We start from the raw sequence: 288358 nt of genomic DNA on the forward strand, positions 1-288358 counted from the left end.
TTTATATGGGCTCGACTGCTGTGGTTGTTTAGCGAGCAGTAGTGTCAGCTGTAGGCTCGGTTGTAACCACGTAGCAACAGCTTGTTACATCGCTCCATTTTACCATCAGTTTGTTTTCCTTTAATCTCATGTTCAATGCTTGTTAAATGTTTACTGGCAAGCACTGGGTTTTTCCTTTCCGAATCTCGACCCACTCCGAAAGATGAAGTTCACACCCTCAAAACATGCTTTATTAATTGGCGAGGTACATGAGGGAAACAAAGGTAAAATAAGGTTTCGAAGTAGCTACTTTGGTGTCGAAGGGTTTTCTTAAAGACATATTTTAGCTCTGCAAAAGTCATACAGATTCAAAGATTACTCTATGTACTACCAAAATTTTGGCCATTGGGTTCTATATGAATAAAGTATCAGTAGTAGAACTAGTAGTTTATTTCAGTCAGTATTTTACAGATTCTCCCCACCAAAAAAACATAGAAGTCACATCCATCCATTATCTATACTGCTTATCCTGTTCAGGGTCGCGGGGGGGCCGGAGCCTATCCCAGCTGTCACTGGGCGAGAGGCGGGGTCACACCCTGGACAGTTTGCCAGTCAATCACAGGGCTGACACATAGAGACAGACTAGAAGTCACATAGAAATTACAAATAAATACACTCAGGGATTAATTAGAAGTGAAAATCCAAATTAGTGACAGAAATGTTGTTGGACAGGGGTCTCCAACAGGTAGCTTGCGAGCGACAATAAATGCATCTTGAAAGCCTCTCCCCACTTCAGTTCAATCACAATAAACAGATGTCCCACCCCTCCAATACAAAATAATAGAATAGGCCGATCAGCTGTCAATAAAAAAACGGTGATGCTCCTGGTAAGTTTGTCAACGTCTGAACCGAACCAATCACAGCAATGTTGCAGCACCCTCCATCGACAGGTCGGGTCAGTTATGCTGTACGCCAGTCGAGCTAAAGTGAGGAGTTCGGTGCTGTTAGCCTGTTTAGGCAGATTTATGATGGACAGTGAAGGTGGCCACGGCAAGAAAAAGCAGAACACATACTATTTCCACAAGGATTGGGAAAGAAAGTTTTTAGTCACGAATGTGAAGGACGAGTTTGTGCGCCTCATCTGTGGTACCAGCGTTTCAGTCGATAAAAGAATCATGGGGCGCCACCAGCAATTACAATGATGTAATGCCGTGCAGCCCCCGTTACATCACACGTGGAGTTATAACAAACTCACATTCACACGATTAACATTGCACTGTTACTTTATTCTTGCATGCAATTTATTCATGTAGGTTATTTCATTTTCATATAAAACCCTTTGAAGGACTCAACGTGTTCTCTTAGATTTTGCTTGTTTCTTTGCCTTCTTGAAAATATTTACAATCTTAAAACAGACCGTGATATCGTAATCAAGAAAACAACTCAGATCATTTTCTTCATGTTTACAGAAAAGTAGTCATGCCATATGTGAGAAAACTCCTGAATCCAACTATAAATCCTTAAAGGAACCCCACAAAGCAACAAACACAATGTGAACATTGAAACAGAGAGCAGATATTCATCCATCCATGTTATTTTCACTGTGTGATCCAAACACTGCTGCCACTCTCAGCTGTTGGTCTGTAAACTCTGGCTGTGATGAAAGCCAGATGCTGATTTCTCCTGGAAACTTTTCGTCCAAACCTCCCCACCGGCCTGATCCCTCTGCCCGTGTACCAGGACGCATCGATGTCGGGATCTGAGCAACATGGACGATAGAGGGACAGGAAATAAAGACACAATCGCAGATTTCATCAATCAATCACAAGTTGTGTGATTGGTTGTCTGACAGCAAATTAAGTACATTTATCCCCCCTGTTTGTCCTGATTTAGACGCTAAAAAGTAAAACATGTACTCAAACAGACCTTAGAAAAAGCACAATTAGAAATATCAAACTGTAGGAATAATATTAAAATAACTTATATAGAGAATTTAAAAACACTTAAAGCCACAATTTGTGTTTGCATTGTATATTCTATTTACATTTATTCAAACAACTATTTGATTCATTACGTCACAATCATAAACTTAATCTTTAATTTTTGGGTCGACATATTTTTGTCAACAGTTCTGGAGTCTCTCACTTCTGATGATTATGGACCCGTCTCGATATGATCCACCGAGAGATCGACTCAGCAACAGCGAGACCACACAGAGAACTGCACACACCCTCATCGCAGCTCGAACTGGAGCGGAGAAGAGCCAGAAGCAGTCTCTTCAGTAGTGTAGAAATACTTTGATACAAGTACAAGTCATGATAAATCTTGATAAACTTTGCTAACTAATTTATTCATGAGCCACACATTGTTTTGGCTGCGAGGCAGATGGATTTAAGCAACATGCATGTAACACTCTTACAATATCATAACCAGGATATGAACAAATATGAAGACTTACCCTTTAGAAGATGTCTGGTTGTATTAATTGAGCTTCAGAACCGAACTCCTCCCAGTTAAAGCCACAGGAGCTGAGCAGGTGCAGGAGTAGGAACCAGAGCGGATCCTTCTCTGCCTCTAGGTTTTGAAAGAGCAGCCTTTAGTGAACCCAGTGACACAAACAAGCACTGAAGTGAGACTAAAGGACAAAGCAATGTGTTTATCTCACCTGCTCTGTGGATGCACTTCTGAGGTTCTCTTATCATCTCTTTATATTCCAGCAGGAGGGGCAGCGATGTGTATGCTGATGTCACCAACCTCTCAAGAAACAATATTATAGACACAATATTTCCTTTCCTTAAAGGGCAGCTGTGGCTCAGTGTTAGAGTCGGTCATTTCTCAATCAGAAGGTTGGGGGATCGATCCCTGACTGCTACAGTCACATGCCGAAGTGTCCTTGGGCAAGACACCCAACCCCAAATTGCTCCCGGTGGCGTAGTCATCAGGTATGAGCGAGCATAGATATGAGATTGGCACTTTGCCATCAGTGTGTGAATGTGAGAGTGAATGGGTGAATGTGACAGGTAGTGTAAAAGCAGCTTCGAGTGGTCACAAGGCCAGAAAAGCGCTATTTAAGTGCAGTCAATTTAACATTTCTTATGGAGCTACCAGCTGTGTGTGCAACCTGGCTGTCATTAAAAAAAGACATTAGTGCACCAACAGCAGCACCATGTCCAAAAGTTCCCAATGGAGTGAGAGTATTTTGAAATGGAAAGTGCTGTTGGATGTTATAAAACTTTGCTGGTGATTATGCTTCCTGCTCTTCACTTCCCAGACTCAGCTGTCAGTCAAACACTGTAAGATCCAGAGACGTGGACTTGAGACTTGGTGACTTGGACTCGAGTCGACTCGAGTCACTGTTTTGATGACTCGCGACTTGACTTGACAAAAAATAAATGACTTGAGACTCGACTTGGACCTGAGGCATGATGACTCGGATGACTTGCATGTGTTCATAAGTTTGAATGTTAGCTGTTAAAATGATAAAATTCAATTTTGTCAAGCTTCTGTCTAACAAGTATGTACGTAGCACAAACTGGGAATCATGATTAGACGACTCAAAAAGCTCCCCGGCATGTGATTGTCGTGACTGGACGACTGGCTGTCAGTCAAACTCCTCGCTATGGCAACACGCAACATGAAAGCCCCCAAAGAGAAGCCTCATCAGTCGTACTCGTTACTACTCGATACGGTCTCAGAGCTGACCATCATCATGGCTGCGTCTGTGCCAAGATAACACAGATACAATTCATTGTTATACTTTTTGAACAGGTTATATAAACTGGCCAATAATATCATTATTAGACGAGCTGCTAACACCTTGTCTTTTCTCTTTATAAAGACCGGATACTACAGGTGAGAGTGCTGGATCTTGGGTGGGAAAAAAATGACTTGAGTTGGGACTTGACTTGCCTTAACTAAGGACTCGACTTGACTTGACTTGCCCAAGAAAAAATGACTCTTTATTTGTACTTCCACAGTATTGTTGATGATTGTTAAAATATGACATCACTGGTATCGGGGGCATGAATGTTTTCACCTGCTGAAGATGAGCATGACACAAGAAGTTTGACAGTGAACAAGTAAAAAGATGTAAGGACTGTGTGATGATTCCACAACAAGGGATCAAACAGGTGAAGTATGCATGCTTGTCTGTGGCAGCCGGCTCTGAATCAACAACAAAAACTGATTTGTTGATGTCATGGTGAGATAACGCCGCTCTGCTACACGAGGAGGCAACAAACAGAAATGAAATGTGCTGCTGAAATGTTTGATGTGTCATCTATGTTCAAAGATAGTTAAGAAGTGGTAAAAACAAAATGATGAAATGACAGTTGAGTTTGTAGATTATTTAATCAGACTTAAATCTGAATGCATAATTAGACTTCTACATATTTTATAATTAAACTGAAACATGGGTTTAGTGAGATTTAGAGGATGTTAATGCCTCTCAGTAGTTGATACAAATGATCTCAGAGTACAACAAAGATTTGTTTAAATCTACATTACTTAAAGCAACTGTGAATGCAAAGGCAATACGTGATTCATATAGAAATCCTCATCATCTGTATCAATAATAAAAATACCATCTTCAAATCAAAATCAGACAATTCATTCGTCACCTTCTATAAAACAATTTAACATTTATATTCTGCATTATTACATTACAAATAGCTCCTGTTATCATGCTGACAGTAAGAAAAATAAATACTTTTTGTTTGCACTGTGTTACTGCAAGTAACGAGAAAAAAAACAGTTAATTACATGTGAAAAAATAAACCAAAAATTACAATAAAAGGAGAATCTTTAAATGCAATTAGGGTAAATACACAAAAAGAATCGCCTTATAAATCAGATAAAAGCTGCAATAAAACACTACTGATTATCCAGAAATAGTAAAAAGTCAAATTTCCTGAAACTTTTATTGACATTAATCCCCCAAAATAAGAGATCAATGCAGACATATGTTTTTCTGTGATTCTTTAGGTTTGTTTTTGTGTATAATGAACTTTTATTTTAGTGTAAACATTATTTCTCTGAATATTCTAATGAGGTCTTGTATTTGCAGAAAATGACGACTGGTTAAAATAACCAAAAGATGTTTTTCAGAGCTTGATTAATGCAACAAAAACAAGTTCATGTTTAAACAACAGAATATTCATGTTTTAATTCAGGAGGAGTTCAGAGATCAATATCTGGTTTGTTTTTTTAAGATTATCTTTTTGGCTTTTTGCCTTTATTGATAGGACAGCTGAAGAGAGACAGGAAGCATGGAGAGTCGAGAATGACATGCACCAAATGATCGGCAGACCGAGAGTCGAACCTGCGATCAATGCGACGAGGACTGTAGCTATAGCATATAGTTTTTAATGGGGTTCACATCTGGATTGGGCTGGCCATGACATAAAGAGAGAGATGCTGATTTAAGGAACATTTGGAGTGGGCTCTTAATTCCTTCTGTGGCTGTAAATACCTTTAAGATTTTGTGCCTTAATGCACACAGGGAATGCAAAGCGATGTATGTATTTATTTGTTACATATGAATCCCATCATCTTTACCTAACAAGAAGAACTGCTGTACTTGCTCTCGTTAATATTTCACACTTCCTCTTGTGATAAAAGCCTAGCAATTATTTACGAAGATATTAACAAAACCCCACAAAATGTTAAAATAAAAGGGAAATGTTATATTATTAGAAAAAAAAAGAAAAGAAATATTGTTTTAATCTCCACATGTTTGATATTTTCTTTTGTACCATGTAATAAATAACTGTAGGTTTCAGAGTATTATGAATGCTTTTTCACACAAAGATGAACGTGTTACGTTAACTGAACTGGCATGTTAATGGATGCAAATCGTAAGTTCACACAACTAAGCAGGTCTAGCAAAGTTAGCATGTGTAACTCCAACATGTGCTATAGGTATTGTTTGGGTCTATCCTGGGAAAATCCCACAACTATATCACAAGGACACTTTTTATGATATATATATTTAAGCAGTAGACAGTCACCAGCTATATATCTGTGTATTCCAAAGTAAACTTGGAGATCAGAAGAAACAGTGATCAGTCAGATAATGCTGAGCCTCCTCCTCACGAGCCCTGACTCATTACTGGTTTCTGCAGGAAGAGAGAGACAGACAGACACAGACGATCATTGGCCGTTTGATCAACAGAGAATCAATCATGTCATGCTTTGATTGGGTTAATAAATTCATTGTTAGCCATGAAGTCATTCATGGCAACAGACATATAAACAAATAGAAAGATGTGAGGTTTGTGATGGATTACTAACTCAGAGGAAAGGAAGGAACCGGAAATTAATGACATATTTAAAGCACATCGGAGGGGAAGTCAACCCCAAACAATCACACGTCTACCATGATGCTTTGTTTCATCTTAATACTACATCTCTAGTGTGTAGAGAGGTCTACAGAGAGCAGATACTAAAAAAGCAAATAGTGACGATCAAGGGAAAGCAAAGTTGCTGTGAACAGTGAACTTCAGCTATGCATGTGTGCTGAACTGCAGGACCACAACATGTATCTTGTTGAATTCAGCTTCCACAGGAATAGAAGCTTTACAAGCACAAAGTGCCACATATTTAACTTCAAAAGCCTTCATATAGATCTGTATGTTGCAATCACACATAGTTCAAGTCTTACATAGATCACAGTTAAACACACATGAATTGTTTCATTGTTAGTACAAATAGTTGACATGACAAAACATTCTCAATAATGCAAGACGTGCAAAAAGAGTTCTCTTGATTGAAACAGAAGATGATAAAAAAATTGATCACTTCCAGCCACCACAAAGCCTAATTAGAAACCAACCACCACGTGATCCACCAGCAGAGCAAGTCAGAGTCTGTAACCAGTAAATGAAGAGTTCATTCCAAACAATAGATCCATTTAGGAATAAGATCTAAATCTAGAGGGTGACATTTCAGGAAATACACTTTGCTTTCTTCCTGTGGGGTCAAAGATCAACATCACTGATAAATAACACTCACACTGTAAGTCTGTTAAACATTACACTACAGCCATTAGCCAATTAGCTCTGCTTAGCTTAGCATAAGGACCGGGAACATGTCCAATCCAGTCCAACAGCACCTCTAAAGCTTCTCTCTCATTGAAAACAATGACAAAAAAGCCGCCCCCAGCTGCTGGTCGAAAGGCACCATAATGAACGAAACCTAGATATGGTGGAAAGAGCAGTTACGTGCTGGACAATTGCTTTAATTGGAGGAGTGTCTTCCTGCATTTTCTGAGAGACAATCGAGTGCAGTATGATGACGTTTGTAATGTGATAAACAGTGCTATGAAAAACAAACTCTCCTCCAGGGGCAATAAAGTGTAACTAACTTTGGAGGTGTTGGTCGGCAGAATTAGTCGCTTTTAGAAACAGCCGGAATATCTGTTTTTACCAGCACCAGTCTTTATGCTAAGATAAGCTAATCACAAAAATAACAAGATGTCACATGTCATGGACTATTTCTTGGCTAAGAGCTGTTACTGTATTTTCTCATAGAAAAACTGTGGGTTTTAGAGGTGTCGGTAGGAAGGTTTATTTACCTCTGGAAAAGGGCCATGCTAGCTGTTTTCCCCTGTTTCCAGTCTTGATGCTAGGCTACGCTAACAACCCCCTGTGTCTTGTTTGGTACTTAACGTACAGACTTGAGAGATCTTCTTTTCTAACCTGGTGAGAAAGTGAATTCCCAGAAAATGTTCCTCTTAGTTGACCAATTTCTTTAAGAGAAACAATCCAAACTCAAGCAATCTGCTATCAAATGTTTTTTGTCAGTGTAGGTTATCGTCTTCCAAATGGCATCCATATAATATTGGAGCTGAACTCTTCACAGCACCCAGCACCACAGAGCGGGCTCATACCGCACAGGTAGCCCTGGGTTTGGGCTTGGCCACTGGGTTCCTCTGTGTCAGGGAGCCCCTGTAGAGGGAGTGTCTCACAAACTGGTCCACCTGGTCTGGAGACATACAGCAACATATTGTACATCCATGTTCTACTGTTTCCCCGATTTAAACCTCAGCAAAAGTGAGGTTGTAGTTTCTTATGTTGCTTTGTCACAAAGCGGAAAGCTTGGATCTTTTTAGGGCTACTAGAAGTTTAGTAATAACAGGTGTTAGAGACTATGAATCATTGGAAAAGTGTTATCAGGAGAGTGAGATAGAAGCATTGAGCCCTCTCTGAACAACTGGTCAGGAGTCAGCAAGCAAGTGAGTAAGGTTGAAATCACCTTAAAGGGGATTTTTGGTATTTTAGACCTAGGCCTATATTTTTTTTCTACATAACTTGGGATCTAATTGAGGGTTTCAAATAGTATGGAATTGCAACACTGACTCTTTCTATGCACCAACCAGTATAGGTGTTCTGCAAGTTTACATGTTTTTGTCAATGACGTTTGGTGGCTTTGAAGAGAGCAATGTAATGGCTGTTTCTGGTTCAGAGGAAGCATCGTACCTTAACTAAAATGTTTATATTTGTAGCAAGCCTTTTGGTAATCTTTTGAGGATCTTTGAAAAACAATCTGAGGATGTCAAAAGCAAAGACGTGCACTTCTGTGGACGTAATTTGACTGTGGATGCATTTGTTCTTAAAGATTACGTTGCAGCCATTACAGCCTGTCTTTGCTGCTACTGGTTGAAACAATCAATTCATGTAAACCCTAAAATATGTCAAATATAGGGCTCAGCTTTTTTTAATAAACCAAAAATCCTTTGATAACCACCAACCTGACTCAAATTATTTTTAGTATTTTTAGTTCAAAAGTCTGTGGGAATTCTGCATGAAGCAAATTTGAGTATCTGACATACAGCTGGGAAAACTGATTTTGTGGTACAATAGGACGCAGTGTTCACCAGCTCACAAAATAGATCATCATGTTCTCTGAGTTTAACAAGGTTAAGATGTTTTTTGAGTCATACAGACGGCCCCGGGGATCATGCTCAAGGGCTGCAGTGATGGCTCTTACTTGTGGGAAAGTTGTGGGAAAGTCTTCTTGCTTGGATCGGGATTGCAGACTGTGGGACAACAAAGCAGGAAGCAGAAGAGAAAAAAATAATCAGGATGTGGGAAAATTTATAAGGCCTATCATTCTTTCTTTTTGGCACTTTGGAGTGATGAAACATTTATCAGAGACAGACCTGCTAAGGAGACAGAAATAATCTTATTGGTTGATTTGATTCTACGAGGGCGGGGCCACAGAACGAACACGTATCCAAGACTAACAAGTCAAGTCATTGAGTCAGCCAGCTTAAATAAATCTGCCTTTATAACAGCTCTGCCTCCAAAAATAATTCTAATGTGCACATGTTTCATTAAACGTTGTAAAACAGCTCCAACTGAAACTTAAAAGACTCAAAAGAACGGAAATTAAATGTCTTTACCTTTCTTCTTTTATCCACCGGCATGCCAACAGCGTTCAGGGCTGCAATCCTGTTCTCTATGTAAGAGACCTTGGGATAAAAAGAGACAAAGAGACTTACACTTTGAAACTCTAATATGCCGGCTAAGCTTAACTCAGATGCCAGCTCGTCCTCACCTCACTCTGGGCGTTCTGGACGTTAGCAGCTGCCTGAGCTACCTGGCCCTCCAGCTCGACCAGTAAGGCTGTTGAGCCTTTGAAGCCTGCTGTTGATCCGTCCTCTAGAGGGTGCCACTTCCTCTCCAGACTGTCTGTTGAATGGTTTGTCTAAAGGAGACGTGAAGACAAAGGCATTTCCTGTCTCTATTAGAGAACAAGCAGCTGAGAAATGACAGAAATCAGAGGAGAGATTTTATTATACAAACAAGTATAAAAGGCTTGTAAAGTGGAGCACCTGTTATCGTAAAGTACTGAAAAGGGTGTCAATTCTGTACAACACCTTTAAAACTTGAAGACAGTGGAACACAGAGATGTTTTCACTGTAAATTCACTGTGGATTTAATATAACCCTAACCCTTATTAAAGGGCCAGTTCACCGATTTTTAATCTCAGTCCAATCATGCTATTATGGGGAGCTAACGCCATTATGGTAGGAAAAAAATGCAATTTGGCTCTGTGCCTTTGGAGGACGCTATCCGCTTCTCCAATGGGCCCTGGAAAACCTCCGCCAGACAACGTGAAACGTGTCATCTGGCGGAGGCCAGGGAGCTCGCTAAACTACACTCCCTCAATCTAGGACGCCGCCTCCGATGTCATGTCGCGTTCAAAATCGTCAGGTTTGAAATGTAGACTGCAGACCTGAAGATTTTTTAGAGGATCCACCGGTATGTTCGCGTCGTATTTCTGATTCTGTCCCGCTCTGAGCCATTGCCTGCAGTGATCAATGCCCTTGACTGGAAAACGGTAGTATTTCAATCCTCGCTCGGCCGTTCCTTTCAGAGGCGCAATGCATGCTGGGTGTTGTATGAATGTAGAATGGGTGAAACCACGAGCTCTTTGTACAACTTTCTCCACAGCTGTGGCGCCAATTTCAAATATAATTGCTTCCATCAATTACAGACAACACCAGCTTTGACTGACAGTGGCTTTTTCTGGGGGCGAATCGCTCCTTTAAGCATGCAAAAATTGGAACAATCTGCCTGTGTCTTACGTTACCTGTATGAGGTGATGTATTTCCAGCAATGTTATGTTCGTGTACGATTGGCTTCTTCTGAATGGCTCTTTGGTACGAACAAGATAAACCAAGTCGTCCTTGAGAGCTGTTCTTTTATCTTTCTCTAAGATTTAAGAAGATTTTTGGCCTTTGCCCTTATTGATAGGACAATGAAGATTGACAGGAAATGGGGAAGAAAGAATGGGGATGATGTGCATCAAAGGGCCAAGAATCGAAGTCAAACCCAGTGCCAGCGCAGTGAGAACATTCCCTGCTCTACCAACGGAGCAAAACCGGCCCCACAGCTCTTCTGTTTATGTTGTGATCCAATTTGTCTTAGGTTCTGTGTCCACTAACAGTGGTTCATGCGCTGGCAGCGCCCATGACCTCAATTTCAGAGCGCTTCTCACCGGCACTTACTGTTGCTAGGTTTCGAAAGCTGTCTGGCGGCACTTCCGCTTCCATTAGTAGCCACCGTTAAGTCTGTTTTAAATTGTTCTGTATGCTTAATATTTGCTTTAATCAGGAAAAAAACCCCATAAAAACTATGGAAAGGAACCGTGTCCTGCATCAGCAGCAGCTCTACACCTGGAAATTGTACCCTGGAAAAAACTAAAGGATTAGCTTCTCCTCCGCCATTGTTGTTGACAAAGTTGATATCGTAGTCCCGCCCCTTCTTGAATTTGATTGGTCAGTGAGGGAAAAGTGACATTGACGAGCGTGGCGATGTTGAATAAATGTTGAACTATTTTTAACTGAGAGTGCTGTGAGCACAGCACCAAATAACTGCTGACACTGAGGGTGATTTTGTGCTTAGGACGGGGAGTACTGAAAACACACGCTTTGAATGTTATCAGCCCATTAATTGCTGAAAACACTAAACTGCATTGGTCCTGAATAGAAAATAGGCGTTGCTGTAAGTGGACACAGACCCTTAAAAGCCACCTCGCTTCTTCCACTCCATGTTACGGTCTTGGCCTCATCCTCAGCTTTCCCTGTGTTTTCCTGTGTTTCTCCATCGCCCTCGTATCTGTCTGTTCCTCCCTGTCTGTCTGTGTTTGTCTGTGTGGCAGGTGTGGCTCATCACTCTCCAGTCCTGCCTCCTTGTTACCTGTTCAAGCCTCTACACCGCCTCCTCCCAGTGTTTCAAAACCCTGGCCTTTCTTCCACTCTTTGCCAGATCGTGTGCAGTACAGAGGTAGTAACAGTCGGCCACTTGGATTGTGTATTCAAGTTTCTGCTTGTTCCGTGAATAGTTTTTGGAAAGTCTAACACTGTCTCTTGTTGCGCATGTGTTTTTTCCTGCCTGCCACCACCTCTTCAGCCGGATAATCCACCTTTTACTGCTTTGTTTGGGACAATTAAACCCATTAAAACCAGCTCCTGTGTTTGGTGTGTTGCACTTGGGTCCAGCCTTCAGTTAAATCGTAACACTCCGGTCAACTTGGTGGCAGTAATGAACCCCTAAACACAAAATTAAATCCATCCCAACTTTGTTAAAGTTTACATTAAGAACCAGCATGTCATAAGATGTAGAGGCAAACTCAGTGTTTCTCAGCATCAATGTAACCCCCTTGGTCTTATGTAACCCCCTAAAGATTATGAGCTGTCTTGTGAACGATTCCAGAAAGGAGCCATAAGATCCAGCTTCCTTCAAAAAGCGATGATTCCTGTCACAAATTCCTAGACCAGCCGTTTCATATAATCCTACACAGCATAAACATCATCAATAAAAACCATATCCAATAGTAGCAAGTCACAGAGTCAATGAGGCAGAACCAGCTAGTTGATCTGATGGTAAGCAGAAGAAAAAAAACAAGGCCTGCTGGGAGATCAGAGGCCCATTACAGTTGACCTTTGGCCCTTTCAGTTATAATGGAAACAATACGCTGCAAAAGAAAACTTCAGCCTTCATCAGGTTTAGACTTCAAAGAAGCGTGTCTTCCTGCCCGTACAAGCTAGTGTTATATGATACTTTAAATCATATCGAGAGAGAAAAGCCAGCAGAAACTTAGCAACGCAACAAAAAAAGGAGTTATATTTCTATTCAGAGTTTTAGACGATCTGGGTGAGACGGATGTAGAGGAAAAATAAACGCCAAGGCTGAGTGACTTGATTTATGACTACAGTATGTGCTTGAACTGGATCCCAGCAGAGGTGGTATGGAATTTCATGAGCCGACCGTTTTTTAAAGAACACAATGTGCAACTATCCAGATGTGCAGCATGCATGTTTCTGATGAGCTCTCTGGCATTACATGATGTTTCAATCCAGGAAAAATGCGTGTGTCATTTGATTCTCTACCTTCTGTGAGTCAGCGCGCTGAAGCTGCACCTCTTCGACTCTGGCGATATTCATGCTGCTTCTGGATGTGGGTCTGGTGGGCAGTCTGGAGGGTTTAGCATCCCCCTCTGGGCTCCTCCATGCTGGGATCTCTTGAGAGGAGTGCGGCCCGTTGGACTCGTCCTCATCAGATGTCAGGCTGTGGTCACTGATGTTGTCGGTCATCTCGTGCAGCTTCTGCCTCAGTTGCTGCTCCTCTAAGTCTACCTCCTCCCACTGAGGGAGAGGAGAGGTGCTGTTTGGAGTCAGAGGAGGCTGGCTGGTCTGCAGGAACAGAGCAGGGAATATGTTACTGAGCTTAATGATGTTTGCCTGTTGTAGAAGTTTTGAATGTATAGTTTGAGTGAAAGCAAGCGGCACAGTGCCCGAGTGGTGCAGCACTGATAGTGTTTCTGTGGTTTTCCTCTGGGTGCTACAGTTTTCCAAATAAAAAAATCACATTTTTTTAATGTATGTGTTCTAACCAATGACTGAAGATGGATGATGCATCTCTGTCTACTGTCATTGTACAAAATTGAAGCCAAAATATCCCCTAGGCGGTCGCTGCCATCTGACATTGCTGGTGTCGTTTTTTGGAGCCAGAGCTGCACAGCAAAGATCGGTGAGTGGAGCCTACGTCGCCACTTCCACTAACCAAAACACACACTTAAATTACTGAAAAAAACAGCAACTATCCCGCACATCAGCGTATTTAACAGCAGAACAGCTTCTTGTGTTGGTCTGAAGCAGACGTTCACAGTTATGGAAACTTCAATGACTGTTGTGTTACTGTTAGTCATGTCTCCTCTCACGTGTTCCTCCTCTACTCTGCTACTCGGGAACAGAACAGTCAACAGGGCTGTCAATCATGAGGTCACACCCCCTTTTTATAGCATCAAATAACTAATTAAAGTAAACTTGTCAGAAAAATGAACACTTGGACAGAAATCAGCAAGATAAGAACTAACTATAATGACAGAAACATGTTTGAGAAAAATGTATTTGACGTGTGTTTTGATTTTAGAGTTTGACTCATGTCCCATCTGTTAACATGGAGGAGGCGAGCATAATGACCTATCCTGCAGCCAGTCAGCAGGGGGCGATAGAGAGGGTTTGGCTTCACTTTAAGGGAGCTGTCATGTTGTCCATCTTTTTATACAGTCGTTGGTTCTAACCAAAGCTGCATTTGTTAGCAGACATGGTGAACTAGCTTACTACCAACAATAGCTTAAAACCTGTATGGTAAGCTATGAAGTGGGCAGAGTCACAGTGATGTCATTGATTGATTTAGGGACTACCAGTTTGAAGCCTAAAGTTTGGTGGATTTGGCAGCAGCCATCTTGTTTTTTTGGAAGCAGAAGTGATCATATTTGGTTGAGAAGATGGAGCTGGAGAGAAGGGAGAAATGCTAATTGAGAGGCTAACTTTGGCTAGTGAAAATAAGCTTTGAATAAAATGTACTTTAAAGATTAGTTGACTGCTTAAGGAGAATTTTATTACAACAGAAAACTGAAGGTAGCCACGGTCTAAAACATTTTTGTCTGTCTGGCTCTAAATAGGACCATAACCTACAAAATGGACAACATGCTGTGCTGAAGAGGACTTCAAAGTAACAAAAGAACCAAACAACTCATAGGAAAATGTCTGAGCTTATAAATGAAGAGAAAAGAAGGATCATTTTCCTGCTGGATTTCCAAAAATGGATCATGCAGCATGGACTCATGAAAGCACAATTACGCTCTTGTTTCTATGCTAATAAGATACATTAAAGCAGACGTAGCATGCAGACTCTGCTATGACAAAACCGGCGGAACACGTGCTGCATGCAAATTGATTTAAACTGCGGTTTACCACAAGAAAGGGAAAGCATGAGTCCATTAACTATTGCTCTCATTTGAAGCCTTATAGCCACTAATTACCAGACGAGCCGGAGTCCTCTGTTCCTTTACGGTTTGCTGTTTTAGTAGCTTAGCTCATTCTGCTCTGATGATTTGGTGTGGATATCAGAGCTCATGCCCCAATTCAAAACACCAAAGCCACATGAGACTTCACTTTTAATGAGAGGGGGATGAAGATAAATAACTGTGTCCCCCTCTTCATCATCCCAAGGCTTGAACAATGAATTGTAAATAAATTATCTCATTATTCGGAGGGAAACATTTCTAAAAACTTAATTATCTGATAATTAAAAAAGAAATGAGGACATGTTTATCTACAAAGCAGCAGGTATGAAGACAGACCACATGCATTCAAAACTGCAGCTACAAAGGGAAAGTATGTGCTTAAAGGCGGTGTGTGCGATTCTACTGCAGTGCATTGTTTGTCAAATTCAGCAAATAGTTCCTTAATGTCTGCTAGCTGACAGTTCTGCGTGTGTGCTGAGAAGACTCAGCAGTTAGCTGGCTCTGTAAACTGGACACTTAATAGTCGACTGAGACAGTGTGCTTTCCTTGAAGTTTGGCAAAGTAGGCTGTAGCTGTGATGTTAGCTAAAGTAGCAGGAGAGTTTGAAGTATCACTGTGTGGAGCTGGTGTGCTGGTTTTGGCCAGCCGTCTTGTCCTCTCTGCATGTTAGCTTTTTGTTACCTAACTAACCCTAGTCATGTTACTTGCTGTATACTTGTTTGCTCCAGCTTTAAGTCAAGGCTTTTGTCTACTGAGGTTTTTAAAGTCACAAACTTATAAACAATATAGACAATCTTTCTCCAGAACTTCTTACCCCACCATTAAACCTACATGTATTCTCTGGCCACTTGGGGGCAGCATACCACGTTGAAACCAGTGGCAAAAATAGATGGACAACGTGTCCCCATCTGCTCTCATTGTACGAAATTGATGCCAAAATAGCCCCCGTGATGGGCGCTGCCATCTTGCGCTGGTGACACCGTTTGGAGCCAGAGTCTGCGCAGTAGAGAGCGGCGGGTGGAGCCGCCGTAGCCACTTCTGCTAACCAAAACACACACTTAACTTACTGAAAAAACAGCAAAGATCCCGCACGCCGGTGTGTTTGACAGCAGAACAGCTTCTTGTGTTGGTCTGAGGTTAACGTTCACAGGTATGGAAACTTCAATGACTGTAGTGATTGTTTTAGTTACGTCTCCTCTCGACGTTCCTCCTCCACTCTGCTAATCCGGAACGGATCAGCTGCGGGAGCCTGATTTGTCAACAGAGCTGTCAATCATCCTTTTGACAGCATCAAATAATTAATTAAAAGTAAACTTGTCAGAAAAATGAACACTTGGACATAAATGATAAGAACTTATATGACATACTGCTGCCAGCAGGGGGCGCTTTAAATGTTTTGTCTTCACTTTAAGGAGCTGTCATGTCGTTCATCTTTTTATACAGTCTCTGGTTGAAACACGACAGTGACATATTATCACTTTATAAAGGTTGATATGGTAAACATGTAGAGGAAAAGTGGCCCATCCAGCAGACACAAAATAAAAGCAAAATATTTGTCTCTTTTGCTGCAGAATGCTTCCCTTGCTTTACTTGCAGTTTATTGTTACACAGCTAGCATAAAGTGTTTAGCAGTGTCTTTTCACTGAACTCTTTTTTTGTTCAACCTAAAACTAAAACATGAGCTGAAAGCTGCTGAGTAACAGCAGAGTCAGTAGATCAGGAGTCATTACGACTTTTGGCATTTTTAAATGTACACTGTACCCACTAATAAACTGATTCATATTAGTGTTCACTCTTTACAAACCCCAACTCGCTGGCAGCAGGAACAAGTTCAAAGAAACACAAAGCACTGAGCAGACCATCACACTCTATATACTGTCCCTGTATTCTGTGTAGCTGCATTTTTGTGAGCTAAACTTTGTGTGTATGTCTGGAAACGTGGCAGTCACTCAGAGGTCATTCCAGTACAGTCTGTGATGAGTGGGCTCAGTGCCAGTATATAGCCCCTTAAAACCACAACGACTTAAATTAACACCAGCTGTGTTCACTGCAAAAAAATGTGAAAGCAGGAGTAAGGCAAGTCTGAGGAACGGGACAGGATTTGAGACATTACATGTTCTTTGGGAACATGCATTTCTGTGGTCAGTAAAGTGCAGCGTTCATATTTCATATACTGTTTAATAAAACCTCAGTTCCTCACTCTTCTATTATCAGTGTTTTAGTTCTAATATCTCTCTAATGCATTAGTAGCAGCTGAAAATGAAGGGCTAATCACGGCTGCAGTTGCTATGGCTTTGTCCATGAAAACATGACCTTGCCAGCATGTTAAATGCTTTTGGTTTAACATTTCATTCTGCTCTTTGTGTAATTCCCAGAGCTTCTGCAGCAGCTGCGCGCAGGTTTCCTGATGATAATGATGATTATTTGGCATATGTGGGGTGTTATTCAATCAGCTCACCTGGTCATATGTTGATGTAACCTTCTGCTCCAGGTGGTTCAAGAGGGTCTCGATGGCTGACATGCGACTGGTCAGGTCAGTGATCTGGAGGAAGACAAGCAGAGTCAGATGATTTAGACAAGATATAATAAAGAAAGGAACGTTGGATGAAAGTCGGCTTCCAGCAGAATAAAATCACCCTCTTAGTGACAACAGATCATAAGACATCCATTTCACGCACACTGAACAAATCAAACTACAAATTGGCTCAGAAATATGTCTCTGAAATACAGATGGCCTTCAATTTACTACCCTCTTGATCCATGCAGCGCTTTCACATGGTCTCATCAAAGTGTGAGCTCTGAGCCAAATCGCCTCATCCCCAAATCTGATTTTAACAACAATCGAGAGGGTCCTTGGATGACACCACGTCCGGATGCAGAAGGAGAGTAAATCTTGACATGAAGAAAACAACTCCACGAGAGATTATACTGTATATTATACAGTTGTTGTTTTGCACATTGGAAATAAAACATTGAATAATGGGATACAGTGCTATGAAACCTTCCCCCATGAGGTTTCTCTCTGCAGAAAGATTCATTCGAATCAGGAAGTCAAGCAGACAAATGTCTTTGAGTTTTGCCAGTTCACTGTCCACAACTGCACAACTTTAAGTGTTGCTGATTCAGTCAGAAAGATTCAGTGTTGTATGGAAAGTGTTCAGGTGCTTTACGACTTTGGCTTTCAGTAGAATGGTTTTATTATTCCTGGCTAAATATGGTGGGTTTATTGATGTGTGAGTGCAGTCTAATGCCACTTTATAGGTTCAGACAATTTTCCATTATTGGAATAAAGTAGTGAAAGCTTTGCTGGAGTTGTGCACTTGCATAATCTTAGTTATTTAGTGTAGGGAGGTCATAAGCCTAAGCCTTGACGGTCTTATGAAAATCAAACATGCTTAAAATTAAAAAAACATTTTTGTTTTGGTTCATGCATATAATGAAGAACAAGGCACCGCACCTGCACCGTACAGGAAGTAGCAAACACCACAGATAGCAAACATGCCGTGCATAAGCCACTGCACGCACAACGGCTGTTTTCACCTTTTCCTCACTAAAGCCATTGTTGGACTCTTGTTAGCTCTTAGTTCACAGTTCAAGTGTGGTGGTAGTTAGCACTGTCAGTATCCTATCCGTCCCGGCTGCCCGATCCGTTCTCTGCATGCGTCGAATCGAGAGAGTTGTGTTGGTGTGCTGCGGTGCTGGCGGTCAAATTGGCTTGTTACATTAGATTAGAGAGTTGTGTCATTGTGTTAGCTGTCAAATTAGCTCATTTACCAAATTCACATTCACCACAGGTAAAGACAGGAGGTAGCCTGAAGAACAGTGTGTGACAAACAAAAAAAACGATCCTTTCAGCAACCTTGAGTCAATGTTAATAAAAAAAAGCAGTTGTGCAACCTTTCTGTGCATTTACGTTGGCTAATAACGGCCACGTACTGTTGTTTGTATTGCAGTGTAGTGTATTTGTCTAATATTGTGTTGTTAATAAAGCTTTAAAAAAAATGCTGCAATCAAACGTTCACACGTGTGGTATAAATCAGGCAGGAATAAGTGTGCACATGCGCGGAACAGATCGGGCAGCCGGGGCGGATGGGGTATGGGCAAGCACCTTTAAACCATGAAAGTTTCACATATGGGAGGAAGAATAGCCTCGCTAGCAACCAGCTAGCACTTAATGCTAACACAGCTAAAATTAGCTATTGTCAAAAGCTGCTTTAGTTTTTGTTCCTTTGTTTGTTTATTTCTGTGAATTTTCACAGAAATAATCTCTACAGTAATCTAGTTGTTGTAAAAAGTGAACCTGCAACGTGACCAGCCCGACTGAAAATACAGTAATATCGTACTGCAGCTTTACAATGATCGTATTTTACCAAAAACTATCGTACATATGAACAAAAAAGGGTCAAAATAACACACTGAACTGCAAAAGTATGTCCTACGCACTACATTAATTTAACAACACGGAGTTCCCGTCCTTTGAACAAGACGGCGATTGCAGCCCATTAACGTTCCTTCCGTTATTACCCTTCAAAATAAAAGCATCATATCTATGCTGGTTGGTGAAGAGAAGCCTCAGAGCGTCCCACTGTGTGCACATTCGCTTAATTACTTGGTGCAGAGAGAGCCAGCAGGTCTGTGATGGCTTAAGAAGTTTATGAGGCTCAACATGACAGAACTCCTGGAACTCTTTTAGCTGTGCCGCATGCTCGGTGCTGTGTTTGAAATAGCCATACACATCTCTACATAAATCCGATGCATAGCTGAACTGTTATTGTGGGTTTCTTTGAAAGGGTAGAATTATCGCACATTCAGCCTTTTGTGGCATTATTGATCGTACAGAGGGCAAAAATAACGTACAAATACTTTAGTTATCGCACATGTGGCAACACTGGTCACCAGTCTTTGCAAAATCCAATAATCTGTGACAAGAATGTCTTTTACAGTCAATGGTCTAGACAGGACATGTAGCATGAGCGGCATGTTAGCAGGGCTGCATCAGCGGCTTCCTTTGTCTACACAGGATGCATTCAGGCACAGGACTGTGTGTAGGTCAACATCTGGATACTTAGGATGCCACATTTTCAACATACCATTCCTCGTCCTTGTATAGTATAGAAGCATCCTTGTGTTTATACTAAATTTATTTGTATTTGTCAGAATTTTTTAAGTGTAATAATACTGTAAATTAGTTGGACACCATTTTTCACCATGCGCCCAGAACGTGTGCAGACTCTGGGCTTGTTGACTCACAAACCTCGCTCAGCAGATTGAACTGTTTCTGAATCAGAGTCAAACCGACAGGAAGCGACACCAGCTCTCAGGATGAGAGGCTGGTGTCTGAGTAAGCTTGAAATTCACAGCCAATGACAAATATCACGGCTGTGTTTGATGTCTGACAGGCTCATGATTGGACTCCACGCTCTCTGATGTTTCCTGTTTGTGGCTCAGTGTGTTGTCCAGCTGTGAGGATTTGCCATGACACGGTGGAAATCCGCAAAGGGCCAGGTGGGACTGATAACACCGCCCTCTTTATTGTCATGGTCTGCTTCCAACACAACGCTGGCTCACTTCCTTTATTATGTTCCATATCTTTAATATCTCCAAAGAGCATATGTTGATTCAGTCTGAGTTATACCTCCATGATTAAACATTTAGTCCTGCTACGTGTCTGGATCAACTCAAAGACACAAAACTGGAGGGCACACGAGGACACATGTAGACTTAACAGTGAGGAACGTCAGCCAAACTTATGGTACACAAAGTCTGTTTTTTATCTGCTTCCCATGAACACAACAGTTGTTTTGATCCTTTCCAGAGACCCACTTGTATGCTAACACATAAATAGACAATGATGTAATGCATGTATGAAACCAGCATCTGATCTAGCAGCTGACTCCCCTTCATCACTCAACACGTCAACCTCATGAACTTGTGTTTGCATGCATGTCTCTGTGTGTGCGTGTTACAGTATTAACATGACTGCAATAAATAGATCAGATCAGATATGACTCCACACCACAGTTAATTATTGTACCTTATATAAAGTATCACACAGAGTTTTGTCCCGAATTCCTCTTTTTTGCAACCTACACAGTCAAGATTAAGTGTTTAATTTTAATGGTTTTGTTTACAGTGTTTTCCTACGCTTTACTGCTCATTTTAATGAAGCAAATTCCTTCCAAAACACAACGACCTCAGAGCCATACCATGTGGTCGAATGTTCTGAATACACTATCTGGTAAAAAGCAAGACTGATAATACATCAAATATGTAATGGATAGCCTTTTGGCAGTGTTTTTCCACATTGGCTTCATAATAGTTTAAAAAGCCTCAACATTACAAAATACTTTTTATAGACTTTCTAAACGGCGCCAAAGAACAAAGAGTGGAACATCAAACTTTTATAATCCGTCATTAAAAGCCATATGGGTTGTTTATTCATCAATAAAGTTGATTTATATCAGACGGAATATCTGTACACCGAAGGGAAGGGCTAGCCACTAGGCCCCCTCTCCCTATATGTGTGTGTGTGTGTGTGTGTGTGTGTGTGTGTGTGTGTGTGTGTGTGCGTGATTACAGGAGTGGGATCAGGTGTGCAGGGGTTGGGCTGCAGCTGCAAACCATCTCCAATCAACTCTGCTACAAATACTGGGCTTCAACGCCACCCTGCTACCAGATCAGATGCTGTGTTGGAAATGCCATACTATACCAGCAGTACGTACTGATTTGGCAAAAATGTGCAGTATTGCAAACAAAAGCATCCCACAATGCAGAGCGCTGGAACGTCACAGCGGCAGTTGAAATCACAGAAGAGCAGAAGGGGGCGCTATAGCTAAAGAAGCGGCGGTTATTGTTTACTTCAGTCTGGCGTAGCATACTGCAAAATGAATTTGAGAAGCTCCTCCATACTATATACTGTCGTATATAGTACGGCATTTCGAACAAGTTTCTTCACAGTAATCCGCCCAACTTCTGCCTCCGTTCCACTCATGTACCTTCTAGATTTCACCTGGATCAGCACTCATTTGGACAGCTACCCACTCATTTAAAGTATATAGAATTAATTTCTTCTTGCACTAAATACCTGCCTCAGTCTTTGTGCTCTGCATCTGGGTTCTCAAACCAAGTCCTGCCTAACATTTTCTTTAGTTTTGCACTTTTTTTTGAAGTGGTTATAAAAAAACAGTGCCCCACTTCTCTGCAGCATAGAAGGAAAGAGAACATGAACTAATAAAGATGTGCTCAGAACATAACTGACATTAGATGGATCCATTACTTTGGCATTCATCCTATCAACGCTAGTAATGATACTTTATTAAAAATCTCCTATTAGTGCTACTTATCCAATAGGTCTGATATGTGGATCTATTTCTCCATCCCTAGCGTGGAATGCAGGCAAAGTGTGAAAAATAATCTCCAAAGACTTCTGTCAACACACAGATATGAATCATATTTTCTACCTGTGGTGGAGGGTTGGATGAGTTCAGGCTCTCCTGGGAGGTGTGGCTGCAGGGGCCCAGGTGAGACTGGTACAGAGGAAAGGACTGGCAGTGGTTGTCTTCCTCCTCTGAGTCATCGAGGTCGGGCAGATAGCTGCTGCTGTCTCGGGGCCCAAACGCACTACCGCTGCCACACGAGGAGTAACTGAGCCGGGACATGGAGCGGGACGGGATCGTTCGGTTGTCTGGGTACGCAAGGTCGTCTAGAAACAAAAAAATACAATGAGCAATTATTAACTTTTTCTTGACAACAACCTTTACAGCACAGATATCTGATTAAAAAGCACTGGGCAAAAATAAGTTCTGTGGTTACTCACTTAACCACTCGCCTACTTTGACTGTAGCCTCTGTATATGGGACGCACGATTTAACCTCTGAGCTAAACCGGCGCCACAGAAGATGTTTCATCCTCTGCCAAAATGATATCACATGCATGCCGTCTTCGTCAGCTGAACATATGACAAATAATTAGTTTGTCTATTAAATTTTGGGTTTCATTGTGCATGTGGTCCTGTTATGTTGTTGACCCCATACTGAATATAGTGTGTTCTTCTTTTTGTTGACCATCTCATCACACTTTTTGCCCAATTCAGGCTTTTTTATTGGTAAAATCAGGTTTGGCTTCCCTTAAAACACTTAGCGGAATTTAGTTAGCTAATAAGCTAAGTGGAGTAAAAACAAGTCACAGAAACATGTAGTGCTGCCTGTTTTTGTGAGGAAACAGCACATCTACAATTAGCATGATTTAGTTGAAATAACAACTGAAAGGTTAAAAGTGACATTTAAGGTAAGTCGATAGAAAGCTGACATCTTCTCATGCATTGAGTAACATGCAAGAAAGCATTTGATCTTAAAAAGCTGAAGTTAGCTGCCGATAGCCTTTGAGCAGCACAGTGAACTAATTAAGGCTCTGAACAAAATGTTAAAACATCCAATATGAGCACATCTGCATTATATTTTAAGAAAAGCGCAAGACAAGGTTTTCTTTGTGAGAACAAGAAGACAAAGTACAAATAACGTTTTAAATTTCATGGTTAGCAACGGATAATCTTTTCAGGAAGCTCTATGAAGCTAAGGACAAGTAACAGGAAACATACCGTCACTCAAATGAGGCATTAGGGTTATGAGTTGAACATATTGAGTGAAAGATATTGTAAACGAATAAAGCTGTAGCATCGCACGATTTAGTTGCTCATCAGAGAGAATATAAAGACATCTGTGTAAAATGTTGATGGATAGCCTGGTAATGTTTTCTGTTTCTGTGCTAACGTTTGCGTAGCACTGAAAATTATCTAGTAGCTGAGAAAAGCTAAGTCTTTTAGCGTTAGCAAACAGAGTTTTGACATTGCTAACCAGTTAGCTAACTAGCTTTCAGGCTAATTTAGTGAACAAAACAGTCACATATTGTAGCAAATTAGCAAGTGTTAAGAGCAAGAAAATTAGCTAGTTTACAAAGAACCTCGATGTAAATTTAAAAATGGGGGACTTGTACGTTATACGTTGTAACATTGGCCACATTTCATGTTAGGAGAACTGCATCAAAGCTAGTTGACGATTGTAGCTCTCTGTATTTTCCTTATGCTTTGTAAGTTTGTTAACATACCAACACTAATATGTGGGTTTCCTAACATGTAACTTCCCCCATGTAGGCTTCCTAGTTGAGTAATTTAAAACCATTTAAATGAGACGTGTTTTCTTTACCTTGCCGTGGAGCCATTCCAAGATCCATCTCTTTGCGTTGCTCCACTAAAATCTGGTGGAAAACAGAGGCCATGTCAGCTTCGGCAAGCCTCGACTCCCTCAAAGCTTCATCCATGTCCATGATGTCCTGGGACACTGGGGCCTTAAGAATGAGAGAGACGAGTGGTGAGTGCGAAGGAGATAATGATGTAGCTTCAGGTTGAGCTAGAACGTTCGCATCAGATGAAGAAGGTGGAAGAAGGCATTGGCATTTATCGACTATAGTTTAAAAAAAAAGTCACATTTACGGTTGCTTCATATTCTAACATATTCCTGCTACATTACATTTCAAATGCAGCTATAGTGAGGAGGTGAACTGACTAAGTAAATCAATGATGGACTTATTTTAAAGACCTACTCCAGTGAAAATCAAGTGTTAAACCTTGTTAACATCTCCATGTGGTGTTCTTCATGTGCTACAAGACATATCAGGGACAACATCAGCATCATCTCCATGGCTGGGCCTGTCTGCTTTTAAACTGAAGTGTACCAAGGACAGGCTGAACAACACGTTTTCAGATTGGCAGGTTTGAGACGTCACAAACGTAAGGAGCCAATCCCGTTAACGGACAGGGTAACGCTATGCATATCACTATGTGTAACCTATGGCAACCACTTCAGCGATGTGCGAGCCAGCTGTAACCGTCATTGTAATTTTAAATCACTACTAATGTTCACATTACTACTAATTAGTACATTTCAAGCTAGCTGAGTTACAACAAGTTGCCACTAAACGACGGCAGAGACGTGTTTTATTTATGCGACGGAGAGGTCGGTTGGAAATGTGCGTAGTGGGCGGGGCCTATGCAGATTGGGGAATTCTTTTTTCAATGAGGGAGAAGGAGGAGATGCCTTGGGAGGGTTTTTGGTAATTAAACATATTTTGCAGAAAAAACATATCGGACACAATTTATTATTTCAAGCAGAGCATTTTGTATGTTTTAAAACATGACTGGAGCTGCTCTTAAGAAGTTTTTAGTCATGTAACACAGTAGCTACGTTGTACTGTCACATAAGTACTTTACGTCAAATAGGGCACACAAGTAAAATAACTCATTAGTCACATAGCTTAAGTGAGTGCTTCTTAATGCCAAGTATTATGACTTTCTAAACAAACCAAACTGGGGACATTTAGCACCATGAGTTAATCATTGTTGCATATCCAAAAGTCATAAAATGCGACATATTTGCCAGCAAGCTTTTTTTCTGAAAGACTAACTGGAAGTGGCATCTTTATATGTGCTTACTTGACCATTGAACCCTGAATGGCAGCATAACACCTCTGACCGAGCTGCAGTGCTTGACAAGTTTGGAGTGAGAACTTGTTGGACCAAACCTGTACACATTTTATTACATAAGATTACAGTTGAGGTTTTTTACTGGCATCAGATTGGCGCGTTGGTATTTGGTCGTAGTCGTGGCCAACCCTGCAACATGTCCTCTGCTCATGGAAACTAGTTTTTCACAGTTCATCAGATTTATCCCTAACACTGGGGAGACTATTGTCTGTCCCTCCCAAAATGATGTAGCTATTGTGACTTGGTTTCACGCCACTTTATTCTCCTTCCATTTGGTAAACTGATGTTAGTGAGCCGACATGATGTATTAGCATCTGTGCACAAGCATCCACACTTGGATGTAAACAATGAGAGTATTGTAGCCAGAAATGAATGTCATGAATAATGACAGTGCTCAACACTAATGTAATATTGTCCTGCCAAACCAGACAAAGACAATTTCCCAAAGAGAGGAAACAGAAACAGACTGAAGAAGAAACAGACTGAGGAGCTCTTGTGTGAAGGCAGATTAGTTTGGTTTTAGGAAGATCTGGTTCGACCTTTTACCTGACGTGACCGTCTTCTGGAGTCTGTGGAGTATTTACGGCCCAGCTCAAAGTCAAAGGGATCAACAGGTAGCCGCCTTTTGGCCTTTTTCATCTTAGACAAAAAGGAAACACCGTCACCGACAGAAAGGAGAGGTAAAGAGGTAACAAGGATGATTAAAACAAAGAAGTAAAAGTGTAGAACTGAGGAGCCCAGATTTTTCATGTCACGGATTCTCATCTCTTTGAGACACGGCACAAAGCATTCAGCTTTCTGAAAAAGACATACCTGCCGTTCGTTTAACGACAGTTAATAACAACTGCTTATCCCAATGGGTCGCTAGAGTCTTTAATGACCATGTGGATATGCATTTTTCGTTTGAGCCTTCTCCTGAAGTTGAAATTGCGCTTTCTAATCACAGCAGCCAAAAAAAGACATGTTCTTGCCCTTTTTTAAATTAAAAGCAAAATATGAACGCATTAGTTTAGTATCGGACAGTCACATCAATATACACCATTATAATTGTTAATACAGCTTTAAATTGTTTAGATGTTTAGATTAGAGAAACAATGATAAACCTTTTACGCAGTAGAAGGGCTATCATTTAATCCAGATACATAAAACCCCTTTCAGAACGTGGGTAAGTGTTGTTAAAAAAAAACACTAGGGAATATTTAGTACTTGAAGAAAAACAGATGTTTAGAACTGAGCCTTTAATGTAACATATTGAATTTTTGGCCACGTTGCCAAAAAGAGAGGGACTTCTTCTGAGACCTTGGATCTCCTCAGGCTCTAAAAACTGCCCTGTAGTTTCGTTGTAACTTTTCTGAGTCGATGAAAAGAACAGAAAGGATTCCTTACAAGGCTGAAGGTGGTGTTTCAAAAGGCAGTAATCTATGTGGAACAGTAGAGGGCACTGTGTCTGAGTGAAAATCCAACAGGGCGGGCAGGAAGCTCCCCTTGGCTTGTTCATGGTCTGTCTTTTTTTATCGCACCATCAGAAGTCCAATCGTATTACATTTAAATAAAATCTAAATCAGTAGTCAGTGTGGGAGCCCAGACGGAGCATCCAGAGAGCCAGCAGGGCCCAGGAGTCCTGTCAGGCTTTGTTCTGCTCAGCAGCCTCTGCAGTGATTGAACATAAACAACGTTTAGCTCCCACATTACACACAGACTGTGGGATAAACAACAGCAGCTTCGGTTTGATGATGAATTCCAGTGGACTCAGTGCAACTTTTTTACCATCTCGGGACTTGAACCAGAACCTCTTTCAACTTAGACTCTTTCATGTACATTATGTATGACAGCCTGGTATTTACCCACAATAGACTGCTGCCAGGGCCCGTGTCTAACCTTAGTCTTCATGAGCTGTCAAAGCACTCCAGTCCAGCTCATGAGGGCTGGCCTAGATCACATAGCTAGATCGTAGAAAACACCTCAGGCCTTCAACAGAGGATGGACCTGCCAGCTTGAGAAAGATGAGTGCTGACGAGAGCAGACCCTTGCTAGCGCTTTGTTCTTTCAAAACACATGTGCATGCAAAATGCTGGTTTGAACTTCATGAAATGGGGTTGTTTGATGAGCAATAATTCCCCTCTGTAAAACTAGCATCCCTGAACGTTACAGAGATGTTAGGTTAAGCTGTAGCTGCCTGGGGAACAGGCTGCATCTCAGACTTGAATTTAAACGACAACTTGCACAGTAAATTTTAACGTCTTCCATCTTGACGGAGGTTTATAGTCCCAAGGTGTAGAGCAAAGCGGTATAAAGAGCTTTATTCCAGCAGCCATCGCTCATATGAACTAATTATAGCAACTTTGCAAAGTTGCTGTAGAAACAATGATTTATTTACTTAAGTTTGTGAAATGTGTCAAGACGAAAGCCTTCTCTTCTGCTGCAAACCAAATTAACCTGCTGGAGCAATTTAAGTAACTAACCTAATCTTTTAAATTAGAAACATGTTTGGGGAAACAAATCAGCGGAACTGAAGGGAATCAGATATCGTCAGTGTGCCACATACTTATGTTCTGTTGTCTGAGTACTAATTGATATCTGCTTCCTGTTTTATGATGCATATCAGTGGAACGCTTTCCTCTGGCCAGAAACTCACTAAAACTTAAGTGCCTACAAAATAGCTGCAAGATGCCTGTTTATTTCATGTTTTCAACAAGCAAACAAAGATTAGGCAATTAGTTAGAGAGCACAAACAAGGGAAGAAACACGTGTTCTTCAACAACAAGAGAATATAAAGTGAGTTTCCATACCCCTTTGTAGTGTTGTGAATCTGCCGTGTCCATACTGTGCTCCTCATAGCCATCTGCTGATAAAGAAGACGGACATGTTGGTGTTAACACAAAGTTAAAGTATAATAAAGCATATGATTTCTGGAAAGTAATGCAGTGCATGAACAAAATCATGTATGCATGTTTGCATGTGCAAATCTCCCATGTGAGCAACCTATGAGTTACAGTATGCAAACTAAGTTAACAGTGCTGACTAAAGCTACAGCTCTTTACAGCACGATGCACACTGTACATCTTGCAGGCAGCAAATCAGATTCTTTTGATTATCCTCTGGCAGAGCCGTACAGTGTGAGGAGGAACAAGAAGGCACATTGTGTTTTTTCAGTCCCTCTTTATGAGAGTGTTTATGAGTGAATTGAGTTTCTGCGTCGCAGTTTCCTCTTGAATACAGATGGATACGTGAACGGAGGGACTGGAGGCTGCAGGGAGAAGCCAAAGGTTAAGAGGAGCTTCCCAGATCAGCAGATACAGACATAACAGATCAGCTTCATGCACATTACAGCAAACGACTGAACTTTTGCACATTTTCAACTTGAATCGATTTATAGACTTTTGCCACATCACTCACATTAGTTGCAAACATGATTTACAGAGTAAAATGTCCAAATGGACACAAAATACTCCTTAACTATCATTACTACTACCACCTGTAATGACAATGATATAACAATAGTGACCGTTGCCTTTCACAATTCTTGTTTTAAACCTTACCGACTCTCCCTGACTAAAACCTGGCTCTTCTCTTTCTTGGTTTGCCAATGTGAATAAAAGCCCGCGGAGCCCTGACGGTGCCAACCTAACCAGAACATTTTGGTGTGTTCCCAAACCACTGTACCCATGTGTGAGACATCCAACACTGGACGTCCCAATGGATCTTTTTAACAGTCTAATGGGAGTGTTCAATACTGCGGATGTGTTTCAAATGAGCCAAAGTATCATTCAGTTTATAAAAAGGACAGTGGATTTTCTGACTAAATGTTTAAAGAAGGCAGCATTATAGTTTTTAAACATCATTGCAACTCCAGAACGGATCAAATGGAGGACCACACACACGGCTGGATTAAGTCTTTAGGGAATATGAGGGAACCGTCACTATGAAAACATGATGTATAGTGGACCTTCAGGTCTCAAGACTGTATATAAGAAGTGGAATTAAATTCAAGGGTCTGTAAGTGAAACCATTGCAACAGTGCCTTAAACCTACATTCTTTCCAATGGCGAGCAGAGGGCGACTTCACGAGTTACAAAAAGAAGAACTCTTGTATACAAGTGAATCAGGATATGAGCCTAATTCACAGTTTATTTATCACCTCAGCAAACACTTTCCAAATGACTTAAAGGTCTCAGCCTTCTTCAATAAAGCAGGCGGTCTCTTTTGGACAACCTGGTCCCATTTAAGGGATGAGAAGTCGCTACCATTGCAACTTGAAAAATCTCATGTTCAGCAATTGGTTGCATTTAAAGCTACTCAAGGAAGTCGACTGTTTGCTATCACGCCAACTGTGACTGACTGATGCCAACAAAGCTAGCACTCGCTGATAACTTGGTGATGCTAGCCCCCGACTCCTCTCCAGCTCAACACTCTGGACCAAACTTTAAAAAAACAAGATGGCGACAGGCAAAATGCCAAACTTGAGGCTTAAAATGTGAGCTGTGTCCCAATCCAGGGGCTGCAGCCCTCGAAGGGTGTATTTGAAGGACGATTGTTTCACTCACAGTGAAGCGTTGAAGGCTGTCCCAATTCGATGGATCTTTCAGATGCGGCCGACAAATGCGTCCTCCTTTTCCCAGGCCGCGAAGGATCCAGTGGGTGCATCCTTCGTAGCCCAACCTATTTGGCGATGCATTGGCCGCCAATTCAAACGAAATGGCGCAGTCTTACATTTAAAAGTGTATTCCTCGACCGCGTAAAAGTTTTTTGGTTTCAACTCAATCAAATAACAAGTGTTACACATGAAAGGGCCCTTGAAATTATCTATAAAATAATAGGTTACATTACGTGACGTTAGTTATGCTAGATAGTAAGCCCGCTAGCTACCTGTTACTAGGCGACAGGAGCAGCATTGGGTGACACAGGGTAACGGCAGAAACAGCTAGTGACGCAAACAGGAAATGCTCCGGAGACCAGACCGTCTCATTTCAGTTAATGGTCTACGCAGGCCGTGAATGATGCATCTTATGTAGACTGCAGCCCCTGGATTAGGACACTGTCACTGTTGCTGTGTCCACTTCTTCTATACTGTCTACTCTTGGGCCCTCTAAGGTTGTCGCTCACTTTGGGTGGTTGTTGATCCAGCGCTGATCACTGATTCACCAAAAGTGGCTCCAAATTGTCTGAAAATCGGTGCCCAAACAGTGATTTCATTTGAACAGGGTTCAAGCTGGACTGGAAGAAACTAAAAATGTCTCACCAGGATTTGCGACATATTGAGGTTACAAGTCTATTCTCCCCCATACTATGTCATTGTTCTCAGTCATAATGCCATCCCCAACGCCCCAACGTATCTCAAACTATTGGAGTGGATTACTCAGAAACTTTGATGGTAGCCAACATGTCAACTAATGATGAAGAACATGGTGAACATTAAACCTGCAGTGCAGACTCTCTCTGCAATGTCTGACCTTTCCCCCCGATGGTACTCATGTATTTCAGTCTTGTTACTGTGGTGTGTATCATTATAAGGAAAACATCGCTTATTTAGTTGTTCTATTAAAATGTAATGAAAATTATTGTTGGATCTGACTTAATTTTTTTAACCTCCTCCCCCATCTTCTGGAATAACAATGAATAAGGTTGTAGGTTTGCAATCGTGCCCCGCAGTTAGTCTAATAAATAGCTCTGCAAATTGGTATAATTTCTGGTACTCCTTACTTTCCACATAAAATGCTAATCAGAAGCAGCAGTAGCACCATTAAACTGAAAAACTGGGTTTGGACACCTATTTGTGTGAAACTCCCCTTTTAACTATATGAACAGAGACTCTTTGTGCACAGAGACACTGGACACATAGGATGACACCCTCCGAGCTTTGGGGGCCCAGCGGACCACAGCAGAAGACTTACTGTAAAAAGAAGGCAAAGAATGTGTGTGTGTGTGTGTGTGTGTGTGTGTGTGTGCGAGAGAGAGAGAGAGAGAGAGAGGAGTGTACAGTCATGCATGTTGAATTTAATCCAGGTGGTCACATGAATGTCTGCATGTGATGAGTTGCTAATCATTTCAAACATTATGCATCTGTTAGCACGCATATATATGATGTTTGAAACATACAGCATCTGTGCACACTCTGTTGGCTGGATTCCTCATTAATACATGACAAAAAAACTTTTGTTCTCCCTCTCTCTTTTTGTCTCTCCCTCTCTCTGCTTCTGGTCGGCAAAGCTCTGCAAAGACTGGGTCCTTCAATTCCAGGCGCAGAATGGGAGACATGTGACTGGATGATCACAAGGCCCGCTGGGCTAAGCCAACTCGCTCTGTATCCTTTCCCAAAATCCTCCAGGGTGACTCAGCGTAAGCAGTACCAGGAGTCTCGGCTGTCTCCCCATAATTCATTGATCTCCTGGTGCTATGATCTCACTTGGAGACCTGCTGTGTATAATAACGCTTCAAACTGACTCTTCAAGGGCACTTGTTTTATGCGCTCTGGGCGTGGCAGGAGGATATTAGCGATGCCATGTGAGCAACTTCAAAAAGGGAGAAGAAAGTGGTGGAAAGGTTCTGATAAAGCCCCATACCATCGCTGTATCAGGCTTTAATAATGAGCAGCAAACATAAACAGGACCAGTGAATAATGTCTCGAGAGGTAAAGAAGGCAGTATAAATGTCCCATAAAGACTGAGTGAAGGACAAAAACCGAACATTGCTGAACCTGGCCCGAGCCGGGTCCAGGTCCTGAGACAGTATAGTCTGTGACAGCACTCGGCACAGCTGTGAGGAGCCAGAGCTGGAAAAACAGGAAAGATGGAGGAGATTAAATCCCTGTGACAGATTTGGCAGCCTGATAATGACCGCTTCCTATCTGAAAACGAGAAAGGAAACTTAATTCTTGTGACTCAATTTCGCAAAAATGAAGGGTCTGATAGACAGGTGGCTGACATATGAGAGGAAAACAGCTACAGTAAGTGTCTTGGGATACTAATACGTTTTCAAATTGAAAAGCAGAACTGATGCTACGGTTTTGCTTGCTTCCAAACTACTGCAGCGTTGTAGAGCCTCCAAAACAAGACGTTTGGAAACGTTGCTGACCCCTTTTTTAAAACTCGAGTGGAGCGATAGAAACAGAGACGTTTTAGAAACAGTGACTCAGAAACCCATTTTTGCTTGTTGCTCTTATTAATCGCGGTGCGTTCCCATTTAACCTTTGCCCGGAAGAAAACTGATTGGCAACAGTTAACGCCACATAAATAACTCATAACACGCAGTGCAACCTCGTTGTCCAAGCTTGATGGTAGCAGTGAAATTCTGCTTGTATAATGTTACTTTTGCCTAAATGTTCACGAAACAAGCTTTTCCTGGAGCGACTCCTGTGTTCAGCGTCTAGTTGTAGCGCTGTGGTTTTAGGGGTGATAACCAGCGTCTGTTTTGAGTGTGTCAGTGTACACCAGCATGTGCATGCTCAGTGCACGTGAATGATAATGTGATATGCATTTTCAGGTGTGTTGGTATGGACGGATATTAGTTCTGAAACTGCTAAACACAAGATGGAGTTTGTGTTGAAAACGTAGTTGTGTGGTTGTAGCTCTAGTCTCTTTCACAGGTGTTTCATCGGTAGCAGAGCATTCAGCGCAATCATGTCAATGTTACGTGCACACACTTACATCACGTGGTTCACAAAGACCGCGTGGGCCGTCTTTACTTTTAAAAAAAGCTTCCTGCGCTTGAATTTGAACTTGGACATTGACACAATTCTCACATATGATACACTAGCCATTGTGATGTTTTAGCAATTACCTGTCGCTGGAAAATGATTCAAAAGGCTGATTCACATTTTCCCTGCAGTTACAGTTCAGTTTGCATCTGTTGAAAGTCCTCGAAGCCTTTCATTTATTGGGGATTTCTTCTGGTAAGCTCAAGCAGACTTCTAGCAGTGCTGCTCTGCGACTCTGGCAGACTACACTTCTGACCTGCAGCACCTCCCGAGGGCTCGTAAAGAAATGAGTGGAACAGATGGAAATTTGTTCCGGTCGCTCCTTCAAAGAAACCTTGACCTGCAGAACTGATATTCTGCCACATTTGTAACCTTTGATTAGCACTGCTTCACATTCATACAGACACTCCCAGTTGGCTGCTGCCCAGAATATCTTCAATTTCTGACTGTTGAACACTGAGCAGCTTCTGTGAGCCGGTGTGAGGTTAATCTCTTTGATGGAAGTCCACAGGGACAGAATTAGTTAAGTGTGTTACTCATTTACTCGCCACATACCGTTTTTCACGAGTGGATAAAGGATGAAAACAAGCTAGAAAATATATGTGACAATTTGTAACTAAAGTGGTTCTTGAAAAGCTTCAGAGAAAACCTCCCAGAAAAGCAAGAAATTGGCATTCTCACCTTCAAGGTCGTTCTGAGAGGGACTGCGTTCTCCGCTCAACCTCTTGAAGAGCGATCGCATCACCTTGGCACTGCCGAAGCGCTTGAATCGGGCACGAACGTTTTCATGGTACCACTCCAAAGTACCGATCTTTAGGACCCTGTTAAAGGAAACGGAAGAGACAAAATACACATATCTGTTACACTGCATATAAGTAGTGGACGTAGCCATGGTAACTTAATCACCACACTGTGTGGACGGCTGTTTTGAAGCCTCAGATTTGGCACTTGTTTTTTGTGCAGCCAGAATGGACCAAATATGGAAAAGAGGTTGATTTGCTGCAATCCTGGTTTACAAGTCTCCGCTGTAGCAAACTGTCCATCACAGGTAGCCCTATTGTCTTCTTTACTCTTAATGGGGCCAAAATGGACACCATGCTGTGTCAAAGGAGACTTGAAACTAGAGCTTGAGACCATAAAGTCATTAGGAAATGTTTACTGTGGTAATAAGTTATTTGAAAAGGAGGCACATTTTTTGGTAGACTTGCATACAGTTGGACTTCTTTGTCCATTGGCGTCATCCCCTTCTGGCAATTAGACAGAATGCAGGTTTAAGGCACGTGCAAATTAGCTTTACATTTAAAACCAAAAGGCTACCTCCACGTCTTATATGTCAGCAGTCCCCAAACTTCTACATCCCAACCGGGTTGAACACAAAAAAAGCATAGCCTATTTATAAGCACATTAAAGGCATTAAGTTTAATTCTGCACAAATAATCAAGATATTCAAAATATTCAACAGATAACAACATTTGAAACTGAAACTACACTGCAACAAACAAGCGCACATGCCGTCACCAAGTTTAAATTACAATTACCAAACATTACAGCGGTTACGGAAATTGGGAACATCAGTCGCCTAATTTGAATCAAACTGCAACAGAGTTACACACGATCCAACAAGTAAAGACAAATTAGATTGACGCATGCACAGGCTCAGAAACAGATCACATGGACATAAAGTGGATCCATTTGAGGATTTACAAGTAAAAAACATCCGACTTTGTGGAATAAACACATTAAACACCTCACGCGCACCCCACTTTGGGAATTCCTGGTCTATGTAATGACTACATTATGCAGATCAGTAACCTATAGTTACAAAAAAACACCCTTGGGAGTAAAAAATATTTCCAACAAGTACTGTCTTTTTGGTCACGCAGAGTGAGAGCAAGATACTACTGTGGTGAACTATGGTGAACAAACAAACTGCAGAGTGCAGCTTTAGCATGAGATGCATTGCATGACATTTTCCAGATAACTGTTAAATGGACTGTACTTACATCGTGCTTTTCTAGTATTGCGTTCACTCAAAGCACTTTTGCAGTACATATCACATTCACACACCATTGGCTATGTCATCGGGAGCAACTTGGGGTTCAGTGTCTTGCCCAAGGACACTTCGACATGTAGACTGAGGGAGCTGGGGATCGAACTGCCTACTACCTTCCAACTGAAAGATGACTGACTCCAACCACTGAGCCACAGCTGCCCCAGATACTGGCTGAGATCAGTTTCATTTCCAAGCTTCATCTGAGCAAACAGCAGTATAATAGTAACATATGGAGCTGGAATGAGCAGCTTGTATAAAGTTCTCTCGCTGCATCCAGCAGAGTCTGAGCAGTAAAGGAGATCTTAGCTGTGTCAATAAAAAATGGCCAAAACGTCCATCAGCGCTGCATGTGCTGTCAGAGTGTGCTGGAAAAACACGTTGAACTGCTCACAGAATATGAGTTTATCTGGTCCACAGGGACCTGTAGAGATTGAGCTGTTTCACACAGAAACAAATGACTCACATGCTGTACTCTATCAGCTGCCAAGTTCAAAGCAGCACTTCTAGGTTATTGACAACTTACAAATGAATTAGTAGTGTACTTTTAGTCTCACAAGCATATCACCGAGTTTGTTTCAGACCATATTCAAACACTTTAAAATCAGCATTTGATGTTTTGATCTTGACTGTTCTTGGCTATCATCACTTGGCTGCATTACACATGTTAACCCCTACGAAGCACTGCTGTCTTTATATCTGAATAAGGGCAAAAACCAGAATATTTGCTGCATGTAAAAGAAGTCAGTTTCCGCAATGAGGTGAGTGCAAACTGAAATGTGACCTTACAACTCCCGGTTTGTCATGAAGTATCGAACCACAAAGAAATGTCTTCAAATAGCTGAGGTTACAAAAATGTCCGCAATCATAATTACATCTCTACTTTTTTATTGGTGAGATTTTTCAGCTGTCGGCCAAGTTTCTGGCCTCAAAGTTTTAAAGTTTCAAATGTGTCTTTTCCTACCTGGCCATGCGACAGGGATCACACACCCAGCCCTGCTCCTTCTTGTTGTAGCGGCTGCAGGACTTGCAGGTGTAGAGCTGGCAGTCCAGACACTGACGCTTGCTGTTGACCAGGAACTTGAAGGGCTGGAGACATCGGATACAGTGAGACTCGGTCAGGCTGCTCTGGTTGCCCAGCAGCTCTCTCTTGGTGTCTTCTTTTTCAAGCTTGGTCTTCAGCTCCCTGAAAAAAAGACAAGATTAGAAATATCCTCAGAAGCACTTATCACAGACATAAGCCACAGAGGGCTTTATAAAAACATGAGACAACAAACATGATACAAAAGGAAAAAGGCTTAAGAGATAAGGTGGCCAACTGAGCCATGCAATATAAAACAAGGACCTCTTAAGACACACTAAAGGCTGCAAAGGAAACATAACAAACACTCCAGGTTTTTCCAAATACCCATCCATTTCACATCTACTGTAAGATCAATAGTGAAAGCTAAATAAATGGCCCCTGTCAGTTTTATCTCTTTCTTTGCAGAGAGTCTTAACATTTCTCCTGCAAGGGCAAGCTCAACTGTGGTAGCAGTAGCTTGCTGCGGCGCATCTGGTAGCTACCAGTAACCACCATGACCTGTCAGATCTGCCACGGCACTATTGGTAGCTACCGGACTATTATTAGTTCTATTTTTAGTACTAGTAGATACCAGAACTAATGATAATTAGTTACATAATTAGTTATAGTTATCGTGCTGCGCTAGTTTTGTTCACAAAAGCTCTGGGGCAGCTGCGCTGTAACAGGGAGCTAGTAGTCGGGCTGCCACTGGAATTCCAGCTCTGGCAGGTCACGTGAGCTACAGGCTATTTCACTGGCAGGTCTCGGCAGCTACCAGAAGTGCCACTACAGCTCTGGGAGGGTCACGGTAGCTACAGGCAGTTCCCCTGACAGGTCCTGGCAGTCACCAGAAGGGCCACTACAGCTCTGGCAGGTCCTGGCAGGTCACGGTAGCTACATGCTATTCCACTGGCAGGTCCCGGCAGCCACCAGAAGTGCCACTACAGCTCTGGCAGGTCCTGGCAGTTCACGGTAGCTACAGGCAGTTCCCCTGAAAGGTCCTGGCAGCCACCAGAAGTGCCACTATAGCTTTGGCAGGTCCTGGCAGGTCATGGTAGCTACAGCCTATTCCACTGGCAGGTCCCGGCAGCCACCAGAAGTGCAACTACAGCTCTGGCAGGTTGCTGCAGGAGACTTTTGCTACTGACAGTTTTCCTGGCAGGTCCTGGCAGCTACCGGATGTGCTACAGCAAGCTACATGCTACCACAATTGAGCTTGCCCTGACTCCATATCTCCTGTGTGGTTTTGAATAATTACACGATAAAACTCAGTAAAATTGTTTTGTGTGAATAAATAAAACAAAGAGACAACTTTTGATTTAGGGCTCCACACAAAATCACAGAGAAGTTTCCAGTATTTACTTTTTTATATAACTTGTTGCACATACATGTCACCATCTGCTATGGAAGGCAGGTTAAACAGATACTGATATATATACTTAACAATAGATGCACTACTATAGGTCTCCTGCTAACTAACAGCATGTGTATACTGGTAGTTGTACAGAGAGACACACTAACGATATTACTCCATTTTGGCTGCAGAAATCAGCACTGAATAATCTTTATGTAGATCTGGAGACAGGAAATTGTTTTGCAAGAACTGGCCTGAAAAAGGATTTGAGTATGATGAAACATTAACAGTCCAAACAAAAAGAGACAAATATCATGTCTCGTGCCTTTTATTAAACATCACTGCAGCTGACCAGGCCACACAGAATTACAGAGAAGAGGGATACACTGTCGTCTGCCAATAAATAATTCCAACAATTAACTCCTCCTAACCACAAATGTCCTTTTAACATTTGTGTTTATTTATGGGCCCATTAAATAAGACTGCTTTAGAGGCCCTGGTTGGTGTTTTGTTGAACTTTGGACAGAGCCAGGTTTGCCGTTTCCCCCTTGACTTCAGTATTTATGCTAAGCTAAGCTAACCATGTCCTATACTACTCATATCACTCTCTGATTCAAAGTAAATAAGCACATGGAATACATTTGAAGGTACATTTCTCACAATATGTTTTTATAGCTTAAAAAAAATAAACCTTATTAATGTTCTGGGTAGAGACTGTGTGAGTCAAATTGCTGGCTGGCTCCTGTGGGTGACGGGATCGTTGTCAGCACACAGATTGAGCACATGGCTTCTTTTGGCAACTTTGAGGAAGTATTATGTAAGACATTTTAAAATGGAAAAGTCAGACAGTAAAGACAGAAAAAGCTGCAGTTCTCCTCCAGGAAATATTTAGTTCTGTGGTTACAAATAAGAACAAACTATTTATATGTTGATGTAGATCTGTACCAATGACTGTATATATAGATGGACAACGCGTCTCCACCTGCTCCCTTTGTACGTAATTGATAAGGAGGGGGCCAAAATAGCCCCTGTTATAGGCACTTCCATCTTGCGATGGTGACGTCATACAGAGCCAGAGTCTGCGCAGTAGATCTCGCCGAGTGAAGCGGCTGTAGCCACTTTTACTAACCCAAACACACACTTAACTTATTGAAAAAACAGCAAGGATCCCGCACGCCGGCGTGTTTAACAGCAGAACAGCTTCTTGTGTTGGTCTGAGGTTAATGTTCAAAGGTTTTGAAACTTCAATGACTGTTGTGATTGTTTTAGTTACGTTTCTACTCACAGATCGTCCTCCGCTCTGCTCACCCAGAACTGATTGGCTGCAGGAGCCGGATTTGTCAACAGAGCTGTCAATCATCATTTTGACAGCATCAAATAACTAATTAAAAATAAACTTGTTAGAAAAATGAACACTTGGACGTAAATCAGCATGATAAGAACTAACTATAATGACAGAAACCATGTTTGAGAAAAATATATCGGGCGTGTACTTTGATTTTATAGTTTGACTCATGTCCCATCTGTTAACATGGAGGAGGCGGGCTTTATGAGCTATACTGCAGCCAGTCAGCAGGGGGCGCTCGAAATGTTTTGGCTTCACTTTTAGGGAGCTGTCATGTCGTCCATCTTTTTATACAGCCTATGATCTGTACCTGCAGCTTTCTTAAAGGCCTTGCATGGAAACTCGGCTTCAATAGCAAAAATACATATATAATATCAGAGTTGAGTTTGTCATAAAGTATCCACAAAAATCTGAGTGAAAATAAACATTCAGAACAACTAGAAAACCTTGTTGAAAAACGGCTCATTTGGCAGTTCAGACCATTTCTCAGGACTGAGTAGGCGTGGGAGATCTCGTGCTGATTGACACCCGCCGGGGTCTGCATGTCCGCGTTCTCATGGCAACTGTCAACACAACAATGGCGCATGGGAAAGCAGTGATTCCTCTAGGGTTTGTTGTACCATGCACATCATATCAAAACTATTGCTGTCAGGTGATTAAAAAAATGAATCTAATTAATTACAGGCTTTGTACTTAATTGATTTCACTTAATCTCATATATCAATGATTTCTGTGAAAAGCACATCACATGTAGGTTTACTCTTTCTAGATTTTTTGTTTATAGAAAGCGGAAGTAAACAAAAGCAAAGCGTACTGCTAGTATAGTACGGCATTTCGAACACAGAATTGGTCTTGATTCGGTGTCAATATATTCTGGCCTTGGTCATAGCTTGGTTTCAGTTTAGGTGGTCTTGAATGCAACACTTAATACTGGTTTTGTTGAAGCCTTAAGTTGTATACGAAAATAAACCCCATAAAACATCAACTAGGTTCTGTGGAAGACATATTTAAAACAGTGTGGTCGGTTAGGGTTAGACGTTCTTAATCAAGTTCTCACTAATGATGGGTTGTGATGAGTTATTACAACTTACAGTCATAATTTTACAATTTTTAAGAACAAGTTCATCTTGGAAAATTATATTACTGTAAGCAAAAACATCTATCCAAGTCTTTAATTAGTTTTCCTCCATATAAACCAATGCTTGTTTGTTCTTGTAATCACTGAGAGGTCAGGAGAAATTGCAATAAAGTTTCTTTTTTTTCAAGTTAAAGAAAAGTTTTTTTATGTTAAAAAGTATTGAGTCTGCAGCCTATAACTGCTGCAATAATATCACTTACATTTTACCTTAAACTTTACTTTAAAAAGGTAAAAGTAAACTAGTGCTGACTGTTGGAAAAGTAACAGCCCCGCTCAGCGCTGCGAGATGCTGACAGTAGCAGAGAGAACACTTTAGATAACAAATCCCAAATGTCACAGAGCGTGGGTGGAGTCTGGCACAAACACCCTCCGAGGATGAGAGGATGCTTATTGTTTATTAAAGCTTTTTTTTAGAGGCCATGCTTTTTAAATCATAGCCCAGATCATCGGGATAAATCGGATCCTTTGTTAGTATCCCATAACCTCTTCTGCGGATACAGCTGCTGGCCATTAGCGATGTGCTTTAAAAGTAATATCTGTTAAATCTGCCCTCCTCTGAAACATCAAATCCCACAGAGCTGGTGTACAAGACTGCCCCTGTTTGATTCAAAGAAGATGCGTGCTGTAGGGAACGTCCAACCCTTTCAAGCACTGATACAGTGCTGGCAAGGTCCAATATCAAAGACAAGTGCAACTGTTGTCCGTAGTTTATTGAATGGGATATGCTGTGGGTTTTTTCCCAGGGTTTTCGACAGAGGTTCAAACATGGTTTCTGTCATTATAGTTAGTTATTATCAGGCTGATTTACGTCCAAGTGTTCATTTTCTGACAAGTTTATTTTTTATTAGTTATTTGATGCTGTCAAAATGATGATTGACAGCTCTGTTGACAAATTCGGCTCCTGCAGCCGATCAGTTCCGGGTGAGCAGAGCGGAGGAAGATCCACGAGTGGAAACGTAACTAAAACAATCACAACAGTCATTGAAGTTTCCATACCTGTGAACGTTAACCTCAGACCAACACAAGAAGCTGTTCTGCTGTTAAACACGCCGGCGTGCGGGATTCTTGCTGTATTTTCGGTAAGTTAAGTGTGTGTTTGGGTTAGCAGAAGTGGCTACGGCCGCTTCACTCGGCTGATCTCTACTGCGCAGACTCTGGCTCCGTATGACGTCGCCATCGCAAAATGGCAGCGCCTATCACAGGGGCTATTTGGCATCAATTTTGTACAATGGGAGCAGATGGAGACGCGTTGTCCATCTATATATACAGTCATTGGTCTCCACCCACTCCTTTGGGAAACATCTTGCTCTTTAGCTGCTCGGTATTAATAAAGTATCTATCTATTGTAATGGGTTGAGGGGCAAGGTAATTGGAGGGATCTACATTTCTGCCATGTGGCTCCACCCACTCCCAATTGACAGTATTGGGTGCAGGTGTGGGAAGCCACACACCTGGGGCTGATCTACACGTCAGGGGAGAACAAAGGGAATCAGGGAGTTCAGTTCGGGTGGCACATGCTGGGAGTAGGAGGCTTTCTGTCTCTCGCACTGGGAGACCCAAGGCGAACTTTGTGGTGACATTTTTGAGCTGGTAAGTCGTTTAGCGGCCCGGCTAAGATAGTCTTTTTCTTTAGTAGATTTAATGACAGGCCTCCTGAAGGAGCTAGATTTTCTGTTTTTTGTCAAAGACTTTCTGTTAGGGTAAATAAAAACCCATTTCTTTCTGTCTGTCTGTCTGTCTGTCTGTCTGTCTGTCTGTCTGTCTGTCTGTCTGTCTGTCTATCTATCTATGCTAAGTTAACTGTTAACTTTGTCTGTTTGGTGTGGCCTGTAGCGTAAAGTCGGTTTACTAGTGCTTTTCTGAAAACTGTTGCCTTTCACATTATGCACAATCAATGCATCCATCCATCCATTATCTATACCAATTGTCCTGTTCAGGGGGGCTGGAGCCTATCCTACCTGTCATTAGGCGGGGTTACACCTGGACTGATCACCTGTAAATCACAGGGCTGACACACAGAGACAGACAACCTTTCACGCTCACACCAATGGACGTAGCGAGCATGTCTTTAGACTGTGTGAGGGAGCCGGAGTACCTGGAGGGAACCCACGCATGCACATAAATGTCCACACAGAAAGTCCCAGGTCTGAACAGGGACTCGAAATAGGAACCTTCTAGCTGAGAGGCAACAGTGCTAACCACTGCACCTCCCTGCAGCGCCACACCACAACGTCCACACAACAAAATAAAACATAGATGTCATTTATGCAACAACTCATTGCAACACATTTTGCTTATAGTTGGGTGGCGTAAATGATTGCAGATACATACTGACTCAGATCATGTAGTATTTTAGTATTGAAGTGTGTTTAGGGTGGTTGTGGGCGGTGACAGACTGGTCAAACAAACAGCACTTTCACCAAGAGATCAACATTCAAGTCTTTATGAAACCAGAAGTCAACGTGGACTTCTTTTAAGTGACGTGCATATTGTCACGTCTGTCTCGTACGTAAGGAGTGTATTTATTTTAACCCAAACCACGATCTTTTAGTAGATTTGATTCCTGAACCTGACCAAACCACAACCGTTTTACAACATTCACCATGTGTTGTTTTGCCTGTCGTGAGTGGAAAACACTTCTGTGGGTCGTATTAGACACTAGGAAGATTCATTTATGCAACTGTAAATGTTGGGAAACCTACGTTTGTTTAACTTGTTTTGGATGAAAAGTACACAACAGAACTGAGAGTTCAAAGAGATCAGAGGCGTTGGCAATATAACAATTTGTGTTAAATGAGATTGTGTCTCCTTCTGCTTTTATGCTGAAGAAAGTGGAGGTCACAACATTTAGTTAAACACTTTAACCATTAGATGAGTTCTAGATTTTCTGGGCAGTTTTACAAAGTAACAAACTAAAGTATTTCCTGAGTGTTTGATTAAAAGCAGTCGCTGCAGAGTTTCTGCTTAGCTGGCAGAGTTCAGGAATCTGGGTGCAGCCGCCAGACGTTCACTTAGACACAGACGGCAAAGAAGACACAATTTACTGACTGTTCGACTGTTCTCCTGTTCCCAAACACGGTGATTTTCACACCACGTCTGTCAGCACATATTAAAACCTCCCTAAAGTTAATGAACTTCCTGTTACAGTCTTAACCCAGTTTTACCTTGTGTTCTCTGTCTTACAGTTTGAATGAGAGAGAGATAAAAAGATAAACTTGCACACACTGGCAGACACACAGACACAAACACACACACCCACTAGCACATTAGCTTTGTGGAAAAGTGGATAAGAGTATTATCAGACCAAGAGCCTTTTTAAATAAAACTGTTGTTTAATTTTGTTTGATGAGGACGGATAGACAGATAGATAGGAGTTCAAGTTTAAAGCTGCATAACAAATTCATTTTTTGCCTGCAGGGGGCAGCAGAACAAGCAAAAGCACAGCATTGACATCCATCGATGCATTATCTATACTGCTTACCCTGTTCAGGGTTGCGGGGGGGCTGGAGCCTATCCCAGCTGTTAATGGCCGAGAGGCGGGGCACACCCTGGACTGATCGCATGTCAATCACAGGGCTGACACACAGAGACAGACAACCTTTCACGCTCACATTCACACCTATGGGCAATTTTAGAGTCACCAATGAACCTAAAGGCCAGTTCAGATCAATGATTCGCAATGAGTCTGGATGCAACTGCCAAAAGAATCCTTCGACATCTGAACGTTCTAAAACTGGGTCGTTCACACCAAAGCAACAGAACGCACACAGACACAGCTGATCGTCTCCATAGCAACAACGCACTGACATACCCCACTATACCTGCATTAATACTATAACGTTAGTATTAGGCCCAGGTTACATGAATTAACTAGCTGGATTTCTGTTATGGTTATAAAAACAAGTGGATGACAGTGACAGTGACGTGGTCACAATGTTATCTGTAACGTTGATTAATAAACATTGAAGACAGAGAGTTTGGAAAGAGAGGATCTGGAGCTGTCTTTGGTTACTGCAGCGCCAGAGACAGGGTGCCTACGCCAATTTGTGCTGTTTCCTGATTTGCTGAAGTGAAATAGGTACGTCATTCACTTCTAAAACTGCATTTGGACATTTGACAAGTCAAATTTTCTGCAACTCTGGGCAACGGCTTCAGACGTTCTGCAACTAACCAGTTCACACCGCTGCAATTTTCTCTGCAACATTCTAAAACTGTTTTGTTGCGTTGCGAATCATTGATCTTGAACTGGGCTTAACGAGCATGTGTTTGGACTGTGGGAGGAAGCCAGAGCACACGGAGGGAACCCACGCATGTACGGGGAGAACATGCAAACTCCACACAGAAAGGCCCATTTTGTCCGAACAGGGATTCGAACCAGGAACCTTGTAGCTGTGAGCAGCCCACAGCTTTGATATATTATCATTATAGTTGTCATGTCTACTGTGAACACTAGTTGTTTATGGTTCATCATCACATCACATATTGTACATTAATCCATCTTTAGTAAACAAATATTGATTACTGCAGCTTTGAATTTAATTTAATCATTTCTTGAATGATACTTCGCCCCCACACTAGGAAGTAGATTGCTATCGACCCTTTGCAATGGGTGATAATAGACATGAGGATATTTAAAGTATTGTGGCAAGAAGTAAAAGATTCGTCTTTTATTTTTGAATAAATCCTCTATGATGGTAAATAAAAACTGAAGCACACTTAATGATAAAAATATAACACTTAGAAAATGAAATGACGTCTGGCGTTGACGTTTTGGCAGACTTGAAGCAAAACAAAGCTTTGCCATAGCTTTGCCAAAATAAGTTATATAAGTTATAATCCAACACATGTGGTTTGACAGGACTCAGGCGTGACAGTTTTATATGTAAACCACATGAAGATCTGAACCTATTTAAAGCTTTCAGGCGCCCTGGAGGAAAACAACAGTTGCCTCAGCGGCAAACAACGGCTCATTTCAACAGAAAACAAAAAGCTGAAGAGGAACTTTGGAAGGGACCGCAACCAAGTGTTTGAAATTTAAAGGACGGCTCTGTTTTTGTGAAAGAAGCTCATAAACTCAGACGGCTCTGCAATGAGCATCAAGTGTTGAATCTTCCATAATAAACAGCATGTGAAAATATATGTTTGATGAATCTTTGATTAAGTCCTCTTCTCTCCTTTTTTCTCCCAAATGGAGGTCGTAGTCAAGAAGGAATCTTTATCATTAACATGCAGACACAAAAGCACTGAAGGAACTACAAGACGTGTTGAAAAGTCTGGAACTATTTTGCTTAATGTAATTAGATATGCTGCCAATAACTTGTTTTGGTTTGCTGTTTAGGTCACACTTTAACCAGGTAAACTGATAAAATGTGTTTCTGTAAAAGCTTTATTTTGAAAGGCTAACGGACCCTGCTCATTTACTATCGCTAACATGATTACTTTATAACGAAAGTCTGGGTGGATGTTGCATATTTATTATTTTTGGGTTGACCTGCATGTGCAATATTGACATTAAAGGGGCACCTAGATGGTTTTATTTTGAAGGGTTTGGCTGCTGACCAAGCTGCTGCTGTTGAAGGTTTCCAAATCGTTATGTCCTGTCTTGAAGAGGAGAAGGAGAAGAGGTCTCATGTAACCCATCCATTAGTTACTATCACCAAGGAGACATCATAACAGTTCAGCATAGTTCCGACTAAAAGAAAAGACTTCTTCTCTCTCAAAAAAAAACCCCAACAGAAAACCAATTATAGAGCAGTACGGCTTTGAAGACAGGATATTTGATTACCGTGTTATATGAATGCTTGTCTTGTTTACGCTGACGTGATACAATGATGAGCTGATGAAACAAATACTGGACATGGTGTACAATACAAATACAAAACACAAATGTCCAGTGTACTGACCTAATGGCTGGCCAAAGGTGTGGCCAGGTGGCACTGACTCTGCAGATTTCCACAACTCATGCCTTAAATATTCAGTTAATGTTTTCATTTGATTAATGCTTATTTGGTTTATTTCATATAATAATATATTGTATATTCTTGTTATTCAAAGTTACATGGCTTTGTTGTGGCCAGTCATTATACATGCTAACGGCTCTGTTGGGGCTCCGTGAGCAGCAGTGCTTTGAGCTAATTGCTAATGCTAGCACGCTGAAAATTGACGTTAAGTCCAGCCTCCCTTGTTTACTGTTGCTACGCTTGTCAAGCTTTTGCACAGGCAAGTAAATATTTCAAGTGTTTTCAACTACAACAGTGAGAGATGGTCCAAGGGAAATTCTGGAAAAATAGTTCCCAAATATCAGAGAGAAGTCGACAGAAAGGACGTCCAGAATATAATTAGTCAGCTGAGTGTTGAGAATGAAGACGACAATGTTCTTGCACAGCAGGGTGAGTCAATATATTGTTTTATTTTAAGCTAATGTTTAGTTATGACTCCCTATAACTTTCATTATATTGTATGCTTTAGCCCATTGCTAGCAAAACTAAATTATCCCACTTTTACATTTTGTTTAAAGCGCATCAGGATATTGCTCTCATACCGTGGGCTTGATCCAAACACTGGATCTCCTAAAGTCACAACAGGAAAGCCCAACAAAATCCTGTACAAGTTCGCCTCAACAATGGCACAAACCAAGGGCTGGTAAAATAAAGGCTGGTGGTGGTCGCATCGGTGGTGGTAGCGAAGGCCAGACAGGATCACAAGCAGAGACCAGTTGACTGTCTTCCACAATTTATAATCCATGTCCGACATCTCTCCTCTCGAGTTTTTGGCTTCGGAAAAGCGAAAAAATCTGACTAAACTTTGAGGATATCTGCGGTCGGAATTGCAGATTCCATATGCACACAGTTTCGGCATTTCTCGTTGTTCTAAAAGCTTGACAGGCCTCCTGCGCCTAGCTACTGTTGCTAATGTAGGATTGGACAGTGGCCGTTCAAGGGAGGGGCTTAGCGAAGGGTGAATTAAAATGTTAACATGCTCTGTAGGAGGCACAATGTTAATTTTGGTCACAATCTTACCTTAGCATGCTAACATTTGGAATACAAAATAAAGCGATAGAAATAATTCTATCCATGTTTTGACAAGAAAAACACTTATTTATTATGATACTGAATTCACAGAGGGGTGATTTTAGGAGCAGAATTAACACAGCATGAATTCCCAACAAAATATGAGAGCACACTGTGATAAAACATAATGAAGTCTGACATTACTCTAAAAAAATCCCACTAAAAAAGAAAAAGCTGTGGGACTCAAAAGGGAGGTTGGTCCTGAATCCTTCAGCATGAAAGGAGCTGAATGTTTGTCCGCCGACAGACAGATCTTTATCAAACAGAAACAAAACATATATTTGATCTGTTTAACTTACCCCAGTCTGTCCTCCTCCTTCTTCCTCAGGTCAAAGTCTCGCTGGACGACGGCCCAAACATGTTTGGCCTCCTCATCTGTGAGCTTGGAGAGGTCCAGCTTTTGGCCTGCTGTGGTGCCAGGCATGATTGTTTTGATCAAACAGTCGGCAGGCTCCCTGGTGGAATAAAAGAGGGGAATATAAAAAATAACACAAATTAAAGTGTTAGGAAAGTGAGAAGGATTTTACATGAAGTTAGTATTTAAACGTGAACTGCGGTCGAAACACTACACATTGTAATAAATAGGTCACTTGCATTTTTTTCCCAAAAATATCATGTGCAACAGATCATGTGCAACATGTCCTAGACTTACCCAGTCTAATATAGCAGCAATGTGGACATACCATCCAGCGAGTAATGTTTTATTTTTATTTATTTGTTTATTTGACAGGGACAATGCACAGCTTCAGAGTTAGCTATAAGCTAATTGGCGTCTGTAGTCTCTGGGCAGGAAACAAAGAACAATTACAAGTAAAAAGAATAAAAAACACTCTGACCAGACAGAACAAATTTCAGATTACACAAGATTAACACAAAAAGTGTTTGCGTTTATGTGATGGGTACATGACTGGGTGCATTTTAGCCAAGATTTCATGTAACATGTTACAATGTTACAATTTAATTTAACTTTTGTCCAAAGCGACGGACATCTGAGAGTTAATACAACACAAGCAACGATCAAGACAGGAGGGAACGAAGTCAGTGCCAACAAACAGCTTCAAGTGCGGTTGGACACTGTTGTTTTTTTTTTAAATAATAATAATCATCATCAGCAACATCAACAAGATCAGTATAGTCATCATCATCATCATGAAAATCCTAGTCAGTATAAACTACATCCTCGATGTCATCATCATCAGTATCATCAGTATCATTAAGGTCAGGGGTGTTCATAAAGAGCTGGGTCTTTAGCTCCTTAAAGGTGAAAGGGACTCTGCAGACCGAATGGAGTTTGGTAGCTCGTTCCACCACCGGGGGACGACTGAGGAGAAGAGTCTAGTTAGAGACTTAGGGCCCTGTGGTGATGGGAGTACCAGGCGCCTTTCATTGGCAGAGCGTAGTGGGCGGGACGGAGTGTAGACCTGAATGAGGGCGTTCAGGTCGGCAGGAGCCGTTTCTGTTGCTGTCTTGTAAGAAAGTAACAGGGTTTGAATTTGATGCGAGCGGCGACTGGGAGCCAGTGGAGGGATATGAGCAGTGGAGTGCTGTTTTGGGTTGACTGAAGACCAGTCGTGCTGTTGCACTCTGGATCCTGGATCGAGGTTTCAATGTGCATGCAGGAAGGCCTACCAGTAGGGAGTTGCAGTAATCATTTCAAATCATTAAAATTGCAGCACTCTCTTTGGTACTGAGTTCCAAAACTTTGCAGCTCTGATAGAGAAAGCTGATCTGCCAAACTCAATAGATCATGGCTGTAACGTCACCTCTGTAGGTCTGTCCTCCCATGTGGTGTCTGCATGTCCAAACAGAGCCCACAAGCTCACTGACAGGACTCTTCAACAAGATTGATAAAGTCTATCTAATAATCATACGTTATCTGTGCTGTTCATGGATGTTTTAGGTTGCCAGTATTGACCAAAACTCAGCTGCACTTAATGCTGTTAAGAAGATCCCTGATAATAAGCTGTTAGTCAGAAGCTTATCGGCCAGTGGGGCTGCACCCCCGATAAAAACTGCCCATGCAGGAGGTTTCTGTCAGAACTGTAAACAGTGAGTCAGGAGGCCCAAACATGAGAGCTGGCAGTAAGAAAGAAGTAGACAAAACTGTAATTAAATTACACATCATAAAGAAGTAAAAGACCTGTATTTTACACTATTGCACATTTGATTTTTGGTGTCTGGAGCCTTCTGGTTTCTGTTTGTAGTCACAGTAAGTGTATACATATACATATACATATACATACTGTTGTATACGTAAACTTGGTGTAAACAGGAAAACAGTCATGTGGAGAGCACAAGAGGTGAAACGCAGTCTGCTGTAATGCCATCCCGGCTTGTATCCTGTCATCTGACAACCATCAAGCTTTAACTAATCTCTATTAAAACAATCCGATTTTAGAAGTCGTAGCTCAACTCGTTTCTCAAGTTGCTCGTAGGACTGTAAACAATGCAGCACACTGAAAAGGAAGTCCCATATCTCTACTGGAACACAAGAAGCCCTGAAAAGTCAGTCAGTGCTCCCAGAGGCTATTGTCATCAAACGATAGCGGATTGGTCCTGAGGTTGCATATTCACACAACTATATTTCTATATACTGTATACAGGGCATCTGGACTGGTGCTTGTGTCTGGAACTGGTAGGTGGCCAGTTCAATGGACCATGGATGACATGGATTGGCGCTGATAGCTGGAGAGGTGCCAGTTTGTTTCCTGAGCACTGTCGAGGTGTCCTTGAGCAAGACACTGAATCCCCCAGCTGCTCGGGGCACATGTCCATGTGCGGCCCCCTCACTCTGACATCTCTCCATTAGTGCAAGTCCACAGGGTCCTGCTTGTGCATGTGAAAACACGTAATGTCCCCTCAGGGATTAGTAAAGTACGTCTTCCTCTAATTGTAGGCCCATTAGTCACTGCTGTTCTGTTTTTGGTCTCTACCAACTCTTGAGGGAAATATCTGCTCAGCCATGTTTACCAGTTACTTTTTTGGTCTGCTTTTTGGTCATGAGCAGGTCATGTACAATCATTTTTAACTTTTTCATTGAAAACAGCAGACGGGAATAATGGTATTAATCGAGGGCCAGTGGCTTGGGTCGATGGTCTAGATTAGTTGCTGTTCAATTGTCTGCAATATGCCTCTGTCCTGTGATCTGGGCAGGTCTGGCACAGTTCAACCATCACATTGCAGGGGATCATAATCAAGTTAAACGAAGCCTACCCAAATATTTCACATGGTCCAGTTTCATAATGCATGAGTTACAGAGGATGCACACGTGAACACACACACACCTGACATATGTCCTCCAAGTTGCATGCAAAGACTCCTATGTAACCGGGTAAGATGTAAAGGAATGCTCAGAGCATCACATCATCGTCTAATTGCCTAATCTAGTCTAATCTAATTTCTGCCTCTGCATGAGGTCAAAACAAGCCTACGAGTCTCATCTGACCGGCAGAATCTGAGGCAAACACTGTTTCCATAGAGCCATAACATAATGCTGAAAACTTTCCCACAGTTTTATTCTTACTCTTGAATAATAAACAGTATAATAAAGCACTATATGTATTTGCTAAGCAGGTGTGAGCATCTTGGTATCTTTCAGTGTTGAATTAAGAGGACATAATAAAAACATGCACCTTATTATGTATTTAGAATCAATACGAATATTCACAAGTATCTTAGTCTTTATTTCTTGGCCGGTGAATTCCAATGTGTCGGCAAATATTCTCTGTATTAAATTTGTCGTAATGCTCAGCTGGACAGGTTCAGAATAGAAGAACTCACAGTGTTTGCGGAAGGATGGTTTACCTTGATAACAGGTGTGGTGGCACACAAAGCTGGGATAGTTTAACCAGCTAAAGAACAGCACAGATAAAGCCTACATTCTGACTTTATTTCAATATAAACCACTCTGCACGCTCTTATATGGAGTTTTAAACAGGTGACCTGACATCACAGTAGCTCTAACAGAAGCTAATACAAGCTATTTGGCTAATATATATATTTAAAAACCTCCTGAATACATGAACTGTGTCTTGAAACACAAGTTGGAACACTTTTTGACAGACGTTTGGTCCAAACAAAAAAGTCAAATCGTTGTCGTCCACTGTCAGATTAAGTACAAATCTCAAACACAAAGCAACAACAGGATTGTCAGTCACCTCTCCGACATACAAACAGCATCAACATCTTTTAGCTGAATCTGTGTAAATATGACCTACCTTGGCATTGACAGAGTAGCCTGCAGGCAGTATTCCCTCTGAGGGCAGAGCAGGCGAACTGAAGGGCAAACTAAGTAGCAGACAGCAATGCTAATCACATGTCTAGTTAACCAGGAGGGAGAAAGGCAGGGAGACAAGCCTCCACACCGCCTTCCCTGACTAGACTTCAAAGGGTCTGTATATCTGATGTGGGGCCCCTGCAGGCCTTAATATGGTATTAAATATCATATTATACCTGCTACTGGTTTGAGTTCCTGTTGGGAAATAACTGATTAAACTGGTAAATCAAACATTCTGAAGCATTTTTTTGTTTAAAGTGTGCAGTGGTTATGAGGTTATGTAGAGGCCAGTTTGGGATTAAGCCCCCAGTCACATGTCATGAATCCATAGGACAGAGTGGCAATGCATGACCTCAACTGTAAATTGACATGTGACACCTCTTTATTAACACCTAATATGCTGCATGCATGTCTTACAGGGAAAAGCAGCAGAAGGTGTGCTGATACAGGATCTGCAAAGGAATGCAAAGGCCTTTAAAAGTCTATGAATTATCAACACAATGTTGGTTTAAACAGGAAGAATAAAGTAGTGAGACTTTTATTTGCACAGGGTGGGCCATCTGTCCTTCCCAGACAGGCCAAACATTTTCACATTGACTGACAACTTGGCATACAAAGAGTTTTTATGTGTTTATTAAAGTTGCTCTAATGTGATGCAAAAGCAGAGTTCAAATTAGGAGGCTAAAGATGTTAATCACAAACTCCCAACTGACTGTAACACAATTCTATTCTAATGTTCTGATTAGATCACATTTTAAGAGAATTCAGTTAAACATAGAAATCAAAACAGATGTATTAAGCAGACATTTCATTGTGAATCTCATACATGTAAGGATCTGCTCCCATTTTCTCCCTCTCTGGTTTGTTTTCCCAGCGTTCAGTTGAGCCATGCGCCGCGTCTAGAAATCCAATTCTCTTGTAAGCTCAACCGCCGCCTTGTCATCTTCCTGTTGAGTAAATAAACATGAACACAGTCTGTGGAAAAGGTTAGTCAGACAGGGTTTTTTTACACTCAATTTTCTTTGTGTTAAATACATGGGACTGAATCTCTGCACTGATGTTGTTTTTAAAGATTTTTTTTTTTGGCTTTTGCCTTTATTAGATAGGACAGATGAAGTGAGACAGGAAATGTGGGGAGTAGAGAGTGGGGGATGACATGCACCAATGCAGGCTGGGAGTCAAACCTGCGATCAGTGCGCGGAGGACTGTAGCCTCTGCGTATGGGGCGCCTGCTCTGCCAGCTGAGCTAAACCATCCACTCTGATGTTATTTTTATCCGGACACAATCAGGGACATCTACATCTTTAGGGAAGTATCCTGCTTACTGCCATGACCTTTGGCATTCTCTATGTGACACATTCATATGTTTTAAAAGGTTTTTGTGCGTTATTCATGCAATTCATAAATACCATTATGGACCATGTTACATGTTAAACTTTTCTTAAAAATTCATTTTAATCATGATTCATTAATATGTATTAAAAGTCACATAGTCACATTGTCTTGCTGTTTTCGTTCATTTGTGTCTCATAATAAACCATTTGTGTAACATGGTTCAAATATGTGCTGTACATTATACACATGGAACTTTCTGAAGTTCTGTTTAAAGTAATAATCTCAAATGTTTTCATTTAAATAAATGTCTGTTAAGTCTCTATCTATCGCCGAATGAGGTAACACAATGGTGATTGAGCCTATGGCCCACTGATGAAGGCCTTTGCATGTGCAGTATTACAGACTGGGTGTCTGTGGCGACTCAAGCGGCGCCCAGTTAGTGACGCGTTTTCCATCAGCCAGCGGTGGTTGGTCTGCCAGAGAGGGTAGGCGGAGCTAAGCGGCTGCTTTTCCGCTCTCTGCAAGTGTTGCGAGTAAACAGTAATCTACTATGGCTGAACAAACAAAGAAAAGATGGATGACTACAGATACAACTTCAACAATAAGTGAAAATCCAAAGAAAAAGAAACAAACTCGACACTCAGATGACGCAAACAGTCTGAAAAGGAAAGCGACCGTCAGCCAGGAAAATCAAGAGTTACAACCGGAGCCAACCGTGGACGTCACACATGAGACACTGTCTGGATATTCACATTCTTAGATTCATGAATGTGCCAACAAAGTCAGGAAAGAACGCAAGGTGGTAAAAAACGGATGTAAACAAAGCTGGAGTCAAACTTCAGCTGTTTCATGTGGAAAGAAATTATCCGAGCATTTATGTCAGACCTTAAAAATACAGACGACGTGTTGATAAACACATTTAATGTACGTTAAAAATTGGATGTTGTAGGACAGCGCATATTGTGTTTTTGGAGACACCTCAAATCTAACATTTTTAGATCACTGGTCACTATGAACATTGCTGGATGAGTGAAAACACCCCCTAAAACAACAGGATGAGGAAAAAGTCGACATTAAAGGCTTGGCTGCAGCACAGTGAGTTCCTGCAGTTATCTGTGTTAGCATTACATGACTCCCATTTTACCTTGGACAACACCCAGAGCAAACAAGCCTGTGTGTATAAAAATCCAGGAGAGCACGTGATCAGCAGGTTTGCGTGTTTGACTTTCACTATCACAGTTCCGGCCTGCAGGATACCCAGCAGGTTTATTGAAGACAACATGAGGCTCAGGGGAACGTCACATATAATACATCACACCGTGCTAATATCAACATCACAGATCCTAAAGGAAGCAATAAGATTATATTTCATATAGTATGAAACATTTTACTTTTGGTTGAGGCAGGTATTATTTAACAGCACAAGCAGAACTTTCACAACATTTCTGTGAATGGAAACAAACCTCTTCATGTAATAATTGCACTTATTGTTTGTCCTCACATCCTGTTTGCCTTATCCGCCTGTCATAAAGTTTCATATGTGAGCATACAGGATAAACACAACACTGTGGCGTGTGTGCACACTGTTTTAAAAGACAATAGCAAAAATAAGAAGGCAGGCATTATAAGTAGTTTATAAAAATATGGGAATCACGTGCTTCTGTGACGCATTCGGCCTTCAAATACGACCTTCGAAGGCTGCGGCTAGCTGGATTGGGACACGGCTTTAGTGTAGCTTGTTAGTTTAGTTGCTAATTAGCACTTGGGATAAAGCACAGCTGTGCTAATGAGAATGTCATTAGTGTGTCAGCATTTAGTCTTAATCCAATGTATTAGTAAATTAAATTGTATTAGCATGAATTTTATGCGGGTGGTGACACTAGGAACAAAGTTAAGGGATCATCTCAACCCATGAAGCAATTTCCCTCAAGCTCAAAAAGTCAACCACATGGTGGCGCAGGAGGAAATCTCAGTCTTCAGATTACTTTTATGGCCCGTAAATGTCTGCATAAAATTTCATGTAATTGATGTGCAACTACATGAAGTTATTAAACGATAGAGCAAAAACAACCAAGCAATGATGAGTTAACAATAAAGATCGCACCAGAAAAAAACCTCTTGCATACCAGTCTAATGATGCAATATGGAGCCGCCAAAGGGTCATAGTGGGTACTGTTTTCGAATGAACAACCATCGTGTTAGCTCACAGTAATGTGTGTAATTTCTTTTGTGTTCCCCTCCAATGATTTTTGTCTTCCTCACATTAAGTTTTCCTAGTTTAAAGGAAACGTATATTTGTATGTTCAGTCCAGTTATAACACACCTCCAATTCAAGGACTTAAAGTTTAAACCAGCAGTTCTTCTACACAGATGTGTTGGCAAAAACACCAAAGCAGTTCAGGAATACAGCAACTTTAATTGAACACAAACATCTTAATTTAAAGCATACGACCCTGCAAACAGTCAATATTATATCCATTTTACATCCACTGTGTCAGATCCTCAACCATAACACCTAAAGCAGAGTCATGGCTACAGCCACAATCACAGCAACAGCAAGGGCCAAAGCTATATCATCTTATTGCTCATGACAATGCAGCTGCCTCAGTTCCCTGAGGATCAGGAGGAATGCAGAATGCAGTGCGAGGTACAGCAAAATATCGTAAGGAGGAAAAATACTTGTTTCAAGGCAAAGCAAAAGTATTCCAGGAAAAAAAATCCCATCGTGACCCCTCAGAGGCTCCAGAGAAGGACATGAGTGTATGAAAGCTCAGGCCATCTGTGTTTCAAACTCCCCCTACTGGTGTACTCTCTGCACCGACCCATACACAGGACACACAAGGCAATGATAGATGCTACAATCCTTCTTCTGACTTTTTTGAGTGTCGCTGAATTACTCTATTAGACATGAACTGATTAGTTAGGTGGAAGATTGTAGGGAAAGGGATCTCGTGACGGATGTCATGACCTGGTTTGAACCAAATCTCAGAGCTAAAATAACCAAACAATTAGAAAGATACATGAAAAAGAAATTCAAATCAGCAACACATTTCATCTTTTCTCTTGAGTCAACAAAATGGTGTTTTTTAATATTCTTTTCTTGAGTGACTGAGTGACGGTACTTTCAGAGCCAAATAAAGTAAATAAAATAACAACGGCCCGGGAAACACTTGAAAATAAAAGCATTGTGTACACGAGGGGAGTCAGATTCCAGATCGGGCTTTTACTTTGAAAAAGCATACTGGAAGTGTTGACCTACTTTACTCTCCATGCCTGTGACTTTTACTACAGGAAGAGATGTTAATATTGCTGTCAGAGATCAATAGGACTCATCACAATTCATTTTGACCGTGTGTTTTGACTGAGAGCCTCCTAGTAAGCCTCCTATTCTCTACATTTTCAGCGCATGAGATACACTTGCGCAAGATCATAGACTGTATAAAAAGATGGACCACCTGACAGCTCCCTAAATGTGAATCCAAACCCTCTCTATCGCCCCTGCTGACTTGCTGCAGTATAGGTCATAAAGCCCGCCTTCTCCATGTTAACAGATGGGACATGAAAATGTGGGTCAAAATTATGATTGACAGCTCTGTTGACAAATACGGCTCCTGTAGCCGATCTGTTCTGGGTGAGCAGAGCGGATGACGATCCACGAGTGGAAACTAAAACAATCACTACAGCCACTGAAGTTTCCATACCTGTGAATGTTAACCTCAGACCAACACAAAGAAGCTGTTCTGCTGTTAAACACGCCGGCGTGCGGGATCCCTGTTTTTTTTCGGTAAGTTAAGTGTGTGTTTGGGTTAGCGGAAGTGGCTACGGCCGCTTCACTCACCAATCTCTACTGCGCAGTCTCTGGCTCCATATGACGTCACCATCACAAGATGGCAGCGCCTATCACGGAGGCTATTTTGGCATCAATTTCGTACAATGGGAGCAGATGGAGACGCGTTGTCCAACTATATATACAGTCATTGCGCAAGATACGCGAGTGTCGCATTGTGAAGACTCATCTGTTTTCATGCTTTTCAAATGAAAATGTACACGTCCCGCAGCTGTCACACACCCGCCACGCTTCCAGTGTTGCCCACAAAAGCGCACATTGACCTGATGCAGTCAGACACATACTAGGTTTTGACCTAGTCTTGTTCCCTTTGATCATGAGAATAGCTCCTCTTAGTATAAGCAGTCACGTAGATATGGGGCATTATCTCTTCCTTCTTTGACTTGAGAGTGAAGGCCCTCCTCTCCTGCAATTTGGTTACAGTAAACACTGGAAAACAGGAAGACGGTGTTTTTCAGTTCAATGCTGTGATGAAACCATAACAGCAGGAAATAGTTGAATTTCCCTCATCTCCAAAGAAAAAAAAATAACACAGCAGCAATGGGCCAAACAATGACACAAGGTTTTTCTGTACACGATAACTTACAAGTGTCCTTTTTTTATACTGAGAGCCTGAAACATTTTGGTCTGCTCAGCAATCTGTTTTCCTCCCTCATTAACAGTGATGTTGTGATGGTTAACACGTTTTGATTGTTCCACAGTGCTTAATTAAGTGAATACTGGAGCAGAGAGATTACATTTACATTCAAAGGTTCTTTGTGTGTTCTCTAACAGGGATTACAGAGCCAACAGTTTCATGGGATTCCCCGTTTTATAAGTGGAGGCTTTAGGCTGCAAAAGTTTCCTTTCACACATCCAGCTGGGCACTGCTGGACGTCAGTGCATTTTTTACTTCTTGTGAAAGACGTTTGGAGCGAATGACAAAGGCTTATAGAGAAAGCTCCAGTGCTGCAGCAGAAACGGGTCTTTTACAGAGTGTCACATGGTCTATAAAAAGAGAGGAGAGAAAAAACGGACGCTTTTTTCTTTCTTTTGTGGAAGAAGAAGCTGTCTGTCTGTGAAAGAGAAATACAAGAACTGATCACAGACTCTACAAAAGGATCCTATGTAGCTTCTGAGTCTGAAAAGTGAAGCTGCATTCTTTCTAATGACCAGCAGGGGGGAAATCAGATCGTATACAAGTGTACGAGAACATGAGCCTACTTCTCTCTTGACTTATTAGCTCAGTAAATATTTTCCAAATTAGTTTATGGCCTCAATCGCTAGTTTCAAGTCTTCTTAAACACAACATGATGTGCATTTGGTGAAGGTAAGGTAGGTACCTTCCCACTGACAAGGCGCTAAGATGGCGACAGTAAGGGTAAGGATTTCAAAAACCCTGTACATCAGGATGTTACCGGCAGTTAAGGGAGATTTGGAGAATCACAACAGCCAGGGTACTTATCTTAAAGCTCCGCTTTGCTTTGCTTCAGCATCAGCATACATCCAAAAAGGTCACAATGAAAACACAGAGGAAACTATCAAAAAGGCGTCCCGCAGCCGACTGACAAAGAGCTTGTGTGGCTAAATCAATAGCTTTATATACAGCTGGATGAAACCACTCTAGCCCACTAGCAAGGGTGCATTTACACAGTCGATTCAAGCTTTTAAAAATATTAGCAACATCAATCTTTCTATTACTTTTAAAATGTACAATTACCAATAAAATATTCATTAAGCTAGAGTTACTCTTACTCTGGCCGGTATCAAACAAAACACAAAAAGAAAAACCGTCACATCCTCCCCCATCCCAAAGTCCAACTTGGTACATTCCAGATTGCCATCACCTGGTGAAGTATGGGGCATTCATGTGCGCGCGTTCATGAGAGAACCACCCTCATCCAGGAAGTCGGCCCCGGAGAGAATGAATTAGAAGAAATCAAAGCAACAAGAAAAGAAAACAAAATAAATCAAACATACAGTATGTATAAATCAACCACAGTGGATCCTAACATTAGCTGATGAACACATATCGAATAACCACCACCAGATATTCAACTAAAAGATAAATAAAGGAGTTTCTTCACCTGATTGTTGAGGGAGTAAATAACGCTCACTTACAGTGACGTATTTATTTGTATCCGTGCATGACACTGTGTGCATTAAGATATTTATGTGTTTTAGTTTAAGACCTTTGACCCACTCAAAGCTGTTTTCAGTTAATGAAAGAATATTGCAACATTGATCTCCCAAATGTCTTATCAGCATTTAGTACTAAAACACACTGTAAGAAGTCAACTGTTGATTGTTCCCAGAATGTACATTTTGTCTGTTTTTTAGCTAGCCAAAAAAGCATCACAATTTACATTGATTACAGACGCACCTTGCAAACTAAACCAGCTAGCTTAACCCATTTAGACTGGATGCAACAGCAAGAGTAACTTGCAGGTTAAAGTTTCAACTACATTCATTCTCAGTGTTGTCTGAAAATGGCTGACGGGACATCGAGCCCACCGTTCTTCTGACAGGAAGAGGAACGGAGCTAGCTTTCGTGCCTGGGTGCATTTTGTGCAGGTGAAGAGAGGGGACCTCTGGACGGGACAGACGAGCACCTATCAGACAAAGAATCAGGAAACTGTCACTGCTCTCCCCCCCCCCCCCCCCTCTCTCACACACACTGCTGTGGCACCATAAAACTTAGTACGTGATAACCGTTAAAGAAGGAAATACAACTGTTACAAGCTGACACTCGCTCATTAGTAACTGTAATGGGTAAGTATTAATGCTCCCACAAGCCTTTGGTATGTGATAAACTGTACAATGTTGTGATGTGAGCACAGCGTTAGATATCACTAGTGTACGCTGGTTTCTCATCACAACACCTGCCCAGGTCTCCTCTGGTTCTCGTCGCACTACAGCTCACTGTCTCTCCTGTGGCTGTTATTTCTCCTCATCCCGGCCTGTTCCTGCTCTTTGACGCCTAACAGGCTCATAATTATAAGCCTGTGGTCCGTCGTGTGCATATGAACTCAGAAATTCTTCATCTTCAAATGACAAGACTGGCATTTAGATCCACATTTATTAAAGTTAAATCCGTCATTAATCGGCGGGACTCCTTCATGTTACATCACATCCGGTCGTCTGTTCTGATGCGGAAAATAAAAGAAAACATACAAAAAATGACTCCAGAAGCCGCTGTAGTGGATTAATTCATATATTTCATTGAAAATATTATTACGAAATAATTTTTGATTCACTGGTGTCTCCACACCTGCAAGTCGCTGTTTAAGGCAGCGTTAACTAACAACTTTTAGTAACCGCTCTCTCTTCTCCAGCTCCACGCTCTTGTTTGGTCACTTCTTGCCCCCCTAAAAAACAAGATGGTGACGGCCAAAATGCCAAACCAAATTTAGCACATGACTACAATTGTTTCCTAATCCTAAACAGATTGTTTTATTGCCTAATCTAACTAAACCTTGGCCATCATGGTGTTAAGGAAGGCAGTAACACAGTAAGTATTGATAGAAAGAGTAATGGGGGATTCCAAACATACATAACTGCTAAGAACTCCCCTTCACTTGATAAAATCCCATAAACCAACTGCAGGCAGCAGGACAGATACAAGTAACATTTGCAGCCTTTAATTGAAATGCATGCCTCATCAAGCGGCAGCTCCGTTATCTGCAAAGACTGAGCTTTACTTTAAACCAGAATCTGCTCCATACAAACTTCTGCACACATCAAAATAGTCAGACAGAATATTATACCTGGTTTGTATTAAAGATGATTGTGAGTCTGATTTAGGGAAATTGTGGGAATGCAGTTTAATCGGAAAAATCTGAAGAAAATTGAAACTTCCTTCCACACTCACAATCACGGAGCATCCTCTGGGTCTAATGTTCCCACCGATCATTTCTCCTAAAGCATCTGGTTATTAGGGGCAACAGCTGTGAGCATCATCACATTCTTTCCAGGTTGTCTGGCGAAAGGGTCCAGCCAGAAGATCCCACGCAGCGACCAGGCTGTGTGTGCTGTTAAACTGAACTCCAAAAATGGCACCAATAACTGGGGTGGAACAGGGACTGGAGTAATGAAGTGTCATCTCTTAGAGAGTGTGGGCAGGCTGGCAGCAGCATGTCTCCTGCTGAGTCATGAATGCAGAGTTATTCTGAGTCAGCATGGAGAAAATATAAACACAAATAAACTTCTGCAATGTCTGCGAATAAAATCATACATCAATCAATCAGTCAGGCACACACAAATATGAATCCAACTAGGGACAGTAATGTGCAGGACGTTAACTATGTAAGCTGCAAAGAAGGAAGTTGATTTTCACTTAGTTTTTTCAGACACATAAAAAAAGGTCATATTTTCTGCAGAAACATTTATATCCTTAGAAGGAGCGAGTCTCGTCCTGGTGTTGTAGTGTGATGCTGTTGTGGCAGATTCTGAACATACAGTACAGGTTTTCTTTGGATTGAAGCAAAGACTTTTATTTTGTAGGAGGTAAACAAACAATTGCACTTCTTCAACATTCCATATGTTTTGGCGACATTTTTGACGACATGACGTGTTTTTATGACATTTTGCAAATAAATGAACTGTGTATAATGTTAAGGTTGGACACCATCTTTAAAGGCAAGTGCTGGAAGTTATTGCAGCAAGTATGGAGAGCATTTTTTTTGCTGCACTTCCTCTTTGTCTCTGGGATTTTCCATGAGAAGGTACATCATTGCTGTGTTCGAAATGCCACACTATACTAGCAGTACCTAATGAATTGGCCAAAATGTAGTATGCAGTATGCAAACAGAAGCAAAATATGTCATGATGTCGTGCTGATTCGGAAAAATCAGTATGCACTGGACCAGTCTGCCTCGCCTACTGTATCCCACAATGCAGGGCACTGGAACATCACAGCGGCAGTTGAAATGACGGACAGCAGCAGCATTCCAGCAGAAGGGGGTGCTATAGCTAAAGACGCGGCGGTTATTGTTTACTTTCGCCTGGCGTAGCATACTGCAAAATGAATTTGAAAAGTTCCTCCATACCCCAAATGCAGTATGCAGTATGCAGTATGCAGTATATAGTATGTAGTATATAGTATATAGTATATAGAACGGCATTTCGAACACAGCCCTTGTCTCTGCTCTCTGCACTGGCATTGTTCTTTGGCTGTAAATGTGAAGTTAAAGCTCTTGTGAGGAGTTTTTCAGTGGTTATGAAACAGACTGAAATTAACTCTGATTACTCTATATGAGCTACAAAAGCAAATCAGACCATCAGCCACATGATTGATTATTTCTATATAGTTATTTTTAATGCCTGAAACTGCTGGCGGGGGGGGGTAGGTGTCAGACTAAGCGATTAACTGCACGCTGCTTTTGTTTACATTTTCCAGGGCAAATATTCAAAGTGAGTGATACATATGATTTTTTTTTTGTTAAAAACCTTCAGTTAAGCACGTACAGGACAAAATCAGCAAAGAGATAAGAGGTACGGGTTTGTCCACAGGGGGCGCCAAAATCAACACAAACCAAAAGTTCCTCACACGAGCTTTAAGGTTACTTGTTAATTGTGTAATCATCAGTGTCACCTTCTAAAGTTGCTGTTTATTTCTTTTTAAGTCTGTCAAGTCATGCGTTATCATGGAGCTGCTTTGTGTCTGTACCTTTTACATAAAACAGCGCAGTCAGAATACCTACACACCATTTTCATGTTTCTACAGTAGCCCAGAACAGACAGAAAACACAGGCTCTAGAGGGTCTTTTGCATTTATTTGCAAGTTATCTTACACGCTTGTAAGTTTAGGGTGAGGCCAAGTGATGCATCTTAATCATACACACTGCTCCTTTAGTGCAGCTTTGTATGGTATGATGCAGGATTCGAGTTCTGGGACAGATCTTGAACCACGATGAAAAAAAGGCAGCGCTCTGCAGTTTTCAGTTCATATAATAAAGATGGATGACAGTGGAAAATAAAGAAGACTTTTAATAGTAACAGAAAACATCTGGAACCGGGAGGAGAGGAAGCCTGAAGTAGAGAAGACAAACAAAATGCACTCCAAGACGGAGTGTTAAATAAATGTGCTGTGACACGCTAAAGCACCACAATTAGGATAAATCGTTATTATAACACAGAGTAGTCACGTTTCAATCTATGACCTCCAGTTATCCGGTGACCTTTTGACCTGCAGTGAAAACACCATCCTGAATTGGCCTTGTCTTCGTTAAATACAGCACTGAGTATAAAGCTAAATGCAGCTCTGGAATATAGCAGTCCATCCTTTCAGAGTGGTGTTTGTTTTACTCCCATGCTGAAGCGTTTGTCGTGCCTCTGCCATTACGTAACAGCTGCTCCCCCCGTGAACCTGTAAAACAGAACATTCAGAGTCTTAAACATTATTCCACTCTGTCAGATCCTTGGCTCTGTCGGCTCCACCACACTGTAAACCCCGCTGCATAGTTAAGGCTTCTCATGATTACATGGTACAGATTGTAAGATACCTTCAGTGTCATCGCAGTGAGCTGGATGTATTTTATAATGACTCATGCTTGGCTGCAAATTTTGTCCACTTTCAAACAGCTGGCCCAGTGTCCATGTTGCCTCAACGGTGTTTGACTGAAGCAAGAGTTGAAAAACAGACATTTTTTTACATTAACTCTTTAAACTCTGCAGTGTCACAAGTCTGCTAGTGCATGGATTGCTTTCGCTAGTTGTGATGTATTTTTTTAATGCTTTATACCCCTATAGAGTCTGTACAATCTATGCTAAAGTGTTATGAAGGTCAATAAACCGCATGACAAATTGTGTTATAAATAAATGAATACTTTAAATCTGACTTGTACGCTATTTCCAGAAGATTTTGCTACACAAACAAGCTAAACACATTGATGTAAAATATTTGTGTGTGGAATTGTGAACTAAATATTTCTTAAACCACCATAAGATATTTGAAGTTTCTGAAGATATTTCAGATACAGCCTATTCTATTTATTTTTGCTTGTTGTGATGTCATGTCACGGTTTTCAGTTCAAACAAAAAGGGAGAGGACCCAAATGCAGACTAAGAAATAATATTTATTTAACATAAAAGGCAAAAAGACAATAACAATAAATCCAAAGGAAAAACCAGAACAGGTGATTATCACGGAGAGCCACGAGGAAACAGGGCAAAGACGACGACGAACTAGCAAAGAAACTCAGGAGTGTGACAGCAAAACTCCAAACTAAAACAGGAAATAATATCTAAACAATGAAACACTAATGAATTACATAACTAAGCAATACATGACAAGACAGAATAAATTAAAAACTAAACTAAACAATAAGAACTCATGAGAATGTCTGGGAGTATGTTAAAAAGCTTCATAAAGTTTGCTCCAACTATTGTGGTTTTTACTTTACATTATTTTAAACAGGATCATGCAAACGACAGCCTCCTGCAGCCACATCAAGGCCACCTTTCACCTGCGCTTTTCATCATGTTTTCCACCATTTGTAACAGAATTGTGACGTCATCATAAACGTACACCGTGATGACCAGAAGGGAGGAAGTCTGAGCTTTCTGTTGCTGAAACAACGCAGGCTTTCACCATTTTATTTTTTTATTTTAGATTGATTTAACAAAACCATAAGCCTGATGAGCAATAATTACACCCAGATGTCAAGCAAGCCAACTCATTTATCCAAATCATGGAAATTATAACCTCTCAAGGTAAATACCACTCATGGACCGGGGCTGGAAAAGGCGACTGTGTAGTGAGTCAGCCCGTAAACATGTGCAGCTCTGAAGGGCCTTTCCAGGACAGCTAAAGACTATGAGTCCCACCATGTTTCCATCTTTAACCAGCTCAAAATGCATTTTCATTCATGAATATGTACGTATGCAATTTATTGTGGAGTAGCCATGGCTACTGGCTACGGCATTAATATATTCCAGCTGTCAATTAAAGACGCCCATTGAGGGTTCAATGGTGGGCATTGTTCTGCAGGATTGGTGAGTCAGAGAAGCACCGGAGGCGGGGGGGACTGCGGGCTGCGTTTGGCAGAGCAAGAGGGAGATGTGATCCACCAGAAGCAAGTTACAGCAACGGTTAAGTGTTGGAAAGACGTTCAGTCCCTGACTCTTTTGTGGGACGAGTGGGAGCCAGCTGCTTTTCTGCAGAATAGACATTTACAGAAACCTCATAAAAAACCAGGGATGCCCTTCAGTTATCAGAACCATAAGTTTCATTTCCACGGAATATCTCAAACTGTTGATAACACGGACTCTTCAAAGGGTCCACAGGATACCTCAGAGGGATTTGTTCCTGACAACAAAACAACAGTATCTGGTCCTTGTGAGCTTACCTCCCAGTGAGAACGTGTGGGTGGTGTGGGAAGGTGTGGTCAGCTACCCCATCGTTGTCATGTAAGAAGAGGTGTAACATGGGCCTGAGGTTGGCCATGGGAAAACTAACAGAGGAATATTCCAGAAGGGCTTTCCAAACCCAAATGGGTATGGAAATATGTGTGCATCACGTGAAGGGCGATGTTAGTGAGCGGTTTGTTAAAGAAAAGACTGTGGAGCCATGTGAGCGCGTCTCAAAGAAATAAATAATTGAGTAATGAGACTTGGACGGAGATGACGGGCTCCTTCACATTTAGTGGTTTGCATTTTCAACGGCATTACTAATTCTCTCTTCAAAATAAAAGCCAAGACAGAGACACATAAAACATTTGTCTTTTATTTTGAATTATGGCTGCACTTTAACGGTTGATACTGTTCTGGTAAGAATAGGAGCAACATTACTGAACTATTGAACTACTGAAGTCAAACTGTAAACTGGTAAATGTTTAAATAGTGTTTAAAAAATGAACCCCACTTCAATGCCAGGGCTAAATCTACTGTGCCAACTACTTCCAATACCTGTAAGACAAATAACACTCCCATCAGGATGTTTATTTTCCTATCTTTATTTCTTTCTTTAAATTTGTGAGCATGAATTATTGATGATGCATGGTGGTGCTGTGGTTAGTGCTGTCGCCTCACAACTAGAAGGTTGCTGGTTCGAATTCTGGTTTGGACGTAGAAGGCCTTTCTGTGTGGAGTTTGCATGTTCTCTGAGTGCATGCGTGGGTTCCCTCCGGTTACTTCAGCTTCCTCCAACTGTCCAAAGACATGCTCGTTAGGTTCATTGGTGACTCTCAATTGCCCGTAGGTGTGAGTGTGAGCGTGAAAGGTCGCCTGTCTCTATGTGTCAGCCCTGTGATTGAGGTCACGTCTACACGGGCATTATTGAAAATTGAGTTTTTGCCTCCTTCATTTAAATAAAAAAAATCCCGTCCACACAAGCATGGTCATGAGGATGCCACACCAACCGACGGCGATATAACCCGGTTATGCAAAGAAGAGGAAGAAGAATCAGGGCCAGTCAGACGTCTGACAAACTCTATCCCGACACCTCTGTTCCTCAATGTAGTAGACAAGTAACTGTACACGTGTGTAAACATGTAAAAGGTCCGGTTGAGCATCACTGTTTTTGACACGTCGGACATTTTGCAAGGAATGCCGCCTCATTAGTGACTTGTCACCATGGAGATAACGGCACACAGCCTGACGTCACAAGCCAAAAACTCCCCGTCTACACGTCTCTGCGGAAACTGAGCTTCTAAAAGTCTTCACTCTAGTCGGAGTTTTACAGAAGATTCGTTTTCAGTGACCTAAAACGCTGATTATGTGCACGAAAGGCTGAAATGCAAAGAAAAAATGTTCTAAAAAATACCCGTGTACGTGTGGACATGGCCTGAGTGGCAGTTGGAAGTTTGGGTGTTTGATCTCTGATTGCTACAGCCACATGTCGAAGTGTCCTTGTGCACTGAACCCCAAATTGCTCCCGCAGTCATAGTTATTGGTGTATGAATGGGTGATACTGATTGGAGATTGGCCCTTAGGCCTTGGCTATCAGTGTGTGAATGTGTGTGTGAATGGGTGAATATGACATGTCGTGTAAAAGTGCAAGAGTGGTCAGAAGGCTAGAAAAGCGCTTTATAAGTACAGACCATTTACCATTTTCCATCAAGGTTTACCCCCACACTGGATGCTCTAAAAGTAAAGCAAACAGCCCGTCAACAAACCAGGTATTATAACATTTGTCAACACTATACCTGGCATTCAAGTGTTTGGGGGATTTTTTCAAAATGTCTGGTCCGTCAGACGGCGCAAGCCCTCGCCCACAGGAAGCGTGGGCCCAAGCAGCTGGATTCACAAGATCGCGGGAGAATAACGTTATCATGCAACATTGCGAAAATCACACAATAACATCAATGTTAAACAGAGCAACACACAAACCAGATTTTGTGCTTCTAACATGGCTGAGTACACTACTTAATTAAAAGTGTTCTTTCAAGATTTCAGTGTGTTGTTGTCATGAAAACGGAAAAAAATGGGGGTCTGTACCGGTCTGTATGGTGTTTTATTTTAAAATGACCGGATGCTGTATGCTGTTTTTGTGTCTGACTTCCCGTTTGGAACGATCTGCTCTGTTCAGCTTGAGGCGTGCTTGGAGTGGCAGAGCGGAGAGACGCTTCTGGGATGTGACGCGTGCTGTGGAATCATGAGCACTGACTTGAATGGCCGTGATCGACACCGGAGGCCGTGCCTGAGAGAGACGGATCATGTGGAATTTGAGGGTAAAGCTGGAGCACAGGACATACATACAGTTATCATAGCTAACAGTATGAGTGCAAGCAGGGGCCATCTTATCACGAGGGCAGGGGTTTGAAGGAAAACATACAATGTGAGTGTTAAATTAATTCATCATGCTCCAAACTGAAAGAATTAAGCTGTACTTTGCATTGAGTGCTAATTGAAAAATCCAAAAGTCTTAGCATGCTAACATGCTAAACTAAGATGGTCAACATGGTGAAGAACAGTCCTGTTAAAGTACTTTAGAATTGTCCCTGTGTAACATGAGCTTTTGTTAGCAATTAGCCAGAAGCTATGCAGTGGATTGGTAGATCTAGGCAGAGCTGCTTCCATAACCTGTCGGAGTGTCTTAAGGACGGGCCTTAGTGCTGCAAGATTTATGACTTCATTGTTTATTTAATGCGCATCTTTAATAAAGTATTACCACATAAAACATGATATATGTTTAGGCTACATTTTCATTCGCTCTGTTTTATGCAGACCAGATGAAGATCCAGGTATAAAACTGAAACGGCCACGTCAGTGTGATGTCCACCGGTGTGCATCATCTGGACGGTTTGGTGTCATTCCAGGATATCAGAGTTTAATCCAGATAAGAGAGAGAAAAATCAAAGGAAATGGCTTCACTGAAGGATGGTATGCAGCTGGGCTCCTCATGTGCGCAACACATTTCCATTTTATAACTCCTCCTGGGCCTAAAACATTTTTTTCTTCTGCTTTTTTTCCCTCTTGGCCAGCTGTTCGGCCTGTCTGCTTCCTATTTAGCTTTTGTCTTTCAAAATTCCTCCATTTTTTAGTGACCCTATAGAGTGTGTCTGAAAAAAGAGCAGAAATCACCAGGCTGCGGTATGTTAATCACTGAAGGCTTGGCTTAAATGGTGGACATATCTCTCCATCATCTTACCAATGTTGTGTATTAGAATGTGTGGTTTACTCAGCTTAAGGATGATAAACATCTCAGCGCACATTACTTTAATAACATCCATCTGAAAGCCATAAAGGTTGCAATGGTTTATCTACAAACAAAACAGCATGTCTTAATAAAAGACATTAAAGGCCAAACAAAAAGGTAGGTGGAAGCCTCCCACTGTGCTGAATTGACTCAATAACAAACTGTTTTTCGTCTTCCTACATTGGTAATGATTACATCTCTCGGTGTTTGTAGCGGGGACAGATGTGGAAAAGCTGAGCTCTAAAGCTCGAGATGACAAAGCAGAAAAGGGACAAACCTCTGTGTCTCGGCCTGATAATCTCTTCTGATGTAAAGTATCAGAAATAATAGAAATCAAGCTTTTGGAAGACAAAGTTAAAGATTAAACAGATGCACACCGTGATGAGTACATCTACAGAATGTCGAGTCTTTTGGCAGATTTAAGGGGCTGGGTTCATCCCTGCAGAGGAAACGGTCTGTATAAATAGTTTTTGGCTGTGTTTTTGGGCTTTTCCCTTAGCAACGCCTCACACACACAAAGACACACATGCACACGGTGAGAAAAACACTTGGACCGAAAAACACATTCACATAGAATGCAAATAAAACTACAAGGAAACATCACCGACAGTTTTACGCACAAACACACTTTTATTTAATAGTCCAGAAAAATAAAAAGGTATAGTTTGACGTTTCAAAGGTGAGCTAACGGCTAGCTAGCTGATGTGACCTAATGATGTGAGCTGTTGGATAAGTAATGAGTTATTGAGTATGTTGTTTTAACTTAAATTATGGCCCGATGTCCCTTTTGGATATTCATAATCCATTGTATTCGTAATTGCTGATAATTTAGGAAGCAGTGACGTTATAACGATATGTTAACTCCCTGTAATTTGCTCTGGAATCCAGCAGTAACACATTATATTTGCATTTGAGCTTCCCACCCTTAGGGCCTGTGTCCACTAACACTGCTTTTTTTACTGGCAGCGCCCACAACCGCAATTTCAGAGTGCTACTCGCCAGCCCTTGCTGTTGCTAGGTTACGAAAGTTGTCCCGCTTCCTTCGGTAGTGATCGTTACGTCTGTTTTAAATCGCTCTGTATGCTTCATATTTGTTTAAATTCAATGTAATTTTACAAAGACAACATAAAAACGTTGGAAAGGAATCGCGTACTGACATTAGCCTCGAAAAAACTAAACGATACGCCTGTACTCCGCCATTGTTGTTGACAAAGTTGATATCTGAAGTCCTGCCTCATCTTGATTTTGATTGGTCGGTGAGGGAGAGGCGACAATGACAAGCACGGTGGTTTTCCAAAAGTTGAAGTTGACTCCGAGGGTGTTTTTGCGCCGAGGACGCTGAGTGCTGAAACATTGAACTGCATTGGTTTTGTATTGAAAGTAGGTGCTGCAAGCGCAAAAAACACTGTTGGTGGACACAGGCCCTTATAGTGGCTGCTGTGTGAATACAGTAAATGAAGTAACTGCACTTTAACTGCTTTTGAGAGTAAAGTGTGAGTGAGTTTAAACGCTTTCAAGGCCAGTCAACCATCGTTATACAGCATGTTATTGCTTTTAATTTATCGTCATAGTTGACCACCAAGCCTGGCAAATTAAATATTAAATTTAAAGCAAAATGTATTTGGGAAAAAATAACATTTTATTTAACAAGTATAAAGCCAAAGCCAGAGTTTCAATATATTTATCCCATTTCTACTGTTGACCTTTAATAAACGTCTTATCATAATTCTATTTTCTACCCTGAGGTCCAGCCAAGACCCAGTGTCTCGCCAAAAAGACCTCACTTGACAAGAATGTTGTTAGTTTTACTGTCTAAAACACTTTTTTGTTTATAGCCCAAACACAAACACAAGCACATGCAACAGTTGCAGAGACATCAAAAAAAGACAGCAAAGCGATGAAGTTTCTACGAGATGCCTGGCAGGAGAGATAAGTTTCTGTTTCCTCACTCAGGGAGGAGCTTTGAATTCATTGCCTTCCGCCTTCAATCCCCACGCTGCTCTCCGCCAGTGCCATCTGTGAGCAGTTTACCTCAACACCTGATTACAAACACACATGCACACATACGCTAAATTGGAGCACATCTGCTGCATCTGAAATAGATATAAGCTCAGCCAAGTCCAATCTGTATCTCCAGCCTAATTGAAGTAGCAGCCCCAGTAACAGTAAACAGAGAGTAAACTAAGAAACGAGCTCTGATCGAGAAGGATTTACATTCGAATATTGTTACGTAAAGTACACTTCTGCAGTGTCCATTATGTGAAATAAACAGGAAATTGAATATTTATATTACATCATGTACAAATCCTCTTCTTTGTCAAATTGTTCGTCATTACGTTCAATATTTAGCTCACAAGTCACAAATACAATTGATCTTCTTTATGATTATTATTTACTTTATTGCACCACATTTAAGTTTGTTTACATCTGTTCCACAAATATAATTTTGAAAGTATTTAAATTACGGTATTTATTCCTCCTTCCTAATTCTATTTATTTGTTCCTGGGCTATAATACACTCTGTTTATGAGGTTTGTTGGGCTGGCAGGATTTGGTGGATTTAGAGCGTGCCAAATGTCTGAGGTTGATTTTGCTTATTTGGGTGTGTCTCATGCCAGGAAGTTTCCTCTTTTTCCTTTCTGTGTGCTTCAGGGACTTGGTGATGAACAGAGTACATAAACCAACTAATGTTTGTATCTCTGTGGAAATTCGTGATAAGAGAAAAATGTTGGAAACTTAAACTGTTTACAGAGGACAGTAAATGATGAACACGACTTAGACATGCTTGTGTCTCACCGAAAAACTGGCTAGTTAGCTTTTTTTCCGTAGAGTCATTGTTTCTCTACACCAAAATGTTGTAGTGACAGTGTGCGACAGGGATTAGAAACTGCTCTAACAATTTGAATAGAAACTATAAACCCTTATACTAGAAGCATACTAACAGCATTAGCAAGCTAGTAGCTAGTAGCCTGCAGGTACTATGAGTTGCACAGGAAAGGAGAGAGGAAATGCAGCCAAAGCCACACAGGAAATCAGGAAATTGAGGATGTCAAAGGTAAGAGAGAAAGACTGATAGAGTGATAGCAAATATGTCTGTGAGTTTCTTTGACAGCAGGATGGTAGTTAGCATCAGAAGCTGGAGTTAGCATGAATGAAGTTAAAATTTCTGTTTAAATAAATGTCTGTTAAGTCACCATCTATCGCCAAATGAGGTAACACAATGGTGACTGAGCCTATGGCCCACTGATGAAAGACTTTGCATCTGCGGTATTACAGACTGGGTGTCTGTGGCGACTTTCAAGGAAAAAATCACAAGCGGCGCCCAGTTAGTGACGGGTTCTCCGGCAGCAGTGGTAGGTCTGCCAGAGAGGGTAGGCGGAGCTAAGCGGCTGCTTTTCAGGCAAGTGTAGCGAGTAAACAGTAATCTACTATGGCTGAACAAACAAAGAAAAGATGGATGACTACAGATACAACTTCAACAACAAGTGAAAATCCAAAGAAGAAGAAACAAACTCGACGCTCAGATGAAGCAAACAGTCTGAAAAGGAAAGCGACCGTCAGCCAAGAAAATCAAGAGTTACAACCGGAGCCAACCGTGGACGTCACACATGCAGCACTGTCTGGATATCTGGGACGTGTGCTCCCGCAATTACCGTTTATCACCATAGGTGTCGCCAAAGAGAACGAAACTGAGGTCTTTGAGATTACTACTTCAAGCGAACTGCAATGCAAACCTGTTTTCAGTAACATGATTAAAGATTGTGAACCAGGAAGGGGATGTCCGATCCTGAAACATTCACTGAGTATGATGCAAACTAACATATCTGTATGGAGGAATTAATGAATTAATAGACGCCAAAAGGCATCGCAAAGACCAAAACCAACAAATGATTGATATATTCTGATTATGCAGCATTATTTGTTGCAGCATAGCCCGATGATTTACTGACTCCTTATGTCTATGAAATGTATATCTTTGCCGTCGCTGTTCAGTTTTTAGGCTACTGTACAAAATCATTTTCACTTACCATAATAATCTGCATAAGATAACACATATTAGCAGCAAAGGTCCATATCTGCAAGGTAGAATGCAATTATTACACTTCATGTGTGCTTAAGAGCACATATGAATATACTACACTTATTATGCACTCAATGAACTTTGTGCTTTAATTAAATGTTCTAGTGTTTTCATCTGGCAGCATTTCATTTAGTTCCAGCTCTCTCAATGAAAGACCTCTCAGTGCACGGTCCTACGATAAGGCGTTAATGTTTGTAGAAATAACATGCATAGAATCTGCTGAGGGGAAATTACTGCTCCAACACTCAACGCTCAAATTGCCCCTCAAACAACAGAAAGGCTTCCTAAGTGCTGGCTTGGCCTCCATCACCCTATCAAGTGAGCGATGACTCAGCATTTGACTCGGGAGGAATGAAGCCCGCAATCTGACCACAGAACTGTCTTTAGATAAGTTCCATATTTAGACTGATGCCGCTGCGAGTATGTCCAGATGTTATCACTATATCCCACATCAGGAAATGAACAGTAGCTCGGTTTCTGGTTGTAGCCACCTGATGGAAGCACAAAAGAGGAACTCAAAGTCCCACCATCCTCTGCTTGATCTGCCTGCTTATTGTTCAGACTTCTGACAGCATGGGACACTACTGATGCTATCATCAAGTCACCTTTTAGTAGGAGCCAATCAGGCCATCTGCCGGTGCCTCTTGTTTTGCCATCAAATTATTTTACATCTTCTTCTTCTTCCTACTGGGAAATCTGCCTGTCCATGCTTCTTGACTGGCTTTGTGTGCTAATAGTCATTAGTGGTGGTGTAACAGCAACTGTCTTAAACTGAAAATTCATAACAAATCAGTCGTACGTACAACAACTCTGCAACTTATACCAAACTGTAGGCCTGATGGAGCAGGAGCTGTGCATGTGTGGGTTCCCTCCAGGTACTCAGGCTTCATCCCACAGTCCAAAGACATGCTCGTTAGGTTCATTGGTGAGTAAAATTGCGTAGGTGTGAATGTGACTGTAAAAGGCTGCTGGAAGGTTCCTAGTTCCAGTCATGTGTGGTACTCAGGTACTCCCTCCACAGTCCAAAAACATCCTTGTTAGGGTCCTGGTGACACTAAATTGAATTGCAATGAATATTTAATTCTAGTTTAAAATCTGCCTTTACCTGCATCATAACCCTGGGAATTGCCTAATTCATAGTGTGAAACAATTCTCATTTCTGCAGGTAGCTCAACATAATCATAAGGTTTAGTTTGTAAAGGTGGAGAGTTCAAGTCCTTGGCAATGCAGCACGGACATCTTATACCAGCTCAGGCTTTGTGCTGCATGAATTAAACATATGGCTTGTACATGTGATGATGCTTTTGGTCTGGACTCTTCTGCACAAAATACCTCGACTGTGCAGCAGCTGTATACTGTTTATATGTTGTAAATGGACTGTACTTTTATCGAATCAAAGCGCTTTTACACGACATGTAAGTAGTGCCAATCTCCAATCAGGATCTATGCACATTCATTACCGATGGCTGTGCCTTCAGGAGCAATTTGGGGTTCCTGCACAAGCACACGTGAGCACAGCAGTTAGGGATCGAACCCCCAACCTCGCGATTTAGAGACGACCGACTCTACCACTGAGCCAGAACCGCCCCATGCTTGACATCCTTCTGTAAAGAAACAAAAAAATGCTTGTTTAATATGAGTCTGATATTTTCATGAGTCATTGGGTGGTACTGAGTCAAAGTCACTCAGGAAGTGGAAAGAACAGCACATGTGCCACTCAGTGTTTTACCATCTGCATTATGAAAACCATAAAACGGGATTTGACTATGACGATTATGACTTTGTGTTTCAGGTCTGTTCAGCGGTGGTCCTTTGGTGAACACAACAGACCAGCATGAATGCCCAAATGCTTATTATAGACCGTTATGTTGAATTGAAGCTGACTTGGGGCTTTGCAGCGGTTGATGCTTCACATGCCTGCTCTGTCACCTCATAAGGGACTGAACATAATGCCTGTATGATCCAGCTCAAAAGAAAAGCAGACCCCTTCACCAGGCCTGTCTCTGGCTTTGATTTAAATTCTCTGTAGAGTTCTGGCGCACTTCTGAACCTGGCTCAGTGTAAGACTGAATATTTGGCATCTGACCTCCTATCTGAACTCTGTTAACTCATCCCTGCTGAGGGTCAATGTGCACACACTTCTCACTTCTACACTGCACGCTGGCTTTGATTCAGTCATGCTGTCAAGCGGGTCTCAGATTACAGTGGACTTTTCTTTCTGGACTTCATATGCAATAAATGTAATGCCTTCAACATACAGAGTGTTAAGACATTGAGCATTATAATGCTACCTTGTAACTTCAGGAAAATATCATTTTAAAAAATGCGTAAAGGGAAATTCAATTAGTCTGCACGGTGGTGTAGTGGTTAGTGCTATCGCCTCACAGCTAGAAGGTTCCTGGTTGGAACCCTAGGGGCCTTTTCTGTATGGACTTTGCATGTTCCGTGTGCATGCGTGGGTTCTCTCCAGGTACTCCAGCTTAATTCTTCACTCTAAAATTGCCCGTAGGTGTGAATGTGAGTGTGAATGATGTCTGTCTCTGTGTGTCAGCCCTGTGACTGGCTCCAGACCCCCCACGACCCTGAACAGGATAGGCGGTATAGATCATAGAGGGATGGACGGATGTAAATGTAGGTCTATTTCCTTTTTTATGGTGTCATCAAGCACAAAAATGTTCGACAGCTGCAGGATGATTGGCTGATGAAGGTTGTGGCAAAACCTTGTTGGTTTCACACTTGAAAGAGTAAACGCCCATGATCAGCTGATCAGAGAAGCGGAAAGAGATGAATGATGAATTCATGAATTAATGGATGACATGAAACAGTCTTCCTGATCGAACTTACACTGAGCTTCATTAGATGTTATCCTGAACTGTCCAAGTAGCAATGGGGCCTAAACTTAACCTTTTGGGTAACACATGGTATATCAAGAAAACCATAAAAGAAAGTTAGCTCACATTACATAAGTTTACTAACTTATGGTAAAATAATTCAGTGTTTGATTTGTTGTCCTGCAAAGAGCTCATGTTTGTATGATCCATCCATCACACGCGACCGCCATCCGAGTGGAAGTCCTGACTCTGTGTTCTACGTCCCCAGCCTTCATAAACGCTGTCATGCTGCAGGCAGGAAACACACTTTAATGCTGGCTGACATGAAAAGTGAAATGTGTGCCCATGTACAAGATTCTATATACTGTAGTTTGGGTACTTTCCCCCAAACTGATGTGAGACAATGAGACTGCCAGGTTGCAGGATGCGTTGAAGTATTGCCTGACTTGCTGTCAGAAGGCAAACTGCATTCAGTTATGTAGGTTACGTTAGCGCTGAAGCAAAATTACATCAACAAAAATGTCACAGAAATGAATGATTTGTCAGTCCATATGTTTAAAAATGTACTACTGGAATTAACTGCTCAGTAATAAAAATCAGTGAGCAGCCTGCACTCAAAAACACGAGCGCTGAGAACTTCTGGCTGTAAAGCTGCTAAGAAGCTTTTTATACACACTGACGTGTGCTTGTGTCGAGTTATTGCTGCAGGAGCTATAAAAAGGTATAAAATAATGACTTCTCAATGTTTTTCTCCCCTGTTTGCACCTCCTTCTGTTGAGCATCTACCGTTACTGTAAGTATTAATACTTTCCTCATCAGGCACAGTTGGAGTGAGGTAAGGCCGATCCATCTCCACCCATTTATTTGCTCATGCTCAAATGGAAATAAGTGCTGCTGGTGGAATCAACACATACATTTTCCTCCGGTGAACAGTTTGTTCCTAACGGTGCATCATAGGCGAGGAGAGAAGCTTCCAGAGAACAGAGTGAATACCCCCGTTATATGGAGGGGCGGTTCATGCTTATATTTGAGAATAAAGCAAACACAAAGTGTGTGTTTGTTGCTCTACAAGGCTGAAGGACACATTTTCTATGCTTTTCATAATTTCCACATACTGTAGGAAACTTGTGACATCACAGCCACTCCCAAAACATCATCCGGATGATGAAGGAAATATCCATTCGTCCCAGTTTTCAGTGTAAAGTGATAACAAGTTGAGAGATTCTGATCTGTCCTTACTTACACGCTGTTTGAAATCCAGCCGTTTTCAAAAGCATCGCAGGAAACAATCTGCGCTTTCATCCACCCACATGAAGTCACCTTGGTGGCATGCTTTAAAGTACCATGTAAGCACATATGTCAGCCCTCCTTGACATCCCTTGCAATTGTTTAAAGCTGTGAGTGTGACACTAACATCACTCCACAATATAATTAGCCCTCATTACACTGTGACTGTGAAAGGTTTTGATTTTGAAAGGTCTGTGTGGGGTTAGAGCTCACTCACAGGGGGATACATGTAAGACATGTTTCTAAAATGATGCAGGGATATTTGGTTTCAGTGGATCTGCCTGCAGCTTGATTGAACTAAGTTAGAACTGACCATGGATCGTAAAAAACAAAGAAGAAATGCAGACACCAGTGAATCATTCAGAATTCCGGGGACCGTCTCTCTGCTTATCAGACCTTCATCGTCTCTGGGAACGTTTAAGACAGCTTGTAACTCGATGAGTATTACAAGAGTGGTTGCCTAGCACCACCACAACAGTGCAACGCTAAGCAGGAAATATCGGTGCTGTGAGTAATGACCTAGAGACAACAGAACATGGATGCAGTGGGCCAGTGTTATAAATACTTCCATATGTTGCACTTTGGGCTCTGATTTTTCCATTTCATTAAAAAAAACACACTGTAGATGCAGAGATAGTTCAGGGTGTAACAGAGATTACTGTGCCTGATAATCATCTCTTGTTAGAGCTTGATTTCAGCTTTCACTCACAGAAAGATAAGGGAGTAAATTTCACTGCATGCTGTCCTGTGGGAATAAAGTCTGTTTTATCTCACTGACAGAAACAGGCTGCAGTAATCCTCCCTTTGGCCCAGACGTTTTGGCATTTTTAAGAGTTCAACAGAAAAGCACAGCTGAGGTTTCTCCCGTGTTGACATCTAGTCTAGTATGCAGTACACTTTATACATAATTAGGCATCCACACTGTTAATGTTTTGAAGTGAACCTGTATAAAGTTTATGGTGGAGGATGTTATACATACAAGTTCTGCACATTACAAACTATTGTAATTGAAACAATTTCAAAATGAAGATTATCAAAACAATAAGATGAAATGTTTAAACCTGTACTCATTGACTTCTTACACCACTGAGGCAGCAACACTTTCAAAAGCAGCTTGTTTTGTACCCACTTAACATGAAGTCCTGCGGCAGGACACTCGCTCCCATTCATTGTGTATTGCAAGCAGCAGATTCGCAAAGCATGCTGGGATACCTAGCGACACACCAGGCAAGCGGCGCCACTTTTTTAGCAGCTTTTCTTCCTCATTATGTCATAATCATGCATTCAAAGAAAACGCTGATATACTATTAAGTTAAAAAAAAACTTGTGGATTGTTGGTTTGATTGAATAGACTCACCACAATAAGTGACCAGTGAGGCTGGGCGGACGTGAGTGTAGGCAAATTAGTCGCGTGCAGTAGGTCTGCACTGTTTACCCGTCAAATAGGCCTACTGCAGCTTGGTCAGAGGCTGAGCGCTTGAGCTACCTGTATAGTGTTCTTCCTGGATGCTGTCTTCTGGCTCATTGTGTTGATGTGCAGCTGAAGTCATGTGATTAAAAATTAAGAGCCCATGGGATATTAATGCATGAGTGTAAGGTTTGATTCCCATTTAAAAGCAACAAAGAATGTGGATTTATTTAAAGGAGTTGAATTTTGTAGGGTACACAAGTTTACAACATAATCGGAACGTAATCCGCCGTAATGCCACTCTGGCTCCCATCAGCGTGATCTGACGATGATTTAGCTTCTTATTAATCCCTATAAACAGACAGTTACATCAGCATGTAAGGTCAGCTTACAATCTGCTCTAGATCTAAAATTTAACTTGACATGAACTCCCTTGACGCTGTGTCACGAAAGACGTTCAGCGTTCAGATTTCCCGACTTCCTCGAACGCATCAGATCGATCCGACCTCCGTTCACCAAACGAGCATTTTACAAGTTTTCTTCTCCTCTTAAAGACAGAGCTAACAAACCACAAACAAGTTAATCAACACAATAAGGCAGGACAACCGCTGATCAATCACTGATGACAGCGCAGCTGATCCGCCGATTCAGGGCCAGTTTTCAATTAGTAAAGGTAGGACTGAGGCCGTGAGAGCTGATCTCTAGTCAGCGGGCGTTTGACCATGACCCGCCAAGAATTGCATTTTAATCGCCAGTCGCCGTCATTACGAGCTGTGAAAGCGCCGGAAAACACCGGTAGGAACAACGTGACGGCGCACTGTAAGCATTAAAAAGTTTTTTCCCCAACACGCCACACAGACGTTTATGGGCTCAGTGAGTGAACCATCAGTGCTTTTACAGCGTAGCAATCTCTATAGATGCAATACAAATAGTGTTAGTAATTTTTATTAATTGTATGCCTCATGCTTTTACAGTGCTGCAGTGATCACATCTGTCTGGGTCAAAATCGTAAGGGGATGATTATTATCAAGGAATTGTGTCCCTCTTCTTTATTTCTCCTGTAGATTATCATATCATTTGTAGCATAGCCATATGAATTAATGAAACAGACAGCTTCGCTGGTTACTAGATTTAAACATAAATTGCACCGTGGTGGTCCTCTCCTCCTCCGAGCAGCTGGTCAGAGACAAAGTAGGGTCTGCGGGAGCATGGGTGATAATGCTCACTGTAAAAATCCCAAAACGCGAGCAGAGCTGGAATACGAAGACATTTAATCCACTGAGTCACATGTGAGTACAGGAACGCCTTACATGGCCCGTAAGTGGTCACAAACACGTACAGTGAACTTATATTGAGAAGGCAGGGACGGTTGTTTCAGTGACAGCTCAAAAACCTCTTATTAATAAGTAAGAAGAGAGTCTGAGCATGTGACAGGAGACAACAGTTAGCCTATTTTTTTCTGTATGTTGTCATTTATTAAAACATCCAAACATGAACACTGTAATCAGGCTGTTGATCATTAAACTTTAATAATGAGCCAGAAGCCAAGAAATTTGGGCTTTTGAGGCCACATTTTTTCTCTGGACCCCCAGTTACTGAAAACAGTTGTTTTTTGTGCCGAACGTAACCCCACTATTACTAGAAGGTGAAATATATCTCAGCAGGCTTTATTTTGAAAGTCTGACAGGATGTTGCTCATTAACATTTGACCAACTTGACGATTTTATTTTGAAAGTCTATGCACATTTATTGCTGCTAACTTGACCGCAGATCCCTGCACATGCAAAACAGATCCTAGATGGTACCAAGATGTTCATATTTTGAAGCTTAGGGTCACCGACCAGCAGCTGACTGACTGACTGATCTGACATGTCAGAAGTGAGTACTTACTGCTCAAAACACAACATTTTATGATACACCCTTTAAAGTTTATATTCCAAACATGTTAACAGTAGATACAGAGCAACGTTAGCATTCATGTTAAGTTGTGATTCTGTGCACATTGCTTTTTTAGCTCTTTTTGGTCTCCACCAACTATTGACTGAGATGTCTGTTTCTTTAGCGTCTCTGTTTACCAGTTAGTTTCTAACTTTGTCCGTCTGCTGTTTGGAGTAAGGTAGGTAGTATGTTTAACTAAGATCTCACTTTAAACAGTCCCTTGTGGCTTGACACTTTGTCTGTGAGAGCAAAGTTGCAGGCTGTCAAACTTAAACAATGAACTCTATGAGGCTAAAATACTTTTTTTGAGTTGAGGGAAGCTGAAAGAGTCTCGTAAAAACTCTCCAACCAAATTATAGCTGTTGCCCTCTCTCTTCATTTTCAAGAGTTTAGAAGAACGTAAGATACCTGTGAAACTATTGAAAAGTGCAAAAGACCTGCTGTAGAGCCGGTGTTTGGTTTGTCTGTTCAGGTAAGACCAAGGCGGTGCAACGTGGCTGACTGCGTTTAAGGGACCTGCTTCCTCTGTTGATATGAAGAGCTCATACTAAGGTAACTAAAACACAAACTTTGCTGTTGCCAGGTAATTATTCACTCATAAAAACATACTCATGTGAATATCTGAATAATCCTGCTAATAGATCCTCCTGAATCCTACTCTCTGGTCCTTGAAGTAGCCTATACTTTCTTCTGTCTCTTTCCTGGTGTATAAAACACTTCAAAGTAACAGGGTTAGAAAATATGAAGTTGGGACAAAGCTACAGTCTCTCATAAACATCTATGTGTGCATATAAACTAATATACATTACCCATCTGCAACATCACGACATGAGGCATAAATGCATGCTCTGCAGTGTGTGACTGTGGGAGAGTTTGGGTAATAAAAAGGAACTCATTAGTGATATCACAACCGTATGTGTTAGCTGAATGATTGTTTAATTTAAATGTTGTGGGACAATGAAATTCATTGCACTGTTTTAATTACATTTCCCTAACAGCATTCACATGTTTAATCTCTACCAGAACACTGCCTTGCACTAAGCCTTCATGAACACTGTAGACTGTATAAGAAGTGGACATAGCCTCTGAAGTCATTAAAGGGGCAGTATCTTTTAAATGGATATTCTCATATTCTGCATGGGTTCTGCATTTTTGTGTGTTTATTCTTCACAGTGAAAAAGTGATAAACTGCAAAAAAAAAGGTTGCCTCTGAAATGGGCCGTTCGGAACAGCTGCAGGTTTCTACGTAGAACCTTGCTTTTACTGAAACCGACCAATCGTCATTCACCTCATGCTGCCGTCTTGCACTAGCTTGTGGTCAGGTTGTCGTCAAGATTTCAGCTTACCATTCCGATACCTCCTGTAGATTCTGGCTCGTACATATAAGGCAGAATAACCGATCCTAGAGCAGCCATGTTTTCCGCAACTCTGGAGTGACAGTGCAGTGCGGCTGGGAGGGGCTATGCAGTCACTCCAAGTACTGTCAGCCAATCGTGGCTGAGGTCTGACCTTTGAATGGCAAAACATCTTGTTCGTTTCAGGAGGAAGGAGAGGTTCCGAAAAATAATTCAATTAAAGTATGTATACAATTTTTAAAATGAAACAAACTTTAGCTATAATATGTTCCCTTTAATGGCCAGCAGGGGGAGACTCCTCTGGTTGCAAGGCAAGGCAAGGCAAGGCAAGTTTATTTATATAGCACATTTCAGCAACAAGACAATTCAAAGTGCTTCACACAGAACAACAAAAGCAAAGAAAAACATCATAAAACAAGAAATTAAAAAGCAAAGGAAGATAAAATAAAAACAGCTAAAACAGAAGCCAAAATATATAAAAAAAATAAAAGTAAAAGCTACAGTGCAGATATAAATAATTAGAACAGATATTAAAATAAATGTATTACTATATTGCAAAATTGCAAATGGAAGTCTGATTATAACCAGGTAGGATGTTGACCCTAGATTATAACCAGGTAGAATGTTGACCCTAGATTATATCAAGTCTTCTTAGAAACAGCATGATGTTTGTTTTTAAATGTTGGTCCTATTAAGAGTAAAATAGACGATAAAGTGGCTATCTGTATTCGACAAGTCGCTCTTGTAGAAATGTAGCAATGTGTCCATCCTCATGTCCCAATATGGTCACTTCTGGTTTAAAAAAAACAAAAGGTGCCAAACCCAAGGCTTCAAAAGGTGGGTTCACAAACCAACAGGTGACATCACAGCAGTTACATCCACTTCTTTTATACAGTCTGTGGTGCAAACATGGCCCACAGACAATGCGTCATATAAATCAGCTTCAAGACAGTGTGATGGAAACTGACACAGGATATCTGCTTAAATCACCTTACCAATTGATGCTAGTTACAAACCAGAATGTGTCTTCTTAAGTGTCCCTTCATTGTAGCAACTAAAGTAAAACACATTTAGTTTGGTTTCTAAAAATAAACCCTAAAGAATCCAAATGGCTGTAGTGTCAGGAAAAGGGTCCTATAGAGGCAGAGTGAGAAACGGCGAAATGTAGGAAAAGGTAAGACGAAAAATCCCGCTCCAGATTTGTGACATCATCCTCCCCACTGCTCACGTCCAGACCAAACAGGGCCATGTGTCTGGTTTTCATTTACTTCTTCCCCCGGCTCACCCTCTCCTTCCTCTTTTTCTTTTTTTTTTCTCTTTTCTTTAGAGAAAGTGGGAGGAGGAAAAGAGAGGTGGCAGAACTCCAGAAGTTTGGAAGTTTGTCCCATCTCAGCCTTGAACTCAGCACCACAGCTCCTCTGGTTGAAGACCGGGAGGGTGCCTGTCTCTTTTCTGTCTCAACCATTTCCTCTCCTCACTCAGGACCCCTCTCTCTGCACATCTCCTATCAGTGACCTTATCTCTGCCTTGCTCAGCGGCCTTCCTTTGGGAGGTGCTGGAGAAGCCAGCGAGGGGCATTTACCCGGTGGATAATGACCAAAAGTCCAGCTTGCAGACATTTCATATAACTGATATTACCTTTTTCTTCAAAAACAAATAGAGTGGAGTACAGCTTCTTCAGCTCAGGGTAAGTTTTACAAACATCTCCTCTGTTCTTATGGTGCTACTTCTTGCAGAACGAAGTTTGTGCTTGGTCTTTACGAATGCATGCTTGCTTATTGTTTCCCAGGATTGACCTTGAGTGCACTGTCTGTTGATTATAAATAGTGCGTTGACCATAGCATAGTTTCTAGTCATAACATGTGAGCTTATGGTGAGTGTCATAATCGCAGGGTTGCACAGAGTTTTTGGCTTATAGCTCATAAATATCAAACAGTGTGCGTTTAGCAGCATGCCTGAAGCCTATACTTAAGTGGTGAGAGTGCTGCAAGGGCAAGAGGTGAGCCGCAGTTAGGGTGAAGGAGGCGACCTCAGCAATGTTGTGTACGAGGCATGTGAGTTTGGAAGGGCATGTGTGCTCTGTTTTCTCTTCTAAAGTCTTAAAGTGCTACCCTGCTGTTTGACATGCTCGGTCTCTGCAGAGTTTAATTTACTGCATAGGAGTCAAATAATTGTGGCCTCTGAGATGCTACGTCTAAGGACTCGAGCTGTAATCCCAAAACAGTTTTTACGTGTTTTGTGCTTCATGTTATGTAACAGATTATTGATGTATCCCCTTAGGATACGTTTAATAAGTTTTATCTTTTGACAAGTAATAAGAAATGTCATTAATCATCATGCACTTGCTGATTTTTGTGCACTTTATTAGCGATCTAGAATGATCTTTTGCTCATTCAATTGAGTCTAAAGGCTGTTCAAAATCTCCACACCCACATGTGCGCGCTAAAGAAGAGTAGTTGGATGGGTAGATGTTTCCACTGCAGCAGAAGCCCAAAGCCACACCCTCTATGAAACCAGTGCAGGAGTGGAAAAGTGTGAAGAAACTGTTTTCCACACTACTAGCCAGATGAACCAGGAGAGCCAGGGGGGGTTTGGTCCATTGGGCAAAGGAGTTGGGGTTGGGTGGGGTGGGTGGGTGTTGGTGGTGGTCGTGGGCTGCAGGGGTTTAGGGGACCAGGTGTGAGCCATTAATCTTCTCCTACAAGACTGTCCAAGCAGGACGAGAGGAATCCAGCTGTGTCCTCTTTGCTGTGTTTCATGTGTGAATGTGGGATTTTATGCTCAAATTAAGTTATTTTATCCTTCTAAGCCACCACATAATGACATTACATTGGAAATATGTCAGAGCTACTGCTTCCACGTAGTTCTGTGTTTGCATGTAGCCCGTTTCTACGATACAGAGAGGAAGAACTTTTTCAAAGGCGAGAGGAAACTCAGTGTGCACTCCAGATTTTGTTTTATGTGTTCACTTTCACATAATTTACTGCCAGTATTACGAGAATGCTTCGGCTCCCATTGGAAGCTCGTATCTAAACTGTTATTGGCAGAGATGCATCAGGAGGATTTTTTAGATATACAGTATAAATCAGCGTTAGCGTGTTTTATGGCTTCTCCTCGCTCTCCAGCTTTTTGTCCTTTTTTCCATGATGCAGCACAGATGTTTGGAAGGTTGGAACCTTTTCTGGAAAGACTCAGGAATGACTGCTCATATGATCTCTCATGAAGAAACATTTTATATTTGACTTCTAATAATAACATCAAAGAAACATCTAAACTACACGGGATGTAAATCAGAAGTAACCCGCACAGTGTTCAGTGAGAGCAACACATTTGTGGGTGATGGCATTAAGTTATTTTACAAAGACTTTTTTGTGTTGCTTTTAAGTGTTGATTGACTGCTAAAAGGCTGAAAGATATAAGAGGACAAAACAGCTCTTAGAAATGAACTGATCTCATCCTTCTGTGAACAATAAAGAGTCTTTTATAGAGGCTATTTAGCCAAGTGCGTCTCTCCCATCCAAACCAGCACAGCCCGAGTGTCATGTTTTATACTTGAACTTGTGCAGCCTGCAGGCTCAGATCGGCACTGATGCTTGAACAGACATCTGCTGGGTGTCAGACAGACTAATACACACCAGCTGTGTGGATCTGCCCGCCCACCCTGCCTCCCTCCTTCCTCCCCCTCCTCCTCTTTTAACTTTATCATTGATCCTCCTCTCATCTGTGACACATATGTCCCTCCAGCTGTAGGGTGGTTTGTGTGTGCAGATCCACACTGACATGTATTGATTCATGCAGTTTAAAGTTAACTTGTGCAAAGTCATACTCGCTGTATGTACACGTGATGTTTCCTCTGGATGTGCCGGTGAGTGGCAGTGTGGAGTCGTCTCACACTCAGAAGCTGCATGGCAGTGTGGAGATGACTCACATCCCCGTGACTTCACTTATTTCAGGAGTCGTGCAGATCTTAATTTATTGACTATGGATATTGGCTTCAATAACTATGGTTGACATTATTATTGATACACACAATGTTTTAGTCTGTAATTAAGTGTAAAGGGAGCTGCTAAAGTCGAGCCAATTTGCCAATCCAACCCACTAAGCCCGGAGCACCACATGTGGTTTGCACATTAAGGTTTTGTACAAGAAAAATATTATCCCAGACAAATCCTGATTGCTTGTTATGAACTTTGCAACCCAATAATTTATTCTACGCATGTACAGTATGTGAGTGTAAGCTGGACATGCAATTATAATTAATGATAATTAAAACAAAAGTAAAATAATAACAACAGCATCTGCAAACCTGAGGATCAAGCAGAGTCTTTAATGATGTAACTGAGTTGGAAAGATTCTTAATGGAGAAGTGCACGTGTCTATATTTGCAAAATGACAAGACAAGACAAGTGTCATTTTTATTTAATCCATGGAGAACATGTTCGTACTCATTCATTCCAGTTTCCCTGTGTATTGTTAGTGTTTGTTCAGTGTATTTAGTCTTTATGTGATTCACTTTGGATTCACTTTAAACACATTTTCTGGCCGCATGGGGGCAGTGGAAACAAGTCTGTCATACAAAACAGACAGATTGTCACCTGTTGGATTGTGAGTTTGTTTTTACACATCCAGAGCCAGATTATCATCATGTTTCTAACTACCTGATCAACACAGGTCCACTACTGACTTTCTTTTTAGTTCTGTTTTGGTCTTCAAATACTCATAAGTAACAATATCTGGCTATGTAGCAGCTACATACACCACTGTCTTCAACAGCTTGTAGCTGACTTTGTCTCAGTGCTGTTTGGTGCTGGGCGCGGAGTCTACAGAGGGAAACCCCCGGCCCGCTGTACACAACAATGATGACATGGAGGGGTGAACTACAGAACAGTGAAGTTGCAGGGTCGAAAAACAAAACTGCCGGTTCTGTCGAGAGCAGACTTTAGTGATTAAAGCAACCCTTTTACATACAGGTAGTTACGTGATTATAGCTGCTTTGTTTTGTCGTCAGCAGTTTGTTGTAACATTTTCAGGCTGGTAAAATATGCCTGCTATGTTCTGGAAATGTCCTCTGGTTTTTGAATGCTGTCATCTGAGGTAGGCTTCTAAAAGTGTGTATTTAAAGTTTTTTTTAAATTTTAAACCAGTATAAAAAAGTACCAATCATAACAAGCGTTTGAGCAGAAGCTGCTTTTTAGTTTATCTTTGCCCCCTTCTTGTCTCAGGAGGTCTGCCTGCTGTAGTTGGTGTAACATGCAATTAATAACTGTGGTGTCTGTCATTGAGGCTGATGGAAAAGCTGAGTGTTTATGCGTGTGCGTGTTTGTATGTGTCTGTGTGTGTGTGTGGTCTCTGCAGTAAATGAGTGTGTGGGGTCCAGCTGCACATGTGCTGCAGAGTGCTGATGGGCACATTGCAGCATCTATCTTGCTCTGTAAATGCAAACTAACCCTGTTTACCTCTGAGCAAGATATACTGTTATACACCGAGCGGGATGTTCTGCTCATTGTTTAACATAAACTGCTCACTACTGAAACACTGAGCTCTCATTACAGGCTGTCACTTTATGGTTACTGGGCTGTACATAAAAATGAAGTGATGACTCATGCATCACTTCTCAAAGCGCCTCTGAGTAAGAGTTAAACATTCCAGACTTTGGTGACTCCTAGTGGTCGTAGCAAAAAAAGGGGCTCCCTTGATCGACCTATTATTGTCTCATTCTTTTCCAAACAAAAACTTCAAAATAGTTTTAAAAGTGCTCTTTACATACGAGCTTTAAGTTTGGAGGGGTGGATGCTTTTGAGCTTTGACAAGGGTGTATCTTTTGTGGCTGAAGTATGTGGTGCAGGAAATAAGGAAGAGAGTGAGAATTTAAGATTTTCTAAAGGCTAAAGAACAAAACTATTTCGTTTGTGTTCCTTAATGCCAGCATCATGTTCGATGCAGATTTTGCTGAGCTGACACCGGCATGATTTTGGAGGGAAAATGTTTTACTTCTCCCCCTGGAATTTGTCTTTCTGCAACTGCACTGACTGAGAGTGTTCCCAGGGTCAAACCAAGCAGCCTTTGGTTTCTCTGCTCCCCACCTGTAGAACACGCTTTCTGAATACCTGAACTCTGCAAAAACTGTCCAACAAAGTAGATACGTCACTGACACCTACCCCCCGGCAGTGGTTACAGGCATCAAAAATAACTATAAAGATATAATCAATCTTGTCGCTGATGGTTGTGTTTGTTTTTGTAGCTCATGTAGAGGCATCAGTATTAATTTCAGTCCATTTCATAACCAGCTAAACGCTCCCCACAGGAGCTTTAATGTGAAGCACTTGCTGTATAGCTTTGCTTACCTTACCTTGTCTAGTAGATCTTAAAGCTGCGTAAATAATATTTAATCCATTGAAGCAGCCTCATCAATATATTAACAATATAACGTAATGTAATGTGATGTGCAAGACGTTCATGCACACACCCTCACAGTTGGTTGATATTTCTCAAATGAGTCTTTTAGCGACTGAAGGAGCACACTGAGGGCTTATCAAATTTGCTCGTTGTGTCCAACATCTCTCATTAACTTTTGGTTTATCGACTGTGCGAGCACCAAACAGCCCACTGATACAGTTAGAAACCAGCTAAAGGAAATCGTGGAGCCTTTATGAGCTAAATACACAAATATTTCCCACAAATATTGATATAAACATCAAACTGGATGCTACCAATGCTCCATGCTCCAAATAGGCAACTTCCCTTACGTGTTAGGGTTAGGCATAACAACTCAACACAATGTGTACATATGTTAAATTTAAGTTGTCCCCCTAGTGGCAGGTAAAAGACCAACACATGTTTAAGTTAGAAAATAATTCATAAACAGCATATTTGACGTTCTGTCATACTCGTCTCTCTAGTGTAATTCCCCATGCTGCCATTGTTTTGGCTGCCTGTGTCAGAGAAAACAGGACTCCACTGTGCTACTATGTTTTCCTCTGTGGTGTTGAGAGGAAGCCACGGTGTTGACCACTGGCCAGGCTTGGCACAAGCTGCAGAGAAGTGGCTTTTGAGTGACCTGAAATCGCATGAGCATGAGGGGAGAACACAAACATCTGTTGCAGTGACCAGAAGAGGTTGGATTTCCTTGAAATAAGGAGACTTGGTCATTTAGGCCTGACTATATCTGGATTGTGACAGCATTGGGCGGCTGCAGGGATTCTCATTCCTCACTGCAAGTAGCAAATCTTATTGAGGATACTTTTTAAACTTTCTTTTCTTTGTTAAAATATATCCCAAAGCTTTAAACATGCTTGTTTTTAGAGGAAAAGATTATAATAATATTTTATAATTGTATTTTACCTGCAAACATCCGACTCTGAATGCCTCCAGTTTGCAGTGGGCAAATGTGGGTTTGTGGCATGAATATTTTGTGTGACACTCCTTTGAAGCTGCATTCAAACAGCTCAGTACTTTTCCTCAGTCTTCAGCTGAATGCCTGATATTACTGAAGTTGTTTGCTGAGTGTATTTACTCACTGATTTTGTCTACAAATGTAGTTTTTCAGGGTTTCATTTTGATCTGCAGGAACAGAAAAGTTTAGACGCAGTGACTCCACTTGGTGTGCTGCATTAAATGCCACAGCCATGTGTTTATAATTCATTATTGCTGTGTATTGTGGATGGCTTTGAGTCAAGCCATGCTTACCCAAGTTTTCCTATCCTCTTGAAAGAGTCTCTTTTACTCCACAGCAGAAAAAAACATGTTAAATAGGATTGAAGTGCTTTCATTTAGTAAGATCAGAGGGTAACTTGGTCCAGATATTTTCCACAACTGAGAGTTAATAATAATGCTGGTGTGTGTTGTTGGCCAACAATCAGACACAATATAAGTGCATCAATAAAGCATGTGCAGCCTGTGCCTTGTGTTCATTTGGCCTGTTTTTCTCACTCTTTCATAGTTTTCCATGGTTTTAATGATAAGCCCAATTAGCATTTAGTTCTTTATTGCACCTAGTGGGGGGTAGCTGCAAATGTAAGGCAGCAGGCTTATGATTGGGCGGTTGCCAGGTTGATCCCTGGCCCTGCAGGATAAATCCTGGTGGGGAAGTCTCCTTTATTAAAACCCAGAACCCCCAACTGCTCAGAGGCAAAACAGTGACTAAGGTTTATCCTTTAAAACTAAATAAACAAATAAATAAATAATAATAATAATGATAACCAATTTTTAAAGTGCTATTTCATATTCTATTCTAGAAAGACAAGATTTATTAAACTGTGTTATACCTGCATTTCCCACTAGAGGGTGTTATTTATCTTCAGTGTTGTGTTGTGCCTCACATACATTCACAATAGATTAAAAAAACTTAACTTTGTATGCACTACATGGGTAAATTTAACCTTTTCACAAAAAGTTTTTTTTGTATTATTCCCCATAAAGTCTCTTATTACCCAAACACCACTTTTCCTCTTCCTCAGAGCTGAGCTTTCATCGTGCCTCTGCCTGCAGGCACAGAGGCTCAGCATTATCTACCTTCCCTCCCTTGTCATTAGACTAACGATGAGCGCTTTATTGGCCATTTGTGTGATCCCAGGCCATTTGAGCTTTATGTAGGGTTTAAATGCTTGCGTAAAAAGCCTTCGTTATTGCAGAGCAGTGAGCCTGCAAGATCACAGTTGGAGGTTTGGGTTGATTTAGGTGTTTTTCTCTGATGCTTCAGTGGTTCAACATGTAATTGCTCCTGCCCAACCTTCCTATATTAACACCTCTAGGTAGTCTGAAGTGCAATGGGTTATGTGTGTGTGTTCTTGTGTGTATGTGTATGTTTGTCTTTTCTGAGGGTGAGAAATGTGAAGGCGATCCTTTCTGCAAAGGGCTGTGTGATGGTTAAGACTAGACTTTTAGGTTTAAGACTTAGGTTCCCAAGACACATCAGATTTGTTTCTCAAATCACATCATGAAGTAGGTGTCAGTGACTACATACACTGATGACAAGGCTGAGAAATAATTTTTGTTCTGGGCGGTTCCCCCCAGCTGTGTTTGAAACCTTCCCCTAAAAGTGCCAGCAGACTATTTATTTCAGCTCCTGTCCACAGACTGTTCCATGGATGTCATGCTCTGTATTGTGTTGCAAGTTATACAAAAGATGAGTTAAATCTAATTTGGGGAGCGATTCAGCATCAAGACTTAAAGGCCTTTGTAACCTTTTTGAAACACAACTATAAAATTTATTGGGCGTGTATTTTGATTTTATAGTTTGACTCGTGTCCCATTTGTTAACATGAAGGGGGCGGGCTTCATGACCTATACTGCAGCCAGTCAGCAGGGGGCGCTTGACATGTTTTGGCTTCACTTTTACGGAGCTGTCATGTCGTCCATCTTTTTATATGGTCTATGGTTAGAGCTAGAGCAGAGCTGGGGTTTGCCATAGTTGTGATGGTCAGCTGTAGGGATATAGGCTGTTGCCTGGATGAGTTAAAGAGAGTCCCTCACTGTATTAAGTACAAATGTGCATGTTTTTCTGTCTTTGTGAGAACTGATTTCATAATGAGAATATATTGGTGTAACAACATTTCTGGCTCTCACTGGGTCTGACTTGTCCACACTCTGGCTGTGGAAAAGTCACATGTGTGTGTGCTTGGTTCAGGCATTGTAAATTGATAACAACGGGCAGATGAACAATGTTTGTAACCTGCCTGAAGGCAATCTGACTTTGGCTGAGATAACGAAGGTTACATACAGTACTTGTTCCGTGAAATAACACTGCATATTCTCTCTAACTTACTGTACATGTGTGCACACCTTCTGCACGAGAATCTCAGTGAAGAGCCATGTGAGGTGTTCCCTTAAAACCTGTCACAGTACTTAACCTCACAGTGGGGGAAAATCTGAGTAAACACACACCCCTGCTGTTAACCTGGACTTTCCCCTTCAACTCCCCTCTTAAGAGCACTTTATTGTCTGAGTTGGAAATATTCACTCATAGCCAAGCAGAGTTAATTGCTAAAGCACATTGGCTGACATATTTAACAGAGGGTTTTCATTTTCTACCACTCTGTGCTTCAGATCTGGTTTTACTAATTAAAACAGGAACCTTGCCTGTTTTAAAACTCATGCAGGACTGTCATGCATTGCTGATGCCTAATTTTAATGTAAAATAATTCTTATCCCAGTGTTCAGCAAAACTTCAACAGTATTTGCACTAGGATCTCTCCTATTTTTGCAAAAGAAAAAGCTGACAGGAGGCATGTTTTTCCTCTAAACAGGCAAGTGAAACAAGCTTATGCAACGCTGTGTTCAATTCAGGGAGAAAGAGGCAAAAATAGGTACAAGCTGTATGCAAAAATAGGACTGGACATAGTTTATGCTGGAGAATCCAGCCATCCATTCCATCCATTGTCCTATTTCAGGGTCACGGGAGGCTGGAGCCTATCCCAGCTGTCATTGGGCGAAAGGCTGGGTATACCCTGCATGTATTTGGAATGTGGGAGGAAGCCGGAGACCCCGGAGAGAACCCACGCATGCACAGGGACAACATGCAGACTCCACACAGAAAGGCCAACTTAGTCCCAACAGGGGTTTGAATCAGTGACCTTCTAGCTGTGCGGCAACAGCGCTAACCACCGCACCACCGTACTGGAGAATGTTTATGCAAAATGCATACTGTAATAACACATAATAAAAGTCATCATATTGTAAAATTTAACTTGAATTTATAAACGCTCATTTGTCTTCCCTGTGTTTTTCTGACCCACCCATTGCTCTTACCTGAAACAGGCATTTGCGCCCTTCATACTTTGTCAGCTGATTTCAAAGGCAGTAGTTGTAATGGTTTAAAATATTTATCGCAGCAGCAGAACACAGCTTGTGTTTGGCGTTTCGGCCACAGGCGTCGCCCCATTATGGTCCGCTAGTATGGGGTGCTTTAAGTGCTTTTTGGTTCATATTCATTTATATTTGTTTCTGGTTTTGCAGGTTTCCCCTTTGCTGTCTTGGTGATCGAACATGAGGAGGCCACGGTTGTTACCGCTATGTGCCCTCCTGGGGGTCCTGTTCGCAGGATTCCTCCCTAACCTCCAAGCTCAGGATGGTAAGTTAAACTGCGCTGCATCAGCAGGGTGTGCTCATTTTGCAGATGATTTTTTTGTAATGCTTTCCCCCCCTAGATTTCAGCAACAATCGGTATTAAATAAGATGTTTCATGTGTTTGCTCTCAATCAATATACTAGCTACAATTGCACCGATTCATGTACCAGGTCAGAATATGAGGAAAGTGGGATTTTAAAACTGCTTGCAAAAATACAACACAATATGTAGATTAACAATGTTAGTAAACTGGCTTTTTTAAATTGATGTTATTATATTTAAAAATCTGAATCTGAAAAAATGTGGGGCCTTAGGAGTTCTAGCAGTTTGCCAAGTCCAGTCAGATGCGTTTAATTATCAAAGCCGAATGATGCTGTCAAACATTCACAAACATTTCAGTTATATTGTGTAAAAGTGTTTGTGTCTGGCACCGAAACGTTATTATTATGGAATCAAACACCAAGCATCTTTTCTCTGGTCTTCACTTCTGTCCTCCAAACACTCTCTTCTGAAGATTGTGCGCAAGGGTTGGCAGCCGATATATACTTTCTAGTGGATTCATCCTGGAGTATTGGAGAGGAGAACTTTAAGCATGTCAGACATTTCCTTTACACCTTGACACAAGCACTGCACCAAGCCGGAGGGAACAGGTTTAAATTTGCTCTGGTGCAGTACAATAGCAGGCCTGCAACTGAGTTCCAGCTAAACAGTTACCCAACAACACAGGAAGTCCTGGCACACATCAAGACTATGTCTTATCGTGGTGGGGGCACCCGGACTGGCCTAGGCCTGGATTTCATCATTCGTACACACTTAACCACGGCTGCGGGCAGCCGCGCTGTTGACGGAGTGGCCCAGGTGGTGGTGGTGCTGACAGACGGGCGGTCCCAGGATGACGTGTCCGACCCAGCTCAGGTGCTGCAGCTGGCGGGCGTGGAGGTGTTTGCAGTTGGAGTTCAGGATGCAGTGGACTTTGAGCTCAGGGAGATGGCTAGCCAGCCCCATGACACTCATGTTTTTAATGTAGACACTTTCCTGAGGTTGCGGGACATAATCCAAGATTTAGTAGTGGGGCTTTGCGGTGCAGTGACCCGTTCAGGGGGGGATCCGGTGGCAAATGAGGCCCCTGTGGCTGGAGGAGGGACAGGTAATGAAATGGGACCAGTGTCACTACCATACTAATGTGTCTACGTGTGCAGGAAGAAGCTGCTGCTTATGTGGACGTTACTTGATTGTATTATTAACACAATCAAGTATTTTTTTTAACCACAATAACCTTTCACTACCCACTTGCAAAATTAACATCACTTGTTTTGTCTTACCACGTTTAATATCCCCCTAATGCTTTAAAATCACAACAAGATCTGCATGTGATTGATACCACTTTATGAACTCAGATTAGGGTATTAGTTATACAATATGGCACAGATGTATGCTTGTGCTAAGCCAGAACAAAATCAGGAGTATGGATTCACAGGAAGATATTTACTCTTTCTGTGCCGGATGTTTTTAAATTTGCCAGATTTTAGTTCTTAGTTGGCATACAGCAATGACCTCAGTCTTTGTGTAGGATACGGCCTGTTGGCATTAGACACAGCTGTAGGTTAGAGAGCATAAACAACTACAAAATAAATCTTAGGACCGCAAAAACATTCATTCAGAAACATTTTGAACAGAACATGGTCTTGATGATTCTCTTTAAATCATCACTTCTCAAAGTCAAAACAATGAGCCTTTAACAATAGCTAACCGTGCACCACTGCTTATGTGTCTTGCCTTTTGTATGTCTGTCCTTATCAGTCACAATGTCTATTTGTGTAAAATATGTGCAATATTCTGTTTTTGAAACAGTGATGAACCTGCCTGGACTCATTCTTGACCCGCAGAAAAGAGTACTTTGAGAATATTTTAATACATGTGCAGCTGTCCACATATGATGTACAGCATGTTACAATTAGGACGGAGAAAATGCATTCCTCTTCCATGAAACTACACACATTAAGAGTCCAAAGAAAACATACCTTTGCACACATGATTCTGATTCAAAATCATTGGAAACATCACTAATATACAAATTTGCACTCATTTTTCATGGAGTCACATGTAAAATATTCTCTAGTACTGTAAATGTGTGGGCACCAAGGATAGTCCACAGGGACATAACTGGTCACTTTATCTGAGGTCTGTAACAAGAGTCTGCATGGGATGGCTGAACTCAGTGGAGCTATTACAAGGGACTATTAAACATTTTTGATATAGACATTATTTTAAAGGTGAAACAGCATAATGTCTTTTAATATTTGATGAATAGTTTTTCCTTATTTTTCATGATGGCAACCTGATGGAAGCTAATTCTGAATATCCCCTGATCAGTTATGGATGTTTTTCTACTTGTTTTCACACAAACGGATTTTATAGAAAAATATTATTACATAGAAATTCATTATTATATTCAAATAGAGTGAATGTAATACTTAGATTTTTACCCATTTTAAATAGTTTCCAACTTATTTTATCCTGTGGCTCAAACATTTTGTTAAAAAATGTTAGCCTACTGTTCAAGTAATGGCCATTTAGCCGCATTGAATTTATTAAAACAATAAAATTAAGATAATTTATTTTACATTGTGGTAGAGTTCCAATTTGCCTCTAGATGTAAATGTAGGCTTCATTGAGCTGTAATCGATGACCATACAAGACAAATAATTAGGTTTAAGCAATAAGACAAATAATTCTGATATCAGTGGTTAGTATTGGTGCTGACTACAATTCTACTGCACTGTACTTAATACATATAATAAAATGGTTAAGGTCACACTAAACTTTGCAACAATCTTAAAAAAAAGAATGCTAAGCTAGGCTAAAATCATTAGCATATATCACTTTAGAAATCTCCCTGGTTCAGCCTACATGCAGTATGATGTGTTTTGCAATGTTGTAAATGATTTGTTCACTTTGAATGTCACTTGACTCATGCAGTGCTATGCTAGCATGAGTTCTCTGATCTTAGTCTTTGTCTCACTGTGTTAACGCTTTCACAAGTTCCATTTTGTTTTGTTTTCTCTCTCTCTCCTTAAAGCACAAGATTCAGCTGACCTAGTTCTCTTAATTGATGGATCACAGAACATTGGAGCTGCAAACTTCCCCTTAGTGCGTGATTTTGTTTTGAGAATCATTGAGGGCCTTGATGTGGGCAGGGACACTGTTCGTGTGGCCTTGGCCCTGTACAACGCAGACCCAGAGATAAAGTTCTATCTAAATAGCTATGACAGCAAATCATCACTCCTGGACGCTGTGAAGGGCCTTTCCTACTCAGGGGGTGATGAGTCTAACCTGGGGGCTGCCTTGGAAGAAGTGGCCGACAGCCTTTTGAGCCCAACAGCTGGGGGCAGGGCAGACGAGGGTGTTCCCCAGATATTGGTGATTATCAGTGCTGGGCCATCCACTGACGATACTGGTGCCGGTGACCGGGCCCTTAAGAGGGCTGGCGTTATCACACTCAGCATGGCGATTGGTGACACTGCCACTGCAGATCTGGAAGTGGTCGCAACAGATAAAAGATTTGTCCTGTCAGCCCCTGATTTCAGAGAAATGGCAAGCATGGGTGACCTGCTGAATACTTACATTAACGGGGTGGTCCAGCGCACCATTATAGTTCAGACTGAGTTCACAGAAGGTATGTAACTTCTCTGTAAATGTTGGCGGGGCATTGGGGTTGTGAAAAAGGACGTAAAAAAAATAAAACCCCTAAATTACTTATAATCAATGTAGTAAAGCCTGCAAGGTAAGTTATGCTTAGCCATAGGCTTTAACAGGTGGTAATAATTACACAGTGAAAGTGGGAGTAAACTGACTCTTATTCCATAATTCCTCAACTTGGGTTCATTTTAGTCTGGAAACTTTTAGAATATCTATCGAAATATATTAATATGTTTTAATTATCCTTCCTGTTTGGAAAGACTTCCTGGTAGTGGCTGTGAACAAATTCTTTAAATAAATTTCTCTGTTTTCATTTTTTCAAACAATTTAAAAATCAGATGCAATCACAACACCACAAAAAATAATCAACCACGAATTCAGAATAATTAATAAATTGGCAAACACAAATGTGCTCAAATGAGTTTTTCACATGTATGATTTAATTGTAACCACAATTTACTTAACTGCACACATTTACCATTTTACCAAATATTATGTGCATGTTTTTTTCCTCAAAGAATTAGACCTTAAAAATTGTGTTGTGATGGAGTGGTGAACAGCCAAATCGTTAACAGGTATTCTACCAAGAGGAGGACAATTAATGAGGCTTTGCTACCTATTGTGCCTTTCAGGACCTGTTTCATTTTGCAGCATGTTTCCAGCAGTGTGAGAATATCATGTCAGCAAGCACTACATAATCGTATCACTCATTTCTTTTTTTTTAATTAATACATGACACATAATTTTACACAGCTTGGACTATTTTAAGTACCATTTCATACATTCAAGTAAATCATTGTGTGATGTTAAGCGTTTGTAGTATACTTACGATTTTTTGATGTCAAATCTAGAAAAAAAAAGTTTGAATAATTATTGCAGTGCTGAAAATAGATATCCCAAGGCCTACCCATAGAAGGCTTTGTTAAATAAAATAAAATTAAATGATTTGATAAACTATATGACCAACTTGTTCTCACCCATATGTAGTCCGATATGACTGCTTGGTCAGCGACCCTATGATTCAAATTATTACAATGTAAGTACCCCTCCAGAGTTTATTTTGCAGGTACAGGGGTTTGCAATCAAATAGCAATAAACGACATGCAACTTATGTTTAGTGTTTACAAATAAGGCTGTAAAGATGGTGATAATCAATCAGAATATTCTGGTTAAACTTCAAAAAGATGGTTGCAGAAAAACCTTTCACAATTTATGAGTTTTGGACATGAAACATCATAAATGTTGTGAAAGATTTTCAGTTTGGTTATGTTTAAGCACCAGTACTCCTTTGATAAGTTCAGGAAAAAGATCATAGTTTGGGTTCCAATAAGTACCTTTTTACTTATGTTAGTTATGCAACTACAAACATTACGTTGCATACAATAAAATTCCCTTTGACGCTCAATTTGAACCCTGGTCTCCTGGATTCAAGTCCCATGTTTGTTTAACTGCCCTTACTGCCATCCACAGCAGATAAAAGTGACACTTGACAAAGAATGGCAAATCAAAACAATAGAAATACACTAGATGGGTTAAAAGATTGTGATGACTTGAAGCGCTAGGTCACTGACCAGAAATATAAATCACTAATGTAAATAGAAGTATATAAACATAAAGTCTAACGTAACTTCAAGGCTAGTCTTTAACTTGCAATTTACTTGTATTTTAAATTCTTTTGATAAATCATAACAATACTTTACAAATTCTAAGCTTCACTGATACCTTTTAGGTTACCATATATCTTGTCCTTATATTAAACATTGTTAATATAATACTCATTTGAATGTTTTTTATTTTCCTTGCAGTCTTGGCAGTTGGAAAAAGAGACATCATTTTCCTCATCGACAGTACAATGGGTTCAACAGTCATCAACTCTGTGCGTGAATTCCTCAGGAAGTTTGTCGACGTCATGCCGATTGGTCCAGACGGAGTTCAAATAGGTGTGGCCCAGTTCAGCAATGCCCCTAGATTGGAGATGGATCTCAACTCCCATGGATCCAAGGAGACATTAACTGCAGCTTTGGGCAGCATCAAACCTAGACCCGGACAGACAGTCAACATTGGAGCAGCCTTGGACTTTGTGCGGACGAATATGCTGCGAAGTGACAAGGGCAGTCGTAGGCAACAAGGGGTACCCCAGCTTTTACTGTTGATGACCAGTAAAAAGTCCAGTGACAGTGTGGCAGAACCTGCTAATGCCCTGAAACGAATGGGCATATTGACTATAGCTGCAGGCTCCAGGGCTGCTGATGAGCAGGAGCTGAAGCAGATTGCCTTTGCTGACAGCATTGTGTTTATGCTGAGGGACTTCCGTGCACTGCAGCGCAGCCCAGGGCCAATTATCGATGCACTCACCACTCTAGCTGGGGTGATGGTGACTGAAGTACCCACTGAGCCAGGTAATGCTTTATCTTTTAAGAACATTCAATATGTTTCAAGTGTTATTCAATGAATGAATAAACTGATCTAATTAAAACAAGTTAAATATATTTTGATTGAACAATGTCCCAATAAATATGAGACATGAAATAGAATCAAGGAAATTCAGTTTAAATACAAGATTTGTGAGTAGTGGTAGTTTAGACAACCCTTGTCCCTTTTCAAAAGAACTAAATTGCTGACTTAATAAGACTTGTTCAGATAATAATGTTTATCGAAATAAGTCATGACAAGTGAAATACATGGTCAGGAAAATACATAATCTTACAAATTCACTAGCAAAGCTTTCAGCATCTCAGAGATTATTGTCATTTTGATATTGCTGAGAGACTATTTTTAAGCCTTCTGCTTATGGGCGATGCTAAATGTGTTTATCCTCCCTTACTTTCAGCTTGCAGTGAGGGGCGTGGGCATACCCAAATCCCCAAAAACTTCAAAGCAATTACAAAAAATAGTTTCAATGGGCATCATTTGAAGATCTAGTGTAAGATCTGTTGGAACTCGAAAGTGTAGATACATGGTATATGGTTATAAAGAGGATAACATTTTTGTGCTTCTGTGTGTGTGTGTGCTTTTTTTTAGTGGTGGAGATAACCACTGTGCAGACTCAAAAAGTGGTTCGTGACATCGTCTTCCTTGTGGATGGCTCAAACTACATTGGAAGCAGTAACTTTCCTTATGTGAGAGACTTCATCATCAACGTGGTCAACCAGCTGGATGTACGCCCGGACAGGGTCCAGATTGGTCTCATGCAGTTTGCTGAACGTCCAAGAATTGAATTTTATCTGAACAGCCAAAGCACCAGGCAAGATGTTGTGAATAAAATATCCCAACTCAGACTGACTGGAGGCTCAGTTTTGAATACAGGAGCTGCCATGAATTATGCCCTTGCCAACATGTTTCAGCCATCAACCGGATCACGCAGGAGGCAGGGAGTCCAGCAGGTGTTAGTTCTGGTCACAGCTGGTCCGGCCCAGGATGAGCTTAAAAGTGTAGCCGATAAATTGGCTTTGGCTGGTGTTTTGACCTTCACGGTCAGTTCTGGACAAGCAGATGACGCCACACTGAGAACAGTTGCCTTTGTCCCAGACTTGGCCTACCATGATCGGACATTCTCTAATTTACCAGCTGTGGCTGAACAAATAATGCCAAAGTTGATAACAGTTGTTGGTGATACAGATGTTACAACATCAGTATTCCCCGAGGAAGAGGGTGAGTTTTGTACTTCTCTTTTTCTATTAATAACATGAAATACATAAAAGTTTGCAATTAATTCTGTTTTTTTGTTGTTTTTTTTCAGTTGTTGTCGTCTCTGGCGCTGAAAGGGATGTCGCCTTCCTCATTGATGGCACGGACAATGTTCGAGCTGATTTTGCCTACATCCGGGATTTTATCATCAAAGTAATTGAACCACTTGACATTGGGATTGACAAGGTCCGAGTTTCAGTGGTTCAACACAGCGAGAGGCCTACTCCAAGTTTCTACCTCAACACTTATCAAACCAAAGATGAGGTAATGAGAGCTGTGAATGGAATGACACTGGCTGGTGGACGTAGTCTGAACACAGGATCTGCTCTAAGATTTATGAAGGACACCATCTTGTCTGAAAGTTATGGTAGCCGGGCTGCGCAGAATGTCCCACAGTTTCTGATCATTTTGGCTGGAGGCAGGTCCAGGGATAATGTGAAGGAACCTGCTGGTGCGCTGAAGACTGGGGGAGTCATACCGTTTGGTGTTGGTGTCAAGGATGCGGACCCAAAGCAGATTGAGGCCATTTCACACAACCCTTCCTTTGCCTTCAACGTGAAGGAATTTAGTGAGCTCAGCACCGTACCACAAAGGCTGAACAGCTATGTGAGCCTTTCAAAGGAACGGCTGACCGAAGTCCTTCAGCAAGGTAAGCAAAATCTATTCTGTCTGTTGGTATGTTAAACTCGCTGCAAGATAAACAACACTTCTACTGATGATTCTGGGTCTTCATCAGAATAATGGTGTCTTGTTTGTTGTGTCTCAGTACAAAGCAATGCTGTAAAAAGAGACATTGTGTTCCTGCTGGATGGCTCTGATAACACAAGAAATGGATTCCAAGAGATGAAACTCTTTGTTAAAAGTGTAGTGGAGAGACTCTTTGTCAGTGAGAACCAAGACAGAGTGTCTGTGGTTCAGTTTGCTGATAACCCTGAAGTCTACTTCGATCTGAATACACATAAGTCAAAGACTGACATAATAAATGCCACAGAAAATTTAAGGCACAAGGGGGGGAAGCTCCTAAATATTGGGAAAGCTCTCCAGTTTGTGAGACACAGTGTCTTCACTTCCTCCACGGGCAGTAGAAGGCTAGAAGGAGTCCCCCAGATTTTGATTCTTCTAAGTGCTAAAGCATCCACTGATAATGTAATGAGCCCAGCATTGGCTCTTAAAGAGCATGAAATTGTGTCAGTGGTTGTCGGAGTGGGGGAAGCAAATCTTTCAGAGTTGGAAATGATTGCGTTCAAACCTGGTTTCACATACATGGTCACTGATTTCTCTGATTTGCCCTCAATCCAATCACAACTTGTTGCTACACTGAACATAAACAAAGACACTAAGGAAACCACGCCTGGAATATCTGATTTAGTAGGTAAGAATTCCACATGCCATGAGTATGTTATAACATCATTATTTCTCTTAAGAATCCATTTTTTTACTCTCTACACTACTCTTTCTTTCAGGAATATTTAACATGAATTCTTAACGTTTTAAACAATTAATTGTTTTGGTAACCTTCTGTTGCATGACATTAATGATTGCCTTTGCTATGAATTCCATTGTCTGAAAAATCTATTGTTCTGTATTTCTTAATCTTTCAAGACAGTGTCTGTCGTCTCTACCCCTTTCTAACTGTCAACTTCAATGTTAAAGATGAATCGAAAAATTATTTCAAACATCTTTTTAAAAATAAGATGGTTCTTTAGCATTTCAGCTTGCAACAACATATTTAGAGCAATAGCTCATCTGTCTTTCTGTGCTCGGTTTTATTCCTCCGAGCTTCTAACTTGCTCATGCTGATAAAAAGGCATGAGCGTTGTAGTGTCTTGAACGCTCAGTTCGTGAATTCTTTCTCTATCTATCCACATATCACCTTGTTGACACAGGAAACTATAAGAGGGACATAGTGTTTCTCCTTGATGGGTCGGATGACTCCAGAAATGGACTACCAGCTGTTCGGGAGTTCATCAGAAGAATGGCAGATGAGCTGGACATTGATGGAGATAATGTTCGGGTGGCAGTTGTACAGTATAGTGATGACACCACAGTTTACTTTGACCTAAAATCTCACAAATCCAAAAAGGCTATCATCTATGCTGTAAGAAGTCTTCGTCATAAAGGGGGAACACCTCGGAACACTGGAGCTGCCCTGAAATTTGTGCGAGACCATGTTTTCACAGCTTCATCTGGGAGTAGACACCAGGAGGGAGTCCCTCAGATTCTGTTTTTATTGACTGGTGGCAAATCCAATGATGATGTCTCAGGAGCTGCGTTAGACCTAAAACAACTGGGTGTTCTTTCTTTTGCTATCGGCATGAAAAACTCTGAACAGAAGGAGCTTCAAAAAATTGCGTTTTCCTCCAGATTTCTTTTCAACCTGCCCGTCTTTGGTGAACTTTTGTCAATTCAGCCGGAGATAGCGGCATTTGTCCAGGCCGAAATACAAATTGAGCCTCCAACTCTTGTAGGTAAGACGTGCCACTGCCAGTACTTGAGAATCAAACTGACTTCTCGCTTACATTTCAGTACATTTGGTCTTTCATAGTTTGAATTGCGATGAAACTGCATCATCTTCTGACAAACTTGAGGGGATCAGTTTCATGTGTCTCAAACGGTCTTCAATGGCTCAAGACAGTGTTACTTGTTTGGCTTCCATCCTTTACCTTCTGGAGAGTGTTTTCTTGATAGCCAACTTCCGCAATGTCCTTTCATTCTCTTTTCAAGCTCTTTCTTGAGCCAATGATATTCGCATAATTGACTGTATATTTAAGGTACAAGAAATTTAAAGAACTTTTTCAGCCCTCCCCATCTTTCATTTGCGAAAGAGGAATAGGCTCATTTTTGTGGTTATTTCCAAGTTTCTCAGTCTTTTTTTTTTTTTTACCAGTTTACTTTAATGCTCTGGCAACTAACACCTTGTGCACTGCAGCAATGACTTTGGATTTCTGTTACCAGCATTTATTTCTAAGCCATCTAATGTGTAATGATTGCACAAATATATATTTCAGCTCATGTACTACACTCTATGTCTGAATCTTAAAAAAGTTTTCCTATTCCTTTCTAGTTGAATTACAGTCCCCTCAAAGAGACATAGTGTTTCTATTGGATGGTTCAGATGACACACAGAGTGAATTCCCAGCAATGAAAAGTTTTGTCCAAAGATTGGTTGAAACACTCAGTGTTGGTGAGAACAAAGACCGTGTGTCTCTGGTCCAATACAGCAGAGATCAACAGACACATTTCAGTTTGAAAACCTACACAGAAAAACAAGATGTTCTTGCTGCTGTCCAGCAGTTAAACCATAAAGGGGGCAGACTCCTCAACACTGGGGCAGCACTTGACTATGTGAGGAATACCGCTTTTGCCGGTTCCTCAGGGAGTCGGAATCAAGAAGGTGTCCCACAGATATTGATTCTGTTAAGTGGGGGAAGATCACAAGATGATGTTGCAAGTGCTGCTGCTGCATTAAAACAGGGAAAAGTTGTTCCCTTCTGTGTAGGTACAAGAAATGCAGACATACTAGAGCAACAAATGATTGCACACAACCCCTCTTATGCTTTCTCTGTGCTTCGGTTTGATGATATTGGGAGCATCCATCAACAACTTGTGTCATTTCTGAAAAGAGTGCCCCGTCAGCAACCAAGTCAAAAACCACTACATGATTTAGGTAAGGATCTATCTATCTATCTATCTATCTATCTATCTATCTATCTAAATCTTTGTGTTTTCAAATAACTGATGTGTAAACCTGACTATGCATCATCCTTGTGTTTGTCTTAGTTTCTGCAGATCATACAGAATCCGTTCACCATGATATTGTATTTTTACTGGATTCTTCGGATGAAATGCAAAACGACTTTGAGGCCATGCTTGGATTTGTTGAGAGAATGGTGGAGAAACTCAATGTGGATGAGAACAAAGATCGTGTTTCAGTGGTGCAGTACAGTAGAGTACCCTCAGTTGATTTTTTTCTGAACACATACAAAACACAGCAGGATGTTGCTGACAATGTGCGAATTCTAAGGCATAAAGGAGGCAGACCTACTAATACTGGTGCAGCCCTCCAGTATGTCAAGGATAATGTTTTCAGACCCTCTTCTGGAAGTAGACACCAACAGGGTGTCACTCAGATTTTGGTTCTTTTAACTGGTGGACACTCCAGTGATGATGTCAGAAATGCTGTGGAAGACTTAAAAGGAATTGGTGTGATGGTATTTGTGGTGGGAACACGGAATGCAGATACCCTAGAGATTCAATCTATTGCTCAGGACCCTAGTCTGGCTTTTTTTGCAGCAGACTCCAGTGATTTGTTCGACATTGAACAACAAATATTTTCTGCTTTCAAAACGGGTGAAACTACTGCTATCAACCAAGTATCATATGGTAAGATTGTAATGACCTCATGTTGTACGCAGAGTGCACTGCCAGATAGACATTAAGTTACTCAAAGCTACTCATGCCAACACACAATTGGCACAGGGCTCATAGTTCAAGCAAAGTGGACAGTGGTGTCTCCACTGCAAAGACAACCTTTTGGCTTTTTTTGGACAAAAGACAACATTTTTGACTTTTTGACAATTTTGACATTTTTGAAAATTGAAAGTAATTATGGTTCTGTTCTGTGGTTATCATGTGCTTTGCAGATGATTTAAACTTAACATTTTTCAAGAAATTTCACTGCATTCACTATTGTTGATCTAGTTCACTAATGATGATAACCCAGCTAAGCAAACCTAGCATTGCATTTTAGTCACAATAGCTTCTTTTAGGCATTCCTCCATTGTTATGAAAGTGCCGCCCAATTCTGTCACGTAAAAAGCTCCGCACTGCTGTTCTAGTGATGGGGATTGCATCAACAAAAATGATGAACAATAACCAACAATCTGCAGGAATAACACACATTTCATCACAGACTTCAGTGTCAATTAATTTATTAATTTGTTTGGATGCCTGTGTGGTTACAGATCCCAGTGGAAGTGATGTGGTTTTTTTGCTTGATGGTTCTGATGATTCTCAACGAAGATTTCCTGATATTAAAGATTTTGTGCAGCGAATAGTGGAGGACCTAAACATTAATGCAAACAATGATCATGTGGCTGTGGTCCAGTACAGTGATAAGGCTGAGATCAATTTTAATTTGAGACGTTACTCAACAAAGGATGATGTTCTTGATGCAGTAAGAAGGCTAAGTCACAAAGGTGGCTATCCTCACAACATTGGAGCAGCTCTGGAGTATGTGAAGGACTACGTCTTCACTTCTGGCTCAGGAAGTAGACTCCTTGAAGGAAAAGCTCAGATACTCATTCTATTGAGTGGTGGGAGAGCTGAAGATGACATAAGAACGCCGGTCAGGCTACTAAAAGAGATTGGTGTCATTTCAATCGTAATTGGAACAAATGATGCTGACACCCTAGAACTGCAGACAATATCACATAAGCCCAATTATGCACTCTCTATCACTAGTTATGAAGAGCTCTCTACTGTTAAACAGGATGTGATGTCATTGTTAAGAGATGCTTCCCACCATGAAGAGCAAACTGTTCCTACAAAGGGTAAGATGTATGATTTTAACTTTTAGCTTCAGGAGAATTAAATTTATTAAAATTATTTCTATCAAGACCCATGGTTGAACTATATGGGACTGGCACAGTAGCTCTTTATTTGGTACCTAACAAAAATCAAATTGGCTGTTTGTACATTTGTTTTTGTTACAGATTCTAAGAAACATGATGTAGTATTTCTTATTGATGGATCATACGACTCCCGAAATGGCTTTGAAGAGATAAGAGGCTTTGTCAAAAAAGTTGTTGAAAATTTAAATCTTGGCGAGAACAAAGACCAAGTGGCTGTAGTTCAATACAGCCGTGATGCCACAGCCAATTTCTACTTGAATTCCTACTCATCTAACAATGATGTTCTCAATTCCATTGGAACAATGAGACATAAATTGGGAAGACCCCTCAATATTGGCAAAGCACTTGAGTTTGTCAGAGACAACGTCTTTGCTGCTTCAGTTGGAGGAAGACGTGCAGAATCAGTCCCTCAATATCTGTACGTTTTTAGTGGTGGAAGATCAGGGGATGATGTCAGAGGACCAGCACAGTCACTAAAGGAAAATGGAATCAAGACTTTTACTATTGGAACCCAGAATGCTGATACACTGGAAATGCAAACCATCTCTTTCACACCATCACACTATTTTTATGTCACAAACTTTAACAATCTGCAAGGCATACATCCATCTGTTGAAGCAACATTGAGAGGTGCTCAAGAAACGACCGAATTTTCAACTACTGGTAAGAATTTGAAAAATAATTAGCATTTAGGACATTCTAGATATGTCTTCAACATTGACATAATGATATACCATAACTCTTTTAAAAATGTCTGTTTTTGCAGCAAAAGTGTTGGTTTTGTAAAATGTTTGTATCGATTTCAGACACTTCCACCAATGTAGAATTGGACCTTAAGAGAGCAGATATTGCTTTTCTCCTTGATGGATCCGATGAAATGCGAGAAAGTGAAAGACAAAGTTTGGATTTTGTCAGAGACTTTGTCCAGCAAATAGAATTTGGGCCAAGTGATGTACAAGTTGCTTTTATACAATACAGCACAGAGCCCAGTACTGACTTTCTCCTTAACACATACTCACTAAAAGAGGATGTCTTAAGTCATTTGAGAAATATTAAACTGAAAGGTGGTTCCACCGTGAAAACTGGCGAAGCTCTTGATTATATGAAGAACACTGTGTTCACTCCTTCCTCTGGAAGCAGAGCTCAACAGGGAGTCCCACAGATTCTGATTCTTTTATGTGGGAGAAAGTCTGAAGATGATGTCTCTGGTCCTGTGGATAGACTGAGAAATGCTGGAGTTGTGCTTTTCACAATTGGAGTAAATAATGCAGATAGGTTGGAGATGGAGCAATTAGCACAAAGTCCTGGAGCAATGTACTTTATTAAGGACATGTCTGACTCTCGTCTTGTTAGAGAACAGGTGCTCTCATCCATTGCATTTCACAAAGGCACTGTCAGCCCTAGTGTAGGTGAGTGAAAAAGAGCTGATTATATAATATATTAACACCTTGTAATAGTCATTGATAATTAAAGGGATGACCTGTAACAAACACAATTAACATTATTGTCAACTTTCCTAGGTTCCAGTCCCAGTGTGAAGAGAGATATTGTCTTTCTTATTGATGGATCTGATGATGTCAGGAGTAGATTTCCTGCTATACGTGAATTTGTTGCAAAAATGGTTGTCAACTTTGACCTGGATCAAGAAAAAGACAAAGTTGCTGTTGTACAGTATAGCAACAATGCTGAATTAAATTTTGATCTGAATTCTTACAACACAAAAGATGATGTTCTAAAACATCTCTTAAGCCTTAAGCAAAAAGGCGGAAGGCCTCATTATATAGGAGCAGCTCTACAGTTTGTGAGAGACAATGTCTTTGTTTCAAAGGCTGGAGGTAGACATCATGAAGGCGCCCAGCAGATACTTCTCATTTTGGCTGGAGGAAGATCTAGAGATTCTCCACGAGGTCCAGCAAGGATGCTCAAGGCTGCAGGCGTTGTCACATTTGCGATTGGATCAAGAATGTCAAATCCAGCTGAGATGCAAATAATATCCTCTGACCCAAATTATGCTTATTCAGTTCCCGACTTTGTTAATCTCCACCGTATTCAAAACAGTTTGATGAGTCATCTTACTCAAATGGCAGTTGAGGAAAAAAAAGCAGGTAAGAATGTGGATTATAACAATAATAATTATAATAAATTATATCATCTTTAAATTTTTAGATTTAGGTATTTGTCTTATTATTGTGATTAACTTTAAAATAGGTCAAAGTGATGAAACAGGAAGAGATATAATTTTTCTTTTGGACGGCTCTGATAATACAAGAGATCAGTTTTCAGCCATTCAAGATTTTCTTTACAAAGTTATACAGCAACTAAACATTGCAGCAAATAAAGACAGAGTTGCTGTGATTCAGTTCAGCAATGTGGCACTCGCAAATTTCTTCTTGAATTCATTCATGAGAAAGGAAGATATATCCTAACAGCTGTCAGAAGGCTTTCACACAAGGGTGGAAGACCTTTCAAAACCGGAGAAGCTCTAAAATATGTTAAAGAAAATGTTTTAACAACTGCCTCTGGGAGCAGATACGCTGCAAATGTTCCACAAATTCTTATTGTGTTAAGTAGTGGACCATCAAGTGACAATGTGGATTTGCCTGTTGCCTCTCTAAAAGAAAGCAATGTCAAAATATTAACAATTGGAACCAGAAATTCAGACCAAAAGGAAATGGAGAAGATATCCCATTCTCCAAGTTATTCTTTATCAGTTTCTGAAATTGCAGAACTTCAAAGTATACACCAGCAAGTTGTTGCTGCAATTACAGAAGAAAATTTCAAAAATGAAATTTCAAAAACCGTGGTGACTGGTAAGATTAATTTTAAAAGATTAAAAATCATTTTCACTTCATTCTTTGACAGAAAGAAACCTATCTTACACTAACTTTAACATTGTTGATTCCACAAGAACAAAAAAGTCATAACGTCAACCATTTAAAAAAAACAATTGTTATCAATCATTTGTTTAATATGTTCTTCTGGGACTATAGAGCTGTTTTAAAAATAATACTGTTAAATATATGCTATAGAATTTTTGAATGTAACTCTTGCAGCTTACATAGCTGATTGGTGGTGCCTGATCTCACAGTATCCGCACAAATTATACGTCCTAATTTAGGGGAGGCTGCTAATGAAAATTAAACCTCAAACACGTTCAAATATCATGTATTATGGAAAAGAAAAATAGTCAAAATGAGTGAGGCCAGCGAAATAATATATTTCAGACACAGAAGCATTAAAAAGTCCATTTTAAGCAAAACATTTTTTTTTAGTAATTGTATTTTATATTTTCATCTACCAAATTGGAAATAAATGACAACAACATTCAATGATAAATGAACCCAATTGTAAAACCAAGGATTGAACCGTTTGGAAGTTTGATTTTTAAAGGTGATGTTAAACAGTATTACATGAACAAACACAGGTTTAGGAATTGACAGTATATGAACTAAGCAAAAAATCCAGAACTGTACTTGGGATGTTGGAAAGCACAGGCCCTTACCGGCCTGAAATGCTGCCTAAACTGTTTAATCTATAGTGAGGAAACAAACTGTGTTTGTTATTTGTTAAAATTCATGTGTGCATCCAGAGAGAGGTGGATTCTATTGGTCCTTCATCGACATTTGCAAAAGTTTTTATTTTATGTCTTCCTGTCTTTTCTCAGTCGACACTGGCAAAAAGGATGTCGTATTCCTTCTGGACGGTTCTGATGGCACAAGGAATGGCTTCCCTGCCATGCGCGATTTTGTTGAGAGAGTGGTGGAAAAACTCAATGTGGGACAAAACAAAGACCGTGTCTCTGTGGTCCAATACAGCAGAGATGCCGAGATTCATTTCTATCTGAACACATACACCACAAGCCAGGATATTTTGGATACGGTCAGAGGGCTGAAACATAGAGGAGGCAGACCCCTCAACACCGGGGCAGCCCTCCAGTACGTCAGGGACAACGTCTTTACAAACTCCTCCGGGAGTAGACGCCTGCAAGGTGTTCCACAGATGTTGATCCTGCTTAATGGAGGGAGGTCTTCTGACAATGTAGATACCCCAGCCTCTGCTCTCAAACAGCAGGGCATCCAAGTGATAGGCATTGGAACAAGGAACTCTGACAGTAGGGAGCTGCAGAAGATATCATATGACCCTAGTTACGCTCTATCAGTGTCTGACTTTACTGACCTCCCCAGTGTCCAGGAACAGCTCTCCTCTGTAATGAGCAGAGTGCTAGTGAGGACCACGCCCATGACACCCACAGTAACTGGTAAGAAAATGACAGACTTTAACATTCCAAGGACATGGTAGGATGCATGTTGAATAGTATAAAAGTGTTTTATTTTAAGTTGAGGTAAGCCAGCAGCACTCAGAGGAAACAGGTGAGGCAGAGTTATTAGACTAAGTTGTAAAGTTCGTGGTTAGCTTCCGTCATCTGACTTTCACTCCGAAAAAATGTGACTCAGAACCTGAATATGTCTCAAATGTTTTGTTCCCTAGTGGAGAGAAGGCCAGCAGGAAAAGATGTTGTGTTCTTGTTGGATGGATCTGATGGTACTAGAAGTGGCTTCCCAGCTGTGCGAGACTTTGTGCAAAGAGTTGTCGAGACACTCAGTGTGGATGACAAAAAAGACCGTGTCTCAGTGGTTCAGTATAGCAAAGATCCAACTGTCCAATTCTATCTGAACACATACACCACAAAAGGCGACATCCTTGACACTGTCAGAGGATTGAGGCACAAAGGTGGAAGACCACTCAACACTGGAGCAGCTCTCCAGTACTTGAGGGATAATGTCTTCACGGCCTCTGCTGGAAGCAGGCTCCTGGAAGGAGTTCCACAGCTCCTAATATTGATAAGTGGTGGAAGGTCATTTGACAGTGTTGATGCGCCAGCCTCTGCTCTCAAACAGCTGGGTGTCTTGACCTTTGCAATTGGAACCAGGAACAGTGATATTGGAGAACTGCAGAAGATATCCCACGATCCCAGTTACGCTCAAACTGTGTCTGAATTCACTGACCTTCCCAATGTCCAACAGCAGCTTCAGTCCTCCGTGGAGGCTGTGGTTGCTGAGGTCGCCCCAGAATCACCAACTGTGCCTGGTATGTAAACAAGCACGGCCCCTGCTGGCCTTATATGATACCTGACTTGTTTGACCGACATTGAGGGAAGTGAATTAAGTGTGACATTTGTTAAGCTGCATTCTAAGATTTTTGGGGTGTGCTCTCCCATCATTTAAAATTGAAGTAGGCAGTGCTAGGTGATATTAAAAAAAAAGGAATCCACCACTTGATGATTACCCATCAGCATACATTTTGCAAAAGTTTTTATTTTATGTCTTCCTGTCTTTTCTCAGTCGACACTGGCAAAAAGGATGTCGTATTCCTTCTGGACGGTTCTGATGGCACAAGGAATGGCTTCCCTGCCATGCGCGATTTTGTTGAGAGAGTGGTGGAAAAACTCAATGTGGGACAAAACAAAGACCGTGTCTCTGTGGTCCAATACAGCAGAGATGCCGAGATTCATTTCTATCTGAACACATACACCACAAGCCAGGATATTTTGGATACGGTCAGAGGGCTGAAACATAGAGGAGGCAGACCCCTCAACACCGGGGCAGCCCTCCAGTACGTCAGGGACAACGTCTTTACAAACTCCTCCGGGAGTAGACGCCTGCAAGGTGTTCCACAGATGTTGATCCTGCTTAATGGAGGGAGGTCTTCTGACAATGTAGATACCCCAGCCTCTGCTCTCAAACAGCAGGGCATCCAAGTGATAGGCATTGGAACAAGGAACTCTGACAGTAGGGAGCTGCAGAAGATATCATATGACCCTAGTTACGCTCTATCAGTGTCTGACTTTACTGACCTCCCCAGTGTCCAGGAACAGCTCTCCTCTGTAATGAGCAGAGTGCTAGTGAGGACCACGCCCATGACACCCACAGTAACTGGTAAGAAAATGACAGACTTTTACATTCCAAGGACATGGTAGGATGCATGTTGAACAGTATAAAAGTGTTTTATTTTAAGTTGAGGTAAGCCAGCAGCACTCTGAGGAAACAGGTGAGGCAGAGTTATTAGACTAAGTTGTAAAGTTCGTGGTTAGCTTCCGTCATCTGACTTTCACTCCGAAAAAATGTGACTCAGAACCTGAATATGTCTCAAATGTTTTGTTCCCTAGTGGAGAGAAGGCCAGCAGGAAAAGATGTTGTGTTCTTGTTGGATGGATCTGATGGTACTAGAAGTGGCTTCCCAGCTGTGCGAGACTTTGTGCAAAGAGTTGTCGAGACACTCAGTGTGGATGACAAAAAAGACCGTGTCTCAGTGGTTCAGTATAGCAAAGATCCAACTGTCCAATTCTATTTGAACACATACACCACAAAAGGCGACATCCTTGACACTGTCAGAGGATTGAGGCACAAAGGTGGAAGACCACTCAACACTGGAGCAGCTCTCCAGTACTTGAGGGATAATGTCTTCACGGCCTCTGCTGGAAGCAGGCTCCTGGAAGGAGTTCCACAGCTCCTAATATTGATAAGTGGTGGAAGGTCATTTGACAGTGTTGATGCGCCAGCCTCTGCTCTCAAACAGCTGGGTGTCTTGACCTTTGCAATTGGAACCAGGAACAGTGATATTGGAGAACTGCAGAAGATATCCCACGATCCCAGTTACGCTCAAACTGTGTCTGAATTCACTGACCTTCCCAATGTCCAACAGCAGCTTCAGTCCTCCGTGGAGGCTGTGGTTGCTGAGGTCGCCCCAGAATCACCAACTGTGCCTGGTATGTAAACAAGCACGGCCCCTGCTGGCCTTATATGATACCTGACTTGTTTGACCGACATTGAGGGAAGTGAATTAAGTGTGACATTTGTTAAGCTGCATTCTAAGATTTTTGGGATGTGCTCTCCCATCATTTAAAATTGAAGTAGGCAGTGCTAGGTGATATTAAAAAAAAAGGAATCCACCACTTGATGATTACCCATCAGCATACATTTTGCAAAAGTTTTTATTTTATGTCTTCCTGTCTTTTCTCAGTCGACACTGGCAAAAAGGATGTCGTATTCCTTCTGGACGGTTCTGATGGCACAAGGAATGGCTTCCCTGCCATGCGCGATTTTGTTGAGAGAGTGGTGGAAAAACTCAATGTGGGACAAAACAAAGACCGTGTCTCTGTGGTCCAATACAGCAGAGATGCCGAGATTCATTTCTATCTGAACACATACACCACAAGCCAGGATATTTTGGATACGGTCAGAGGGCTGAAACATAGAGGAGGCAGACCCCTCAACACCGGGGCAGCCCTCCAGTACGTCAGGGACAACGTCTTTACAAACTCCTCCGGGAGTAGACGCCTGCAAGGTGTTCCACAGATGTTGATCCTGCTTAATGGAGGGAGGTCTTCTGACAATGTAGATACCCCAGCCTCTGCTCTCAAACAGCAGGGCATCCAAGTGATAGGCATTGGAACAAGGAACTCTGACAGTAGGGAGCTGCAGAAGATATCATATGACCCTAGTTACGCTCTATCAGTGTCTGACTTTACTGACCTCCCCAGTGTCCAGGAACAGCTCTCCTCTGTAATGAGCAGAGTGCTAGTGAGGACCACGCCCATGACACCCACAGTAACTGGTAAGAAAATGACAGACTTTTACATTCCAAGGACATGGTAGGATGCATGTTGAACAGTATAAAAGTGTTTTATTTTAAGTTGAGGTAAGCCAGCAGCACTCTGAGGAAACAGGTGAGGCAGAGTTATTAGACTAAGTTGTAAAGTTCGTGGTTAGCTTCCGTCATCTGACTTTCACTCCGAAAAAATGTGACTCAGAACCTGAATATGTCTCAAATGTTTTGTTCCCTAGTGAAGAGAAGGCCAGCAGGAAAAGATGTTGTGTTCTTGTTGGATGGATCTGATGGTACTAGAAGTGGCTTCCCAGCTGTGCGAGACTTTGTGCAAAGAGTTGTCGAGACACTCAGTGTGGATGACAAAAAAGACCGTGTCTCAGTGGTTCAGTATAGCAAAGATCCAACTGTCCAATTCTATCTGAACACATACACCACAAAAGGCGACATCCTTGACACTGTCAGAGGATTGAGGCACAAAGGTGGAAGCCCACTCAACACTGGAGCAGCTCTCCAGTACTTGAGGGATAATGTCTTCACGGCCTCTGCTGGAAGCAGGCTCCTGGAAGGAGTTCCACAGCTCCTAATATTGATAAGTGGTGGAAGGTCATTTGACAGTGTTGATGCGCCAGCCTCTGCTCTCAAACAGCTGGGTGTCTTGACCTTTGCAATTGGAACCAGGAACAGTGATATTAGAGAACTGCAGAAGATATCCCACGATCCCAGTTACGCTCAAACTGTGTCTGAATTCACTGACCTTCCCAATGTCCAACAGCAGCTTCAGTCCTCCGTGGAGGCTGTGGTTGCTGAGGTCGCCCCAGAATCACCAACTGTGCCTGGTATGTAAACAAGCACGGCCCCTGCTGGCCTTATATGATACCTGACTTGTTTGACCGACATTGAGGGAAGTGAATTAAGTGTGACATTTGTTAAGCTGCATTCTAAGATTTTTGGGGTGTGCTCTCCCATCGTTTAAAATTGAAGTAGGCAGTGCTAGGTGATATTAAAAAAAAAGGAGTCCACCACTTGATGATTACCCATCAGCATACATTTTGCAAAAGTTTTTATTTTATGTCTTCCTGTCTTTTCTCAGTCGACACTGGCAAAAAGGATGTCGTATTCCTTCTGGACGGTTCTGATGGCACAAGGAATGGCTTCCCTGCCATGCGCGATTTTGTTGAGAGAGTGGTGGAAAAACTCAATGTGGGACAAAACAAAGACCGTGTCTCTGTGGTCCAATACAGCAGAGATGCCGAGATTCATTTCTATCTGAACACATACACCACAAGCCAGGATATTTTGGATACGGTCAGAGGGCTGAAACATAGAGGAGGCAGACCCCTCAACACCGGGGCAGCCCTCCAGTACGTCAGGGACAACGTCTTTACAAACTCCTCCGGGAGTAGACGCCTGCAAGGTGTTCCACAGATGTTGATCCTGCTTAATGGAGGGAGGTCTTCTGACAATGTAGATACCCCAGCCTCTGCTCTCAAACAGCAGGGCATCCAAGTGATAGGCATTGGAACAAGGAACTCTGATAGTAGGGAGCTGCAGAAGATATCATATGACCCTAGTTACGCTCTATCAGTGTCTGACTTTACTGACCTCCCCAGTGTCCAGGAACAGCTCTCCTCTGTAATGAGCACAGTGCTAGTGAGGACCACGCCCATGACACCCACAGTAACTGGTAAGAAAATGACAGACTTTTACATTCCAAGGACATGGTAGGATGCATGTTGAACAGTATAAAAGTGTTTTATTTTAAGTTGAGGTAAGCCAGCAGCACTCTGAGGAAACAGGTGAGGCAGAGTTATTAGACTAAGTTGTAAAGTTCGTGGTTAGCTTCCGTCATCTGACTTTCACTCCGAAAAAATGTGACTCAGAACCTGAATATGTCTCAAATGTTTTGTTCCCTAGTGGAGAGAAGGCCAGCAGGAAAAGATGTTGTGTTCTTGTTGGATGGATCTGATGGTACTAGAAGTGGCTTCCCAGCTGTGCGAGACTTTGTGCAAAGAGTTGTCGAGACACTCAGTGTGGATGACAAAAAAGACCGTGTCTCAGTGGTTCAGTATAGCAAAGATCCAACTGTCCAATTCTATCTGAACACATACACCACAAAAGGCGACATCCTTGACACTGTCAGAGGATTGAGGCACAAAGGTGGAAGCCCACTCAACACTGGAGCAGCTCTCCAGTACTTGAGGGATAATGTCTTCACGGCCTCTGCTGGAAGCAGGCTCCTGGAAGGAGTTCCACAGCTCCTAATATTGATAAGTGGTGGAAGGTCATTTGACAGTGTTGATGCGCCAGCCTCTGCTCTCAAACAGCTGGGTGTCTTGACCTTTGCAATTGGAACCAGGAACAGTGATATTGGAGAACTGCAGAAGATATCCCACGATCCCAGTTACGCTCAAACTGTGTCTGAATTCACTGACCTTCCCAATGTCCAACAGCAGCTTCAGTCCTCCGTGGAGGCTGTGGTTGCTGAGGTCGCCCCAGAATCACCAACTGTGCCTGGTATGTAAACAAGCACGGCCCCTGCTGGCCTTATATGATACCTGACTTGTTTGACCGACATTGAGGGAAGTGAATTAAGTGTGACATTTGTTAAGCTGCATTCTAAGATTTTTGGGGTGTGCTCTCCCATCGTTTAAAATTGAAGTAGGCAGTGCTAGGTGATATTAAAAAAAAAGGAGTCCACCACTTGATGATTACCCATCAGCATACATTTTGCAAAAGTTTTTATTTTATGTCTTCCTGTCTTTTCTCAGTCGACACTGGCAAAAAGGATGTCGTATTCCTTCTGGACGGTTCTGATGGCACAAGGAATGGCTTCCCTGCCATGCGCGATTTTGTTGAGAGAGTGGTGGAAAAACTCAATGTGGGACAAAACAAAGACCGTGTCTCTGTGGTCCAATACAGCAGAGATGCCGAGATTCATTTCTATCTGAACACATACACCACAAGCCAGGATATTTTGGATACGGTCAGAGGGCTGAAACATAGAGGAGGCAGACCCCTCAACACCGGGGCAGCCCTCCAGTACGTCAGGGACAACGTCTTTACAAACTCCTCCGGGAGTAGACGCCTGCAAGGTGTTCCACAGATGTTGATCCTGCTTAATGGAGGGAGGTCTTCTGACAATGTAGATACCCCAGCCTCTGCTCTCAAACAGCAGGGCATCCAAGTGATAGGCATTGGAACAAGGAACTCTGACAGTAGGGAGCTGCAGAAGATATCATATGACCCTAGTTACGCTCTATCAGTGTCTGACTTTACTGACCTCCCCAGTGTCCAGGAACAGCTCTCCTCTGTAATGAGCAGAGTGCTAGTGAGGACCACGCCCATGACACCCACAGTAACTGGTAAGAAAATGACAGACTTTTACATTCCAAGGACATGGTAGGATGCATGTTGAACAGTATAAAAGTGTTTTATTTTAAGTTGAGGTAAGCCAGCAGCACTCTGAGGAAACAGGTGAGGCAGAGTTATTAGACTAAGTTGTAAAGTTCGTGGTTAGCTTCCGTCATCTGACTTTCACTCCGAAAAAATGTGACTCAGAACCTGAATATGTCTCAAATGTTTTGTTCCCTAGTGAAGAGAAGGCCAGCAGGAAAAGATGTTGTGTTCTTGTTGGATGGATCTGATGGTACTAGAAGTGGCTTCCCAGCTGTGCGAGACTTTGTGCAAAGAGTTGTCGAGACACTCAGTGTGGATGACAAAAAAGACCGTGTCTCAGTGGTTCAGTATAGCAAAGATCCAACTGTCCAATTCTATCTGAACACATACACCACAAAAGGCGACATCCTTGACACTGTCAGAGGATTGAGGCACAAAGGTGGAAGCCCACTCAACACTGGAGCAGCTCTCCAGTACTTGAGGGATAATGTCTTCACGGCCTCTGCTGGAAGCAGGCTCCTGGAAGGAGTTCCACAGCTCCTAATATTGATAAGTGGTGGAAGGTCATTTGACAGTGTTGATGCGCCAGCCTCTGCTCTCAAACAGCTGGGTGTCTTGACCTTTGCAATTGGAACCAGGAACAGTGATATTAGAGAACTGCAGAAGATATCCCACGATCCCAGTTACGCTCAAACTGTGTCTGAATTCACTGACCTTCCCAATGTCCAACAGCAGCTTCAGTCCTCCGTGGAGGCTGTGGTTGCTGAGGTCGCCCCAGAATCACCAACTGTGCCTGGTATGTAAACAAGCACGGCCCCTGCTGGCCTTATATGATACCTGACTTGTTTGACCGACATTGAGGGAAGTGAATTAAGTGTGACATTTGTTAAGCTGCATTCTAAGATTTTTGGGGTGTGCTCTCCCATCGTTTAAAATTGAAGTAGGCAGTGCTAGGTGATATTAAAAAAAAAGGAGTCCACCACTTGATGATTACCCATCAGCATACATTTTGCAAAAGTTTTTATTTTATGTCTTCCTGTCTTTTCTCAGTCGACACTGGCAAAAAGGATGTCGTATTCCTTCTGGACGGTTCTGATGGCACAAGGAATGGCTTCCCTGCCATGCGCGATTTTGTTGAGAGAGTGGTGGAAAAACTCAATGTGGGACAAAACAAAGACCGTGTCTCTGTGGTCCAATACAGCAGAGATGCCGAGATTCATTTCTATCTGAACACATACACCACAAGCCAGGATATTTTGGATACGGTCAGAGGGCTGAAACATAGAGGAGGCAGACCCCTCAACACCGGGGCAGCCCTCCAGTACGTCAGGGACAACGTCTTTACAAACTCCTCCGGGAGTAGACGCCTGCAAGGTGTTCCACAGATGTTGATCCTGCTTAATGGAGGGAGGTCTTCTGACAATGTAGATACCCCAGCCTCTGCTCTCAAACAGCAGGGCATCCAAGTGATAGGCATTGGAACAAGGAACTCTGATAGTAGGGAGCTGCAGAAGATATCATATGACCCTAGTTACGCTCTATCAGTGTCTGACTTTACTGACCTCCCCAGTGTCCAGGAACAGCTCTCCTCTGTAATGAGCACAGTGCTAGTGAGGACCACGCCCATGACACCCACAGTAACTGGTAAGAAAATGACAGACTTTTACATTCCAAGGACATGGTAGGATGCATGTTGAACAGTATAAAAGTGTTTTATTTTAAGTTGAGGTAAGCCAGCAGCACTCTGAGGAAACAGGTGAGGCAGAGTTATTAGACTAAGTTGTAAAGTTCGTGGTTAGCTTCCGTCATCTGACTTTCACTCCGAAAAAATGTGACTCAGAACCTGAATATGTCTCAAATGTTTTGTTCCCTAGTGGAGAGAAGGCCAGCAGGAAAAGATGTTGTGTTCTTGTTGGATGGATCTGATGGTACTAGAAGTGGCTTCCCAGCTGTGCGAGACTTTGTGCAAAGAGTTGTCGAGACACTCAGTGTGGATGACAAAAAAGACCGTGTCTCAGTGGTTCAGTATAGCAAAGATCCAACTGTCCAATTCTATCTGAACACATACACCACAAAAGGCGACATCCTTGACACTGTCAGAGGATTGAGGCACAAAGGTGGAAGCCCACTCAACACTGGAGCAGCTCTCCAGTACTTGAGGGATAATGTCTTCACGGCCTCTGCTGGAAGCAGGCTCCTGGAAGGAGTTCCACAGCTCCTAATATTGATAAGTGGTGGAAGGTCATTTGACAGTGTTGATGCGCCAGCCTCTGCTCTCAAACAGCTGGGTGTCTTGACCTTTGCAATTGGAACCAGGAACAGTGATATTGGAGAACTGCAGAAGATATCCCACGATCCCAGTTACGCTCAAACTGTGTCTGAATTCACTGACCTTCCCAATGTCCAACAGCAGCTTCAGTCCTCCGTGGAGGCTGTGGTTGCTGAGGTCGCCCCAGAATCACCAACTGTGCCTGGTATGTAAACAAGCACGGCCCCTGCTGGCCTTATATGATACCTGACTTGTTTGACCGACATTGAGGGAAGTGAATTAAGTGTGACATTTGTTAAGCTGCATTCTAAGATTTTTGGGGTGTGCTCTCCCATCGTTTAAAATTGAAGTAGGCAGTGCTAGGTGATATTAAAAAAAAAGGAGTCCACCACTTGATGATTACCCATCAGCATACATTTTGCAAAAGTTTTTATTTTATGTCTTCCTGTCTTTTCTCAGTCGACACTGGCAAAAAGGATGTCGTATTCCTTCTGGACGGTTCTGATGGCACAAGGAATGGCTTCCCTGCCATGCGCGATTTTGTTGAGAGAGTGGTGGAAAAACTCAATGTGGGACAAAACAAAGACCGTGTCTCTGTGGTCCAATACAGCAGAGATGCCGAGATTCATTTCTATCTGAACACATACACCACAAGCCAGGATATTTTGGATACGGTCAGAGGGCTGAAACATAGAGGAGGCAGACCCCTCAACACCGGGGCAGCCCTCCAGTACGTCAGGGACAACGTCTTTACAAACTCCTCCGGGAGTAGACGCCTGCAAGGTGTTCCACAGATGTTGATCCTGCTTAATGGAGGGAGGTCTTCTGACAATGTAGATACCCCAGCCTCTGCTCTCAAACAGCAGGGCATCCAAGTGATAGGCATTGGAACAAGGAACTCTGACAGTAGGGAGCTGCAGAAGATATCATATGACCCTAGTTACGCTCTATCAGTGTCTGACTTTACTGACCTCCCCAGTGTCCAGGAACAGCTCTCCTCTGTAATGAGCACAGTGCTAGTGAGGACCACGCCCATGACACCCACAGTAACTGGTAAGAAAATGACAGACTTTTACATTCCAAGGACATGGTAGGATGCATGTTGAACAGTATAAAAGTGTTTTATTTTAAGTTGAGGTAAGCCAGCTGCACTCTGAGGAAACAGGTGAGGCAGAGTTATTAGACTAAGTTGTAAAGTTCGTGGTTAGCTTCCGTCATCTGACTTTCACTCCGAAAAAATGTGACTCAGAACCTGAATATGTCTCAAATGTTTTGTTCCCTAGTGGAGAGAAGGCCAGCAGGAAAAGATGTTGTGTTCTTGTTGGATGGATCTGATGGTACTAGAAGAGGCTTCCCAGCTGTGCGAGACTTTGTGCAAAGAGTTGTCGAGACACTCAGTGTGGATGACAAAAAAGACCGTGTCTCAGTGGTTCAGTATAGCAAAGATCCAACTGTCCAATTCTATCTGAACACATACACCACAAAAGGCGACATCCTTGACACTGTCAGAGGATTGAGGCACAAAGGTGGAAGACCACTCAACACTGGAGCAGCTCTCCAGTACTTGAGGGATAATGTCTTCACGGCCTCTGCTGGAAGCAGGCTCCTGGAAGGAGTTCCACAGCTCCTAATATTGATAAGTGGTGGAAGGTCATTTGACAGTGTTGATGCGCCAGCCTCTGCTCTCAAACAGCTGGGTGTCTTGACCTTTGCAATTGGAACCAGGAACAGTGATATTGGAGAACTGCAGAAGATATCCCACGATCCCAGTTACGCTCAAACTGTGTCTGAATTCACTGACCTTCCCAATGTCCAACAGCAGCTTCAGTCCTCCGTGGAGGCTGTGGTTGCTGAGGTCGCCCCAGAATCACCAACTGTACCTGGTATGTAAACAAGCACGGCCCCTGCTGGCCTTATATGATACCTGACTTGTTTGACCGACATTGAGGGAAGTGAATTAAGTGTGACATTTGTTAAGCTGCATTCTAAGATTTTGGGGGTGTGCTCTCCCATCGTTTAAAATTGAAGTAGGCAGTGCTAGGTGATATTAAAAAAAAAGGAGTCCACCACTTGATGATAACCCATCAGCATACATTTTGCAAAAGTTTTTATTTTATGTCTTCCTGTCTTTTCTCAGTCGACACTGGCAAAAAGGATGTCGTATTCCTTCTGGACGGTTCTGATGGCACAAGGAATGGCTTCCCTGCCATGCGTGATTTTGTTGAGAGAGTGGTGGAAAAACTCAATGTGGGACAAAACAAAGACCGTGTCTCTGTGGTCCAATACAGCAGAGATGCCGAGATTCATTTCTATCTGAACACATACACCACAAGCCAGGATATTTTGGATACGGTCAGAGGGCTGAAACATAGAGGAGGCAGACCCCTCAACACCGGGGCAGCCCTCCAGTACGTCAGGGACAACGTCTTTACAAACTCCTCCGGGAGTAGACGCCTGCAAGGTGTTCCACAGATGTTGATCCTGCTTAATGGAGGGAGGTCTTCTGACAATGTAGATACCCCAGCCTCTGCTCTCAAACAGCAGGGCATCCAAGTGATAGGCATTGGAACAAGGAACTCTGACAGTAGGGAGCTGCAGAAGATATCATATGACCCTAGTTACGCTCTATCAGTGTCTGACTTTACTGACCTCCCCAGTGTCCAGGAACAGCTCTCCTCTGTAATGAGCACAGTGCTAGTGAGGACCACGCCCATGACACCCACAGTAACTGGTAAGAAAATGACAGACTTTTACATTCCAAGGACATGGTAGGATGCATGTTGAACAGTATAAAAGTGTTTTATTTTAAGTTGAGGTAAGCCAGCAGCACTCTGAGGAAACAGGTGAGGCAGAGTTATTAGACTAAGTTGTAAAGTTCGTGGTTAGCTTCCGTCATCTGACTTTCACTCCGAAAAAATGTGACTCAGAACCTGAATATGTCTCAAATGTTTTGTTCCCTAGTGGAGAGAAGGCCAGCAGGAAAAGATGTTGTGTTCTTGTTGGATGGATCTGATGGTACTAGAAGTGGCTTCCCAGCTGTGCGAGACTTTGTGCAAAGAGTTGTCGAGACACTCAGTGTGGATGACAAAAAAGACCGTGTCTCAGTGGTTCAGTATAGCAAAGATCCAACTGTCCAATTCTATCTGAACACATACACCACAAAAGACGACATCCTTGACACTGTCAGAGGATTGAGGCACAAAGGTGGAAGACCACTCAACACTGGAGCAGCTCTCCAGTACTTGAGGGATAATGTCTTCACGGCCTCTGCTGGAAGCAGGCTCCTGGAAGGAGTTCCACAGCTCCTAATATTGATAAGTGGTGGAAGGTCATTTGACAGTGTTGATGCGCCAGCCTCTGCTCTCAAACAGCTGGGTGTCTTGACCTTTGCAATTGGAACCAGGAACAGTGATATTAGAGAACTGCAGAAGATATCCCACGATCCCAGTTACGCTCAAACTGTGTCTGAATTCACTGACCTTCCCAATGTCCAACAGCAGCTTCAGTCCTCCGTGGAGGCTGTGGTTGCTGAGGTCGCCCCAGAATCACCAACTGTACCTGGTATGTAAACAAGCACGGCCCCTGCTGGCCTTATATGATACCTGACTTGTTTGACCGACATTGAGGGAAGTGAATTAAGTGTGACATTTGTTAAGCTGCATTCTAAGATTTTTGGGGTGTGCTCTCCCATCGTTTAAAATTGAAGTAGGCAGTGCTAGGTGATATTAAAAAAAAAGGAGTCCACCACTTGATGATTACCCATCAGCATACATTTTGCAAAAGTTTTTATTTTATGTCTTCCTGTCTTTTCTCAGTCGACACTGGCAAAAAGGATGTCGTATTCCTTCTGGACGGTTCTGATGGCACAAGGAATGGCTTCCCTGCCATGCGTGATTTTGTTGAGAGAGTGGTGGAACAACTCAATGTGGGACAAAACAAAGACCGTGTCTCTGTGGTCCAATACAGCAGAGATGCCGAGATTCATTTCTATCTGAACACATACACCACAAGCCAGGATATTTTGGATACGGTCAGAGGGCTGAAACATAGAGGAGGCAGACCCCTCAACACCGGGGCAGCCCTCCAGTACGTCAGGGACAACGTCTTTACAAACTCCTCCGGGAGTAGACGCCTGCAAGGTGTTCCACAGATGTTGATCCTGCTTAATGGAGGGAGGTCTTCTGACAATGTAGATACCCCAGCCTCTGCTCTCAAACAGCAGGGCATCCAAGTGATAGGCATTGGAACAAGGAACTCTGACAGTAGGGAGCTGCAGAAGATATCATATGACCCTAGTTACGCTCTATCAGTGTCTGACTTTACTGACCTCCCCAGTGTCCAGGAACAGCTCTCCTCTGTAATGAGCAGAGTGCTAGTGAGGACCACGCCCATGACACCCACAGTAACTGGTAAGAAAATGACAGACTTTTACATTCCAAGGACATGGTAGGACGCATGTTGAACAGTATAAAAGTGTTTTATTTTAAGTTGAGGTAAGCCAGCAGCACTCTGAGGAAACAGGTGAGGCAGAGTTATTAGACTAAGTCGTAAAGTTCGTGGTTAGCTTCCGTCATCTGACTTTCACTCCGAAAAAATGTGACTCAGAACCTGAATATGTCTCAAATGTTTTGTTCCCTAGTGGAGAGAAGGCCAGCAGGAAAAGATGTTGTGTTCTTGTTGGATGGATCTGATGGTACTAGAAGTGGCTTCCCAGCTGTGCGAGACTTTGTGCAAAGAGTTGTCGAGACACTCAGTGTGGATGACAAAAAAGACCGTGTCTCAGTGGTTCAGTATAGCAAAGATCCAACTGTCCAATTCTATCTGAACACATACACCACAAAAGGCGACATCCTTGACACTGTCAGAGGATTGAGGCACAAAGGTGGAAGCCCACTCAACACTGGAGCAGCTCTCCAGTACTTGAGGGATAATGTCTTCACGGCCTCTGCTGGAAGCAGGCTCCTGGAAGGAGTTCCACAGCTCCTAATATTGATAAGTGGTGGAAGGTCATTTGACAGTGTTGATGCGCCAGCCTCTGCTCTCAAACAGCTGGGTGTCTTGACCTTTGTAATTGGAACCAGGAACAGTGATATTAGAGAACTGCAGAAGATATCCCACGATCCCAGTTACGCTCAAACTGTGTCTGAATTCACTGACCTTCCCAATGTCCAACAGCAGCTTCAGTCCTCCGTGGAGGCTGTGGTTGCTGAGGTCGCCCCAGAATCACCAACTGTGCCTGGTATGTAAACAAGCACGGCCCCTGCTGGCCTTATATGATACCTGACTTGTTTGACCGACATTGAGGGAAGTGAATTAAGTGTGACATTTGTTAAGCTGCATTCTAAGATTTTTGGGGTGTGCTCTCCCATCGTTTAAAATTGAAGTAGGCAGTGCTAGGTGATATTAACAAAAAAGGAGTCTACCACTTGATGATTACCCATCAGCATACATTTTGCAAAAGTTTTTATTTTATGTCTTCCTGTCTTTTCTCAGTCGACACTGGCAAAAAGGATGTCGTATTCCTTCTGGACGGTTCTGATGGCACAAGGAATGGCTTCCCTGCCATGCGCGATTTTGTTGAGAGAGTGGTGGAAAAACTCAATGTGGGACAAAACAAAGACCGTGTCTCTGTGGTCCAATACAGCAGAGATGCCGAGATTCATTTCTATCTGAACACATACACCACAAGCCAGGATATTTTGGATACGGTCAGAGGGCTGAAACATAGAGGAGGCAGACCCCTCAACACCGGGGCAGCCCTCCAGTACGTCAGGGACAACGTCTTTACAAACTCCTCCGGGAGTAGACGCCTGCAAGGTGTTCCACAGATGTTGATCCTGCTTAATGGAGGGAGGTCTTCTGACAATGTAGATACCCCAGCCTCTGCTCTCAAACAGCAGGGCATCCAAGTGATAGGCATTGGAACAAGGAACTCTGACAGTAGGGAGCTGCAGAAGATATCATATGACCCTAGTTACGCTCTATCAGTGTCTGACTTTACTGACCTCCCCAGTGTCCAGGAACAGCTCTCCTCTGTAATGAGCAGAGTGCTAGTGAGGACCACGCCCATGACACCCACAGTAACTGGTAAGAAAATGACAGACTTTTACATTCCAAGGACATGGTAGGATGCATGTTGAACAGTATAAAAGTGTTTTATTTTAAGTTGAGGTAAGCCAGCAGCACTCTGAGGAAACAGGTGAGGCAGAGTTATTAGACTAAGTTGTAAAGTTCGTGGTTAGCTTCCGTCATCTGACTTTCACTCCGAAAAAATGTGACTCAGAACCTGAATATGTCTCAAATGTTTTGTTCCCTAGTGGAGAGAAGGCCAGCAGGAAAAGATGTTGTGTTCTTGTTGGATGGATCTGATGGTACTAGAAGTGGCTTCCCAGCTGTGCGAGACTTTGTGCAAAGAGTTGTCGAGACACTCAGTGTGGATGACAAAAAAGACCGTGTCTCAGTGGTTCAGTATAGCAAAGATCCAACTGTCCAATTCTATTTGAACACATACACCACAAAAGGCGACATCCTAGACACTGTCAGAGGATTGAGGCACAAAGGTGGAAGACCACTCAACACTGGAGCAGCTCTCCAGTACTTGAGGGATAATGTCTTCACGGCCTCTGCTGGAAGCAGGCTCCTGGAAGGAGTTCCACAGCTCCTAATATTGATAAGTGGTGGAAGGTCATTTGACAGTGTTGATGCGCCAGCCTCTGCTCTCAAACAGCTGGGTGTCTTGACCTTTGCAATTGGAACCAGGAACAGTGATATTGGAGAACTGCAGAAGATATCCCACGATCCCAGTTACGCTCAAACTGTGTCTGAATTCACTGACCTTCCCAATGTCCAACAGCAGCTTCAGTCCTCCGTGGAGGCTGTGGTTGCTGAGGTCGCCCCAGAATCACCAACTGTGCCTGGTATGTAAACAAGCACGGCCCCTGCTGGCCTTATATGATACCTGACTTGTTTGACCGACATTGAGGGAAGTGAATTAAGTGTGACATTTGTTAAGCTGCATTCTAAGATTTTTGGGATGTGCTCTCCCATCATTTAAAATTGAAGTAGGCAGTGCTAGGTGATATTAAAAAAAAAGGAATCCACCACTTGATGATTACCCATCAGCATACATTTTGCAAAAGTTTTTATTTTATGTCTTCCTGTCTTTTCTCAGTCGACACTGGCAAAAAGGATGTCGTATTCCTTCTGGACGGTTCTGATGGCACAAGGAATGGCTTCCCTGCCATGCGCGATTTTGTTGAGAGAGTGGTGGAAAAACTCAATGTGGGACAAAACAAAGACCGTGTCTCTGTGGTCCAATACAGCAGAGATGCCGAGATTCATTTCTATCTGAACACATACACCACAAGCCAGGATATTTTGGATACGGTCAGAGGGCTGAAACATAGAGGAGGCAGACCCCTCAACACCGGGGCAGCCCTCCAGTACGTCAGGGACAACGTCTTTACAAACTCCTCCGGGAGTAGACGCCTGCAAGGTGTTCCACAGATGTTGATCCTGCTTAATGGAGGGAGGTCTTCTGACAATGTAGATACCCCAGCCTCTGCTCTCAAACAGCAGGGCATCCAAGTGATAGGCATTGGAACAAGGAACTCTGACAGTAGGGAGCTGCAGAAGATATCATATGACCCTAGTTACGCTCTATCAGTGTCTGACTTTACTGACCTCCCCAGTGTCCAGGAACAGCTCTCCTCTGTAATGAGCAGAGTGCTAGTGAGGACCACGCCCATGACACCCACAGTAACTGGTAAGAAAATGACAGACTTTTACATTCCAAGGACATGGTAGGATGCATGTTGAACAGTATAAAAGTGTTTTATTTTAAGTTGAGGTAAGCCAGCAGCACTCTGAGGAAACAGGTGAGGCAGAGTTATTAGACTAAGTTGTAAAGTTCGTGGTTAGCTTCCGTCATCTGACTTTCACTCCGAAAAAATGTGACTCAGAACCTGAATATGTCTCAAATGTTTTGTTCCCTAGTGAAGAGAAGGCCAGCAGGAAAAGATGTTGTGTTCTTGTTGGATGGATCTGATGGTACTAGAAGTGGCTTCCCAGCTGTGCGAGACTTTGTGCAAAGAGTTGTCGAGACACTCAGTGTGGATGACAAAAAAGACCGTGTCTCAGTGGTTCAGTATAGCAAAGATCCAACTGTCCAATTCTATCTGAACACATACACCACAAAAGGCGACATCCTTGACACTGTCAGAGGATTGAGGCACAAAGGTGGAAGCCCACTCAACACTGGAGCAGCTCTCCAGTACTTGAGGGATAATGTCTTCACGGCCTCTGCTGGAAGCAGGCTCCTGGAAGGAGTTCCACAGCTCCTAATATTGATAAGTGGTGGAAGGTCATTTGACAGTGTTGATGCGCCAGCCTCTGCTCTCAAACAGCTGGGTGTCTTGACCTTTGCAATTGGAACCAGGAACAGTGATATTAGAGAACTGCAGAAGATATCCCACGATCCCAGTTACGCTCAAACTGTGTCTGAATTCACTGACCTTCCCAATGTCCAACAGCAGCTTCAGTCCTCCGTGGAGGCTGTGGTTGCTGAGGTCGCCCCAGAATCACCAACTGTGCCTGGTATGTAAACAAGCACGGCCCCTGCTGGCCTTATATGATACCTGACTTGTTTGACCGACATTGAGGGAAGTGAATTAAGTGTGACATTTGTTAAGCTGCATTCTAAGATTTTTGGGGTGTGCTCTCCCATCGTTTAAAATTGAAGTAGGCAGTGCTAGGTGATATTAAAAAAAAAGGAGTCCACCACTTGATGATTACCCATCAGCATACATTTTGCAAAAGTTTTTATTTTATGTCTTCCTGTCTTTTCTCAGTCGACACTGGCAAAAAGGATGTCGTATTCCTTCTGGACGGTTCTGATGGCACAAGGAATGGCTTCCCTGCCATGCGCGATTTTGTTGAGAGAGTGGTGGAAAAACTCAATGTGGGACAAAACAAAGACCGTGTCTCTGTGGTCCAATACAGCAGAGATGCCGAGATTCATTTCTATCTGAACACATACACCACAAGCCAGGATATTTTGGATACGGTCAGAGGGCTGAAACATAGAGGAGGCAGACCCCTCAACACCGGGGCAGCCCTCCAGTACGTCAGGGACAACGTCTTTACAAACTCCTCCGGGAGTAGACGCCTGCAAGGTGTTCCACAGATGTTGATCCTGCTTAATGGAGGGAGGTCTTCTGACAATGTAGATACCCCAGCCTCTGCTCTCAAACAGCAGGGCATCCAAGTGATAGGCATTGGAACAAGGAACTCTGATAGTAGGGAGCTGCAGAAGATATCATATGACCCTAGTTACGCTCTATCAGTGTCTGACTTTACTGACCTCCCCAGTGTCCAGGAACAGCTCTCCTCTGTAATGAGCACAGTGCTAGTGAGGACCACGCCCATGACACCCACAGTAACTGGTAAGAAAATGACAGACTTTTACATTCCAAGGACATGGTAGGATGCATGTTGAACAGTATAAAAGTGTTTTATTTTAAGTTGAGGTAAGCCAGCAGCACTCTGAGGAAACAGGTGAGGCAGAGTTATTAGACTAAGTTGTAAAGTTCGTGGTTAGCTTCCGTCATCTGACTTTCACTCCGAAAAAATGTGACTCAGAACCTGAATATGTCTCAAATGTTTTGTTCCCTAGTGGAGAGAAGGCCAGCAGGAAAAGATGTTGTGTTCTTGTTGGATGGATCTGATGGTACTAGAAGTGGCTTCCCAGCTGTGCGAGACTTTGTGCAAAGAGTTGTCGAGACACTCAGTGTGGATGACAAAAAAGACCGTGTCTCAGTGGTTCAGTATAGCAAAGATCCAACTGTCCAATTCTATCTGAACACATACACCACAAAAGGCGACATCCTTGACACTGTCAGAGGATTGAGGCACAAAGGTGGAAGCCCACTCAACACTGGAGCAGCTCTCCAGTACTTGAGGGATAATGTCTTCACGGCCTCTGCTGGAAGCAGGCTCCTGGAAGGAGTTCCACAGCTCCTAATATTGATAAGTGGTGGAAGGTCATTTGACAGTGTTGATGCGCCAGCCTCTGCTCTCAAACAGCTGGGTGTCTTGACCTTTGCAATTGGAACCAGGAACAGTGATATTGGAGAACTGCAGAAGATATCCCACGATCCCAGTTACGCTCAAACTGTGTCTGAATTCACTGACCTTCCCAATGTCCAACAGCAGCTTCAGTCCTCCGTGGAGGCTGTGGTTGCTGAGGTCGCCCCAGAATCACCAACTGTGCCTGGTATGTAAACAAGCACGGCCCCTGCTGGCCTTATATGATACCTGACTTGTTTGACCGACATTGAGGGAAGTGAATTAAGTGTGACATTTGTTAAGCTGCATTCTAAGATTTTTGGGGTGTGCTCTCCCATCGTTTAAAATTGAAGTAGGCAGTGCTAGGTGATATTAAAAAAAAAGGAGTCCACCACTTGATGATTACCCATCAGCATACATTTTGCAAAAGTTTTTATTTTATGTCTTCCTGTCTTTTCTCAGTCGACACTGGCAAAAAGGATGTCGTATTCCTTCTGGACGGTTCTGATGGCACAAGGAATGGCTTCCCTGCCATGCGCGATTTTGTTGAGAGAGTGGTGGAAAAACTCAATGTGGGACAAAACAAAGACCGTGTCTCTGTGGTCCAATACAGCAGAGATGCCGAGATTCATTTCTATCTGAACACATACACCACAAGCCAGGATATTTTGGATACGGTCAGAGGGCTGAAACATAGAGGAGGCAGACCCCTCAACACCGGGGCAGCCCTCCAGTACGTCAGGGACAACGTCTTTACAAACTCCTCCGGGAGTAGACGCCTGCAAGGTGTTCCACAGATGTTGATCCTGCTTAATGGAGGGAGGTCTTCTGACAATGTAGATACCCCAGCCTCTGCTCTCAAACAGCAGGGCATCCAAGTGATAGGCATTGGAACAAGGAACTCTGACAGTAGGGAGCTGCAGAAGATATCATATGACCCTAGTTACGCTCTATCAGTGTCTGACTTTACTGACCTCCCCAGTGTCCAGGAACAGCTCTCCTCTGTAATGAGCACAGTGCTAGTGAGGACCACGCCCATGACACCCACAGTAACTGGTAAGAAAATGACAGACTTTTACATTCCAAGGACATGGTAGGATGCATGTTGAACAGTATAAAAGTGTTTTATTTTAAGTTGAGGTAAGCCAGCTGCACTCTGAGGAAACAGGTGAGGCAGAGTTATTAGACTAAGTTGTAAAGTTCGTGGTTAGCTTCCGTCATCTGACTTTCACTCCGAAAAAATGTGACTCAGAACCTGAATATGTCTCAAATGTTTTGTTCCCTAGTGGAGAGAAGGCCAGCAGGAAAAGATGTTGTGTTCTTGTTGGATGGATCTGATGGTACTAGAAGTGGCTTCCCAGCTGTGCGAGACTTTGTGCAAAGAGTTGTCGAGACACTCAGTGTGGATGACAAAAAAGACCGTGTCTCAGTGGTTCAGTATAGCAAAGATCCAACTGTCCAATTCTATCTGAACACATACACCACAAAAGGCGACATCCTTGACACTGTCAGAGGATTGAGGCACAAAGGTGGAAGACCACTCAACACTGGAGCAGCTCTCCAGTACTTGAGGGATAATGTCTTCACGGCCTCTGCTGGAAGCAGGCTCCTGGAAGGAGTTCCACAGCTCCTAATATTGATAAGTGGTGGAAGGTCATTTGACAGTGTTGATGCGCCAGCCTCTGCTCTCAAACAGCTGGGTGTCTTGACCTTTGCAATTGGAACCAGGAACAGTGATATTGGAGAACTGCAGAAGATATCCCACGATCCCAGTTACGCTCAAACTGTGTCTGAATTCACTGACCTTCCCAATGTCCAACAGCAGCTTCAGTCCTCCGTGGAGGCTGTGGTTGCTGAGGTCGCCCCAGAATCACCAACTGTACCTGGTATGTAAACAAGCACGGCCCCTGCTGGCCTTATATGATACCTGACTTGTTTGACCGACATTGAGGGAAGTGAATTAAGTGTGACATTTGTTAAGCTGCATTCTAAGATTTTGGGGGTGTGCTCTCCCATCGTTTAAAATTGAAGTAGGCAGTGCTAGGTGATATTAAAAAAAAAGGAGTCCACCACTTGATGATAACCCATCAGCATACATTTTGCAAAAGTTTTTATTTTATGTCTTCCTGTCTTTTCTCAGTCGACACTGGCAAAAAGGATGTCGTATTCCTTCTGGACGGTTCTGATGGCACAAGGAATGGCTTCCCTGCCATGCGTGATTTTGTTGAGAGAGTGGTGGAAAAACTCAATGTGGGACAAAACAAAGACCGTGTCTCTGTGGTCCAATACAGCAGAGATGCCGAGATTCATTTCTATCTGAACACATACACCACAAGCCAGGATATTTTGGATACGGTCAGAGGGCTGAAACATAGAGGAGGCAGACCCCTCAACACCGGGGCAGCCCTCCAGTACGTCAGGGACAACGTCTTTACAAACTCCTCCGGGAGTAGACGCCTGCAAGGTGTTCCACAGATGTTGATCCTGCTTAATGGAGGGAGGTCTTCTGACAATGTAGATACCCCAGCCTCTGCTCTCAAACAGCAGGGCATCCAAGTGATAGGCATTGGAACAAGGAACTCTGACAGTAGGGAGCTGCAGAAGATATCATATGACCCTAGTTACGCTCTATCAGTGTCTGACTTTACTGACCTCCCCAGTGTCCAGGAACAGCTCTCCTCTGTAATGAGCACAGTGCTAGTGAGGACCACGCCCATGACACCCACAGTAACTGGTAAGAAAATGACAGACTTTTACATTCCAAGGACATGGTAGGATGCATGTTGAACAGTATAAAAGTGTTTTATTTTAAGTTGAGGTAAGCCAGCAGCACTCTGAGGAAACAGGTGAGGCAGAGTTATTAGACTAAGTTGTAAAGTTCGTGGTTAGCTTCCGTCATCTGACTTTCACTCCGAAAAAATGTGACTCAGAACCTGAATATGTCTCAAATGTTTTGTTCCCTAGTGGAGAGAAGGCCAGCAGGAAAAGATGTTGTGTTCTTGTTGGATGGATCTGATGGTACTAGAAGTGGCTTCCCAGCTGTGCGAGACTTTGTGCAAAGAGTTGTCGAGACACTCAGTGTGGATGACAAAAAAGACCGTGTCTCAGTGGTTCAGTATAGCAAAGATCCAACTGTCCAATTCTATCTGAACACATACACCACAAAAGACGACATCCTTGACACTGTCAGAGGATTGAGGCACAAAGGTGGAAGACCACTCAACACTGGAGCAGCTCTCCAGTACTTGAGGGATAATGTCTTCACGGCCTCTGCTGGAAGCAGGCTCCTGGAAGGAGTTCCACAGCTCCTAATATTGATAAGTGGTGGAAGGTCATTTGACAGTGTTGATGCGCCAGCCTCTGCTCTCAAACAGCTGGGTGTCTTGACCTTTGCAATTGGAACCAGGAACAGTGATATTAGAGAACTGCAGAAGATATCCCACGATCCCAGTTACGCTCAAACTGTGTCTGAATTCACTGACCTTCCCAATGTCCAACAGCAGCTTCAGTCCTCCGTGGAGGCTGTGGTTGCTGAGGTCGCCCCAGAATCACCAACTGTACCTGGTATGTAAACAAGCACGGCCCCTGCTGGCCTTATATGATACCTGACTTGTTTGACCGACATTGAGGGAAGTGAATTAAGTGTGACATTTGTTAAGCTGCATTCTAAGATTTTTGGGGTGTGCTCTCCCATCGTTTAAAATTGAAGTAGGCAGTGCTAGGTGATATTAAAAAAAAAGGAGTCCACCACTTGATGATTACCCATCAGCATACATTTTGCAAAAGTTTTTATTTTATGTCTTCCTGTCTTTTCTCAGTCGACACTGGCAAAAAGGATGTCGTATTCCTTCTGGACGGTTCTGATGGCACAAGGAATGGCTTCCCTGCCATGCGTGATTTTGTTGAGAGAGTGGTGGAACAACTCAATGTGGGACAAAACAAAGACCGTGTCTCTGTGGTCCAATACAGCAGAGATGCCGAGATTCATTTCTATCTGAACACATACACCACAAGCCAGGATATTTTGGATACGGTCAGAGGGCTGAAACATAGAGGAGGCAGACCCCTCAACACCGGGGCAGCCCTCCAGTACGTCAGGGACAACGTCTTTACAAACTCCTCCGGGAGTAGACGCCTGCAAGGTGTTCCACAGATGTTGATCCTGCTTAATGGAGGGAGGTCTTCTGACAATGTAGATACCCCAGCCTCTGCTCTCAAACAGCAGGGCATCCAAGTGATAGGCATTGGAACAAGGAACTCTGACAGTAGGGAGCTGCAGAAGATATCATATGACCCTAGTTACGCTCTATCAGTGTCTGACTTTACTGACCTCCCCAGTGTCCAGGAACAGCTCTCCTCTGTAATGAGCAGAGTGCTAGTGAGGACCACGCCCATGACACCCACAGTAACTGGTAAGAAAATGACAGACTTTTACATTCCAAGGACATGGTAGGACGCATGTTGAACAGTATAAAAGTGTTTTATTTTAAGTTGAGGTAAGCCAGCAGCACTCTGAGGAAACAGGTGAGGCAGAGTTATTAGACTAAGTTGTAAAGTTCGTGGTTAGCTTCCGTCATCTGACTTTCACTCCGAAAAAATGTGACTCAGAACCTGAATATGTCTCAAATGTTTTGTTCCCTAGTGGAGAGAAGGCCAGCAGGAAAAGATGTTGTGTTCTTGTTGGATGGATCTGATGGTACTAGAAGTGGCTTCCCAGCTGTGCGAGACTTTGTGCAAAGAGTTGTCGAGACACTCAGTGTGGATGACAAAAAAGACCGTGTCTCAGTGGTTCAGTATAGCAAAGATCCAACTGTCCAATTCTATCTGAACACATACACCACAAAAGGCGACATCCTTGACACTGTCAGAGGATTGAGGCACAAAGGTGGAAGCCCACTCAACACTGGAGCAGCTCTCCAGTACTTGAGGGATAATGTCTTCACGGCCTCTGCTGGAAGCAGGCTCCTGGAAGGAGTTCCACAGCTCCTAATATTGATAAGTGGTGGAAGGTCATTTGACAGTGTTGATGCGCCAGCCTCTGCTCTCAAACAGCTGGGTGTCTTGACCTTTGTAATTGGAACCAGGAACAGTGATATTAGAGAACTGCAGAAGATATCCCACGATCCCAGTTACGCTCAAACTGTGTCTGAATTCACTGACCTTCCCAATGTCCAACAGCAGCTTCAGTCCTCCGTGGAGGCTGTGGTTGCTGAGGTCGCCCCAGAATCACCAACTGTGCCTGGTATGTAAACAAGCACGGCCCCTGCTGGCCTTATATGATACCTGACTTGTTTGACCGACATTGAGGGAAGTGAATTAAGTGTGACATTTGTTAAGCTGCATTCTAAGATTTTTGGGGTGTGCTCTCCCATCGTTTAAAATTGAAGTAGGCAGTGCTAGGTGATATTAACAAAAAAGGAGTCTACCACTTGATGATTACCCATCAGCATACATTTTGCAAAAGTTTTTATTTTATGTCTTCCTGTCTTTTCTCAGTCGACACTGGCAAAAAGGATGTCGTATTCCTTCTGGACGGTTCTGATGGCACAAGGAATGGCTTCCCTGCCATGCGCGATTTTGTTGAGAGAGTGGTGGAAAAACTCAATGTGGGACAAAACAAAGACCGTGTCTCTGTGGTCCAATACAGCAGAGATGCCGAGATTCATTTCTATCTGAACACATACACCACAAGCCAGGATATTTTGGATACGGTCAGAGGGCTGAAACATAGAGGAGGCAGACCCCTCAACACCGGGGCAGCCCTCCAGTACGTCAGGGACAACGTCTTTACAAACTCCTCCGGGAGTAGACGCCTGCAAGGTGTTCCACAGATGTTGATCCTGCTTAATGGAGGGAGGTCTTCTGACAATGTAGATACCCCAGCCTCTGCTCTCAAACAGCAGGGCATCCAAGTGATAGGCATTGGAACAAGGAACTCTGACAGTAGGGAGCTGCAGAAGATATCATATGACCCTAGTTACGCTCTATCAGTGTCTGACTTTACTGACCTCCCCAGTGTCCAGGAACAGCTCTCCTCTGTAATGAGCAGAGTGCTAGTGAGGACCACGCCCATGACACCCACAGTAACTGGTAAGAAAATGACAGACTTTTACATTCCAAGGACATGGTAGGATGCATGTTGAACAGTATAAAAGTGTTTTATTTTAAGTTGAGGTAAGCCAGCTGCACTCTGAGGAAACAGGTGAGGCAGAGTTATTAGACTAAGTTGTAAAGTTCGTGGTTAGCTTCCGTCATCTGACTTTCACTCCGAAAAAATGTGACTCAGAACCTGAATATGTCTCAAATGTTTTGTTCCCTAGTGGAGAGAAGGCCAGCAGGAAAAGATGTTGTGTTCTTGTTGGATGGATCTGATGGTACTAGAAGTGGCTTCCCAGCTGTGCGAGACTTTGTGCAAAGAGTTGTCGAGACACTCAGTGTGGATGACAAAAAAGACCGTGTCTCAGTGGTTCAGTATAGCAAAGATCCAACTGTCCAATTCTATCTGAACACATACACCACAAAAGGCGACATCCTTGACACTGTCAGAGGATTGAGGCACAAAGGTGGAAGACCACTCAACACTGGAGCAGCTCTCCAGTACTTGAGGGATAATGTCTTCACGGCCTCTGCTGGAAGCAGGCTCCTGGAAGGAGTTCCACAGCTCCTAATATTGATAAGTGGTGGAAGGTCATTTGACAGTGTTGATGCGCCAGCCTCTGCTCTCAAACAGCTGGGTGTCTTGACCTTTGCAATTGGAACCAGGAACAGTGATATTGGAGAACTGCAGAAGATATCCCACGATCCCAGTTACGCTCAAACTGTGTCTGAATTCACTGACCTTCCCAATGTCCAACAGCAGCTTCAGTCCTCCGTGGAGGCTGTGGTTGCTGAGGACGCCCCAGAATCACCAACTGTACCTGGTATGTAAACAAGCACGGCCCCTGCTGGCCTTATATGATACCTGACTTGTTTGACCGACATTGAGGGAAGTGAATTAAGTGTGACATTTGTTAAGCTGCATTCTAAGATTTTGGGGGTGTGCTCTCCCATCGTTTAAAATTGAAGTAGGCAGTGCTAGGTGATATTAAAAAAAAAGGAGTCCACCACTTGATGATAACCCATCAGCATACATTTTGCAAAAGTTTTTATTTTATGTCTTCCTGTCTTTTCTCAGTCGACACTGGCAAAAAGGATGTCGTATTCCTTCTGGACGGTTCTGATGGCACAAGGAATGGCTTCCCTGCCATGCGTGATTTTGTTGAGAGAGTGGTGGAAAAACTCAATGTGGGACAAAACAAAGACCGTGTCTCTGTGGTCCAATACAGCAGAGATGCCGAGATTCATTTCTATCTGAACACATACACCACAAGCCAGGATATTTTGGATACGGTCAGAGGGCTGAAACATAGAGGAGGCAGACCCATCAACACCGGGGCAGCCCTCCAGTACGTCAGGGACAACGTCTTTACAAACTCCTCCGGGAGTAGACGCCTGCAAGGTGTTCCACAGATGTTGATCCTGCTTAATGGAGGGAGGTCTTCTGACAATGTAGATACCCCAGCCTCTGCTCTCAAACAGCAGGGCATCCAAGTGATAGGCATTGGAACAAGGAACTCTGACAGTAGGGAGCTGCAGAAGATATCATATGACCCTAGTTACGCTCTATCAGTGTCTGACTTTACTGACCTCCCCAGTGTCCAGGAACAGCTCTCCTCTGTAATGAGCACAGTGCTAGTGAGGACCACGCCCATGACACCCACAGTAACTGGTAAGAAAATGACAGACTTTTACATTCCAAGGACATGGTAGGATGCATGTTGAACAGTATAAAAGTGTTTTATTTTAAGTTGAGGTAAGCCAGCAGCACTCTGAGGAAACAGGTGAGGCAGAGTTATTAGACTAAGTTGTAAAGTTCGTGGTTAGCTTCCGTCATCTGACTTTCACTCCGAAAAAATGTGACTCAGAACCTGAATATGTCTCAAATGTTTTGTTCCCTAGTGGAGAGAAGGCCAGCAGGAAAAGATGTTGTGTTCTTGTTGGATGGATCTGATGGTACTAGAAGTGGCTTCCCAGCTGTGCGAGACTTTGTGCAAAGAGTTGTCGAGACACTCAGTGTGGATGACAAAAAAGACCGTGTCTCAGTGGTTCAGTATAGCAAAGATCCAACTGTCCAATTCTATCTGAACACATACACCACAAAAGACGACATCCTTGACACTGTCAGAGGATTGAGGCACAAAGGTGGAAGACCACTCAACACTGGAGCAGCTCTCCAGTACTTGAGGGATAATGTCTTCACGGCCTCTGCTGGAAGCAGGCTCCTGGAAGGAGTTCCACAGCTCCTAATATTGATAAGTGGTGGAAGGTCATTTGACAGTGTTGATGCGCCAGCCTCTGCTCTCAAACAGCTGGGTGTCTTGACCTTTGCAATTGGAACCAGGAACAGTGATATTAGAGAACTGCAGAAGATATCCCACGATCCCAGTTATGCTCAAACTGTGTCTGAATTCACTGACCTTCCCAATGTCCAACAGCAGCTTCAGTCCTCCGTGGAGGCTGTGGTTGCTGAGGTCGCCCCAGAATCACCAACTGTACCTGGTATGTAAACAAGCACGGCCCCTGCTGGCCTTATATGATACCTGACTTGTTTGACCGACATTGAGGGAAGTGAATTAAGTGTGACATTTGTTAAGCTGCATTCTAAGATTTTTGGGGTGTGCTCTCCCATCGTTTAAAATTGAAGTAGGCAGTGCTAGGTGATATTAAAAAAAAAGGAGTCCACCACTTGATGATTACCCATCAGCATACATTTTGCAAAAGTTTTTATTTTATGTCTTCCTGTCTTTTCTCAGTCGACACTGGCAAAAAGGATGTCGTATTCCTTCTGGACGGTTCTGATGGCACAAGGAATGGCTTCCCTGCCATGCGCGATTTTGTTGAGAGAGTGGTGGAAAAACTCAATGTGGGACAAAACAAAGACCGTGTCTCTGTGGTCCAATACAGCAGAGATGCCGAGATTCATTTCTATCTGAACACATACACCACAAGCCAGGATATTTTGGATACGGTCAGAGGGCTGAAACATAGAGGAGGCAGACCCCTCAACACCGGGGCAGCCCTCCAGTACGTCAGGGACAACGTCTTTACAAACTCCTCCGGGAGTAGACGCCTGCAAGGTGTTCCACAGATGTTGATCCTGCTTAATGGAGGGAGGTCTTCTGACAATGTAGATACCCCAGCCTCTGCTCTCAAACAGCAGGGCATCCAAGTGATAGGCATTGGAACAAGGAACTCTGACAGTAGGGAGCTGCAGAAGATATCATATGACCCTAGTTACGCTCTATCAGTGTCTGACTTTACTGACCTCCCCAGTGTCCAGGAACAGCTCTCCTCTGTAATGAGCAGAGTGCTAGTGAGGACCACGCCCATGACACCCACAGTAACTGGTAAGAAAATGACAGACTTTTACATTCCAAGGACATGGTAGGACGCATGTTGAACAGTATAAAAGTGTTTTATTTTAAGTTGAGGTAAGCCAGCAGCACTCTGAGGAAACAGGTGAGGCAGAGTTATTAGACTAAGTTGTAAAGTTCGTGGTTAGCTTCCGTCATCTGACTTTCACTCCGAAAAAATGTGACTCAGAACCTGAATATGTCTCAAATGTTTTGTTCCCTAGTGGAGAGAAGGCCAGCAGGAAAAGATGTTGTGTTCTTGTTGGATGGATCTGATGGTACTAGAAGTGGCTTCCCAGCTGTGCGAGACTTTGTGCAAAGAGTTGTCGAGACACTCAGTGTGGATGACAAAAAAGACCGTGTCTCAGTGGTTCAGTATAGCAAAGATCCAACTGTCCAATTCTATCTGAACACATACACCACAAAAGGCGACATCCTTGACACTGTCAGAGGATTGAGGCACAAAGGTGGAAGCCCACTCAACACTGGAGCAGCTCTCCAGTACTTGAGGGATAATGTCTTCACGGCCTCTGCTGGAAGCAGGCTCCTGGAAGGAGTTCCACAGCTCCTAATATTGATAAGTGGTGGAAGGTCATTTGACAGTGTTGATGCGCCAGCCTCTGCTCTCAAACAGCTGGGTGTCTTGACCTTTGCAATTGGAACCAGGAACAGTGATATTAGAGAACTGCAGAAGATATCCCACGATCCCAGTTACGCTCAAACTGTGTCTGAATTCACTGACCTTCCCAATGTCCAACAGCAGCTTCAGTCCTCCGTGGAGGCTGTGGTTGCTGAGGTCGCCCCAGAATCACCAACTGTGCCTGGTATGTAAACAAGCACGGCCCCTGCTGGCCTTATATGATACCTGACTTGTTTGACCGACATTGAGGGAAGTGAATTAAGTGTGACATTTGTTAAGCTGCATTCTAAGATTTTTGGGGTGTGCTCTCCCATCGTTTAAAATTGAAGTAGGCAGTGCTAGGTGATATTAACAAAAAAGGAGTCTACCACTTGATGATTACCCATCAGCATACATTTTGCAAAAGTTTTTATTTTATGTCTTCCTGTCTTTTCTCAGTCGACACTGGCAAAAAGGATGTCGTATTCCTTCTGGACGGTTCTGATGGCACAAGGAATGGCTTCCCTGCCATGCGCGATTTTGTTGAGAGAGTGGTGGAAAAACTCAATGTGGGACAAAACAAAGACCGTGTCTCTGTGGTCCAATACAGCAGAGATGCCGAGATTCATTTCTATCTGAACACATACACCACAAGCCAGGATATTTTGGATACGGTCAGAGGGCTGAAACATAGAGGAGGCAGACCCCTCAACACCGGGGCAGCCCTCCAGTACGTCAGGGACAACGTCTTTACAAACTCCTCCGGGAGTAGACGCCTGCAAGGTGTTCCACAGATGTTGATCCTGCTTAATGGAGGGAGGTCTTCTGACAATGTAGATACCCCAGCCTCTGCTCTCAAACAGCAGGGCATCCAAGTGATAGGCATTGGAACAAGGAACTCTGACAGTAGGGAGCTGCAGAAGATATCATATGACCCTAGTTACGCTCTATCAGTGTCTGACTTTACTGACCTCCCCAGTGTCCAGGAACAGCTCTCCTCTGTAATGAGCACAGTGCTAGTGAGGACCACGCCCATGACACCCACAGTAACTGGTAAGAAAATGACAGACTTTTACATTCCAAGGACATGGTAGGATGCATGTTGAACAGTATAAAAGTGTTTTATTTTAAGTTGAGGTAAGCCAGCAGCACTCTGAGGAAACAGGTGAGGCAGAGTTATTAGACTAAGTTGTAAAGTTCGTGGTTAGCTTCCGTCATCTGACTTTCACTCCGAAAAAATGTGACTCAGAACCTGAATATGTCTCAAATGTTTTGTTCCCTAGTGGAGAGAAGGCCAGCAGGAAAAGATGTTGTGTTCTTGTTGGATGGATCTGATGGTACTAGAAGTGGCTTCCCAGCTGTGCGAGACTTTGTGCAAAGAGTTGTCGAGACACTCAGTGTGGATGACAAAAAAGACCGTGTCTCAGTGGTTCAGTATAGCAAAGATCCAACTGTCCAATTCTATCTGAACACATACACCACAAAAGGCGACATCCTTGACACTGTCAGAGGATTGAGGCACAAAGGTGGAAGACCACTCAACACTGGAGCAGCTCTCCAGTACTTGAGGGATAATGTCTTCACGGCCTCTGCTGGAAGCAGGCTCCTGGAAGGAGTTCCACAGCTCCTAATATTGATAAGTGGTGGAAGGTCATTTGACAGTGTTGATGCACCAGCCTCTGCTCTCAAACAGCTGGGTGTCTTGACCTTTGCAATTGGAACCAGGAACAGTGATATTAGAGAACTGCAGAAGATATCCCACGATCCCAGTTACGCTCAAACTGTGTCTGAATTCACTGACCTTCCCAATGTCCAACAGCAGCTTCAGTCCTCCGTGGAGGCTGTGGTTGCTGAGGTCGCCCCAGAATCACCAACTGTACCTGGTATGTAAACAAGCACGGCCCCTGCTGGCCTTATATGATACCTGACTTGTTTGACCGACATTGAGGGAAGTGAATTAAGTGTGACATTTGTTAAGCTGCATTCTAAGATTTTTGGGGTGTGCTCTCCCATCGTTTAAAATTGAAGTAGGCAGTGCTAGGTGATATTAACAAAAAAGGAGTCTACCACTTGATGATTACCCATCAGCATACATTTTGCAAAAGTTTTTATTTTATGTCTTCCTGTCTTTTCTCAGTCGACACTGGCAAAAAGGATGTCGTATTCCTTCTGGACGGTTCTGATGGCACAAGGAATGGCTTCCCTGCCATGCGCGATTTTGTTGAGAGAGTGGTGGAAAAACTCAATGTGGGACAAAACAAAGACCGTGTCTCTGTGGTCCAATACAGCAGAGATGCCGAGATTCATTTCTATCTGAACACATACACCACAAGCCAGGATATTTTGGATACGGTCAGAGGGCTGAAACATAGAGGAGGCAGACCCCTCAACACCGGGGCAGCCCTCCAGTACGTCAGGGACAACGTCTTTACAAACTCCTCCGGGAGTAGACGCCTGCAAGGTGTTCCACAGATGTTGATCCTGCTTAATGGAGGGAGGTCTTCTGACAATGTAGATACCCCAGCCTCTGCTCTCAAACAGCAGGGCATCCAAGTGATAGGCATTGGAACAAGGAACTCTGACAGTAGGGAGCTGCAGAAGATATCATATGACCCTAGTTACGCTCTATCAGTGTCTGACTTTACTGACCTCCCCAGTGTCCAGGAACAGCTCTCCTCTGTAATGAGCAGAGTGCTAGTGAGGACCACGCCCATGACACCCACAGTAACTGGTAAGAAAATGACAGACTTTTACATTCCAAGGACATGGTAGGATGCATGTTGAACAGTATAAAAGTGTTTTATTTTAAGTTGAGGTAAGCCAGCTGCACTCTGAGGAAACAGGTGAGGCAGAGTTATTAGACTAAGTTGTAAAGTTCGTGGTTAGCTTCCGTCATCTGACTTTCACTCCGAAAAAATGTGACTCAGAACCTGAATATGTCTCAAATGTTTTGTTCCCTAGTGGAGAGAAGGCCAGCAGGAAAAGATGTTGTGTTCTTGTTGGATGGATCTGATGGTACTAGAAGTGGCTTCCCAGCTGTGCGAGACTTTGTGCAAAGAGTTGTCGAGACACTCAGTGTGGATGACAAAAAAGACCGTGTCTCAGTGGTTCAGTATAGCAAAGATCCAACTGTCCAATTCTATCTGAACACATACACCACAAAAGGCGACATCCTTGACACTGTCAGAGGATTGAGGCACAAAGGTGGAAGACCACTCAACACTGGAGCAGCTCTCCAGTACTTGAGGGATAATGTCTTCACGGCCTCTGCTGGAAGCAGGCTCCTGGAAGGAGTTCCACAGCTCCTAATATTGATAAGTGGTGGAAGGTCATTTGACAGTGTTGATGCGCCAGCCTCTGCTCTCAAACAGCTGGGTGTCTTGACCTTTGCAATTGGAACCAGGAACAGTGATATTGGAGAACTGCAGAAGATATCCCACGATCCCAGTTACGCTCAAACTGTGTCTGAATTCACTGACCTTCCCAATGTCCAACAGCAGCTTCAGTCCTCCGTGGAGGCTGTGGTTGCTGAGGTCGCCCCAGAATCACCAACTGTGCCTGGTATGTAAACAAGCACGGCCCCTGCTGGCCTTATATGATACCTGACTTGTTTGACCGACATTGAGGGAAGTGAATTAAGTGTGACATTTGTTAAGCTGCATTCTAAGATTTTTGGGGTGTGCTCTCCCATCGTTTAAAATTGAAGTAGGCAGTGCTAGGTGATATTAAAAAAAAAGGAGTCCACCACTTGATGATTACCCATCAGCATACATTTTGCAAAAGTTTTTATTTTATGTCTTCCTGTCTTTTCTCAGTCGACACTGGCAAAAAGGATGTCGTATTCCTTCTGGACGGTTCTGATGGCACAAGGAATGGCTTCCCTGCCATGCGCGATTTTGTTGAGAGAGTGGTGGAACAACTCAATGTGGGACAAAACAAAGACCGTGTCTCTGTGGTCCAATACAGCAGAGATGCCGAGATTCATTTCTATCTGAACACATACACCACAAGCCAGGATATTTTGGATACGGTCAGAGGGCTGAAACATAGAGGAGGCAGACCCCTCAACACCGGGGCAGCCCTCCAGTACGTCAGGGACAACGTCTTTACAAACTCCTCCGGGAGTAGACGCCTGCAAGGTGTTCCACAGATGTTGATCCTGCTTAATGGAGGGAGGTCTTCTGACAATGTAGATACCCCAGCCTCTGCTCTCAAACAGCAGGGCATCCAAGTGATAGGCATTGGAACAAGGAACTCTGACAGTAGGGAGCTGCAGAAGATATCATATGACCCTAGTTACGCTCTATCAGTGTCTGACTTTACTGACCTCCCCAGTGTCCAGGAACAGCTCTCCTCTGTAATGAGCACAGTGCTAGTGAGGACCATGCCCATGACACCCACAGTAACTGGTAAGAAAATGACAGACTTTTACATTCCAAGGACATGGTAGGATGCATGTTGAACAGTATAAAAGTGTTTTATTTTAAGTTGAGGTAAGCCAGCTGCACTCTGAGGAAACAGGTGAGGCAGAGTTATTAGACTAAGTTGTAAAGTTCGTGGTTAGCTTCCGTCATCTGACTTTCACTCCGAAAAAATGTGACTCAGAACCTGAATATGTCTCAAATGTTTTGTTCCCTAGTGGAGAGAAGGCCAGCAGGAAAAGATGTTGTGTTCTTGTTGGATGGATCTGATGGTACTAGAAGTGGCTTCCCAGCTGTGCGAGACTTTGTGCAAAGAGTTGTCGAGACACTCAGTGTGGATGACAAAAAAGACCGTGTCTCAGTGGTTCAGTATAGCAAAGATCCAACTGTCCAATTCTATCTGAACACATACACCACAAAAGGCGACATCCTTGACACTGTCAGAGGATTGAGGCACAAAGGTGGAAGACCACTCAACACTGGAGCAGCTCTCCAGTACTTGAGGGATAATGTCTTCACGGCCTCTGCTGGAAGCAGGCTCCTGGAAGGAGTTCCACAGCTCCTAATATTGATAAGTGGTGGAAGGTCATTTGACAGTGTTGATGCGCCAGCCTCTGCTCTCAAACAGCTGGGTGTCTTGACCTTTGCAATTGGAACCAGGAACAGTGATATTGGAGAACTGCAGAAGATATCCCACGATCCCAGTCACGCTCAAACTGTGTCTGAATTCACTGACCTTCCCAATGTCCAACAGCAGCTTCAGTCCTCCGTGGAGGCTGTGGTTGCTGAGGTCGCCCCAGAATCACCAACTGTACCTGGTATGTAAACAAGCACGGCCCCTGCTGGCCTTATATGATACCTGACTTGTTTGACCGACATTGAGGGAAGTGAATTAAGTGTGACATTTGTTAAGCTGCATTCTAAGATTTTGGGGGTGTGCTCTCCCATCGTTTAAAATTGAAGTAGGCAGTGCTAGGTGATATTAAAAAAAAAGGAGTCCACCACTTGATGATAACCCATCAGCATACATTTTGCAAAAGTTTTTATTTTATGTCTTCCTGTCTTTTCTCAGTCGACACTGGCAAAAAGGATGTCGTATTCCTTCTGGACGGTTCTGATGGCACAAGGAATGGCTTCCTTGCCATGCGTGATTTTGTTGAGAGAGTGGTGGAAAAACTCAATGTGGGACAAAACAAAGACCGTGTCTCTGTGGTCCAATACAGCAGAGATGCCGAGATTCATTTCTATCTGAACACATACACCACAAGCCAGGATATTTTGGATACGGTCAGAGGGCTGAAACATAGAGGAGGCAGACCCCTCAACACCGGGGCAGCCCTCCAGTACGTCAGGGACAACGTCTTTACAAACTCCTCCGGGAGTAGACGCCTGCAAGGTGTTCCACAGATGTTGATCCTGCTTAATGGAGGGAGGTCTTCTGACAATGTAGATACCCCAGCCTCTGCTCTCAAACAGCAGGGCATCCAAGTGATAGGCATTGGAACAAGGAACTCTGACAGTAGGGAGCTGCAGAAGATATCATATGACCCTAGTTACGCTCTATCAGTGTCTGACTTTACTGACCTCCCCAGTGTCCAGGAACAGCTCTCCTCTGTAATGAGCAGAGTGCTAGTGAGGACCACGCCCATGACACCCACAGTAACTGGTAAGAAAATGACAGACTTTTACATTCCAAGGACATGGTAGGACGCATGTTGAACAGTATAAAAGTGTTTTATTTTAAGTTGAGGTAAGCCAGCAGCACTCTGAGGAAACAGGTGAGGCAGAGTTATTAGACTAAGTTGTAAAGTTCGTGGTTAGCTTCCGTCATCTGACTTTCACTCCGAAAAAATGTGACTCAGAACCTGAATATGTCTCAAATGTTTTGTTCCCTAGTGGAGAGAAGGCCAGCAGGAAAAGATGTTGTGTTCTTGTTGGATGGATCTGATGGTACTAGAAGTGGCTTCCCAGCTGTGCGAGACTTTGTGCAAAGAGTTGTCGAGACACTCAGTGTGGATGACAAAAAAGACCGTGTCTCAGTGGTTCAGTATAGCAAAGATCCAACTGTCCAATTCTATCTGAACACATACACCACAAAAGGCGACATCCTTGACACTGTCAGAGGATTGAGGCACAAAGGTGGAAGCCCACTCAACACTGGAGCAGCTCTCCAGTACTTGAGGGATAATGTCTTCACGGCCTCTGCTGGAAGCAGGCTCCTGGAAGGAGTTCCACAGCTCCTAATATTGATAAGTGGTGGAAGGTCATTTGACAGTGTTGATGCGCCAGCCTCTGCTCTCAAACAGCTGGGTGTCTTGACCTTTGCAATTGGAACCAGGAACAGTGATATTAGAGAACTGCAGAAGATATCCCACGATCCCAGTTACGCTCAAACTGTGTCTGAATTCACTGACCTTCCCAATGTCCAACAGCAGCTTCAGTCCTCCGTGGAGGCTGTGGTTGCTGAGGTCGCCCCAGAATCACCAACTGTACCTGGTATGTAAACAAGCACGGCCCCTGCTGGCCTTATATGATACCTGACTTGTTTGACCGACATTGAGGGAAGTGAATTAAGTGTGACATTTGTTAAGCTGCATTCTAAGATTTTTGGGGTGTGCTCTCCCATCGTTTAAAATTGAAGTAGGCAGTGCTAGGTGATATTAACAAAAAAGGAGTCTACCACTTGATGATTACCCATCAGCATACATTTTGCAAAAGTTTTTATTTTATGTCTTCCTGTCTTTTCTCAGTCGACACTGGCAAAAAGGATGTCGTATTCCTTCTGGACGGTTCTGATGGCACAAGGAATGGCTTCCCTGCCATGCGCGATTTTGTTGAGAGAGTGGTGGAAAAACTCAATGTGGGACAAAACAAAGACCGTGTCTCTGTGGTCCAATACAGCAGAGATGCCGAGATTCATTTCTATCTGAACACATACACCACAAGCCAGGATATTTTGGATACGGTCAGAGGGCTGAAACATAGAGGAGGCAGACCCCTCAACACCGGGGCAGCCCTCCAGTACGTCAGGGACAACGTCTTTACAAACTCCTCCGGGAGTAGACGCCTGCAAGGTGTTCCACAGATGTTGATCCTGCTTAATGGAGGGAGGTCTTCTGACAATGTAGATACCCCAGCCTCTGCTCTCAAACAGCAGGGCATCCAAGTGATAGGCATTGGAACAAGGAACTCTGACAGTAGGGAGCTGCAGAAGATATCATATGACCCTAGTTACGCTCTATCAGTGTCTGACTTTACTGACCTCCCCAGTGTCCAGGAACAGCTCTCCTCTGTAATGAGCAGAGTGCTAGTGAGGACCACGCCCATGACACCCACAGTAACTGGTAAGAAAATGACAGACTTTTACATTCCAAGGACATGGTAGGATGCATGTTGAACAGTATAAAAGTGTTTTATTTTAAGTTGAGGTAAGCCAGCAGCACTCTGAGGAAACAGGTGAGGCAGAGTTATTAGACTAAGTTGTAAAGTTCGTGGTTAGCTTCCGTCATCTGACTTTCACTCCGAAAAAATGTGACTCAGAACCTGAATATGTCTCAAATGTTTTGTTCCCTAGTGGAGAGAAGGCCAGCAGGAAAAGATGTTGTGTTCTTGTTGGATGGATCTGATGGTACTAGAAGTGGCTTCCCAGCTGTGCGAGACTTTGTGCAAAGAGTTGTCGAGACACTCAGTGTGGATGACAAAAAAGACCGTGTCTCAGTGGTTCAGTATAGCAAAGATCCAACTGTCCAATTCTATCTGAACACATACACCACAAAAGGCGACATCCTTGACACTGTCAGAGGATTGAGGCACAAAGGTGGAAGACCACTCAACACTGGAGCAGCTCTCCAGTACTTGAGGGATAATGTCTTCACGGCCTCTGCTGGAAGCAGGCTCCTGGAAGGAGTTCCACAGCTCCTAATATTGATAAGTGGTGGAAGGTCATTTGACAGTGTTGATGCGCCAGCCTCTGCTCTCAAACAGCTGGGTGTCTTGACCTTTGCAATTGGAACCAGGAACAGTGATATTGGAGAACTGCAGAAGATATCCCACGATCCCAGTTACGCTCAAACTGTGTCTGAATTCACTGACCTTCCCAATGTCCAACAGCAGCTTCAGTCCTCCGTGGAGGCTGTGGTTGCTGAGGTCGCCCCAGAATCACCAACTGTACCTGGTATGTAAACAAGCACGGCCCCTGCTGGCCTTATATGATACCTGACTTGTTTGACCGACATTGAGGGAAGTGAATTAAGTGTGACATTTGTTAAACTGCATTCTAAGATTTTGGGGGTGTGCTCTCCCATCGTTTAAAATTGAAGTAGGCAGTGCTAGGTGATATTAAAAAAAAAGGAGTCCACCACTTGATGATAACCCATCAGCATACATTTTGCAAAAGTTTTTATTTTATGTCTTCCTGTCTTTTCTCAGTCGACACTGGCAAAAAGGATGTCGTATTCCTTCTGGACGGTTCTGATGGCACAAGGAATGGCTTCCCTGCCATGCGCGATTTTGTTGAGAGAGTGGTGGAAAAACTCAATGTGGGACAAAACAAAGACCGTGTCTCTGTGGTCCAATACAGCAGAGATGCCGAGATTCATTTCTATCTGAACACATACACCACAAGCCAGGATATTTTGGATACGGTCAGAGGGCTGAAACATAGAGGAGGCAGACCCCTCAACACCGGGGCAGCCCTCCAGTACGTCAGGGACAACGTCTTTACAAACTCCTCCGGGAGTAGACGCCTGCAAGGTGTTCCACAGATGTTGATCCTGCTTAATGGAGGGAGGTCTTCTGACAATGTAGATACCCCAGCCTCTGCTCTCAAACAGCAGGGCATCCAAGTGATAGGCATTGGAACAAGGAACTCTGACAGTAGGGAGCTGCAGAAGATATCATATGACCCTAGTTACGCTCTATCAGTGTCTGACTTTACTGACCTCCCCAGTGTCCAGGAACAGCTCTCCTCTGTAATGAGCACAGTGCTAGTGAGGACCACGCCCATGACACCCACAGTAACTGGTAAGAAAATGACAGACTGTTACATACCAAGGTCATGGTAGGACGCATGTTGAACAGTATAAAAGTGTTTTATTTTAAGTTGAGGTAAGCCAGCTGCACTCTGAGGAAACAGGTGAGGCAGAGTTATTAGACTAAGTTGTAAAGTTCGTGGTTAGCTTCCGTCATCTGACTTTCACTCCGAAAAAATGTGACTCAGAACCTGAATATGTCTCAAATGTTTTGTTCCCTAGTGGAGAGAAGGCCAGCAGGAAAAGATGTTGTGTTCTTGTTGGATGGATCTGATGGTACTAGAAGTGGCTTCCCAGCTGTGCGAGACTTTGTGCAAAGAGTTGTCGAGACACTCAGTGTGGATGACAAAAAAGACCGTGTCTCAGTGGTTCAGTATAGCAAAGATCCAACTGTCCAATTCTATCTGAACACATACACCACAAAAGGCGACATCCTTGACACTGTCAGAGGATTGAGGCACAAAGGTGGAAGACCCCTCAACACTGGAGCAGCTCTCCAGTACTTGAGGGATAATGTCTTCACGGCCTCTGCTGGAAGCAGGCTCCTGGAAGGAGTTCCACAGCTCCTAATATTGATAAGTGGTGGAAGGTCATTTGACAGTGTTGATGCGCCAGCCTCTGCTCTCAAACAGCTGGGTGTCTTGACCTTTGCAATTGGAACCAGGAACAGTGATATTAGAGAACTGCAGAAGATATCCCACGATCCCAGTCACGCTCAAACTGTGTCTGAATTCACTGACCTTCCCAATGTCCAACAGCAGCTTCAGTCCTCCGTGGAGGCTGTGGTTGCTGAGGTCGCCCCAGAATCACCAACTGTACCTGGTATGTAAACAAGCACGGCCCCTGCTGGCCTTATATGATACCTGACTTGTTTGACCGACATTGAGGGAAGTGAATTAAGTGTGACATTTGTTAAACTGCATTCTAAGATTTTGGGGGTGTGCCTTCCCATCATTTAAAATTGAAGTAGGCAGTGCTAGGTGATATTAAAAAAAAAAGGAGTCCACCACTTGATGATTACCCATCAGCATACATTTTGCAAAAGTTTTTATTTTATGTCTTCCTGTCTTTTCTCAGTCGACACTGGCAAAAAGGATGTCGTATTCCTTCTGGACGGTTCTGATGGCACAAGGAGTGGCTTCCCTGCCATGCGCGATTTTGTTGAGAGAGTGGTGGAAAAACTCAATGTGGGACAAAACAAAGACCGTGTCTCTGTGGTCCAATACAGCAGAGATGCCGAGATTCATTTCTATCTGAACACATACACCACAAGCCAGGATATTTTGGATACGGTCAGAGGGCTGAAACATAGAGGAGGCAGACCCCTCAACACCGGGGCAGCCCTCCAGTACGTCAGGGACAACGTCTTTACAAACTCCTCCGGGAGTAGACACCTGCAAGGTGTTCCACAGATGTTAATCCTGCTTAATGGTGGGAGGTCTTCTGACAATGTAGATACCCCAGCCTCTGCTCTCAAACAGCAGGGCATCCAAGTGATAGGCATTGGAACAAGGAACTCTGACAGTAGGGAGCTGCAGAAGATATCATATGACCCTAGTTACGCTCTATCAGTGTCTGACTTTACTGACCTCCCCAGTGTCCAGGAACAGCTCTCCTCTGTAATGAGCACAGTGCTAGTGAGGACCACGCCCATGACACCCACAGTAACTGGTAAGAAAATGACAGACTTTTACATACCAAGGTCATGGTAGGACGCATGTTGAACAGTATAAAAGTGTTTTATTTTAAGTTGAGGTAAGCCAGCTGCACTCTGAGGAAACAGGTGAGGCAGAGTTATTAGACTAAGTTGTAAAGTTCGTGGTTAGCTTCCGTCATCTGACTTTCACTCCGAAAAAATGTGACTCAGAACCTGAATATGTCTCAAATGTTTTGTTCCCTAGTGGAGAGAAGGCCAGCAGGAAAAGATGTTGTGTTCTTGTTGGATGGATCTGATGGTACTAGAAGTGGCTTCCCAGCTGTGCGAGACTTTGTGCAAAGAGTTGTCGAGACACTCAGTGTGGATGACAAAAAAGACCGTGTCTCAGTGGTTCAGTATAGCAAAGATCCAACTGTCCAATTCTATCTGAACACATACACCACAAAAGGCGACATCCTTGACACTGTCAGAGGATTGAGGCACAAAGGTGGAAGACCCCTCAACACTGGAGCAGCTCTCCAGTACTTGAGGGATAATGTCTTCACGGCCTCTGCTGGAAGCAGGCTCCTGGAAGGAGTTCCACAGCTCCTAATATTGATAAGTGGTGGAAGGTCATTTGACAGTGTTGATGCGCCAGCCTCTGCTCTCAAACAGCTGGGTGTCTTGACCTTTGCAATTGGAACCAGGAACAGTGATATTAGAGAACTGCAGAAGATATCCCACGATCCCAGTCACGCTCAAACTGTGTCTGAATTCACTGACCTTCCCAATGTCCAACAGCAGCTTCAGTCCTCCGTGGAGGCTGTGGTTGCTGAGGTCGCCCCAGAATCACCAACTGTACCTGGTATGTAAACAAGCACGGCCCCTGCTGGCCTTATATGATACCTGATTTGTTTGACCGACATTGAGGGAAGTGAATTAAGTGTGACATTTGTTAAGCTGCATTCTAAGATTTTGGGGGTGTGCTCTCCCATCGTTTAAAATTGAAGTAGGCAGTGCTAGGTGATATTAAAAAAAAAAGGAGTCCACCACTTGATGATTACCCATCAGCATACATTTTGCAAAAGTTTTTATTTTATGTCTTCCTGTCTTTTCTCAGTCGACACTGGCAAAAAGGATGTCGTATTCCTTCTGGATGGTTCTGATGGCACAAGGAATGGCTTCCCTGCCATGCGTGATTTTGTTGAGAGAGTGGTGGAAAAACTCAATGTGGGACAAAACAAAGACCGTGTCTCTGTGGTCCAATACAGCAGAGATGCCGAGATTCATTTCTATCTGAACACATACACCACAAGCCAGGACATTTTGGATACGGTCAGAGGGCTGAAACATAGAGGAGGCAGACCCCTCAACACCGGGGCAGCACTCCAGTACATCAGGGACAACGTCTTTACAAACTCCTCCGGGAGTAGACGCCTGCAAGGTGTTCCACAGATGTTGATCCTGCTTAATGGAGGGAGGTCTTCTGACAATGTAGATACCCCAGCCTCTGCTCTCAAACAGCAGGGCATCCAAGTGATAGGCATTGGAACAAGGAACTCTGACAGTAGGGAGCTGCAGAAGATATCATATGACCCTAGTTACGCTCTATCAGTGTCTGACTTTACTGACCTCCCCAGTGTCCAGGAACAGCTCTCCTCTGTAATGAGCACAGTGCTAGTGAGGACCACGCCCATGACACCCACAGTAACTGGTAAGAAAATGACAGACTGTTACATACCAAGGTCATGGTAGGACGCATGTTGAACAGTATAAAAGTGTTTTATTTTAAGTTGAGGTAAGCCAGCTGCACTCTGAGGAAACAGGTGAGGCAGAGTTATTAGACTAAGTTGTAAAGTTCGCATTTAGCTTCCGTCATCTGACTTTCACTCCGAAAAAATGTGACTCAGAACCTGAATATGTCTCAAATGTTTTGTTTCCTAGTGGAGAGAAGGCCAGCAGGAAAAGATGTTGTGTTCTTGTTGGATGGATCTGATGGTACTAGAAGTGGCTTCCCAGCTGTGCGAGACTTTGTGCAAAGAGTTGTCGAGACACTCAGTGTGGATGACAAAAAAGACCGTGTCTCAGTGGTTCAGTATAGCAAAGATCCAACTGTCCAATTCTATCTGAACACATACACCACAAAAGGCGACATCCTTGACACTGTCAGAGGATTGAGGCACAAAGGTGGAAGACCCCTCAACACTGGAGCAGCTCTCCAGTACTTGAGGGATAATGTCTTCACGGCCTCTGCTGGAAGCAGGCTCCTGGAAGGAGTTCCACAGCTCCTAATATTGATAAGTGGTGGAAGGTCATTTGACAGCGTTGATGCGCCAGCCTCTGCTCTCAAACAGCTGGGTGTCTTGACCTTTGCAATTGGAACCAGGAACAGTGATATTAGAGAACTGCAGAAGATATCCCACGATCCCAGTCACGCTCAAACTGTGTCTGAATTCACTGACCTTCCCAATGTCCAACAGCAGCTTCAGTCCTCCGTGGAGGCTGTGGTTGCTGAGGTCGCCCCAGAATCACCAACTGTACCTGGTATGTAAACAAGCACGGCCCCTGCTGGCCTTATATGATACCTGATTTGTTTGACCGACATTGAGGGAAGTGAATTAAGTGTGACATTTGTTAAACTGCATTCTAAGATTTTGGGGGTGTGCCTTCCCATCATTTAAAATTGAAGTAGGCAGTGCTAGGTGATATTAAAAAAAAAAGGAGTCCACCACTTGATGATTACCCATCAGCATACATTTTGCAAAAGTTTTTATTTTATGTCTTCCTGTCTTTTCTCAGTCGACACTGGCAAAAAGGATGTCGTATTCCTTCTGGACGGTTCTGATGGCACAAGGAATGGCTTCCCTGCCATGCGTGATTTTGTTGAGAGAGTGGTGGAACAACTCAATGTGGGACAAAACAAAGACCGTGTCTCTGTGGTCCAATACAGCAGAGATGCCGAGATTCATTTCTATCTGAACACATACACCACAAGCCAGGATATTTTGGATACGGTCAGAGGGCTGAAACATAGAGGAGGCAGACCCCTCAACACCGGGGCAGCCCTCCAGTACGTCAGGGACAACGTCTTTACAAACTCCTCCGGGAGTAGACGCCTGCAAGGTGTTCCACAGATGTTAATCCTGCTTAATGGTGGGAGGTCTTCTGACAATGTAGATACCCCAGCCTCTGCTCTCAAACAGCAGGGCATCCAAGTGATAGGCATTGGAACAAGGAACTCTGACAGTAGGGAGCTGCAGAAGATATCATATGACCCTAGTTACGCTCTATCAGTGTCTGACTTTACTGACCTCCCCAGTGTCCAGGAACAGCTCTCCTCTGTAATGAGCACAGTGCTAGTGAGGACCACGCCCATGACACCCACAGTAACTGGTAAGAAAATGACAGACTTTTACATACCAAGGTCATGGTAGGACGCATGTTGAATAGTATAAAAGTGTTTTATTTTAAGTTGAGGTAAGCCAGCTGCACTCTGAGGAAACAGGTGAGGCAGAGTTATTAGACTAAGTTGTAAAGTTCGTGGTTAGCTTCCGTCATCTGACTTTCACTCCGAAAAAATGTGACTCAGAACCTGAATATGTCTCAAATGTTTTGTTCCCTAGTGGAGAGAAGGCCAGCAGGAAAAGATGTTGTGTTCTTGTTGGATGGATCTGATGGTACTAGAAGTGGCTTCCCAGCTGTGCGAGACTTTGTGCAAAGAGTTGTCGAGACACTCAGTGTGGATGACAAAAAAGACCGTGTCTCAGTGGTTCAGTATAGCAAAGATCCAACTGTCCAATTCTATCTGAACACATACACCACAAAAGGCGACATCCTTGACACTGTCAGAGGATTGAGGCACAAAGGTGGAAGACCCCTCAACACTGGAGCAGCTCTCCAGTACTTGAGGGATAATGTCTTCACGGCCTCTGCTGGAAGCAGGCTCCTGGAAGGAGTTCCACAGCTCCTAATATTGATAAGTGGTGGAAGGTCATTTGACAGTGTTGATGCGCCAGCCTCTGCTCTCAAACAGCTGGGTGTCTTGACCTTTGCAATTGGAACCAGGAACAGTGATATTAGAGAACTGCAGAAGATATCCCACGATCCCAGTCACGCTCAAACTGTGTCTGAATTCACTGACCTTCCCAATGTCCAACAGCAGCTTCAGTCCTCCGTGGAGGCTGTGGTTGCTGAGGTCGCCCCAGAATCACCAACTGTACCTGGTATGTAAACAAGCACGGCCCCTGCTGGCCTTATATGATACCTGATTTGTTTGACCGACATTGAGGGAAGTGAATTAAGTGTGACATTTGTTAAGCTGCATTCTAAGATTTTGGGGGTGTGCTCTCCCATCGTTTAAAATTGAAGTAGGCAGTGCTAGGTGATATTAAAAAAAAAAGGAGTCCACCACTTGATGATTACCCATCAGCATACATTTTGCAAAAGTTTTTATTTTATGTCTTCCTGTCTTTTCTCAGTCGACACTGGCAAAAAGGATGTCGTATTCCTTCTGGATGGTTCTGATGGCACAAGGAATGGCTTCCCTGCCATGCGTGATTTTGTTGAGAGAGTGGTGGAAAAACTCAATGTGGGACAAAACAAAGACCGTGTCTCTGTGGTCCAATACAGCAGAGATGCCGAGATTCATTTCTATCTGAACACATACACCACAAGCCAGGACATTTTGGATACGGTCAGAGGGCTGAAACATAGAGGAGGCAGACCCCTCAACACCGGGGCAGCACTCCAGTACATCAGGGACAACGTCTTTACAAACTCCTCCGGGAGTAGACGCCTGCAAGGTGTTCCACAGATGTTGATCCTGCTTAATGGAGGGAGGTCTTCTGACAATGTAGATACCCCAGCCTCTGCTCTCAAACAGCAGGGCATCCAAGTGATAGGCATTGGAACAAGGAACTCTGACAGTAGGGAGCTGCAGAAGATATCATATGACCCTAGTTACGCTCTATCAGTGTCTGACTTTACTGACCTCCCCAGTGTCCAGGAACAGCTCTCCTCTGTAATGAGCACAGTGCTAGTGAGGACCACGCCCATGACACCCACAGTAACTGGTAAGAAAATGACAGACTGTTACATACCAAGGTCATGGTAGGACGCATGTTGAACAGTATAAAAGTGTTTTATTTTAAGTTGAGGTAAGCCAGCTGCACTCTGAGGAAACAGGTGAGGCAGAGTTATTAGACTAAGTTGTAAAGTTCGCATTTAGCTTCCGTCATCTGACTTTCACTCCGAAAAAATGTGACTCAGAACCTGAATATGTCTCAAATGTTTTGTTTCCTAGTGGAGAGAAGGCCAGCAGGAAAAGATGTTGTGTTCTTGTTGGATGGATCTGATGGTACTAGAAGTGGCTTCCCAGCTGTGCGAGACTTTGTGCAAAGAGTTGTCGAGACACTCAGTGTGGATGACAAAAAAGACCGTGTCTCAGTGGTTCAGTATAGCAAAGATCCAACTGTCCAATTCTATCTGAACACATACACCACAAAAGGCGACATCCTTGACACTGTCAGAGGATTGAGGCACAAAGGTGGAAGACCCCTCAACACTGGAGCAGCTCTCCAGTACTTGAGGGATAATGTCTTCACGGCCTCTGCTGGAAGCAGGCTCCTGGAAGGAGTTCCACAGCTCCTAATATTGATAAGTGGTGGAAGGTCATTTGACAGCGTTGATGCGCCAGCCTCTGCTCTCAAACAGCTGGGTGTCTTGACCTTTGCAATTGGAACCAGGAACAGTGATATTAGAGAACTGCAGAAGATATCCCACGATCCCAGTCACGCTCAAACTGTGTCTGAATTCACTGACCTTCCCAATGTCCAACAGCAGCTTCAGTCCTCCGTGGAGGCTGTGGTTGCTGAGGTCGCCCCAGAATCACCAACTGTACCTGGTATGTAAACAAGCACGGCCCCTGCTGGCCTTATATGATACCTGACTTGTTTGACCGACATTGAGGGAAGTGAATTAAGTGTGACATTTGTTAAACTGCATTCTAAGATTTTGGGGGTGTGCCTTCCCATCATTTAAAATTGAAGTAGGCAGTGCTAGGTGATATTAAAAAAAAAAGGAGTCCACCACTTGATGATTACCCATCAGCATACATTTTGCAAAAGTTTTTATTTTATGTCTTCCTGTCTTTTCTCAGTCGACACTGGCAAAAAGGATGTCGTATTCCTTCTGGACGGTTCTGATGGCACAAGGAATGGCTTCCCTGCCATGCGTGATTTTGTTGAGAGAGTGGTGGAACAACTCAATGTGGGACAAAACAAAGACCGTGTCTCTGTGGTCCAATACAGCAGAGATGCCGAGATTCATTTCTATCTGAACACATACACCACAAGCCAGGATATTTTGGATACGGTCAGAGGGCTGAAACATAGAGGAGGCAGACCCCTCAACACCGGGGCAGCCCTCCAGTACGTCAGGGACAACGTCTTTACAAACTCCTCCGGGAGTAGACGCCTGCAAGGTGTTCCACAGATGTTGATCCTGCTTAATGGAGGGAGGTCTTCTGACAATGTAGATACCCCAGCCTCTGCTCTCAAACAGCAGGGCATCCAAGTGATAGGCATTGGAACAAGGAACTCTGACAGTAGGGAGCTGCAGAAGATATCATATGACCCTAGTTACGCTCTATCAGTGTCTGACTTTACTGACCTCCCCAGTGTCCAGGAACAGCTCTCCTCTGTAATGAGCACAGTGCTAGTGAGGACCACGCCCATGACACCCACAGTAACTGGTAAGAAAATGACAGTCTGTTACATACCAAGGTCATGGTAGGACGCATGTTGAACAGTATAAAAGTGTTTTATTTTAAGTTGAGGTAAGCCAGCTGCACTCTGAGGAAACAGGTGAGGCAGAGTTATTAGACTAAGTTGTAAAGTTCGTGGTTAGCTTCCGTCATCTGACTTTCACTCCGAAAAAATGTGACTCAGAACCTGAATATGTCTCAAATGTTTTGTTCCCTAGTGGAGAGAAGGCCAGCAGGAAAAGATGTTGTGTTCTTGTTGGATGGATCTGATGGTACTAGAAGTGGCTTCCCAGCTGTGCGAGACTTTGTGCAAAGAGTTGTCGAGACACTCAGTGTGGATGACAAAAAAGACCGTGTCTCAGTGGTTCAGTATAGCAAAGATCCAACTGTCCAATTCTATCTGAACACATACACCACAAAAGGCGACATCCTTGACACTGTCAGAGGATTGAGGCACAAAGGTGGAAGACCCCTCAACACTGGAGCAGCTCTCCAGTACTTGAGGGATAATGTCTTCACGGCCTCTGCTGGAAGCAGGCTCCTGGAAGGAGTTCCACAGCTCCTAATATTGATAAGTGGTGGAAGGTCATTTGACAGTGTTGATGCGCCAGCCTCTGCTCTCAAACAGCTGGGTGTCTTGACCTTTGCAATTGGAACCAGGAACAGTGATATTAGAGAACTGCAGAAGATATCCCACGATCCCAGTCACGCTCAAACTGTGTCTGAATTCACTGACCTTCCCAATGTCCAACAGCAGCTTCAGTCCTCCGTGGAGGCTGTGGTTGCTGAGGTCGCCCCAGAATCACCAACTGTACCTGGTATGTAAACAAGCACGGCCCCTGCTGGCCTTATATGATACCTGACTTGTTTGACCGACATTGAGGGAAGTGAATTAAGTGTGACATTTGTTAAACTGCATTCTAAGATTTTGGGGGTGTGCCTTCCCATCATTTAAAATTGAAGTAGGCAGTGCTAGGTGATATTAAAAAAAAAAGGAGTCCACCACTTGATGATTACCCATCAGCATACATTTTGCAAAAGTTTTTATTTTATGTCTTCCTGTCTTTTCTCAGTCGACACTGGCAAAAAGGATGTCGTATTCCTTCTGGACGGTTCTGATGGCACAAGGAGTGGCTTCCCTGCCATGCGCGATTTTGTTGAGAGAGTGGTGGAAAAACTCAATGTGGGACAAAACAAAGACCGTGTCTCTGTGGTCCAATACAGCAGAGATGCCGAGATTCATTTCTATCTGAACACATACACCACAAGCCAGGATATTTTGGATACGGTCAGAGGGCTGACACATAGAGGAGGCAGACCCCTCAACACCGGGGCAGCCCTCCAGTACGTCAGGGACAACGTCTTTACAAACTCCTCCGGGAGTAGACGCCTGCAAGGTGTTCCACAGATGTTGATCCTGCTTAATGGAGGGAGGTCTTCTGACAATGTAGATACCCCAGCCTCTGCTCTCAAACAGCAGGGCATCCAAGTGATAGGCATTGGAACAAGGAACTCTGACAGTAGGGAGCTGCAGAAGATATCATATGACCCTAGTTACGCTCTATCAGTGTCTGACTTTACTGACCTCCCCAGTGTCCAGGAACAGCTCTCCTCTGTAATGAGCACAGTGCTAGTGAGGACCACGCCCATGACACCCACAGTAACTGGTAAGAAAATGACAGACTGTTACATACCAAGGTCATGGTAGGACGCATGTTGAACAGTATAAAAGTGTTTTATTTTAAGTTGAGGTAAGCCAGCTGCACTCTGAGGAAACAGGTGAGGCAGAGTTATTAGACTAAGTTGTAAAGTTCGTATTTAGCTTCCGTCATCTGACTTTCACTCCGAAAAAATGTGACTCAGAACCTGAATATGTCTCAAATGTTTTGTTTCCTAGTGGAGAGAAGGCCAGCAGGAAAAGATGTTGTGTTCTTGTTGGATGGATCTGATGGTACTAGAAGTGGCTTCCCAGCTGTGCGAGACTTTGTGCAAAGAGTTGTCGAGACACTCAGTGTGGATGACAAAAAAGACCGTGTCTCAGTGGTTCAGTATAGCAAAGATCCAACTGTCCAATTCTATCTGAACACATACACCACAAAAGGCGACATCCTTGACACTGTCAGAGGATTGAGGCACAAAGGTGGAAGACCCCTCAACACTGGAGCAGCTCTCCAGTACTTGAGGGATAATGTCTTCACGGCCTCTGCTGGAAGCAGGCTCCTGGAAGGAGTTCCACAGCTCCTAATATTGATAAGTGGTGGAAGGTCATTTGACAGCGTTGATGCGCCAGCCTCTGCTCTCAAACAGCTGGGTGTCTTGACCTTTGCAATTGGAACCAGGAACAGTGATATTAGAGAACTGCAGAAGATATCCCACGATCCCAGTCACGCTCAAACTGTGTCTGAATTCACTGACCTTCCCAATGTCCAACAGCAGCTTCAGTCCTCCGTGGAGGCTGTGGTTGCTGAGGTCGCCCCAGAATCACCAACTGTACCTGGTATGTAAACAAGCACGGCCCCTGCTGGCCTTATATGATACCTGACTTGTTTGACCGACATTGAGGGAAGTGAATTAAGTGTGACATTTGTTAAACTGCATTCTAAGATTTTGGGGGTGTGCCTTCCCATCATTTAAAATTGAAGTAGGCAGTGCTAGGTGATATTAAAAAAAAAAGGAGTCCACCACTTGATGATTACCCATCAGCATACATTTTGCAAAAGTTTTTATTTTATGTCTTCCTGTCTTTTCTCAGTCGACACTGGCAAAAAGGATGTCGTATTCCTTCTGGACGGTTCTGATGGCACAAGGAATGGCTTCCCTGCCATGCGTGATTTTGTTGAGAGAGTGGTGGAACAACTCAATGTGGGACAAAACAAAGACCGTGTCTCTGTGGTCCAATACAGCAGAGATGCCGAGATTCATTTCTATCTGAACACATACACCACAAGCCAGGATATTTTGGATACGGTCAGAGGGCTGAAACATAGAGGAGGCAGACCCCTCAACACCGGGGCAGCCCTCCAGTACGTCAGGGACAACGTCTTTACAAACTCCTCCGGGAGTAGACGCCTGCAAGGTGTTCCACAGATGTTGATCCTGCTTAATGGAGGGAGGTCTTCTGACAATGTAGATACCCCAGCCTCTGCTCTCAAACAGCAGGGCATCCAAGTGATAGGCATTGGAACAAGGAACTCTGACAGTAGGGAGCTGCAGAAGATATCATATGACCCTAGTTACGCTCTATCAGTGTCTGACTTTACTGACCTCCCCAGTGTCCAGGAACAGCTCTCCTCTGTAATGAGCACAGTGCTAGTGAGGACCACGCCCATGACACCCACAGTAACTGGTAAGAAAATGACAGTCTGTTACATACCAAGGTCATGGTAGGACGCATGTTGAACAGTATAAAAGTGTTTTATTTTAAGTTGAGGTAAGCCAGCTGCACTCTGAGGAAACAGGTGAGGCAGAGTTATTAGACTAAGTTGTAAAGTTCGTGGTTAGCTTCCGTCATCTGACTTTCACTCCGAAAAAATGTGACTCAGAACCTGAATATGTCTCAAATGTTTTGTTCCCTAGTGGAGAGAAGGCCAGCAGGAAAAGATGTTGTGTTCTTGTTGGATGGATCTGATGGTACTAGAAGTGGCTTCCCAGCTGTGCGAGACTTTGTGCAAAGAGTTGTCGAGACACTCAGTGTGGATGACAAAAAAGACCGTGTCTCAGTGGTTCAGTATAGCAAAGATCCAACTGTCCAATTCTATCTGAACACATACACCACAAAAGGCGACATCCTTGACACTGTCAGAGGATTGAGGCACAAAGGTGGAAGACCCCTCAACACTGGAGCAGCTCTCCAGTACTTGAGGGATAATGTCTTCACGGCCTCTGCTGGAAGCAGGCTCCTGGAAGGAGTTCCACAGCTCCTAATATTGATAAGTGGTGGAAGGTCATTTGACAGTGTTGATGCGCCAGCCTCTGCTCTCAAACAGCTGGGTGTCTTGACCTTTGCAATTGGAACCAGGAACAGTGATATTAGAGAACTGCAGAAGATATCCCACGATCCCAGTCACGCTCAAACTGTGTCTGAATTCACTGACCTTCCCAATGTCCAACAGCAGCTTCAGTCCTCCGTGGAGGCTGTGGTTGCTGAGGTCGCCCCAGAATCACCAACTGTACCTGGTATGTAAACAAGCACGGCCCCTGCTGGCCTTATATGATACCTGACTTGTTTGACCGACATTGAGGGAAGTGAATTAAGTGTGACATTTGTTAAACTGCATTCTAAGATTTTGGGGGTGTGCCTTCCCATCATTTAAAATTGAAGTAGGCAGTGCTAGGTGATATTAAAAAAAAAAGGAGTCCACCACTTGATGATTACCCATCAGCATACATTTTGCAAAAGTTTTTATTTTATGTCTTCCTGTCTTTTCTCAGTCGACACTGGCAAAAAGGATGTCGTATTCCTTCTGGACGGTTCTGATGGCACAAGGAGTGGCTTCCCTGCCATGCGCGATTTTGTTGAGAGAGTGGTGGAAAAACTCAATGTGGGACAAAACAAAGACCGTGTCTCTGTGGTCCAATACAGCAGAGATGCCGAGATTCATTTCTATCTGAACACATACACCACAAGCCAGGATATTTTGGATACGGTCAGAGGGCTGACACATAGAGGAGGCAGACCCCTCAACACCGGGGCAGCCCTCCAGTACGTCAGGGACAACGTCTTTACAAACTCCTCCGGGAGTAGACGCCTGCAAGGTGTTCCACAGATGTTGATCCTGCTTAATGGAGGGAGGTCTTCTGACAATGTAGATACCCCAGCCTCTGCTCTCAAACAGCAGGGCATCCAAGTGATAGGCATTGGAACAAGGAACTCTGACAGTAGGGAGCTGCAGAAGATATCATATGACCCTAGTTACGCTCTATCAGTGTCTGACTTTACTGACCTCCCCAGTGTCCAGGAACAGCTCTCCTCTGTAATGAGCACAGTGCTAGTGAGGACCACGCCCATGACACCCACAGTAACTGGTAAGAAAATGACAGACTGTTACATACCAAGGTCATGGTAGGACGCATGTTGAACAGTATAAAAGTGTTTTATTTTAAGTTGAGGTAAGCCAGCTGCACTCTGAGGAAACAGGTGAGGCAGAGTTATTAGACTAAGTTGTAAAGTTCGTATTTAGCTTCCGTCATCTGACTTTCACTCCGAAAAAATGTGACTCAGAACCTGAATATGTCTCAAATGTTTTGTTTCCTAGTGGAGAGAAGGCCAGCAGGAAAAGATGTTGTGTTCTTGTTGGATGGATCTGATGGTACTAGAAGTGGCTTCCCAGCTGTGCGAGACTTTGTGCAAAGAGTTGTCGAGACACTCAGTGTGGATGACAAAAAAGACCGTGTCTCAGTGGTTCAGTATAGCAAAGATCCAACTGTCCAATTCTATCTGAACACATACACCACAAAAGGTGACATCCTTGACACTGTCAGAGGATTGAGGCACAAAGGTGGAAGACCCCTCAACACTGGAGCAGCTCTCCAGTACTTGAGGGATAATGTCTTCACGGCCTCTGCTGGAAGCAGGCTCCTGGAAGGAGTTCCACAGCTCCTAATATTGATAAGTGGTGGAAGGTCATTTGACAGTGTTGATGCGCCAGCCTCTGCTCTCAAACAGCTGGGTGTCTTGACCTTTGCAATTGGAACCAGGAACAGTGATATTAGAGAACTGCAGAAGATATCCCACGATCCCAGTCACGCTCAAACTGTGTCTGAATTCACTGACCTTCCCAATGTCCAACAGCAGCTTCAGTCCTCCGTGGAGGCTGTGGTTGCTGAGGTCGCCCCAGAATCACCAACTGTACCTGGTATGTAAACAAGCACGGCCCCTGCTGGCCTTATATGATACCTGATTTGTTTGACCGACATTGAGGGAAGTGAATTAAGTGTGACATTTGTTAAGCTGCATTCTAAGATTTTGGGGGTGTGCTCTCCCATCGTTTAAAATTGAAGTAGGCAGTGCTAGGTGATATTAAAAAAAAAAGGAGTCCACCACTTGATGATTACCCATCAGCATACATTTTGCAAAAGTTTTTATTTTATGTCTTCCTGTCTTTTCTCAGTCGACACTGGCAAAAAGGATGTCGTATTCCTTCTGGATGGTTCTGATGGCACAAGGAATGGCTTCCCTGCCATGCGTGATTTTGTTGAGAGAGTGGTGGAAAAACTCAATGTGGGACAAAACAAAGACCGTGTCTCTGTGGTCCAATACAGCAGAGATGCCGAGATTCATTTCTATCTGAACACATACACCACAAGCCAGGACATTTTGGATACGGTCAGAGGGCTGAAACATAGAGGAGGCAGACCCCTCAACACCGGGGCAGCACTCCAGTACATCAGGGACAACGTCTTTACAAACTCCTCCGGGAGTAGACGCCTGCAAGGTGTTCCACAGATGTTGATCCTGCTTAATGGAGGGAGGTCTTCTGACAATGTAGATACCCCAGCCTCTGCTCTCAAACAGCAGGGCATCCAAGTGATAGGCATTGGAACAAGGAACTCTGACAGTAGGGAGCTGCAGAAGATATCATATGACCCTAGTTACGCTCTATCAGTGTCTGACTTTACTGACCTCCCCAGTGTCCAGGAACAGCTCTCCTCTGTAATGAGCACAGTGCTAGTGAGGACCACGCCCATGACACCCACAGTAACTGGTAAGAAAATGACAGACTGTTACATACCAAGGTCATGGTAGGACGCATGTTGAACAGTATAAAAGTGTTTTATTTTAAGTTGAGGTAAGCCAGCTGCACTCTGAGGAAACAGGTGAGGCAGAGTTATTAGACTAAGTTGTAAAGTTCGCATTTAGCTTCCGTCATCTGACTTTCACTCCGAAAAAATGTGACTCAGAACCTGAATATGTCTCAAATGTTTTGTTTCCTAGTGGAGAGAAGGCCAGCAGGAAAAGATGTTGTGTTCTTGTTGGATGGATCTGATGGTACTAGAAGTGGCTTCCCAGCTGTGCGAGACTTTGTGCAAAGAGTTGTCGAGACACTCAGTGTGGATGACAAAAAAGACCGTGTCTCAGTGGTTCAGTATAGCAAAGATCCAACTGTCCAATTCTATCTGAACACATACACCACAAAAGGCGACATCCTTGACACTGTCAGAGGATTGAGGCACAAAGGTGGAAGACCCCTCAACACTGGAGCAGCTCTCCAGTACTTGAGGGATAATGTCTTCACGGCCTCTGCTGGAAGCAGGCTCCTGGAAGGAGTTCCACAGCTCCTAATATTGATAAGTGGTGGAAGGTCATTTGACAGCGTTGATGCGCCAGCCTCTGCTCTCAAACAGCTGGGTGTCTTGACCTTTGCAATTGGAACCAGGAACAGTGATATTAGAGAACTGCAGAAGATATCCCACGATCCCAGTCACGCTCAAACTGTGTCTGAATTCACTGACCTTCCCAATGTCCAACAGCAGCTTCAGTCCTCCGTGGAGGCTGTGGTTGCTGAGGTCGCCCCAGAATCACCAACTGTACCTGGTATGTAAACAAGCACGGCCCCTGCTGGCCTTATATGATACCTGACTTGTTTGACCGACATTGAGGGAAGTGAATTAAGTGTGACATTTGTTAAACTGCATTCTAAGATTTTGGGGGTGTGCCTTCCCATCATTTAAAATTGAAGTAGGCAGTGCTAGGTGATATTAAAAAAAAAAGGAGTCCACCACTTGATGATTACCCATCAGCATACATTTTGCAAAAGTTTTTATTTTATGTCTTCCTGTCTTTTCTCAGTCGACACTGGCAAAAAGGATGTCGTATTCCTTCTGGACGGTTCTGATGGCACAAGGAATGGCTTCCCTGCCATGCGTGATTTTGTTGAGAGAGTGGTGGAACAACTCAATGTGGGACAAAACAAAGACCGTGTCTCTGTGGTCCAATACAGCAGAGATGCCGAGATTCATTTCTATCTGAACACATACACCACAAGCCAGGATATTTTGGATACGGTCAGAGGGCTGAAACATAGAGGAGGCAGACCCCTCAACACCGGGGCAGCCCTCCAGTACGTCAGGGACAACGTCTTTACAAACTCCTCCGGGAGTAGACGCCTGCAAGGTGTTCCACAGATGTTGATCCTGCTTAATGGAGGGAGGTCTTCTGACAATGTAGATACCCCAGCCTCTGCTCTCAAACAGCAGGGCATCCAAGTGATAGGCATTGGAACAAGGAACTCTGACAGTAGGGAGCTGCAGAAGATATCATATGACCCTAGTTACGCTCTATCAGTGTCTGACTTTACTGACCTCCCCAGTGTCCAGGAACAGCTCTCCTCTGTAATGAGCACAGTGCTAGTGAGGACCACGCCCATGACACCCACAGTAACTGGTAAGAAAATGACAGTCTGTTACATACCAAGGTCATGGTAGGACGCATGTTGAACAGTATAAAAGTGTTTTATTTTAAGTTGAGGTAAGCCAGCTGCACTCTGAGGAAACAGGTGAGGCAGAGTTATTAGACTAAGTTGTAAAGTTCGTGGTTAGCTTCCGTCATCTGACTTTCACTCCGAAAAAATGTGACTCAGAACCTGAATATGTCTCAAATGTTTTGTTTCCTAGTGGAGAGAAGGCCAGCAGGAAAAGATGTTGTGTTCTTGTTGGATGGATCTGATGGTACTAGAAGTGGCTTCCCAGCTGTGCGAGACTTTGTGCAAAGAGTTGTCGAGACACTCAGTGTGGATGACAAAAAAGACCGTGTCTCAGTGGTTCAGTATAGCAAAGATCCAACTGTCCAATTCTATCTGAACACATACACCACAAAAGGCGACATCCTTGACACTGTCAGAGGATTGAGGCACAAAGGTGGAAGACCCCTCAACACTGGAGCAGCTCTCCAGTACTTGAGGGATAATGTCTTCACGGCCTCTGCTGGAAGCAGGCTCCTGGAAGGAGTTCCACAGCTCCTAATATTGATAAGTGGTGGAAGGTCATTTGACAGTGTTGATGCGCCAGCCTCTGCTCTCAAACAGCTGGGTGTCTTGACCTTTGCAATTGGAACCAGGAACAGTGATATTAGAGAACTGCAGAAGATATCCCACGATCCCAGTCACGCTCAAACTGTGTCTGAATTCACTGACCTTCCCAATGTCCAACAGCAGCTTCAGTCCTCCGTGGAGGCTGTGGTTGCTGAGGTCGCCCCAGAATCACCAACTGTACCTGGTATGTAAACAAGCACGGCCCCTGCTGGCCTTATATGATACCTGACTTGTTTGACCGACATTGAGGGAAGTGAATTAAGTGTGACATTTGTTAAACTGCATTCTAAGATTTTGGGGGTGTGCCTTCCCATCATTTAAAATTGAAGTAGGCAGTGCTAGGTGATATTAAAAAAAAAAGGAGTCCACCACTTGATGATTACCCATCAGCATACATTTTGCAAAAGTTTTTATTTTATGTCTTCCTGTCTTTTCTCAGTCGACACTGGCAAAAAGGATGTCGTATTCCTTCTGGACGGTTCTGATGGCACAAGGAGTGGCTTCCCTGCCATGCGCGATTTTGTTGAGAGAGTGGTGGAAAAACTCAATGTGGGACAAAACAAAGACCGTGTCTCTGTGGTCCAATACAGCAGAGATGCCGAGATTCATTTCTATCTGAACACATACACCACAAGCCAGGATATTTTGGATACGGTCAGAGGGCTGACACATAGAGGAGGCAGACCCCTCAACACCGGGGCAGCCCTCCAGTACGTCAGGGACAACGTCTTTACAAACTCCTCCGGGAGTAGACGCCTGCAAGGTGTTCCACAGATGTTGATCCTGCTTAATGGAGGGAGGTCTTCTGACAATGTAGATACCCCAGCCTCTGCTCTCAAACAGCAGGGCATCCAAGTGATAGGCATTGGAACAAGGAACTCTGACAGTAGGGAGCTGCAGAAGATATCATATGACCCTAGTTACGCTCTATCAGTGTCTGACTTTACTGACCTCCCCAGTGTCCAGGAACAGCTCTCCTCTGTAATGAGCACAGTGCTAGTGAGGACCACGCCCATGACACCCACAGTAACTGGTAAGAAAATGACAGACTGTTACATACCAAGGTCATGGTAGGACGCATGTTGAACAGTATAAAAGTGTTTTATTTTAAGTTGAGGTAAGCCAGCTGCACTCTGAGGAAACAGGTGAGGCAGAGTTATTAGACTAAGTTGTAAAGTTCGTATTTAGCTTCCGTCATCTGACTTTCACTCCGAAAAAATGTGACTCAGAACCTGAATATGTCTCAAATGTTTTGTTTCCTAGTGGAGAGAAGGCCAGCAGGAAAAGATGTTGTGTTCTTGTTGGATGGATCTGATGGTACTAGAAGTGGCTTCCCAGCTGTGCGAGACTTTGTGCAAAGAGTTGTCGAGACACTCAGTGTGGATGACAAAAAAGACCGTGTCTCAGTGGTTCAGTATAGCAAAGATCCAACTGTCCAATTCTATCTGAACACATACACCACAAAAGGTGACATCCTTGACACTGTCAGAGGATTGAGGCACAAAGGTGGAAGACCCCTCAACACTGGAGCAGCTCTCCAGTACTTGAGGGATAATGTCTTCACGGCCTCTGCTGGAAGCAGGCTCCTGGAAGGAGTTCCACAGCTCCTAATATTGATAAGTGGTGGAAGGTCATTTGACAGTGTTGATGCGCCAGCCTCTGCTCTCAAACAGCTGGGTGTCTTGACCTTTGCAATTGGAACCAGGAACAGTGATATTAGAGAACTGCAGAAGATATCCCACGATCCCAGTCACGCTCAAACTGTGTCTGAATTCACTGACCTTCCCAATGTCCAACAGCAGCTTCAGTCCTCCGTGGAGGCTGTGGTTGCTGAGGTCGCCCCAGAATCACCAACTGTACCTGGTATGTAAACAAGCACGGCCCCTGCTGGCCTTATATGATACCTGACTTGTTTGACCGACATTGAGGGAAGTGAATTAAGTGTGACATTTGTTAAACTGCATTCTAAGATTTTGGGGGTGTGCCTTCCCATCATTTAAAATTGAAGTAGGCAGTGCTAGGTTATATTAAAAAAAAAAGGAGTCCACCACTTGATGATTACCCATCAGCATACATTTTGCAAAAGTTTTTATTTTATGTCTTCCTGTCTTTTCTCAGTCGACACTGGCAAAAAGGATGTCGTATTCCTTCTGGACGGTTCTGATGGCACAAGGAGTGGCTTCCCTGCCATGCGCGATTTTGTTGAGAGAGTGGTGGAAAAACTCAATGTGGGACAAAACAAAGACCGTGTCTCTGTGGTCCAATACAGCAGAGATGCCGAGATTCATTTCTACCTGAACACATACACCACAAGCCAGGATATTTTGGATACGGTCAGAGGGCTGAAACATAGAGGAGGCAGACCCCTCAACACCGGGGCAGCCCTCCAGTACGTCAGGGACAACGTCTTTACAAACTCCTCCGGGAGTAGACGCCTGCAAGGTGTTCCACAGATGTTGATCCTGCTTAATGGAGGGAGGTCTTCTGACAATGTAGATACCCCAGCCTCTGCTCTCAAACAGCAGGGCATCCAAGTGATAGGCATTGGAACAAGGAACTCTGACAGTAGGGAGCTGCAGAAGATATCATATGACCCTAGTTACGCTCTATCAGTGTCTGACTTTACTGACCTCCCCAGTGTCCAGGAACAGCTCTCCTCTGTAATGAGCAGAGTGCTAGTGAGGACCACGCACATGACACCCACAGTAACTGGTAAGAAAATGACAGACTTTTACATACCAAGGTCATGATAGGACGCATGTTGAATAGTATAAAAGTGTTTTATTTTAAGTTGAGGTAAGCCAGCAGCACTCTGAGGAAACAGGTGAGGCAGAGTTATTAGACTAAGTTGTAAAGTTCGTGGTTAGCTTCCGTCATCTGACTTTCACTCCGAAAAAATGTGACTCAGAACCTGAATATGTCTCAAATGTTTTGTTCCCTAGTGGAGAGAAGGCCAGCAGGAAAAGATGTTGTGTTCTTGTTGGATGGATCTGATGGTACTAGAAGTGGCTTCCCAGCTGTGCGAGACTTTGTGCAAAGAGTTGTCGAGACACTCAGTGTGGATGACAAAAAAGACCGTGTCTCAGTGGTTCAGTATAGCAAAGATCCAACTGTCCAATTCTATCTGAACACATACACCACAAAAGGCGACATCCTTGACACTGTCAGAGGATTGAGGCACAAAGGTGGAAGACCCCTCAACACTGGAGCAGCTCTCCAGTACTTGAGGGATAATGTCTTCACGGCCTCTGCTGGAAGCAGGCTCCTGGAAGGAGTTCCACAGCTCCTAATATTGATAAGTGGTGGAAGGTCATTTGACAGTGTTGATGCGCCAGCCTCTGCTCTCAAACAGCTGGGTGTCTTGACCTTTGCAATTGGAACCAGGAACAGTGATATTAGAGAACTGCAGAAGATATCCCACGATCCCAGTCACGCTCAAACTGTGTCTGAATTCACTGACCTTCCCAATGTCCAACAGCAGCTTCAGTCCTCCGTGGAGGCTGTGGTTGCTGAGGTCGCCCCAGAATCACCAACTGTACCTGGTATGTAAACAAGCACGGCCCCTGCTGGCCTTATATGATACCTGACTTGTTTGACCGACATTGAGGGAAGTGAATTAAGTGTGACATTTGTTAAGCTGCATTCTAAGATTTTGGGGGTGTGCTCTCCCATCGTTTAAAATTGAAGTAGGCAGTGCTAGGTGATATTATAAAAAAAGGAGTCCACCACTTGATGATTACCCATCAGCATACATTTTGCAAAAGTTTTTATTTTATGTCTTCCTGTCTTTTCTCAGTCGACACTGGCAAAAAGGATGTCGTATTCCTTCTGGACGGTTCTGATGGCACAAGGAATGGCTTCCCTGCCATGCGTGATTTTGTTGAGAGAGTGGTGGAAAAACTCAATGTGGGACAAAACAAAGACCGTGTCTCTGTGGTCCAATACAGCAGAGATGCCGAGATTCATTTCTATCTGAACACATACACCACAAGCCAGGATATTTTGGATACGGTCAGAGGGCTGAAACATAGAGGAGGCAGACCCCTCAACACCGGGGCAGCCCTCCAGTACGTCAGGGACAACGTCTTTACAAACTCCTCCGGGAGTAGACACCTGCAAGGTGTTCCACAGATGTTGATCCTGCTTAATGGTGGGAGGTCTTCTGACAATGTAGATACCCCAGCCTCTGCTCTCAAACAGCAGGGCATCCAAGTGATAGGCATTGGAACAAGGAACTCTGACAGTAGGGAGCTGCAGAAGATATCATATGACCCTAGTTACGCTCTATCAGTGTCTGACTTTACTGACCTCCCCAGTGTCCAGGAACAGCTCTCCTCTGTAATGAGCACAGTGCTAGTGAGGACCATGCCCATGACACCCACAGTAACTGGTAAGAAAATGACAGACTTTTACATACCAAGGTCATGGTAGGACGCATGTTGAATAGTATAAAAGTGTTTTATTTTAAGTTGAGGTAAGCCAGCTGCACTCTGAGGAAACAGGTGAGGCAGAGTTATTAGACTAAGTTGTAAAGTTCGTGGTTAGCTTCCGTCATCTGACTTTCACTCCGAAAAAATGTGACTCAGAACCTGAATATGTCTCAAATGTTTTGTTCCCTAGTGGAGAGAAGGCCAGCAGGAAAAGATGTTGTGTTCTTGTTGGATGGATCTGATGGTACTAGAAGTGGCTTCCCAGCTGTGCGAGACTTTGTGCAAAGAGTTGTCGAGACACTCAGTGTGGATGACAAAAAAGACCGTGTCTCAGTGGTTCAGTATAGCAAAGATCCAACTGTCCAATTCTATCTGAACACATACACCACAAAAGGCGACATCCTTGACACTGTCAGAGGATTGAGGCACAAAGGTGGAAGACCCCTCAACACTGGAGCAGCTCTCCAGTACTTGAGGGATAATGTCTTCACGGCCTCTGCTGGAAGCAGGCTCCTGGAAGGAGTTCCACAGCTCCTAATATTGATAAGTGGTGGAAGGTCATTTGACAGTGTTGATGCGCCAGCCTCTGCTCTCAAACAGCTGGGTGTCTTGACCTTTGCAATTGGAACCAGGAACAGTGATATTAGAGAACTGCAGAAGATATCCCACGATCCCAGTCACGCTCAAACTGTGTCTGAATTCACTGACCTTCCCAATGTCCAACAGCAGCTTCAGTCCTCCGTGGAGGCTGTGGTTGCTGAGGTCGCCCCAGAATCACCAACTGTACCTGGTATGTAAACAAGCACGGCCCCTGCTGGCCTTATATGATACCTGACTTGTTTGACCGACATTGAGGGAAGTGAATTAAGTGTGACATTTGTTAAGCTGCATTCTAAGATTTTGGGGGTGTGCTCTCCCATCGTTTAAAATTGAAGTAGGCAGTGCTAGGTGATATTAAAAAAAAAAGGAGTCCACCACTTGATGATTACCCATCAGCAAACATTTTGCAAAAGTTTTTATTTTATGTCTTCCTGTCTTTTCTCAGTCGACACTGGCAAAAAGGATGTCGTATTCCTTCTGGACGGTTCTGATGGCACAAGGAATGGCTTCCCTGCCATGCGTGATTTTGTTGAGAGAGTGGTGGAAAAACTCAATGTGGGACAAAACAAAGACCGTGTCTCTGTGGTCCAATACAGCAGAGATGCCGAGATTCATTTCTATCTGAACACATACACCACAAGCCAGGACATTTTGGATACGGTCAGAGGGCTGACACATAGAGGAGGCAGACCCCTCAACACCGGGGCAGCCCTCCAGTACGTCAGGGACAACGTCTTTACAAACTCCTCCGGGAGTAGACACCTGCAAGGTGTTCCACAGATGTTGATCCTGCTTAATGGTGGGAGGTCTTCTGACAATGTAGATACCCCAGCCTCTGCTCTCAAACAGCAGGGCATCCAAGTGATAGGCATTGGAACAAGGAACTCTGACAGTAGGGAGCTGCAGAAGATATCATATGACCCTAGTTACGCTCAATCAGTGTCTGACTTTACTGACCTCCCCAGTGTCCAGGAACAGCTCTCCTCTGTAATGAGCAGAGTGCTAGTGAGGACCACGCACATGACACCCACAGTAACTGGTAAGAAAATGACAGACTTTTACATACCAAGGTCATGGTAGGACGCATGTTGAATAGTATAAAAGTGTTTTATTTTAAGTTGAGGTAAGCCAGCAGCACTCTGAGGAAACAGGTGAGGCAGAGTTATTAGACTAAGTTATAAAGATCGTGGTTAGCTTCCGTCATCTGACTTTCACTCCGAAAAAATATGACTCAGAACCTGAATATGTCTCAAATGTTTTGTTTCCTAGTGGAGAGAAGGCCAGCAGGAAAAGATGTTGTGTTCTTGTTGGATGGATCTGATGGTACTAGAAGTGGCTTCCCGGCTGTGCGTGACTTTGTCCAAAGAGTTGTCGAGACACTCAGTGTGGATGACAAAAAAGACCGTGTCTCAGTGGTTCAGTATAGCAAAGATCCAACTGTCCAATTCTATCTGAACACATACACCACAAAAGGCGACATCCTTGACACTGTCAGAGGATTGAGGCACAAAGGTGGAAGACCACTCAACACTGGAGCAGCTCTCCAGTACTTGAGGGATAATGTCTTCACGGCCTCTGCTGGAAGCAGGCTCCTGGAAGGAGTTCCACAGCTCCTAATATTGATAAGTGGTGGAAGGTCATTTGACAGTGTTGATGCGCCAGCCTCTGCTCTCAAACAGCTGGGTGTCTTGACCTTTGCAATTGGAACCAGGAACAGTGATATTAGAGAACTGCAGAAGATATCCCACGATCCCAGTCACGCTCAAACTGTGTCTGAATTCACTGACCTTCCCAATGTCCAACAGCAGCTTCAGTCCTCCGTGGAGGCTGTGGTTGCTGAGGTCGCCCCAGAATCACCAACTGTACCTGGTATGTAAACAAGCACGGCCCCTGCTGGCCTTATATGAAACCTGACTTGTTTGACCTACATTGAGGGAAGGAAATTAAGTGTGACATTTGTTAAGCTGCATTTCAAGATTATGGGGGTGTGCTCTCCCATTGTTGAAAATTGAAGTAGGCAGTGCTAGGTGATATAGAAAAAGGACTCCACCACTTGATGATTAACCATCAGCATACATTTCGCAAAAGTTTTTATTTTATGTCTTCCTGTCTTTTCTCAGTCGGCACTGGCAAAAAGGATGTCGTATTCCTTCTGGACGGTTCTGATGGCACAAGGAGTGGCTTCCCTGCCATGCGTGATTTTGTTGAGAGAATGGTGGAAAAACTCAATGTGGGACAAAACAAAGACCGTGTCTCTGTGGTCCAATACAGCAGAGATGCCGAGATTCATTTCTATCTGAACACATACACCACAAGCCAGGATATTTTGGATACGGTCAGAGGGCTGAAACATAGAGGAGGCAGACCCCTCAACACCGGGGCAGCCCTCCAGTACGTCAGGGACAACGTCTTTACAAACTCCTCCGGGAGTAGACGCCTGCAAGGTGTTCCACAGATGTTGATCCTGCTTAATGGAGGGAGGTCTTCTGACAATGTAGATACCCCAGCCTCTGCTCTCAAACAGCAGGGCATCCAAGTGATAGGCATTGGAACAAGGAACTCTGACAGTAGGGAGCTGCAGAAGATATCATATGACCCTAGTTACGCTCTATCAGTGTCTGACTTTACTGACCTCCCCAGTGTCCAGGAACAGCTCTCCTCTGTAATGAGCAGAGTGCTAGTGAGGACCACGCACATGACACCCACAGTAACTGGTAAGAAAATGACAGACTTTTACATACCAAGGTCATGGTAGGACGCATGTTGAATAGTATAAAAGTGTTTTATTTTAAGTTGAGGTAAGCCAGCAGCACTCTGAGGAAACAGGTGAGGCAGAGTTATTAGACTAAGTTGTAAAGTTCGTGGTTAGCTTCCGTCATCTGACTTTCACTCCGAAAAAATGTGACTCAGAACCTGAATATGTCTCAAATGTTTTGTTCCCTAGTGGAGAGAAGGCCAGCAGGAAAAGATGTTGTGTTCTTGTTGGATGGATCTGATGGTACTAGAAGTGGCTTCCCAGCTGTGCGAGACTTTGTGCAAAGAGTTGTCGAGACACTCAGTGTGGATGACAAAAAAGACCGTGTCTCAGTGGTTCAGTATAGCAAAGATCCAACTGTCCAATTCTATCTGAACACATACACCACAAAAGGCGACATCCTTGACACTGTCAGAGGATTGAGGCACAAAGGTGGAAGACCCCTCAACACTGGAGCAGCTCTCCAGTACTTGAGGGATAATGTCTTCACGGCCTCTGCTGGAAGCAGGCTCCTGGAAGGAGTTCCACAGCTCCTAATATTGATAAGTGGTGGAAGGTCATTTGACAGTGTTGATGCGCCAGCCTCTGCTCTCAAACAGCTGGGTGTCTTGACCTTTGCAATTGGAACCAGGAACAGTGATATTAGAGAACTGCAGAAGATATCCCACGATCCCAGTCACGCTCAAACTGTGTCTGAATTCACTGACCTTCCCAATGTCCAACAGCAGCTTCAGTCCTCCGTGGAGGCTGTGGTTGCTGAGGTCGCCCCAGAATCACCAACTGTACCTGGTATGTAAACAAGCACGGCCCCTGCTGGCCTTATATGATACCTGACTTGTTTGACCGACATTGAGGGAAGTGAATTAAGTGTGACATTTGTTAAGCTGCATTCTAAGATTTTGGGGGTGTGCTCTCCCATCGTTTAAAATTGAAGTAGGCAGTGCTAGGTGATATTATAAAAAAAGGAGTCCACCACTTGATGATTACCCATCAGCATACATTTTGCAAAAGTTTTTATTTTATGTCTTCCTGTCTTTTCTCAGTCGACACTGGCAAAAAGGATGTCGTATTCCTTCTGGACGGTTCTGATGGCACAAGGAATGGCTTCCCTGCCATGCGTGATTTTGTTGAGAGAGTGGTGGAAAAACTCAATGTGGGACAAAACAAAGACCGTGTCTCTGTGGTCCAATACAGCAGAGATGCCGAGATTAATTTCTATCTGAACACATACACCACAAGCCAGGATATTTTGGATACGGTCAGAGGGCTGAAACATAGAGGAGGCAGACCCCTCAACACCGGGGCAGCCCTCCAGTACGTCAGGGACAACGTCTTTACAAACTCCTCCGGGAGTAGACACCTGCAAGGTGTTCCACAGATGTTGATCCTGCTTAATGGTGGGAGGTCTTCTGACAATGTAGATACCCCAGCCTCTGCTCTCAAACAGCAGGGCATCCAAGTGATAGGCATTGGAACAAGGAACTCTGACAGTAGGGAGCTGCAGAAGATATCATATGACCCTAGTTACGCTCTATCAGTGTCTGACTTTACTGACCTCCCCAGTGTCCAGGAACAGCTCTCCTCTGTAATGAGCACAGTGCTAGTGAGGACCATGCCCATGACACCCACAGTAACTGGTAAGAAAATGACAGACTTTTACATACCAAGGTCATGGTAGGACGCATGTTGAATAGTATAAAAGTGTTTTATTTTAAGTTGAGGTAAGCCAGCTGCACTCTGAGGAAACAGGTGAGGCAGAGTTATTAGACTAAGTTGTAAAGTTCGTGGTTAGCTTCCGTCATCTGACTTTCACTCCGAAAAAATGTGACTCAGAACCTGAATATGTCTCAAATGTTTTGTTCCCTAGTGGAGAGAAGGCCAGCAGGAAAAGATGTTGTGTTCTTGTTGGATGGATCTGATGGTACTAGAAGTGGCTTCCCAGCTGTGCGAGACTTTGTGCAAAGAGTTGTCGAGACACTCAGTGTGGATGACAAAAAAGACCGTGTCTCAGTGGTTCAGTATAGCAAAGATCCAACTGTCCAATTCTATCTGAACACATACACCACAAAAGGCGACATCCTTGACACTGTCAGAGGATTGAGGCACAAAGGTGGAAGACCCCTCAACACTGGAGCAGCTCTCCAGTACTTGAGGGATAATGTCTTCACGGCCTCTGCTGGAAGCAGGCTCCTGGAAGGAGTTCCACAGCTCCTAATATTGATAAGTGGTGGAAGGTCATTTGACAGTGTTGATGCGCCAGCCTCTGCTCTCAAACAGCTGGGTGTCTTGACCTTTGCAATTGGAACCAGGAACAGTGATATTAGAGAACTGCAGAAGATATCCCACGATCCCAGTCACGCTCAAACTGTGTCTGAATTCACTGACCTTCCCAATGTCCAACAGCAGCTTCAGTCCTCCGTGGAGGCTGTGGTTGCTGAGGTCGCCCCAGAATCACCAACTGTACCTGGTATGTAAACAAGCACGGCCCCTGCTGGCCTTATATGATACCTGACTTGTTTGACCGACATTGAGGGAAGTGAATTAAGTGTGACATTTGTTAAGCTGCATTCTAAGATTTTGGGGGTGTGCTCTCCCATCGTTTAAAATTGAAGTAGGCAGTGCTAGGTGATATTAAAAAAAAAAGGAGTCCACCACTTGATGATTACCCATCAGCAAACATTTTGCAAAAGTTTTTATTTTATGTCTTCCTGTCTTTTCTCAGTCGACACTGGCAAAAAGGATGTCGTATTCCTTCTGGACGGTTCTGATGGCACAAGGAATGGCTTCCCTGCCATGCGTGATTTTGTTGAGAGAGTGGTGGAAAAACTCAATGTGGGACAAAACAAAGACCGTGTCTCTGTGGTCCAATACAGCAGAGATGCCGAGATTCATTTCTATCTGAACACATACACCACAAGCCAGGACATTTTGGATACGGTCAGAGGGCTGACACATAGAGGAGGCAGACCCCTCAACACCGGGGCAGCCCTCCAGTACGTCAGGGACAACGTCTTTACAAACTCCTCCGGGAGTAGACACCTGCAAGGTGTTCCACAGATGTTGATCCTGCTTAATGGTGGGAGGTCTTCTGACAATGTAGATACCCCAGCCTCTGCTCTCAAACAGCAGGGCATCCAAGTGATAGGCATTGGAACAAGGAACTCTGACAGTAGGGAGCTGCAGAAGATATCATATGACCCTAGTTACGCTCAATCAGTGTCTGACTTTACTGACCTCCCCAGTGTCCAGGAACAGCTCTCCTCTGTAATGAGCAGAGTGCTAGTGAGGACCACGCACATGACACCCACAGTAACTGGTAAGAAAATGACAGACTTTTACATACCAAGGTCATGGTAGGACGCATGTTGAATAGTATAAAAGTGTTTTATTTTAAGTTGAGGTAAGCCAGCAGCACTCTGAGGAAACAGGTGAGGCAGAGTTATTAGACTAAGTTATAAAGATCGTGGTTAGCTTCCGTCATCTGACTTTCACTCCGAAAAAATATGACTCAGAACCTGAATATGTCTCAAATGTTTTGTTCCCTAGTGGAGAGAAGGCCAGCAGGAAAAGATGTTGTGTTCTTGTTGGATGGATCTGATGGTACTAGAAGTGGCTTCCCAGCTGTGCGTGACTTTGTCCAAAGAGTTGTCGAGACACTCAGTGTGGATTACAAAAAAGACCGTGTCTCAGTGGTTCAGTATAGCAAAGATCCAACTGTCCAATTCTATCTGAACACATACACCACAAAAGGCGACATCCTTGACACTGTCAGAGGATTGAGGCACAAAGGTGGAAGCCCACTCAACACTGGAGCAGCTCTCCAGTACTTGAGGGATAATGTCTTCACGGCCTCTGCTGGAAGCAGGCTCCTGGAAGGAGTTCCACAGCTCCTAATATTGATAAGTGGTGGAAGGTCATTTGACAGTGTTGATGCGCCAGCCTCTGCTCTCAAACAGCTGGGTGTCTTGACCTTTGCAATTGGAACCAGGAACAGTGATATTAGAGAACTGCAGAAGATATCCCACGATCCCAGTCACGCTCAAACTGTGTCTGAATTCACTGACCTTCCCAATGCCCAACAGCAGCTTCAGTCCTCCGTGGAGGCTGTGGTTGCAGAGGTCGCCCCAGAATCACCAACTGTACCTGGTATGTAAACAAGCACGGCCCCTGCTGGCCTTATATGATACCTGACTTGTTGGAACTACATTGAGGGAAGGAAATGAAATGTGACATTTGTTAAGCTGCATTTCAAGATTATGGGGGTGTGCTCTCCCATTGTTGAAAATTGAAGTAGGCAGTGCTAGGTGATATAGAAAAAGGACTCCACCACTTGATGATTAACCATCAGCATACATTTCGCAAAAGTTTTTATTTTATGTCTTCCTGTCTTTTCTCAGTCGGCACTGGCAAAAAGGATGTCGTATTCCTTCTGGACGGTTCTGATGGCACAAGGAATGGCTTCCCTGCCATGCGTGATTTTGTTGAGAGAATGGTGGAACAACTCAATGTGGGACAAAACAAAGACCGTGTCTCTGTGGTCCAATACAGCAGAGATGCCGAGATTCATTTCTATCTGAACACATACACCACAAGCCAGGACATTTTGGATACGGTCAGAGGGCTGACACATAGAGGAGGCAGACCCCTCAACACCGGGGCAGCCCTGCAGTACGTCAGGGACAACGTCTTTACAAACTCCTCCGGGAGTAGACGCCTGCAAGGTGTTCCACAGATGTTGATCCTGCTTAATGGTGGGAGGTCTTCTGACAATGTAGATACCCCAGCCTCTGCTCTCAAACAGCAGGGCATCCAAGTGATAGGCATTGGAACAAGGAACTCTGACAGTAGGGAGCTGCAGAAGATATCATATGACCCTAGTTACGCTCTATCAGTGTCTGACTTTACTGACCTCCCCAGTGTCCAGGAACAGCTCTCCTCTGTAATGAGCACAGTGCTAGTGAGGACCACGCCCATGACACCCACAGTAACTGGTAAGAAAATGACAGACTGTTACATACCAAGGTCATGGTAGGACGCATGTTGAACAGTATAAAAGTGTTTTATTTTAAGTTGAGGTAAGCCAGCTGCACTCTGAGGAAACAGGTGAGGCAGAGTTATTAGACTAAGTTGTAAAGTTCGTATTTAGCTTCCGTCATCTGACTTTCACTCCGAAAAAATGTGACTCAGAACCTGAATATGTCTCAAATGTTTTGTTTCCTAGTGGAGAGAAGGCCAGCAGGAAAAGATGTTGTGTTCTTGTTGGATGGATCTGATGGTACTAGAAGTGGCTTCCCAGCTGTGCGAGACTTTGTGCAAAGAGTTGTCGAGACACTCAGTGTGGATGACAAAAAAGACCGTGTCTCAGTGGTTCAGTATAGCAAAGATCCAACTGTCCAATTCTATCTGAACACATACACCACAAAAGGTGACATCCTTGACACTGTCAGAGGATTGAGGCACAAAGGTGGAAGACCCCTCAACACTGGAGCAGCTCTCCAGTACTTGAGGGATAATGTCTTCACGGCCTCTGCTGGAAGCAGGCTCCTGGAAGGAGTTCCACAGCTCCTAATATTGATAAGTGGTGGAAGGTCATTTGACAGTGTTGATGCGCCAGCCTCTGCTCTCAAACAGCTGGGTGTCTTGACCTTTGCAATTGGAACCAGGAACAGTGATATTAGAGAACTGCAGAAGATATCCCACGATCCCAGTCACGCTCAAACTGTGTCTGAATTCACTGACCTTCCCAATGTCCAACAGCAGCTTCAGTCCTCCGTGGAGGCTGTGGTTGCTGAGGTCGCCCCAGAATCACCAACTGTACCTGGTATGTAAACAAGCACGGCCCCTGCTGGCCTTATATGATACCTGACTTGTTTGACCGACATTGAGGGAAGTGAATTAAGTGTGACATTTGTTAAGCTGCATTCTAAGATTTTGGGGGTGTGCTCTCCCATCGTTTAAAATTGAAGTAGGCAGTGCTAGGTGATATTATAAAAAAAGGAGTCCACCACTTGATGATTACCCATCAGCATACATTTTGCAAAAGTTTTTATTTTATGTCTTCCTGTCTTTTCTCAGTCGACACTGGCAAAAAGGATGTCGTATTCCTTCTGGACGGTTCTGATGGCACAAGGAATGGCTTCCCTGCCATGTGTGATTTTGTTGAGAGAGTGGTGGAAAAACTCAATGTGGGACAAAACAAAGACCGTGTCTCTGTGGTCCAATACAGCAGAGATGCCGAGATTCATTTCTATCTGAACACATACACCACAAGCCAGGATATTTTGGATACGGTCAGAGGGCTGAAACATAGAGGAGGCAGACCCCTCAACACCGGGGCAGCCCTCCAGTACGTCAGGGACAACGTCTTTACAAACTCCTCCGGGAGTAGACACCTGCAAGGTGTTCCACAGATGTTGATCCTGCTTAATGGTGGGAGGTCTTCTGACAATGTAGATACCCCAGCCTCTGCTCTCAAACAGCAGGGCATCCAAGTGATAGGCATTGGAACAAGGAACTCTGACAGTAGGGAGCTGCAGAAGATATCATATGACCCTAGTTACGCTCTATCAGTGTCTGACTTTACTGACCTCCCCAGTGTCCAGGAACAGCTCTCCTCTGTAATGAGCACAGTGCTAGTGAGGACCACGCCCATGACACCCACAGTAACTGGTAAGAAAATGACAGACTTTTACATACCAAGGTCATGGTAGGACGCATGTTGAATAGTATAAAAGTGTTTTATTTTAAGTTGAGGTAAGCCAGCTGCACTCTGAGGAAACAGGTGAGGCAGAGTTATTAGACTAAGTTGTAAAGTTCGTGGTTAGCTTCCGTCATCTGACTTTCACTCCGAAAAAATGTGACTCAGAACCTGAATATGTCTCAAATGTTTTGTTCCCTAGTGGAGAGAAGGCCAGCAGGAAAAGATGTTGTGTTCTTGTTGGATGGATCTGATGGTACTAGAAGTGGCTTCCCAGCTGTGCGAGACTTTGTGCAAAGAGTTGTCGAGACACTCAGTGTGGATGACAAAAAAGACCGTGTCTCAGTGGTTCAGTATAGCAAAGATCCAACTGTCCAATTCTATCTGAACACATACACCACAAAAGGCGACATCCTTGACACTGTCAGAGGATTGAGGCACAAAGGTGGAAGACCCCTCAACACTGGAGCAGCTCTCCAGTACTTGAGGGATAATGTCTTCACGGCCTCTGCTGGAAGCAGGCTCCTGGAAGGAGTTCCACAGCTCCTAATATTGATAAGTGGTGGAAGGTCATTTGACAGTGTTGATGCGCCAGCCTCTGCTCTCAAACAGCTGGGTGTCTTGACCTTTGCAATTGGAACCAGGAACAGTGATATTAGAGAACTGCAGAAGATATCCCACGATCCCAGTCACGCTCAAACTGTGTCTGAATTCACTGACCTTCCCAATGCCCAACAGCAGCTTCAGTCCTCCGTGGAGGCTGTGGTTGCTGAGGTCGCCCCAGAATCACCAACTGTACCTGGTATGTAAACAAGCACGGCCCTTGCTGGCCTTATATGATACCTGACTTGTTTGACCTACATTGAGGGAAGGAAATGAAGTGTGACATTTGTTAAGCTGCATTTCAAGATTATGGGGGTGTGCTCTCCCATTGTTGAAAATTGAAGTAGGCAGTGCTAGGTGATATAAAAAAAGGACTCCACCACTTGATGATTAACCATCAGCATACAGTTCGCAAAAGTTTTTATTTTATGTCTTCCTGTCTTTTCTCAGTCGACACTGGCAAAAAGGATGTCGTATTCCTTCTGGACGGTTCTGATGGCACAAGGAATGGCTTCCCTGCCATGCGTGATTTTGTTGAGAGAGTGGTGGAAAAACTCAATGTGGGACAAAACAAAGACCGTGTCTCTGTGGTCCAATACAGCAGAGATGCCGAGATTCATTTCTATCTGAACACATACACCACAAGCCAGGATATTTTGGATACGGTCAGAGGGCTGAAACATAGAGGAGGCAGACCCCTCAACACCGGGGCAGCCCTCCAGTACGTCAGGGACAACGTCTTTACAAACTCCTCCGGGAGTAGACGCCTGCAAGGTGTTCCACAGATGTTGATCCTGCTTAATGGAGGGAGGTCTTCTGACAATGTAGATACCCCAGCCTCTGCTCTCAAACAGCAGGGCATCCAAGTGATAGGCATTGGAACAAGGAACTCTGACAGTAGGGAGCTGCAGAAGATATCATATGACACTAGTTACGCTCTATCAGTGTCTGACTTTACTGACCTCCCCAGTGTCCAGGAACAGCTCTCCTCTGTAATGAGCAGAGTGCTAGTGACGACCACGCCCATGACACCCACAGTAACTGGTAAGAAAATGACAGACTTTTACATACCAAGGTCATGGTAGGACGCATGTTGAACAGTATAAAAGTGTTTTATTTTAAGTTGAGGTAAGCCAGCAGCACTCTGAGGAAACAGGTGAGGCAGAGTTATTAGACTAAGTTGTAAAGTTCGTGGTTAGCTTCCGTCATCTGACTTTCACTCCGAAAAAATGTGACTCAGAACCTGAATATGTCTCAAATGTTTTGTTCCCTAGTGGAGAGAAGGCCAGCAGGAAAAGATGTTGTGTTCTTGTTGGATGGATCTGATGGTACTAGAAGTGGCTTCCCAGCTGTGCGAGCCTTTGTGCAAAGAGTTGTCGAGACACTCAGTGTGGATGACAAAAAAGACCGTGTCTCAGTGGTTCAGTATAGCAAAGATCCAACTGTCCAATTCTATCTGAACACATACACCACAAAAGGCGACATCCTTGACACTGTCAGAGGATTGAGGCACAAAGGTGGAAGACCACTCAACACTGGAGCAGCTCTCCAGTACTTGAGGGATAATGTCTTCACGGCCTCTGCTGGAAGCAGGCTCCTGGAAGGAGTTCCACAGCTCCTAATATTGATAAGTGGTGGAAGGTCATTTGACAGTGTTGATGCGCCAGCCTCTGCTCTCAAACAGCTGGGTGTCTTGACCTTTGCAATTGGAACCAGGAACAGTGATATTAGAGAACTGCAGAAGATATCCCACGATCCCAGTTACGCTCAAACTGTGTCTGAATTCACTGACCTTCCCAATGTCCAACAGCAGCTTCAGTCCTCCGTGGAGGCTGTGGTTGCTGAGGTCGCCCCAGAATCACCAACTGTACCTGGTATGTAAACAAGCACGGCCCCTGCTGGCCTTATATGATACCTGACTTGTTTGACCGACATTGAGGGAAGTGAATTAAGTGTGACATTTGTTAAGCTGCATTCTAAGATTTTGGGGGTGTGCTCTCCCATCGTTTAAAATTGAAGTAGGCAGTGCTAGGTGATATTAAAAAAAAAGGAGTCCACCACTTGATGATTACCCATCAGCATACATTTTGCAAAAGTTTTTATTTTATGTCTTCCTGTCTTTTCTCAGTCGACACTGGCAAAAAGGATGTCGTATTCCTTCTGGACGGTTCTGATGGCACAAGGAATGGCTTCCCTGCCATGCGTGATTTTGTTGAGAGAGTGGTGGAAAAACTCAATGTGGGACAAAACAAAGACCGTGTCTCTGTGGTCCAATACAGCAGAGATGCCGAGATTCATTTCTATCTGAACACATACACCACAAGCCAGGACATTTTGGATACGGTCAGAGGGCTGAAACATAGAGGAGGCAGACCCCTCAACACCGGGGCAGCCCTCCAGTACATCAGGGACAACGTCTTTACAAACTCCTCCGGGAGTAGACGCCTGCAAGGTGTTCCACAGATGTTGATCCTGCTTAATGGAGGGAGGTCTTCTGACAATGTAGATACCCCAGCCTCTGCTCTCAAACAGCAGGGCATCCAAGTGATAGGCATTGGAACAAGGAACTCTGACAGTAGGGAGCTGCAGAAGATATCATATGACCCTAGTTACGCTCTATCAGTGTCTGACTTTACTGACCTCCCCAGTGTCCAGGAACAGCTCTCCTCTGTAATGAGCAGAGTGCTAGTGAGGACCACGAACATGACACCCACAGTAACTGGTAAGAAAATGACAGACTTTTACATACCAAGGTCATGGTAGGACGCATGTTGAATAGTATAAAAGTGTTTTATTTTAAGTTGAGGTAAGCCAGCAGCACTCTGAGGAAACAGGTGAGGCAGAGTTATTAGACTAAGTTGTAAAGTTCGTGGTTAGCTTCCGTCATCTGACTTTCACTCCGAAAAAATGTGACTCAGAACCTGAATATGTCTCAAATGTTTTGTTCCCTAGTGGAGAGAAGGCCAGCAGGAAAAGATGTTGTGTTCTTGTTGGATGGATCTGATGGTACTAGAAGTGGCTTCCCAGCTGTGCGAGACTTTGTGCAAAGAGTTGTCGAGACACTCAGTGTGGATGACAAAAAAGACCGTGTCTCAGTGGTTCAGTATAGCAAAGATCCAACTGTCCAATTCTATCTGAACACATACACCACAAAAGGCGACATCCTTGACACTGTCAGAGGATTGAGGCACAAAGGTGGAAGACCACTCAACACTGGAGCAGCTCTCCAGTACTTGAGGGATAATGTCTTCACGGCCTCTGCTGGAAGCAGGCTCCTGGAAGGAGTTCCACAGCTCCTAATATTGATAAGTGGTGGAAGGTCATTTGACAGTGTTGATGCGCCAGCCTCTGCTCTCAAACAGCTGGGTGTCTTGACCTTTGCAATTGGAACCAGGAACAGTGATATTAGAGAACTGCAGAAGATATCCCACGATCCCAGTTACGCTCAAACTGTGTCTGAATTCACTGACCTTCCCAATGTCCAACAGCAGCTTCAGTCCTCCGTGGAGGCTGTGGTTGCTGAGGTCGCCCCAGAATCACCAACTGTACCTGGTATGTAAACAAGCACGGCCCCTGCTGGCCTTATATGATACCTGACTTGTTTGACCTACATTGAGGGAAGTAAATTAAGTGTGACATTTGTTAAGCTGCATTTCAAGATTATGGGGGTGTGCTCTCCCATTGTTGAAAATTGAAGTAGGCAGTGCTAGGTGATATAAGAAAAGGACTCCACCACTTGATGATTAACCATCAGCATACATTTCGCAAAAGTTTTTATTTTATGTCTTCCTGTCTTTTCTCAGTCGGCACTGGCAAAAAGGATGTCGTATTCCTTCTGGACGGTTCTGATGGCACAAGGAGTGGCTTCCCTGCCATGCGTGATTTTGTTGAGAGAATGGTGGAACAACTCAATGTGGGACAAAACAAAGACCGTGTCTCTGTGGTCCAATACAGCAGAGATGCCGAGATTCATTTCTATCTGAACACATACACCACAAGCCAGGACATTTTGGATACGGTCAGAGGGCTGACACATAGAGGAGGCAGACCCCTCAACACCGGGGCAGCCCTCCAGTACGTCAGGGACAACGTCTTTACAAACTCCTCCGGGAGTAGACGCCTGCAAGGTGTTCCACAGATGTTGATCCTGCTTAATGGTGGGAGGTCTTCTGACAATGTAGATACCCCAGCCTCTGCTCTCAAACAGCAGGGCATCCAAGTGATAGGCATTGGAACAAGGAACTCTGACAGTAGGGAGCTGCAGAAGATATCATATGACCCTAGTTACGCTCTATCAGTGTCTGACTTTACTGACCTCCCCAGTGTCCAGGAACAGCTCTCCTCTGTAATGAGCAGAGTGCTAGTGAGGACCACGCACATGACACCCACAGTAACTGGTAAGAAAATGACAGACTTTTACATTCCGAGGACATGGTAGGACGCATGTTGAACAGTATAAAAGTGTTTTATTTTAAGTCGAGGTAAGCCAGCAGCACTCTGAGGAAACAGGTGAGGCAGAGTTATTAGACTAAGTTGTAAAGTTCGTGGTTAGCTTCCGTCATCTGACTTTCACTCCGAAAAAATGTGACTCAGAACCTGAATATGTCTCAAATGTTTTGTTCCCTAGTGGAGAGAAGGCCAGCAGGAAAAGATGTTGTGTTCTTGTTGGATGGATCTGATGGTACTAGAAGTGGCTTCCCAGCTGTGCGAGACTTTGTCCAAAGAGTTGTCGAGACACTCAGTGTGGATGACAAAAAAGATCGTGTCTCAGTGGTTCAGTATAGCAAAGATCCAACTGTCCAATTCTATCTGAACACATACACCACAAAAGGCGACATCCTTGACACTGTCAGAGGATTGAGGCACAAAGGTGGAAGACCACTCAACACTGGAGCAGCTCTCCAGTACTTGAGGGATAATGTCTTCACGGCCTCTGCTGGAAGCAGGCTCCTGGAAGGAGTTCCACAGCTCCTAATATTGATAAGTGGTGGAAGGTCATTTGACAGTGTTGATGCGCCAGCCTCTGCTCTCAAACAGCTGGGTGTCTTGACCTTTGCAATTGGAACCAGGAACAGTGATATTAGAGAACTGCAGAAGATATCCCACGATCCCAGTTACGCTCAAACTGTGTCTGAATTCACTGACCTTCCCAATGCCCAACAGCAGCTTCAGTCCTCCGTGGAGGCTGTGGTTGCTGAGGTCGCCCCAGAATCACCAACTGTACCTGGTATGTAAACAAGCACGGCCCCTGCTGGCCTTATATGATACCTGACTTGTTTGACCTATATTGAGGGAAGTAAATTAAGTGTGACATTTGTTAAGCTGCATTTCAAGATTATGGGGGTGTGCTCTCCCATTGTTGAAAATTGAAGTAGGCAGTGCTAGGTGATATAAAAAAAGGACTCCACCACTTGATGATTAACCATCAGCATACATTTCGCAAAAGTTTTTATTTTATGTCTTCCTGTCTTTTCTCAGTCGGCACTGGCAAAAAGGATGTCGTATTCCTTCTGGACGGTTCTGATGGCACAAGGAGTGGCTTCCCTGCCATGCGTGATTTTGTTGAGAGAATGGTGGAACAACTCAATGTGGGACAAAACAAAGACCGTGTCTCTGTGGTCCAATACAGCAGAGATGCCGAGATTCATTTCTATCTGAACACATACACCACAAGCCAGGACATTTTGGATACGGTCAGAGGGCTGACACATAGAGGAGGCAGACCCCTCAACACAGGGGCAGCCCTCCAGTACGTCAGGGACAACGTCTTTACAAACTCCTCCGGGAGTAGACGCCTGCAAGGTGTTCCACAGATGTTGATCCTGCTTAATGGTGGGAGGTCTTCTGACAATGTAGATACCCCAGCCTCTGCTCTCAAACAGCAGGGCATCCAAGTGATAGGCATTGGAACAAGGAACTCTGACAGTAGGGAGCTGCAGAAGATATCATATGACCCTAGTTACGCTCTATCAGTGTCTGACTTTACTGACCTCCCCAGTGTCCAGGAACAGCTCTCCTCTGTAATGAGCAGAGTGCTAGTGAGGACCACGCACATGACACCCACAGTAACTGGTAAGAAAATGACAGACTTTTACATTCCAAGGACATGGTAGGACGCATGTTGAACAGTATAAAAGTGTTTTATTTTAAGTCGAGGTAAGCCAGCAGCACTCTGAGGAAACAGGTGAGGCAGAGTTATTAGACTAAGTTGTAAAGTTCGTGGTTAGCTTCCGTCATCTGACTTTCACTCCGAAAAAATGTGACTCAGAACCTGAATATGTCTCAAATGTTTTGTTCCCTAGTGGAGAGAAGGCCAGCAGGAAAAGATGTTGTGTTCTTGTTGGATGGATCTGATGGTACTAGAAGTGGCTTCCCAGCTGTGCGAGACTTTGTCCAAAGAGTTGTCGAGACACTCAGTGTGGATGACAAAAAAGACCGTGTCTCAGTGGTTCAGTATAGCAAAGATCCAACTGTCCAATTCTATCTGAACACATACACCACAAAAGGCGACATCCTTGACACTGTCAGAGGATTGAGGCACAAAGGTGGAAGACCACTCAACACTGGAGCAGCTCTCCAGTACTTGAGGGATAATGTCTTCACGGCCTCTGCTGGAAGCAGGCTCCTGGAAGGAGTTCCACAGCTCCTAATATTGATAAGTGGTGGAAGGTCATTTGACAGTGTTGATGCGCCAGCCTCTGCTCTCAAACAGCTTGGTGTCTTGACCTTTGCAATTGGAACCAGGAACAGTGATATTAGAGAACTGCAGAAGATATCCCACGATCCCAGTTACGCTCAAACTGTGTCTGAATTCACTGACCTTCCCAATGCCCAACAGCAGCTTCAGTCCTCCGTGGAGGCTGTGGTTGCTGAGGTCGCCCCAGAATCACCAACTGTACCTGGTATGTAAACAAGCACGGCCCTTGCTGGCCTTATATGATACCTGACTTGTTTGACCTACATTGAGGGAAGGAAATGAAGTGTGACATTTGTTAAGCTGCATTTCAAGATTATGGGGGTGTGCTCTCCCATTGTTGAAAATTGAAGTAGGCAGTGCTAGGTGATATAAAAAAAGGACTCCACCACTTGATGATTAACCATCAGCATACAGTTCGCAAAAGTTTTTATTTTATGTCTTCCTGTCTTTTCTCAGTCGACACTGGCAAAAAGGATGTCATATTCCTTCTGGACGGTTCTGATGGCACAAGGAATGGCTTCCCTGCCATGCGTGATTTTGTTGAGAGAGTGGTGGAACAACTCAATGTGGGACAAAACAAAGACCGTGTCTCTGTGGTCCAATACAGCAGAGATGCCGAGATTCATTTCTATCTGAACACATACACCACAAGCCAGGATATTTTGGATACGGTCAGAGGGCTGAAACATAGAGGAGGCAGACCCCTCAACACCGGGGCAGCCCTCCAGTACGTCAGGGACAACGTCTTTACAAACTCCTCCGGGAGTAGACGCCTGCAAGGTGTTCCACAGATGTTGATCCTGCTTAATGGAGGGAGGTCTTCTGACAATGTAGATACCCCAGCCTCTGCTCTCAAACAGCAGGGCATCCAAGTGATAGGCATTGGAACAAGGAACTCTGACAGTAGGGAGCTGCAGAAGATATCATATGACCCTAGTTACGCTCTATCAGTGTCTGACTTTACTGACCTCCCCAGTGTCCAGGAACAGCTCTCCTCTGTAATGAGCAGAGTGCTAGTGACGACCACGCCCATGACACCCACAGTAACTGGTAAGAAAATGACAGACTTTTACATACCAAGGTCATGGTAGGACGCATGTTGAACAGTATAAAAGTGTTTTATTTTAAGTTGAGGTAAGCCAGCAGCACTCTGAGGAAACAGGTGAGGCAGAGTTATTAGACTAAGTTGTAAAGTTCGTGGTTAGCTTCCGTCATCTGACTTTCACTCCGAAAAAATGTTACTCAGAACCTGAATATGTCTCAAATGTTTTGTTCCCTAGTGGAGAGAAGGCCAGCAGGAAAAGATGTTGTGTTCTTGTTGGATGGATCTGATGGTACTAGAAGTGGCTTCCCAGCTGTGCGAGCCTTTGTGCAAAGAGTTGTCGAGACACTCAGTGTGGATGATAAAAAAGACCGTGTCTCAGTGGTTCAGTATAGCAAAGATCCAACTGTCCAATTCTATCTGAACACATACACCACAAAAGGCGACATCCTTGACACTGTCAGAGGATTGAGGCACAAAGGTGGAAGCCCACTCAACACTGGAGCAGCTCTCCAGTACTTGAGGGATAATGTCTTCACGGCCTCTGCTGGAAGCAGGCTCCTGGAAGGAGTTCCACAGCTCCTAATATTGATAAGTGGTGGAAGGTCATTTGACAGTGTTGATGCGCCAGCCTCTGCTCTCAAACAGCTGGGTGTCTTGACCTTTGCAATTGGAACCAGGAACAGTGATATTAGAGAACTGCAGAAGATATCCCACGATCCCAGTTACGCTCAAACTGTGTCTGAATTCACTGACCTTCCCAATGTCCAACAGCAGCTTCAGTCCTCCGTGGAGGCTGTGGTTGCTGAGGTCGCCCCAGAATCACCAACTGTACCTGGTATGTAAACAAGCACGGCCCCTGCTGGCCTTATATGATACCTGACTTGTTTGACCGACATTGAGGGAAGTGAATTAAGTGTGACATTTGTTAAGCTGCATTCTAAGATTTTGGGGGTGTGCTCTCCCATCGTTTAAAATTGAAGTAGGCAGTGCTAGGTGATATTAAAAAAAAAGGAGTCCACCACTTGATGATTACCCATCAGCATACATTTTGCAAAAGTTTTTATTTTATGTCTTCCTGTCTTTTCTCAGTCGACACTGGCAAAAAGGATGTCGTATTCCTTCTGGACGGTTCTGATGGCACAAGGAATGGCTTCCCTGCCATGCGTGATTTTGTTGAGAGAGTGGTGGAAAAACTCAATGTGGGACAAAACAAAGACCGTGTCTCTGTGGTCCAATACAGCAGAGATGCCGAGATTCATTTCTATCTGAACACATACACCACAAGCCAGGACATTTTGGATACGGTCAGAGGGCTGAAACATAGAGGAGGCAGACCCCTCAACACCGGGGCAGCCCTCCAGTACATCAGGGACAACGTCTTTACAAACTCCTCCGGGAGTAGACGCCTGCAAGGTGTTCCACAGATGTTGATCCTGCTTAATGGAGGGAGGTCTTCTGACAATGTAGATACCCCAGCCTCTGCTCTCAAACAGCAGGGCATCCAAGTGATAGGCATTGGAACAAGGAACTCTGACAGTAGGGAGCTGCAGAAGATATCATATGACCCTAGTTACGCTCTATCAGTGTCTGACTTTACTGACCTCCCCAGTGTCCAGGAACAGCTCTCCTCTGTAATGAGCAGAGTGCTAGTGAGGACCACGCACATGACACCCACAGTAACTGGTAAGAAAATGACAGACTTTTACATACCAAGGTCATGGTAGGACGCATGTTGAATAGTATAAAAGTGTTTTATTTTAAGTTGAGGTAAGCCAGCAGCACTCTGAGGAAACAGGTGAGGCAGAGTTATTAGACTAAGTTGTAAAGTTCGTGGTTAGCTTCCGTCATCTGACTTTCACTCCGAAAAAATGTGACTCAGAACCTGAATATGTCTCAAATGTTTTGTTCCCTAGTGGAGAGAAGGCCAGCAGGAAAAGATGTTGTGTTCTTGTTGGATGGATCTGATGGTACTAGAAGTGGCTTCCCAGCTGTGCGAGACTTTGTGCAAAGAGTTGTCGAGACACTCAGTGTGGATGACAAAAAAGACCGTGTCTCAGTGGTTCAGTATAGCAAAGATCCAACTGTCCAATTCTATCTGAACACATACACCACAAAAGGCGACATCCTTGACACTGTCAGAGGATTGAGGCACAAAGGTGGAAGACCACTCAACACTGGAGCAGCTCTCCAGTACTTGAGGGATAATGTCTTCACGGCCTCTGCTGGAAGCAGGCTCCTGGAAGGAGTTCCACAGCTCCTAATATTGATAAGTGGTGGAAGGTCATTTGACAGTGTTGATGCGCCAGCCTCTGCTCTCAAACAGCTGGGTGTCTTGACCTTTGCAATTGGAACCAGGAACAGTGATATTAGAGAACTGCAGAAGATATCCCACGATCCCAGTTACGCTCAAACTGTGTCTGAATTCACTGACCTTCCCAATGTCCAACAGCAGCTTCAGTCCTCCGTGGAGGCTGTGGTTGCTGAGGTCGCCCCAGAATCACCAACTGTACCTGGTATGTAAACAAGCACGGCCCCTGCTGGCCTTATATGATACCTGACTTGTTTGACCTACATTGAGGGAAGTAAATTAAGTGTGACATTTGTTAAGCTGCATTTCAAGATTATGGGGGTGTGCTCTCCCATTGTTGAAAATTGAAGTAGGCAGTGCTAGGTGATATAAAAAAAGGACTCCACCACTTGATGATTAACCATCAGCATACATTTCGCAGAAGTTTTTATTTTATGTCTTCCTGTCTTTTCTCAGTCGGCACTGGCAAAAAGGATGTCGTATTCCTTCTGGACGGTTCTGATGGCACAAGGAGTGGCTTCCCTGCCATGCGTGATTTTGTTGAGAGAATGGTGGAACAACTCAATGTGGGACAAAACAAAGACCGTGTCTCTGTGGTCCAATACAGCAGAGATGCCGAGATTCATTTCTATCTGAACACATACACCACAAGCCAGGACATTTTGGATACGGTCAGAGGGCTGACACATAGAGGAGGCAGACCCCTCAACACTGGGGCAGCCCTCCAGTACGTCAGGGACAACGTCTTTACAAACTCCTCCGGGAGTAGACGCCTGCAAGGTGTTCCACAGATGTTGATCCTGCTTAATGGTGGGAGGTCTTCTGACAATGTAGATACCCCAGCCTCTGCTCTCAAACAGCAGGGCATCCAAGTGATAGGCATTGGAACAAGGAACTCTGACAGTAGGGAGCTGCAGAAGATATCATATGACCCTAGTTACGCTCTATCAGTGTCTGACTTTACTGACCTCCCCAGTGTCCAGGAACAGCTCTCCTCTGTAATGAGCAGAGTGCTAGTGAGGACCACGCACATGACACCCACAGTAACTGGTAAGAAAATGACAGACTTTTACATTCCAAGGACATGGTAGGACGCATGTTGAACAGTATAAAAGTGTTTTATTTTAAGTCGAGGTAAGCCAGCAGCACTCTGAGGAAACAGGTGAGGCAGAGTTATTAGACTAAGTTGTAAAGTTCGTGGTTAGCTTCCGTCATCTGACTTTCACTCCGAAAAAATGTGACTCAGAACCTGAATATGTCTCAAATGTTTTGTTCCCTAGTGGAGAGAAGGCCAGCAGGAAAAGATGTTGTGTTCTTGTTGGATGGATCTGATGGTACTAGAAGTGGCTTCCCAGCTGTGCGAGACTTTGTCCAAAGAGTTGTCGAGACACTCAGTGTGGATGACAAAAAAGACCGTGTCTCAGTGGTTCAGTATAGCAAAGATCCAACTGTCCAATTCTATCTGAACACATACACCACAAAAGGCGACATCCTTGACACTGTCAGAGGATTGAGGCACAAAGGTGGAAGACCACTCAACACTGGAGCAGCTCTCCAGTACTTGAGGGATAATGTCTTCACGGCCTCTGCTGGAAGCAGGCTCCTGGAAGGAGTTCCACAGCTCCTAATATTGATAAGTGGTGGAAGGTCATTTGACAGTGTTGATGCGCCAGCCTCTGCTCTCAAACAGCTGGGTGTCTTGACCTTTGCAATTGGAACCAGGAACAGTGATATTAGAGAACTGCAGAAGATATCCCACGATCCCAGTTACGCTCAAACTGTGTCTGAATTCACTGACCTTCCCAATGCCCAACAGCAGCTTCAGTCCTCCGTGGAGGCTGTGGTTGCTGAGGTCGCCCCAGAATCACCAACTGTACCTGGTATGTAAACAAGCACGGCCCTTGCTGGCCTTATATGATACCTGACTTGTTTGACCTACATTGAGGGAAGGAAATGAAGTGTGACATTTGTTAAGCTGCATTTCAAGATTTTGGGGGTGTGCTCTCCCATTGTTGAAAATTAAAGTAGGCAGTGCTAGGTGATATAAAAAAAGGACTCCACCACTTGATGATTAACCATCAGCATACAGTTCGCAAAAGTTTTTATTTTATGTCTTCCTGTCTTTTCTCAGTCGGCACTGGCAAAAAGGATGTCGTATTCCTTCTGGACGGTTCTGATGGCGCAAGGAATGGCTTCCCTGCCATGCGTGATTTTGTTGAGAGAATGGTGGAACAACTCAATGTGGGACAAAACAAAGACCGTGTCTCTGTGGTCCAATACAGCAGAGATGCCGAGATTCATTTCTATCTGAACACATACACCACAAGCCAGGATATTTTGGATACGGTCAGAGGGCTGAAACATAGAGGAGGCAGACCCCTCAACACCGGGGCAGCCCTCCAGTACGTCAGGGACAACGTCTTTACAAACTCCTCCGGGAGTAGACGCCTGCAAGGTGTTCCACAGATGTTGATCCTGCTTAATGGTGGGAGGTCTTCTGACAATGTAGATACCCCAGCCTCTGCTCTCAAACAGCAGGGCATCCAAGTGATAGGCATTGGAACAAGGAACTCTGACAGTAGGGAGCTGCAGAAGATATCATATGACACTAGTTACGCTCTATCAGTGTCTGACTTTACTGACCTCCCCAGTGTCCAGGAACAGCTCTCCTCTGTCATGAGCACAGTTCTAGTGAGGGCACCCACAGTAACTGGTAAGAAAATGACAGACTTTTACATTTTAAGGTCATGGTAGGACGCATGTTGAACAGTATAAAAGTATTTTATTTTAAGTCGAGGTAAGCCAGCAGCACTCTGAGGAAACAGGTGAGGCAGAGTTATTAGACTAAGTTGTAAAGCTCGTGGTTAGCTTCCGTCATCTGACTTTCACCACGAAGAAATGTGACTCAGAACCTGAATATGTCTCAAATGTTTTGTTCCCTAGTGGAGAGAAGGCCAGCAGGAAAAGATGTTGTGTTCTTGTTGGATGGATCTGATGGTACTAGAAGTGGCTTCCCAGCTGTGCGAGACTTTGTCCAAAGAGTTGTCGAGACACTCAGTGTGGATGATAAAAAAGACCGTGTCTCAGTGGTTCAGTATAGCAAAGATCCAACTGTCCAATTCTATCTGAACACATACACCACAAAAGGCGACATCCTTGACACTGTCAGAGGATTGAGGCACAAAGGTGGAAGACCCCTCAACACTGGAGCAGCTCTCCAATACTTGAGGGATTATATCTTCACGGCCTCTGCTGGAAGCAGGCTCCTGGAAGGAGTTCCACAGCTCCTAATATTGATAAGTGGTGGAAGGTCTTTTGACAGTGTTGATGCGCCAGCCTCTGCTCTCAAACAGCTGGGTGTCTTGACCTTTGCAATTGGAACCAGGAGCACTGATATTGGAGAACTGCAGAAGATATCCCACGATCCCAGTTACGCTCTATCTGTGTCTGAATTCACTGACCTTCCCAATGTCCAACAGCAGCTTCAGTCCTCCGTGGAAGCTGTGGTTATTGAGTTCACCCCAGAATCACCAACTGTACCTGGTATGTAAACAAGCACGGCCCCTGCTGGCCTTATATGATATCTGACTTGTTTGACCTACATTGAGGGAAGGAAATGAAGTGTGACATTTGTTAAGCTGCATTTCAAGATTATGGGGGTGTGCTCTCTCATTGTTTTAATTGAAAGTAGGCAATGCTGGGTGATTTAAAAAAAAAAAGAACTCCACCGCTTGATGATTACCCATCAGCATACATTTTGCAAAAGTTTTTATTTTATGTCTTCCTGTCTTTTCTCAGTCGACAGTGCCAAAAAAGATATTGTATTCCTTCTGGACGGTTCTGATGGCACAAGGAATGGCTTCCCTGCCATGCGTGATTTTGTTGAGAGAGTGGTGGAACAACTCAATGTGGGACAAAACAAAGACCGTGTCTCTGTGGTCCAATACAGCAGAGATGCAGAGATCCATTTCTACCTGAACACATACACCACAAGCCAGGATATTTTGAATACTGTCAGAGGGCTGAAACATAGAGGAGGCAGACCCCTCAACACCGGGGCAGCCCTCCAATACGTCAGGGACAACGTCTTTACAAACTCCTCCGGGAGTAGACGCCTGCAAGGTGTTCCACAGATGTTGATCCTGCTTAATGGTGGGAGGTCTTCTGACAATGTAGATACCCCAGCCTCTGCTCTCGAACAGCAGGGCATCCAAGTGATAGGCATTGGAACAAGGAACTCTGACAGTAGGGAGCTGCAGAAGATATCATATGACCCTAGTTACGCTCTATCAGTGTCTGACTTTACTGACCTCCCCAGTGTCCAGGAACAGCTCTCCTCTGTAATGAGCACAGTGCTTTTGAGGGCCAAGCTCTTGACCCCAACAGTTATTGGTGAGAACGTGACAGATTTTTGTCTTAATTATGGTGTTTCACAATTTAATATTGTTGCATTTAACAGAGTTCAGATGAGGTCTTTCAGCGTCAGCAACTTCTTTTAGTGGGGATCATGGGGTTTTACTCACCCCAGATTGCCTGACTGAACTTGCTATGTAAAAAATCATAGCGTCTACCATGGCAAGAGAAATTAATTATCAGTAATTTCACTCATAACCAAACCTTCAGAACTTCTTATTTTGCATTATTACTTGCATCTTGTTTACAACAGAAAAATAAATACATTGTAGATTTAGGTATTAGGTATTTTGTTTGATTTGATTGAATTTCCAAACACACAACTCTCAAGAAGCAAAGTGTTTTTTCTACGCATGCTTCAACCTCAAATTATTCTGACTAACTCTCATGACATACTCTTGACCCACGTTTTCCACTGCAATCAACCAATTTTTCCATCTCATTCAAATGCTTAATTTTCTCTTAAATCCATGTTTTATTTTCGCTTTTGATCATTTATACATACATTCACTTGCCCAATGGGCAACTAATTCGTCTGGTTGTAAATCATTTGTATATGGTTTATTGTTGTCTTGACTTTAATGGGATTTTTTTCTACTGTTTGTTTTTAAAAAATGTCTGACTGCTGACATTTTTATTCATCATACATCTTTTATGATGTGTGCTGTCTAATAATTTGAGACACAAGACACCTACAGTCTAGACAGTCTATTAAAAGGTGGATCTACCTCCATACTGTCATTCATACTTTTTTGTGTACTGGCTTTCCTTCTTTCTATGATGATCTTGTCTGTAGCTCAACATAATTTAGTTTTTCTCTGTCTTTTCCAGCTGAGTCGCAGGGCCCACGGAAGGATGTTGTTTTCCTCGTCGATGGATCTGATGGTGTTGGACGGGAATTTCCTATCATCCAGGAGTTTATCCGCAGAGTAGTTGAGAGTCTCAATGTGGGCGAAAACAAGATCCGAATTGGCGTGGTCCAGTATGGTGACTATGCCCAGGCTGACATGTATCTGAACACACATACAACCAAAGAGGGTGTTTTGAATGCCGTCAAGGGAATGAGGCATCGAGGAGGAAGACAACGTAACCTGGGCCAGGCCTTGCAGTTTGTAAGTCAGGATATCCTGACAGCAGCACGTGGTAGCAGGAAGCAAGAGGGTGTACCACAGTTTCTAATTGTCGTCTCCAGTGGAGCCTCGACAGATGACTTCAGACGAGCAGCATCTTCCCTCAAGCAATCTAGAGTTCTTCCCTTCAGTATCGGGACCAGGGATGTTAACCCTACGGAGCTCGAGATGGTATCATATGTGCCTAACTTTGCCTACAGTGTAGATGACCTTCCTGGTTTGTACAGAGTCCAGGAAAACCTGATCAACACACTCACTGAGTTGTCAGATGATGATATCAACAGGATGCGCCCTGTAATCACCGACGGTAATTAATTATGTCCAAAAAAAAGATTTCCAGCCAAAACACATGATCACACACCCAACTTACTAGGTGTCTAAATTAATCGTGATGCTCTACATGTAACACATTTTTTAACATAGTATTTGAAATTAATTGTGATGCTCTACATGTAACACATTTTTTAACATAGTATTTGAAATTAATTGTGATGCTCTACATGTAACACATTTTTTAACACAGTATTTGAATTTTCAGATATCTTGCATTTTCTCTATATCTATTCAGAACTGTTGTTTGTTATATCTTGTTAATGTGCTTTCTTTCTTGTGCTTTCTTTCTTTTTTAACAGTAATCGCACCGACACCCAGAGAAGGAGAAAAGAGGGATGTTGTATTTCTAATTGATGGAACAACTGCTGTGCGTAGTGAGTTCCCTGCCATCCGGGAAATGATAAGAAGAGTTGTGGAAAAGCTGGATGTAGGATTGGATAGGGTCCGGATTTCAGTGGTACAGCACAGTGATGAACCAAAATTGGAATTTCTTCTGAATGAATTCTCCACCAAAGAAGAGGTGCGCCAGGCTGTGACGAGACTCCGAAGCAAAGGTGGAAACCGTCTAAATACAGGTCGTGCTCTTGAGTATGTCTCCAAAACTATCTTCCAGAGGTCGGCAGGAAGCCGTATTGAGGATGGTGTGCCCCAGTTCCTCATTCTAGTTACAGGTGGCAAGTCTTCCGATGATGTATCCACAGCAGCGGACCAACTTAAGAAAAGCCAAGTTGCACCTCTGGCCATTGGTTCAAGGAATGCGGATCCTAATGAACTAAGACAGATTTCCCTGAATCCTGATCTGGTTTATACAGTTGACAGTTTCCAGCAGCTTCCAGCAGTGGAGACACAGCTTATTCAGTCAGTCAAAACAATGTCAACAGCTGATATACGCAATAGTTATGTTTCTCCCTCAGTGGACTTAGGTAAGAAATATTATCTATTTTCAAGGTTCAAGATAACTTCAAGTTGTATGTTCTCAAAGCAAGAACTTTTTCTGATATACAAAATAAAGTATATTTCCCCTTTTCTTTTTTGTGCTTAATTTGCAGGCAACCTAGATCTCGGGAAAAAGGACATTATTTTCCTTATTGATGGCTCAGACACTACAGGTGCAGGTGGCATTGCTCATATCCGTGACTTCATCCTCAACATTGTCCAACAACTCGACGTGCAGCCTGATCAAGTGCGTGTTGCTGTTGTCCAGTATGCAGACGGAGCTAAAACTGAATTTTCTCTCAACTCACACAACAGCAAGCCAGCAGTTACCTCTGCTATTAAAAGACTTCGTCAGATGGGTGGCCGGTCATCAAATCTGGCTGACGCTATTAAGTATGTCACAGAGAATGAGTTAAAGCCCTCTGCAGGTGTTCGTCTGTCTGACGCCTCCCAGCATCTTGTGGTTCTCACAGGTGGACGTTCTCCACAAGATGTTTCCATCTATGGACCTCTGCTTAAAAGCTCCCGAGTCAACTGCATTGGTGTTGGCGCTGGTGGTGCTAACACAAAGCAGCTTGCGCAAATTGCAACAACCCAAGACGATGTCTTACAGGTCCCCACATTTCCTGGACTGCCAGCAATCAAGGACAGATTTATTTCCAGGCTGAGGAGTGGGACCCTACCTGAGGAAGAACCAACAGACTATGAGAATCCTAGTAAGTTGTGCGAAAATTACACATTACAAATGCTTCCATAACACATATTAACATTAATCAAATTCTTAGGATGTATACAATCTAATGAGTCACTTTTTCTCCTGTCTGTTTCTATATGTCATCCTCCTTCTTATAGCATTAGGCCTGCCTCCTCCCAAAAAGGCTGATATTGTGTTTTTACTGGATGGCTCAATAAACTTGGGCAGGGCCAACTTCAATGAAGTTGTAATTTTCGTCACCAACCTGGTGGATCTGTTTTTCAATGAGAGAGACAACCTGCGGATTGGTCTGGCACATTATGCTACAGATGTGACTGACGTCTTCTACCTCAACACCTACAAAAACAGGCAGGACATTGTAGAAGCCATCGGCCGAGCAGAGTATAAAGGTGGACCAAGAATCAATACTGGTGCAGCTATACGCCACGTTCAAAATGTGTACTTTACCAAAGAAAAAGGCAGTAGGATGGATGAGGGCACTCCTCAGATCCTGATGGTTGTCAATGGAGGACGCTCAGCTGATGATGGCAAAACAGCAGCCCTTGGTCTGAAGAAAAAAGGTGTTAGGATCTTTGCGGTGGGAGTGGGAGACACTGAGAATGAGTTAGAAGACCTTGCAAGTGAGTCCTCGACTGTTGCTCGATCAAGAAACTTCCAGGAACTTTCAGAGCTTAATGAGCAGATCCTGGAGACTTTGGATGATGAAGTGAAGGGAAAGCTGTGTGTTGGTGTAGATGAAGCTCCTAAAAGTAAGAGACATAGTACAATTTTTATTCTTGGTGATAACCTAATAGCTGGGCTTTTCACATTTAACTTGCAATTTAGAATTCATTGTGTCAGTTTTCCGATTTTTTCTGTGATATACCAAAGTTAATAATAATTTTGTGCTCTGTTTTACAGCCTGCAACCTAGAGGTGCTGGTGGGCTTTGATGTTTCTGCCCAGAACGTCTTCAGTGCTCAGACCAACCTCCAGAGCAAGATGGGTGCTATCCTGCAGAGAATTTCTAAAATGGCAGGGATTAGTTGTTCATCTGGGCAGATTCCTTCTGTGCAAGTTGGCATGCTAGCCATGGACTCTGCCTCTGAGCCTGTCCAGCTGGACTTCACAGACAATGCTGATGAACTCTTCGAGGCCTTCAGGGCCCTGCGCAGTCGAGGCCCATTTGTCCTCAATGGCAAGACGATCACAGCTTACACCAATAGGTTCAAAACCAGACAGGATAATGTTGTCAAGGTTGGTTACTAAAAAAGTTTAAACTAATGATTTCCCACTCTTTGAAAAGATTGTTAAAGTCTATAAGTATATATAATGCTGCATTTTGCTCTCATCCCAATAAAAATTACACTGTGAATTGGAATGTAATTTGTGCACTTCAGTGAGTGACTCAGGGTTTTGAGTTTGCTGAGTTGACAAAATAATGTTGACACAAAATTATTTATCTTACCCTTTGTTATTAGCAAATGGCAGTCCACAAAACATTTACGTAGCAGCCTCTTTTTGTTATCGCTGGTGTCGAGGGCAGGTCAAATCACCTGTTGATATTCAACAATGAATGTCTTAGTTAAAAGCAGGCCAAAATCAAACTCATCTATTATCTAGTTAAGGTTATCATTGCAATCTTAAGTGAGAACCCTCAAATGATGCTGCTGCACAACCATATTTGTGTTCCTGCTATACATACAATTTCACAGAATAAGATATATATATATTCTTCTCTAGTGTATTGCATCACTTTCCAGGATTGAAATGATCAAGTTATCACAAATTTAAGCTGATTTAATAGTTTTAAATCAAGACCTCCAGTATATGGATAAAGTAACTCATGAAGTATTGGTTGTTTAAAATTCAGTAGTCTTTAGCTGTTGTTGCAATGTGGCAGATACATGTTTTAATCAACAATTAGGTTAATATGATTATCATATTTGGCACAGATATAGTAAAGAACTCGCATAGAGATCCGTAACAAAAAACTATGGGATATCCCTAGTTTAAACATACAAATGAAAAGAGTAATGGAAAATGTACAGACATGCGAAACTAAATTGTGTTTCTCCCCTTAAGGTTGTCATTCATCTGACTGATGGTCTTGATGCCCCATATGCGGAGATGAAAAGGCGAGTTGATGAGCTTCATCAATCAGGTAAATCAATAAAACAGTTAAAGAAGACTGTCTGTCCTTTCACCGATATGAAACTAAATTGTGATGAGTCTGTTTCTGAAACTCTTGTGTGTGCAAAACAGGAGTGAACAGTTTTATCCTCGTCGGGCTGGAGCGCGTGCCCAAATTTGATGAGGCTTTGTTGTTGGAATTTGGACGGGGCTTCAGGTACACCAGACCGCTACGACTCAATATCATGGACTTAGACTATGAGCTAATGGAAGAACTGGTGAGTAATAATCAGTCAGACATCAGACTTTCAAGAGCTTTCTTTTTCCCCTTAGATCTCAATATTTTCTATCTTTGCTCAGGACAACATTGCAGAGAGGGAGTGCTGTGGAATTCCATGCAAGTGTACCGGCACCAGAGGAGACAGAGGTTCAGTTGGACTTCCAGGGTCTAAGGTATCCAATGTCAAAAAATATTTATATATTTCTGATATATTCATTTAATGCAAACCATAATACCAACCCTTCCTTTTGATTAGATCAGAAAATAAACTTGACTGTTTTGTCTTTCAGGGTAGTTCCGGATTACCAGGAAGCCAAGGACATCCAGGAGATGAGGGTGGACCTGTAAGTTTGAATGCCTTTCTTATATATGTGGTCAAAGCCTGATAATAGCTTCCTGATACACATACATACACAAGCCAAGAACTGTCCTGATCAATAGCTGTTTTAAACAACAGCTAAAAGCTGAGTGAAGTTAAGTAACCAAAAGTTAAGTGACACATTCTTCAATGTTCCTTTTTCCCCCATCGATACATGTTCCTTAATATTGAATCCCTCCCATACTTCAGCATGGTATTTTACTCCTTTTCTGTCTCCAATGACAGGGAGAGAGAGGTCCTCCTGGTGTAAATGGTACCCAGGGCTTCCAGGGATGTCCTGGACAGAGAGGTGTCAAGGTAAAGGCATTTATATTAACTTCTATATTCAACTTAAATGTACATGTTATTGTTTAATGTGGATATTATTTTTTATTTAATTAATATAATGGTGTTACACATTTTTTCCTTTTGTTCAGGGCTCTCGTGGCTACTCAGGAGAAAAGGTGAGGGTTTTATTTTAATTTTATTTTTCTTCATTTTAAGTCAAACCTATGAGAAAACAGGCTAATGCAATGACTACCTAACCAACTGCCACCATGTTGCAGGGTGAATTTGGAGAAATTGGACTTGATGGAATCAATGGAGAAGAGGTAGGTGTATTATATTATGTCTTGCACTAGTAATATACATAAAAAAAAATGAGAATCCGCTCCTGTTTATACATGATTGTGTGTTTTAATTGGCCTCCGTTATATGTTCTCAGGGAAAAAGTGGCGTGGCTGGACCCCCAGGAGACAGAGGAAATCCTGGCAGAAGAGTGAGTGCAATTTTAGATTCACATGTTTTAATCTTATATCAATGTTTAGTGTTGAGAAATGCTCACTAAACATCTTTACTGCTCTTAGGGACCCAAAGGAACCAAAGGACAAGCAGGAGATGGAGGAGAAATTGGAATCGCAGGAGACCCTGTGAGTATTATGTGAACTGGTTAAAGAACCAATTACTATTAAAACAAAAACAAAATCTTGGTTACCTCAACTTAACTAGACTCGTTATAGAGAAATAATATTATATATATATTATATATATTATAATATACAGAAAAGTGATAGTAGTAGTTAAAATAGTCTTCTTCTTTTTGTTGTTTGTTTTGTTTATAACTGAAGCCACACACTGTTTTGGACCATAAAAGGAAAGAAATGTGCAAAAAAAAAATGTTGCTAATGATTTAGTTTTCCAACATTCCTTGTATTATCTGAAAAGCACTATAGGGGCTTGTTATAGAAACAGACAGGTGAAGGTATTTGGTGTATTGAAAGGAGCTGGTTTGTCAGCTCACCCTGAGAAGTATTTGACTGTAATTTTAATGCTTTGAATGTAAATATGTGAAACTAAACTTGAAAATACTTGTTGTCAATTAGTCATTGATTATTGCTTTTACCAACAAAAGTTAGGAGTTGTTGCTGCATGCTATTTTAGAAGCTACCTCGGTAGCAGAGTTATCCTTCTTGGTGCAATACCCCACCTGGACTCTTTTTAGAGAGCAGCTGTCAAATGGATGTCTGCACTTTCTCATGAAAAGTGGGGTGTTTTATGTATTTCCTGTGAATTTCCATTTCAAAAGGAGTTTGAACCACCTTTTCCAAGTACCTGAAGTTAACAAAACTAGATTTCTCCCTAGGGATATTTTTGCTGTAGTTTAACTTCTTCTAGAGCTAAGCTACGTAAGCTATTTTTCAAATAGCTTCCCCAACACTGTTGATGGCTACTGTTCTACTGGTTTTGAAATAGGCCCTCAACATGTAGCATAAAGTAACGTTTGATCATTTAGAATGTAGTAAGTCCCCCCTTCCGCAGTTGTTTGGGCAAATAGTGTTTACCGTGTTGTGTTTGATTGCAGCTGAAAGTGAAAATGTAATCTTTGTCTGATAGGGTACGAGTGGAAAAGATAACAACCGCGCAGGACCTAAAGGAGACCCTGGTGATGCAGGACCATCGGTAAAATCCTTTTCCACACATTTTATTACAATAGAAAAATAATTATTTAAATGACTACAATTGCAGTTATTATTGTACTAGCCGTTTTCGATGTTTTACATGTCGTAACTGTTTGTGTTTGTTTACTTGGGATATCTGCTCTGAACTGACAGGGAGAGCCTGGTGAGGATGGAAAGAAGGGAGGCCCTGGTGAACTAGGAAGAAGGGTAAGTCATTTTTTCATGTGGTCATCATACTTACTACAACATTTTTTCTCTAAATCAAGACTAACTTCTGCTCCCACCTCCACAGGGAGGCGATGGCAGGAGAGGCTCACCTGGACAGGCTGTAAGTCTTTTTTTTTTTGTGATAACATAAATTATTAAATCCTTACTGCAGAAACTTTCGGAAACGTTAATCACATTTGTCATTTTAGGGAGCTCCTGGCAAGGCTGGACCTAATGGTGTTCAGGGAGAGCCTGGAATTGCAGGATCAAGAGTATGTTTGTCATTCTCTTCCCAAAACATGTGCTGTCATTCCTGTTAATACTTTTCTTGGCTGCATGAGCAACATGACAAATTGTTTTGACTAGACTGTGAATGGAGTTTTTATACAAGTAGAATGTGTCTCCGTTCTTCTCTCATGGTTTGGAGGTCAGCAAGAAACTCCCTGGTCTGTCTTTTTTCAGGGTCCACCTGGACCACGTGGTGCACCAGGACCCAGGGGAGAAGATGGAAACCCTGGACCAAGGGTAAGTGCACCTGTTAGGGCCCCATAATTAAATACAATGTTTGCTATAACTGTGCTGTAACAGTGACGTATAAAACACATATTCTTTAAGACGATGTATATTTATGGAGAAAACTGAAGCCAGCATCAGTTTTAAACTGTGGTCAAATGCAAATGCTGATGTTTTATTTTACACAAAAATAACACGTCTCTCAGAGATTGAGACTACAACGACACACTGACAAATAACTGTGACATTTTCAGTCTTCTAATATCCTAATGTTCTGTTGTTAGGGCCCCGGAGGAAGCCCAGGTTCCGCTGGAGACAATGGAAGACGAGGAGCTCTCGGTCGCAAGGTACTGATGGGAATGTGATTTTCCGCGGCTCATGTTCTTCCAAAATAGGCTTGTTTTAATTCTAAACACACAGGCCTGAGCTGAGCTCTCTCACATTACTGGACACACATGTGTCGTCTATTTGAGCAAACATGTGAGCACTATAAGAAAAACATTAAGGCTCTGCTTGAGATCGGCTGCAACAAAAACATATGATTGTAATTAAATCTATAGAAACTGACCTGAGAGTTTAAAGAAATATTTCACTCTTCATGAAAAGCTTTGACATGTATTGGAGTTGTTAACTCTTTATGTCCCTATCTCATTCTGTGTGTCTCTGTGCCTATGTAGGGAGAGCCAGGAGAACCAGGACCTCAGGGTATTGTTGGACCTCTTGGTCCCCGTGGAGAGGCTGTAAGAATGAAACCACATATTCTTTGATTTAAAGTAGTTTATAAATTAACAAAATAGAACACTATGTCTATACTTGGTTTGTCATGTTGTTAATGAAACCAAATGTCTATATTTTATAAAACAGCAGATAATTATGTGATCAGCTTCTCAATAACTGTCCTTGCGGAACATTAATTATTTGCATCAGTGTCATGTTGCTGTGTTTTTTATGAGAGTATATGTGATGTGGTTTTGTATGATAGTGTATGACAACAGTGTGTAACATTCATGTTGGTTCAAAGGGAATTTAGAGGGTGTAATGCTCTTGTTTCCCTTTTGGTACCAAGACTGTATGCAGCTGAATAAGCAATCAGTTTTAATTGTAGGAGTAAATTTCTCTTTTTTGTCATAGGGTGAAGATGGAAGAGATGGCTATGGAGTCACAGGGCCGAAAGGAAGAAAGGCAAGTGAATTTGGATCTTTGAAACTTAGTTTTTAGCTTATTTTCAAACACCACTTACAAATAGCCGACTTCAGAAATTTCAGAAGTCACAAACCATGGTAACAACAAGGATGTCCCTGTGTCCCATGCAGTTATTCACTAATTAGGACAGTAACAATACAAAAATTACTCACAAAAATTTCCTCTACAGGGTGATGAGGGCTTCCCGGGATTCCCAGGACCAAAGGTAATAGAAAAAACCCCAGACTATTTCTATTACCATTTCAATATAATGACTTTTTATACTTAGTCCAATGGGCCCTCCATTTGATGTTGATCGTTTGCATTCATCTCTTTGCGTCCATCATTTCAGGGAGCAGCCGGCGACCCCGGCACCAAGGGCGGGCCTGGACCCAGAGGAAATCGTGGACAGAGGGTACGTCTTCAGAACCCACTTATATTAGATCAATATGCGAATATATACTTTAAATGTGACAGCACCTGCTGTATGGTATCACTCCAGCAACCAATCATGATCATTAGACACATATGTTTGGATATACACCATATGAGACTGTTTTTTAAGTGTTGTTTCAAATATTGTATGCAGTCCTCTTTGTTGTCAGCTACTGACAGCTTTGTTCTCTAACTGTTTGTTCTTTGCAGGGTATCTCTGGAAACATTGGTACACCCGGACAGAAGGGAGAGGTTGGATATGCTGGGCCATATGTAAGCAACTTTAAATCTACCATTTGCTTATAAGCTACATATAATTATTTGTATCAAAATTGTGACAAAATTTGCAATCATATTATAAATGATTGATCTGAATATAAATTGTTGTTGTTGTTGATGTTTTGACAAAGATAAAGTTCCTCATATGATTTGATTAAATGATTGTGTTATCTAATACAAAAACACAACTATTTTTCCCCCCACAGGGTGAGAAGGGACCAAGAGGACCAGGTGTTGTGGTATGTGATTATTTATCAACCTGTTTGAAACTGTATTAAGGGAAAACTCATTTTTGTTACCTTGGATAAAAATCTTTAAACCTTTCTTTTCAAATGTCTCTTTGTCCTCAGCAATGTGACCTGGTCAAGAAAATCAGAGACAACTGTCGTAAGCGTAATTTAACAACTATCAGAAATAAATGAAAAGCATTAATCTTCATGTGTTATGTGCTCTAAAATGTCTAACCACATTTTCTTTCCTGTTTTTTGTTCACCAGCTTGCTGTTATGGTAAGTAACTTAAAACTTAATTAATTCGATTATAGCTGATTGAATGGCTGTGTATGTATCGTAGGCACTACTTTACAAAGAAACGATTCCCCATGTGTTCATCATCAGGTAAGCAGGAATGCCCGCTCTACCCCACTGAGCTGGCTTTTGCCCTGGATGTCTCAGAGGGCAGTAACCGCCAAAGCTTCAACAATATGCGTGATACTGTCCTGCGCCTGGTCAGCGACATCACCATCGCTGAGAGCAACTGCCCCAGAGGAGCTCGTGTTGCTCTGGCCCTGTACAACAACGAAGTGACCACTGAGATTCGGTTTGCTGATGCAATGAAGAAACGCGCCCTGCTGCGTCATATCGAGGGACTGCAGACTCTCCAGAACAGGAAGCAACGCAACTTAGACATGGCCATGAGCTTTGTGGGACAGAACACCTTCAAGAGAGTGCGCAGTGGTTTCCTCATGAGGAAGGTGGCCGTCTTCTTTGTTGGCGGCCCAGTCGGACAGGCTAAAGCAGTTACCAATGCAGCTCTTCGCCTCCATGATGCTGGAATCGCCACTCTGTTCTTAGTCAACCGTGAGGACAAAGCGCTCAGCAGAGCACTGCAGGTAAAACATAAGAAATGTCTCAAAGGGGCACGCTTAGTACTTTGGTTTGTAAGGCATTTTGGCAGTGTTTTTCTCCAAAGACAACACAGCTTTTTTTCTTCTTTTGTTCACCAGGTCAACAACACAGCACTGGCACAGGTCATTGTCCTTCCTGCCCCTGGAAGTGCACAGTACAACTCAGTCCTCCAAAAGATTATGAACTGCCATGTCTGCTTCGGTAAGAGCTCTGCGATTCACTCATCATGACTTCTCAGTTACAGCTTATAGCAGCGGTCCCCAAACGGCGGACCGCGGTCCGGATCCGGACCCAACTGCCGTCATCTCCGGACCTGGACCTATTTACAGTTTTGACAAGCGCATCTATTTTAACCTGCGCAGCTTTTTTGTCTTTGCGGTAGTGACTTGGGGGTCCAAGAAACTCGCAGACCAATGCATTCGTTGTAAATCATCACACGTGACGCTACTCAGCCAATCAAATCTGTCACTCAGATTAACATCGCGACTGACCCAGTGGGTGTGGGAGAATACAGATACAGACTGAAGAGCCAGCCGACAAGAGACACAGTGGGAGAAAATAAGTGAGTTAGGGAAAAGTAGACATTGCGTGCTCTAAAATGAGAGCAGTAGAGAAAACCAAGCTTTTAAGACTGGACAGACTCGTATATGTTCCGTGACTGTGGCGATTATTAAACGCAGACATTTTCTGACAGTCACTCCGTTTGTCTCTGTTAACAGAGACTCCAGGCTGCAGTTTAGTTCAAACACTTCACTCATAAACCTGAGAGTTACACAGAGCTACATCAGGCTTCATCATCATGACTAGTTTTCCTCTTATGTCCGCACTTCTGTTCTTATATGTACCGGTATGTGCCCTCTTTCTCTCCCCCTCGCTCTCCCTCTCTCCAGCAGTCCGTCAGTGTACAGTGCGTTTAAATATTATTTATTTCATAGTCATTGCCTGTGTTAGAACTCACCATGAGAAAAAGTCTAATGCAACTGCATTTTGGCAAAACATAAAATAAAATTTGGCAAACATGAAATAAAATTTTAAGTGAATCCTCCTATTATGGTCAAATCTTAATATTCTGTCAGGAGGCAGAGAGATAGCAGCTTAAGTGAAGAGGTAAAGCTGTCTCTCTCTTTCATTTGATTTCTGCATGGACAACATTTTACTACCAGTAGTACCAGACATTATATTATTTATTTTCATTTACAAAAAAAGACACTTCCATCACAAACTGGGGCATTAAATAAACCAAAAATACAGGAAATGAAGGTTTTGACACTCAACTTCCTGGGGGAGATCCCCCAGACATACAAACACACACTATATTTCCTTACCATTATTGAAGTATTCATTATTATTATTGTTAAATTATGAGAGCTCTGTGTAAAACGTATAAGTGTAAAAACTATTTAGCCTAATTGTATTTTCTTTATTTGATTTGACAAACGTTCAAAAAGTATAAATGTATGGTACTGAATCATAACGCAGCTCAGACATTATGATGTTCCGGACCTTTGCTTGAGATAAAAAATCTCTAACTGGACATCTTTCAAGTTTAATTGAGTACCCCTGGCTTATAGATTTTATCTTAGCAGAAGATGATGGTTGCAATCAGATTTGTTACCTGAAGTATCGAATGATTATTTGTCTTTTGTGAGAAATGAATGTTTTTGAACAGGGAGTTCTGTTCAGGAAAATGGGGCTTATTCATTATTTTATCAATTTTTCAGAATTTAAGGGACACATATACATTTTTGTATGTTCATTGTTGGCGAAAAAAGGAACAATTTTAATTTAGATGTATTTTTTTATCATGTTCATATGTTCATTAGAAATACATCACCTCCATGCAGCAATGAAAGCTACATTACTCCACTTGTTTTCTTTTTCTAGACATCTGCTCTCCGGACCAAATGTGCGAATTTGTGCCCCCATTGACCAGTCGGGACAGGAGGTCTTTCACCACAGACGTTGACATCGACATGGCTTTCATCATGGACAGCTCTGAGTCTACCTACCCGACAGTCTTCACGGAGATTAAGCGCTACATCGCACACATAGTAGAACAGCTACAAGTGTCCTCAAACCCAGCCTCATCCACTCACCATGCCAGAGTGTCTGTGATCCAGCAAGCACCTTACGAGTTCATCTACAACAAAACTGGCTCTTCCATCCACGTGGATATCGGTTTGACAGAGTACAACTCAGCTCAAGATATCGTTACCGCTCTACTGCAGAAGACACCGCAGCTAGAGGGTGGTCGAGCATTGGCTGTAGCTATCGAATCCACATTGGAGCAGGTGTTTGAAAAGGCTCCTGTCCAACGTGCCCGAAGAGTTCTGATACTCTTTGTGACAGGAAGTGTGAGAGAAGAAGAGGAGCGACTGGTGCGTATTGCCACTGAGGCCAAGTGCAGAGGCTACTTCCTGGTCATCCTGGGTGTTGGTGATAAGATAAGTGCCGGAGATGCTCGTGTTTTGTCTCGCATGGCCAGTGAGCCTTCAGACGTCTTCTTCAAGCAGCTGGAAAGCATCGATCGCTTTTACGACAGACAGATCAAGACCTTTGGCCAGCTGCTGCCAAAGTACATCAGCAGTAAGTTCCAGATGGGTCAATCAAATTCTGTTGCCTTTTTTTGCACAATTGTTTGTTTACAATTTTAGGCTCAATGCCAGTTATTACATAGTAAAACCAAGCTCCTGTGAGTGATGTGCTGTGTTCTGTTTTTTAGTTGAAAATGCTTTCTACATGTCGCCTGAAGTCTCCAAAAACTGCACATGGTTCCAGAGTGACCAGCCTCTAAAAAACCCCTTCACATCATCAGACCAACAGGAGTAAGCACTTTTATATTGTCTTACCATATCATTGGTTGAAGTTATTAGTTGGACACATTAATGATTTCATTCATGCTTTGTTTTATTTATAGGAAACACCAGAAACATCAAAATCACCAGGCAGTCCATCAAAGAAAGCACCACGGTAAGATTTTGGAACTTAATTTACCTCAGCAGGGAATAAAAGTTTAAAATGCTGTTTCTCTTTTCTTTACTGGGAGTCATTTTTTGGTTGAACTCAAACTACTGAAATGAATTTGATGTTCAGAGAAAAAGCTGTTTAAACCTGCAGTTACTATAAAATTTGACTAAAAATCATGGCACATTGCACTAAGCGAAGTAACTGCAGTCTGCTATTGAATCCTAACAGATGACTTCACTTTCTACCCAGCTTACCTAACAAATGTATTGGAGATAGCATTTCATAAGAAAGTAACCAGATGATAAGTTAAGATGACAGTACCCGTTAGCCTCCCTGTAAATGCTGACTTGTCCGTGTACGTTTGATTGTTTACGTCGCAAACTGATACCAGCCAAAGTTGCAAAGATATAATAGAAACTTTAAAGGCATTGAATCTCAAGTTATCTCATAACAAACCTGCAGAAATGAGAGTGACCTCTGCATTTGTATACATTTTGGTAACTCCATAACTCTAACAAGTTCATCGGACTTTTAAATATGCATCGTCCTGCACTGACACCATTTCATCTCACCCTTTCATCTCAGATGCAGAGGAGCTTCACGTCTTTAACGTCACCTCCAGCAGCTTGAAACTGCGTTGGAGCAGCTCGGACCCCAAGCTCTTCGTCTACTTTGAGGTGGTGGTAACACGTCTGCGCGACCACGCTCTGGTGCTTAAGACCAACGTGTCCGGCACAGAGCTTACTGTGGACAACCTAGAGAGCGCTCAAACATATCATGCTGTGGTCACTGCATACACAGCAGAGGGTCAAATTGTCTCCATCCGCAAGGGCATCACCACTACCAGTAAGTCCAACACACTTTTTACACCATGACATATTATTTTAAAGAACAGTGAGCAAGACATCCCCTGTCTCAAGATAACAATATACTTATTATGTGGTTTTCCAGAAACTTGACCACCAGGTGATAAGATTTCTGGGTTTTGAAACTGACATTGCACCATTGTTCTGCAACAAAAATGTCAAATATTTTTTACTCCTTTTAACACGTAGGGGTGTTGTGAAAATAAAACAACTAAACATTAAACACTGCATGAATTAGCTCGAAGTTTGTTATCAGAGCTGTTCCATGACTACTGATTTTACTTTCACAGAAGCAGCAGCGCAAAAGCAGGCAGAGCAAAAGCCAGCCCGCCCAGTCGCCGGTACTGTAAAAACAGCACCATTGGAACAACCTGAAATTGGTGAGCGTTTGTGGGCTTAACTTTTTCTCCTACTTTAACCTGTATGCTGTATTTTTAACCCCCATAACTTGTTTAACAATATATATTTAGGAAGATTTGTGGCATTATGTGATTCAAGATCTTTCAAAATGTCTGTATTGCTTTAACTAAAGGGATGTAGTGCACAGAACCCTGGGCTTTGGGAAACTTTAAGTTTGAAGTGATACTCAGAGTGAACAGGACGTTAGAAACAGGAATCAAATTTGGTTTTGTGTTTTTATGTTCTGCTGCTCTCTGGCCTCATACAGCACATATCAGAACGACAGGCACAGCTGTGGGATCCAAAAAGAGTTACTCAATATGAGGTCTTTGAACTTTCAGCACAAATCCTTTTCTTTTATATTACCCTAGTGCATTCATTTTAATGATCTCTATAGAGTTGTGTCTGGCTGGGTTTCCAAGGCACAGTGTTAGTCATAAATAAAACTGCATGGTTCAACTTCAAGTTCATAACTTGCTTTGCTCTAATGCAGCAATATTTCAACTCAGATACAACACAAATGATTTATCCGTTCACGAGCACATGCCAAAGCATACTGTGGGCCATTCAGGGAAACTTACGAAATCTACTGCACAAACTTACAGTGTTTAGTTTGTATATTTAATCTTTCCGTGACGTGTTTTGACAAACACAAGAGTTAAGGTTTCACTGTCTGCGTCACTTTGGAGAAAAAAGCTTTACAGCTGCCGCTTCTCATGGCAGACGCAAAACTTCAGGCAGAACGGAGACAAAAAATAATCGACTGTATACTGACTGAAAATAGACTGTGGGCTTTAACATGCTTTTTACTAGCACTACATAAACTAACAGAAACAGAAACTGTAGTTTTAACAAACTAACTTTTCAATTCACCCGTGGAAACCTTTATTTATACCTTTTTCTTTCCACTGACTACTTTTAGTTCATAATAATATACAAATTCTTAATGATGCAAGAGCCCTGAGCTGTTAGTAGCATGTTATGCCATCATGTTGAATGCCATTTCCTTTGACCTACAAGAATGAACCTCTCTGCACTGTTCACCTCAACTTTTTTAATATACATTTATTAGTTTCCAGTAACTTCTTAACAGCACAAAGTCACTTCTGTATGCCTTGTGTAGTACGTAGTTGTACATTTATTCTTAACACAAATGCATCCCCTCTCTCTGACTGTCCTCATCATCGCTGTTGTTGTTGTTCTTTTGTTTGTTTGTTTGTTTTTGCATGTTCTAGTTAATGAACTTGCAGACCCATGCTCACTTGACTATGACCCTGGAAATCCGTGCAAAGACTATCAGGCTAAGTGGTTCTTTGACAGAAAGAACGGGATCTGTACACAGTTCTGGTATGGAGGTTGTGGAGGGAATGAAAATAGGTTCGACACTGAGGCCCTCTGCTTGAAAGACTGCATGAGGTCAGGTGAGTGGTTGTCAGTGTCAGGGTCTCTGAGTGGATTTGTCGTACCCTGATGTGATGGTGTAAGATAATGCAGAACATTATCAGCTTCTTCTCTCGTAACAAAATCTACCTATGACCGTTTGCTACACCAGGCTTCAGAACAGCAATTTTCCAGTCACATCATACGAACCACAACTGTGCACTCTATTAGCATTGGGTTTCTCTACATGCTGGTTTGTGGGGTGCTGCAAAGAAAACTGTAAAGAATGGATAAAAAGGTGTTGCTTTTATGAGCATTGCTTTATGGCTACCTACAGTCACAATGTTCATTGTTATCTTTCGAGGCAAGGGGCATGCCGTCTAGCTAATCTTAAAGGATTACAGTTTTCTTTTCACTTCCTTTGGGCTGACACATCCAAACTTAACTAAGTAGTTTTAGTGTCAAACCTAATCAAGCTTCGACTGTTTACAAAACAAAACATAAAGGTGGCAAAGTTCTCTGAAAACAGAATTTTTAACCAAGTTTTAGCTTTAGATTTTGATAGCTAGCTAGTTGGCAAAGACTAGCTAGCTTTGTCACCAAGTAAGATGCATCATTTGGTCACGTAAATGTGAAATTAAAGACACATTGTTTCAAAAATTACTGAGAACATTTAAAGGAAAATCTGCCAACTTTTTTTATGTAAACAGTAAATGCAGCCCGAGAATATCAAGCTAGTTGTACAGTTAAATAAGGATGGCTTAGCAAATATTCAAGTAAATACATATAATTCATAGAAGCTAAAGAAATGTCCTCCTCTTTTCCAGATTTTTTTCCCCAGAACTAAAATTAAAGTTAACTTGTCTTCATGCAGAGGAGTGATAATTGTAAAGGCACCCAGGCAATCTAACTAACGAGAATTGCATCTGTGTAAACTTCTGTGGTCTTTATATCCACATTGCACTAGGCACCATGTCTAAATCCTCCTGAGTATTTTTCAGCCGCTGTACCTTGAAACTGAAACCACTTTGTATTTTCATATTTCCGCAGTGCCAGAGCCTCAGCCAGAAGAGCCTCAGCCAAAAGTGAAGCAGGTTGAACAGGTGGCGATCCTTCCAGCTCCTGGTGAGTTCATATATACAGCAACTGAGTGACGAACAGCTTTCTGCAGAAATACAGTATTATGTAACTGCCCCTTCCCTTCTTACTCCCTTTCATAAAGACATTATTGACTTTGCCAATAAGACAGAATGTGCACTCCCTTCCTGGTCAAGATTCAAACAAGCAACTCCTGATGATTGGAATCAAACCTTGTCAGACCACCCTAATTTGGCATAAACCAGTACAGCAAGTCACCAGTAGTTCATGTTATATCACTGTTATGTAATTCAATTTCCAAAAACAGTGCTCACTTTGCAAAAACAATAAGTGCTTTGTATTCACTTCACCCAAAGCCCACTGCCCCTCTGAGGATTGTAATGACAGACGGATTGAGTAGAAAGCCAAGCATGGAAAATGAGAAGGTTACGCTTTTGTCACAGCAGCGAGCCAAGTCATAACTGCAGAGAAAATGAATGGAAAGCCTTGTTCACTGCTTCATTGTCTTTTTGGCAGCAGTCCTCAGACAGAGAAAGCTGTCAGGACCTCGTCATCGTTGGAGTAAAGATACATCCAGACAAAGTTTACTCCAAACCAAATGTGCTTCATCTCATCATTATTAGTTTTTATGTATAATGGGAGTGATACATTTACTGCTGCTGATGCACTGCATATTGTTAATATTTAAAGTCCAGTTTAAAACCAAATCATGCAGCTTTGCTTGAGATCTGTGCTCTTTTATAAGTATTCTCACACTTTCCCTGATTGTTATTTTTTTCTCTTAGCGTCCCTCACAGCAGAAACTACAGCTGTGGACATCTGCCAGCTTCCAAAAGAGGAGGGTACTTGTGCCAAATTTGTCCTCAAGTGGCACTACGATGCCCCCACTAAGAGCTGCGCACGCTTCTGGTACGGAGGCTGTGGTGGAAACCAGAATCGCTTTGACACGCACGACCAGTGTGTGAAGGCTTGTGGAAAACCAGGTACTTATTTTGTTCATCGAAATCGTCTTATCTGTTATTGTCAACACACAGTAAGGATGGAGTTATGCTCCCTTTAAGAAATCATAAAAGTGCTCACAAAACTCACTCGTGCTGTAAACTGTAATGTCGGCAGTTATGTGATACAGCAAGCCAAACACAACAAGGTCTTGCAATTTGAGTTGGCATGCAACGAAACTGCCATCTAATTCAAATCTCTGGGGTGCAGAGAGGAATTACAGCATTTACAGTGTACAGTATGAATCATGCTGAAAAACTGCTGCGGCATCTATTCTTAACCTAAAATTTGTGGAAGAAAATTGCATTCATCTCAGAAAAATTGTAGGTTTTCTTGCAAGAGAAAGAGAAAGAGAGGGAGGCAGCAATGAGATTGCACAAGAGAAAGCATGCGTGAAAACCAAACTAGATTAGAAATGAAACCCAACCAAATGTGGTGTGTGTGTTTCTTTGTGCTTTCTCACCAAATAAAGCAATAATCAGAAACAGAACTCTCAGCAACACTCACGTGTTCCCCACAGATGTCATGTGCTGCTGAGTGCTGAAAAGTGGGGATGACCAGTTTACTCTTGGTCTGGTGCCCTTCTGTAGTCAAAAACAGGAGGTTTTAATTGGTATTTCCTGATATTACTCATACCTATAAAGAGTAAGCCAACTAATGGCGACATACAGTAATTAAAGGAGCACACTTCCCAATTGAACCAGACGTCTATGGTTGGCTCCCTCTGTCACGGTTGTAACTCTTGGTTGTAACTATTGGTTTGCCTTCATCTGAGCGTCGAGTTTGTTTCTTTTTCTTGGATCTTCACTTATTGTTGAAGTTGTATCTGTAGTCATCCATCTTTTCTTTGTTTGTTCAGCCATAGTAGATTACTGTTTACTCGCAACACATGCAGAGACCGGAAAAGCAGCCGCTTAGCTCCGCCTACCCTCTCTGGCAGACCAATCACTGCTGGCTGATGGAAAACGCGTCACTAACTGGGTGCTGCTTGAGTCGCCACAGACAGCCAGTCTGTAATACTGCAAATGCAAAGGCTTTCATCAGTGGGCCATAGGCTCAGTCACCATTGTGTTACCTCATTCGGTGTCAGTTAGAGATTTAACAGACATTTATTTAAATGAAAATCTTTGAGATTATTACTTTAATAATCCATGTTATATTGAGCCAGTTTAGAGATTTGGGGTGGGCCGGGTCTGTTGATTGGTCAAACAATAGGGACTTCACCCCGGAGACAATTTGACAATTCCTCATGGTTTTCCTAAACTTAACCAAGTATGTTTTTGTTTAAAGCTCACCAAACGTACTGTTTTACATTAACTCTGTTCGAAAGACAGAAAAAAGATGCTAAAAGTTACCTTGAGACTGACCATACCACTTGTTAAAAAGATTTTAAAAAAACACCTTAAAAGAGACGCTTGTGTGTCTGTATGAGCTGCAAAAAGGGGGCTGTGACAAAGGGCCATTATTTGGTGACCTGGGGATAAGAACGTGTTTGACATTCATAGGATTATTCATGCAAAATGATGCTTAACTTTTAATAAGATACAAAAGGTTCTATGAAGAAATATTAAAAATGTAACAAAGACTGCAATTACAAATTAAAAGTCTAACCATGTGTTTCTTTTCTATTCATCACCAGCACCAGTCAACCAAGGAGTCATCGCTGCAATAAGAACATAGGACCAAAGTGACTCCCATGGCCAGCTTTCACCTCTGTTTAGGGGATTCTGAGGAGAAACATCCAAAGTGGCCGTGATGTAAGGATGCAATACCAAAGCGATGGTGGCTGCACTGGATTCCACTAAAATGAACTTTATCCCCAAAATTCTTGAAGTAGTATTTTTTCACAACAAGAAGGAGGCAACACGATTTGCTGCATGTTTTAACCTACTGGTGCTACATAGTATGTTTGTTCTACAGATGAGTTGTGCATTCAGTTTTTTAAAGTCAAGTTTTCTGGAACAAAGCCATCAGAGTTTTCATGTTTTTTAAAAATGCAGTTTTATAAGTTAGCAAGAATCATATATGAATATCTTGGACAGAGATTAGCAACACTTCAGTACACGCAGGAGGACTGCAACTATTCAATGCAGAACTCTTTCTTTTATATTGTGTTTTTTTACATTCCACATTCACATAGAGGCATCAGCTGCGTTGATTTATACTATGTTCAAACTCACTTGATCCCTGTGGAATCAGTCCTTCACATTTTGCAGTCACAGAATCCACAGGCATGTTAACAGAAGCCTTATATGGCAGTGTGTGTATTTAAATGACAGCGACCGACTGCTAAATGCTAGAAAACATGGATGTAATGTTAAGTGCACTTCTGGATCCACTGCCTCAAACACTTAAGTTCCAGCTATTGAGAAATGGAATGTACTTGTCAAGCTGTTTTTGTTTTTGTTTTCTTTGGTTTTACTGAAATCTGTGTTTCATCTGGGTATAGGGGAAATAAAAATGAATTAGACTTTCTAATAAACATGAGCAACTGATTCTTTTCTTTCTTCTTTTGAATGAGGAATTGTGCATGTTACAGAGATTCAGGAGTGTAAGCGATTTTTGATATGTCTCCAAACACGTAGCACAAAGAGGAGCTGAAATTAATGACGTGTTTTGTAGGTTGTACTTTTATTGAGTGTTATTTTACAACATTTTCCAGTCTCAAGAATTTAATGGAAATGTTCTCAATTTGGAGTCAAAAGAGCATCAGCTTAACAGTTAAGCTGGAGATATACTTTTAGCTACGTGTTCCATTGTGCACGATGGCTGCCACATTTGCGTTAATTTGGAGTGTCGCCTGTGCACGTCCTCAAAAATTCTCACTACACAGTCGCAAGATGCAGAATGCACGTGAACAGTAGGGGCAGTGTAGAGGCAGAGGGGATGTGACAGGGTCAACACAGCAGCAGGGACAACAATGGCAGCACGTTTTGCAGACAAGCTGATAGACCAAGTCCACAATAATCCACATCTGTACAACGTGTCATTGCCCCCGCACAGAGACAAACATGCCTATCAAACAGCTGGAGACAGATAAGTTCCACTCTAGAAGTCGACGTGGAAACTTTCAGAACTAAATGAAAACAAGTCCGGGACCATTACGTCAGTGCACGGAGAAAAATGTTAGTAAAACGGAGTGGGGACGGCGCAGACGGTGTGTTCCTGAGCTGGCTACAGAATTCTGTCGGTCACTGAGTAACCTCCTCCAGTGTTACCATGTCTCTTGTGTACATACGGCCTGAGCTCTCTGGTCTGCCCTCTAGAGGTATCCTCCAGTAACATGCGTAATGCATAGCCAAGTATGTGAACAATTACATTCATGACGCTGCCCGTTGTGTACGCGAGCGCAAGGTTAAAATGCAAGCATATTTCGGGCCTTAGCCATAAGCTGTGATATATAAATTGTTAACCTAAACACTGAAAAATACCCAAAGTTGAATAATGATCCCATTACCAACATATTGTATGCTAAACCTTTAATTCATATTGTACATGACAGTGCATATAGTTACAGAGAGTAGCAGTGGCGGCTGGTGAAAAATATTCTAGGTGGGGCTGTGCTGTGCCATACTCAGTTTTTAACAACCATCCCACTACGATTTGACACAAACTACAGGATACCAGTGCTTTGTGAAAAAGTGTTATTATTAATTCCAAACAAAAAAGAAACAGAATACTGCACACACACATATATATATACATATATATATATATGTATATATATATATATAACCTATATACAAAGAAATGGGTAATGGGAACATGTGTGCATGTGTCTTTGTTATCTGATTTATACAAGAATTTTGCCCTTCTGGTGTTGGTTTTACCTTTTTCACTCGCTTGTTGGTTGATTTTAATATCTGGCTGATCCGGTCCAGTTTCTTTAATCCGTAATTTTTCACTTGAATTGCTCCTCTCGAATGGATTTTGAAAAAGAGAGCGTACAGAGTTGTTTGCGGTTTCAGCATCAGGTGTCAGGTGTTTTTTTAAATAAAATAAAAATAAATAAAAACACACTCTCCACAAGGGAGGGCGGCGCCCTAGCGCCCTCTATTGGCCAGCCACCACTGGAGAATAGGTTATAAATAAGTGCTTTTAGATCTCTTCTGAAGAAGAGCAAAGTCATATAAAGTACTGCCTAAGACCCCCACAATACCCTCAATAGAATGGATGAAGTAAAATGTAATGATTAGGGGAGGTAATGTGATCTGTTTAAGGGAAATATAAATTATTTAAGGTGTAGAAATAAGTTAAAAAATAAAATTGGCTCCAAAAAAGTCAAGTGTTTTTCTTGGTGGCAGTTGAGACTTGATGTTTATGCAAAGCACTTCTCTAAACATTATTCTGTGGTTGCTTTTGTTTAGACCCCATTTAACATTTGATAACTTCACTTCTATTCCTCCAAAGAAAGCGAACTCCATTTATGTGTTCCCCAGTGACTCGTGCTGACTTTGTAAGTTATACTTTATTGCAGAATCTTTTAGACTTCATCCTCTAATTGCAATTTGATTTTAGGAAGGACTAAGCATCTTTATAACTTCTGACTTTGGATCCATTATTTCTGAACACATTTCAACTCTCAAAGACCTCTGACTGTCTCATGAGTTGTTCTCTGTTGATCATTGTCCATGTCATCGACCTTTAACAAGGATGCCGAGGTCCTTTGAGAGATCCAAACAAAACCTTTGATAAGCAAACTAATTCATGAAGTGGAAAGTTTTATCTGGAGGGGAGAAGATTAAACATTTGGCCAGTGGATGTAAAAGGCCTCAGGATTTTCTCTCTCTCTCTCTCGACTCCAGCAGAACCTCCAGTTGTCATTTCTCCTGGGTGGAATACTTCATTGTTTTGATAAACTCTCCAGATTTCCTCTCACAGTCACCACTTCATTTCAGTATGTCATCACCGATATAATTCACACCACAGTTTTTCCCAACATGTATCAAAGTCTGACGTTTGTGATGAAGACTTAAATACATGTGCCATGAATCACATTGTGATGAAAACATGGACTCTAAACTTTCTAAACATTTTTTGGAATTGGGGCCATTTCTCACAGTTGATGCTTTGTGGTTTTCATTATGTGAACGCCTCTTTTACGCCACACTGTTGATGAAAGTAAAACTCATAGAACATAAAATATACACAATGTGGTCAAATGTATGTGGAGGCTCCTGTCGACTACGACTAGCTCGAGTTCAGGATAAAATACTTCCTTATTGTGATGACAATACAAGTATAAGACAATATAAATATACAAAAAAGTGTGTTGGAAGATAAATAACAGTTTTACTAAATAATCAGACATCATCATAGGCAATACAAAAACCCAATGACACCAAACAAACAACAAAACACCGACCTAAAAGAGGAAAAGCAACACACCCAGAACAGAAAGAGAAGAAGAGTCAAAAGCTTGACTTGATATTTCAGTGAATGTTCATACAGAGTATGCATCCAGTGTCCTTCAGTGGTAAAAAAATCACTTTTGTAATCGTTTGAAATGTTTATAGCAGCTGCAGCACACAGCTTGTGTTTGGCGTCTCGGCTTTGACCTCATCACTCCTCACAGATTTATTTTTATTTTTTTTAATTGCCATTTGCCAGACATTACATTAACAAACAACAACAAGCCTCCACCCTCTAGAACGCTCTCCCTCCCGACCTCCGCAATGCTCCCACACTGGACTCTTTCAAAAAACTCCTCAAAACCCATCTATTCAACACAGCCTACAGCCTTTAACACCAGTCATTTAATGTACTGTGTCTAGTCTGTTTGTGAGTGTTTCTGTGTTTCCTCCTTGTAAAGCGACCTTGGGTCCCATGAAAGGCGCTATACAAATTAAAGTTATTATTATTATTATTAACAACAACAGCAAACAAACAAAACAAAAAAACAAGGAAATACTAACAGGGCAGGGAACACAGAACACATGCCATTTAACATTATGTAATACAAGTGTTCATTTGTTTGTGTGTGTGTGTGTGTGTGTGCCTGTGCACAGCTGCTTACAATCAGATCGGAGAGGGAAAGAGGATCGGTGATAATTAGTAGTGGGATTGATACTGATGATGCGAGTATTGTATAAAAAAAAGGGACACAAGTTGAAATAAAAATGGTGATGTCAGTAAAGATCAATCAATATCAGAGATATTTCTGGTACAGATCGAGTTATAATGGAAGAAAAAGGAAGAAATATATAACTAAATACTAATAAAAATAAAGTAAATGAATAAATACGAAACAATAAGAATAAATAAATAAATACAATGAATAAATAACCAAACAAATAGATAAAAATAATTAATAATAATAAAAAAAGATTTGCAGATTTATTTAACGTGCAGAAATTTGAGGAGTGATGAGATAATCTCTTAAACCCCCCCTAGCCGGAGCCTGCAGGTGGACGCTGCGTATTTATAACTGAGACTATAACAATAATAAAAGTGTCATTCATAAAAAAAATTGTCATAATGGTTTAAGAACTGCAACAATATCAACAAAATTAATCGATAGTAACCACAATTCTACCAGGAATGACAGAAGTATGATGGAGCATAAGAAAAAAAGAACATAAATAAACATAGAAACAAATAAATAAACAAATAAATAAGAAGACAATAAAGCCTCTATTATCATGAGCGACTCATAAATAAAATAATAGGACTTCTTGATGCCAAAGCATGCATTTATCTTTAAAACAAACTGTTCTTCCAACTTTTCACAACAGTTTCAGTTTTCCATTTACTGTGTAAACATAACAATGCCCCTGTGCATAATGTCAGCTCTGTGAAAGACATGGTTTTCCCAGTTTGGTGTGGAAAAACTTTACTGGCCTGCACAGAGCCCTGACCTTAACCCCATCCAAGACCTGTGGGATAAAATGAAACCAACTGTTTACCGGGCCTAATCAGCCTGAATCCGAAGGAGGCAAATCCCCGCTGTCTGCTTCTAACATTGGATGGAAATAATTAAACCAGGCTTTTATAGCAACAGATAAATGCCCATGGTATTAGTATGAGCTGCTCAGGTGTCCACAGACTTATGACCACAACAAAACTCTCACATTTGATCGTCTTGGTTTTGCAAACTTTGCTGCTCAAGCCTTAATTTAAAGCATATTTCCCCACATCACAAAGGTTCAATCTTGTTAGCACATTATAACATTACACAAGAGGACGATCATTCAAATCCAAAACCCTCGCTGAACTCAACTGCTCACAATTAGTGGTGAGACATGGGATATTTACAGCCGTGTGTCTCTTTCGCTCTGTGGGTGGGAATTTGTATTTTCTACAGATGTGTGAAAGAATCAAACAGCTGTAGGGAGCTGCGTAATATCTTACATTTATATGTACAACATGCAAACCTCATTGCATAAACTGAATACACTCACATGGTGCACTGTAAAGTGTATCCAAGTGATCAGTAACACACTCTCTGTGCTAATTGATTATGTGTGAAGGCTGATTGATCAGATCATGCTGCCATCGCTGTGAGAGAGAAAATAACAGAGGGAACAGCATATTTAACCTTTTCACACGATGTTGTCAGATACTTTACAGAACATAGTACTCTAAATGTAGCAGATTTAAATGCTTCTGATTGGTCAAAAGTGATTTTGCAACTGAAAAAAATCTTTAGATTATTTCACATCTTATCATCATCTTGACCTCTCAGACGACCCCTAAAATGATCTAAACCACCTTCCTATGGCTGTAATGCATCTAATGTAAAGTACTTGGGACTAGCTCGACCTTGAGCAACCTTATTTCTGTTCACATATACAATGTACTTTTATTTCAGTTGATTCCTTTATGCTTTTATGAATGACAATAAAAAACTTGTGTTGTGCTTAAGAAACCGTTTAGTAGCTAGTTTTTTATTTGCCAAAACTTGGGAGAGAAAGCAGAATATTTGTTTAACACCGAGCCTGTTTGAAATGTTTGACCGGTGCCACCTTACTTTTGGTGTCCTGTGAGGGTTGGGCACTTGATGTGCAAGAAAATATAACACAATCAATCAATCTACATTTTACCTAAGTAAAGGATAAAGGCCACCACCGTTTTTTAATGCAGGGCTTTTTCCATTCCAAGTTTAAAAACTAAGACAGACTGCCATGTTGCCTTTATGCACTGGTGTAAAAACGCAGCAAAAGTGTCCTCATGGATGCCCCTGTCACAGATAAAAAATTAGAAGGGCCCGATCAGACAGAGCGCTGTTTGCAGGCTGTAAAACGCGAGGCGCACCGCACTGCCTTTTTTGTTGAAGCCTGCGGTTAAAAAAAGAGCCGCTCGCTGCGCCTTTTTTTTCTACTGGTGTTAAGGCAACCACCGAATCATTAGCTGTCATTATCCTAACCTTTATATTGTAAGCTGACAGAAGGCCCGCCTCTCCTTTCATCTGATTGGACGATCAGAAAAAACGCCAATGACATTCTGCTTTGAGAAAGTTTTTTCAACTCGAGGCGCACAGAGCAAAAAAACGCATGGTGCTCTGATACGCAAAAGCAGAACGCAAAAAGCGTCCCTCTCATTTGAAACAATGACAAAAAAGCCCCCAGCTGCTAAAACACGTTCTGTCTGATCGGGCCCTAAGGCCCTCTGAGTGCCCTTTCAGTGGATATATTATACATGTTGGAAAATTAGTTGGCCTCTGCACACTCCTATGTGTGAGACAATGTGCCCTCATGGTACGCCTCTACAGTTAAATATGCCCACGTTGTTGTTTCGCCTCACAACTTTCTGAACGCGGGTGCCCCATGGCCCACAGCAGGCCCCCCTTCTTTTTGCCCCTGCCCCTCAAACAGCCTGAGGACGCCACTGCTTTTATGTATCCATCATTTCAGGATTTGTTTGACGTGACACTGTTGGGTGTACTTTACAGCCAGTGAAGTGAAAAGCAAAGCAAGTCAGCAAAGAGAATAAAACAAATAAAGAAAAACCCTGCCATTCATCCTTGTACCACAAAAAACAGGCCACAGGAGCGGGTACTTCTGTGTCAGAGTTTCCACAATGAGCTGAAGGTGACTAACAGCAGCTCACTGTGGTACACTGCCCAGGCATTCAGCACAGGCCAAAGCAAACCACCCTCTCTCTTCCAACGTGCAGCCACCCGGCAGAATATGAATTAAACAAATAACCTCAGCACCCTTCAACAGTGCAAATCATTGTGTTGATGAACGAGTCATAAAGAGCATGTGCTTTCACTACTTTCTTCCTCTGTTTGAGACCTTATTATTTTGTTTCCCTGGTTGTTTCTAGCTTTTTTAAACCTTCTCAAACATATTCTCTAGATAAAGGAGTTTATTGCCTCCATTGTTCAGAAAGTCTGAACCGATAAACTCGTATGGCTTCATGTAATAATCCACAGGGGGTAGTCCAGTGATTTTGTACATTTTATGTGAAGAATTTCCACAGTAGATTTCCCAGTGGACCTTTTGATTTCTTCTGGGTAAAATAAAGAAAATAAGCTCAGAAGCAAACAAAGACTTATGTTATAAACACAGTTTGTTTGAATCTTTTATCTTTAGGACTCAGATCGCTTCGACATGGGAAGCCATAAATTTTCCCATTTCAGCCTTTTCATTATCTTCTTTCGAAATCACAAACAAGAAAAAAATCATCATCACGTGCAGCATCTTCTTATCCCCACAAATCAGAAGGCGTTGAATAGATGAGAGGAGTTCTCATCACTTCCAGTAAACTGAAGAGGCTACTTTGGATCATCACACGGTGCCGTTACCAAACCAGAGGTTGTGTGGTCATTTCCACAGTCTGATGATTCATGAAGAGCCATGGGAGTGCCAGTCTAAACATTGTTGGAGGGAAGACGGTTGCTGAGCTTTGTGCCACAAACTTTAACTGTTCAAAGACTTCATTGAAAACTGGGTGGGTTTTCTGAACAAGCCCGGAGAAACTTTGAAAACCAACGTACATCGGTTTCATCTGCATGAACGTTTTTTGAAGAGAAGTGAAATAATAATTGATGGTTCAAACTGTGTTTTGATGTTTGGAAACTCAAGCAGAGGAGCATTTAATGGGGCCTTGAAGCTGAATGATCCTCCTGGTGAAAGATCATGTAGTTGCGGTTCGCTCAACTATTTTCCAATTGATGAACTTGGCAAGGTTAAACTACAAGCGTGGGAGCTGGGCTCCGTCCCTGGTGGCTTTATACAGCGTGCAGCCAAAAGAACATGAGGTGGGGAAAGCAGTGAAGATTTTTTTTTACTGCTGTAGCTGCACACATGCAATCCTTCCACCGATGACTCACTCCGCTGGCTCTGCATCTTTCCACAAGAGCCATAAAAGTCAGGGGCCTGTAATGACTTTCACATTGAGCGGCAGAGCTTTAAATGCGCCCCCACTATCTGCAGCTCCTGAGTCACAGCAGAAACCACCAGCAGGCTCATCTTTCTCTCCCACCAGCTCCCTCGACTTAAACCAGGCATCCTGTGGCATCCCCAAAATGCTTGTAAGCTATTGCCCCTTCATGGTCAGGCTGAATGCTGAGCAAACAGTGTGCAAATCCCCCCCAGACGGGTGAACGTGGCCAAGTGAAATGTCTTACATGAGGGGGCAAAGAGATCAGAGAGAACAGACAGAGCAGAAGTTACTTAGCTGTAGACATAACAAAGACTTTTTAAAACTTTTTGTCCTTGTAAATGTTATTTTGTGGTGACAGCAGCGTCAGCTTTGTCTTCATGGTTCTCATAGATTGTCACAAAACCAAAGTGATGAAAAACACCTATTGAACATCTGCCAATTGACATGTAACATTCATTTAAACCAGAGGAAAAAAGCTGTGTATTTTTGAAAACTAGTATAGGACTTTAAGTAAGGGATAATGTGTAGTGGGCGGGTTGTTATCGCGGAATGGAACCCAGACAGGGTGAGTAGGACTTTAGCTCGGAGTCTTGTCTCTCACTGGGGTTCCTCCACGATAGCCTGCTCAATACTGTACATCATCCTGGTTCTTACACGGCTTTTTACTTACAAATCAATGATTTGAAACAATGATTTTATTCATTTAAAAATTATTATCTTTCTGTTTTCCAATTAAAAATAATCCGTTACACTCACAGTGAGAGCTGGGTCCATAGCAACGGTTAACTCTGTAGCCTTCTTAAAATGAGCCAAGCTAGCTGTTTTTACTCACATTAAAATGAGCTAAGCTAGCTGTTTTTACTCACATTAAAATGAGCTAACTGAGCTAATAGTACTCACAGTAAAATGAGCTAAGCTAGCTGTTTTTACTCACATTAAAATGAGCTGACTGAGCTAATAGTACTGACAGTAAAATGAGCTAAGCTAGCTGTTTTTACTCACATTAAATGGAAACACTGTGAAGTAAGACACTGATTGTGGTTTTCTGTCTCGTCACCGTCAGAGTCTGTTGACAATTTATTTTCCATTCATCGTCTTCAAACACTGCCGTATCCCGTTCTGTGTTCTGTTTAATGTTTACTTCATGTGTCGTCTTCAGTTTTGTGGATCTCTCTGTCGTAACCTTTTTTCTGTTTTCCCTCTCTCTAAACAAACCACCATCAAATTTATCGGACTTCTTTTGGCAGATTTATACGGTTACAGTTAGTCCTTCAGTTTGTGTGATTAGAGCCCTATCCCTAGCAACAGTCTGCTCTTCATAACAACGGTCCGTTATCGGGAAATAGCAGACCTCGGAATGCCGTGATTAACCAATCAGAATCATGTATTGAACACAGCCATGTAATAATAATCGTTAACCTTATGTGGTTAACTCAAACTCAGTTCTGGATTGATATTTAATATGAAGTTTGTTCTGGAGAATGTGTCTGAATGTATTTCTCAGTGCTCAATAACACCATCCTGGATTTTGTCATCTCTGTTTTAAGAGATGTCAGGTGAGAGTACAGAATAAAATGCCAACAGGTATGATCTATGTTGGCCTAGAAAATACTGGGATTAAAACATTAATAATCATAAAGCTTATCAGTGAGACCTTTAATCCGGTACATGTTTTATTTGCTCCGGCAGATGCATCATGGTCCCCCTCTCATTCAGACAGTTTTTCTCACATGGCTTTATCTAATATTACCTAACCAAGATGGCTGCTGCTGATGAGGGCTTGTGAATCTGATATCTCGTCTTAAATGAACTTGACAGTAGGTCACATTGTGTAAGTCTTGGCTGCAATCCTGTAATCCCAAACATCTGTGCATAATGTTGGACTAGAAGAACTGGACTCAGGAACAAGCTACTTAGCCAAGCAACCTGCAAAAAGTATCAATAACAGACTGACAGTTAAAGATTGTAATTTGTTCAGATTACGTTTACTACATGACATGATAATGGAGAGCACACTAAAACAATCAATGACCTAATGCTCTAGTTGCACATTGTGAATGAGTGGCCACAAGTTATTAATAACCCCTAACAGGCACATGTAACAGCACAACAGAACTATTAGCACCTCATTTAGCAGCACACTCTGTTCTGTATTCTCTTAAACAACACTGTCAACGTGAGCGTGTGTAAAGTGTCTCAGTGCCTCTCTATTAGCGAGAACTAGTTACAGTCAATTATGTTCGTTTATTACATGCAATATTCCAAATGGCATTGTGTTTATGCTCCATGAAACACACCTCACTGCAGAGCTTCACTTTTTTATGGCATGCCATTTAATTTAACAATTAAACTAAGATTATATTCTATTAGTTTGGTTAAGTTCCCATTTATGTTTCCAACAATAAACATAGAACAGAACTCACTGATTACATGATCTTTTATCTGTTTTTATTTAGTTGCTTTAAGGCAAAAAAAACCCTTAAAACCATAAAAACACATAAAGCCTTAACATATGTTTGTAACCAAGCACACCTGTGACTCTTTAAGGAGCATGAAGAAACCCGATAAAGCCCCGAGAACAAGAGATTGCAGCTTTGTAAGAGTGACTGTGACTCCTCGAGGCCCCTGACCTCCAGTTGAGGTACTGTACGAGCAGCCGGATCTTCAGAGTGAGAGGGTGAGATTAAAAACACATTCTGATAAGAGCGCTCTTTTCTGACTGCATTCCTCAGATTCTCTCCGGGGCGACAGATGTTTTCACTCGGTCATCCTTCTCATGTGTGCACAGTTTGCCCTGAAAAATGTCGACTGTTGCAACAAAACACTACATCACGCTGTTTATGAGCCCACTCTGCAGCGTCCCCCAATTTAGTCGTATAAACATAAAGCTGAAACCTTTTATTGCTTATTAGGGTTTGAGTGTGTTTGTGTAATTTAAGGAACTAGTAAAAGTGACTTAATGCATCTCTGTAGATTCACAGATTGAGAATCTGAAGCTTTGCATGTAGTCTGAGGTGTAACACTGGATGCTAAATGTTGCAAAAATGTTTACGCATTCTCTGAAGGGTAAATGATTCAGTTCAATCCACATTTCACCTGTGTAGGTGTACTCAAGCTTTAAGGCTGCAGCTGCTGAGTGAATTACCATGAACTGGCTGTGTGGAGGCCGAGGAGGAAATACTGAAACATCACGTCAAATTACACTGACATACTTGGTAATTCCATCCATCACATGCAGCCAAAGACTCACAAGAAAACCGTTGATGATCTTTCATGTAGCCTGCAAACAGCTAAAAGGTTCATAACAAGCTCAAGTAGATTAGAGAGTAAAAGAGAGAAGCCATTTTTTCACTTTGTATTCTTTCATTTTAAGATTATTGTTTACCCACATGTGTAATATTTCAAACAACCTTATAAGTCTGCAATCATAAACCAACTGAAGTTTTTCAATAGAGAAATCATGTCGTGTGGAATTAAGCAGAAGGCGGATGCTGTCCAATGTTACAATTTGTCCTTTCCTCTCCATCCTGGTACTCCGGCTTCCTCCCACAGTCCAAAGACAAAGGTTCATTAGTGACTCTTAAAATTGCCTGTAGGTGTGAATGTGTGTTTCTATGTGTCAGCCCTGTGATTGACCCCGCCTCTCGCCCAAAGAGCAGCTGGGATAGGCTCCAGTCCCCTCCCCCGTGACCCTGAACAGGATAAGAAGTATAGATAATGGATGGATGATTTATTGGTTCAAAAACACCTTTTACCACATTAATGTGTCCATTTTCATTTAGTCTGTGTTTTCCATTTTTCTGTCGTCTATTTTTTCCCCTTTTTTCCATTTCATGCTGTGGCAGTTTAATCAGACAGCAGTAAAACTTCAGTTCAACCCATTCATCAGTCCTCATCTGACAGAAGAACATTCTTTCCGTGCAGAGTCAGCGGTGAGAGGTGCTCTCAGATAACTCGATTATAAGATTAATCTGAGATGTCGTTATCTCTGTTTTCAGAAAACAGGAAGGATTTGTGACAACAAGTCACGTCACTGCTGTCAGAGATATTGTCATTGTCTGTATATTTATATTATGATTAATGCTTTTATTAGAACAGCTGAAAGGACCACTCCATGATGATTCTATATAAAGTTACACTGTAGTAACCATGACGAGTCGCCTCACTTACCCTCTGTCAGTCAGGGACATTTTACTATCCACAAATGGAAACTATCATGCTGACAAAGAGGGAACTTGGCACAAAAAGAACAGAGAACAACAACAGCTTTCTTTAAGCAGCTCGCTCCGTCAGTTCAAGTTTTTGTTCTGATAATATTAATGCCAGATTGCAAACCAGTGCAAAGTCACATGTGCTCAGATCCTGTGGAAGGGCTTTTATTGACTAATAGAATCAGCCTGCAGTTTGGATGTTTGTCTCTATTGGTTTTCCTAAAGCAAATTAGATAAAATGATGTATTTAACGTCAGTGACAGTTTTTCCTGTGACTCTACAGAGTGCAGAGTTGTTGTCTGTTAGTAGATGTTGCATACAGGTCAAGTGAGCACAAAATTCGGCCCTGGCAGTTTTCCTCTGGACTGCACCATCTCCTGATCCTTGCTGCACATGTGTTCAGAGTAAATGCACTCTTTCCTCGTCTTCATTTGCTGCTGGCAGGCTGTAAAAGTTAATATTATCACTGCTGCAGCCAGCAGGGTTCAATGTGGCACTGACATCATCGACTGTTACTTTGTTATTTTTAAATAATAAATGTGTTAACCTAAATCATTTTGCAGCTTCGGGATATTTTCCGTTTATTCTCCGTCTTGTTTTTCACTCAACCTTTCTGCTTTTTTAGTCCTGTGTTTAACCCTCTCATGTGTGTTTCCATTCTACTCTCTTTCTGTCTTAATTTCATTGATTATCTCCGGCCTCGGCCAACCGGGTAGCTCAGTGGATAGAGCATCTGTCCCGAGAAATCAGAGCTTACATTCACTCGCTCGGTTGGATTCCCACCTTTGTCAGACAATCCAAAGTATTACCTTTTCCAGTACAGTAATTTATTGTTTTATGATTGACTGGCGATCAGTCCAGGTGTACCCCACCTCTCACCCAATGACAGATTGGCTCCTGCCCCGCTGTGACCCTGAACAGGATAAGTGGTATAGATAATGGATTGATGGATTTCCTGGAAGAATCCACTTGAAGGGGTGAGGGGAGGTGACAACAGTGGTTAGCACTGTCTCTGTCTTAGTACCCCTAATTGCATGAGCTGTTCCAACATTTCCCCACATTGCTGGTGGTGCCCTTGCTGCCCACTAAGTGAACCGACCCATCAGGCATTTGGCAGTATAACCAGTCCGACCCTGGCTGCATATGTGTAAAAAAAAAACTCTTGAAAGCTGTGTTTGGTAGAGAAGGAGAGCTGACAAATGTCATCAAGAGTTGTAACTATAGACAGGGAGTCAGATTTAGTTGAGGCTTGTCAGCACCCGATCCGTTCTGCGCATGCGCATTCTTAATCCTGCCCGATTGTCTGTACCACACGTGTGAACGTTTGACGGCAGCAAGTCTTTTTTTAAAATAACTTTATTAACAACACAATATTAGACAAATACACTACACTGCAATACAAATAACAGTATGTGGCCGTTACTAGCCAACATAAAAGCACAGAAAGGTTGCACAACTGCTTGTTTTATTAACATTGATTGTTAAAAGATGTTTAACTAAAATCACATGATGATCAATACAAACACAAAGAATGACTCAAGGTCGCTGAAAGGTTTTTTTTGGTCTGTCACACAGTGCTGTTCAGGCTACCTCCTGCCTGGCATCCCATTCTCCAAGGGCCTCCTACCTGGTTCTCCCCACTCACATGCACTTCACTGTTCTGGGGCCCTACTATCACTCTGTCACAGAGCCCTGTCCCCCAAAGATCATATATAATAAGCTGTCATCTGATATAAATACACAGCTCTGGAGTTGAGCGTGTATTTAGATCACACCATGAAATGATACTTTATAGGCAACCAAGAAACTTTCTTGACAACCAAGCAACATCTCATGGTGTATTTTCAGTGTATGGTATGTAGTGCACATTTAAAGTCGAGCTGAAACGGCATTTCGAGAGTATCTAGCTTCCGTATCGTGATGTATTTCCGAGTGAAACAGGACGTGCAGACGGGAGAAGGATTTGATTTGATCGTTGAGAAGAGGGCATAGACAGATGTTCTCCACAGCGCAGTAGCTAGCTAACTGACCAAGCATTCCTGGTGCTCTGCGGCTAAATGTTGCAGATTGATTGGTTGAAATTGTTTGGTGCTAACTTACGTAAGCACGCGTGAAATTTAGTTTTACAGGAAGAAAAAATTATCATATTTTGATATAAGAATACGAAGAAATTGATTTTCTGTATTTTTTTGGCCTATATTGTCAAATAGATGCACAATATTACCGGGGATGTGATCTAAAACCTCAACTTTAATGAAAGCAATCAAGACAAGACTCTCTAATCTCATGTAACATGCTAATTTGACCCCCAGCACACCAACACAACTCTCTGGAGTCGAGCGACGCATGCGTGGAACAGATCGGGCAGTGTCATAAAACAGGTTAAATTGTGCGCATGCGCTGACTTTTGCGCAGAACAGATCAGGCAGCCGGGACGGATGGGGTACTGACAAGGCTAAAGACTATAGGTTGGAAAAAAACAACGCTGCATTATGGGTAATAACGGAAAGGAAAGAAGAGTGTATTATACAAAAAACATATCAGAGGTTTTGCGACAATGTTATGGGAGAGCAATACTTTAATAGTTACTACTTATTACTCTTCTACGCCACCTGCAGAGATGTAAAGTTTGTATTTCTTTCCACAGGATGCACAAGACATTTGCTCCTTTGGGTTGGCTCCAACACATTATTGCAAGTGAATTAAGCATTCTATAAAAAAGTGTCTAAACTTTAACCCGCAGCACTAAGCTAAATAATTCCAGATTTTCTTTCTGTGGAATCCAGTGAAATCGTAGAGACATATTAAACTTTTCATATAAACCCTTCTTTACTTGAATTACGAGCAGCAATTTAGTTGAAACCCGATGAACCAATCAGGAAACTTGGTCTTCAAACCCTTGTTCTGTAATTATTCTGTGACTGATCCTAAATACAGCAACGATGTGTTTACAGAAAACTCACACAAACCACCACTGAATTAAAAGGAGACTATAGAAATTACATCAAAATGTGTTTTACAGCTTCTTGTTGTGTCCTCTCTAAAGTGCAGCACGTTTCCTTTTTACAGTTCTAAGTAGACCCTTCTTCTGTAGTGTGTGGCCTTCTGTGGGAAGAAACCACACATATACCAGCTCTGCACTTTCACAGACCGTGTTGTTCAGGGCAAAACACTTAAAGTAATATTTGTAAAGTTATTATCCAAAGCTGTAGAATGTCACATCAGTACACGTGCTGATATCTGTGTGTCAGTCCTTTATCTTTTCATTAGCTCATTGGCTAATCGTCCACGAAACAAAGTCCTCTTAAACTCAGACTTTGGGATGCACTGCATGATAGTTGCCATATTTATTCATGTTGCATTAACCACAGTTATAACAGATACAATATATAGATGGAGTTATAGTTCAAGCCACAATACAACATGAAAGTTTCTTTTTATGTTTCATATAAAACATATTTAAAAAGACTTTAGAAAGGTCCCAGTGCAATGCATATTACTAACCATCTATTCTGACCTCTTCTGAAAATTGTATGGATGCTTCTTTTTTTATCTCACATTTGTATCAATGTGTCACAGTCCCTCCTCCATTACATCTGTGTGCCTGTAAGTGTGTGTCTTTTGATTACTTTCAGAGTTTTTAGTGTGAGTGAGGAGTGCTTGGTGTGTTTTTGTTCTGCCCTCCCCCTGGCTCTCTGTCTCTTTCACTCTCCACACACCTGCTCTGGATCTCCAATCAGCACTCCTGCCAGCCATCAAGCAATCACCACCTCCTATAAGAACCCTGCACTGACAGTCAGTCCCTGCTGGATCGTTGGGCCATAAGGTTTGTTTATGTGCCACAAGTCTAGCTTAACTAGCCTTTAGCCTGTCTGCCATATCTTACTTGTTTGAGATCTTGCTTGCCTGCCTGCCTGCCACCCTTTTTGACATCTGTTCTCCCTGTCTCCAGGACCTCCTTTTGCCAGCCAACCTCTTTCTGGATCACTCCTCCACTCCCCAGCCGAGGACCCCCACTAGCAACTCCTTCACCATCCTCTGCCTCAGACTTCCAAATAAATTTCCATTGTGAAACCTTACCTGTTGTCAGTCTGCATCTGGGTTCAGCCTTGATTCGTGACACAATGATTGCAAGAAAGTTTCCTCTCAAGATTCCCAGAGGGCCAATAAAATGCTCTAAATTGATTTGACAGAGAAATTAGGATTATCGCATTGGAGTTGATTTCCTGCAGGGGGAAGTTCCTGCCTTTCTGCCTCATTGTTGACCCTGTAATGTAAAAGAGAGGAAAGCTCTCTAAAACTGGCACCAACTCAAGGGTTAAATCTTTTTCATCAGCGAACAGAAGACAGGAAGTCATCCGATAACCTGCACAGACACTTCTCCCTTGTGGAGCAGAATATCTCACATCAAAGGAAACTTCCTGTGAAACTATCCAAAGAGTAAGTTGAGTAAAGTGAGGTTAGATGACTCAAACCTTCAAATATCCAGAGAATTCAGAGAAAGTAAAAAATAATAACACGGCACAGGGAGTCTGTGGCTCGATGAAACCCAAAATGAGATGTTTGGATCAGTCCGTCGGGAACACGAGCTCCAACAGAGCACGAGGGGGAGTTCAATAAACATACAGTTTATAGACATACTGTGTTATACAGTCATGTACTCATGAGTCTTTCTACAGTTCCCCTTTAGAGGTCTCAAGCTCTTTGAAGAATAAGACTTGTGGTTTTTCTATAGTTAGTTTTTTTTAAACCGCATAACCAACATTATGTTTTTTTGCTTTGTCCAGCGAGGCCAGCGTTTCTGTAAGGCATGCATGCTGCCAATTATAACACGCAGATATTTAGCCAATAACATGAGTACCATATTCCCCATCTGAGTTCAGCTTGTTAACTTACTAACAGTCGCTAATTAGCACAAAACACCTGCTTGATATCCTGCGTAACCCTGAGATAACAGCACTGAGAACGACCTCTTCACAGCAGAAAAGAAACCCCACAATAAAATAACAAGGACCAGGGAGTAACTCTGTAACGTTGTTTTTGCATCATTAGTAGCTAGCCTGTAACTAACATGGCAGCAGTGACACTCACAACACTTTAACAGTGAACCACACTGCTGGATGAGGGAGCTTCTAATGTTTTTAAAAGGTTTTCTGTGTAGATAAATGGTCACCTACATTTTATAGACCTGTGTGTTCATTGCAGTGTTCACTACTGAGTGCCAGAACCGTCACATGGGCTGTTTGAAGTGTGCAGCCGCACAGGGCCTCGCGCCTCTAAAGGTCCTCGCGTAGGGTCACAGCAACACTTCAAAAGTAGCCCAATTCTGCAGGAAAACCACAGACCTGGCAACCCTGGCTTTGCATCCTGCATTTTTTTTAAATATATATAATTTTCAAGACTGTTCTTGACCCACCATGATTCTGAAATGAAATTCCTGTTTGTCAGTTCCATTATGCACACTCAAAAACTGAACATGATTCATTTTCAGTATTTCATCCTTATGTAGTGCGTGCTCCATCCTGCTGCCCACTGCAAGGACGAAGGAGAAGGGGAAACAATGTCGTAAACGTTCGTAAGTCACTTTGAGGTTCGCTGGATGTGGTGGCTGAGCAGGTGCGCGAAGGTAGTGGGTGTGATGTGACCATGATTTATGCGCATGCATGTCAATGAGCAGGGCTTTGCACATCAAGTTCACACAGCGTGCACACCTGTGTCGGCTCTGCTGAGTGCATATCACTTAGTCCAGTTTTGAATCTCAAAAAAGTGTCAGTTTCTCTTTCTCACTCTTTGTTCTGTCATAATAAAGGAAACAATATTGAACAACACAACAATTTTTGCATTTAATTTGCATGTTTTACATGTTGATTTTGTAGACCTACTTCAAGGTATAATTTTATAAGATTAGCGTAATAGGAGCCAAAGAAATGCAGTTATAGACTTGCCTTTAGTCAGTCCCTCCAGTCTGTGATTGTTGCGGCCTAAAATGCCTGATTTTGCAGCAGCTTCTACAAAAAGTTGTGATGTTTTAAAGGCTTCTTTTTCTGTGTAACACATCACACATCCACTGTGAGTGACTGAGACAAACGCTCCAATAAAGCCATCTATTGGCTGAGGGAGCTGTTTGTGTTCTGACATCACTTCCAGTCGATTTCTGTGTCAAGATGCCAAATAAAGTCATTCAATTTTCCCACGTGCCCATTCAATGTTATCCATATGTGCAAAGGAGAATCTACACATTATTTATAACATCTGCTGTTTATACAATATTAAACAATCGATAAGAGACGGGGGGATTACTCCTGGCACCTTCTTGGACCATTTCAGACACGCCTGTAACAGGGGGGCAGTGTGGTTTTATCTTTCTTTAACAGCAGCATTAACACTCAACACTGCTTTTGGGAACTATTTTTTCGTTTCTTGCGTAACGAGGGTTTCTTCATGGTAGAAACAAGAGCTACAACTGATGCATTTATAAAAATGTTTGGTCAGCCATGGAGCTCGATGACACCGAGTCTGGCTTTGGTCTGGCAAACACTGATTTTGGAAGATACATTTCTTATTGTTTCTGAAAGCTAAGAAAAGCGGGGAAATTAATAACCAAACAGTGAAGAACAATGTGTAAAGAGCAGCTGGCTGAGGCTCACACTCTCTCTGAGAGAGATCTCGGCTGTGTCTCGTTAACCATGTCTTCCATGTATTCTCTCTGCCTAATGCTTTCCAGAACGTGTTATGTAACACTGAAGAACTCCTAATTTGAAAAATGATTCTGGCATTAAGCAGGAACGTATACTTGACCTTGTGTCTTTTTCAAATAAGAGGGGACTTTGAAGTTGAATCAAATGAAAACATACTTTTGTGCGTCCTCAGCACACCCTGCCAGTAATACGTGTTCATTTTCCTCTCTTAATTTCCTCTGCAATAACACAAAGTCTAAAGGTGACGTCCCCACGAGCACCACCTGAATGAAGGGTACACGCTGGGCTCTTAAAAGACCCATTCACTTTGGGCTGGCAGGAGAACAGTTTATGTCAAGTCCTGCTGGATATCTTGACTTTTAATAGCAGGATTAGGAAATCTGGATGAGAGATGTGAGGGCTCCGAGCCTGTGGCCATTATCTGTAAACCCTTACTGAGGTCACACGGCCTGGAAAACAGCTGCATCGAGAAACTGCATCGAATTCTCCGCTCGTGAGAATCATTGTTCAAGTTCTGCTAGTTCTCACGAGCGTGTGAGGATGGAGGACTTTGTAGTGCTGCATTGGCATAATACGTGCTTTTTTATTATTTGTCAGAATAAAAGTAAAATCTCAGCTCAAAATCTGTTTTTGTTGCCTTGGTGCTTTACATGGTTCTTCAGAATCATAAATAATATTTGTTTCACACCTCATAACACAAAAACCTGACCAAGTGAGGCAGTGATAGTATCGCAACTCCCTCGTTCTGTGAGGTGAAAATACTGTTTTATGTGACTTTGATAACGGCTGTTTCCTGGTTAAAAGAATGAATCTTATTTCTGCAATGTTGTCAAGCACTTAGATAAAAATCTGAGCCTGTCAGTGGCAAAAACAAGAACTTATAGTGTGCGTTTACACTGATTAGGCGCATTTTCTCCAAAGGATTATATTGCAGCCATTACAGCTCGTTTTGAGGCTGTTGGCTAAAGTACCTGAGAGAGAGATCTACCTGAGAGATTCCAAACTTTATGTCCCCCGTAGACAAAAAGATTAACTACTAAACCCCCTCAAAACCCCCCCTGGTTTGAAAATACTGGAAGAACCTTTAAAAAGCTGCAACAGGTTCATACGTTTCCAGTTTGTGTACATAACTTGAAACATGCAGCCATCTAATCATCACTGAAAAACCCATAACTTCAGCTGTATTCTAGTTGGCACCCATGCACCGCTCTCCTCCTTCTCCTCACTCGTCCTCCCACCACTCCTTCTTGCTTTGGCTCCTCCCGGCCCCTCGCACCATCTCTCTTCTCCTCTTCCTCCTCTTCCTCCTCCTCGTCTCTGTGATCCCACTCTTCTCCCTCTTTTTCTCATCACCGTGCTCTGTTCACTCTCCCACATCCTCTTGGACTCTTCCCGTGGTCTCATGCTCATGACTCACTGTCCCACATGGAAACATTTTCTCAGTGGATGCGAGGGAGCTTTTACTGCTGTTAATGAAAATTCAAACAACAACCCCCGCATGTTGGAGCAGACGGACAAAGTGGAAAATAAGGAAATCTACTTTTGTCCTCTTGTCCGAATGTTGCTGCTTTTGATGAAAGCTTTATGAAAATGTCTATGATGCATTTCAGTGTCTGGTAATAGTGAGCGATATGTTTCATGTCTGACAACTGTGCGCACCACTTCACCAATTATAAGGGAACACTGCCCCCTACTGGTCCAGCTTCTTGTCTAATGTGTCCTTTCAAGACAAGCTTTGACACACAGTAATTCAAATAATTCATGGCACCACTTTACTTTCTGCAAACAGGAAGTTTTTATTTATACTCTCCTTCTTCGTTATTTTTGAAAGGTTTAATAGATGAGACTGACAGGCAGATCGGTGCAGCATCAGCAGTAATGCAGGCGTTGTACCGGACCGTTGTGGTGAAGAGGGAGCTGAGCCTGAAGGCAAAGCTTTCGATTTACCAGTCGATCTACGTTCCAACCCTCACCTTTGGTCACGAGCTTTGGGTAGTGACCGAAAGAATGAGGTTGCAGGTACAAGCGGCCGAAATGAGTTTCCTCTGGAGGGTGTCTGGGCTCAGCCTATAGAGAGAGGGTAAGGAGCTCGGAGATCCGGGGGGAGCTCGGAGTACAGCCGCTTCTCCTTCGCATTGAAAGGAGCCAGTTGAGGTGGTTCGGGCATCTGGTTAGGATGCCTCCTGGGCGCCTCCCTTTGGAGGTTTTCCGAGCACGTCCAACTGGGGGGAGACCAAGGGGCAGACCCAGAGCTCACTGGAGGGATTATATATCCTGTCTGGCCTGGGAATGCCTCGGAATTTCCCAGGAGGAGCTGGAAAATGTTGCTGGGGAGAGCGACGCCTGGGTCACCTTGCTGAGCCTGCTGCCACTGCGACCCGGACCCGGATAAGTGGAAGATAATGGATGGACGGATGGATTGATAGATGTCCAGCCTATATAATTGTTTAGAGGTTACAGGACCACATTTTCAACATGTTGTATAAAAAGAATAAATCCAAAAGGAAAAAACTAAACAAAACACAGAAGCAGTTTTTGAGGGGGCCTAAAATGACTCTGAAAAACTCTCTTTTAGAGAGACAGCGTTTGCAAACCACCCTTGCAGTCCTCTTTAACACCATGTCCGGGGCATGTGCTATGATGCAAGGCAGAAGTCACCTTTGACCCCTGGAAAAAATGACTTCACCAACAACAGCCCCTGGCTCTTTGTGACAATCTATGCAAAGACACTCGGCCTCTGACAAAGAAAATAAAAGAAGAAAAACAACACACAGATGATCTACATGTTTCTAATAGTCTTTCCGTCTGCTCTGTTTTTTCTGTCTTCATGTTCCTTGTTTGTGCAGTCTGCTATCAATCTGGAGCCGCAGTGGAAACAAAAACAGGATTATTACACAAATAAAAGACAACAGTGAGCTCAGAAACTTCAAAGGGAGCAGGTTGGAGGGGACACATGTGAATGACAGAGCTTTCTAAAATGTGCAGGACATTTGTACGGAGCTGAGAGAAGGCCAGCAAAGGCAGGGCTGATTGTACGTTTTTAATGGCTGGGGCTTATTACAGAGCAGTTGGTTTGAGCAGCACATTGTAGTCTTTATTTTTTTTACGTTATTTTTTTGGCTTTTTGCCTTTAGATCAGTGCTACAAGGACTGTAGCTTCTGTACATGGGGCGCCTGCTCTACCAACCGAGCCAAACCAGCCCCGCACATTGTAGTCTTGAAGTGACAATCAGAAACACCACAGCTCACCTAATGTTACCAACTTCAGAGTCAAACTCTAAATGAGGTCACGACCTTTAACCTTTACTAAAGCAAGAACGTGTTTGTTTCACTGGATCTTAACATTCAGGTTGAATAACAGGTCACATGAGACAAACAGAAAAGATCATCATTAAAACATCTCTTCATTGAAACATCATGTGAATATTAAAGTTGCTGCGGGACCCGCAGCAGTAAAAATGCTGAGAGCCTATTCTGGGAGAACAGAGTGACCTCGTGTCCTCACTTCAAAGTGTTCCCCCAGCTGGTTCACAACACTGCCTTGACATATTTTATGTTATATATGAAGCTGTAAAACTGCGCTGGTTATCCACAAGCATTAAGTTACTTAGTATTAATGGTCTGAAAGGGTTTTAAAGAGGAGCGAAACTGCACTGTAAAGGCAGACTTAGTGTCTACATGCAGGATACACACTCAGGTTTTTAAAATGAGCTTCTTTTCCTGTGATTGTATCAAATGTATTCAGAGTTCGTACTATACTATAAGTTAATACAAAGGTGTTAACAAAACTTAACATTTGCAACATTTGAAATACATTTAAAGGGGGAAGAAATGCACTTTTTACTTACTACAAATTCCCTCAATGCAATATTGGTTAATGAGGCCTGTTAAGAATCCCCATTAGTGTTACTAATGCCTCTCTACATTCAACTTGATACTAGTGTGGTTGCAGAGCTTTTCCTTCACTGTTTGTTTTTCCCAATCAAACCCATAACCACTGTTCAATTACTCTTTGCAAATGGAAAAAGTTAACCAGTTAGGTAGAAGGTTTTTATTTTTTACATTGCTTGGAAGTTTATGCTCCTCATCTATTCTCTGTTGAAGGTGCCATTTATTAAAGGGCTCATACAGTATCTTTTGAATGGATATTCTCATATTTGCATGGGTTTATTGTTTACAGTGAAAAAGTGTTTTTCCAGAATGACATGTTTAAAAAGGTCGCCTCTGAAACGGCCCGTTCAGAACAGCTGCAGGTTTCTACGTAGAACCTTGCTTTTGCTGTAATCCACCAATCGTCATTCACCTCAGGCTGCCTTCTCGCACTCGCTTGTAGTCAAGTCATCAACATTTAAATTTACCATTCTGATACCTCCTGGCAACTCTGGCTTGTACATATAAGGCCGAAGGGGGAGGGGTTATGCGGTCAAACCAAATACTGTCTAACCTTGCCATGGCAAAAAGGAGAGAAACTTTACCAACGTGATTCAAAAAAACATTAAAATAATAGAAAATGGATTGTTTTGCTAAAATATGTCCCCTTTAAATATATATATTCTTCCTATTTTGTAAAGCGTTGACCAATAAATATAATTTTAAAAGGCTCACTAATGGAATGAAATGTGACCTGAGGAGGTATGAATGAATTTGATCTCTATTTAACGTTTGATCAAATGATGCAATTACATTTTTTAATCTAGTCATGCTCAAGGACATAATTGGACGATTTCGGAGTAGCTCGCAAGATAACTTTGGCCAGTACGGGGATCGAACCCGCGACCTTGGCGTTATTAGCACCACGCTCTAACCAACTGAGCTAACCGGCCACGCATTAACGTAAAGCTACGTACGTACAGACGCCTATTACAGTACAGGAAAGCCTCCGTTTATGTCAGTTTGAGCGCACCAGGTTCGTGTTTTTACATACTTTCATTTTGCATTTTCGCCCTCAACCAAAAATTCAGTTACAGTAAGCTATAAAACACGTACTTTAAAATTGTGAACGTGCCTTTCATAAGGGAAGCCAATGGGGTTAATACCCCATACAGTTACAGTGTATTTTTACACTGACCTACCTCCGGCTTTGCAACTTCAGCTCCGCATTTCATCAGTGCAGTAGATGTGTGTGTGTGCATGTGCTGCTGTGTATAAATTTAGTAACCTGCCGCTGAAACAGACTCCAGGTCAGCAGGAACACAGACGAGTGAGCAGGGTCAGTTACCTTCTCACACTCACACTTGTGCTGACTGACTCTGGCATGTACTGCTGTCATGAAGCCAATGCTGGTTCAACACATGCACGGGCATGGGTTAGAGCCAACACGTGTGTATACAGCAAATACACAAACACATACTGTAACATGTCTTTATATGGACGAGAACAATTTAAGCCAGTAATATAAATATAGTGAAATTAAAATAAACACAAAAAAGAGCTTGACCTTTCCATACAGGATGATGTAGCCTTGTTACTAAAATAGACTTGAAGGCGAGCCAGGGAGAACTAACACAAACAATATGTCAATCCCCATCCCCGCAGTCGTCTCCAGTGTGCCATGTTTCAAACAAAGCAAACCATGACATGAAATAAATGAGTTCCTCGCCCCACAAACATGCAAGGAATGGCCCTGATTGTACATGGTTTCACACTAAATCACATCAAAAGTCAGCCACTTCCTCTTATTTGAAGCTAATTTGTAGATCAAATAACTTCAAAGTCAATAAGAAATGTATGTTTCGAATTCTTCTTCAGAGGGAACTACAGAGAGAGGAAAAACACCACCAGACTTTTATTTAGAATCACTGATGAACATATGGCAGCCAGACATCCCTTTACAAAATAAAATGTACATCACTTTTCCATTATGTGATTCAAGCTGGTTATAGATTGAAGCCCAACATGTTTAAATGCTGAACAATGACTTGTATTCATACCTGAAAGAAGTGATGAAACAATCTGATGATAAATATAGCAATTTATTCTCAACCAGAGAGAAGTTGTTGGTGTAAGTGTTAATTTTTTAAAAGCAGTTCAGGCTATTTAGAGTTACACATGGTTGTACACTGTGGTTCATCATAGACTGTAGATAGATATTGATGTAGCTTCTGTGATATCACCCATTAATTTGTGGGTTACTCAGTTGAAGCCTCAATTTTAGCCTTTTGGCCGACACCATCTTGTTCTTTGGAGCCGAAGTGTTGATACTGAGACGAGCAATGGTGCTGGAGAGAAGCACAGTGTTTGCAAACGCCAAGTGAGCAGCTTGAAAGTTAAGGTGCACTTTAAATCAATTAACTGTGGTATATAATTTGGGATGCTAAATTAATACAGGCGTAAAGTGTGCGATAGTGGGAATTACGGCTCTTTGAAGGGAGCTGGATCTTATGGCTCCGTTCCATCGTTCTTTTTTTCCCAGACTCGTGAACATGCCTGCACTATGTTCTCCCGAGTCAACAAGCGCATATTTAAAATTCTGCACTTTTAAAATTTAAAAGGAAACAGCAGAATAAAGTAAGAACAATTAATCACAACATTGATTTGCCAATACTTTTACGAATGTATGGCTACAAAGTTGTAAACAAAAAAACAACTTGTCGGAGGGTTATAATGTTGTGGTGACATGCTTCCGCTGCATGTGACCTAGTACAGCGGAGTTGCAGTTGTAAAAAGCTGCCTGTGGTAATTCAGCATAAAGGGGAGTGGATCGAGGGCGGGCAGTGAAATGTGGGCACACCTATAAACAGAACGGCTCTCTCCTAGTTCCCATCGTTCGCACCAAAGAGTCGTTCAAAAGAATTGGAATGTTTGCGAACGTGACAACACGACTACCTGGAAAAATGAACACTGGACTCCTTGAGTGTCTTTTATTACAGCCAAAGACACTTTTCAGTTTGCCCAGGTAGCGATTTGTCAATCATAAGGTAGCCATGCCCATTTTTAGGAGGATCATTTAGACATTGATCGTCATGGTCTAATGAAGAAGACTCAAAAATGGCAATTGAGATGAACTCGTTAGAAAAATGTTTACTGAGGTAATAAATCAAGTGAGTCATTGTGGGGTCATTTTCTGCTAGACTCGCATACAATCGGACACTGTTTTTCAACCTGTGGAGTCTTCCCCTGCTGGTCATCAGAAATAATACGACACTTCTGCATTAGCTACACTTTTGAAACCCATAGGCTACGTTCACCTCTTATATACAGTCTATGGGTTAAAACAAATGTGAGCTGCATCCTCACATTCTGCTTATTTCCGTGTATGTGAATAGTTAATGTCAGGCCAAAGGAAACAGTCATACCCGTTTTCTTTTTGGCACAAATATGACACTGGCAAACGCCAAAGGCAACTATAACTAAATATTCAGCATCCTTGATTGAGGCCAGCCTGCTCTGTGAGGACCAACCTGAAATAAAGACTTGGAAATAAAAGAAGACTTAATTAGAAACAGCAAAATATTTATTCACCAGTCAAAACAACAACAAAACATGAGGTCTGAATACTGAAATCCACACGGTGATGCATGCTTACAGAGACTTCAGTTACCTGAAATAGTTTGTTTCCAGGCTACCTTTAAGTGCTAAAGCAGTATGGACATACTGTGCATACTACCATGTGTATTTCTACTGTGTGGGGAGGGTTTGTTAGGTTATCAATAAAACATAGGGACAGTGATTGGAAGCATATTTACTGCAAGCCCTCCTTTGAAATCAGACCCAAAATTATACACCGGGGGGGTTTGCTGAGAGCAAAAGAACAAAAAAGAATATGATACAACTCTATGTTTGACAGATTTAGAGGGATGAATCAACATGGAGAAGCAGTGTTAGTCACTGAACATAAATAGACAGGTCTTGGAGAAGAGCTTGCAGCATTCATGCAAGACGATTGGTTTCTTTTTGGTACGTCTTTATCAGGGAGCAGGAAGGAGGAAGTGTCTATCCAAACTTGTGTTCTCCCTCGGTACCGAGCAATCGAAAAAAGGGCGGCAGTGGTTGTAGTGGGTTATCAGTTCTCGAGGAAAGCCACGTAGTCAGTGAGTCTGGCCAACTGCTGCTCATTTGGAACCAATGAGACGGGGGGAGGATCTGTTGGGAGAGAGGAGGAGAGCGAGACAGAGGAGAAGTTGAGTCAGAGGGGGATTCCTTATTGTGCCAAGGACCATCGATCTTACATCCCTGTGGCTGCAGCCCACGTGTGCTAACTCAGAGAGACTCAGCAGGCCGCAGGTTTAAAGTTAACCCTGCTGTTGACATCAGAGCTCACTTCCCCCCCCCCGACCTGTTTAACCACTCTACCTACAGAGTCTCCCCATGTGTCTGTGAGACATTCAGCCTGGAGATCATTACAACACTTTATCCAAACCAGAATGATTTCCTGAAAGAGTTCCACTCCACAACCAAAACTGCCAAGAGCTATTAGGTACTGGTAACGCGGTGGCGGGGGGGAAAACAGCAGGCATGTGAGGATTAATGGTGAGGGGGTGAGCGTTTCGGCTGGACATGTGCGCAGCAGATGCTTCAGCAGTAAGGTCCAATATTTGCAAAGTGGAGGAAAGACAGGCCGCAACCTCCCTCCTGGACTGTTTGCATAAATTAGTAGGTTTCTATTACAAGATGGATCCATCCATGAGACTCTGGCTGCAGCACATGTGATGATGTGATAATAACATTTTGATATAATAGAGAACAGAAAAGTAGAAAAGAAAGGGACTGAATGAGGTAAGCTTTGGGAACACAGACATTAAAGGAAGGATTTAGCAAGAGCTTCTAAGAAAAAGGCAAATCACTCGTCTTTCATTTAGATTAAACTGACCCCTAAATCGCTGCTGTTAACTTTGTTTTATGTGTAATAAAATCTAGAAGGACAAGTAGCAGAAGGAGGGTGCAGGGTTACTCATGGGGATAAAACTGTTTGGGCAACACAACAGTTGTCTGATGATGGGCAGAAGTAAAAAGAGCAACACTGCCACCTACCTGGCTTTTTGGGCATCACCATCCGGGTAGCAGGGTCTGCCTGCCAGCCCTGGCTCACCACGCCTTTGGATGAAGACAGAGGTGGAAAATAAAGAGCCTCATCAGCAAACAAATGATGGCTTTGTAATGGGAAATAACAGCATTACGCCTCTGTGGAAATACTGCAACAATAGAGTTGTTTTTGTATGAAAAAACTTGGATGTTGGGTTTATTAATCTTACCCTTTACTGCCTCTTCCACAGAGTATCCCACAAAGGCTGCAAAGTCCTCTGCTGTGATGGAAGTGTATGCCTGGGCCACTAGACTGTACGCTCTTTGCCGTGTGCTCTCTGTAAAGGACACATGAACCAAAGAGATATTGATATCAGTTAGGTACATATAGAGTGCACACGTGGTAAACTGTACGCTTCTATTTAAAGTGAATACAGTACACCGCAGCAGACACTCACTGACAACATACAGACACATGAGCAGCATGTCACGTAAATATAACACGGTATTTAAGAGTCATGTTCTATGTAAACAGGGCTGCTAATTAGCAACAGCACCGCAAATAACAATTTATCAAGACAGACAGAGGGAGTTTCTGGAGCCAGGGGCTGGTTAAAAACAATACTGTCACAGTGTGCATGTGCTCAGAGTGCTGTGTGCACAGAGTGCTGTGTGTCTGATGCACAGAGTGCATGTGCACAGAGTGCATGTGCACAGAGTGCATGTGCACAGAGTGCATGTGCACAGAGTGCTGTGTGCCTGATGCACATTCTCATTATGAAAATAAGATAGCAAATGTTACAAAGATACACTTTTTATTTTTGCTCCTTGCAACTTAACCGCTGGCACTGCGACAAACGTGTTAGACTTCCTGAGAGACTTTCAAATGACTTTCTTGACTGTTGATGGATTCTCAAACTGACAGATTGTTAGACTGGAAAATATCTCCAACTTAACAGTGCTGCACATTAAATGAAATACATTTTGTCAAACAACAAAAAATCTAGTCATTTATTAATTATATATCGTTGTAGTACAACTATAGATTATTTTCAAGGCTTTGCCTAAACCTTACCTAAATATTTGGTGCCTAAACATCACAGAAACAGAACCGTTATGTTTCTGTGACGCTAAGCCTGCAGTTCAGTTAATAACAGTTAGTTTGCCTGATGAAGTTCGAGCTCCGTAACGTTGCAAGCAAATACATGTATTTTAAGTTCAGCGTGCGGGAGTTTATTTGCAAAGTTCACATAATTTAAAAGCTAGCGCCACCACATCCTGCCAAACCATGTTTAGGTGTGAAACGCATTGTTTTTAGGGGCTCTGGATCTTTTACAGTTAGGCAGTTTTATTTCGTTTTTTTAGTCAAATGTCAATTAAATGCTTGAATGTATTTGTAAATTTTTGTTGTTGTTTTTGCAAATTTAATTATTTTACTGACAGCAAGTCAAGTGTCCTCTCACAGCTCCAACTCCTCCCCAGCCCAAACAAGCACAAAGTCACAAACAACTTAACAACTCTGAGATGAGCTGGTTTTGCATTTAGATAAAATCAAGCCATTCAGAAGAAAGACTCAAAGTCGTCTGCCTTCAACTGCTTTTAGCATCTGGGTTCGCTTTAAATCAGATCGTGCATTTTGTTAGTTGGATTTCCTTTAGATGAACGTGTGAGCTTAAAACAGCAATCAAGATTTTCCATAATCAAAAGCACTTAAAAAGAGATCTTGTTAAATGAAGCATGCTTAAGTTGAATCATGGATACGTGCTGTGCAAAGCTTACACAACACACCACTGAAGACTTAATCAGCAGGCCCTAACTTAGGACAGCTTTGACGTTTGGGAAGCCTATTTATCAGGCCTGCCTTGACATGGTGCTGTAGTTTGTGGAGATAACATTAAGAGTGACAGGGCCTCAACACAGCATGGAGCCAAGTCCGCTCGCCATGTATCTGCTCCTGCAGCTATCACGTAAATGCCTCAGGGTTGCGGCCTTCAGTGTTTTATAACCTAGCAACGGTTTATGTGTACCAACAGTCATCCCCCAGCCTGCAGCAGCAGCTAGCAGCAGTAACAATAACAAGTCAGGGGGATGAGAAAAGACAGCTGTGAGGGGGAAGGCCAGAGATTTGTCAAGACTGCTTTCTGCTGTCCAAGAGGCTTCCTGTTCTCCCTGTTATTGTTCTTCTCCAGCAGGTGAAAGGACTGAAAATATGAACATGGAAAACTAGGTCAAAGAAAAGTTGAATTTGTGTTTATTAAACTATGTGATAATCAAAGTCATGGCTAATGAGTAATATCTGAGGTTTATCAGTCTACTATTAAATGAATGCATACTATGTGGTGATCAGAGAGAAGTGTAGGGTTTTATTGTCACTGTGGTTGTCTTACGATCGATAATTGACAGCTGAGGTAAACTGACTGAGTTGATCCCCCCCTCTGTAGTCAGTATAAAACCCCCATCCCCTTTTAAAGGGGGGATTCCCCTATTTTTAAAATGGGGGGACTATTTTTACAGATTTTCGGGTCTATATGACTAATGGGTATAAAAGGTATTGGAATTGCTCCAGCAGATCTCTGCTGCACGCAGCAGCAAATCGAGCTCTGATGGCTGCGTCAAATACTTCAGGGCATATGTGACCGCTAAAGGTTAGCATCCACCGACAGGCTCATATTGTTATTCTTAGTACCTCACAACATTATGGAAAGGCTGCTCACAAGAATAGATCTTTTTTTCAAGGTGATAAAATACATTGCTCTTTTAAAAACCACCAAACCTCTTTTTCAAGCGTGTCCTGGCCAAGACAGGCAGCATACACCATCAAAACGGCTGAGGCAGCTGCAGACCTGCAACTCCCTCCTTCTGTAAAATTATCTTGTCAGGAGAGCCTGGTGGCTTTGAGGGACACAATGATAACAGAGGTTTATTGTTCTAAAAAAAGGATTTGAAGGACCAGGATTCTGAAGCAATCCTTCCTGTAATGTTGTCAGACAGTTTTTATGACAACTAGCCGATTGTTGGCGAAAAAAAAGCTCTTTTAGTGCACGTATGCTGCAGCCATTTGTAGTCTTTTAGATCCCAACTTATGTAAAAAAGGGGATAGGTTTATAAGTACCAGAATCACCCTTTCATGCAAGCCATAACACACTTTATAGAACTTCTCTTCTGTGTTGGAAGAACTTTCTTGCACCTCACTGGCTGTAGATAAGAAAAGAAATGAGGACTCAGAGCAAATGTTCCCAGCACAGCCAAGCAGGTCAGCTCAAGGGGCTTTTTGAAACCCAGTCCCCAGGCAGACGTGTATTTTTACCACGGCCTTTTGACCGTTAGGAGATGACTTGTGTGGCAGCTGGACCGGCCTTTCTTAGTAAACTTTCTGACACTCCAGAGTTGGGTTGGAGCTGCTGAGCAAGACGTCCATGAGTGGGAGGACGGGAGTTTTTATGGAGGAGAAACAGGACCTGGCCTGTCCTTCCCTCACAGTCTATTCCAGGGCGGCTATCATTTCTCACCCTCTCACCTCTTAAAAATAGCCCCCACTTTTCACCGGCAAAGGCAAACAGACAGGACAAGGCAAGGGCTTTTATTTTTACATACAGCCTATTGCCAAGTAAGAGCAGTGGCAGACTGGGGGACATTTTGTTGAGACCAGAGTCTTTTGTATGCTCTGCTAACTTTGTGTTATAGTTGAGCAATAAAGAAAATAGATGTTCAACTTCATGCAGCTTTATTCCACTTTCCATTAAAGACAGATTTAGTGATTACAGGCAGAGGAGCTGATCACCAATTCAATACAAAGTTAGACAAAGTGAGAAAAATACAACTAATTCCACAAGCTACATATCAAGAACATGATGTGTGAGCAATCATCAGACATTCTCTATTTACACTCCGATCAAGATCTTTTTTCCATTTAACTGACTTGAAGTACAAAAGTATAAAAAGACATCAAGAAAAGGTACAACATTGAAATTAAATATTGCACTGAAAGTAAGGGCCAGTCATTTCAGCCCAAATCCACTGTAACCTTATTTTACTGAAATGCAGAGTCCCTGCCACAAACACTTGGGTCAACAACCTTCAAAAGCACAAATTACAGTATTTCCTACGAGTCCATAACAACTTCATTTCTCATTATTCCTCTTCTTCCTCATCCTCTGCATCTTCAAATTCATCATCTTCACCCACTCCAAAGTCCATTTTTCCCAGGACTGCTTCAACATGCTCTGTAGACAAAGTGAAGTGGTCCATCTTCTCAAAGCCTGGCTCTGGCCTCTCCTCTCCCAGTGAGTTTTTGGCTGCGTCTTTGGTCTGCGTGATGAGGCCCTTGGAGGCTAACAGAAACTCAGCAGCACCCCCCTGCTCCAATGCCCTCACAGCCGTATCTGTCAGCTCTGAACTGGACTGCAGCCGTTCACCATAACGTTGAGCCAGCGCCCGCAGAGCTGCCACCTTTTCATCCTGCTCTTTACCAATCTGCTCCAGGAGAATGGTCTTGCGGTCTTCCAGGACAGCATAAAGCAGGTCAAAGCGTTCAGCTAGCCCTTGCTTAGCACGCTGAGCGTTCTCCGTCACAGCACGGCAGGAGTCTTCCATCTGGTTGAGCAGGGCCTGCAGGCGCCCATTGCTGGACACCAGGGTATCAATAGCGTTACTCAGTTCTCCCTTCTGGGCCTGGTAAACACTTGGTAAAGCTGCCACTTCACAGTCCTTATGCTGACCAAACACTTTGCACATGGAGCAGGTGGGAACCTGGCAGGTCACACAGTAGATGTTGATTTTCTCATCCTCATGCTCCTGGCACATCGGTTCTTTGGATTCTTTCGGCTTCAGGGTGGTTTCTGTGCTTCCACTGTTGGTACCTTCTTGCTGCTGCTTATAGATGTCGATGATATTTTCTACCAACAGGTTGCGCTGGAGCCCGTGTACACCATGGCGGTCAAGCACAACCTCAAAGCGGCAGGTAGGACAGCGGAAGACACCTCCAGAAAAGCGGTATGGGTTGCGTGAGTCGTAGAGGTCACTGGCACAACTGCGACACAGGTTGTGCTGGCAGGGCAGGATGACCACCGGTTTGGTGAACATGTCCAGGCAGATGGGGCAGCTCAGCTGCTTCTCCAGGCTATCCATGGGGCTCGGGGGCCGAACCATAGATCCTGTCCTTTGGATGTCCATGACGGAAAAGTCTGCTTACAGGTAGACCAGTCAATGTCCCAATTCACAAGATAAAACTAAAAGCTTTCCTCTCTGTCAGTCGGTTATGAGAATGAAGGGCAGACTCTTCGACCTTTTCCCAGTGTGTGCTGTGAATAAGCGGATATCTATTCTGGCTGTCAGCTAGCAGCTCACTCCTTTATAGCAGCCTCACAGCTGGTGACATCTGATCCTGTCCACCAACCAGAGCATACATTCCTGCCTGCTTGCTGCCTTGGGATGTTTTCAAAGAAATGGCTCCCTCCTATCCAGTGCTGCATGTGTCACATGTCCCAGTGGGCATTGCGTCTCCCTCTATCAGTGACACAAGTGGAGGCTGAGCAGAGACAACCAGGGCCCATGTGACAGTTCAGAGAGGGATCTCAATACATTTTGTAAACAAGTCAATGTCAACATCCTCTGACACCTGTGTTGTTTGAATCCTTGTGGTTGTTGTCTTGTATCTAGTGTGCTACTTACGTAACCTGTTTTTTATTAAAGAAGTTAATCGTGTTTTTGATATTAAACAGAAGAAAGTTAATTATTAATTCTACCTTTATTGAATCACTTATTAAATAAAGTTGAAGTCTTTTAAGAAAAAAAACCTTTGCTGTTAAATTCTTGTCAAACTGATTTTCAAAAATGTTTTGTTATAAATTAATGTGTTGTGTTGTCAGTCAGTCAAATTCCCTCAATTTGTTTTGCATATTCTGTGTTATTTTTCTTATTTTAAAGCCAAATATTCATGATCAATATTCAAAATGCTATTTTTTTTGCACAAACAATGTATAGCGAGCAGTCTTTACTTTCACTCACTTTACTATGGAAATAATTTCTTTAGGATTTGTTGCCCTATTTAAAACTGGGTATTTTAAAACTATTTAAAAGAGTTAAATCTTCTCTTTTATAATTAGAACACTCTTTATTTACCAAATCCATCAAGAAATCATCATCAATGGTTGTGAGAGTGTCTTATGACATGCTGTCGTCAGCGTCTACTGCACATAAACACAAAGTACCGTCAACATGAGGGAGAAGCTATTCTTAAACTCTTGCACAAGATCACATGGTACATATTCCCCGACAACTGAGCATGAGGACAATAATTTCATGTGCGGATAATCCTCATAATGATGCAATAGATGTTAGAAAGTCACGTGTGGATCGAGACACTGAAATATTCAGATATTTACTTCCATGATGAGAGAGTATCAGTCCAAGTACATTAGAATACAATCTGACATCTTATTCACAGTACTGTGTTGCAGTAACATAAACTAGCCTTGATGATAGAGACTGGAAAAGAAAAATATAAAACTGTGAAATTCTGTCCCTAAATGTTCATGTTACTGAAAATGTTTATTTGGGCTTCTGGGTTGCATCATAGAGCTTTGTTTAGCTGGCGCCCCCTGCTGATGACGTCTTGCAGAGGCAATATAAATATTAAATTCACCCTAATGTCCCTAAGTGACAGTTTGCAACTGTTTTCCAAGAGAAAAATGTGAAGAGCATATAAACATTATGAAGAAATGTAGAATTAAGTATAATCTACACAACATGTGAAGTAATCAGTGTGAGAATTCACATGAGAGCTGATTGTGTTGTGGTTACCTCGAAGACCCTCCATCACCGGAAGGATATTCTCTGTCCACTGGAAAGCTGCAATGGCTGCGTAGACCCCTGGAAAGTCACGCTGCCATATGCGTTGGCCAACTGCCCAAATAGCTGCTAGTTCAGGGTTTGCCTGCACACAACAACAGGAGAAGCATTTCAAAAACTTTCAGAATGCTACATTTGTTTTTCATGCTACTTTGAAGAGCAGTCACACCCAAATACCTAGGATATTGAATCAGTGGTTAAAGTTCTGATGGGTATGGTGTTTATGCACATGAGGCTTATAGGAGATCAGGCTTCATCTCAGCTTCCAAAAAGGAATTATAATCTTAGCAATAACATTGTTCAATTTATTATCATAAAGTTGACAGTTATAAGCAAAACAAAGCCACCCTGGTTGTCCCGGCAGGTACAGACTGTGTCCCATTAGGACAGAAGACATGGTTGGCAAATCTTCCCATGGTGATGAAATGTAAACATTTAAGCAATCAATTTAAGCAAACTCAAGACCCCCGAAAAAATTTGGTTATGTTAAAGTATCAAATGATGTGTTCAACATAATAACATGGCTTCCTGCTGATGTCTGACATTAAGCTTTGCTTGATTTATCAGACTCATCCTCATTATTTACTGTTAAGTCAGGTACATCAGAGATCAATAAAAAAGGAAATGTTGGAAATTGTAATTGTTATAACATTCATAACAATTTATAAAACACAATATTTAAACATACTTATAAATTGTAAATATGTAGATAAGTTAACCAGCATAATGAAGCGGCACAAACAGGACAATCACATGTATCATACTAAGATTGGTGTATCTAGTTCTTCCTTACGGTCTACATATGTTTTGACATGCTTACCGCTTTTATAGCTTGGGGAATCCTTTTCCAGAGATACCGGCCATTATTCCTGTTTAATCCAGAGCAACAAGTTAGACACTACACAGAATAAAGTTATTAGCAGTGATACAACGCAGTAGACTTAGAATAGTTCTGTAGTTTTCCACATATATATTCATTACTAAACTAAATGTTATATTTGTAAACCCATCCATTTCTATCACTTGTTGCCGGAGGGCAACCACTACAGTTCTTATAGTCCCAGAATAGACAGTAGTAGTAGTCTGGTAGACAGTAGCTTAGTCTACAGGGACTTGGCTTGGGAACCGGAGGGTCGCCGGTTTAAGTCCAGGTACAGACCAAGTATGGAATTGGGGCTGGTAGCTGGAGAGGTGCCAGTTCCTTTCCTGGACATTGCCGAGGTGTCCTTGAGCAAGAATCCCCAACTGATCAGGGGCCTCCTCACTCTGACATGTCTCCATTAATGCATGTCCATAAGGTCCTGTTTGTGCTTGTGTGTATTTCGGGACTATGTTCGTGTAGCATGTTTGTAATAACAGAGAGATTAATAAAGTATATCTTCTTCTTCAGTAGTCTTCTTTCACTTTGAATGAGGAAGATAGGTTGAGGATGTGTGTGGTATGAGAACTTTATAAAGATGGAGGATTACTTCATATTACAGCTGCAATTTTATTGCCATTTCTGAAAGTGACAAAGTTGTAATTTTGTTACTTTCTGTCTTCCGTAGTTCTTGTGCATGTATGCTACATAAGGCAAAACAAATCTTTATGACACAGAAAGCTCAAGAGGAAAAGAGGCATTCCAACTGTTTGAGAAGTTATAAGTGTTAATTTAGGATGTTGTATATTTCTTTGCTTCTAATTCAACCACTAAAGAAATAAAAACTTAAATAAAAAACAAACAAACAGAAAAGTTGTTAATGAGTCCATGTCTTTCCATAAATAACCTCATGGAAAGAGAGCCAGGTAGTAAAGACTTACAAGTCATTATGAAGTAAATAGAGCGAGAGCAGCTGAGCGTAGACCTGAGGTGTTGGGATGCCCCCTGGAGCCTGTTCAAAACAAATGCAGGTGTGAGATCAAATCTTGAAGCTTAGAATAAGCAGAGCACTAAGATATCGTTAACTCTCAAAATACTGTATGTTGCCTATTAAAAAGATTGTATACATTTGCATTAGCTACGTGACTGTAACTACAGACTGTATCCCGAGAGCCAGTACAAGCCGTGCAGTAAGTTATGTTATTGTTTTCCTTAGCTTCTGCTAACGCACATAACGACATTTGTTCATTAACTTACCCCACATGTGAGAAGGTAAATGAGAAGGTCAGCCCAAGGTTGCCAATAACAATAACTTTGAGATTATGACAAACTGTGTATCACAATAATGTTGTATAAGCATTTACAATGTTTACCAAAAAAGTTAGGGGATCTCTGGTCATGTAGGTTAGCTAACTAGCTCTCTGCTACGTGCTGCTAACAGAAGTCTGAACAGAGGCTAACGCCATTACTTGAAAATGAAGCGTAATTTTTTTGGCATTGTTAGAATGACACTGGTTCATTTAATAACTAACTCGCAGCATAAGTTAATTTAACGTGCTAGACGGAAGAATTAGCATGAGAGCACAGATAACCGGCGAGCTTCCTAGCCATAACGCTAGCCTTAACCGGTTGTGAGCTAAGCAATTGACAGTTACCACTCAACCAAGCACCGTCAAACATAAAGCTTGAATGACAATATTTAATGTCGTATCTCGTACTTACCTCGAGCTCTTGAGCTTCACACTGTTCTAATAATTTATCAAAATTTTCCTCCATAATCACAGCAGTAGGCATGATGATGCCCAACTGTTGCACAGGAAACGTCTTCTTCTTCTGTATAAATGCAGTAGTATGGCAACATGTCACGGGTGTTGCTGCCCTCTCCTGGATGCAGCACAAATGACAATGTATTGTACAGAACACCTCTTGGATTGTAGCTTTTGAGATGTAAAACTACCTAAGTATCAGCTATGCCATTGTGCGATACAACAGAAAATATTACAACAATAAACTAATAACTCATTCAGTTATTATTACTAATAAGAAATTAAGCAGATGTATTGAATTTATTTCCCCTCAATTAAACAACGAAAACCTTTGTACTGAAAAAAAAATATTTTTTCTTACAAAGTAGAAACGTATTTTTTTTTTGTCATGACTGCCTATTGAGCTGTCTGCAGATCCGTTGAGGGTTTATTTATTCATGTATTTTAATTTTTACAGATATGCCTCTCTCTATTCTTGATTCAAACGTGAAAATGGAGAGGTAATTCTCTGGACCTTAAAGGGCCACTTCGCCAATTTTCAACCTCAGTCCTATCATGTTATTATGGGTGAACTAATGCCATTATGTTAGAAAAAAAATGCACTTTCATTCTGTGCCTTTGGAGGACGCTATCCGCTTCTCCAATGGGCCCTGGAAAACATCCGCCAGACTACGTAAAACGCCTCATTTGGCGGAGGGAGGCGCCAGGGAGCTCGCTAAACTACACTTCCTCAATCTAGGACGCCCGCCTCCGATGTCATGTCTCGTTCAGAATCGTCAGGTTTGAAATGTAGACTGTAGACCTGAATATTTTTTCGGCAATCCAAATTCTGTCCCGCTCTGAGCCGTTGCCTGCAGAAACGGTAGTATTTCACTCCAGCGTCTCTCGCTGGGCCGTTCCTTCCAGAGGGAGGGGCGCAATGCACGCTGGGTGTTGTAGGAATATAGAATGAGCGAAACCACGAGCTGTTTGTACAACTTTCTCCACAGCTATGGCGCCAATTTCAAATATTATTGCTTCTATCGATTACAGAGAACACCAGCTTTGACTGACTGTTTTTTTTCCAGGGGAGAACTGATCCTTGAAGTGGTTTTGGCTTTTGGTCCTGTCTTAAAGTCCCTTTTAAAACACTTTTACTCAGCAGTTAAGTGTTGGCCTGCATTCAACACCAGGCTAAGCAATGTCTTACCCTTTCTTACATTCTTAAAAGTTCTAAATGATAGCTACCTGCATTGTGTGTGAATGCAGTGCTAAAACTAAACATATATATACAATATAATTATGGTGTATGATCTATTTTCTAAAACCTGAAAACTAAACGAATAAGCCTGCTAATATGAGGTCACTGTAATTAACAGTTAGACCTGGGCTGAACCAAACTTTTCTAATGTTGTGGTGGTCCAGTCATTTTCAGAGAAAGCTGTGAGTTTAGTTTTATTCTATGATTGCCTTTCTACCCAGGGTTTTACAGAGTGTTTCCTTCAGCTGATTTTATGAGAAGTTACGAAAACCTTTGTGAAGGATTCAGTCTGCTCTGAGTAAACTTCTGAACTGAGAATGCCTCCCTCCGTAGATCCACTAATGATCCTCTGCTGCCTGCCAATGCTGGGGATTTCTGTGTTTTAATCCTTGTTGATCTCTCCACTTGCTTTGATGCTGTTGACGACTTACTGTAAAGCTTTTCCTCCACTTTGAAAGAATAGTTTGGCACCACAGGCAGTTTATGCTATAATGAGCGTTTTCTAAATTCTCTTCCATCTGAACAGAAAGTGTGGGAGTTTTATTTTGCGAAAGCCTCATTTCAGACGGCCCTTCAAAATAATGTCACACCTGCTGTTTAAATCGTATTTTATATTCACTTTTATTGTGATGCCGCAATTTAAAGACATGTCTCATTCCATTTCCTCAAGGTAATAACTTAAATTTGAACTTTTATCATCTGCAATTTCAAGCAGAGTGGCACAGTTACACCATATATTTGATTTTTTAAATATCCCAGAGTTGCAACATGACAGCTTCCGGAAATACAAAGTATTTCTGTGTAACCATTCCACGCTGCTAATAGTTTTATGCGTTCTATGATTTTTTTTACATCTAAGTTATTGTGTAACCTCCTGTTCACAAGCAGCATCTTCAACAGTCAAGCCTCTGATTAAGATATGTAACAAAGCCATAAAGATTTTAGACAGGAAGCCGATAAGATCACATCACTGTGATGTTCTAAAAAGATTAAATATGTTAAGTTTTGATAATTTTATTAAATTTGCTGATCTAAAACTTCTCCATAAATGCTTACATCATCAGGCTCCTCAGGTGCTCAGTGACCTCGTGGTCCCACTGAGACTATCAGGGTCTGTAACACGTGGAGCATCTAATGGAGATCGTAAGCTGCCCTTTCGTAAGTTATCACTTGGATGAAGCGCTTTTTCTGTTCAGGGGATCAATGTGTGGAATGCCTTAAAAAAACAAAAAACACTTTAACTTTAAACTTTATTATCCCAGAGGGGAAATTCTTTTTCACAGACTGTACAAACATACATAGACTCCAAATAAACATTGACAAAGTATACAGCCACTGTGCAAAACAAGGCAAAACAGAAACAAGACATAACGCTCTCAGCGGGGCCTGTTGTTCAGGGCCGCTATCACTGCAGGAATCAGGCTTTTCCCAAACCGAGCTTTCCTGCACCTTAAAGTCCGGTACCTGGTCCTTAAGGGCAGCGGGGTGAGGTGGTCGTGCAGTGGATGTGTAAGGTGCTGTTCAATTGTCTTTGCAATGCGTGTAATGGCCCTGTTATTGCAGTCTGTGAGATTGGGTGTGGGTAAACCAATGATTTTTGCAGCAGTGTTGGTGATGCGTGTTAATTTAGTCCGGTTTCTAACAGAGAGCATGTTGTAAAAGCAGGTGGAGCAGTACAGTACCTTAAAGGCCCATCTAGGGACGGGCATTGCTAATTAGGCAAGGCTATAAAAGCTGTAGTGTGTGGCGTCGGTTTACTTGCTTCATACTTGTCCCTTCACAAATAAACCTTAAGGAAAAGTCAAAATAAACTCATCCATCAGTCACTACATAGCAGCTTCTTTGCAATGTTTTTCTATTCATGCATATCTACTCTAACATATTATTATAGTATCAGACTTTGGTACATATATTTCTGCATATTTATTACCTCATCCATTCTGTGCAATTATGTCTGTGCAATTGCTTCTCATGTGCAGTTGTTATTTATTCTGCAATATTTCACTCTATTAATCAGCCAGATCAGCATGATACACACCGTGTGTGTTTGACTTTTTTTTGTACAAAACAGTGTGTATATTTATTATTCATATTATTATTCTATTTTATTGTCTTTTTGTCTTGCATTTTTTTTATCCATCGCTTGTTTAACCCTGTCCTTTACTTTAAGCTGTTGTAACAAGTGAATTTTCCCCCAATGGGGGATCAATAAAGCCTGTCCAGTCCAGTCCAGTCCAGTCCAGTAGACAGGCTTAGGGCAGGTGGTAGCTGTAGATGTGTAAACCAAATGTTCAGTTTGTTGTTCTTTCAGACCAACCAAGGACATATCAGTGATATCAAACCATTTCTGCTCGAAATAACTCCCGTCTACTTTTTTTTTTTTTTTCTTCCAAGACAAAATAATAACTGACATTTTGGCACAGTTTTCAAAACCTTATCAAACACTGGAACATTTGGACTTTAGGGTTACTGGTCTTTTTGTTCAAGTTCATAGTAATGTGAAGCCTAGATTGTGTTGTTTGTGTGACTTTAAAATAAAGCCTGTGATCATTCACTGAATAAACCTTACCCCCTCTCGCACACACGTTCGAAGAAGTAAATTCTAGTGCATCAATGTGCAATGACATATGTCACCACTTGCGAGCAGCATTGCACAGTTGTACAGTTTCTACCAGGCAACGCTTCGATCTTCCTGTTTGTCATTAATAATATTACTTTTTGTACACTGTAAGTAAAGATATATTTGTGATCTGCTGCCACATTAAGAACCATCCAGACCTCTCGGAGAGTCTGGGACAGGAGTGTGTGTCAGGGTGTGTTAAACCTCTTGAATTGCCTTGCTGAAAGGTGCTAAACACAATTTATGTCCTCCAATATGTTCCGCTATATTGGCAATAAAACAGTCCGATCATGCAGACCCTTCATCTAATACTTGGATTAAAATATTCTACAACAAACCCAGCGATTGTTAAAGACGCTGCCATGAGGCTCGTGTCACATCCTCAATAATTCAGGAATCTTGAGACGTGACTCCCTGTTGTGTCACAGGCTAATGGAGACGATCAGAGGCATGCAAAGCGCTGGAGGAACAGTTTAAAAATCCTGAAACAGAATCCCTGAGACACAAATTAATCAAACGTTACCATTAAAGTCTTTCCTCTCTGCAGAGTGGAATCTAAAACTACGAACCGGCCTTGAGCAGCCTCTTTGTGTCGACGACGGATCAGAACTTTATAAACATGATGACAGAACAAAGTCAGCTGTTTATAAAAGTGAATGCTACTTATAGGTTCAAAAGTTTTTAATTGGCATAAATCGCAGTAGACTGTAACAGTTGTTACGTCACTCTGCTCAAAGACACCAGACTCCATTGACAAAACCATTAATTTAACCTTGCAGATGAGAGGATGTGGTTCTCTTCTGCCTCTATCAGTTATCTTGTTTGTGTTAATTTGGGACTTTGGTGTTTGAAAAGTTTAATTCAGAAACAACAAATGTAACAAACAATAACACAGGAAAAAGTTACCAATCAAGGCAGCAGTAGAAAAGCGACTCCTGTGTTCTGCAAAGTAAAATCACTTTATTTGTCAATGGAGTCTGGTGACTTTGAAGAACTCAAGTTTTTGGTTTCAAAAAAAGCACCTGACTCTTTAACAAAAAGGTCTATCTCTGTCGGGATAATGTTGTCAGACACTTCTGAGCCTTTCAGTGACAGAAACAAGCACTTCTGTATGTGGATGCACCTCGATTGGGCACATTTGACTCTAAGTTGCAGCCATTAGAGCCTGTTTTGCAGCTCCTAGCTAGAGCAATCTACTGGAGCAATTCCACTACTTTTAGACCTAACTGTCATTAAGACCCCAAATGACCCTTTAAGCTCTGTTAATCAGCCGCACAGTCTGCAGCATCACTTGAATTCCTATTATCTTGTGGAGCTCCCCATCCAGGCTTTCCCCACTGGGAACTCTACTACTTACGTAGTCTACAGCACTCTCACAGTTCACTTCATATACATCTCTGTGTGTGTTTCAGAGAGGCAGAGAGGGTGAACGAGAGCTAATGAGCATTTTCTTCTCACACTGATTGATTAACGCAAACGACCGAATGTTGAGGGGTGAGGGAAAATGCTGCCTGAAGTATCTGATTGTCTAAAATAGAAGTCAAGACACTATAAATGGAACAATTTAATTTACACCTAAAAACTGTTATGCATGTTTATCACTGTATAGAGAAGAGGAAGTGTTTTTCTGATCTTTAAGTTGTACACAGGAGCTATTGAGAGGCATTTCTCGGTGCCTTCACTGGCAAACAAAGTAAGTTGAGCTGTTACATAATGATGTATGAAATGGAAATCTTTCTGCTGAAAAAAACCCATGTGGCAATTTTGCTAAGTAAAGACGTTTATCTCTTGGGATTATAAGGTTATAAAAGAACCATGTTACATCCCTGTGTGACTGAGCGCTTGCTTTTATAAATGAATTTTTTCTAAGGACAATAAACACGATCACCATCTGCTGCTGCTACTTCTGCTGCCACTGGGACTTATTGACAACATGTGCAGGAAACTGTATTGCCTGTCATTATAAAATGAATGCTTCCCTGTAATATGTATCTTTTTTGCAGGATTTACAGGAATTCTTTTACAGGATTATGTTTATTCTTAGTTCCTGTTTCATGTTAATCTTGCCCATTCAGTTCTGTGTTGTAGAAAAGCATCATATCCTCTTGACAGTGTCATCTCAGCACGTTGTTTCTGTGCTTTGACGATTGTTCTTGGGTGTTTGGTTGTAATGCCGTGACAATTATCTGCACTCAGCATCCACTTGTTGAATGGCGCTCTGCACTGTGATTTGGGGCCTGCTTATCTGATTCAACCACTTGTTAAACTGCCTGCATCATTGTGGTTTCCAGATTTCGCTCCCCTCTTCAATCAGACGTACTCTAAACAATTTTCCACCACAGCTGGACGGAAAGCCGCCATTTAGGTAAGAATGGTCCAACTAAAATGTTTTTGTGCCACTATAGTGACACCTTTTTAAGGTCAAAGCGTAGTTATGACAGATAAGAGGTTGTATTGATAAGGTTTGGATAAGTCTTTGCTTCTGCTGAGAGTGTTCAGTGTGACAGTCTCTACGCGGCAGAGGTGCAGATTTTGGCCAGAATACCCCGGAAACAGGATTTTAATTACCAGCTGCAAAATATGAGTCAATAGTAAATATATTGTTATGTAATGGTTTTATGATATGGTTTTTTTGTGCATTATTATTACATTATATTACATTATATTAGTGGCTGCAACGTCAGCACAGAAGCTCTTGTTTGCCATACAGACACACAAGGTAGCCTCTGTTGAGGGCCTGTTTCAAGGTCCCCTATTGGGTCTTTTTACGTTGTTTTTTTTCTTCCTTTCAACAGGTGTGTTTTAAGATAAGATAAGATAATCCTTTATTCGTCCGACAACGGGGAAATTTACAGTGTTACAGCAGCAAAGTGGATAGTGCAACATTACAATAAAGGGCACATACAAATAAGTAAGTACGGCCCACATTCTTTTTCTCCCTCCGTGACCCAGGAAGCAGCATTCATTCTGTTTGTATCATGTTACCCTTTTGTTTTACGTTAAGTCTGTTTTAAGGTACCCTGTTTGAGGTACAGGTAGCATCTGTTATCTTTGGCACAAACATGTCTTGGCTGAGTTTAGGGAACACATCATGGTTTAGGTTAAAATAATATCCTTGACTTTTTGTTGCCACTCCAAGTGGACTATGTCACCTGACTTCCCACATAAGAACTCCCTTTGCCTTCCTAGGATATCCAAATTGACTATATGTATTATACATTACTTATACTTAACGTCCATCCAAGGGGGGGCTGACAGAGGTGGGCTGTCATTGGGCGAGAGGCAGGGAACACCCTGGTCTGGTTGCCAATCAATCACATTGCTGACACATAGAGATGGACAACTTTTCACGCTCACATTCACGCCTACTGGCAATTTCATAATTGCCAATAAACCTTACGAGGATGTCTTTGACTCATTCTGACCAAACCAACTGAGTGAAGATGAAGAGAATTGAAATCTTTATTGAGAGAGAAGACACGAACGAGTGTTTATCAGGTAATCCATCACTTAAGCCAGACATAACCTGCAACCTTCTCTGTGTAATCGTTCACCTCGATCCATTGACGTTGTCAGTGAAGCTTGGATGTGGTAGCTGTGTTAACAGATGTTATTGATTCATCCGATTGCATTGGGTCCACGTCTGCCCCCACTACCTCAATCAGCTCTAGCATCACACAGCTGTAGAAATCATTCACCCTCAATGTAGCTCCCAACTGAAAAGACATACGCTCGCCATGCTTACAACAGCGTGAGACATTTGTTTGTGTAAGTCAGGTCAAGAGGTGTGGGTCACTTTGCACCCACACCCCGAGGTCAACTCGATCTTACTTTTCATTCTGTCGCTGGAGCTCCCTGTAGATGGTTTAAGGCTCCGTCTGTTGACAAAGCCCAGTGGGTTTCAGGAGTGAGGGGATGGAGGAGAAAAGAGGAGAGGGAGGGGAAACAGAAACAGACACCAAACACCAGAAGGGCGTGAATGTAGAAGAAGAAAGTTTGCTTTGCAGGTTGTACCAATACATTAATCTATCTGTACTTAACAATACAATGTCTTAAGTGATATCAGGTTTGGAGGCAATGTTATGTTTTAACTTAATTACTAACATCAACATGGGTGTTTTTATTGATTAGTTTCCTTTAGAAGTATTAAAATATGAATATTCTCCTCTAACTTTCTCTCAGGGTTGTTCCTCACTTTTGCCTCCTGGCGAGATCGCCCCTGGCTGTCAGAAAAATTAAGGTTTCCATACATCGTAGGAAAGGAGGATACTGCCTGAGGGACTTCTGGAGGTTTTTGATGAACCCTTGTTTGCTGCAGCAAAACATTTTTTTCTTCACTCCTCTCCTCGCTCACATGGGGCGGACTGAGGCTCTCAGGCCTGATGAGGTGCATAAACACTGAAGGCAGTATGATTTGCCCCATAATCGAATGATACCTGTATCAGCCTTGTGTCCTATACTGCGGCTGGGTTTCCTTATATCTTATTTTAAACTTTGTGCAGAAACTTATTTTTAAGTATGCTTCACTGCACTGCACAGAAGTTGTTGAAGACTTTGCATTGGATGGTTTGAGTCCTGCACTCCGCACGCACTCTGAGTTCCAGGGGAATTCCTCATACTTTTTTGAGTCCAGGTTAATATCACGGTTCCGAACCGTCACAGTTGCTGAGCTTCTGTGCTGTATAGAAAAAGGTTGGGATGGGAAATGATACATAAACATTGTGATAGTTAGACAGGTCAGAGGGAGTCATAGTTCTGCCCTTCACGAGTCACTGACACATCATAAAGTTATAATCTTTCAGTTCAATAAAATAAAATGTATTTAAAAAAGTGCAAATCCAAATAAAAAGAAACTGAATGCTCAGGTGAAGACAAACGGTCAACACCCTCAGAAAGAACGTTTTGATCCCAAGTTATGTCCAAAAACTCACCTCAGTTATCACTGTAGGTGCTGCCATTTCAAACCAAAGGAGCACTGTTGTAATTCCTCTAGACATCGAACCTCACTTAGTACAAAAAAAATTACGCATGACACACCTTACCTCCTTTGTGAAACTATGCACAGACATTTGGGTGTCCTCTGCAGGCCTTAGTGACCTTAGTTTGATGATCACATCTCCCAAATCCCAACAACACGTCCTGTCACATGGACCAGCGTGACAAATATGTAAATTGATTGTTTCAATACACATTCGTCTCCAGCATGACTCTCACTTTAGGATGAGCAAATACCATGTGAACCAAGTTCTCCTCACCTGTGTCCAAGATGTCAGGTTACTTAAGGTGACGACTCATGACTTTTGCATGCTGTATCACCCTGAAACAGAAGATGCTTGGACATCTTCACCCGAATCAGCAACCTTTTCCAAAGATGCAGAAGTCAACATAGCTCCTGTAGAAAAGCAGCCCCCTGATCACCAAACGAGACAGCCTGTCCTTGGCTGCACTTTGAAATCATATGTGCCAAGAGGTGGATCAGACCTTGAACCACCAGGAGCAGCGTAACCCTGCTTTCAGCCGGGTGTGAAGTAACTACTCTTGCGCACTCTAAAATTGAAAAATCTTTGTTTTCTTGTTTTCTTCCTTTACTGTTTACTGCACTTACCATCATGCCATGAATTGCATCCAACATGAATCTCGCTTCAGCTCCGCCACTTATCATATTTCATCTTCGCACAATCTCAAAACCCTTTGATCTCCAGTTTGTTATGTTCTCTCGCCAAGAATGTTACAGTTCACCACCATTCAAGTTCTTTCTAAGGGGTGAAAATCACAGATGGTAGGTGGGTGCACGTCAACATCTTTCTGATACATCTCCCATAGGAGATATATGCAATATTTATGATTTTACTGCTTATGCATGTGTGTGTGCGTGTGTGTGTGTGTGTGTGTGTATGTGTGTGTGTGCGTGTGGTGAATGATGTGTGCCGACTGACAAAATGAAAACTGTTTGTTGTGCATGTAATTGCCCCTTGAACTGCTGCTGGAAATGTTCCGGTAGTTTAATGTGTGCGTTTAGATAAACACACCTACAAACACATGCAACACATTTACATATTGGTCCTTTACACTTCACAGTTATAGTACAGAAATCATCAACACATGGCTCTTTGGCTGATCTCGAGTTGTATTTGCTCAAATGGTTGGTGTACGTGTGGTTGAGTGCCCTGTATGTGCCACTTTCAAGTCTTCATTTTGCCTTAAGTATCTTAAAGTCTTTTCTGGTATTTTCAAACGTGGGCCCTTTTTGATTCATATTTTCTAGGTCTAAATGACTTACAGGTTCATGAGCTTTGGAATCGCTCTAAAGGATTGCATCAGCTGGCAGCCCGCAACCAGCCGTAATGGCTGCAACATAATCCGGGGGGGTAAATAAACCTGATCAAAATGAACTATAAGAGCTTGTTTCTGCCACTGACAGACTCAGATTGTTACGTTATAGCCCTTTTCACACATGCACTTAATTCCAGACATTACTCAGGGGAGCTGCATGTGAGAACTCAAATATCTGATTCCACTGACTCGGACAATAAACACATTTTAACCTGCCAGCCCTCTACAACAAAGTCTAGAGGGCTGGCCAGTTAAGAGTTAAAAGTTAAAAGCTGGCAGGCTGTCTGTGTGAGTCAATGTATGAACGCAGCAGGTAACTGTTGCACGAAGGATCACTGCGTCATACTCTTATTCTTGCTTCGGTTGCCTTTACACCAATCAGACATAACATTATGACCACTGACAGGTAAAGTGAATTACATTGATTATCTCGTTGCAGCTCCTGTCAGTGGGTTGGATATTTTAGGCAGCAAGTGAACATTTTGTCCTCAAAGTTAATGTGTTGGAAGCAGGACAAATGGGCAAGTTTAAGGACGTGAGCGACTTTGACAAGGGCCAAATTGTGATGGTGAGATGACAGGGTCAGAGCATTTCCAAAACTGCAGCTCTTGTGGGGTGTTCCCGGTCTGCAGAGGTCAGGACCTACCAAAAGTGGTCCAAGGAAGGCAAACCAGTGAATGCATGTGCATCATTAACCTGGGGAAGACATGGCACCAGGATGCACTATGGGAAGAAGTCAAGCTGACAGAGGCAGTGTGATGCTTTGGGCAACGATCAGCTTGGAAAAACTTGGGTCCTGCCATTCATGTGGTTACTTTGACACGTACCACCTACCCAAAGATTGTTGCAGACCAAGTGCACCCCTTCATGGAAACAGTATTCCCTAATGGCAGTGGCCTCTTTCAGCAGGATAATGCGCCTGCCACACTGCAGACATGGTTCAGGAATGGTTTGAGGAACACAACGACGAGTTCAAGGTGTTGACTTGGCCTCCAGATTCCCCAGATCTCAATCCAATCGAGCATCTGTGGGATGTGGTGGACAAACAAGTCTGATCCACGGAGGCCCCATCTCGCAGCTTACAGGACTTAAAGGATCTGCTGCTAACGTCTTGGTGCCAGATACCTCAGCACACCTTCAGAGATCTAGTGGAGTCCATGCCTCGATGGGTCAGGGCTGTTTTGTCAGCAAATGGAGGACCTACACAATATGAGGCAGGTGGTCATAATGTTACGGTTGATCTGTGTATATGGTTTCCCAACCCTCCATTTGTATTGTGGATACCTCCTTTTACATGTTGTAGTGATATCGATGCAAAAACAGTCACCATTACAGAAGAGTCCTCCTGCATGCTCCTCCCGAAACTAAACAGAGCATTTCCAGTAGTGATGAACGAGTAACTCAGTCAGCTGTACAGTGGCATTGTTAGTGCTTGTGAAGGACCAACTCACCTTGTTCAGCTGAACACGGTCACTCTGTACACAGCGGCAGAGGTCAGGTTGGTGAATCTGACCTCCATCATAGATAACACCTCCTGCCTTCTCTGTGGGAGGTGATGTGGTCTGCAAAGCACTTTAAGCCCACGGCTTAACACCCTGTTGCGCTTCCTGTTACACCCGTGCCCCCCTATCATCAGCCAGCAATGATCACACTGCGAAACACACATCTGCAAACCATCCTGCTTCGCCTTTTACTCCCCTCTGCTTCTTATTATTACAGAATCTGCAGAACATCAGAGTGGATGCATTCTTTATCCCCATTCTTTATTACTTTAATGACTTTTTATATCAGTAAAGATTATGTGACTAGACAGCATCACAAAGACTCTATGGAGTATCTTCCTGCTCATTTGGCATATCAATGCAAGCATGCATTTCTTCTATACATTTGTAGAAATGAATGGACATGAGGGCAGGTTTAATTTCTGTGTTGTCATGGCAGTTAACCTGAGAGGATCTCAACGTCCCTCACCCTTGGGATTATTATTGGGGCCTGTGGGTGCCCAACATTATTGATAAGTAGGACCTTGTTCTAGATTCCTGTGATACATAGGAATGGTGCCACTTAAGCTAACCTACATTGTTTGACTCCTCCCAGGTGGCTTGTTTTTTCAGGACAGGAAATTGATCACATCATCCTTGCCATCCTTGTGGTTTTCCTGCGCAGGATTGAATTCTTCCGACGAGGCCAAAATGATGTGGCAAACCTTGTTCCACTGATCACAACACTTGGGAGGAGGAAGGTTCCCCTTGGTTTGCGGCATGTCTCATCCTTAACCGTGTACCTCTGATCAGTGACGAATAAACAAATAGTTGTTCCGCTGTCCTTATCCAGGGTTAGGATTACAAAGATCTTGGTACAGCATGTACACATCATGAAATTTGACAAATTGTTGTAGGAAACCCAGAGTTCTGAACAATCAGGGACCTTGGAGAAGTCCTTTGTTCTGACCTTCAGTTTGTGCCGTCCCTCATCTTTGAATGTAAGCGTCTCTAACATAACAACGTCCTGCCTTTTTATTTCCTTTAAGAACCTAAAGTCTCCCATAATATATTCCTACCAAATGTCTTGAAAATTTGCTAATAAATAACCTGCAGCTAAATATTTAAATAGTTTTACTGTACATGTGGCATTTTCTGTACGTATGATGGCTTGACTTGACTTGAAATTTTCACCTGCACGTTTACTTTTGCATTTATTAATTTCCAGTCGGATTCAATTTTGCATTTACAGCTTTTTTTATTTCTCTTGTGCCTATAAATTCACATTTTGTTTGAAGATTTTTGTGAGCATATTTGCATTTTTTCTACTTTTGGATTCAGTTCACACGTGATTGAAGTCTGATTCATCCTGAAACTGATTTGAGGTCCTTACAGTAAAGTTGCTGCTGAGCAGCTTCGACCGAAAGCAGTTTTCATCGTCTTTTAATAGAATTTTATGAGTTTACTGTCGTGAGTTTCTAGTTTAGTTCTGGTTTTCTTGTATTTCTGTGTTCAGTTATTATTTCTTGTTTTACCTTGTCACTTTGTCCCTTGTCATGAGTTCTCATCTTTTAGTTTTGTATTTAGTTTATGCTGTGTTCTTGTCAGTGTTTAGTCTTGTTTAGTTAAGTATTTCACTTGTGTCTTTTTGATTAGATCATTTCCTGTTTTACTTTGTCACCTTGTCTCTCGTGTTGGTCCACTTCCTGCCTTTGTGTTTCCCGCTTGTTTGATTATGTGCCCTGCCCTGATTGTTTTCACCTGCCTCTTGATTGTCTCAGCTGTGTCTGATAAGCCTCACCTCCTAAGTTTATTTAGTCTTGGTGCTCCCCTGTCTCGTTGCCTGTTCATTGTCGTCTGTTCATGTCCTTGCATCCTGTTATTCTCAGTGGTCTCAGTGTTCCCTGTGTGGATTTTTTCACCTTCTGATTTATTTTGGATTACTTATCGCCTGTTTTGTTGGACCTTATTTACCAATGAATTTTGTTTGCCTGCCCCCCTTGGATTCCTCATACCAGTAAGCCTTTTGTTTTGCCTTGTGCCTTTTTGTTTAAATAAATACTTATTTCAGTCTGCATCTGGGTCCTCAACCATTTGTTTAAAACCTAAACCCTGACATTTACAGGTACAACTTTAGACAAGAGCCAGACAGGATGGGTTATTGGGGTGTCTTATTTAGTCAGTTATCCGCATACATCGTATTGTGATCATAAAAACTGGACAGGGTTTGCTGTGAGAAGTCTAAATTTGGTTCCCAGATTACTCAGAAAGAAACTGGTGTGGTGTGTGTGCGTGTAATGACCTCTATCAACCGTGGATTAAGTGTGGAGGAGTAAACACATTTGTATATTTAAATACTTAAAGATGAATTATGATGTTTACAGCTTTATGTCTGTTCATATTGTCTCACTTTCTCCCTATTTTCTCTGACACACACACACACACACACACACACGTGCACACACTTTGCAAGTATTTAAATCTCACAGATGGCTGGCCATGCGTTTGCTGATTAAATGTGAGAGAAGTAAGAAACTGCACAGACACAGAAACACAGAGGAAACTAAATGTATTCAACAGGATGTGACATTCCCTCTACCCTCTGGGTCTGCACTAACAAAGGCTCCTACAAAATAAGAGTCCCTCCTTACTGAATTTGGACAACAGTGTTAAGAACTATTTATTTGTTCCTGTCTGCTTGAGTTCACTTCAATGATTGTTGAGGTGCTTCAAAGCCTTTAATATCCTTTCGATTTCAAACCAATCAAGTACATTATTATCAAATAAAAGTTTGACATTTTGAGAACCATACTTCAGCTGAATCAGATATGGTGCAGACTTACAAATATAGATTTAGATTACTGTAAGGAAATGAAACAGACTGTTATCTTGCTCTTATGGTTTATTTATTCCCTAACATTGTGCCCTACACTGTATTTAAAACATTCACATGAGGATTTTATTTGCTAAATTATTATATAATACACATTTTACTTCCTTAAGGCAACAAACCAACAAAGGATTCAGTATTATATGTCTTCCTGGCTGTTTAGCTAAGAATCTCAAAAATCATTTAGATGTTCATGTAGGAAATTCAAATTAAAAAATGTACAGAAAATATTTGAACATTTAAAAGTATTAATAAATAAAGGTCCAATCCAACAATTTTAGACGACTGTTAGAGACATTTTCGGGAGGTGTGAGGGTTGCTTTGGTGGAACTTTGACTCAAACCTGAAGTTGAATCCTCTCTACAGCCATGCTGGAACATTAAACTGTTATAATGACGTAGAGTCAAACAAGTAAATGCTGACACAACCTGCTACTGTGTCAACATTTTCACTGATGCAGTCATTGTCTTTGTAAAGTAAGAAGCCATAAGGACAAACGGACACAGTAGACAGTATATTCCTTTACCCAAAGCCAGCCTCAGTTAGTGCACCCATTAGAGTAACAACGTCTATATTAAAAATAAATACTGTAAGCTTATTGGCTCTAAGGGAGCTGCTACAAAGTACAGGTATAAACATCACCAGACTTATTCTCATTTCATGCTTCATTATTGATACTGTAATATAAATATTATAGCATCTTGTTAAATTGTAATGTATATTGAATGTAGCCCAATTCCAGTCCTCAGTTTGATTAAATACAATGCAGTAAGGACTGTGTCTTTCACAGGCCGCGTGCAGGCAGACATTTGTTGTTACGGAGCTCATACTTTGTATATACGTTTTACCTGCCTTTTAAAGGGGAATTGACCCTTCGCTAAGTCTTGCTCCCCTTGGTTACTGTTGCTATGCCTGTCAAGCTTTCGCACCGGCATGTAAATATTAAGGCATTTTCAACTATAAGAGAGAGAGAGATGTTTAAAGGGAAATAACAGCAAATTTCTGGAAACATAGTTCCCAAATATCAGAGAGAAGACAGAGAGGACAACAACACGCATTTGAAAGCTTCATCCAAAATATAATGTGTCAGCGGAGTGTCGAGAATGAAGAGGACAGAAGAGTGAGGCAAAAGCTTGCCGGTCCCAGTGCAAGCGTCAGGCACCCCATGTGTTGACAATTCATGTTAAGGACAATAATACACAGGAACAACAGTGTTCTTGCACAGCAGGGTGAGTCAATATATTGTTTTATTTTAGGCTAATGTTTGGTTATGACTCCCTATAACTTTCATTATCTAATATGTGTTAGCCCATTGCTAGCAAAACTAAATGATCCCACTTTTTCATTCAGTTTAAAGCGCGTCAGGATATTGCTTGACAGGCCTCCCGTGCCTAGTTACAGTTGCTAACGTAGGATTGGTCATTGGCCGTTCAAAGGAGGGGCTTAGCAAGGGTCAATTTGTGACATAGCTTCTTTTTCTTCTATAAAAAATGGGGAGTCAGAAGCAAAAAGGATGTTCAAACTTGAGACCAGGATCTCCATGTTAGGGTTGTAGAACGTACTTTCCAACTCACATCATCTTCAATTACAGAAATGACGTCATCTTTGTTATATATATATATATTTTAAAATTTGGAAAGCTTGCTCTGGAACAGGGTAAAGATATTAAAACAGCATTGTTTGTACTAAAAATATGCTCTATAAAGAAAGATGACACAATATAAGCTACCCCAATGGTCTGTAATGATATACACTTGGAAAGAGAATAACAATAAAAGTATTATTGAGCAAAGAAACAAAAGTTTTAATTCATGGTTTCGTGTACAAGCTGTTTGAAACTTCTGTTTATCTGGTTGAAAGATGTTGGCAGCACTGTGTGATCAGCCAGTGAGCCAAGGCTGACAGCAGCTGCCTCAGTAGTTCTTTTGTTTAGCTTTGGCAGTATTGTTGTTAAATTCATGCCAATAAACTTAAATTGAATTGAAATTGTTTCTATAATTCTCCGTTTGGCTCAGTGTGTTTGAGAAGCTCAGCAGCCATCTCCCTCAGTCCGTTTGCCATGTTGTGCTGTGTTCCTGTTGCATTTGTGATTTTCTGCTGGATTCCTGCATCTGGCTGTTCCTCCTCACAGCTCAATGGAACTCTGTTCATTTGACTCTGGCTCAGCGTTTGGAAAGTCCTGTTGCCGTCACCTGTTCTGCATCAGTGGCTTTGTTCACATGGAGCCTGTTATTATGATTATTAAAAATGTAAAAGCCCAAACAGAATAAAATGCTTCATATTAACACTTTAATCAGATTAAACAGGCCTAAACCAAAGTTAATTTCTATTGGTTGATAGTTCATTGTAAAGTTTCCTTCTTTCTCTCTGGGGATGCCCTCTGTCAGGATTCATATGCGTGAGGACATACAGTATGTTTTCCTGGCAGCTCATTGGTACGTTACCACCAGCTTCTTGATAAGGGACACAACTTGTTGTAAACATCTTATAGTAAGCCGTTGTTTTATTAACAGAAACAAAGTAATGGCATCTACTGTGCTGAACAGATGATAGATATCCATCTTCAAGAGATACTAGCTGTGTCCCGATCCAGGGGCTGCAGCCTTCGAAGGAGGCATCGATCATTCGTAGCCTGCGCAGACGGTTTAAGCTGATCTGAAACGTCATCAAACGCCACTCCTGTCGCCTAGCAACAGATAGCTGGTGGGCTAACTAGCTAGCATAACTAACGTCACGTAACGTATTATTATTTTAAAGATAATTTGTTTCAAGCGCCCTTTCTTTTTCTTAAACATGTGTAACGCGAGCTGTTTGATTGAGTTGAAACCAAAGAAAATTTAAAAATAGTTTATGCCGCCAGAGTCCGCCATCTCGTTTGAATTGAATCACGGGATAAGGTGGGCCATGGAGGATGCACCCGATGGGTCCTTTGAGGACCAGGAAAAGGAGGACGCATTTGTCGGTCGCATCTGAAGGCCTTCGAAATGGGACAGACTTCAATGTGCCGCCGTGACGCAATCGGCCTTTCAAATACGGCAGCCCCTGAATTGGGACACAGCTACTGCTGAATATTCTGGAGCTGAAAGGTAGTCCTTAAGGAAGACGATGCATGATGTATTTAGCACTCTTGCACATCACACAGCTGTTCTAACTAAATGCATCAACACAGGTAAACACCAGACCTTATGAGATCACATCCCATGTAAACATTTAACCCGAAAAACTTCAACTGGCATGATTTGAATCTATATGACACACACACACGCACACACAGACACACACACACACACACACACACACACACACACACACGCACACACAGACACACAGACACACACACACACGTGGTCCTAAGATTGGAGGGTTCATCCCTTAAATGGATAGTTTCATTAAGTTACCAGGCCTGATTAAATCAAATCATTCTTCTTGTTCTCGACCATTTTAAAGTTGTTCTTAAACTTGAGGCAGTTAATATGTGTTGCATGAGGTATCACTGTTTCAAGCTACCTCCTAAGCTTCAGAGATTCATTCACATGCTATTATGTAACGAGGGACAGGCCGTAGCAGCTGCATGTACTGTCTGCATTTCAGGACACACATCTCTCAAAAAGCCACCAGATCATCCTTAGCTCAGAGAGGATTTGCAACTGACCCAAATTCGGTGTAAAAAAGCAGCTTTGCTCTAGTTTGTGTGGTCACTGTTGAAGCTTTGTTTTAGTTTGTCGCAGCTTAAACTCAACAAATAAATGAGGACATGCAGTAGATAAGCCATTAAATATGCTAAAAATGGAGCTAATGAAAGCACAGCGCATTAGGGTTATCTTTGTGCAGTGACTTTTTTTCTCAGCTTGTTTCATCCCAGCTGCTGAAATGTGACTTGGCAATTTAGTACTTGCAGGATGCTGTGTGTGTACAAAGGGTCCTCCAACCTCCAGCTTTTGGTTTTTGTTCTGTTTCAACATTTAGTCTTTGCTAGAGATTGCTTTTCCCGAAGCCACACTGATGAATTACTGCGGAAATGCACTCAAAAATATGCGGATGCCATAACAGCATCAGTGCAAAATGTCTTTCTGGATTGCAGAGAACCCTCTGAGTGCTGCAGCTCAGCATGTGTCCATTAAAATCAAACTCTTTGTACTTCAATACGTACTTCAGGTTAAGTGGGCTCTCCGCAGTGATGATAACTGTGGCTATTGATGACGATCTAGCAAAGTGCATCAGTAACGCAAAGTCTTATCTGCACTCCTTCTGAACTGTGGAGAAAAATGTAAGGACCGTTTTGGAAACTGAAGTTTCTCTGCAGGTATCTCCACAAAACAGCTTTCAATTGCTGGTAGCTCAGACGAAGCACTTAAACCCTCAAAAATACTGAATGTAACGTTTGCTGGTACCGGCAGATTTGAGCCCAACAGCATGACAATGAGACAGACAGAGTTGTAAGGAGAGTTCTGTTTACTTGGTCAGAGTTCAGGCAAGGTCAAAACTGGGAGATCAATCAGACAGGCAATAATCCAAAAGCGATTTGGTGGAAATTGTGACACTGAATTTGTATGATTCCTTTCCCAGGTTGGAACATCAGCATGGCTGTCGGTATGGCTGCAGTATGCCAAAAATATCCTGGCGTTGGAGTAAATCTGTAATAATCTCCTGTATGCCTCAGACCAGTCTACCTGGCCTATTGTGTCCCTAAATGAAACGCACTGAAGCAATCAACAATAACAGATACGTTAGCTCAGAAGCTAATGACATGAAACAAAAACGTCTTGAGTTTCCATCTGGATGGTGTACTTTCAGTAGAATTAAGAGCAGGCTGGTGGGTGTTCAGAAAAGCATCACCGCGACAGAGGAGCATATCAGCAAAGATGATTTTATATCTTTCAAATGAAGCAGAAGATCCAGTTTACTGTTGATACCTGCAGAAGGAGTCTGCAGAGGTAAAAGGGTGCTGAGCATTCCTGGAATCATGGCTCCCCAAACCCTCTGAATTAACATTGCTTGCTTCTCCTGTGGTTATAAAATGTGACCAATTCTCTGGCCCATCGCTCATCATGAAGTTCCTCAGGATAAGTGCTGCTGTTCCCTGATTCGTCTGCAGAGCTTCATGAACAAGCAAGAAGACTGAATTAAGTAGATTCAAGCTAAAGTAGTCGATAAGCACTTCTTTATCTGTGATGCTTTGACATGAAGGCCCCAACTTTTGACCCCTGAATTGACCTTGATTCCAAGTATTTAATGGATTACGTTTACTATGTTGGATCAGCACAAGGATCACATGACCTTGAATGTTTACTGGTGTAATTTTCCCTGGGTCAAACCACAGGTTGACGGGAACTCAATCATCACACACAGCTGTTATTGTTGACCTGCATTTAATGCTGATCTTGTCAGATTATAAATCATTACTTCTAAATATATTGAGAGTATAAAATAATACTTTGATTGCATTACATTTTATTCTATTTTCCTCCACTTTGCACTGTATTGTCATGAGTTAATGTTGTTTTTGTTTTGTATTACTTCGTTAAGAGTGTTTCTCGTCATGTCTTGTTAAACTTCCAGCGTGTGTGTGTTTTCCCGCCTGTTTGATTATGTGTCCCGCCCTTATTGTTTTCACCTGCTCCCTTGATTGTCTCGCCTGTGCCCGATTAGTCTCACCTCCCCAGTGTATTTAGTCTTTGTCTTCCCTGTGCTGGTTCATTGCTGTCTTTACCTGTGAAACCACCGTCTTTTGTCTGGATCACCCTGTTTCCTCGCAACTCCCCGTGTTTCTGCTGTTGATTTTTACCTTTGGAATTATTTTGCCTTATCTTTTTGCCTTTTATGTTTAATAGATATTATTTTGTAATGCCTCCATCCCACAGGATCCGTGCGCGTTCTGTCTGTGCCGCGGTTCTGGTCTGTGAGACGGGGCAAGCCCTCGCCCACATTAAGCGTGTCTGGTCCGCAACACAGCAGAGAGCTGACCCAAGCAGCTGGATTCGCGAGATCACAAGATCGCGGGAGAACTACATTATCGCGCGACAAGTGCAAAATCACGCGATAACATCAACGTTAAACAGAGCAACACACATACAACAGTTCAGTTTGCACCTCTGAGGTTGATTATCTGCTCATTCGGAGATCATTCTGTGATTTTTGTGCTTCTACCATGGCTGAGTACACTACTTAATTAAAAGTGTTCAAGATTTCAGTCTGTTGTTGTTATGAAAACAGAAAAAACAGGAGTCTGTACCGGTCTGTACATGGTGTTTTATTTTGAAATGACCGGATGCTGTATGCTGTTTTCGTGTGTGACTTCCTGTTTGGAACGATCTGCTCTGTTCAGCTTGACGCGTGCTTGCAGCGGCCTCCGTCAAAATTAGACCCGGCGCGTATCTTTAGCGGAGCAGAGCGGAGACACGCTTCTGGGACGCATCGGAGACGGACCGCGGCGCGTGCTGTGGAATCACGAGCATTGACTTGAATGGGCGCGATCGACTCCGGAGGTCGCGGCGCACACGGAACACGCCGGAGATGGATCCTGTGGAATTTGAGGTTTAGTCTGCATTTGGGTCCTCTACCTTTTTGTTTGAACTGAAAACGTGACGTGTCTAACAATAGAAGAAGAAATATGTATAAATAGGAAAACTATGAAATTGTACATAGTACAACAGAGAACAGGAGAAGATGGTAATTTTTTTTATCCTGGATTCATATTTTATTTCAGTTTAATTTCAGCCTATTTTACTTCATCATATCTTCTTATAAGTTATCAAACTGTAGCAAAGACCTCTGCAGCTTTGTCTCTAGACAAACCCATGTGACTAAAACCAAACCGGTCATGCAAAACAAATGCTCACTGCGAGAGCCCAAGGCACACACTGTTTCTCTTTGTCTTTTAACATTTACCAAGAGTAATGAAAATGTTTTGATATTAAACTGAGCGAGCACGCACACTCCAGAAATCCATCAGCACACAGCTGTCAGCCTACAGAGTCAGTCCTGTAACACAGAATCACTGGATCATAAGAAGAATTGTCACTACTATAACATGTTTGAACTGACACACAGACACGAATATGTCATTGTTTATTTAATTCTCTTTTTCCTGTCTGTCACATAAAGACACTCCTTTGAATCCGAAGAGTCACATCTTACAAAGACATCCTATTTTTACACAGCAGAGTGTCTTCAAAGGAAGAGGTGCATTAACAGTGAAGATGAACCTTCCCAAATTAGCAGCTTCACCCTGTCAGTAAGGATACAGAGGTGTAAACATGCTTCACTTTGTGCATGTAAGCTGGATGTTTTAACAGCTTGTGTTTTTTCCCCTGGTGAAGTGGTGATTATTCCACCGTGCCCTTAAAACCACTGGAAGAAGAGGAAAGACTCTCCTCTTCCTCCCACTCACAGCAGCAGCTTATTTTTCCGAGGATGGTGATTAGAATAAAAAAGAAACAAAAAACTTGTTGAAGCACAAGCTCAGGACTTTCTCTCTGCTTCAAAGTATTTTAAAATGTGTAGTATATTTAATGGTGCAGATGGTGTGCTCAATTCAATGCTGCAGGATGTGACATCACCTCCCCAGCCGCTGTGCAGTGGTTGGTTTACCTGTGCAAAGCTGAGCGCTCCATGCTGACTTAGAAACAAGCTATGCTGCTGGCCTGAAGCTTCACCATTCTCTTAGCTGGACACTTTTCGGTGCTACATGGGGCAGCCTCACACCTCTCTGCTCCGGGTCACAGAGCCAGCTGACTTCCTGTTGGAGCCCAGCAAGCATTAATGGGATGAAACGTTACACTTATTGTATTAAATGGATCAAATTCTGACATTAAAGAAATTTTACAATGATAGTGTTTGGTCCAAATATTTTTTGGGTCACTGTGAATGTGATGATGATCCCATAATCTGCAATAATCTGTGCAGCAGCATGTCCTCACAGCCCAGCTGTTCCTGGAGGCTGGGGTTGTAAATAATTTTTGGTTGGTTTGCTTTTGACCAATCTCGTATCCCATCAGCCACAGTCTGACGGCGATATATCTTCTGGGGACACCTGTGAACATGGCGGGCATGTAGCCGGCGGTTGGCGATAAAGGACTTCCTTTTCAGCGTGCTGCACTGTTTACAGAAAAAGAACCCGTTTGTCTTGTGATTGACTTTGATTAACGGGTCTTGCCTTTGCCGTAATTTCAACATCATGATGCAGATTAGTTAGAAGTCAACATGAAGCTTTGTCAGGTCTGTCCTCAAGAGGAGAAGAAAACGACTTTAAAATGAGAAGTTTGTTGAACGGAAGTCGGATCGATCATTTTGAGGAAGTTGGGAAATCTGAATGCTGAGCGGCTTTCGTGACACAGTGTCAATGGAATTAATCTCAAGTTGAATTTAGATCTAGAACAGATTGTTAGCGGTTAGCATGCAGATGTCTGTTTATAGAGATTAATAAGAAACTAAATCGTCGTCAGATGTCGCTGATGGGAGCCGGGATGTTATTACAGTGGATTATGTTCCAACTGCTTTTGCTCTCCACACTGACTGTTTTTCCTGCATACGCCGCAGCCTGCTGATGCGTGATTGGCCAATATTACTCAGACTACAAGCGTACTACAGACAGAAACCAGAACACTTGCCATCCCGGGAAATCCTCGTCCTCCAGATTCTACATTGACTGACTTAGGCCTTGGGCTGTCTCCGGGCTAGTTAAGTTCTTTTGTTACCCTTTTGTTTCATGTCTTGGTTTCCTGTTTTGATACTCACCTTGTGTCTTATTTTAGATCCTCCACTACCTGCCCTCCTGTGTGATTACCTGCCCTGCTCTAATGTGTTTCACCTGTGTCTAATTGTCTGCCCTCCCCTAGAGTACTCAGTCTCTGTGTTCACCTGACCTTGCTTGTGATGAGACAAACTTTATTTCATGCATACTGTTTCTGAGTCTCCGAGTTTCTAGGCCCATTTATACCCAATGTGCCCTCCCAACAATCAGAGGAGAAAGACATGTTCAATATTTAGGATCTAAAATCTGGGTGATGATGTCATAACTTTCCAAAGGGATGTCTACAAAGACACGGAGTTACCTCCACTTTTTGCTGAAGTACTGTCAACACGTGTTGAACGTGTCTTCACAAACATTTCTTCATACAGACCTGGTTACCCTTCTTTTTCTCACTGCAGAGCCTTACAACAGCAAGCTGTAGACCATAGGCGTAGTTTGGGGGGGTTCAGCGGGTTCACTGAACCCCCTAGTGGCCGTAGGCAAAAATGCAAAAGAAGTTCAATATCTTTTTTTATAACACAGAACTAATAACTTATCGTAATGCCTCGCTCTATAATAATAGATACAAATAGTAAACTAATCGTGTGACTGATTATTTTCATAAAGCTGTGGTACGGCAGCCTGCAGGGACACTCACACGCACCCATGACAGGCAGAGAGAAGGAGAGGTTAGAGGTCAACATTCTGTCAACACTTGTTCACTGCATTACTAATAAAGAGTTTATAAACAGATGTATTCTGTTTCTTCTTTAAAACAACACCAGCTCAGGCCAAAGAAGAGACTGACCATTCAGAGACTGAGTCAAGCAGCTATGGTAAAAATGTCACAATAACTGCTGTTATGGTGCGGCGTTGTCAGTGCTAATGGCAACAGCACTGAACCACATTAGTTCCTTTCAGCCACCATGCCCCGGTCAGTCCCGGTTTCAATAAGAAAAGTGGAGGAGAAATACTAACCCTCAGATTCCACAGGATCCGTCTCCGAAGTCGATCGCGCCTTTTCAAATCAATGCTCGTGATTCCACAGCACGCACCGCGGTCCGTCTCTGGGACGCGCCGGACACAGATCCTGTGAGATCGAGGGGTAATGAAGAGAGGTGCACGGTACCAGAGTAAATTATCTGAGAGGCTCACAAAGCATGGAACATCACAGGCTAGCTTATAAATGCCCAGCGATCCCACTACACTACAGACCTCTCTGTGTTTTAACATATACGGTTTATATTAGACGCCCCGGGTCGGTCTATGAACGAGCCTGCAAGGCTCATCTCTGCAGAAACGCGACCAGCTGAGGTTCTGTATCAGCTTTACTATCAGGTTTGTGCGATTTCGGTTTGTGTTTCTCACAACATTTCATCACTCTGCCTCTGTTGTATGCATTGTATTTCCTCTATTTTTTGTGAACCCCCAACCTTAAAGTTCAAATGACGCCTGTGCTGTAGACCCCTTTTTTGTGTACATCTGCTGCACTGTGAGATCACGCGAGCGCATACGAGATCTTGTGGGGTGGTACCTGCTCCCTCTGAGACACATGATAATCTTAATAATCTCTAATCCTGTGCATGTTTGAGATTAGAGAGAAGAATATCTACAGTTTCTCCCCATGTGCGTGATGTAACAGCATTCTTACATCTGTTAAATCTGTTTGGATTTCAAAACCCCCGCAGTCTGAGCCCGGCCGTATTATTTAACATTCGTCTTGTAACTATTCTGAGAGCTGCAGAGTAACCAGGCTCTGTTTTTGTAAAAGTGTATTTTTTTTACTTTGAGCAAAAAAACACTTTTATTTATATGTGCCGAACAGTGTGGCTAATCACCACTGTCACAGAATGACTCAGAAAAACATAAAAATTCGAGTTGGAGTCGGGCTTTAACGAAACTCTTCTGAACCTCAGATCTGTCTCGTCTTACAAAAACATCCTATTTTTACTCCAATGAGTTTGTCTTCAAAGGTAGAGGCACAAAACACTGAAGTTGCCCAAAATAGCAACACAGATGAATATTAGCACTGCATAATTTGACTCACTGCATGTGCACATTGCTAATTTATTTACATGCCATGCCTGTGGGACGTGGAAGTAAACACAACATGTGGAAACAGAAATAGCTACAAATATTAAGAACAACAGTAGCTGCAGGGGAGGCTGTGAAAGTTGGGAATTCGGAGCTTTAGAATTCATTTGATCTGTCAGAAAGGTGCAGATTTCGTCTGAAAGCCGAGTGTTTTTCATTTCAAAGGTGTTGACAGCAGAAAACAGGAAGTAAACATGCTTCATACTTCATCTTAAAGGTGCGAAGAATTCAAGAATTATAACCACAGGGGAGTCCAAAGCACGACGTTGTTTTTGTTTCCATAAATCCGTCCTTTTGTTAATATTAATCTCTGCAACATCTCCTCTGTGCATTACAACAATAAGCATAAAGACACCTGTTTTTGGCTCAACACAACACATTGCTTCACACCCAAAGAGCAACTTAATGAATCCTGACAGGGTGGAGAAACATATGCCTGACTGAAGCAGCCTGACTGAAGCAGCTCCAGTCTCGAGGCAGCTCCAAGCTCACGTTCAAATCATCTTTTTACAAACCGCACCATACCTGACATAACCTGTGTCAGTCGCCTCTACTTCAATGGGTGTTTTACGTTGATGAACTGCACGGTGAACTGCTCCTGCTCAGCATACTGCACTGTAGAACAACGACTGAGTAATGGTGCGTGTCAAAGCAGGCAGCGGAGATCCTTAAACATGATCCATTTGCAGACAGAGTGCTAATCAATTAGCAGAGCGGGTCTATGTACTGAGGGGGAAATTGAACCGTTGGCTGGTTGATATATGTGCTCTTCACCTCGCTAAATTGAGCGATATATTGTAATGGTATTGGACAAAGAGTCCACTTCCATTAGCTTGGGTTTTATTCATATTTAGTGAGTTTAACTGGAAGGAACATTGATTTCCTAAGTTTGTCAGCGTCATGCTAACACGCTAACACAGCAGAGCTAAGTTGCTATTCTGACGATGCTTTCATTGACCTATTCCAAACTTCATACTGTTATTAATGCTGCTCTCACTAGAAACATTTCTTAAAGCAGCTCTGAAAAACTTTCAGAGGCCTCAGTGACAAAACCAGTAAAGATCTTTATCTGGAAACGTTGTTGCTCCATTTCTTTTTAATACTATTTTTCCTTTTTAAACACAGCTGTTTGCAGAATGCATAGCGACGTGGGGATGTATTTATTTATGGCCAGCTTTGTTTTACCACCTTCATAGGCCTTTTGAGCAATTTGCAGCTGGAAGAAGCCACTGTCAGTCAAAGCTGGTGTTCTCTGTCATCGATAGAAGCAATAATATTTGAAATTGGCACCATAGCTGTGGAGAAAGTTGTACAAACAGCTCGTGGTTTCACCCATTCTACATTCCAACAACACCCAGCATGCATTGCGCCCCTCCCTCTGAAAGGAACGGCCCAGCGAGAGACGCTGGAGTGAAATACTACCGTTTCGCTGCAGGCAATGACTCAGAGCGGGACAGAATCCCAAATACGACGAGAATATACCGGTGGATCGATAAAAAATCTTCAGGTCTGCAGTCTACATTTCAAACCTGATGATTTTGAACGAGACATGACATCGGAGGCGGGCGTCCTAGATTGAGGAGGTGAAGTTTAGCGAGCTCCCTGGCCTCCCTGGTTTTGCGTAGTCTGGCGGAGGTTTTCCAGGGCCCTTTGGAGAAGCGGACAGCGTCCTCCAAAGGCACAGGCCCTACCATAATGGCATTAGCTCCCCATAATAGCATGATAGGGCTGAGGTTGAAAATTGGTGAACTGGCCCTTAAACGGCCCTAAGCGGAAAATGTAAACAGGCTCTTCGGTCTGTAAGCTGTAAACGTTGACAGGCGTGAAGAACACCTGCAGTATCTAGAAATAATCAAACTTTTGTCTGGATTGCTTTTGAAGGTCAGATAGAAAATTGAGACTGTTTCATAACATGTTGAAAACTCCTCATGATAGGTTGAAGTGTGAACACGATCACACGTCTTCCATTATTGGATAATCCTGGTTAATAATTAAATCTGAATTTAAAATGGCCCCCGGTCAAGAGATCAGTCAGCGGCCTCCTGCTGTTAGTGCTGCAAACACGTTAGTCTTTTTAAGATCCTGTCTGCACTGCGAGCCATCATTACAATTCATCACTGTTCTAAGTCATTTTGAACAAACATGAAAGTGAAGCGATGAAAGCCAGAAGATGAAATGCAATGATTAGATAAGATGGGTTCAGATCCGGGGGGTGCTGCGCCCCAGGTATTCTAGTGAGCCCCTGAGGCCACACACACACACACACACACACACACTCAAACACACACCCTGAATGCTTCCTTTTATCCTTAAAGAAACAGATGCATAACAAGTAAACTTCTCTGTGAAACTTTTGGACTCTTTATTTGCTGTTTAGGTGCAAAACTCTGAGACGTAACCAGAAGCAAACAGTCGCACCATGAAAGGAGTTTGCACTTCATAATTATATCCTCTGCAACCACCCAGGCTCCAACTCCCAGTGATAGATACAAAATGAAACAGGTAAAGTAAAAACAACACAAGGCAACAGCATGCCCTGAGAACTGTTTAGGCTTTAAGCACCCCTAAAAGAAATTAGAGTAAAAAATGTATAAAGTCGAAGCAAAACACAAGGAGAGAATCGTAAAGTAACAACAGATGTGAGGCAGAGCCAGAGAGGCTTATTACGTGGCTCCCTGAAGGTGTAAACATCACCGTTGAGGAGCAGAATGACTACAAGCAATCATGTAATCATCAGTGCACACTCCGTTTACAGCGCTGTTCAAGATGTGTACTGGGAGAAAATGTTGGCAGTGCATTTCGTGTGTCCATTCACTGTGCATTTAACAAAGAAAGATGCAAGAAAATGGCTCCAAAAACTCCAGAGAAGCTCCAGACGGATTGTTGTGACAATTATTTCTGCCCAACATTCTGGCACATCAGCAGCTGTCGAATTAAACATTGATTTTATGATTGTTTTCTTTACAATATAAAAGTGAGAGATAATGTGTGGATCGTTCTCTCACTAATTCACTCTCCTCTTCCGCAGAGTTTTCTAAAGGCTGCTTATTTGTTTGGTGTTCACAAAAACGCAGTCTCACTGCAGTTTGATCAATGAAACAGTACGGTGTACATGGACACGAAATTCCCTTTTATTTGTATCGGTCAGGACAAATTTTAAATTGGAAGTTTATTTCATGCCTACAGCACGAAGCCTTTAGGTGTCCGTCATCATGACCACATTATATTATGTTAGCACATATAATGTATCCGGCAGCCTTCAGGCTGCCTGTCAGAAAGCTCTATGTCTTTATATATAGATGGACGACGCGTCTCCATCTGCTCCCACTGTACGAAAATGCTGCCAAAACAGCCCCTGTGATAGGCGCTGGCATCTTGCGATGGTGACGTCGTATGGAGCCAGAGTCTGCGCAGTAGAGATCGGTGGGTGGTGCCGCCATAGCAACTTCCGCAACCAAAACACACACTTAACTTACCGAAAAAACAGCAAGGATCTCGCTCGCAGGTGTGTTTAACTGCAGAACAGCTCCTTTGTGTTGTCTGAGGTTAACGTTCACAGATATTACACTTACAATGACTCTAGTGATTGTTTTTGTTATGTCTCCTCTCGCGGTTCGTCCTCTACTCTGCTAATCCAGGACTGATCGGCTGCAGGAGCCGGATTTGTCAACAGAGCTGTCAATCATCATTTTGACAGCATCAAATATCTAATTAAAAATGAACTTGTCAGAAAAATGAACACTTGGACATAAATCAGCATGATAAGAACTAACTATAATGACAGAAACCATGTTTGAGAAAAATGTATTTGACGTGTATTTAGATTTTATAGTTTGACTCATGTCCCATCTGTTAACATGGAGGAGGCGGGCTTTATGACCTATACTGCAGCCAGTCAGCAGGGGGCGATAGAGAGGTTTGGCTTCACTTTGAGGGAGCTGTCATGTCGTCCATCTTTTTATACCGTCTATGCTTTAGACCAGGAGACCATTGTTTCTTTGTCCCTTGTGAAAGCAGAATTTTACGATCACGTAGGATTTGATCATGTTCTTTTCCTAAACTTTACAGAGTCGTAATGTTCCCACAACATAACCAAAGCCGATCTCCACCAACACTACTTTTGTGTTTAGAAAAAAGACGTTTGATTAATGAAACATGGAAACATTAGAGATGGAAACTAGGTCAGTGAACACGTCTTACTTATCTTGTGATTAAATAATTAAACTTTGACATTTCGCATCTCAGAACTCAAACTCGGCTCTCCTTGGAGCATGTCCTGTGTTTGCTTTACCTGTCCACCATGCTAAGCAACCTGCCCTCTGAAAGGCTTTTGAGTTATTGGCATGAATTACTCTTCCAGGAAAAGTACATTAGTCTGAAATATTTGGTTACTAATCTTGATTTCTAAGGGGAGTTTGTGTCCATTTACACTTTCTATTATACTTTTTGTGACTTAAAATGAGGTTTGAAGGAAGTACCTTGTGTGACCCTTGTTTGTTTGCTCTGCTTTCTGCAGGTCTTTGAACATGAACACACAAACTCACAGTCCTCATAAAGATGATTCAAGATAAATCAATCAAGAAGTCCCGAGCTACACTCGGAGGGGACACGGATCTCTTTTGTCATGTTGTCTCATCTTTTATTGAGTCATATTACTTTGACATTAAGGCGGACTGATTATAAAAGATGTGATTATGAATTTACCTAACAGAATAGCAAAACAAAGAGCTTTAGTGAAGGTTTGTGGAGGCTCACACCCGTCAGTGTGAGGATGATTCTTATGATTTAATAAAAGGCAAAATGGTTTCATCTTCTGTAAAAGACTTTAACTTTAATCAAATAAGTAGATTTCTAAATCTTATACTAAAGTATGCTGCTACAAGTTGACAGCTCTGAAAGTCATTTCACAGGAGCGGGATCTTAAGAGGAGTCGCAGTAAGTAGTATCAATATGAAATTAAAGTGACTAAATTAAATGTATTAGCTATAACTCCCAGTGTGGTATTCCTTTATTTCAGTCTTATCCCTGTGGTTCTCCAGTTTCCACAGCTGAACTCATAAAACAGAACATTCTCAAATACTGGGTCAAACATCATTAAAATATTATAACATTTCTCTGTGGTACTCGTGTCGCCCGCTCAGTTCTCAATTCATCACACTTGTCTTACTGCGAGGGTTATTCCCTCAGCGGATTTACTTTCTCTCCCTCTATTCTCCCTGTAATTACAAAAAGTCTTAAATAGACCCGCGCATTAATCATTCTCTGTCAGCCGCGCTCCGTACTGTACAGCGAAGTGTGTCATGGAGAGAGTCCCAAATGCAGCGGAGGATCCACAGCAAAGAGGAAATGCGAATCTGTTCCCCGCTGTGAGGCTGGGTTCAAGGTTGAATCGGTAGCTACTTTGTCACACTGTTGTCATTTAATGGGGGATTGGATTTAAAATACAAGAAAGTTAAAGCTTCTAAAAATGTGGCTCTTAATATTTGAAATCTATATATGGTGTTAAAATTGAGAGTCTCGTTAAGTATCCACAAAAATCCGAGAGAAACCTAGATAAAAAAAACTGTTGGGGGTGGCAGTGACATTATGATTGACATCTATGTCCCCGCACACAACAATGGCGCATGCACATTATGGTTGAGTCGTCTGAGTCAGAATCAGAGGATGAAGAAGCCCTGCCATCTAAAAACTATGTGTTTCAATCTTCACTGAATGGTGTGTTACAAGCTTTGCTATCCAAATCATAGTTAGCAGTTAGCATACACATTCAACGTTAGCTGAGATGTCCCTATTTGTTCTAAATGCAATCCTCAATAATGAGCAGCTCCACGGACGGTTAAAACCCACTGCTGTTAATTGTGATGGTCAATACTTGGTGTTTGGAGGATGCTAACTCTAGTGTAAAGAGCTAAACAGCTGCTGTGTGACTTTACCTTTGACTGGATCACAGGATTAATAACGTAAAAAAATATCCAGAGCATTAAAATGCAGAATTCATGTTTTGAAGTTGGTGTGAACTCATTTCTACTTCTAAATTATATTTAAAGACCCCCTCCAGGGAAAGTCAGGTGTTTAACCTTGTAAACATCTCCATGTGGTGTTCTTCATGTGCTATAAGACATATCAGGGAGAACATGAGTCATCTCCATGGCTGGGCCTGTCTGCTTTTAAACTGCAGTGTACCAAGGACAGGCTGAACAACACGTTTTCAGATTGGCAGGTTTGAGACGTCAGAAACCTAAGGAGCCAATCCCGTTAATGGACGGGGTGACGGGTTTTGCATATCATTATGTGCAACCTATGGCAACCACTTTGGCGATGCACGAGCCAGCTGTAACCATCATAGTAATTTTTGCAAACTCACTACTGACTGCTAACGTTAATGTTACTACTGCTGATTACTACATTTCAAGCTAGCTAAGTTTATCTAACATTAGCAACACATTACTAGCTGACTAAAAACGTAGTTGCGCCGTCGTGTTTCTAACGGTAACGTTGTAACAAGTTAGAGAGTGATACATAAAATACATTACCATTCTGATACGTCCACTTGTATGCGACCCTGTCCAATTTGCTCCTCTTCTTCATCTGAATCGGTTCAAACATGTTTGGCTGAATTACCCCTACATCACCACTTGTCACTGTGTAGCGTACAGAAGCTAACGTAGCAAAATATAAAAATCCAAACAAGCATTCAGCTTTCAGAGTTTGATGGGCAGAGTCGAAGGTCAGCTACAGGCACGCGACGGAGAGGCAGGTTGGAAATGTGCATAGTGGGCGGGGCCTATGCAGATTCAGGAATTTTCAATGAGGGAGAAAGAGGAGATGCCTTGGGAGGATTTTGACAAGGTAATTATACCTATTTTGCAGAGAAAAACATATCAGACACTATTTATTATTTCAAGCAGAGCTTTTTATATGTCTGAAAACACGACTGGAGCTGCTCTTTAAACACTTGTTGTGTATGTAAGACCCTATATAGGAAGAAATTTACAATTATTGACACCTCACTTCAAGCTCCAAAGCATGTCTGCATTACTGAGAGACTTCTTGAGGGATTGTTGTGGGGTGCATTATATACAGTAGCTGTGTGTGAGTCATCTCAGCACTGCAGGACCCTCAGTGTTTTTCCCCTTTAAGAAGGTGCACAATCCCAAATGTATCCCCCTACCCTTGGCCTTGTACCTTCACGGCTCCTCTGCCTCTCCTCAGAGACCGCTGTCTCATTCATTATTAATGGATGACATATGAAGAGGTGAGTTAAAGCACCCCCACAGAGCGATCTTGGAAACAGGCATGTTGAAACAGAATGGTAATGTGAGGAAGGTATAAAAAGAGAATGAGAGCGTGCTGCTGAATGGGCTGGCTTTTGATTAGATCAGCTCCAGCTAAAAGAGAAGGCGGAGAGGTAATCAGGACGGAGGCAGGAAGGTCGACCCTCCTAATTCACTGTGAACAGAGAGCGAATAGTCCCACCTGTCCTGTTACGACAAAGTAAATGCTCACAAGTGGATGATGTATGGCACAGTTTAGATGTTGCCTCTGTGCGGAGAGGAAGAAAGAATGGCCTTGTTTATAGCAATTCATTTCATTTGTAGCCAAGGCTGAGAGTAGAGATGCTGGCTAATTTTTCAGTGCTCTTTATCCTGCAACTCTGCGTCCTGACATGGGGACATTACATTTTAGGTTTACTACACCCTTATGCCTCACTTTGCTTGATTTAGACCCTTTGTGACCCTTTATTTTGTTCCAACTAGTGGTGGCAAAAGCACCATAGCGTAAAGACAAGATGGCAGCCATCTCTGCCAAGTCATTCTACAGCTGCTCCTGAGACATGGAAGATATAGATAAAGTCAGTCTACATGATGACGTACTACGTATGCTGCAGAATTATTTTTTTCATCAATTGAAATATCAAAGATTATTTATATCTAATACAAATCAACAGCATTTTATACCAAGTTTTTGAGCGTCTTTTAGTCTGCAACATATCAAACTTGAACATGTATCAAAGCACTCACAAAAAAAACATTCAAACTAAAAAAAACAGAAGGAATACTGCACAGAGAAGATCAGGGAGTGATGCAAAGAGTTTACACAGATGTGGCCTGTTCCTCATTCAGTAATAGTCCAGTGCAGCGCATTAAGGATGTGTCATTTCATACAGGAGATGAGTGACAGGCAGCTGTTCTCACGAGACTGTCATTCTGTCACTGGAAGACAGAAGTCTTCAGTGAAGTTGCACACTTCCCTGATAAGCTGAGTACTATTGTGCATAATTGTACGTTCCCCCTATTTAGCTCCTTATGAGACCACTCTCTCCCTGTCTGCAGAGTCAATTGTTTTAAAGACCCCCTCCAGTGAAAATGAAGAGTTTAACCTTGTAAACATCTCCATGTGGTGTTCTTCATGTGCTACAAGACATATCAGGGACAACATCAGCATCATCTCCATGGCTGGGCCTGTCTGCTTTTAAACTGCAGTGTACCAAGGACAGGCTGAACAACACGTTTTCAGACTGGCAGGTTTGAGACGTCACAAACCTAAGGAGCCAATCCCGTTAATGGACGGGGTGACGCTATGCATATCATTATGTGTAACCTGTGGCTGTAACCGTCATCGTAATTTTTACAAACTCACTACTGACTACTAACGTAAACGTTACTACTACTGATTACTACCTTTCAAGCTCGCTAAGTTTCAACAAGTTACCACTAAACGACGGCAGAGAAGTGTTTAGTTTTTGTGACGGAGGGGGCGGTTGGAAATGTGCTTAGTGGGCGGGGCCTATGCAGATTCAGGAACTTTTAATGAGGGAGAAGGAGGAGATGCCTTGGGAGGATTTTTACGAGGTAATTAAATGTATTTTGCAAGAAAAACATATCTGACACAATTTATTATTTAAAGCAGAGCATTTAAAATGTGTTAAAACATGACTGGAGCTGCTCTTTAATATATAAAATTAACTACCAAACGTCAACGTTTAAAAGGAAAGTTTAGTAACTCTCCTTTACTGTGTAATTCACAGCCATAACCACGTCTCACATCTTGTTATACAGTGTCTGTGTAAAGCTGCACTAA

At 42.7% G+C, this 288358-nt stretch overlaps 8 protein-coding genes and 1 non-coding gene across 10 annotated transcripts; 5 read left to right on the top strand and 4 right to left on the bottom strand.

The window, feature by feature from the left end:
- Positions 1-6068: 6068 nt before the first annotated feature.
- Positions 6069-47473, bottom strand: mlphb (melanophilin b). Its single transcript, XM_069663732.1, has 14 exons — positions 47349-47473; positions 36044-36265; positions 33711-33850; positions 28126-28178; positions 25883-25975; positions 24000-24141; positions 22260-22501; positions 17258-17341; positions 12878-13180; positions 9538-9687; positions 9383-9451; positions 8968-9016; positions 7868-7962; positions 6069-6095 (listed from the first exon to the last, which is right to left on the bottom strand). The coding sequence occupies exons 1-14, from the start codon at positions 47471-47473 to the stop codon at positions 6069-6071; spliced, it is 1794 nt and encodes a 597-aa protein (XP_069519833.1).
- Positions 47474-82456: 34983 nt separating this feature from the next.
- LOC138592040 (collagen alpha-3(VI) chain-like) lies at positions 82457-97990 on the top strand (the record flags this gene model as incomplete). Its single annotated transcript, XM_069662647.1, has 4 exons — positions 82457-82711; positions 91978-92092; positions 95168-95764; positions 97593-97990. Coding segments are annotated over exons 2-4 (1080 nt in total), but the record flags the coding sequence as incomplete, so codon positions are not given.
- Positions 97968-216710, top strand: LOC138592009 (collagen alpha-3(VI) chain-like). 2 transcript variants are annotated; one of them, XM_069662603.1, is made up of 42 exons: positions 97968-98186; positions 98809-99438; positions 99527-100123; positions 195775-196380; positions 196706-197329; positions 197456-198058; positions 198195-198806; positions 198958-199292; positions 200121-200199; positions 200301-200446; positions 200529-200621; positions 200739-200792; positions 201053-201124; positions 201244-201270; positions 201373-201417; positions 201531-201584; positions 201673-201735; positions 202700-202765; positions 202918-202971; positions 203057-203092; positions 203181-203243; positions 203434-203496; positions 203769-203831; positions 204162-204224; positions 204616-204666; positions 204857-204892; positions 205019-205081; positions 205312-205374; positions 205587-205619; positions 205731-205767; positions 205877-205888; positions 205997-206490; positions 206605-206707; positions 208391-209092; positions 209229-209331; positions 209424-209476; positions 210059-210319; positions 210630-210719; positions 211974-212159; positions 213169-213243; positions 214002-214199; positions 215855-216710. In XM_069662603.1, exons 1-42 carry the CDS (start codon positions 97997-97999, stop codon positions 215893-215895), a joined length of 7839 nt encoding a protein of 2612 aa, XP_069518704.1. In that variant the 5' UTR covers positions 97968-97996; the 3' UTR covers positions 215896-216710. The 2 variants fall into 2 exon arrangements, with proteins under 2 accessions (XP_069518704.1, XP_069518706.1); XM_069662605.1 differs by lacking the exon at positions 211974-212159.
- Positions 120189-126983, top strand: LOC138592553 (collagen alpha-3(VI) chain-like). The gene is made up of 7 exons (XM_069663386.1): positions 120189-120263; positions 121878-121941; positions 122196-122611; positions 123049-123612; positions 124772-125297; positions 125552-126145; positions 126508-126983. The coding sequence occupies exons 1-7, from the start codon at positions 120189-120191 to the stop codon at positions 126981-126983; spliced, it is 2715 nt and encodes a 904-aa protein (XP_069519487.1).
- On the top strand, positions 190165-191456 carry LOC138592554 (collagen alpha-3(VI) chain-like; the record flags this gene model as incomplete). Its single annotated transcript, XM_069663387.1, has 2 exons — positions 190165-190735; positions 190987-191456. Coding segments are annotated over 2 exons (1041 nt in total), but the record flags the coding sequence as incomplete, so codon positions are not given.
- On the top strand, positions 191562-194081 carry LOC138592555 (collagen alpha-3(VI) chain-like). The gene is made up of 4 exons (XM_069663388.1): positions 191562-191580; positions 191811-192410; positions 192662-193243; positions 193474-194081. Exons 1-4 carry the CDS (start codon positions 191562-191564, stop codon positions 194079-194081), a joined length of 1809 nt encoding a protein of 602 aa, XP_069519489.1.
- Positions 216711-240202: 23492 nt separating the features above from the next.
- Positions 240203-240276, bottom strand: trnai-aau (transfer RNA isoleucine (anticodon AAU)). The gene has a single exon. It is a non-coding gene; the product is annotated as a tRNA-Ile (tRNA).
- Positions 240277-242888: 2612 nt separating this feature from the next.
- On the bottom strand, positions 242889-253941 carry cops8 (COP9 signalosome subunit 8). Its single transcript, XM_069663584.1, has 7 exons — positions 253845-253941; positions 253064-253134; positions 252084-252132; positions 251216-251348; positions 244645-244752; positions 244424-244486; positions 242889-243535 (listed from the first exon to the last, which is right to left on the bottom strand). Exons 1-7 carry the CDS (start codon positions 253914-253916, stop codon positions 243456-243458), a joined length of 576 nt encoding a protein of 191 aa, XP_069519685.1. The 5' UTR covers positions 253917-253941; the 3' UTR covers positions 242889-243455.
- trim63b (tripartite motif containing 63b) lies at positions 248128-249932 on the bottom strand. The gene has a single exon (XM_069663583.1). It carries the CDS (start codon positions 249584-249586, stop codon positions 248546-248548), a length of 1041 nt encoding a protein of 346 aa, XP_069519684.1. The 5' UTR covers positions 249587-249932; the 3' UTR covers positions 248128-248545.
- Positions 253942-288358: the final 34417 nt, after the last annotated feature.

Source organism: Semicossyphus pulcher, unplaced genomic scaffold (assembly GCF_022749685.1).
Source record: "Semicossyphus pulcher isolate SPU_LCO1_2020_fin unplaced genomic scaffold, fSemPul1.0.p SCAF_15, whole genome shotgun sequence".
Classification (NCBI taxonomy): domain Eukaryota; kingdom Metazoa; phylum Chordata; class Actinopteri; order Labriformes; family Labridae; genus Semicossyphus; species Semicossyphus pulcher.

Bases quoted from the DNA above. Each gene is read 5' to 3' on its own strand.
- mlphb (XM_069663732.1), bottom strand. From the start codon at position 47,473: ATGCCTGGCACCACAGCAGGCCAAAAGCTGGACCTCTCCAAGCTCACA. The intron at 24,142-25,882 runs GTAAAAGGTCGA...CTCATTCTTAAG, and splicing joins CCAGAAGACGGTCACGTCAG to GCCCCAGTGTCCCAGGACAT. The intron at 9,452-9,537 runs GTGAGGACGAGC...TTTTATCCCAAG, and splicing joins TCCAGAACGCCCAGAGTGAG to GTCTCTTACATAGAGAACAG.
- LOC138592009 (XM_069662603.1), top strand. From the start codon at position 97,997: ATGGGCATATTGACTATAGCTGCAGGCTCCAGGGCTGCTGATGAGCAG. The intron at 197,330-197,455 runs GTAAGAAATATT...CTTAATTTGCAG, and splicing joins TTCTCCCTCAGTGGACTTAG to GCAACCTAGATCTCGGGAAA. The intron at 212,160-213,168 runs GTGAGTGGTTGT...ATATTTCCGCAG, and splicing joins GAAAGACTGCATGAGGTCAG to TGCCAGAGCCTCAGCCAGAA.
- LOC138592553 (XM_069663386.1), top strand. From the start codon at position 120,189: ATGTCCAACAGCAGCTTCAGTCCTCCGTGGAGGCTGTGGTTGCTGAGG. The intron at 121,942-122,195 runs GTATGTAAACAA...GTCTTTTCTCAG, and splicing joins AGAATCACCAACTGTACCTG to TCGACACTGGCAAAAAGGAT. The intron at 125,298-125,551 runs GTATGTAAACAA...GTCTTTTCTCAG, and splicing joins AGAATCACCAACTGTGCCTG to TCGACACTGGCAAAAAGGAT.
- LOC138592555 (XM_069663388.1), top strand. The intron at 192,411-192,661 runs GTATGTAAACAA...GTCTTTTCTCAG, and splicing joins AGAATCACCAACTGTACCTG to TCGGCACTGGCAAAAAGGAT. The intron at 193,244-193,473 runs GTAAGAAAATGA...TTTGTTCCCTAG, and splicing joins GAGGGCACCCACAGTAACTG to TGGAGAGAAGGCCAGCAGGA.
- trim63b (XM_069663583.1), bottom strand. From the start codon at position 249,586: ATGGACATCCAAAGGACAGGATCTATGGTTCGGCCCCCGAGCCCCATG.
- cops8 (XM_069663584.1), bottom strand. From the start codon at position 253,916: ATGCCTACTGCTGTGATTATGGAGGAAAATTTTGATAAATTATTAGAA. The intron at 253,135-253,844 runs GTAAGTACGAGA...TGTTTTGAACAG, and splicing joins GTGAAGCTCAAGAGCTCGAG to GCTCCAGGGGGCATCCCAAC. The intron at 244,753-251,215 runs GTAACCACAACA...TGTCCTTTACAG, and splicing joins GGTGATGGAGGGTCTTCGAG to AGAGCACACGGCAAAGAGCG.